The sequence below is a fragment of the Ursus arctos genome, unplaced genomic scaffold (assembly GCF_023065955.2).
Source record: "Ursus arctos isolate Adak ecotype North America unplaced genomic scaffold, UrsArc2.0 scaffold_23, whole genome shotgun sequence".
Classification (NCBI taxonomy): Eukaryota; Metazoa; Chordata; class Mammalia; order Carnivora; family Ursidae; genus Ursus; species Ursus arctos.
This window is the reverse complement of record NW_026622908.1, coordinates 32,414,038-32,702,395: the sequence shown is the minus strand read 5'-3', so window position 1 is coordinate 32,702,395 and position 288,358 is coordinate 32,414,038. Positions and strand designations below refer to the sequence as shown.

Here is a 288,358-nt window from a genome sequence, read left to right as displayed (position 1 = left end):
AGAAACCAGGACTCAGCCCTCCATATGGAAGCAAAATATACAGGAGGCTACGTCTGGTTTTCCAAAGGTTACACAAACCCTATACACACTTTAAAAATCATGGAGCAATGTAGCAACCCAAAAATATACTTATGGGATGGCAGCACATAAATATAAATCATACTGCCTTATGAGAACTAAGTCTTTTTTAAAAATCACCCACAGATGTAGGCTGCGGGGGGGGAAATCACAGAAAATATAAAATTTTTATTTGTCAAAGTTGCTCAATTGACTGAAATCTTTTTTTCACTTGCTATTGCCTTAGTCACTCCAGTTCTAAAGAAAAACTGGAAACCAAGCGAGTTTGAGCATTTTCTGTGATTTTTCACATTGCTGTAAGTGCCGCTATGTCCATCAGGGGGCGGTAGCGAACAACACAAGAGAGTAGAAGAGAAGGACGTGGTACTTACAGTCACCTGCGCACGCCATCTGTAACAGAAAAAGAAAACGGAAGTCAGCGCATTCATTCAGCCATGGAAAATGCAAATCAGGAATAAAACAGTTGAGAATTTAATAATGGGGAGGGGGTGTTAACCAGTACGTTAAAAAAAGGCCCACTGGCAGGCATTAGGGTGCGAGGACACTGAATAAGGGAAGTCAGTGAAACCTGAGGTCGGTTACAAACAATGGATTAACTCGGTTATATGGAGGCCGAGCCATCCAGTGTTCTTCCCCACAGATACAGCCAACACGGGAGCAGCTCCCCAGGTCAGCACTCCCTCCTGCCACCGCATCAGGAATGGAGGCAGAAGGACAGGCAAGCGGAGTCGAGAATCTCTAGGGCAGGAACGAAGAAAAGCAGACCGTGACACCCCCTCCCCAGAGCCATTTTCAGGTCGCAGGTACAGAACGTAAAGCCAGGTGCGTAAGAGAAGAAATCTACTGGGTACGGGATTTTTGTGGCGCAAAAATCCAGCTTCTTCCTTCTACCGGTAGATGGCAGTAATCTTTTTTTTTTTTTTTTTCCTTAATTATATGGCATGCACCTTTGCACGAGTGTTTGAAACAGGGCAACCTTAAAGATTATTTATTTAGTTGAGTGTCTCAGTCTGCCATCTTTAGATCCCTGGAAGGTCCTCACAGCTATTCATCACGATCCATAAATTATTTCCCCCATATTTTAAAAACCTAAAATAATTTGAGGTTGTACATTCTACTGTTTAGTAAACACACCTTTTTGGTTAAAGGGATTTTTCAAAGTATGGCCCTCATGAAAAGGAAAATAATCAAAAGAGATTCTAGTGAGAAAAAAATGTCCTCCAGCTTCCCATCACACTTAGAATAAAATCCAAACTCTTAACCACAGCCCCGTAATCTCATCATGCCCTTTGCAACATTCCTGAAGCTGGTTCTCTCTTACAGCCTTTACACACTGATTCCTCTCTCCAAGAACACTCCACCCCAGACCTTCCAGTGTCATGGCCTAAAATGCCACCTCTTCAGGGGAGTCCTTCTCCAACCAACCAGTGGAACTTAGCACCCCTGACTCTTTTCTCCTCTGTATTCACCTCAGTTGTCATCAGCCTCCTTCAACTAAAATGTATGCTCCGTGAGAACAGAAACCTTGTCTGTGCCTGTGCCTAGAATGGTGCACACAGCAGGCACTCTCTAAACGACCTGATGAAAGGAATGAGCCTCTTGTTTTGGAAAGGAAGCAATTCCTAAGGCCCAGAGGAGGGAGAAAACTTGCCCCAAGCTCCTACAGCAAGGCCGAGGCCCAGGCCGTTCAGGGCCAGAAGCCTGAGTACCCCACCCAACCCAACCCAAAGGAAATATCCTTTGCGCTTACCAAATGGAGAAGGTGAAGACAACATTCATTCTCATCTCGAGGGTTAGGCCGACGGAAAGAAAGGTCTGCTCCCCAGCCTGTCTCCCAAGGGCTTAGGCACCAGTTCTCAAAGGAATCTAAGCATTCCTCCTCGTTCTTCACTCACCACAATCTTGGGGCCCACGTCCTGCTAATTCTCCCTTCCTACCACCCCCCACTTTCCATTTCCACCACCCCCCCCCCCCACCCTCAAGCCTGCCCTCTTACAGCCCATCTTCCTGCATCCAGCCCCTGCCATCCATCCATGCCAGGCATCAATCCTCTAGTCCCTGATGGACCACAGGAGAGAGAAAGACAAGCACCAGGTTGCTAAGCAAGTCAGCACATGGCAGTAAGCCCCCCCCCTTTTTTTTTGCCCAGCAATTAGAAAACATAAACTACCCAACCTCATGACTCTAGACTGGCCCATCCTAGCCCCTTGCAATATTACTATGTACTCACATGCACCTCTGTGTGTTGTGTCCTGAACTGGAATCCATTCGGTCAACCATCCACCCAAATATCGCTTACAAACATGGACGATCTGGACCTGCCCTCAAACTGTTTTTAGGAAAGTAAGGAAGTAAGACGTGTCTATAATTAAGTAATTGAAGGTAGAGTAGAAAGCACTGACAACTCACTGAATCAGCGATTCTCATGCACCCACATGGGCCCAGCAGCGTAAGGCCCCAGCGTGGAGGCAGACAGCCTCTATGCCATGTGGGGCTCACAGCTGGGGGGGGGGGGAGCAGGCGAACCAAACCACAGGAGGACAGACGGAAGGTACCCCATTCACTGAGGGAAGTCAGAGGAGGGCATACACGGAGGCAAAGGGTGCCTGTGCGTTTCGAGCTGTGTCCTATACAGCCCTAGACTCAGTAAACACTGGCTGATGGTCATTACATGGGACAACGTGCCAAACAGCTCTGAGTTCTAGAGGTGAAAGGGCAAAAGTCACCATCAATAGGCACAGAGCTTGACTCTGTCAGGCACTGTTCCAAGTGCTTTCAGATATTAACTCACTTAATGCTCCAAACAACCCTAAATGTAGGAACAGGTCCCTTGTGGGCTGTTGAGCTGCAGGGTCTGGACTTGAACCCAGGCAGCCTGACTCCAGGGTCCCCGTCCTTAACCGCTAGCTACCTACCTCTGCCTCCCCACGTAGAGCAACTGGCGAGAAATATACTAGGACTTCAGGAAGGTTTAAAAACCAATTTCAAAAGCTATCTGTGTCACCTTTCTTCCCTCTACCTTCCAAAAACTCCACAAGCAAAGGAAGAGGGTTCTTGACAAATCTGGGTTACGGTTCCTCCTGGCAGCCCGCCCACAGGTGCCATGTGAACACAGCAGCCGTGTCTCTCCGTGGCTCAGCGTGAAATGATAGCCAGAGCAAACGCACACGGCATCACGCGGCTTCAGTCTCTCCTGGCCTCCCCCCTGCCTTCTTTTCCCTCATCTTGACCTCACTGGCCCTGACTTCCTAAATAAAGTTTCAACACTGTAATCCTTTCCTCAGGACCCGGGGGACCATAAAAAGCCCAGACTAAGACATGGGACAAAGGGAACAAAAAGAAGTCCACAGGGGGGTTCTGGGGGGAAAAAGCTTCCTCACTAATAAAAAGGAATTATATGAAAGATAATAACCATCCTGGCTTGCTGGACTTCATCAGATCTGTCCATGATGTCTGGAGCTGCTGCAGCCTGTCTGTGACAAGGAGGTGAGAAATCACCTACCTGCTGAGGATGGCTGATGAAGAGAAAAGGGCTGGAAATACCTGGATCCTTGTGCTACTAAATCAACCCATTCCTACATTTGTCCTACCACCAGACTTCTTGCCTGGGGAGATACAATACCCCTCATTATTTAAGTACTTTTATTTGGGTTGTCCAATATTTAAAACCCAAAGGACACTAGTTGACACAGTAACTACAAAGCAAGGCAGCTAATTTTCACATTAACCCTCGTTTTTACAGGTGAAGAACATGAAAGGCCACTGATCTGCGATCCAGGGTCACAGAGCTGATCAGAGAAAAGTAAAACCAGGATGCAAGCCCAGGTCTGCCGGACCCCCAAACTCTTCCACTGACCACAGGAAAAAAAGAACCTTGCAAACAATACCCCACAAAACACCTGGCATGGGGGAAATTTGTAAATACTTTTTTAAAGAATACGATCAACAGAAAACTCATCTTTCTAAAATGAGCTCAAAGCCTGTTTGTAGGAGGTGAAATGGGAGGCAACCCACTTCCACAGATTCATACACCAGCACCAAAGTTAACTGCAGAGAAAAGGAAGCTGGGGACAACTCCCCAGCAGTGACAGCTAACATGACGAGTGTAACCTCAGCTCCTTCCCCTTCTAAGAGGATCCAGAACAGCCCTAGTGGTGCTAATCCACAAGGCACCCACAGAAATCAGCCTGCATCCAAGTGCCCTTCCACCACTGCTCCCTAACCCGGCCACCCCAAATCCCGATAGGAAAAGAAGCAAGCAGTCCATTTTACTTAATCGTCGCCACAACCCTATAAAACGGGAATTATAATCCCCACTTTACAGATAGGGACCCTGGGGCTCAGAGTACACAGCCCAAGGTCACGCAGCGGAGTCTCCTGGCTAGGGTCACTTGCCCTAGGCACAGGAAGGAGAGATGAAAACAGATGCTTGAGGCTGGAGATAAAACCAGCAATTTCAACTCTCTAACTCCCTCCCTCTTGGCAGAAGTTAAACTAGAGTTAGTATGCGGAGCCAAGCCCAGTGGTAGCAGTACTCAGAATCCAAGGTGTGTCCCCTTCTCCTCTGAGGCTCCAGGCTGCTCCTTCCCGGCTTCAGCAGACCCATCTGTAAGAGGGTTGTAAGGGAGCCTGCCTCGTGGCTACAACTCAGGGGACACCAGAAGTCACAGACCCCGAACCCATGGCTCATAGGTTGATGTCATAGCAGCACTCTTCACAATAGCCAAGTAGGACAACCTAATTTCCATAAACAGATAAATGGGTAAACACCATGCTCTGACCCATACAATGGAATACTACTCAGCCATAAAAAAGGAACGAAATTCTGGTACCTGGTACCACGTGGATGAACCACAAAAACATCATGCTACATGAAAGCAGCCAGACACAGAAGCCCATATGGTGTATGATTTCATTTATATGAAATATCCAGAAAAGGGAAATCCAGAGAAATAGAAAGCAGACAGGCAGTCGCCAGGGGCTGGGGGAGCGGGAAAGAAGTGACTGCTAATGGCTACTGTGTTTCCTTTTGGGTAACGGAACCGTCAGGAACTCCATAAAGCTAGTGGTCGCACAACACTGTGAATGTACTAAACGCCACTGACCTTGCTCCTCAAAATCGTTAATTATGAATTTCACCTCAATTTTTTTTTTTAAGATAGGAGGTAGGTAACTTTGTGTAGTCAAGCTCAGCCACTAGAAGGAAGAAGGGAAAGGAAGTTTCCTGAAGGAAGAGGCAGGCAGGTGGAGAAGAAGAAGGTAATAAATAGGGAGATTTGAAAAAGCAGACTTGGGCAATCGGAAAAGAGAGAAAGCACTGTGAACACGGACAGAAAACTAAGCTGAGACCGAAGCGCTCTGGGGACCTCCACTCCCAGACACATTCTGAGGATAAAAAGGAAGGAACTCAAGTTCCCCGAACGCCTACTGTGTGCCAGGCACTGAGGTGGGCTTTCTACATCCCTTGCCTGAACTGAGTCACGGAATCACAGCTAAGAGCTTGGGATCTGGAATCAGATTGCCTGGGGGAAATCACTCAGCTCCACCGTCTGCTGGCTCTGTGGCTTCGGGCAGGGACCTTAACCTCTCTGTCCCTCGGTGTCAACATCTGTAAACGGGATGATAATCATACCCGCCTTCTTGGAGTGAGGATGAAATCTCTGTAAAGAGATTAATTAGCATCTTTAAATCTTCAGAGCAATTCTGCAAAGTACTTTTATCCCCATTTTACAGATGACAACACCAAGGCAAGACCAACAGGCAATCTGAAATTCATACCTGTAAAGCATTTAAATAAGTGAGCAACAACTCAGTTACAGAGGTGGGCACTGAGGCCCAGAGACAGTAAGTGGCTTACCCAAGGACACACAGCACCAAAACCAGAACCCAGGTCTTGACTTCTACCTCGACCTCAACCACTTTCACCATGCTTCCCCAACCCCTTGTCTCCTGGGATGCAGACCCATAAGGTGTACTCACAGCTCACCCCCACTTCTCGCTCCTCCTCTGCAAAGTCACCCATACAGATGACCCAAGGCTTCCACAGGCCCCCGTGAATAGGCAAATGAAACAAACACTGAGAGGAGATTTTGAGCTCACTGATTTAGAAGGAAGACATACTGACATGCAAGAAGGAATATGACACTATCTTTGATTCTGCCACAGACTTCTGGTGACCTACACTCCCCAGGCACAGTAGAACCCTACCAGTCAACCCAGTGGTGGCATTAACTGAACACCCTACACTGAGAGTAGAGCCTTGTCCCTCTTCTTTTCTGAGGAGCAGACCCAGGCTGGTGAGCCTTCCACAGCCTTATTCACGCTCCCCTCCTGGAGAGATGTGTTCCTGTTTCCCTCTGCTTATGCTGATGAGCCAAAACTCCTCCTTCTCTTTGAGAACTACCACCAGTCCTGAAACTGTGGCTCCAGGCACAAGGATCCTCTTCCAGGCCCCCAAGAAAACCAAACTATGAACACTACCCTCGATGCCATCCCAACTCAGCCAAAGCTGCAGCCATCACAGCAGTGGTCCACTCTGAACACTGGATTCTTCTATTCAACACCTACATTCACAGAGGTCACTAGCTGCATTTACCTAAAACTTCTAAATTCTCCCCAGCTCCTCTACACATAAACATCACTCCCACATTCACACCAAAACACACTCATAAATATTCTCTTCCCCTCTCTCCAAGTCCCTCTGTAACTGCCCCCCTTAAACCTGTCTCCCACTCTATCAACTTCAGAATAACTCCCTTCACCCTCCATGGGAACACTCAGGGGTTATGTCCTAAAATGCTTCCTTGCCCAAATCACCTTGACTTCCCCACTTCCATACTGTGGCCATCATAAACCAAATCCTCCTAACCCCAAGCCCTAAATCACAGAAAAAGCCTCCTCCTAGGGCTGAGCAAAACTCAGGCCACATTAATTTTTTTGCAGTGCTCAGTATGCACTCACAAAAAAATGTTAAAGTGCCCGAACAGGGTAAGATGTGCTGCAGTGTGCTTTTGTTCCCCTCTTGTCAGAGTATCACTGGGACTCCATCCCTGACCCTTCATGTGGAGTACAAAAGGCCAAAACCTAAATGCAGGCCCTTCACGAAGAACACCAAAGGTGAGAGCCAGACTCTGTGCCTTCATCCACGCACCTGGTCGCCCCTCCTCTCGCCTCTCCCTTCAATGCACAGTGAAAAATACACAGAACTGCTAGATTCCTCCTTCTAAAACATGCTAATATTCTCCCGGACCCTGGCAGGGACAGATGGCACACTGAGCCAGGGGAACTGAGGACAGTTTAAAAGGGACTGTTTACAAGCGTGGGGGTGGAGGGAAGGGGAGCCAGTAAGGGAGGCAAGAGTCCCGAGGCAGCAGCAGTGGGACAGGTAAGGAGATGGGCTGAGGGGCTGCGTCTCCACATCTCCATCTGGAGCTTCCTGGAGGTCAAGGGTCTCCACGGGTGTAGACCTGGAGGTCACCCTCCTCCCAGCGGCAGGGCAGGGTGGAGATGAGTGGGCCGAGGTCTGCCAGGGCACACAGAGGACCCTCGGCACAGAGCTCGTGTCCCGTCACCACTGAGAGGCTGTGAATTTGGTAGGCACGGCCCAGCATGGTGACCAAGAGGTTTAGGGTCAACTGCCCCGGACAGTCGGGAGCTCTGGGGCTTGAGGGTCTCTCCAAGTCATCCATTTCATCAACTTTAAACAGCAGAAGGATATATGCACACAAATCCCACGTCTGAGATTTCCCTGAGCCTCAAACAAAACAAGGTTTCTATATTCCCAGCCTAATAGTTATCTTCCTGCTTCACGGAACCTCTGAAGCTACGACCCTTCAGCTCTCTTGATGACCTTCGGCTTCCAGACTCAGAGCCCCTTCCAGTCCCTGCCACTCAGCCCCTTTCCCGCAGCCCCGCGCTGCACCAGGCTCTGGGCCAGGTGCCGAGGATACCCAGGGCACTTAAGGAGCTCACAGGCACAAGAAGCAGGAAAGAACAGGACGGTGCAAGGCAGAGAGGTAGCCAGGAGCCACCCCGCTCCAGGGGCAGGGGTGCACGAGGACATGGTAAACGTGGGGGACAGGGAGCGAGGGGCTCAAGGGGTTCGAGGGTGATGTGTAAGAGAACAGTGGTGGAATCACCACCTCAAGAGGGGCCCCGTGGAGGGACTTTATGCTGGCCGACTCTAGTTATTACAATACTGACTGAGCTCTTAACTACTGGCCAGTTTCGGTGCTATACGGGTTCCGTTCAACATCTCATTTAAGCCTTACAACAATCCCAGGAGGCAGGAACTGTGTGTGTTCCCAACTACGCCCTGGAAAGGTGAGGTTCCTGACCCAGCATCTTACAGCCAGGAAGCCTAAGATTCCAGCACCGGCCTCCCTGACGCAGAAGCTCCGCACCCTCCCCACTCCCGGGAGCACTCAGCTGCCTTGCTGGCCAAGTCTCTGCTGGGACCACGGAACCTACGCGCTTCCAGGCCCGCCGGCCACCAACCCCTGCCTGCTGCGGGCCTTGAGGCCAGGCTTTGTCGACCCACTTAAATGGACTCAACGAAGAAGGCTTCTGCACTGCTCTCGGAAACAGCAGAGTTCGCGGGTAAACTCGCAGAGCCGCCTGGATTTTAGCGAGTGACAAATCTTCGGGTTTTCCATGATCCATGTTTGGTTTTTTAGGGATGGATAATAAGTGACTGAAGAACACAATGGGTAACAATAGATGCTTTATCCTTCTACAACCAAGCCCACACACCATATGACAATAGTTATTTTTACCCACTGACGTAATTAACCAAAATGTGAACTGCTTCAAGCAATTTTTTAAATCAAATAGCGTTTTATGGGATTTGGTACATTCTTCCAAACTCTCAGTTATCTCCCATGTGAAAATTACCCAACAGCTCTCTATAAAACCGGTCCCTGAAAGGTAAATCATTGATCATGAAAATGGTAGACGGGATGGGCTCTCCCTCTGAACCCAGAAGCCAGGCAATAAACATCTTTATGGGAAACTCCCCAGAAGACAAGTGTGGCGTTGTGAGGTAGCCTGAATACCTGGCATCCACTTCTACCCTAGGGTCCAAAAGGCAAGGGACAGGCAGGCCACCAGGCAGTATGGCAAAGTGCTACCACAGCACAAGCCATCAGACCAAGCCAGAGTCACCCTGCCTCTATGTGACTCTCTGAACTTGATGCTGTCATCAGGAGGGATTGTGGAGGGACGCCTGGGTGGCTCAGTCGGTGAAGCATCTGCCTTTGGCTCAGGTCATGGTCTCAGGGTCCTGGGATTGAGTCCTGCATCGGGCTCCCTGCTCAGCCAGGGAGCCTACTTCTCCCTCTGCCTCTGCCCTTCCCCCTGCTCGTGCTCTCTCTCTCTCTCTCTCTCTGACAAATAAGTAAATAAAATTTTTTTAAAAAGGGGGGATTGTGGAGAAGGGTCGGCATCAACCAGAATTCCGCGTCCCAAAAAAGCCAGGGGAGGTTTTGATGGAAGGGATGAGCACCAGCCAGCCTGCGAAGACCAGCGGGCTCACCTCTCCCCTCTTGGGACAGATGGAGGCATGATGAACTCTTCCAAATGCACACAGAAAAAAAGTAACCAGAGGGGCTATTTTGGTGAGGCTATGTGAACTTTGAGACGCAGAGCTGAGGAAATCCCAGGCCAGAAGTTTCCATGGGTATTTTTAGCAGCAGGATTATTTTTTCAAAAAGAATCTTCTGAACAACTACATGCCCAGAGCTCCACATTTCATACACATCTATATATATATGTACATGTGTGTATATGTATGCATGGATACAAGCAGCTTTTGTTTTATGTTTATTTTAAGGTTCAAGTTACCTCATTCTTATTTTGTTGCAAAACCACATTAGGACATTTAATGCGTGTTCTCCAATGTATTAAAATTTGGTGTAACATGTATCTGGGCAAGTATGTTCATTACAATTTATCATTTCAAGCACAGCCAAATTGGAAAGTGGAGAGGGCGTTTTTAATGAAACACTATGGAACCCCCTGACGCACCTCAAGGAACACAGTTTGAAAACTAGTGATCTGGGACGCCTGGGTGGCTCAGTTGGTTACACGTCTGCCTTCAGCTCGGGTCATGATCCCAAGGTTCTGGGATCAAGCCCCGCATCAGACTCTCTCCTCAGGGGGGAGCCTGCTTCTCCCTCTCCTTCTGCAGGTCCCCCTACTTGCGCTCTCTCTCGCTCTCGCTCTGTCAATAAATAAATCTTAAAAGAGAGAGAGAGAGAGTGAGAGTTGGCAAGCTCCAGACCCCTGTCTAAACCCTCTCTCCACATTGTATGATAAATCTGAAGGTGCTAAATTGGGAGTTCCATTGTCCAAATCCAGCCCCCTGACATGTTTTATTCAATCCACAATGGTTTTTTTCTAATCCACCTCCATTAGAACACTTCCTATTTTCCCCATTGTGTTTTCCAACTTTATGGATATATAATTGACAAATAAAAATTAAATGTGTGTTTGTGTGTAGTATAAAACGTGAAAATTAGGAGTCTTAGCTTAGATTTTTTTTTTAATCCTAATTTTTTAGCTCCTAAAAAAAAAAAAATCTGGCTTTCTTATCTGGTCACATTCAAGCAATTAATTGGATCTGAGTGTCAGCTCCTCCTTTGATAGGGTAAGTCCTAGGAGTTCACCACCACTCCCAACTATTGTCACCTCAATGCTAAGGACAATGTCAGTTGCCAAGCAACATGGTATCCACACTGTTCATTTTTTCTATCAAACGTGAGCATATGAAGATCAAGAGGCACTGTGATTTTTCATTATCTGTCACATTCCATTTACTTACATTCCCAACTACCCCTGAAAACATTTGAGTTTCTATTGATCAAAGTGCATCTTGCAAAATTCATGGGTTGCAATTATTAAAGAACTGTTTACTTTGTAAGTTTCTCTCTTAGGATAAGATCTCTGGCCAATCCCAGATGTGAATTATGTGCATGATGTGACTATAAAATGCACCAGTTTGCCTGCTCTAAATTCTTTGCTCACTCTTGCTCCACCTACCCCCAATGCCACCACCACCCCTAAAAAGAAGCAAAAACAGGCTGATCCTTCAGTTGAATTTAATCTCCTACTTTTAAATCTGAGTAATAAAACCACTCCAAAAATCTTACCAACCACCTTAGAGTATGGACAAAAATAGCTAATAGCCACCACGTACCAAGTGCTTGCTATGCCCAGGCCAGTTCTTCATGGACTCCTCCCCTTCCTCACCCCACCCAGCTGGGTGTATCTATAATCTATGCCTTCCTGACTCCTCAGTCTCCCACATCCCGTCCCCTTCCTCCTAGGAGAGGACCAAAGATCAGGACCAAAGATCACAAGCTCTGCCTTCCGCTGACCACAAAAAGCTAAGGGGTCTCTCACTATCTATTCACTCTGGCCAAAAAGCCAAGGGTGGATCCTATCTCAGAGGCCAAAGGGCCAGTGGTGATTTCCACAGACCCAGATGCCTTTCACGCCCTCTTAGAACCATCCTGAAGTAACCCTGTGTTCTTCCAAGGCTTTGCAAACAGAGGTTCCCACGAGCCAAACCACCACCCCTCTGATTACCACTGCATTGTGGCATTGAGGACAGAGAACAGGGTGGGGTCAAAAATCAACAGGACTTGGGGTCAGGTTTGGATGTGAATCCTGGCACCACCACGTCTCAGCAAGGAGTCTGAAGGCCACACTCCTTCAGTTCTTTTCACCCGTAAGCTACCATCTCCCCTGTAGGTTTGATGTGGGGATTGAGGGGCCCATAGTAGGTCCTGTATACACAGCAGCAAACGTCACTCCTTTAGAGGTGGGCGAGCACAGGAATTAAGAGAACATGCCCTGGAGTCCAGGCCTCCCCATCCCCCGTCAGCCGCACTAATAACCATACCCACCTGAAGCAAGGTAAAATATTGACAAGTACCGAACCCGAGCGATGGGTCTATGGGAGTTCATTTGTGTATGTTTGATCATTTTTATAACTAAAAAATCAAATGGTATAAACAGTATTTACTGTTTACAGCATTGCCGTGACAAGTCTGAAGCGACATAATCACCTACAGGGAGTGCACAAAGTGAGCGACCGGTACAATTACGATCACTCACAGGGACTGGGAGCAGAGGATATGAGAGGGGAGGCACAGGGAGGGGTAAGCTGTCTTGCAAAGAAAAAGCAGAACCAGAAGATATTTTCTGCTAACACAGATGCAAGAACAGCAGAGAAGGGCAAGCTGGCATCTTGGATTCTGCTGTGTGAGGAGAGGAACTTGAGCTAAAATTCTCAGTCTGGCTGCCTTCCTGGCTCCCGCTTCCCACCCCTGACTGAGCGGTGTGGAGGTCATGGAGAAAGACTCTCTGCAAACCCACAGTCAACCCCACTCCCCACACTGGGGGGGGGGGGGGGGGAGTGTGCCCAGTTTAGCAGAGAGCAAGGACTCAGGCCCCACTTCTCTCCATGTGCCAGAACAGTCTCAGGGTGGCCTCAAAACTCACAGGTGGTATTAACAGATCAGTCCTTAGAAAGATTTTTTGGCCTACAATATTCCCTTCGAATCAAAAAGTACATCATGAAAACATCCAGACAACACAGGAAACTTCAACTGTTTTGTTCTCCTATCAGCTTTTAACAATAAGCTACATAGAACCACCTCCACAACCACCCCCCCAAAAAAAGTCACAAGGCAAAGCCATACCATCGTCCTCTCTGAGAAACTGATCTTTGATAAAATGGCGCCTTGGCAATCACCTGGGGCAGGTACTATCAAGCCAGCAATGCCACAAAGTAAATACTTTAATCTGACATCCAAGCATTGAAAAGAAAACTCTGAGTCATAAAGTCCTGGATTATGGGAGAGCTGGCCCAGCAGAGCCTGTCCATGAATTATGAAGACAGAGATGGGAAGTGACAGGTAATTTTCAACATCTCATAAAGCCTAATGAATGCCCTAAATTAGAGGTCAGCAAAATATTTCTGTAAAAGGCCAGACAGTATATATTTTAGGCTTCGCGGGTCATATAACTGTTGTAGCCATCAGCCACAGGCAATGCATTACCTAACGACCGTGGCTGTGTTCCAATAAAACTTTATTTGTCAGCATGAAATTTGTATTTCATATAATTTTTCACCTGTCATAAAATATTATTCTTGTCTTGAATTTTTTTTCAACCATTTAAAAATGTAAAAACCACTCTTCGCTCACAGGCCACCCAGAAATACGTGGTAGCTGGATCTGGCCCACGGGACCGTAGTTCGCCGACCACTGCCCTAAATCACATATTTACCCTGGACGGAGCCGCAGGCTTATAGCAGGTCGGAACATGAGCCTGTGGTCTGGGTCTGGGTCTGTGTCCTGGTTCCAACAATTACTACCTTGAGCGCTAAGCTAAAGTTTAATCTTCTCATCTGGAAATAGGGATTACAGCAGTCCCCTCGTCAAACGCGTAAGAGAATTCAGTGAAATAATGCCTGGCACAACGCACATGTTCAAGAGGGGATAACTCGATCATAATTGCCATTGTTTCTTTGCTTTTGGCTAGACTTCAATCAGCTCAGTGTTAAGAGCACAGGATCTCCCGACGCTAGTCTGAATTTCCCATTGGAAGTCTTTGGCTGATAGGACATGGGAAGGAACAAAATTTCTCTGAATGAATACCGGGTATTCAAAAGAGAAAATAACTTGCAATACGGGCCCATTGGTGACAGAGAACGGTGCCTGGAGGTCAAAACACATTGGCCACAGGGACGCCTGGCTGCCTCAGTCAGTGGAGCATGCAACTCTTGATCTCAGGGTTGTGAGTTCGAGCCCCACATTGGGTGTAATTACTTAAAATTTTTAAAAATCTTAAATATTAAAAAAAAAAACCCACATTGGCCACAGAGCTGCTTCTCAGAGTAGCTCCTCTGGTACCCTGTACGTTTGCGTTCCCTCTCTCGAAGCATCAGGCAATTTATTTTTCCATACCTTTACCTTATCTCCCTACCTAGATGATAAACTCTCTCCTAAGGTAAGGGAAGTCCCACACTGCACACCCACCCATGCCAAGCACAGTGCCTTCCCACAATGCCTTCCCTGATACATGTTCGTTCAGCACTGGCCAACTAGTGGGTTTTAACTGGCTCTCCGGGGCCTGACACCGAGCTGGCCTGGCCATGAGTGGGTAAAGCCGAGCAGACAGGTGTGAACTTCAGGGCCTCAAAAGCAAACAACTGAGATATATGAGGTCAGTCATAAGGTAAGATAAATCTTCGAGAAGACCTGTACCAATCTGCCTCTATTTCAAGTTGAGGAAACAGAGGCCCAGTGAGGTGAAGTGCATTGTCAAACTCATCCATTCACCCCATGTTCACTGACTTGAATTCTCTCTGCCAGGCTCCATGCTCATTCTAGGGCACAGAGATAGAAGTTCCCCAGTCTCATGGTGCTTGAAGATGAGCAAGGGAGACAAAGCAATAAACAATGGATTTTTTTTCTTTGTTCTTTAGGTGGAAGCACTTAATTTGGTGAGGATATCAAGTTCTTACATTCTACCTCTCACTGCCTTCCTCTGAGCTTTTCAACATACACACCTTTTTTTTAAAACAACAGATGTAATCAATGCCTCCCAAAAAGTAAAATGTGAGTCACAAAGGCAGAAGTCTCATTTCACGTACATTTTTCCCCATACCGACAGACCTCACATTCTCTGAATGATCTGAGCTCCCGTCCCCTACTTTGACTCATGCGTCTCCTACCACCTTCTTAGAAAGCAAGAGCTGTCTCGCTCCCCCCTTTCCCCAGTTGATTCCTGCTCATCCTACCGGGACAGCTTCGCCTAACTCCACTTTCAAGCACAGCAGGCGCTTTCCTCTGTGGGTGCGCTCAGCCCCCGCCTCACCTCCTGTGGCTCATGACTGTATGTGTCTCCCGGACTGGCTGGGAGCTCTGTGGGGGGAGGGGACTCTATAACTCATGCCTAGCACAGTGCCTGAGCTGGCTGGGTGCTGGACAGCTGCATGGTAAGCAGTGTGAGATGCAGAAAGGATGAGCGAGGGGACAAGGTCTAGGCTTGAGAACTGGATCTCCTCTGGACAGCAGTGAAGAATGGAAGAGAACACTCAAGCCAAGAAACAAATAAAATGGCAAGAGAGCATGCGGAAGTGGTTCTCACACTTCGGTAGGTATCAGAACTGTCAGGGGAACTTGGTAAAAATACAAAAGCCCAGCCCTGTTCTACTTCAACCAGCTTGGGCCTCTGTGTTTCTTATCAGCTCTCTACGGGACTCAAATCCCCTCCAAAGTGTTGAGAACCACTGGATGAAGGTATTTTAAAGGGACAGTAAGAAAAGATGAGAGTCCCCTCTGGTCCGAGCAGCCACAACCTAGAAGCTCCCAGGAAAGCGCTCAACAACTCCAGAGGAATGAGCTGGGAGTTGGTTTGGTTAGAGGAAAACTCAACCCAGAATAAACTGAAGACATTCTTTAACGGTCTCTAAACGAGGGAGGGGCTTGGTCTTCTAGAATCCGGGTTGAGTTTTCCCAGTGGGTTCTAGTTGATCTACAACCACACTAGACTTGGAGAAGGTGGGCCAAAGGGAGAGGGTTTCCCTCAGAAGTACAGCAAATTTCTGGCAGTTTCTTCCAGTTCTCCCTCCAACAAATCCTAGAAAGAAATTCCATCAGCCCATGTGGGAACTCGAGCTAAGAGTGATCCTCCTCCCTGGCCAACAGCTTGCAATGTTTTCATCCCAGGGTCAGGAAGACCAACACTGTCACTCAACATTGAGGAAGTCCTTCTCCTGCCCGTTGACCGGCACCTTCTGTTCACACAACACATTATTTGCCACATCCAAGGATCCCTGGCCTTTCCTTGTGTGCTTTTGGGAAACAAAATTCAACACTTAGAAGACATGATGGATGTGAACATCTTCTGTATACTGCAGTGACCCGGGCCGGACTCTAGCGAGACCTACCGTGAATGAGCCAGCACACTGCAGAAGAGGAACCATGAATGTGGAAGTCAGACTGGGGTTCAACTCTCCACCCCACCACCTAGTAGGTGTATAACACCAGGTGAGTATATTGGTGTATAACACCAATTCACATTTTCTGCGGGAAAACAATGCTGCCTGACCTCCCATGACTGTGGCGAGCGAGCACTTCCCTCGTGTCCTGTACAAAACTGATGCTTAATAAATGTTAGCAGCCTATATCCCAAAGGTACACTCATCTTCAGAAGTAGCAATATTTGGCTTTGGACAAAAGACACACAACACACACACACACACACACACACACACACACTGGTATTTTACCCAGTTGAAGATGATTATTAACTATTAATGATAATTACCACATTGTACGAATAAATTGCATTATATAAAGAGTGACTCGCTTCCTAAGTTTGTATTAACAAAGAAAAAAGCTAAAATTCTTGAAGTCTCATAAGTCCAGTCCATCTTTCTTTGCCATCTAATAAAACACTTTTTATTTCCTTTCATGGGCTTAAACTTCACTAAAAGGCAAATTGTCTGAGGGCATGCCTCTGAGACAACAGGACTCTGTGTGTGCTCAAATAATCCCCTGTTCCAGTTGACTGTTTTCTATTTTTCTGAATAGACACTATACAGAATCAGGAATCAGAAACGGTCCTGTGATCTCCCTAATTGCTTCCACAGACAAGTCCAAAATGGGTAAATTTTTTCAAAGACACAACTGATTCAAGCCCCAAATGTTCCTCAAGGAGCTCTCAGGCTTCTCTCCCACAATGGTGTGGAGTCCCCTCAGCCAGCCCTCACCCCAGGGCTGGGCAAGAACCCAAATGGCAGAAAGGGCTCCCCCTCCAGACAGGACCCATCTCCACCCAATAAAGGCCGGCACTCAGAAGAGGAAGCAGGAAGTCGAAGACAACATGTTCTTGGGCATCTGTCCTCTTGTTACCCTGAAGCTGACCCCAAGTCTGATCCAGATCCGAGCATTTGGGAGCCACGGTGCCACCAGGAACTTCTGCATCCCAACAACATCCTTAACGGCCACGTATGGACTGCAAATCCACACAGCCACGACAGCAGATGCCACAGAGCGGCCGGCTCAATCTCGGATTTAACAGATCTCAAGACAGGTCAGGGTCTTAGTCTTCCCAGAATTTTACGGGGATTCTCCAAATTCCTTTTATCAGATCTGCAAGGAAATAGGCAGGTCCTGTGAATCAAAAGGTAGAGCAAACAAGCCCAAGTAGAGGCTGAGGTCGTATTGGTGAAGAGCAAAGGGTCCAAATTCCCAACAGGTTTGACGTCAGACAGACAGCGCTTGATTTCAGCCGTCCACCTCTGTCAAAGGTACTTCCCCATTCAGTAAACGTAAAATGCCAGGGATACCTTATTAGGGTCCTCAGTAAGCTTGATAAAATGACTCTCTTGCCATTTTCTTTTAAATCAAGATAAGAAGAAGCTCCAGGAAGGTCACTTTGGCAAGATCTTTTGGTGGCACTCTATTTGGGCTCTCAGAGGGAATATTCTACTCTTAAATGTTTTAACAAATTAAATACCAGGAAAACGATTTTTACTTGTTCTTCGCTGTTCAAAGTAAAATTTCCCTGCTTGTACTGTGGCTTCTGACATCCTGCCAAGTTTCAGACACTGAAATATGAATGGGATTAAAAAGGATTAAGACAGAGTAAATGTTATTAACAGTTCTTCTATTGCATGCATCTATCTTACTCAGGAACCAACGACCCACCAGGGAAAAAGAAGGACTGAGCGGGAACTCGGCTCATTCAACACCTGCTCACTCTGGACGGCAAGGTCAGCAGTTACTGCTGGGCTCTCTCCAGCCGCAGTCGCGTGCCTGTCAAAGGTCTGTACCGTTCATCTTGACGCATAATCAAAGAACACTTCATCAAGGCTCATCAGAGCTGCGGGAGCTGTTAGCAATGAGCAGCTTCCCTTTGTATTATTTTAGGAGAGCAAAATCCTCTTGACAAATCAAATCTTATGTGAACCCCAAATAAAGCCTGATACAATAGATAACATTATTCGTAAGCCTTAATTTTAAAAGTTCAAAGTTACAGCATTTACTTATTATGGGGCATCATCTATTTTTTTTTTAAACAGTGACTTGGGCAAACAAAAAAATCTGAAATCATGTGTTATATCCCACCCATTTCTGGGTTTCATTCGGTTGCACAAACTCAATAACATTCTGATTCACACAGATGTGCAGCTGTAAATGGTCAAAGTTTAACAACTCATCTCCATTAAACAGAGAGCAGAGGTTTTATTCCTAAGGGCATCATGTTTTAAAAAAGTTAAGTTGACGGTACAAAGGAGCACAGGAGTAGCCTCCAGTGTTAAAGGTTTATTTTTTTTTTTTTTGCAGCTTTATGGAAATATAATTGAGGGTTTAAGGTATACACGTGATGATTCAACACACGTATGAATCACGTACGAGATGGTCACCACGATAAGGCTAGCTAACACCCATCATTTCACACAGTTACTTTTGTGGGGAGGAGAACATTTGAGATCTACTCTCCTAGCAATCTGAACCAAACACTTCACAGAACTCCTGAAACATTTCACATAATGTTTCCTCGGGAGACTTTTAATCTAATCGTCTATATACGCTAATTTTATACAAATTCTACTAAAGGATTAAAACAAGGAGGGGAGGGATACTCCTTTATTCTTTTTTTTTTAAGATTTTATTTCTTTATCTGAGAGAAAAAGAGAGAGAGAGCACAAGGGGGAGCAGAGGAAGAGGGAGAAGCAGGCTCCCTGCTGAGCAAGGAGCCCACCCGATGCAGGGCTCAATCCCAGGACTTTGAGATCATGACCTGAGCCAAGGGCAGACATTTAACCGACTGAGCCACCCTGGCGCTCCTGGACACTCCCTTATTCTATGAAGCCAATATAATCTTGATACTGAGATAAGGACAAATAAGCAAGAAAAGTTACAGGCCAACACTATACGTGACCAAAGATGCAAAAATCCCAAATTAAATATTAGTGAAGACGAATCCAGCAATGCGTAAAAACAACAGTATCACGACCAAGTTGATTTACCCTAGGGAATGCAGGAATGGCGTAGAGATAGAAAATATACGCCATTTATTACAGTATCAGATTAAAGGGAAAAAAACACAAGGTCATCTCAATGCAGAAAAGGATCTGGTAATATTCAACACGCATGCATGAAAAACTCTTGGCAAATTCAGACTAGAAAAGAACTTCCTTAACCCGATAATGGCAATCTGCCCAACAGAACAGGCAGTGTTCTGAGCCCAGGTGAAACTGGGGAGGATTCCCTTTAAAATCAAAACTAAGACATTATTTATCAACTAAACCTTAATAAAACTGGGGGGAGGGGCGCCTGGGTGGCACAGCGGTTAGGCGTCTGCCTTCGGCTCAGGGCGTGATCCCGGCGTTCTGGGATCGAGCCCCACATCGGGCTCCTCTGCTATGAGCCTGCTTCTTCCTCTCCCACTCCCCCTGCTTGTGTTCACTCTCTCGCTGGCTGTCTCTATCTCTGTCGAATAAATAAATAAAATCTTTAAAAAAAAAAAAAACTGGGGGGAGAGGGGGACCGAGACCAAGACAAGAATGCTCAACCACCACTTCTATTTATATAGCAGACAAGAAAAGGAAACACATAGATAGGAATTTAAAAGAAGGAAATAAAATTCTACTTACAGAAAATAATAAAATGGGCTGTACAGAAAAAAATTTCAATTCACAGACACATTGTCAGAAATAATCAGAGAATTTCATTTAGCACAGTTACTAAATCAAATGTGTTTCCACATACCAGCCATAAACAGAAGAGGTGATTTTTTTTTAAGTTATCATTTATGATAACAAAAACCTAAGGAACCTAGGACTGCATCGATTAAGCTCTGTATGGAGCTAATTATCAAACTTTACTTAAAAGACTTAGAAGAGAGATACCATGTCCCTAGACTAGAAGACTCAATATTGAAAGATGTCTGTTCGAGACACCTTGGTGGCTCAGTCAGTTAAGCATCTGCCTTTGGCTCAGGTCATGATCCCAGGGTTCTGGGATCAAGTCCTACATTGGGCTCCTTGCTCTGCAGGAAGCCTGCTTCTCCCTCTGCTTGTGCTCTCTCTCTCTCTCACAAATAAATAAAATCTTGAAAAAAAAAAAAAAGAAAGAAAGATGTCAATTCAATGCAATCCTAACCAAAATCCAAATGAGGTGAGTCTTTTCAGAAAGTTGATCCTAAAACTTAAATGGCAAAAAGCAAGGAAGTGCTCGGACCTCCTCCTGAAGAATTAGGTAGAGTCATTTCCTCTACCACCAATTAAGACTTATTATAATGCTAATCATAATTAACACAGCGTGGTACTAGTGCAGGAACAGACAAAGTGACCAATGAAAGAGAATCAAGAACCCAGAGAGAAACCTCCCCACCTACGGAACCTCGCTCTAAGCTCACGTGGCCCTGAGAATCATCAGCAACAGAGGGAAGAGTTCATCAAATGGTCTTAGAAAATGTGGTATCCACAGGGAAACTGTGAAACTAGATCTCTACCATCAAACCATAAACCAAAATCATTTCTAAACAAATAAAAGACATAAATGTGAAAGGCAGTACCCTGAAACTTTTAGAGTAAAATAGCAGAGAGTATCCTTATAACTTCAGGGTAAGAAAACAGTTCACACACAAAACCCAAAAGCATAATCATAAAAAAAGAGTGACTGATATATCTGACCCCCTTCAAAACTAAAGACCTCAGTTCCTCAAAAGATACCTTAAAGGAAAGAGAAATCAAGCCACAGACTGAGAGGAGGTGCGATGCATCTAGCCAACAGAGAACTAACCTTAGGATATAAAGAGCTTGAATAAATCAATAAGAAAAAGCAAATAATCCAACAGAAAAAAATGACAGAAGGACCCACACAATATTTCACAAAAGAAATACAAGTGACCATTAAAGATAAAAGGAACTGCTCAGATGAAAGCCACAGAAATACGGATTTGCAAAACTTAAGATCTCTGATCGCATCCAGCGATGGAGAATCCACGTAGATGCATCAACAGGAACTCTTATGCGTGCTGATTGAACGGGAACTTGGGCACAATCGCTCCGGAAAACGACTTGGCAATCTTGTGAAGCTAAACTTCATCACGCAATCCCGCTCGTGGGAATGAGCCAGATAGAAACTCTCACTGGGTGTGAACCAGGAGACACGAGCAGGAATGGTCACAGTATCCCGTGCAATGACCAAAAAGAGAGTGGGAAAAGCCAAATATCAATCATTCAGAGGAACGGATCAACACGTCGCAGAGTAACACCCCAGTTAACGGTTCACGCCGGTACAACTGAATTCACTGCAGCAACACACACGATGGGTGAATATGAGGAAGACAGGCCTGAGAACAGCAAGTCACAGAAAACCACGTGAAACACTCCGTAAGAAGCAAAACGAAACAACAGACTGCGCAGGTTTTTTTTTAAGATTTTATTTATTTATTTGACAGAGAGACAGCCAGCGAGAGAGGGAACACAAGCAGGGGGAGTGGGAGAGGAAGAAGCAGGCTCCCAGCGGAAGAGCCTGATGTGGGGCTCGATCCCAGAATGCCGGGATCACGCCCTGAGCCAAAGGCAGACACTCAACCACTGTGCCACCCAGGCACCCCCAGACTGCGTAGTTTTGATGCACAGATAGGTTAAGAGTTTTTATGCTAATAAGTGATCAATATAATTCAAGATAGTGGGGATCTTCTGGGGGGTAGGCAAGTGAAGGGCTTAAAAGGAACACAGGTGAACGAAATAACTGGGTGGTGGGTTCACAGGTGTATGCTTTCTTCCTGCAGATGTAGCACAACTGTATTCTTACTATCAAATACATGATAAAAATGTTTAAGCCACTGACACAATTCACTATCATCATCATCAATGAGCATGACAACAGCTAACACTTATCAGGTGCTCTGAGACGCCGGGAGCTTCAGCTATGTAAAGAACTCAAGAAGCCAGGTGATCTGCCCAAGCTCGCACCCCATGTGGGGGCAAGAGCCAGAAGACAAACCCAGACCTCTTGTGCTTCCACAGACACTTTTTTTTTTTAATATTTATTTATTTATCTAAGAGAGAGAGAGCACGCAGGCAGAGGGGCAGAAGGAGAGGGAGACAAGCAGACTCCCCGGTGAGCAGGGAGCCCAATACGGGGCTCAATTCCAGGACCCTGAGATCATGACCTCAGCAGAATCAACAGCTGGATGCTTAACTGACTGAGCCACCCAGGAGCCCTTCCACAGACACTTTAGAACCACTTGCTTTATTCAATTAGCAGCTAATCATTAGCTTCCAGAAAAATAGTTCTCAGTTGTCAAGACAGCAACGGAAAGGTAGGTTACCATCGGTGGTGAGAAACAGTGCCCTTAATTTGTAACTAATAAGCTTGCTGCTAGTTGACTTCTCATCTAAGCAGAGCAAATCCAAAGTTCTCACCAAAGAGTCATCACTTGCACTGTTCAACGGGCCTCCTTAAGGAGGGAGGGAAAGGGGTGATTTACAGCCCGGGAGGGTCTAAATGCAGGGTGGGGGCAAGGAGGTACTGAGAGCCATTAATCCAGAGAGAGAGAAAGGGGAGGGAGAGGGGCAGTAGAGAGGGTAGGAGGGAGAGAGAACAAGAAAGGAAGGGAGAGGATTAGGAAGTCAGGAGCTGGGTGGAGGCCACTGGCTTGATCAGTTGGTTGGTTAGACAGGGTGGCCGCCTGATGAGGTCACAGCAGGGCAGTGGGGGAGGCTGCTGGTCACAGATCACAGCGGAGGCCACCTCCCCCTCCAGAACCCATCCAGGAGAAAAGTGAGCCTCTTTTCCATAGGTCTACAGACCTGCATCCTGGTCCTGGATCCAAATACCCGTTCCATCCCTGGGGTCACCTCACCTTGTTTGGGTCTCTAGTCGTTTGTCCATACTCTGAGATTTGTCACTCCTGCTTTCTAACTTCACAGAGTTGTTCCAAGATCCAACAAGATGGCACATACAGCTCTGCAGACCGCACTCGTCAAATATTATGCTAACAACATTTTCCTGTCTGCAAAAACACACACTGAAGACAGCTTTTCAGAAGTAAGTGGCCACCCTCCTCCTCTTGGCAGCGACCCCTCTGCCCCACAGCAGTGGCCAGAAGCACCTGCATTTCTGAACAGCACCCGGGGGAGTCCAGAAATAACAGTGTATGCTGCCAAAGCCTACAGCCTACAAGCCTCATAGGGGAGACTCAACCCTACCCCACGAACCAGCAATGTTCCAGGCCCCGCTCGGATCTTCAGCAGGCTCTGCCCACCGGGGGCCCCAGAAAACAAGCTTCGATCTTTCTTGTGGTGGTTGGGGGAGGGCGCACCATCCTCTGGTTCACCTAAACCCCCAAGCAAAGAGCGGGAGCTCTCAGAGCTGGCTTCCTTAGACTTGGCTGTCTCACTTAGACTTGCCTTGATAGCAATCCTAAGAAAGCAGGTATCTTTGAGAAATTTTTCCAATCACCTAAGGAACAAAAGGTCAAATCTGGAGCGGAAAGGGAAAAGAGAGTCACATAAACACCTACATGTTTTTCACTTAGGGGAGACCAGTGAAGACCTGCCTTTAAGAAGAGAGGAGTGGTGAGAACAGCTGGTCTGTAACATGCCCCTCAGTCACCACACACGAATAAATAAATAAGACCCATCCTGCCCTAAGGACTGTACACAGTTCTATTTTGGAGCCTAACCTTTTAAACACACATACACTTACCTCCTTAAGAGGAAGTAGTAAAAAATGCAAATTTTAATAACAATAATGATATAAGAACAGCAGCCCTTTTACTGAGCTCTTAATATGCCAGAAAAATTTTCCAACACTTAAGTAATCCTAATAATACTCCCATGAGATAAAGGATACTCTTACCTCCATTTTACAATTGGGAAGTTGATGTCCAAACATAGGACGCGAATTGCCCAAGACCAGACAACAACAACCCCAGGTATTTCTGTACAGTCCCACCTGTCTGGTCCACTCCAAGTCTGTACCCTCCCTCCTTTTACCAAAGAGGACTTTGCTTCGTTGCAGACTGAAGAAACCCTCCAAGGCAAACAGGTAAATGCCCTTGTGGATCACTTAAGGTCAATCTTTGGACTGTGGTCTGATAAACAGCCTCTGGTCTGGGAAGCACTTCACCCCCGACACTCACCCTCTAGAGCAGGGTGGACTGGGCATGTTTCCGATAAGGCTGGAAGTCATGAGAAGAATACACCAGCAGGATGAAGACTTGGCCCGAGTGATGCAAAATTACAAAGCACTGGCCATATGCCCACAACGAGGCAGAGCCGAGGCAGGCAGGGGTGCAGCTGCAGGGTGCGGGCAGCTGATGAAACCAGATGGGAAGTCTGGCGTGGGTCTGGGTGTCAGGGTGCACCCACTCCGTGGTCTGTGAGGACCACGCTGGCACACGAGGCCGCCCTGGCGCACAGACCTGTCTCTGAAGAAGGCGGCTGTGTTTGGTTCTGGTTGGGGACAGGACACCAAAGCCTCTTCCTTATGAGTGACTTGAGGGGACAAGGCAGAAATGCAAGCCAGGCCAGTATCTGATCAGGTGCTGGGAGCTTCAAGAAAGGAAGCCAGTGTTGGCCTAGGGGCTAGGACAGACAGACCACCTTCCTTTCTCCCTGAAACTTGGGTAACAAGCGGAGGTAGGAGAGAAAAATGTGTGTGAGGAAGAAGGGGAAGATCCAGGTCATCTGGGCATTTGTTCATTAGCTGAAGACAAACCAGGTGGCAAGTGCCACCCATCGCATGGGATACAAAGACAGTGTCTGTTGGGACGGCCCTCTGGAGCTGCTCCCACCTGACACGGGGCCATTCAACAGGCTGTAAATTAACTGGGCCACTCAAGAAGCCGTAAATTAATGAGTTTCCTTGACCCACTAAGACTAGGGAGTGGGAGGAGGGGACTGAACACCTGCTTTGTTTAAAAATGTGTTTTCCCACATTTCTCCTTAATAATGACAGCCAATATTTATTGTGAGCTGGCTATAAAGCAGCACTGCTCCAAGGATCCCATAGATAGATAGATATAGATATAGATATAGATATAGATACAGATATAGATATAGATATAGATACAGATATAGATATAGATATAGATACAGATATAGATAGATACAGATATAGATAGATTAGAGATACAGATACAGACAGAAATAGACACAGATAGAGATATAGACATATAGACAGATACAGATATAGATGATATAGATATATCTGGGGATATACTAGAATTAGCCCCATTTTACAGATGGGGAAACAAAGGCACTATGCTTCAGTGGCTAGTACAGTACTACAGGACCCCAGAACTAGGATGTGACAGGGCCAGGCCTGGAGTCCCCTCTGCTCTATACCTTCCATAAGAATTCCTTTCATTCCCCGAACACCACCAGGTGCCAACACCATGGTAAGCATTTCGCATTTATTTCCTCATTAAACCATCACAACAGCCCTTTGAATCAAATGCATCATCTCCATTTAGTAATCACACATGTACAGTATGACATCAACTAAATCTTCTTAATGCATTTAAAACAATATTGAAAAAAACACCAAATCATTAACAGTGGTCTCCTCAGGTAACTTGACTATAGGCCAAAAAAAAAAATTTTTGTTTTAATATGTTCCTGTACTTGCCATAATTTCCACAGGGGGCATGGCTTCCTTTTACAAATAAAAAATGTCTCCTAGGACATTTGGGTATGAATAACAGCCACAATTAAAATGTTCAAAGTGGTTCTCAAACACAGCAGACAGATCCTGGCTGCCCAACGCACTGACCAGGTCTGACAAACGGTCCATCTCTGACATGAAGAGATACAGCATGTTACCGGAATAAATAAGAGACAACAAACCTACACACAGTTCCTAAAGCAAAGCATGTCAGCTGACTTGGCTGAAGTCCATACAACATAAATTTTCTTAATATGACACGCCAGGATGGCAACTGCATTTGCTGAGATCGCCCCAAGCCAAGCACAACCAGCCTTAGTATAGAAGCCGCATGTGACTCCTGCCCTTGTGCACAGACAGGCCCATCGTGGGCATCTAGTTCATCCATCCTGCAGGACACAACAGACTTACGAAGAAGACACTCCGATAACGTGCGGAGAGAGAAGACTTCAAGACTAGGAACAGGGGGAATCCCAGCGGTGAGGACCGCCATCTATGGAGTGCCTGCTGGGGACCAAGAACAAAGGTGGGTATTTTTCATACATCACTCTGCCCAAGTCTCTAGGATAAGCCAATGGCAGCCAGCCAGCGACATTTGGGGCCACTTGCCAAGTTGCCATGCTTCCTTCATCTGTGAACATATGGAGTCACTAAACTGTCACTAGGAGAGCATGGTACGGCTCGGCTCAGGCCAGGGCCATTCCATTCCCACAGATAATTTATGTCAGTTATTATAAGGCTTCAAGAGGAAGTATGGGATGTTCTTCGGTCTTTAAATCTGACATGTCATGAGAATTTCTGCATGCTGGCTACTCTGCGGTATCTCTGTTAAAGGGCTGCCTGTCCATGCCCCCAGATGAGAAAGAAAATGCTTGCCAATCATCTTGGGACTCCAAGAGGGAGGCAGGTCCCCCCAAGAAAGGGAAGTGCCCGAGCAGTGTGCATAGCACTGGACCCTAGCAAACTCTTTCATCCCATCGTCCTAGGACCTGTGCCTGGGACTGGAAGCAGAGAGGCTCAAAATGGATCTTTGAAATCATTCAACAGTTGAAGAGAAAGATCACCAAGAGAGGACTGAGAAGCCAAGTGACAGCTGGTGTTACCTAGAATCACAAGTAGGAAATGCAGGGACCTCGCTAAAAATACAACCCTTCTCACTGATGTCACTCACTGACCTATCATAAGAAACTATTTACTTATGAGGAAGGGGGAGGCAAAGAGAGGAGGGTTTCCTTTACGCTTGAGCCAAAATCTCTCCCATACCAAACCACCTCATTAAATCTTCATGTTAACTCCTTGGGTAGGTACCCCAATTTCATAGATAAGAGATCAGCTCATAAGGGTCAGAGGCAGAACTGGAATACAGGTGTACTTGACTCAAAACCGGAACTCATCGCCATCCTCTTTGGGTTTTAGCCCTGACTTGCCTCAGATTTGCTGTGTGACACCAGGCAAGTCACGTGCTTCCTCTGAGTCTCTAGTCCTCACCTGTAAAATGAGGCGAACATGTCTTGACTGATTGCTCGGGCCCCTCTAGCTCTGACATTTTTACGGTTTTATCTACAAGGTTTGGACTTCCCAGGTCAGTGCAGTTTCAAACATTACACACACAAAATATTAAAGGCCAGCCCAAGAGTTGCAACTTTTTATTTTACCAAATAAAGGGTCCTTATCACCTACTGTCATTCTTGTTTCACAAAAGGAAATACTTTCCCCATAAAAATATAGAAAGGACATATTCTAATGAAAGGATGATCCTTTGAAGTGAGTTAGTGTCATGAGAATCTCAGGGGGTTAGCCTTATTTTTCTTTTTTTTTTTTTTTTTTTTAACGTGGACGACTAGAAACTTGACAAGCTCTCCATTGGTCTGCAGACCAGCATTGGGAAACTCATGTCATATGCACATCTAACCACATTCATCATAGGACAAAAAATCCATCACGTTGCCTGGCATACTGGAAGAACACACTGTCTTTTCATCGCAGAATTAACTGGTACAACGTGACGTACATATCAATTTTCAAAATTGCTAAAGAGAAATAGCACTGATCACAAAAATAATGTATTACTTTAATTTTATTACTGTTGTTACTAGGGAGACAACAAGGTGCCCACTGCTTTGTGTGCATGGGTTCATTTATTCTCCATATCCAACTTTTGCCCATTTTCTATCCAAGCGCACAGTTCTCCAGGGGCACGATGACATGGAAATATTTTCAGATTGGAAAAAAAAAAAAAACAGATTTTGCTGTAGTTCATGGCTCAACGTGGGGACACACAAGAGTCTTTTTTTAAAAAGCCCTGTTGCACTGAGAAGAGCAGCAGGAAGTGATATGGGAGCAATTAAAATAAACACCCACACACAGTATCTTCCTGCAGAGTCACTGGCTGGTCGGGAAGGACAGGTGGCCCCAGGCCACTGACCTCAGTTGCTCAATAAATCCCAGGAAAGGCCCCACAGGAGGTCGGTGCCGTCATCACAGACTACAAAGTAAGGAGAAGCAGCTCCAGGCTAGAGGCTGGAGACAGCCTGGGACCCAGAATCAAGGTAACAGAACTTCCAGCAATGCATCCCGCCTCGGGTCTCAGAGAACCTCAGACGGCCACCTGGAAGATGCACCCGTCCCCACCGCCACCTCCCATGCTGACCTTGTCCAGGTTCAAGCCTCACTGCTCCCCTGGAACCCGTCCCTGTGTCACTTCTCAACCATCTTTTTCAGAACGGTGAGCAGAGCTAACACGTGGAGAAGGTTTCATTTCAAGAATTAAACATAAATACATCAGAGGGGGAAGAGACCCCACACATTATCTGACCTCCTCAGCCCCGGTCCCCAGGCCCAATTTTTAAGAAATGGGAAGAGCAAGGCACAGAGAGACAGCAACGCGCCCAAAGCCACGCGGCTGGAAGGCAAACGTGTCATTCAGACAGGTGCCTCCTGACAGGGGGGATGCTCCGTTAAGCACCAATCGCCCGCCTGGAAAGGAGCCCTGGCGTGAGCCACGGGATGGGGGTCCACACAGTCCCTGCCACAGCCTGCGGGGCTCCGCCCACAGCACTGCCTCCTGGTCTCAAGACGCTTTGTGGTCTTAAAAATTACTGAGGACCCAAAAGAGCTTTCATTCATAATGCATCCATTATTTGTTAACAAAATGGTGCTTCGTGGGAAGTATGTGCCAATATGGAAAAGAATTAGTGAGAAGAATGGCATCATTTTAGATTTTTGCCAATCTCTTTCCTGCCTGGCTGAATAAGAGGCAAATGCTCATATGTGCTTCTGCATTCATTCTCTTTGGGGGTTTGGGGGGCCTGAGGTACAGGAAGATAGTCTGGCACACACAAGTGTGCAGTTGGAAAAGGGGGCATTTTCACAGACTTCTTGTTAATTACGTGTTTTGGTCTTTGATACTACACCAAAACTTGACCCATGGTAGGTCGTTTCTTGAAAAGTGGGCTGCATCGTAGAATCTGAAACTATGCCAGTGATTTTTCACGTCCTGTTACCTGAAAAGCCATGGGCCTTTCCATCCGTTGCCCTTTGAGTGGCTCTTTCTAGCCTGCACGGCTTTGTGCCATCATGCATTGCTTACTTAGACAATACTGGTTCGCTGGGATTTGCACTCATGAGAGAATGAACATGAAAAGACAAAGAATGATCCCATATTGTTATGACAATAGTTTTGACCATGCAAACCCCCGGAAAGGGTCTCAGGAACCCCCCGAAACCCTAGGACCATGCTTTGAGAAACACTGGCCGAGACTAAAGTCAAAGAAGTTCATATCCACTGCAAACAAGGACGCACTCACTCATTCCACAAATACTTACTGGGCACCCACTATGTGCCAGCAACCACCCCAGGTGCTGGGAATTCCACAACGGACAAAACAAAGTCCCGCCCTCGTGCGGCTCACACCCTCTTGGGGGACGCCGACCATACACGGATAAACAGTAAATGTACACCATCGCATCAGGTGGTGGTAAATGCTAGACGAAGCCCTGTGCCAGACGTTTGCACATGAGCATGTGGTTTCCCCGGGAAGCCTAATTCAGCCAGCCTGGGATTCACTAATTTAAGGGTTGCACAATAAAATATGGGGTTTTTTTTTTTAATACCAAAATACTTGTGGACACGGGCAAGGGCGGGGGGAAGGGGGTGACCCGCCCTAGAAGAGTTGAGAGCTCACCACTGAGGCTGGATGCCTTTCTGATTGCTCCATGAGAGGGTAAACCTCAGAAGTCAACTCACTTAGAGGCCCCCGCCCTCCCTGCTTGCTGGCACCGATCCGTTCGGCCACCCATCGCATGTACGGCACCTTCTGATACGCTGTCCTGCGTGAGCCTCCCATGAACCCCTGAGAGGTGGACTGGGGAGCTTTCATCTCCCTTACAGATGGGGAAACTGAGCCTGGGAGAGGTTTATAAGCAACACGCCAAGGGACACCACCTCAGAACTTGAACCCCAGTCCCCCGACTCCTCCACGTGGATCAGTCCACCATAAAGATTGTTACCATTCCCTTCACCTCTGATAGCCCTTCATGTAAGGAAGAGAAAATAGGTAAAATGTTGAAACCAAAGGTATCAGTTTAGCTTCTTCCTTCAAAAACGTCCTGCTCGTTATATCCCCCTTCTGAAACAGCAAATCTGTGAAGAGGACAAAAGAGAGATGGGGCCTGATGCTTCGCAAGCACCAAATGTTTGCAGCTATGAGCTCTACAAATGTTTATGTAGGCTTACTGCTGTGCCAGGCCCAGATCTAAGCAGTGGGGACCCAGAGTGAAGAATAAAGCCCACGTCCCTGCCTCCTGGAGCTGATATTCTAGAGGCCCGCCGTCAGCACTGAACTGAGAGATTGGCACTATTTGCCTCACGTACCCTAAAAGAGTTAACACCAAAATCCAAGCTTCCTGAGCCTTCATCAATAGCATCAGACCAACAACAGAGCCTGTGTTCAATCCTGGCCTCGAAACCCCCTTTCAGGAGAAGAAATAAGCTTTATTACTCTGCCCCTTCACCCCCACCTCATTCTACAGATGGAAAAGCCAGCCCAAGGCCCCAGAGCCACTCCCTCTGAATCTTACAATGAGTCAGAGGTGTGACAGGGGCAAAGCCAACTCTCTTGTCTTCCTGAGAAGCCCTGGCCCAAGCCCGACCCAGTTCTCTCTTTTCTAACATCCCAGGAGGCCTCCTTGAACAACAGCCATGCATTTACGGCCGCCAAGCAACACACAACCCAGCCGGGGAAGTGACTATTTCAAGAGGAAAGGGGCATATATAGCAATGGCCCTCGGCGGCCACCCAAAGTACAACCAGCCCTCCGATGTCAGCCAACCCCAAACCCCCCTCAAGCTTCCTCTCCCCCCAGTTTGCCTTGCCAACACAGTTCCCACCAAGGTTTAAAAAAGAAGGAGAAGTTCCCTTCTGCCTGACTGGCCGGCACATTCCACTGACTCAGACTGTTCTGGACACCACGGAGAAGACACTGTTCATTTTCCCTGGGCCGAGAACTGGCCCACATCCGGACCTGTCACCAGCAGGAGGGGGCACTTGGCGTCCCAGCACAAGCAGATGAATGGAGTGCTATTTTTAATGTTTGGTTCCTGTATTTATTCCAGAAAGCCTGGCACCTATGTCAGGTTGCTCCCAGGGTGGCTTGTAGAACACTCGCGTCAGAAACACCTAGGTGCTTCAGGCAACTCCAGATTCTAGGGTCCTATCCCACACCGGGAGCAATCACCGGGGTAGGACTAAAGGAGTGTGAACCTTTAACAAGTGCCTCAAGTGATTCTTTTGCAAAATAAAGTTGGAGAACCCCTGGCAATCAAGTTTTCATTCATTCATTCATTCTTTCACTCAACATCTGCCCAGTGCTATGCTCATGAAGTGGGATACAAAGACAAATCGTCTTCCTGAGAGTCCGAGGAAGACAGTACACTGTGAATGCTAAAAGAGCATGGGACCACATGGGAGCCCAAACCTGGGAGAATTCAACCTGCCTGAGGGGTCAGGGGCAGCTTCACAGATGAGGGGATCTTGGAACTGAGACCAAAGAGGGTGGGGAGGGGGATGTTAAGGAACAATCATTCCCTGTCCCGGCTGGCTTTGGCACTCCCTTTGGCTTGGCCAAAACAAAGATGGCGCTCCTCCTGTCCTCGCCTAACCCGGTATCTTCCTGACATCTCGCAAGTGCTCAGTACACATTTAGTGAATGAACAGAAACAGACAGTGGGGGGCGCCTGGGTGGCTCAGCGGTTAAGCGTCTGCCTTCGGCTCAGGGCGTGATCCCGGTGTTCTGGGATCGAGCCCCACATCAGGCTCCTCCGCTGCGAGCCTGCTTCTTCCTCTCCCACTCCGCCTGCTTGTGTTCCCTCTCTCGCTGGCTGTCTCTCTCTCTGTCAAATGAATAAATAAAATCTTAAAAAAAAAAAAAAAAAAAAAAGAAACAGACAGTGGATTGGATGCTGTGGGAATAGGAGCTAGGAAGCCGCTCAGAACGGCTGTCTGTGCACCTACTGCTTAAGAACCCAGGCCCTGGAGTGAGGCTGCGAAGGGTCTGATTGCCATTTCCCATTTTTGGGTCGTAGGCAGATCAGATTTTCCAAGCCTCACCTTCCCCATCTATAAAATAGGGACAATGGCTACTTCCCAAGGTTGTCAAGAAGGCTAACCCTGCCTAAAAAGCCTCTGGCATGGAGCCTGGCACATGGCATGCATTCAAAAAAGTTAGGAGTTGTTTAGCAATAATCCTAAAATGCTCAAGATGAAACCCCAGTTCCATCACCAACCAGCTCCATCCATCTGGGGTCTCGGGTTTCTCATCTGCAAAACAAGACACTTAGATCAGAACCTCCCTGAAGTATCCTCCAGCAACAAACATTTTTCTGAAAGTGGTCAGAGACTGTCAGTCCCCAGGATCTGTCCTGGGCTGACAGGCATGTTCTCTCTGGCTCATGGCCCCTGAGATCCCAGCCGGCATTTGTAAAGCTGGGTGAAAGTCATGCCGTTTCCCAGACCGAGGCCATGCCTCAGGCTATTTTGTTTTCCGTTGGACCTCCCTTTCCATCCCATTCTCCTTCTTTGTATTTGTTCATGTTCAAAGAGCTCTGTGAGTGATGCTTGCCCCCAAGCAGGCACGGGATAGCAGGGAAGTTGGCCTCCCAGCCTTCTCACTGGGGCGAGTCATCGGCTTCCTCTCTCACCCACAAAGGCAGGGAAAAGAAGCGTCAACACCAGCCACAAAGAACTCCAACTGCCCAGGTCATACACAAACACACCCTTGGGAAGCTGCAGGGGGTAGAAGGCGGCCTCCCTCACAGCCCCTCCACGACTCCTGCCCTCTCTGCAGAACACAGTCGCCCCCAAAAGCTCCCAGTCAGTCAGCTGTGGGCCTCTTGGCCTCACTCCCGTCTTGTCCCACCCCTCAGCAGACAGCAAGCTGTCCTTGGTCAGGACATGAGGAGCCCACATTGGACTTGGAGCCACCCACCTGGTCCAGCTTTACTCTACGACTAGCCCAGGCTCAGGGGCGCCTGGGTGGCTCAGTTAGTTAAGCGTCTGACTCGTGATTTCAGCTCAGGTCATGATCTCATGAGTCACGGGATCGAGCCCAGCATCAGGCTCCATGGTTAGCGGGGAGTCTGCTTGAGATTCTCTCCCACTCCCTCTGCCCCTACCCCCATGCGCTCTCCCCCTCCCTCTCTTAAATAAATACATCTTTGAGGGGGAAAAAGAAAAAAGACTAGCCCAGGCACCCCATCATGAAAGCAAAACCCTTTTGCCCTTCCACACTGCCCTGCCTAAGGATGCCCACACCTAGGACACCACCTCCAAGACACGGAGTGACACAGAAGGAAAGAGCACTGACTTGGAAAAACTCTCCTACATTGCTTCTTCCTCTAAACTGTTCCTGGACCCTGCCTGTGCCTTCCTCCCCATTCACATTCTCACTCACCCTGCTTGGTCCACACTGGGGTCAGCAAACGTACTCTGTAAAGGGCCGAATAGTAAACACTCTCGCCTTTGCAGGCCGCACGGTCTCTGCTGCAGTTCCTTGAGGCTGACAGGACCGTGTGAGAGCAGCCACAGACGATATGTAAGTGAGTAAGTGTGGCTGTGTTCCAACAAAACCTTATTCATGGACACTGACATTTGCGCCTCATACAATCTCCACATGTCATAGCATAGTTTCTTAGCTCTCTGGCTGGACAGAAACAGGTGGCAGAACATAGTTTGGTGACCCCAGATCTACACCCTCGTCACCTTGTTCCCAGACTTCAGCAACGTTCTCCTACTGGGCCTTCCTGGCCCCTCTTATTCACCCTTAATTCCATCCTGCTTGCTACTACCCTGGCAGATCTTCCTAAAAATTCTGCTTTAATCCTCTCATTCCCCTTGTCAAAGTGGCCAAACATCTTGGCTGCCATTTGAGGCCTGTCTCAGTTGGGCTACAAGATATGTTTCCACCCTTGTGTCCTCATAGCCTGAACTGTCTAAGCCCATCCTCTTCCGTTTTGCAAATAAACTGTATCCATCTTTACGGATTTGAGTCTGATCTCTCCCCTGAGAACCTAACCTCCACCGAGTCTCAATTCCTACACCACTTGTTTATGCCGTTCACTGAGCCCTCAAAGGGCTTGCAGTCTGCATGGAGAGAAGTGCAAACAGATAATTACTGAAGAATAAAATAAGCGTTCTAATTGATGTTCACGAGGTCATACTGAAAAACAAAGCAACCAGCTGAGGGAAAATTGGGGGAAGGCTCCATAAAGGATTAACCCCAAAACCAGGAGAGGAAGGATTCATCAAGGCAATAAGACATGCAAGGGTTTGGGAGCAAGCTGGAAAGACTTGCACAAAGGCATGGGCTGGAGCAGGATGGGGTGTGGCTGGACAGGTGGCAAAAGTCAGATCATGAAGAGCGTGGCTCAGGAGCGGGCTCAGGAAGGCCGTTGGGTTGACTCCAGAGCATGCTCGGTTAGGCTGTCAGGGAGATCTGGCAAGGTGCTGAAACACACAGTAGGACCTTCAGTAAATATATCTGAGGACTACCATAGAAACTAGGAGGATTCCATGTCTCATTCCTGGAAGAGTCAGTCACTCCAAGCCTCAAAAAGTCAACAAACAAGAGCATCAAAGTGTCCATGGTGGGACAGCACTGGTCTGTAATCTCCCTCCTCTCCTTCAGCCCACACATACAGCTCAAAGAAGAGCCGAGTGTGAGGTCTCACGAGGCCCACCCCACGTTTTCTGCTCTGAAACCTGCAACCCCACGAGCCATCTTGGAAAATGTTGCACATAAGTTAAGACGGTACTTCCATCCTAAGCCCTTGTAACTAGGACAAAACAGAAAAAGCAATTTAAGAAAAAAGACTTACTCATTTCCACCAATTAGAAAATCACTTTCATTTTTTTTAAGATATCTTAACTTTTTTTGGAATCACACTGGCTTATGTTTGATTTTTTTTTTAAGAAGCAGATGTTTCTGGAACCCTCCCCCCTTCCCTCTTTAAAAGGATTATAAAAATAGAAGTCCCAAAAAACTCTTAAATGCAATCGACACAAGGTCTTCCATTGATGCCAGCTCCTATAGGCTTCAGTGGCAAGCAATTCTCGGCCAAGGGGGCTTTGAAGTCAACTCTTTGAAGTGAGCTTGGTGCTTTCTCAGTACTAAAGGAAGTAAAAATGGAAGCAAAAAGATGAAGAGAAGACAGAAATACAAGGATGAAAAGGGGAAGTAGGCCCTTTGAACACAAGAGCTCTCCAAAACCATCCCCTAACCAGAATAACTCCAGACCAACTTGAATCTATGGAGATCAGCAAAAAATCCATTTTTGTAAATGCAATGTGCTAGGCACTTTTGGAGAAACAAAGACAAGACATGATCTTCTTCCATAAGGCTATCATTTACTCATACAAGATACGACAAAAACAATACTGTAACACAAGAGTAAATGTAAATACCATTAGGGAAAGAAGAGGTAAGACACCAATGCTTGGAGAGAGAATCTAAGGCCAGGCCCCGTGTGAAGTGCTCCAGCTACCCTGTCTCATGGAAGTTGAGTGTTTTAAGGCTCTAAGAACATCAACTGACCCAAGATCATTCCTCAGGGAAACGCATAGATGGGAATTGGAATCCAGGTCAAGCCACCAGGTTCTTCCCACAGAGTTGTCCCAGGAAGAGAAAAAAACATGCTTGCTTGGAATTGAGGAAAGACCATGAGAGGTTTCATGAATAAACCAGATGACCAGGACTTTAGTAGACATCGCTGAGAAGAAAGAACATTCCATGCAGAAGGCCCCAAAACCTGGAACTCACAGAGGAAACAGTAAGTGGAATTTGGCCTAGGTGTTGGAGAGTGAGGCTGGAAAAGGAGCCATGGTATAGGATTTGGGTGCCAAGGTAAAAATGTACAGAAAGCAGCAGCCCCCAAGGGCTTCAGAGTAGGTAAGGGACATCATCAAACATCAAAATGCTCAAGTTTTCCAGAAAAGGCATAAGAGGCTAAAATAGAGCTGCTAGTCATAAGCAAAGGCAAAAGAATCATGGAGAGTCGGTAAGTTTCCAGTATTCTTTTTGGTCTCCTCCTTAAGCTAACACCTCATCCGATATACTCTCACTAGGTCCCCTATCGGCAAAGAAAATCTGGTCTCATAGCAATCGCTGTTCCCCTCACTGCACTTTTACTTTTTGCTTAAAGTGCAAAAGCCTGCATAAAATATATAGAATGTGAGATTCTTCTGTGTTGAGAACAGTGACTGCTAGGTCTAATCTGATGAAATTCTATATTCTCACCAATTATTTCAGCAAATGCTTTAGTATTTTCAAAAATACCTAAACACTATACCATGCTGCACGTTAGAGAACATCAAATGAGAGGGTCAAAAAATTTTTGAAGCACTGATCTAAGGACTAAGGTTCAAAGTCTCCAGGATGACAGGTCACATTCACACGGAACTTGGTTTCAGCCAAATTGCATTCGTACAATGATTGATTCTTTTCACGTTACCTTTACTAACACCCTTGTGAGTTAAAAGGAGAAAGGGTCTAATTATTCCATTTGATAAATGAGGAGACTATGGCTCAGAAAAGTTACATACTTTGCCCAAATTCAGAGACTCTAACACCAGCTAAAGGATGCCAATTTATACAATGCATTGTTGCCTAGAATCTAAATACTGTATATTAATTTGGACCCATGCTGCGTAATTACAAATCCAGGCATGACATACGTGATTCTTATTGAATAAAAGCCTCTAAATATACTGCACAAATTAGACCACTGTTCCAACATGCTAATACTAAAGACAGCTGAAATCATTACTGTTGCAAAAATAAACTGAGAACATAGAACACATGAAGATACTTACAGTTCTCAAATTTAAAGTGCTTCAAACACCTTTTTCCTGACTTTAAAATTTGGAAAATGTTTTACTCAATGCTTTAAAAAGAATTTAATATACTGTTAAGTATAATTTTGCTGTGTGAAATATACATAAAATGCTGCAAGCTGTCTTAACTATAATATCCTAAAGACTTCTAAAGTGAATGGGTCAACTAAAAATGCGAGGAAATCCTGTGGGACTCTTTCAGCTACATAGGTTTATTTTCTATCACACGTACATAATTGTTTTTAAATATTAATTTTAACCATCACCCAAAAAAAAAGAATTAAAAAGGAGAAGAGAGAAACTGAACTTGAAAGTGAGAAAACATAAAACATCCCTTTTTTTTTTTATTTGAAAGGAAAAACTGATAAAGGGAATCGGGAAGGGGTCCTTTCGCTATGAGGCCAAAAGGCCTAAATCTGTAAATTTTCAAGTCACAGTTGACTAGTTCGTACTGAAGAAGCCATAACCAGAGAATATGACCCATGAGCAGCAAAGAAGTGACTTGAGGGTAGCAGCAAGAGTCTTTGCATAGGAAACACTGTGTTAAGTCTACTTTACATGCATGTTATCTCTCCATCTTACAGATGAGAACACCGAGGTGAGCAGTTCATGAGAAAAACATCGAGAGGTGGGGGCAATGGAGGGGAAGTGGTACGGCCCTAGAGCATCTGCTACAGAAGGTCACCACTACCAAAGCAGCGTTGCCAGAGTTCCCAGGAGGAAATCTGAGCTCGTGTGGGATGTCCACCCTAGAAGAAATATTGTCAGTAAGGAATGACTGAGGCAGGGCAGAGCAAGGCACATGGGGAATGGGTGAGATGGATGGGGGCGTTTCACCTGGAGAAGAAAAGACCAAAGGCAATGAGCAAGATGCATGCAGGTTCCCTGTGTGTGACGGCAGGGGGACCAAACGGAACTCATGGGCGAGAGGTGCAGGCAAGGAGACACTCCCCGCCGCTTATTAGAACCCTCTGATCAGTAGGGCCACATTAACAAAAGTCTGGCGTCTGTGAACAGATGCGTCATTGAAATTACTTCATTTGGGTACCACCACCATCATGTTTGTCATAGTCACAAACCACCCACATTTTTATCCATTTAATATTTTTCTTACATATTTTACTGAAATGAGTTTAGCTTCACCCTATATGATATGATCCAAGAAACCAGGAGGTCCGTGGCTCTATGGGTTTTTTCCTCATCTATATTAAAACAGATGACTGTCAAAATAAATATTCATCCAGACTGCGTCTATAATCATCTCGCACGCCAGCAGTCCTACGACACCACGTTTAGAGCAGAAAAAGTCAAGCAAAACAGAAGACCACTGGCTGCTGAATTAGACCACTCTAGGTTAAAACCGCCAACTCTCTCTGTGTATTTCCTCACCCGCAAATGGGTATGATGTAGTGTTCTATTAGGGTGGATTTAGGATTGTTTTAAAAAGACACCTGAGCGGGGTGCCTGGGTGGCTCAGTCGTTTAGCATCTGCCTTAGCCTCAGGTCATGGTCTCAGGGTCCTGGGATGGAGGCCGGCATTGGGATCCCTGCTCAGTAGGGAGCCTGCTTCTCCCTCTGCCTCTGCCTGCCACTCCCCCTGCTTGTGCTCATTCGCTCTCTCTCTCTCTCTCTCTCTGACAAATAAATAAAATCTTTAAAAATTAACAAAAAGACATCCCAGTGCTAAGCACATTACCACCTCCACTGGTATTTTCCACATTGTTTTGTAGAAAGAGCTTAATTGAGCTCTAGTCCTTATCACTATGACCAAGTACATCTGTTCAGAACCTTGTAGAAGGTTCCCTGCACTGGAAGGAAGGTGGAGGGCATATTCTCTAACTCTTCTTTTAAAGTGTCTGTGGTCCTAGTGAACGAATAATCATGCAATCCCAGGGAAACCAAGTCCCCCCGCCCCTCAGAAAACAGGTAATAATACACCTCTATGGCAATCAGCACAATCATGTGACATTCAGACCAGCTATCATAGGCCACCAGCTCATCAAATTTCCCTCTGCCATTGAAAATGTCAGAGCCACTTTTAATTGAAAAATATAAAAATAGTCTGCTCCTCCAAACAATAATAATGAATGAGATTTGCGGCTATTGATAAATTGCCAGGGGGTAAATAAGAAGTATACATTGAGAAATTTTCCACAGAGAATAATCCAGAAAAACAAAAACTCTTAGCAATGACATATTCCCATTTAAAATCAGATCACCAGCAGTAGCAAAAACAAAAAGTCCATGTGGAGGTCTCACCATATAAGCATATTACTTGAGTGAGTTAAACTCTACCTGCTAAAGAAAAAGAGAAATAATTTAAATAGTACCTCTATTTCACCCTTGAGGGAGTGAGCGTGAGCAGGAAGACCTGAGTCTGCTGGGCAGTGAGTCCCAAGCCCCGTGCACCATTTCTCACCACCCTCACAGTGACAGAACATTCCAGGACATAGACTTTCCAGTCCATGGAGCCCCTATTTGATAATATTTGATCTGATACTCAGCCATCGGATGGCACCTTTTTCAACCATGCTGGAGCTGAGGGAGGCTTGCTGAGAAATGGAGGTATTCCCCAACGTGATAGGTAAATACCACTGTGGGCACTGTATTTGCAGATGACTCAGGAATAATTTCCATTCATGATTTCAGTTAAACAGCACTTCTTCCAATCCAGGCTCCAACTGAGACGCAGTTCCACCTGGCATCATTAATGGTGATCTTGGTCCCCAGTCAAAGTCTTACACAGTTGAGTTGCATTTTCCCACCATCATCAGGCCATACGGCATTCCATAAAAACAAATTAACTGTCAACACATTATTTATCACAGCCTAGTTTGGAATTATTCTCACCTGCTGGCACCTCCTTTGTACCTACCATGGTGTAAGATTGGGTTCAAAGATGGCGTCCTCTCTGAACCTGTCCTGGAATTCCCCCGAGGGCTGATTTGGAATGTGAAGGAGCATAAAAAGAAGAGCCACAGCTACCAGGATATGCCAGGCTGTGTGCAAAGGCCACTTCTATGCCCTTTCTCACCTAATCTCCCTGGGAGGCCTTCCCTGGGTAGAACTTTCACGGTCGTCATTTGACACCTGAGCAAGGTGCAGAGCAGGGAAGAGAAGGAGCCAGCCAGTGCCCCTTGCTAAGGCAAGTGGCAGGATCAGCTTCAAGGCATTGCTCCTCCTGGCTCCGGGCTCTCCTGCCCTTGCCCTCCCCGCCAACTCAACACCAGTGACACCGTTCTCACCACCGTTAAAGTGCAAGCCCCCTGCGGACAAGGTCTGTGCCACCCGCTCTCAGCGCCTGAATGCTTCTCCACCTGGACCAGCTGACTGATCAATATGAATTCGGTGTCCCTGCTGCCTGGAACAGGCCACTTCATTCAGTCAAGAATCATCAGTCTAGTGCAGCCCCTCCAAAGGAGAGAGAAATTATGGAAATCCGTATGTATCACACCGTCCTGTCTTCTTAAAGGGGTACAGCTGACCCCTGAACAGCACGGGTTTGGACTGCACAGGTCTACTTACACGCGGGTTCGCTGGTTTTGGGGGGGTTTTTTCAATAAATACAGTACGGTACTGTAATTGTAGCTTCTCTCCCCTGTGATTTTCTTAGCAAAGGTTCCTTCTCTCTAGCTTACTTTATTGTAAGAATACTGTATGTAATATACAGATAACACACAAAATATGTCTTCATCGACTGTGTTATCAGTAAGGCTATTAGTAGTTCAGTGCATAGGCATGTTTGCAACTAAAAGAGGGGGGAGGATCAGTGCCCCCTAACCCCTGCCTTGTTTGGGAGTTAACTACTCTGAGTTTAATATTACCCTCATCTTCCCTGAATCTTTCGAGGATGCCCAGTCATGTTCTTAGCAGCCTGTACATAACGGGCTGCATTAGCACTTTCCAGGCCTGCTGAGATAGGGGCCTTCTGCATTCTCATTAGAAACCAAGCACCTAAGGCTCCCCGGGGCTAACAGAGGCGTTTGAACACATGCTGCTTCTTTCTCCAGCTGCTCTTGTCTCTACCCTGGCTGTCCGTTCTTACTGCTTCTCTGTTGTGGGATAGGAAGCCCGCAGAGCCACACTTTACTGGACCAGTCTTTAAAATATGAATAAGAAGACTCTCCCCTGAGAACAAAACGTTAATGCATGCTGGGGGGACCGCTATTTCCTCGGCTTGTTCAGATTTCTTTTTCCTGTGGCTTGGATAATTACTGTTTCCTGACCAGTCGAATCCAGAAAAAGAGAAAGGCTCCCTAGAAGGCTTCCTGCGCTTTCAAATTTCCACATGAATTCACAGTCAGAGGGCCTGTCCACACAGTCTGAAGTTTTCTGCCCTAGACAATAGGATGTGGAGAGTGAAAGCAAATGGTCTGGGCACGTCGGACCAGGGGACCTCCAAGCGGGGATTTTCTGAGTACAGCGAGAGCCTTGCATTTGAGGAAGTCATCGGCACCATTGGCAAACGCATTGCCTTCCTTTCCTTCCCCTCATTGTTTGCAGAATGGTGTCTCCTCCAGCCTGGTGAGGAGGGTTCCAGGCCCTCAGGCACCGTCATTGCCCTGGGGGAGGGGAAGGGGCTGGTTTTATCACAGGAAAGGACCCTCCCCGACTCTTTTCCAGGACGCCTCCTAATCCCTTTTCTTTCTGGAAGAAAGAAGGGAGAGGGGAAATGACAATCTACTTCCTTATTTTCTATATCCCCACCGCAAGTTTCGGGTTCTCTAAACCGACACTAAAGATTTGCATTATTCAGCCTTTGCCCGAAGCCCATTCCCTTTTAAATGATGACCCTGGAAGGTACCCCCCAACTGTGTCAAAGTCCATCCAGCAACAACAACACAGCAGGACAGGACGACCCTTAGGAAACCAGCCCCTGACTAGTTCCCCACGAGGCTGGTCCCAGTCAGACACGAGATCCAGGTTCAAGGCGGGGCCCTTCCTCTGCATCCCTGTGAGCCCCCAGAGTAGACTTCACCCCTGCACTTCCGACCCACCACCTACAGGACGACGGTGGGGGCCCATTGGTGTAATTATCTATGTTCTCATACTCAGTGTGTCAAATCACAAGGATTTGACATGGATGGTCTGCAAGGACATCCCGTGTCAACAGCGGGTCTGTCTCCAAGCACCTGCGGTGGAGGCCGCGGGCAGGGCGGGAGGAGTGCGGTGCGGTTCTCACTCTCTGCTTGTGCACGTCCGCATGACTGGAGCTTTTCCTGCAGTATTACTTTTGAATTTTTTTTAAGAGAAGGGTTTTTTTGTTTTTGAGAAATAAGAGCAATAAACCGTAATCCCGCTCTGCTAATACGAAGGTCAGTATGGTAAAGCGGTTCAACGCCAGGATTCTGGAGCTCACCTGCCCAGCTCTCCATCTGGCAAAGGTGTGGCCTCAGGTGTGTCACGGAACCATCTCTGCCTCCGCTCTCCCCTGCTTGTAACAGGGGTGATAACAGCACAAGGGGTGGGGTGAGGCTAAGGGAGCACTCCTAGGGTTCTGAGGACAGAGCCCGGGCCCTAGGTAAGCACCGCAGGAGCGTCTGCCATTGCTACTGCTTCTACGGAAAATGAGGCACAAACGCGCTCCGTCATCTGTAATGCACTCTACACACAGGTCACCGCACCCCAGACAGACGCTCGCTTTAGAAAGTTGTATTAACTCTAGCAGAAGATACACAGTTTACAAACAGGAAAAAGACTTGCAGATGTAGCAGAACTGGAAATGCAAATCTGCGGCATGGAGAAAAGCAGATGGGTACCACAGGGAGGGAGCACGAAGACAAGAAGCCCGCAGAGGAGGCCATGGGGTCCCGGGGGCGACATCTCCTCCCTGAGCGACACACACGGAGAGGGCTAGGAGGCCTGCAAAGGCCTGAAGAATCTAGGGTGCTAGGAGAAGCAGGTCCAAACCCTGCTGTGTCCGGGGAGAACCCCTGCCCCAGCTCCTCCCTTACCCTGGCTCACTGGCGGGGTGTATTCTCCACCCCTTGCTCGGTAGAAAACCATTCTGAGGATCTCAGAGGAGCAGAAAGGAGCTCGAGCAGTCTTGCCTGACAGGCAATGCCCGGGTATCAGCCTGGGCCCTCCGTGGTGGGCTGACCCTGCGAGCAGCCAAACACTGCACTGGGCCACAGCCCGGTCTCCGCCTCGCATTCAGCCCCTTCAGTCTCTGCCCCCAAAGTCCCAACCCTCCCCACTTTCTGAAGGAACCGAGACCTTCCAGAAAGAGACCTCCAGTTCCCCAGGGGACGGGCTGCAGGAACCCTAGGGGTGGCCAAGGGCCTCCTCTCCCTCCCCCCAAAAGAATTACTCAAGAAGGAGAAAGAGAACTCACCTCACATCCTTAAAAACAAAACAGGTGTGGGAGGGGCAGGGAGAAGGCCCCCGTGTATTCTGAGAGACGCTGCCCCACATACCCACCAAAAACAAGGGAACGCAAGCTGAGGCGGCACTTGGAAGGCCTAGGAAAATGGTTTCTAAGTCCCCTCCAAAACTGCAAGTGAGCTTCAGGCTCCCACTTCAGAGCTGGCCTTTCAAGGAGCAGAAAAGCAACTCTCAGGCAGCAGAGAAATCACTGAGAATCACAACCAAAGCCAAAACATGAGCTCTTTTTTAAAAAACACACATAAGCTGAGAACTTTCTACAACAAATGCCAGATTTCAGCTTGAGAGAAAAACAGAAGCCTTTGGGTAAAATAAACAGAAGGGGGAAAAAGTTCCCCTAGTATAAACCAAGGGGAACCTCCTTCCTGCAGATCAAGTTCTGACCTTTACGTGAACTCCACATAACTAGCTCATGATTTCGCAAAGCAAGAGGAATGGCAAGCATTTTGAATGATGCTAAAAAATCTTGGTTCTCCTCTGGCTTTTTGTTAGGCAGCCAAGTGTATCAGTCAGAGCAAAAGTAGCTTAAAAATGTGCACTTCCCTCTGTCAGGAAAGACTGGTAAGGGGATCGTGAACAGCACCCTGGGCTGGATACCGCCCTTCCTGTGAAAACCAGAATTTGCAATGAGAACAGAGCAAGAAAGGCCAATTTCCTTTCATTATTCCACCAACAAACATTTATTGAGCACCTACTGTGTGCCGGCCACAACTTTAGAGCGGTGGACAAAACAGACAAAAACCTCTCTCCCTTGGGGCTAACGTCTCCAAAGCTGGGTTCTTTTTTTTTTTTTTTTTTAGATTTTATTTTTATTTATTTGGCAGAGAGAGACAGCTAGTGAGAGAGGCAACACAAGCAAGGGGAGTGGGAGAGGAAGAAGCAGGCTCCCAGCAGAGGAGCCTGACGTGGGGCTCGATCCCAGAACGCTGGGATCACGCCCTGAGCCGAAGGCAGACGCTAAACGACTGCGCCACCCAGGCGCCCCCCAGAGCTGGGTTCTTAAGTAAAGGCATCAGTTCTCTGGTTTCCACAACGGAAATGACACCTCAGACATTCTCTCACACCCTCATTCATGCCTGTACATCTGTTCTTACCTGGCCTTGTTTCTGCCCAGTGAGGAGCCCGGAACCAATGCCAATCTAGTGTCCCTGCACCCAGCCAGGGACGCACGCGGACAACCTGCCCAGGCACAAATCTCAGCCCCAGGCTGGTCAGGAACAGCCCTACCGAGGGATGAGCCTGTTGGCAAAGTCGGCAGGGAGCAGGGACCTCGTAGGAACCTGTATCTGAGAAAGTGCTTCAGAAACAAAGCTATCCAAGGACAAAGCCATCTTACTACTCAATACTCATCCCTTTCTCCATGTTCCTCCGGGAGCGGTCCATCCCTCGCCAGCTATTCCTGTCTCCAGAGTCACTGAGGTTGGCAGAGAGCAGGAGATGGGTGGAGGAACGCACTGCCAATGGTGCCGAGCGGGATGACAGACCGTAAGAACAGCGCGTGAGCATACGCCAGGTACTTTTCTAAACAACCCAGAAGTTGGTGCCCGTTCATATCCCCATTTGACTGGGTGAGAAGAGCAAAACAGAGAAAGAGAACATGGCCAAAGTCATACAGCACGAGTGTTTCCATCAATTTTGTAAAGCAAAATTGGTGACAAGTAAGGGATTTTTCTCGAGTAACAAGTATCCAGAAGCAGGCAGCCCAGGACACTCACAGCTGCTCGAGGTGCCTTCCTGCTCACATTCTTCAGGACAGGACTTGCACTTTCGGGAGAGGTGGCATAACAGAGAGGCGAAGGATACAAATTCGGGTGCCAGGGTCCTGGCTCTGTCGCTCGTTCTCTGGGGCCCTGGGAGGGTCTGCTCTCCCTCCTCTGCCTTGGTTTCCTCCTCCACCCAATGGAGATGGTTATCCTACCTATCTTAAACACGGTAATCAAGGGCTGCAGAGAAGTCCTGGGCACACAGACGCAGGGGCGCAGGAGTTCCTACTGGGATTATTAGCAGCAGTCCTGCTGCCCGTCCAAGCACAGCATCCACACTCGGGTCAGAAGCACAGAGCCTAGGAGCAAACAGAGTCAATCCCCACCTGGTGCGTCACCCGGCAATGACGACGCACAACCATTTGCCATGATGGAGTCATGTGGCCACCCCTACAACGAGGGACACCGGGAGAAGCAGGCTTCAGCCAGGAAGGAGACAAGAGACCGGGAACTGAGAAGGAAACCAGCAGTGTCCACACAAGGGTGGAGCCAGGACGGTGGACCCCAGGCACATCACAGCACACACACACACACACACACACCCCAGAGGAAGACACCTTGGGGGCAGGTGCGGCAGTGAGCAGCCTCTGCCCCTTCTGAGGCTCCCTGAGTAGCCGCTAGGTACACAGGACATAAGAGCCCCTGTGCCCTAGATTATTCTGCCAAAGTGGAGATGAGGAAAAGAGGCAGGACAGAAGCTCTCTTCCCTGTTAAGGAACTGGGGGCTCCCAGGTGCTCAAGGAACACAGAGCCCAACAAATCTCTATGATAATACTTTTTCTAACAAATTGATTGAGGTGGCAGTTCTCATCGAAACATGAAAAGGCTTCAGGGCTCCTTCCAGACTTACTGAAATTAATAGGAGCCGCTGAACGAATCTGGCATTACCTCCCTGGCTTCCGACTTCTCCCTCCATCCTGCATCCTTCCAAGTTTGTGGGTGGGTAAAGCAAATGTTTGTTCTTGGAACATACTGGTTTATTTTGTTGTTTGTGTGGCAACATGAGCTTGGATCCTTTTTAAAGCAAAAAAAAAAAAAAAAAAAAAGCAGCTTCTATAAGTTAAGAAAACGCTGCTCACAGGAGCTCGATCTCTGTCTGCAGCACGCCATACACACTTCCATGGAAAAGAGGGTGTTGATGAACCAGCAAGCTTCCTGGCTAGAAACAGGACTTCTCAAAACTGTTTTTCAAAAGATAAAATTGCATTCAAGTGTTTGTCTCGTTAACCCACATCTCGAATTCTCAGTAAGCCTGGGGCCCAGTCATTTTGAATTCTACTAATATCAAAAATCTACTTCTCAGACCTACAGAGAAAAATAAACACACACCTCTTTACTTTTGAAAGCCTGATGTGTTCTAGTTAAGCCAAAAAGCAAGCTTATTTGGGGGCAGTCATCCATTTACCAGACATCTTCACTTGACGAAACTTCCCTTCCACAGAGGCGGCTTCCCAGAACCCCTTGGCCACAGAGCACCCCCATGCACCAGGCGCAAAGCTCCTTTATAGCCTCAACCAAAAACCGGCTCGATGGCTCTCCCTGTGATTTGGGTTTGTGCGAGTGGGGGCAGAAGGAAGGTGCAGAGGTTAAGAGCAGGCTCTCGGAGCGGACACCTGGGGCTAAAGCCAGATGTTTCACCTTGGGTCAGTCACTTATCCTTTCTTTGCCTGTTTCCTCACCTGGAAATGAAGATGATGACAGGAGCTGCCTTGCCGGGCAGTTAGGGGAAGCTCTTGGCGCCGTGCCCGGCATACAGCTATGGAAGTGGTAGGCCATCATCTCGCCCCGGAGACCTTGGCCCCATGACCGCAGGGCAGCATGTGTGCTGTGCCCCTGCTCGATCCCCAGTGCACACAGCACAATCTCCAATATGTGTTACAAAGCCATACTCTGAACCTTCTTTGCTCCCGAGGAGCTGCCCCCCCAGAGGCTGAGGATACAGCAGTCAACAAAACAAGTCAGGCTCCTGAGGGAGCCAACATTCTCATTCAGGGAAGGGCGACAGAGTGTATTGGAGGCGGCGTGGGCTAGAGGCAAAAAGCGGGGGGGGGGGGGGGGGGGGGGGACCAGGGAAGATCAGGAGTGCTGGGGTGCTGCTGCAAATGGCGATGTCAGGGCAGGCCGCTCTGGAAGGAGGAGGAAGCGAGGAAGTACACCGGGCCGCACTAGGGGTGAGTGTTCGGACCAAAGAACAGCAGTGCAAAGCCCGGAGGCAGAAGTGCGTGGCTGTGCAGAGGGAGCAGAGCTGAGGGTGCAGAGAGAAGAGGTAAAGCGGTCAGGGGGCTGTGGGGTCAGACGGACAGGCCTTGAGGAGGCCCTTGCCTTTTCCTCTGGGTGAAACAAGGAATCCCTGCAGGGTTTGGAGCAGAGGAAGGACATGGTCTTTCAGCTTTTAAAGCACTTCACTTTTTAAAAAGGATCCTTCTGGCTGCCTCATTGAGAACAGACTGAGAAAAGACAACGGTAGAAGTTAAAGGAGCAGTGAGGAGACCCCCTCCTACCCCGTGGTAAACCAGGCAAGAGCACTGGTGTTTTGGCCCAGCGCGGTAGTCGAGAGGTGTAAGAAGATTCTGGATCTGCTTTGAGGGTTGAGCCCACAGACTGGCAGACGGACGGATACAGGGTTTGAGGGAAAGGTTTTGGGTGTGAGCAGGTGGAAGGATGAAGCAGCCATGAGCTGTGCTGGGGGAAACTGGGCACCACGATGAGGTAGCAGTGGTTTTTCGGTTGTTGGGTTTTGGGGGGAATGTGGGGGGGGCGGGGAATAGTTCTTTAAATAGTAATTGTGGCTGGTATGCTTCTTCCCTATTTCTGGTCTCCAAAAAGGATTTTTTTCCTTCAAAATTCCTTGCCTCCATCAGCCTCTCCGCCCAGTTCTTCCCCTCATGCAGAAGTGATTTATCTTGCTCTGGTGGACCACTCCTCCACCCTAAAGCTTCACGGGGGCTGCCGCTGCCACCACCACCTACCCATCCCATGTCAGGAGGCCTCTGGGTGCTCAAGCCACCCAAGACCAGGTGGGTACATCTGTCTAATGACAGCCTCTATCAGGAAGCCCATGCTGTCCCACACCTAAGCCACATCCTCCAACCAAGCCTTTACCAGTAATGAAGGTGATATTTTGATCTTTTCCTTTGTAACATATGCCTCTCTCTTAAGTGGTTCAGAAATCTAAAAAACAGACATGGTGTTTAAACGCCAACACTAAGCACCTCGGGGCATTTAAAATAACAACTACCTTTTGTCCAAAGACGTACAGTTCATTGAAACCTCATAATAATTCCCTCGCATCATCAATTAATCAGAAACTGAGTCCTAAGCAACTATGATCAGGCACCATGCTGGGCAATGAAGGGTGGAGTGAGGGAGGGATGTCTAAGTCACTAGCACCATTTCACAGTTGAGAAGGCAGCTCTGAGAGTGAAGTGTTTTGCAAGAGCCACACCATCAGGAGGTGAGAATCAAGCACACCACTCAGTCCATACTTCTCAAGTCTATGCTCTTTTCATATGTGTGTGCTGGGTGACTTTGGTTAAGTTACTTAACCTCTCTGTGCCTGAGTTTTATCATCTATAAAATAGAGATTACGACAGCACCTACCTTGCTGGGTTCTTGTGAGGATGAAAAGAGTTCATTGACAGAAAGTACTCGGAAGAATAACGGACATATAGTAAGCCTTCAATAATTGTCATTATCACCATTACTATTATGATTACCAAGCTGCCTCTCTAGTAATTAGGATAATAACTACCACCACTAAATACTTACTCTGCACCAAGAACTGTACACAACGTGCTTTATGTGTACTGACTCTGAACCCTTAAAACAATCCATGGGTTTTGTCCCCATTATACACTCAGGAATCTGGGCCTCAGAGAGCAAGGCTGAGTGTACCAACTAGAGCCCACACAGCTGCTAAGTATCAAAATCAGAAACTGAGCTCAGGCCTGATTGAGCAAGTTACTTGTCAGAAACATATTTACTACATGAAATAAAGCAACAAGTGTGCTTCTAAGTTCTACACTAATGTTTAAAATACATGCAGAATCAAAGGTACCTTCCTGATACACAAGCTCCTTTTAAGGAGCCTTAGCCCAAAAGTACAAAATGAAAAAAAGCTCCACAGTCTTGTTAATTTTATCCACAGTGTGTGATACTAATCACCCCAGACCACATCCTATACCCACCACAACCTAAAAACCCACTTCCTCCCAGAACACATCCCGGGGAGCAAAAGTCAACATCCAGCTCCAGTTTCTCCAAGAACACCTTGTATGTTGACCTATGCATGCCAGCAAGTAACCGAGCTGCAAAAACATTCTCCCAACGCCTGGAAAGGGATCAGAGTGCCTTGGATTGAAATGCACTGCGTCTTCAACGTTGAGAAGCTGAGATCCAAGCTAGCTAGCAGCATCCAGCTGGATTCTGAGATCAGCGTCGCAGACCAGAGACAAGCTGGCCCCAGTGGGCCTCTTCTGGACCTGACTTCAGGGACCTATCTTTGTCACCTGACCCTAAGACCTACCAATGGAATGGAACCCTCATACCCCCAAGGCCTGTGTGTACAATGGCAGAAGGAGCATCTGTCAGCATGCCTTGGAAGCTAATCTGCCTTGAAGTAGGGAGCCTAGGGGCCCTATTGAGGATTGGGGGCAGGGGCGACTGTTCTTCACATGTTGATCACAAGACCAGACCTCGAGCCTCCCAAGGTCAGAATTCATCAGCAACACTCTAGAGAGAATATAACTGTCACACTGGAGTACTGGGTAACTGGGGGGGGGGGGGGGGGGGGGCAGGGGTGGCCACAGAGGCCAAGAAAGAAAAGCAAGAAGTTGAGTATATGTTAACCCCAGAGATCTGATGAGAGAATCTGGGGCCTCTAGGACTCCAATAACCACTGTTGTTTCAAAAGTTTCATGCCTACAGGCAATCGGCCAGGCAAAAATGCAGTCCACTGCCACCAAAGAATCCATAATCCACAAACAGCAAGTCTTGATCACTCTGGAGAGGTATCTGTTGAGTTCCCCTCATGTGCCAGGCACCATGCTAGGGCCTTTCTAAACGAGAATATTTCCCATAAAAATATCATTTCCTGCTTTTCTTGGGGAAAAGAAAATCAGAAGCTCTGCAACACTGGGCCAAATTCTCACATGACAACAAGAGCTAGGGTTGAAGGAGTGGCTGCATTCTGAGGCGTTTGACCTCTCCAACTCATACTCAGCGCCCCCAGCCCACCTCCCTCATTTATGTGGCTGCCAGGCCCCTGTAGACAGTGACCCAGGCATTGCCTAAAGTGAGCATTGCATAAAGTGAGGTGATGAGATGGTACAGCGGCTCTGCCGTCACTAGTTTCTACAGTTCTGCCAAGTCTTTATGACATTGTAAGATTTGGGTACCACTTCCCTGTTACCTGGAGAACTCATGAAGGATGTGTCACTGACGACAGTGACGTGGAGCCAGCCCTCTTGGGCAAGCATGCCTGATGTTCTCCCAGGCTCTTCCCCATGCCCCACAACCACCTGCCCCACTCCTTAAGATCTGGCCTCCCACTGATTAAGTTGCTCCTCCTCCCTGAGAAATATTAATGAAGGGAGGCAGACACATGAGATCTCCAGCCTCACCTGGCCTCAGAGGCTCTTCCACCAGCCAGAGGGTACTTGTCTTTGTCAAGCAGCAGGGTGCAGGGGCCAAGGGCTTCTCCATCACAGCTCTGGCACTGATGCAAGGGCTGGAATGACAAGTACCTACATTCCAGGCTGAAGCCAGGAATGGCAAGTGCCTGCCCCAAGGGAACCGTATTCCCACATTTTGAGAACCTCAAAATTGTCCATCTCTGCTCCCAACACACACTCACAGTTGAATCATGACTCCATTACATCACAGACCAAGAATAAACACAAAGCTTAGCATCAGTGTACATGTGCTATCTCGCGTCTTTCCATATTCAGTCCCACCCTGATGGATCCAGGGGCAAACCTACAGGCAATTCTAGACACTAGAGAGGGAGCCCAGGACAAGACAAGAAACATAGACACTTGACATTCCTACTTGGCTAAGTACCTGTCCCCCCAACAATGCTTTCATGAAGGCACTGAGATCTGTCGAGTGCTCACCATGCCTCAGCTCATATGTTACGCATTTTACTCTCATTACCACATTTTATTATGACTATCACCTGCCTATTTAACGGATGACAAAACAGACACTTAGCAAAGCTAAAGGAACTCACTCAAACTCATAGAGGGAACTAGAATTCAAACCCGGGAAGTCTGACTCCTGAACCCATGCTGAAAATGCCAGAAAGCATCATTTCTTGATTTTCAGATGAGGAAGCGGAGCCTCACAAAGTTTCAGTGATGTGTGCTTCATTGTCTCCCCTAACAGCGTCTCTCAGCCTCCGCACTGCTGGCATCTGGGGCTGGATCGTTCACTGTTGGGGTGGGGGGGGTGCTGTCCCCTGCACTGTGGGGCTCTTACCAGCATTCCCAGCCTCTACCTATTAGGTGCCAGTAGCACCCTTAGGATGCTCTGGCCCCCAGTCATGACACCAAAAATGTCTCGATAGTGCCAAATGTCCCGTGGATGGCAAAATCAGCCCCAGCTGTGAACCACACAGAATACCAAGGGTGGGGCCAGGACTGTGGGGCAGAGGAGGCACAAACTGGTGGTGGAGCCCTGGGCTTAAGCCTGGCCTCAAATCCCAGCCCAACTCTTGGCACGTGCCTCAGTCTCCTCCTGTATGAGAGAGGAATCTACTGCATCTGCTTCCCCAGGGCTGATGTGAAGCGTAAATGAAACTAGTTATGCAAAGCAGTTAGGTCAGTGGCTGGCTCAGTCAGCGCTCAACCACTGTTAGTTATTATTTGCATAATGTCCAGTTGAGACCCACCTCGCAGTGACCCGGAATCCCTCTCTGAAAACCAGGAGCAGGTTTTTCTGCATTTACAGATAAACACCATCATCACAAGCACCATTTTCCTTATGCCATGAGAGGGGGGGAAATATGATCAAGTGAATTCCTCTAAATCAATGAAAGAGAAGAAAGAAAAGAAAAGAAAAGAAAAGAAAAGAAAAGAAAAGAAAAGAAAAGAAAAGAAAGGAAGGAAGGAAGAAAGAAAGAAAGGGAGAGAGAGAGAAAGAAAAGAAGGAAGGAAGGAAGGAAAGGAGAGAAAGAAAAGAAGGAAGGAAGGAAGGAAAGGAGAGAAAGAAAGGGGGAGGAAGAAAAGAAAGGAAGGAAGGTAAGAAAGAGAGAGAGATGGGGTGGGAGGGGAAGGGAGGGAAGGGAGGGGAGGGGAAGGGAGAAAAAAGAAAGAAAGAAGGAAAGAAAAAGGAAAGAAGGAAGGGAGGGAGGGAACTGCAAACAACTTAGCCTACATGTCAAGTAGGGGAATCTTCTAGCTCAAGCCTGGGTCCCAGGGGCCCATCACACACCCCTGATGCTGTGACTCTGAAGACACATGCACACAAGTGAATACACAATCATACACATGTGCATACACACATACACACACACACAAATGTCACAAGCAGAGCAACACCGCAGTGACAACACTTTTTAATATTGAAATACCAGAAATAACTAAATGCCCAGCAATAGAAGAATGAAATAAAATGTTAGAACAGATGCTGGAATATGACACAGTTAACAATGCTTTAAAAGAACAATTATCACACGGAAACGTGCTCACAGAAAGACAGCAAGTGAGGCAGACGGGATATAAAACACTACATGTGCAGTATGACCAGTTTGTAACATAAGTATCCTGGGGGATAAAGCCGGAAGGGAATACAGTAAAATGTTAACGAGGTGGATCTCTGGATAGCAGATTAAAGGAGTTCTAGTTCTTCTTTATACTTTCCTTCCTTCCTCCAGTGCTGCATCAACAGTGACCATCGGAGGCAGGAAAGCCCTGTGGGTAAGTGCAGGCTGGAATCCCATGTGACCCTGTGCCTGGTATTTAACTGCTCCTAGTTAATAACACTGCTAATAATAGCAGGGACTCTGAATGGTAGCTATTATTATTACTTTTATTATTGGAGGAGGGAGTTAAGCCCTGGAAATAAAAATCACAGATATGATGGGATAAAAAAAATGCCATCTGTTAACTAGCTGTCACCCCTGAAGGAGTTATATGCTAGTAATGCAAGAAGTTAGAAATGCTCACTGAGTGCTTTCGCACAAGTCTTCTGTTAGAGTTACCAAGACTGACAAGTGAACCATTTCCTGAAAACTAGCCACTCTCACGAGAGGTACCAAATATGTGCCCCAAAGGCTACCTATAGAAAGGGGCACACTCCACCTCGGCTTGGATAGAAGTTGCTGGAAATGCACATGTAAAGGGATATTGCAAGTTGAACCCTATTTATGACATACCAGGAGGGAGCTCTGTTTCACAGAATCCAAGAAACGTATTTATAACCTCTATCATCAGAAGGTCAAAAAAAAAAAAAAAAGTTCCCTAACTTTGCTGTTCTTGAGGTTTTTACAGATTGGGTTATCTCAGCACAAGCCATCTCAGCAAATGATGTGCTCTAATGTTTAATTAACTCTCCGAATAAATGTGCAGAGGCTTTGGCTACAGCCTGGTACCCTGTTGGCACTGAAGCACCTTGAGGGAGGAACGTGTGAATGAACAGAAACTGTACATTGAGGAATAGAAATCGAATCTGACAAAACATGACAGGCTTACCAGCCATGTGTGTGAAGACAAACTCATTCAGGCTTGTGCACACACACCACAGAACATGCACTTCTCAAACCATCTGACTGACGGGGGAATGGCTCTAAAACCTGAAAAGCCCGTTCACCGGGGGCCTTACAGAAGGCACAGGAATGTTCCGCCCATTGTATACACGCTCCATGCGTCAGAAGTGGCTCAAAAGAGGCCCTTCTCGTTTTCACCTGGTTCTTCTCGACAAAAAGTGCTTTTCACCACAAAATTCGATAAATGTAAGACGCTGATTTTTTCCCCACAAGTTTCCAGTGCATAAAGACAAGATGTTTTAAAGGGGCTCCATAATGAGGCTTCCAAGAGGCATGCAGTGGTGATATAAATCTCACTGTGTACGGTTATCCCCATATAAAGCCCATTGTCCGTCTGTCCTCCCACACAGAGGGCTGGAGCTAAAGCACCACTGTGGGGTTTTCTAAGGCCTGATGTCAAAGGTTCTACCTTTCTCTGTCCCCACACACTGTCTGGGCTTACAGCTTGAAACGGTGGCCAGAACTCAGTGGTTCTCATATGGGTGCAGTTTTGTCCCCTTGCGGCATATCTGGCAATGTCTAGACAGTTTTGCTGCTCACCACGGGCCGGGTGAGGCAGGGTATGGGGAGGGGAGGGGTGTGGCTGGCATCTAGTGGGTACAAGCCAGAGGTGCCGCTCCACATCCTACGAGGCACAGGTCAGCTCCACAGCCAAGACCTCACTGGCCCCAGGCCCTCCCGCGACGAGGGGAAGCTGAGGAAGCCTCAAAATAAAACCCCTGCCTCAGGACTGGAAGTGAAGGTTTATTCCAAAGCAGAACTGAGCTCCTTTGGGGAGGGCTCTGCCCTGCCAGCAGCCGTGTGACCTGAGACGGTGATGGGCGATGGACTCTCTTTCAAGCCTGTTTTCTTCAGTTGTGAAAGGGGGACGACAGAAATACCTGCCTCCAGGCGCGCCTGGGTGGCACAGCAGTTAAGCATCTGCCTTCGGCTCAGGGCGTGATCCCGGCGTTATAGGATCGAGCCCCACATCAGGCTCCTCCGCTATGAGCCTGCTTCTTCCTCTCCCACTCCCCCTGCTTGTGTTCCCTTTCTCTCTGGCTGTCTCTATCTCTGTCAAATAAATAAATAAAATCTGAAAGAAAAGAAAAGAAAAGAAAAGAAAAGAAAAGAAAAGAAAAGAAAAGACCTGCCTCCCCAGATTTTGGTGAAAACACAGTGAGGTTGCATGCATAAAAGTTTCAGAGCGCCCCAGTGCCCTGCACATTGCAAACACAAAATACACGAGAGACTAATCAGCAAAACTGAAACAACTTCTGGACCGTGACAGCCGTTGCTGCCGTGAACCGGAGAGCTGCCAGCCTGAGGGAGCATCGGGCAAACAGACGAGGCTTCTAGAAGCAGAGCAGAGCCACTCGGGAGGCTGAGGTCTGGGACAGCTCAGGGTCTTCAAGAAGAGACACCAAAAACCCAGCAGAGTTTCTTGGGGTATCTGTGCCCCCCCCCAAGATGTTCTGGGTGAGGGCAATGACTTCCCAAGCAAAGGCAGTGGGAGGAGGAGCCCAAAGGCCAGACCACTCCCAGGTCGGCATTTGGTGGCAGAGAAAAAATACTATCAAAGAAGATGTTCAGCCACGGTTCTTCTAGACCCCAAAGGAAAGAGCGGGAGACTAAACCACAGCGCCCTTCACTTTGCCCTTTAAATAATGTGACAACAATAACTAAGAATGCAGAGTTCAGGGCCTCCAACAGGTCCCCCCAAATGCCCACCCACTGTAAGGCCTCCCCCAAAAAGGCCATTAATGACTGCAACCAAATAACTAGGGAGGCTCAGAGCCCCCACACAAGCCCCATGAGAGGTAAGGACTGTGCGTGCTGGGAACTTCTGTTTTTAAAGGGAACTATGAAGGCATCTGCCCCGAGGCCACATCACCCTCCCCGATCCCATGTCACACTCATGCTCATGCGTCGAGGGAGGTCACTGGCTGCCCAACTTGGAATTTCCAGACTTCTGCTTTCTGAAAGTTTGAGCAGGGTTTAAATATTAATAGAGATTAATGTTGGCAACAAATTGTGACAGCTTTCTCTTATGAGCTTTTCCCCCGAAACCCTAAGTGGAACATGACCGCGACGGGCCAACCCCAGGTCCCAGACAGACATGCCCCTTAGCCTTCAGGCCACAGACATACCATGCTCCTTGGTCTGGATTACAAGATGAGACACAGAGCTTCCCTTTTACTTATTAGCAACTCTGAATTTTTCTAATGTTTTTGAGAGTTCATCAAAATGCCAACAGAAGGACTGATTATTCTTCTGCAAACTGCTGATTTTTCTTATTTTTATAAACACATTACCGTTGTATACCTAAAAATAATACAATGCTCTATATCAGTTATATGTCAATGTTTAAAAATTGCAGTAAGAAGAAGAACACAAAAACCACATTATTCACAGATAGGTACAGAAGGCCTAGAGTCTATTTCAGCTCATCTACTGTGCAACCTTAGACAAATCACCAGCCTCTCTGAGCCCACAGTTAACCATATGTAAACTGTGCTAGTAATCCCTATCAAGGTGAGGAGGGAAGACACACAAGGACAAGGGTGGTAACATGGTACAATATAAAGCATTTGCATAAAATGGGCTAAAATCCTAACTCTCCTCCAGCCCCTAATCCCTGCTCCCACAATCCAGCTCCTACTCACACCACCACCAGAGATTCTCAGCGCTTTGAGAACAGGGACCTTGTCAATCTTACCCACCAAGGCTAAACTGAAGGTGGGGCCCAGCACGCTACAGAGGCCCTTAACTACCTATTGAAAGAATAAAGTAACCCTGAGCAAAGGGCTCTAAGTCTCTGAGCCCTTATCTGTGACGGAGATTATCCTCTTGCAGGATCTCGAAGGTTAAATGAGTTCCCATATGGGAAGACGCCCCAGTGCAGGACTTTCTCGTAGATGCCTGCTAAGTACCAATCTACCCCTTCTTCGGCGCAAATGAGACCACAAACAAAACGAAGCTTTGAAACAAAACTAGGCTTTGAAACGGTCACAAACGCTATGCGCACAGTCAGGTGGCATTTTTATTTTCTCCTTCGTTCACAAGAACAGATGTAGAGCGGCGCACTAAATGCCAGGTGGCCAGCCCCTCACCCCTGGGGAGAGGCAGGGCAGGGTGTGGCCTGCAGAACTCAGACCACAAGGCCAAGCAACCCGGCCCACAAACCCCCCCACACACACCAGGCACGGACCCAAAGAGGGTCTGAGAAGCCGGCTCCACACTCAAATACTGCACTGGTTCCCCTCCCCTCGTCTCTGCCTGGGCAGCCATGAGGGACTCGAAACACAAGGTGGGTAGAGACAGGAGAGGCAGAGGGAAGGGGAGAAAACCAAACTCAAAAGAAAAACCCTTGGGAGATCCTAACCTGAGAGCTGCAAGAGTCCTGAGCAGACAGCCCCAAGTTTTAACTTGGACAGAGACACGCCCACCATCATTCTGCACTAAAGAGAAGGTCTCCTGCTCAGCTTCCCTCAGCAGAAACCAGAGGGACTTAAATCTGAAAGGAGGTGCAAGGTCACCCACTGGGATTTGGCAGTGAGCCCTGCAGAGAAAGCACTGGGGTGAATGAGTAGGTTCGGGCCCAGCTCTGCCACTGCTCACTGGAGGCCCTAGGCAGGCCCCCAAGCCTCTCTGGGACCCACTCTCCCCAGCTGGCAAAATAAAGAGGTTACAAGAATGCTCTTCTAGATCAAAAGTGATCTATCTGCACAAGAAGCAAGCCACACGATCCAGACCTCATGTTAATGCACTGAACCTAGAAGCTACCTATTTCTCCCACAGAGCAATCCCAAATGCTCTTGTGGGGCAAGGGAAGAGCTGGATTTGTGTCTCAGAGACTATCCCACTCCCAGGGTAAGAAGGGATACCCAGGGAAGAAGAAGAGGGAGTTGCAAAGAGAAAGGGGAAATTCTGGAAGGTGTTGAGCAAATGAGCGAGATGATCCCCCACACCTAAGGAATTCTTTCATGTTCTTAACAAATACTTATTGAGAACCTACTATGGCCAGGCCCTGTCAGGGGCTAGAGACATAGCTGTTAACGAGACAAACCCCAGACGTGAGGGCATCAACTCAGTCTTTGGTCACTGCTAAGTCCAGCTGGCCCTTCCCTCCCCTGTAGCTTTGGTGGCTAATGGCCTACCATGGGTGTGGACAGGGTAGTGGAAGGAGTAGCAGACTTGGGAAAGGAGCTGAATTCCAACTACTTCATGATCTTAAACAAGACTTCATTTTCTCATGTATGAAATACGATAGACCTATTTACTTCACTGGTGTCTTCTGAGAACCAAAATCTAGTTCATGCCTATGAAAGGATTACGCTGATTGGTTGTTCCTTTGTCCAGCATCACTAGCAAGCCAACCAATTTTGGAGATCCCTTATAGAGGGGTGCCAATAATCACACACAACCATCCTGGCCCCCAGCCTGGCCCCTGGGTGAGCTAACTCCCTCAGGACCTCACCAGCCATCAGGCCTGACCTCAGAACAACTGTGAATCCTTCCAACCATGCTGGGGCCCTCACTAGAGATCACACCTCCCACCCCCCAGGTGGGACCCCTAAGGAAGTCAAGCCTACATTCAGCTGGGCAAGGAATCAGTTCAACCCCACTCAAGCAAGAAGCACATATGCCTCAAAATAACCACAAGTGAGAAGTCCAAGTGTGGACCTCCCCACCCCGGAGAAGGCTGTGCAGACCAGGACCAACACCTCCCACAGCCCAGCAGATTCCCCCAATCTTCCCATAGGGCCAGACTTCCCACCACCAGCACCCTGTCCCCCCCTCCCCAGGAGGAAATGAGCCCAGCGCCAGGAGCCCTCTGAGCAAACTGATCTCCTGGGTCTGGAACTTCCCACGGCAGCAAAGCAACACTAAAGGATGAAGCTTCCCTTCCAGAGTGAGGACAGGGGCTGCCCAATGGCCCTTCTGAATATGTCACCTGCCCAACAGCATGGATTTGAAAGCCACTGACTAGCTCTGAGATACCAGGGACTCGCCCTCTCTCAGCCTTCACTTCCTCAATCCGTAGGATGTTATGAGGCTTAAGCATGGTGCTGGTCCAGGGCAGCACTCGAGTGACAGCAGCCAGCAGCCAACCGACTGAGCCCCTTCAGCAATCCCACCCCCACGGATCCCAAGAGCCATTTCACTGGGCCCTGCCAATTTTGAAATATCCCTCTTGATGGGCGGGGGGGGGGGGGGGGTGGAATTCAAGAAAAAAAAAAAGAATTGTTCAACCATTTCCTTCCCTGTTCTGCTTTGAACTTCCACAGTGTCATACAGGTGACACTTGTTCCAGTCAAGTGAACACTGAGCTTCTTCTAAAGATAAGAAACTGCTGCTTTCCTGCACTTGACTCTGCTCAGCTCCCACAGTCCTCTAGCCGAGCAGTGCTGGTCTCCCCAGGGCTCTGTTAAGGTCTCTCTGGGCTAGTGGGTGTGGCTCTGCTCAGACTCAGTGTGATCCCGTTTCTAAGTATCAGGCTCGAAGAGAAGGTTCCACCCAAAACGGAGCTGATAAAGACTGAGAAAACGTTGTCTGCACGCGTACCAGGTTCCAGATCTCACAGGTCAATGCCCACTCTTTAGGGCGTTATTTTTTTCATAAAGTGGTCTACCAACTGCATTTTTACAGCTTTAAAAGACTTCTCATATTAACAGATTCTCAAATCATAAGAAAACCTTTTATCAGACCTCAAGCCTAATTCAAGGGTTGGAAAACATGATTATCTATGATGTCTCTTTGGGGTCTCTTTGGGTACCACGTTTCAGAAAACCCTATTCTCTGTGCAAAAGCCTCCTCCAATCCATAAATCAATCTCTGTGTGTCTCTCTCTGTCTCTCTGTCACACACACACACACACACACACACGCACAATAAACAAAAGAGAGAGCCCAGGGCTATAGATTTATTCTTGCAAATGTCCCCAATGTGCTGAGCGCTGTCCTCTGGTTCTGAATACCCCCAGTCCTAATCCACAGAGCTGTTCTGATTGCAGAGAAAGGAGGAAAGAATTTCCAATCATTGGCAGAACATTAATTTCTAGTAAATATGCTAAAATTAGTCCTGTAACTCAAAGTATGCTTTTTTCAAACTCAGGGACAGAAGGGAAAGAGAGAAAAAGAGAGAAGAGGCAGGCTTTCCTTGCCACACAGGAGCACCAGAAAATCTTTACCTGGATTGCCCCAAAACAAAAAAGCCTATTGGTTCAAACGTTAGGAAAATACACCACGTGCTGGCCCCAGCGGAGCAACAATTCAGGACACAGAGTGTTCTATTCATGAGGAAAACATAAGAGAGATGTTTTCTTTGACTATTCAGGGCCTCAGTGATGTTCTACTGGGCAAATAAAATTCATATGACCACGAAGACAGTGAAGACACCCCCTAACAACTCCCCAGCTCCGCAATGCCCCATGCCACAGCCAGTGTCCCTCACAAAAGGTGAACTCGCTCTAATAGGGATATTAGGTTCTAAATTATTCAAGGACATAGCATAGTATCTTTATGGGATCAATAAACACGACCAACTTGGCCTTCACATAAATGTAAACAATTAGAGAAAGAAAACCCTCTCTCTCTCTGCACTCAAGAGTTTGGCAACTGGCAACTTCTCAGAGCCTAAGCACCTAAAATTCTGCTTCAAATACCATCACAACAGTTCCCTGAGTCTCAGTGGGGATGCCTTTCAGCTTTAAATCGAGTAAATTACCTTGAAATTCTCAGAAGCTATTGCCTGCTCTGGAGCAAAGGCATCTGAAATCTGAACTAAGAAACAAACAGAACGTCAGTTTCTTCCTTCTCGTGATGACATTAATGATAACACCAGGTACGTGTGAGCACAACAAGGATAGCACTTAACTATAGAAAGCACACGGAACGCACTCGATAAATGGTAGTGGGTATTATCGTTACTATGCAAACCTGTTGTTATTACGCACAAGGAACGAGAAAAGCTCAGATTTTCCACCGCCCTGCATTTTCACAGGAAATGAGCACATGTGACTAATCCTTCATTCAATAGTTACTGAGCTCCTACTGTATGCCAGGCACTGAGTTGGGAGGTACAGAGACAAAGAAGGCAAGATGTGAGTGGTCTGGTTGAGGGAGAAGCAGAGAAACGAAACAGAGTGCAGTGCGCCAAGAGACACAACAGAAGGGCGGACCCAGGATGGATTTGATTAAGCGCAGATTTCCAGAAGCGGCCAACAGGAATTAGCCAGGTGGAGGAGAAAGGTGACACACACAGAGGGTGCCGTCAGCCTGGAAGGCTTACAGAAGAGAAAGCCACACACATGCAGGAACAACATGGAGGTCACTATGGCTGCAGCAAAGACAGGTGAAGAACATAAAAGAAGAAGCTGGAGACGAGAGCAGCCAATGGGCTGCTCGCTCACCCTGAGGGCTCCAAGGGCCAAAGCAGGAGTTTTAGCCATGGAATGACATGCGTTTTGGAAACATCTCTCCCGTCAGTGGTAGCAGTATGGGAAATAAATTTCTAGAGGCGGCAAAAAAAGCAAAGATGAACGAAACATATGGAATCACTGTCAAAGCTGTGTACATAAGGAGACTATCCAAATTTTGGCTCTGGGGAAGGAATTTCTTTTATTCCCTGTAAATGTTTACATCTCACCAGGCGTGCACACGCACGCACCCAGCATCTCAGGGGGCCCGTGATGGAGTTCCCGGTGCTGTGTTGTGCAGCAAAGCCTGTGCTATCTGCGAAGCACAGGAAGAAGCAGCACCTACCTGCAGTGTGTCTCCAAACCAAACAAATCTGAGACCTGGAAAGTCTCAGGGACAGGAAACATCGCTTATGCCGAGAAAGGGCAAGAGGCAGACTGAGGGAGACACTTAGCTTTGAATGTCAAACTCGACGCTGAAAGCCCGTCAGCCTCCCGTCAGCCAGTTTCTCAATAAGGCTTCGAAAATCAGGGGGTGAGGGCAAACAGCAGAATGCAGAAAGCTCATAAAACTGGGCAAATTAGCCACATTGAAATCCACAAATACCGTGGCCAGGACAGAAAAAGAAATGGTGTCAGATGATGTTACTCAGAAAAAGAGCAGGGAAGTGGGAGGGAGGGCTGCGGGATCAACTCAATAAATCGATCAATGCCACACACAGGAGCGTGGACACACACGCCCCGCCACGCAGGCAACACACTAATGTGACCTAATGACTCCAGAGTCAGACCTGAGCGTAATTCCCAGCACTGCCTTTACCACATGACCTTGCTTGCACCAGTCCTTTAACCTCTTTGGGCCCCAGTTTTTGACATTGCCTGAACAGCAAAACCTAACTCACCGGGTAGATAAGGATTAAAGGGAAAATGTGCAGAGAGCAGTTAGCACATAGAAAGCACTCAAAAAAGTGAAGGCCATCACCAGCAGCGTCCCAGATGAAACCTTCAGGCAACTCATCAGAAAATATCAGAAGCAAAGCTGCACTCCCCAGAGATGCTGACTGGAGCAAGACGCAGAGTCTGTGTCTCACGCAGTGACCCGCCTGAGGTCAGTGTAAAAATTGCCGTGGGAACATGGCCACTGTGGATGCTGTTGCCAGGCCCTCCCTCCACTGAAGTATTTACTGACACCACGAACACCCATTCCGCCAGCATTTGCAGGCGCTATGTACAAGCCAGTGTGACAGCCCAAATACTGCAGCAATGCCACGAAGACTGGTCTTGTCTTCAAGGAGAGGAATCAATCGAAAAGACATGTATACAAATATCTGCAATGCCACACGGGAGACCACGCCGTGTGGCAGGCACAGAGAGCAGTTGTAAGAATACAGGAGGCCAAGGGCCAATTAATGGAGAACGCCTAATGACAAAGCACACAGAGAAGATGTGTGGACGGAGACCTGCAAAAGGGGTCAAATGCAGCCACGTGGAGATCAGGGGAAGAGGACTCCAGCAGAGACGATGATCTATGAGGACTCAGGCCAGAAAGAACGGGAAATGGAAAGAGGACAGCAGGTGCAGGGCCGTCATGAGGGGCTTAAAAGCTAGGAGCCTGGACTTTGCTCCTTAGCTCAGCATCGTTCCACATGCTGGTTCTTCCACAGGACATCCAACTGTGCTGTGGGGCAAACCGCCTTCCATAGAATCAAACAAGCTTCCTGACCACAGCATGGAGCTAAGCCCTCAAGAGCTCGAAGGGCTTCGGGAATCTGCTTAGAATGGAGCTTTTCCCAGCCTGTTGAACCAAAGGGCCCTTTTCCCCTCCTCACAGCCTGTCCTGGTTGGGAGAGAACACGCAGTGCAGAAAAGAGGGTTGTGTTGATCAGGGCACTGCTCAGGAAAGTCTCTTTAATATATCGCAAATATAGAAAAAATGTTACTATCCTGACTGAGACCAGTAACTGATGTTTCCAAATAGGAATGATGAGGCACTCTGCAAGAGGCCTGAATTAGGAGGATTCAATTACATTCGCTCTGGTCACCAAACTCATTCAGTGCAATTTGAAATGCAATTTTTTAACAGCATGCTATGTTCTCACCCGTGATACTTGCATGTGCTGTGCTCACACCAGGTAAAGGAGAGGACTCTGCGACGCGAGTCGGCTTACCCGGTGCTGTGCCAGGGAACAGTTCACCACTGACAAATCAAGGAAAGAAGATGGAGGAGAAAAAGAAGGCGCTATGTCACCCAGGACTACCAGGCGAGAAGCAGTTTGCTCACGGAGGGCAGTGCATGCCTGGTTTCTCATGGAGGACTCTGGAGTTCTGACGGGTGAAAGACAAGAGAGCTAATCACAGAAAGAGCAGCCCTGGATTTTAGGGCAGACAGATCTGGGTTTAAATCCTGTCTCTACTTCTGAGTTCATGTTCTCAGTAAACTCGTTTCTAGGAATCTGTCCTAGGCTAATTGCCAACATAATGTGACTTACAATTTAAAAGGGAAAAAAAAAAAAAAAAAAGAACAAGAATCAATCTAGATGTCCAAAAATGGTGAAGTGGTTAAATAAGGAATGATAAGCAGATGTGACAAACTATAAGGCCACCGCTAAAAATCACTTTTTGGAGATTTTTCGATAATAATTATAGTCACAGCCCATGTAACGCTAAACAGGGTCAGGTGTGGCTTTCGACCGTATACGAGTGACGTGAAATTTACAGACGGAAGAATGAGTGAAAGGAATGCAGGAAGTTTACAATCGGGGATGTCTCAGAAGGATCGAAGCTCTGTGCTTAAAACAAGGCAGTGCAGGGAATGGCATGAAACTGGAGCGGGCCTGCCTCCACCCTCAGACACATTCCCTCGGAGGCTGCGTCGGGAATGCCAAGAAGGGGCAGAGCAGAGATAGACTCTTCTATCGTTTTCAGCCGAGATGTAGGTCAGTGTGTCATTTCTTCAAAGAGGTGAGTCAGGATCACAGCAGCCGATAATTCAAAGGCAGAAGAGACAAGAAGAACTAAATTAAAGAGGCCCCTCCAGAGAGTCCGGCACTCCCCGAAGACTTAAATCTTCATGCTATTTTTTACCCAGCTATTGACTAAGAAGAATACACTATTAAGTAGACCATTTCTCCCCTCTCCAACTGTCCTATAAATTGGTCCTGTGTTTCCCAACGCCAAAAGGGGTAGTTACTCATGCAGAGCAAAATGCCAGTGAGTATAAATTTAGAACATGGGTTAAAAGGTACTCTGATCAAACCCCCAGCGACAAACCCTGAAAAGACAGAGGGGGAGAAAGCAAGAGCCCTGCTCTCCCTACAACTTCATTCTATGCTCTAATTCAGAGCAGTATAATTAACCCCGAGTTTCGCTGCTAACACTGAGCTTTTTCAGCCTGATGAGAATATCATTTAGTATCTTGCAATCGCCAATAATAGCAATATGACACAATGGTACCTATTGAAGCTCTAATCAGGGCACACAGTCATTTACATAGAACATTTTCTGTGACTCTCTGTAACACAACGCCACAAAGACTCGATTGAGACACAAGTCTCCCTTTCCCATAAACTAAAAAAAAAAAAAGAAAGAAAGAAAAAGAAAAAAGAAAAAAAGGAAAGAAAGAAACCACAATTTCCTTTACAGGACAGCACAGATGGTCCCCACCCTTCCCGAGGGTTCGCCAGGCCCAGGCACTTCACTCCAAACTGCTCATCCTGATGCTGACCAGAGACTAGACGCTTGCTCACGACCGTGTGCGTACATTGGCCTCATCTCCTCTCACAGGAAGAGCGGATCCGGGTGCTCGGGGAAAACCCTGGGCTTCATAAAATGGAGTGAGGGATGTGGAGGGGCCCGGCTGGAGTCACAGCTTTCCAATCCAAGCTCTGACGGCTGGCCTCCCTGGAGGGGCTCACGTGGCCTTGGATTCAGGCCTGGAGAAACATGGGCCACTGTCGCGTCCTGTGGCTCATCCAGTGCCATGGGCCACGACGTGAGTGTGAGAGAAAGTAACCAGGTACCATGAGTCACTGGGGAAGGGGAGTGTTACGGCCTTTGCAGGACGGCTGCTGTGCTGAGAAAACTGAATTCGGAAGCCAGACGGACCAGAGTTGGCATCCTGGCTCCAGTCCTTAGACTGTGAGCAGCTACCCAAATGCTCGGAGACTTCACTTCCTCCTCTGGAAAACAGGCTTTGAAAACAGCGCTGGGACAGAGATTTATACTCTGCATCTGAAATGCATGACACGGTACACAGCATAGAAAGAGCAACAATTGTTGGCACGACCCCGCATCATTATTCCTCAGGAAAGGTTTGTGGGAAAACCAATAGGACTTGGGGTATGATGGGTAAAAGCCTAGACCCTGAGGCCAGGCTCCCCTGGTTCAAATCCTGGCACTATCACTTGCTGTTTGGGTGACCTTGTTTAACCTCTATACCTATTTTCTCATCTGTAAAATGGGAAAAATAACAGTACCTACCTCCTAGGGCTGCTGTGAGGACTGAATGAGTGAATTTGTGCATGTGCCAGGCACTATTCTAACAATTCGTTACATAAAAACAAGATGAGGGGCGCCTAGGTGGTGTAGTCAGTTAAGTGTCTGACTCTTGGTTTCAGCTCAGGTAATGATCTCAGAGTTGTGAGATCGAGCCCCACATCAGGCTCCACGCTCAGCACAGAGTCGGCTTCAGATTCTCTCCCTCTGCCCCTCCCACTTGTGCTCTCTCACAGAGGTTGTTACTATTAATGTAACAATAGCAACAGTTACTAGTTTCTATCTTATGCTTTTCATATCTACTTTGTTATTTAAGCCCTTAATTGAAACCCAAGATAAAATATCCTATGATGTGAAATTGGGGTCTAAATTCTAAGGAAGGCCTGAGAATCTTCCTTTCTTAGAATTTTCCTCTAAGAAATTGGGGGGGGGGGGAAGGCCTTGGTTAATTGGAAGCACGGAATGAATGACCATTTGTTCTTTTTCTAGCTCAAGTCTTTGCCTGTACAGCCAAGTTCTTCCCAACTGAGTGTGCACATCCCTCTCACGTGCCATCTTGAGGGGAAGGCCAACGAGTAAGTCCAAGCTAGCCAATGCCTAGCACCAGACATGATGGGCTGAAGGAGAGGAAAAGTAAGACTGGGGCCAAGTTTACAGGTTGCTTTCTGACCAAGCAAGAAGGGCTCCCCTCAGCCACTGTCCACAGTGTTGGCACCTTGGAGCTCAGACTGAGAAATCGTCCCTAGTCCCCAGTCCCTGCTTCGTGCATGTCCCAGTTGGCCCTGGAGACAAGCCTTTTAGTAAGCAAAGCATTTGTTGAATACTCAGCAGGCTAGTATAAGTCAAATGTTGTGCATCTGCTGACCAACTGCAACTGGGCCACCATCAGTGGTACCGCCCACCATACGGTTGTCAAGGGCAGATCTCACGTACAGACTCACCAGTGACAATCTTCTTCTTGACCGCCATTTGGCATTCTGAGAGATTTCCACACAAGGTTTGGACCAGCTCAGTGACTGGTCCTTGGTCACTCTGCCCAGATGAAAATCCAAGGCCAATGAGGCAGGCAGGCAATTATATGCCTTGAATGTCTGTCAAGACTGGACATGTGCACCATCTGGCCAATGTCATGGATCCAACATGATGGTGACCTTGCCCAGTCCCTGACCACCACATGTAAAAATAGCACTTGCCCCATCACACTGTATCCCCTTATCCCGTTTCACTTCCCTTCACAGCCCTGAGGTCTCCCTATCTTCTCATCACATGTAAGCTCCATGAGAGGGGGGACTTGGTCTGTTTGGGTTACAGCGACATCTCCTGCACATAAATAGTGTTTGGCACAGAGTAGATATTGAATGATCAGTTAATTGGTTAATTAATCAGAGGCCAAGGTAGTCAAAAAGACAGTCAAACACAAAATCACATCAGGGGCCTAACTTAAAAGGAAGTTTTCAAAAGCACTTTTGAAGCCAAGCCAAGGAGTCTTCTGGAGCAGCTTAGCACCCAGACCGAGGCTGGGCTTCTCGGTTTCTTTTTTCTCCCTTCTCCCCTCTAGATTTTTTTCAGAATGTTTTGAAACTGATGGCATATGAAAGTCCAGAGCTGAGGGATGAGAATTTCACCAAAAAAAAAAAAAAAAAGGAACCAGGCCTGGGGGAACATAGAGCAGGAAGACGCTGGGGACTGAGTCACTCTCTGTCACCTGGCCTGATAGGGCCAGCCAGACCCAGCAGCAGCAGCCGTCACTCCCTGAGCCTTGACCCGACACCAGGCACCTGAGCTGAACGCTCAGTCTCACAGCAACCCGATGATACAGTCACCGGGCTGCTGTCTCTAACATGGGGCAAGGTTCTAAAGTCAATGGGGAGGGGTCAGGATCAGGCACAAGTGTAATAACCCTTGAAATGAGCCAACATAGCAAAGGACACACCATTGTTCCCTTGGACTCCAGCATGGGAACAGGTGAAGCAGCCGGCTAGGGGCTTGTCTTCAAGAGCACTGTGCAAAGGTTATGTATCTGTAATCCTGGAACCTGGAACCACACTCACCAGAGCAAGAGAAGCACCATGTGAGAGGCACCAGGACACCACAAGAGAGATCAGATGCGTGTTTCCAGTCCCACTTTCTGTCCAGACCAAGTCTGTACACAGAGCTAGCAGGAGCAGAGCCAGAACCTGACCCCACTCCACCAGCGTGTTGAGCCAGACTCGGGCCAGTCCTCACAGGCCTATTCAGCCAAGAACGGCACCCAGCGATGTAATCCCAGCCCCATGGAAAGAGACCCCCATCTGGTATGTCTTCCTTCCACACCCCAGGTGCTGCCCACGTGCCTGCTGGAAGCACGTCAGCCACACAGAGTAGTTATCGTCTGCATCACGTTTTAGAGTCCACTAGAGACTTCCCCGGGCTCCAGGTCAGCAGCCCCGGGGTGGTGTTACTCCCCATCTCACTGCTATGCAAAGCTCAGAGACGTAAGAGAAGACAGAGTCCCAGAGAAGGACCGCAGTTGACCCAGGCCTCCTGACACCAGGACCAGAGTTCATTCTACATCTCAATACAATTTACCTCTGCTCCTGCGATTGTTTACATTCAGCGCCCTCACTTTTCCAGGCTCCCTGCATCCTCATTCTACCATTTATAAAAAGAAAGAGCAGCTAGGAGTCTGCACACCGAGACTCCAACGGGCAATGGTCACTGTCCAGAGCGATCAGATGGTTCTTTCAGTTCGAGGCAAGCAGCGGAGTAGGAAGGAAGGCAGTCTGCAAATGTCTACAATCTGTTAAAGTCCTTGAAAACACTGCGTGCTGCCCACATCCACAGCATCCAGCCTCCCCTTCCTCCTTAGTCAAAGACCCCCAGTTTCAATTTTATATAATGCAACTGGGACTAAAAGGCTATATTTCTCAGCCTCTCTTGCAGCTAGCGTTATGCATGAGAGCAAGTTACAAGCAGTGAGACCTAAGCAGACACGTTCCATGGAACTTCCAGGGAAGAGCTTAGAGAGAGCTCCTCAGAGAACAGCCAGCACCTTCTGCCAGCACCTGGCTCAGACATGAAAACTGGAGTTCCAGGAGCCATCCTGCGCCGTGGACCAGAGGGGAGACCCCTGTGGCAAGAGCCTGGGTCCCAGGGGACACCCTGGGGCTCTCACAGCTCTGGACTGCTACCTCCAACTTAATTTTATGTGAAAGAGAAATAATCCCTGACGTCGCTTAAGCCTCCGTGAAATTACTGTCCCTCTGAGAGGTTTTCCATTGTTGTTGTATACAGCAAAAGCTAATCCTGACTAAGGTAAACCCAAAGCGAAAATAAAACACCAACAAAACTCTGCCCCCATCTTTACTCCCCACCAGCTCCATAAAAAGCAAAACATCTGTTCAGATGAAAATCCAACATTCTTACAAATTAATCTGTTTTACATTTGAATGTCCAGAATTTCTTATACTATCATTCCTATCGCTGGCTCCAAAGAACATTCAATCAAGATTCTATTTCCTTTCCAATTAAGAGAGAAATTTCCCCCAGTCTCACTGTGAGGCCCTCATAAGAGGTCTTCACGGGTCCGGAGGATGAGAGGGTGTAGAAAGCACTGTTATGCTCCCCCATGGAGGGAAGAAGGGCAGAAAAGGATTTGAAGTTGAAAACGGTAGGTACACCTTTAATATTTTTACTGTTTTCTCCTAGGCAGCTAAACGTGTATGTTCATTAAACACAAACTGTGCAGTAATTACAAAGGGAGTTGCCAAAGAAATCCTGAATACACAAAAGAGAAAAAAAATAGTTCTATAAGCACCTCTCACACGTGCATAAGATTTGGGGGATTTTGTATATCCTCACTTAATCCACACTAAAGAGATAATAATAACATGAGCTAGGTTTTCCTATTATCCCATAACATATAAGAAACTTGCGTTTGGGGCAGTTAGAGGATTTGTCTGAAGCCATAGAACTGGTCAGACGTTCTTCTTGTAAAAATAACTAGGAGGGGAAGAAAGAGCAAAGAGTAACTTCCCCTCTTCATATCTTCCTACATAATCTGAATTCTATACAACTACATACATGCAACATTCTTTTTTCCTTTTCATTTTCTTTTCCTTTTACAAAAATAAGAAGAGTTATTTTTCATGGCTCTGTAAAGGGAAAAGTAATTGGAGCAATAGGCACGAGGCCACGTCTAATCAAGGCACACAGTTGTGAGGAATACCTGTCCCAAGAAGACAAGCCCACGCCTGCAAGGCGCGGTTAGGGATGCTGAATGAGGCAGGCCGTGTCCTCTGCCCTCCCTGCAGCACCCCCAGTTCTCAGCAGAGGGCCCCCACACAGCGAGTCTCCCCCCCCCCCCCCGCCGCCAACGATGTGCCCAAAGCCACCATCCAACACGGAGACGAGCCCGTGTCGTGCAGCACTGAAGGAACCTGGTATGAAATCATACACCCACAATCTAAAACGTTCTTTCTCGGGGCGCCTGGGTGGCACAGCGGTTAAGCGTCTGCCTTCGGCTCAGGGCGTGATCCCGGCGTTATGGGATCGAGCCCCACATCAGGCTCCTCCGCTATGAGCCTGCTTCTTCCTCTCCCCTGCTTGTGTTCCCTCTCTCGCTGGCTGTCTCTATCTCTGTCGAATAAATAAAATAAAATCTTTAAAAAAAAATAAAAAATAAAAATAAAACGTTCTTTCTCGGGGCACCTGGCTGGCTCAGTGGGTACAGCGCGTGCCTCTTGATCTCAGAGTTGTGAGCGTGAGCCCCATGTTGGGTGTAGAGATTACTTAAAAAATAGATAAAATCTTTTTTAGAAATACATAAGTAAAATGTTCTTTGTTGCTTTAGGTTCACTTCAAACTACCTTTCCGCGGCAGGGGTCCTCACTGGAGCTTTCGCTTCTTCCCCCTCTGCCAGCTGAGGGCTACGGAACTGAACGAGTCCGGCTGCCCCACACAATGTTTTGAAACACACCGAAGCCAGCCTGAACAGTTACGACATTTGCCATTCAAAGCCCTGATTTCTTGTGCCGCGAAGCAGCGGTGTGGTGGCGACATCAGGGCCACGTGCTTGGGCCGGCCCCCGGGAAGGTGGCGGCATGGGAACAGGGGCGCCCGGCACCCCCGCTGTGGAGGGCACTGCGCATCCTCACACCCACTTCTCCACCGTAAGAGACACGTTTCCGGGCGCATGCCTCTACCGAGAGCACAACATGGAAAGACAAACCGAGAGGCTCTTGTGTTTCAGGAAAGCTGAGAGAGTGTGGAACTCAGCAGTAGCAGAGACCTCTGCTCTCTGCCCAATGCGCAAGTGCCACAGTGAATACTCTCAGCGTGGAGTGCTTCCTCTTCATCGGGGGAGACCCTCTCGTTCCCACTCCCCACCTGGACCCTGGACGCGTGTGAGCTTGGGCTCCGAGCACGCTCTGAAGAAGAGCGTTTGTGGAGAAAAAGTAACACACTTGACAACGCGACAGCGTCCCCTTGAGGGAAGAGAGACGTGGAATGACACAGCGGGGAACGGATGACTGGGATCTGCGGGGTTCTGTCCCTGCCTTCAGCTTCCTGCAGGTGTCAAGGACAGACCTAAAATCCCAGGATTCTAGTCAGGCCCACGCGGACCTCACCGCCACGTGAGGAAGAGTCAGAAGTATGGCCCGGGGACTGCCTTAGGCTGCCGGGGACTTATGCAGCCCTACCTGCCCCCATCGCCCCCCGTGCTCCAGCCAGCTGCCCCTTTTCCAGGCTGAGGGGAGGGGTAAACTGAGGTCACACACGGCAGCGGGGGCACCGTCACAGCACATCCAATGAAAGCCCTCGATACAGACTGGAAAATTCGGGCTAATGCTATAGGGAGCAGTGAGCAGCCCCTGAAGGCATGGGGAGGAAAGGAGACAAGGAACAGAAGGCTTTCTGGGTGGGCAAAGAACTTGGCCTTTGTCACCAACGCCTCCTCGATGCCAACTTTCGGCATCTGCCCCGCCCACTCTGCGTGTCATGTCCATTTCTGCGGCAATCCCGGTATCCGACCATCTGGATGGTGACTAACACCCACCTAATCTGACCCTGTGGCATGTGCGTGTCCCCCCGTGGCCTCTGGCATTCACCCGCCTCGCCTCCCACTCAGAGGCCAGCAGGCATGATTTTTACTTGAATTGGTTGCCAACACTTAAAAATTAGGAGACATCGCATTCAAAAACCGGGATTTTTCTAGGACATTTCACATGGCCACAAAGAAGCTGACTGGCAGTGGCCCCCTTTGGGCAGAGCCTGCCACCTCCAGTTTCCCATCCTGTCACCTCTTTTTAATCACCAAGACTGACAATAAACATCCCCTGTCCCCTTATCTTTCACCAGGCCACCTAGCATACCCCCAAAGGCCTCCGAGTCTGTGACACCCCACCACATTCAGACTTCATTCATGGGCCTGCGAGACACCTGACCCTTGCGGTCCCGGGTACTTATCCCTCACCAAAACCCTGCAGCCCACCCACGAGACCCAGCAACCTCACTTCTCCCACACCCTCCCAGGCCCTGGCAGATGGCACTGCTGAAAAAAACCAGAAGATCCCCTCGAGAGAAATGGACGACGAGCTTAGAAGACATTCAATATACCTTTTCTTTCCCCCTCTATTACTGACTCAACTCTTCCCGATGACCCCCTCCCTCTCCACCGTGGGTCAGGCCTTCTAAGCAGGGCTCGAGAAATCTGGCTGAAGAACATGGGATCCCTGCCTTTGCCCCGTCTGGTGGACCTGGAAAAACCCCAAGGAGCCCTGGCTTAGATGCCACCCCGAATGAATGGAATAATGCCACAGCTCATGCGTGAAACCTAGCAATCCACATACGTTTGCTCTACAACCAAATGCTCGGCACTCACTGGCTAGTCAACAGGGAAGAGCAGAGTGGTTCCGAACAGGGTGGATGCACAGTCCCCAACACGTACTCCCACCAGCATCAGCTGTTTGTCACACATGCACTGCCTTGATCTTAGAGACACAGTGAGAGAGAGAAAAAAGGCTGGTCATGGTAGAAAAGCAGAAAAGAAATTTAAGTATGGTTCCTGTCCTCAGTGGGTAAACAGTCTAGTTGGGGATCAAAACACTGCACCCCACAGATGAATGAAGTCACTCATACAGCTGTGGGAGGAATGTGAATATGGGGGGGGGGAGTCTGGGGGGGGTCGGGGGGGAGGTCTGCTAGATGAGGTGGGCTACAGCTGGGGCTGAAAGACTTTGAACCAGGGGCGCCTGGGTGGCACAGCGGTTGAGCGTCTGCCTTCGGCTCAGGGCGTGATCCTGGCGTTATGGGATCGAGCCCCACATCAGGCTCCTCTGCTATGAGCCTGCTTCTTCCTCTCCCACTCCTCCTGCTTGTGTTCCCTCTCTCGCTGGCTGTCTCTATCTCTGTTGAATAAATAAATAAAATCTTTAAAAAAAAAAAGAAAGAAAGACTTTGAACCAAAGAGGTGGCCTAGGAGGACACAAATGACCAAAATCCTGTTTTTGACCAATCGTCAAGGCCGTCCCTCTGCGGGGGGGAAAAATTGTGGATCTAATAAAACTACAATTGACAAAATGCTAAGAAACATTAACTGAAGTTCCAAATGCCAGGGCAAACTGGTTCAAAAAGACACAGATTTTGCCTATGAATGGGTTTTCCACTTGGCAAGACAGTTCCTCATCCCTAAGTGATAATACAAAGGAATGAATGGCCCTTCATATCAGGGAAATTCCTAGTGATTATTAGAATGGAAAGGAAAGGAAGAGCGAGGAGGAAGCCAGAGTCTTAGCCACTGGCAGGCACCCTCTGGTTTAAATTCTGGCAAAGGCGACAGCTGTTTTGTTCAAGTTGGGGTGACCTCCAGCAAGAAATACAAAGCTAAAACAAAGCTGAATTTCTACACTTCTAATAGTCATTTTTCTCGGTTTTCTTACCCTTCCTGCCTCCTCGAAACCCGGTCACCTTATAACACACAGCCATCTGCACGTCCCCAATGAGTGAATCAGTCCATACACCTGGACAAAATTGGTAACGGCATTTCCCCACAGCTCTGCCCCATGCCGCAGTTACTCCTGTCTTGTCCCATGTGACCTCAGGCCTTCAAATCACCCTCCCCGGGCCCATCACACCTGCCAGCCCCAGCCCCACTGACTTCCCCTCGGCTCACCCACCCGCCCCCCACATCTTCCCCAGGAAGAGTCCTTAGGTTTGGCCACCTCTACACCTCTTTATCTCCCTCTGTCCCTCTCCCTCTCCCTCTCTCTCCCTCTCACACACACGCACACTAAAGAACTCTTTTTCCCCCTAAACCAAAATCCATAAATGATTCTAAACTGTTCTGGCTGAAACAAAGATGGAAGTCTGCGAGCTTCTGTCACCATGTCTTGGGGCTGCCCCAACCTCTACCCCTTACCACAGAGTCCAAAAACAGCACTATTCAAGTCAAATGTCTTCATATCACAGATGTGAAATCGGAACCCCACAGAAAGAAAGGGCCCGGCCCTAGGGCACACAGTCTGTTAGAATCAGGCCGGAAACCAGGTCTCTGGACTCAGCAGACCTGTGCTCCTACCCCCGCCCCACGTTGCATCTTCATCCTCTTACATAACCCACGCTCACACACAACTTACCCTGTGCCCAGCGTTTCTTTAAGCCCTCCACGCAGATTACACGTTTAATCCCCACAACAATTTAATGACGTGGGTTCTTTTATTCTCCCCATTTTACAGAGTAGGAAACTGAGGCAAAGAGATGAAGAAGCTTGGCCAAAGTCACAGAGTTGGTAAATGGCAGAGCAGGGGGCTGAACCCAGGCGGCCTGGCTCCGTACCCATGGTTCTTATGTCATTTTCCAGAAGGAATCACTTACTATCTTTAAGGCAGAAAAGGGAATGCTGTGTTATACAGCACTTGACAAATGAAAGACCCCTAGAGTTCTTAAAAAGCAAAGACACATAAAAATGAAACATTTTTATTTACTTATTTACTTGTTTATTTATTTTAGAGAGGAAGTGGGGAGGGGCAGAGGGAGAGAGATAAGCAGACTCCACACTCAGTGCAGAGCACGACACGGGGCTCGATCTCAACCCTGAGATCACGACCTAAGCTGAAATCAAGATTGGATGCTTAATCGACTGAGCCACCCAGGCTCCCCAAAAAATGAAAAAATTTTGAAAGACAACACTGGAGTTTGCACTGAAAGCCCAAGTGTGCCAAGACCCACACTAAGTGTCCACCCGCTTTTCCTCTCAGCTTGAGGGGCTGGGAGCAGTGCAATCACATGGCAGTCTACACAGTGGCCCACATTTTTTTACCTATTCTTAATGCATCTGTCCTTTGCACATGCCCGTTTTGCCTTCATTCCCACCCCTGATGCCTTAACCCCTGGTGTTTCTACAACCATGACTAGAAATGTCTTTTCTTTAATTTAAAAAAAAAAAATTATCAGTGGCCAGGCTGCCTTTTGGGGATCTTTCTCAATCTGGGGAATCTTTCTTCACCCAACTCTGGCACATGCCCCTCAAAATAAAGTCAGATAATCCAGGGGTGGGCTGTCCAAATCTCTTGTTTCTATAATGTGTCATTCACTTGCCCGTGGCCTGTCTGTAGTTCATTGGCAAATCCACATCAGAGAGGGTCAGGAGCAAGAGAAGGGGTGTCCAGCACTGAGACCCAACTTAGTCAACGGTTCTTCCAGAAGCGCCAAGCTAATGGTGGGCAACAGCGGAACCAACACATGGCTCAGTTTTTAGAGGGTTTTGAAACCTCTGCCCGCTAACCTCAGGCACCTGAGCTCTGATGGAGGCATTCACTGGGCGTTCCCTCTGCACCCAGAGAGAATCAGCTCAGTTATGGACCTCCAAATGTGAGCTTGATGGGCAAAAGCCATGCACGGGGTCCTCACGACCCAGACAACTCCAAATGGCTTAAGAGGGAAAGGGGCCAAACCAAACAAGGGGCTGGGGGAGACAAGAGACATTCCCACAGCAGCAAGGACCAAAGAGCAGCCCCACTTTCTGTGCAACACCCTTCACCACCAGCACCAAAAACTGGGGTGTCTCATGCCCCGAGCCAAGCTAACTGACTCAAATCCGGCCACGTCCACATTTGCATAATGGGTTCTGACATGCGGCTACCATTTAACGGTCACCAAATAAGACACAGGGTGGAGACCTCCCCGCAAAGCAGTATTTATTGTCTTTGGATCACCACTGGCTAAAAACTCCTGAAATATCACCAAACTCGGCTCTGTAAAACAAACGAAAAAGAACGCCATTATAAATCACAATCTAACCAGGATCTCAGGACCTGCCCATACTTTGTATTTTCTGATTTTCATGTAAATATTAGAACAGGACAGAAACAGGCTGATCTCAGAAACCAGGCCATTTTGATACCCACTTGACAAAACTCAACTATTTATTTCACTTTATTCTACTTCTTATCTCAAATACACAGTTCCTTTTCCTTTAACAAAAAAAAAAAAAAATCCCTCTTTTAAACAATATGTGATGCAAAGTAAATGGAACAGGGCACCAAAACAAATTCTTTTCTGCAAAATTTATGGTTCCTCTTCTGGTACCAGTCGCACACATGACCAGCACCCGCTGGTCTCACCGCTGTGCGCACAACACAGACCGCTGTGTGCAGGGCGGCGGGGCGCGCTTAACGCTGACGTTAAAGCGAATCAACTCTTCTCAAATGATTTGTAAGGTTAAATAATGAGGAAGGAAAAGCTGACAGCATTCCACACCACAGGGGGAGAAAAAACCCTAATCCTAGGTCTCGGGGTAATGCGTTAGAAAAGCTAACACTCTCCTGGCACCCTGGCAAAGTGTCCAGCACACCATTGTCACCCCCCACCTTTTTTTAAAAGACTTCATTTATTTATTTGACAGAGAGAGAGCATAAGCAGGGGGAATGGCAGGCAGATGAAGAGGGAGAAGTGGGCTCCCCGTGGAGCAGGAAGCCTGATGTGATGTGGGGCTCAATCCCAGGACCCCAGGATCATGACCTGAGCCGAAGGCAGATGCTTCACTGACTGAGCCACCCAGGCACCCCATTCTGTCACCCCTTAACTGGGATCGGCATATTTTAATTTTACACTCAGGCAAATGTATTGGCTGAATAGTTCACTCCGAGTAGGGCCCCTTCCTGAAGCCTCCTCCATCCCCACAACACAATTAACTCCTCTCAGGCTCACAGAAAGGAGGTGGGTTTTTGGGATTGGGGGGGCGGGGAAGGGGTGGTGGGGAAGGGCAGTGTCTCTAGACCAGTGAAGCAAGACGTCTCAAGTCAGGACAGGCTTGTGCCTGCACATCTGTCCCGTGGGGTCAGGTGCAAGAGGGTGAACCAGGGAGGATGCTTCCTTTCCACGGAGAGTCCTCTGTTGCTCCCACAGAGGCCAAATACCCGCCTCGCCCCTGCCATCGCCCCTTTCCTAAACAGAGGTTGTCCTAAAGGCAGGAAAAGAACATAGAGACTGGGGGCGCCTGGGTGGCTCAGCTGGTTAAGCAACTGCCTTCGGCCCAGGTCATGATCCCGGAGTCCCGGGATCGAGTCCCGCATGGGGCTCCCTGCTCAGCGGAGTGTCTGCTTCTCCCTCTGCCCTCACCCCTTCATGCTCTCTCTCACTCATTCTCTCTCTCAAATAAATAAATAAAATCTTTTTTAAAAAAAAGGAAAAAAAAGAACACAGAGATTGGGAGGTGGCAATTTAAATTCCCAGCAGCCTGGAAGGACAGAACTTACCCCAGCATTCCCGCACTGGGGCCTGCGAGGGGGCCTCCCCACCCCCACACACACACACACACCAAAGAAGCTTGGAGAGAGGGGTAAGTCGACTCCAGAGAGACAGGGGGAAAGGAAGTCCTCAGTTCTATCCTCTCAGGTATCTATCCCTCCCTCTGGCAGCTGCCATTTGCATGAATGAAGACTGCAGTCAGTCAGTTCGTACCTGGCAGAGAACAAAGCAGGAAGTAAAAGGGTTGTCACTTACTCAAATCTCAAAGCTCTTCACGTCTCACTAAAGGGAGCGCCCTGTCCCCACCTTCAGAGTGAGGGATTTGCTTGCTACGCGCCCGCCCCCCCCCCTCCCCGCACTTGCCAAGGATCCTGCTCTCATTTAACCTGTTTCTCCTCTGCCTGTTTCTGGTTTCCAAGGGAACCGTATTTATATTTTTAACTAGCTGCTTTTTACATAATTTTTAAAGTATTGTTGTTACTTGTACATGGTGGTAAGACAAAAAGATTCGAACAATGAAAGGAGAAGTAAATCTCCCTCCCAACTCAGAGCCCTGCGATCCCACTTCTCCGTCCCAGGGACGTCACTTTAAAGATCTCTCCCGCGTCTCCCCAAGGCAGAACCTGGCTTCATGCCACTTACAGTCCCGCTCCCCAGTCCCCAGCCCCAGCAACACCTCTGGGTGTGCAACTTGGTGCCTGGCACTATGCTAGGACTTTGCAAGATGGATTCTCACCAAATGGGTTGAACAAACACAAGAAGTTAGTTAGTGTGGACAGGTTCCAGAAATGTGAAGGGTTACAAAACCCCTTGCGTATACAAAGAGGAAAGAAAAGAAAACACTGGAAGGATATAGGTTAAAATACTACATGATAGAGCTACTTAGTAGGATGATAGATGGCTTTTATTTCCAACGCTGTGCTTGTCTCTATTTTCCAAGTTCCACATAAAGTATTTTTTTAAATCAGAAATTAATCACATTCGTGCACCCGAACACATGCATCTCCCCACCCCAGCCTGGCAGATCCATCCTTCTTTGTGCATTTTGTTTTTGTTCCATGTTGTACAGGAACTAACTAACATTTCTAAAGTGCTTTACAGTTTACAAAGTACTTTTAAAACCACAAAAGTTCCCAGGAGTCAAGGATAATCCTAGGACGTTCTGCTTCCTGGCACCTCTTCTCAGAGCCCTCTGAGAAATGATGACACCCTGACCCATCCTCACCTTCGTCCCTCATCCATTCCCCCAGTCAGGCACTCTGCAGCCGGGAGCTATGGCAGGGCTCTGCAAGGTGCTTTCCAGGTCCAGCAGAGCACATGCACAGACGTGGGGCACACAGGTAGGCGTGCAGGTAGCAAGGTCAGTGGCTTGCTTGGAGTGGCCAGCACACCGCTGCTGCTCCCCAGCGGGGAGGTGACCCAATGCTGCATACTGGCAGGGCCAGCGATGAAGCCCTCTTGCAAAGAATGGGATTCTAAAAACCAGAGGTGGCCGTTCCAACTAGTTTACATCCACTCTCCCTGTTTGCAGAATGTCATGCACGTATCACAGACATTTGTAAAGCAGTGTACAAGCATCTGTGCGCCCCTATTTCATTTAACCTCCTGGGGCATAGTATCACACCCCATCTTACAAGTGAGAAATCTGGACCCAGAGATGAATCCTGCCACCAGGGCTGTTATCCCACTAAGTCCCCAATTCTACGGCCCCTCCAGGGACCACCCACGCCAAGTCCCTGCCCCAGAGGACCCAGAGTGCCCTTCCACACTGATGTGCATGGAATGCCATTACCCAGAAAGGTCCCAGGCTTCTGCCCTTTCCTATATGATAGGGGCGATAGGTTCAGCTGCAGGGTCGGCTGCCTGGGTTCAAATCCAGGCTCTACCAATTAATAGCTCTGTGACCTTGAGCAAACTACTTAATCTTTTCCATCCCTAGAAGGGGGATATAATAGTCCCTACTCGTCTGCTGGTTTTGGGTACTCATGAAGGTGATGTCTGTAGAGTTGACCCCGGTGACTGGTACAGAAGTCAACGTAGCTGCAGTGTTCGCCATCATCACCGTCGTTGTCATTGGCACAACGCAGACAGGACACAGCACACAGGCATGATGCTTAACACCACACAAATGCTCCCATGGCCATCTTCTCCCTCATTTTCTCAGGCCGGCAGGGCAGGAATTAGGGTGCCCATTTTAAAGATGACACTACTGAGGCCCAGAGGAGTCACCTACCCATAGGCACACAGTTGCGGCCAGGACTCAAGCCTCCTGTGGCCCAAATCCCAAATCCCAAATCCCGAGCTCTTCCCAGGCTGCCTCCACCCCACGGGAGGTGCAGTGAGCTCACACTGGGGCTGTCTGGTCTCATGCTGGGGTGCAGTTTTAGGCACCTCCCGGTGTAGGAAGTCATCCAACCTCCCCAGACCTCAGTGTCCTCATCCGTCCCCCCTGCTCGTCCTCCCCTTCTCTCCCCAGAGTTGCCTTGAGCAGAGTGAATGGCGAGTAGCTGCAGAGAGCATACAGTGCTCATCCTGTGTGTCCCAGCTTGGAACCCTCGGCACCACACGCAGGAAGAAGCCGAGCTGCCCGCACCGAGAAGGAATCCGCAGCCCGCAGCTTTGCTCAAACCACATGTGTGACGTTCAGGTCAGTTCAAGTCACTCAAGCCCTCCAATCCAGCCAGCCCAGCTTCCTTTGGAACCCACGGAACGGTGGCTGCAAAAGCAAACAGACCTGTCGGCTGGTAGATCCCAGTCTAGAAAGGCACGTAGTGTGGGGGGAAGGGTGGAGCCGGACTCCCCACAGACGCACTGGGGGATCTGACACAAGCCATTATTTTTAAAATTGAGTTATACCCAGTATTTATGGTGGCTTAGAATAATGCAAACACCACGAAAGAATAAAACAAACAGTCAAGGGAATCAGGCCAAGAGAAAATAAGTGTAGGGAAAATAATCAAGCCCGCGGTAAGACCAGCACATAGGAACGCATACTACTTTGTCCCTTCCTGAGGAACTGTCCAGATGGGCTACACTGCAGGCTCTCAGGTGCTTAGTAACCAAAACCAAAGGGAAACATGATCAGCCACGAGATTCTCAGTGCCCAGCACATGCAAACAAACCAGTTGTTCCAGAGCCACTCATCGTTCTCTGCCAGATTCAGAGCCTCAGAGAAGTTTCTTCACTGGACCTTCGTAAAGGGACACAAGGGAACAGCAACACAGCCTGTCACGTCCCCACCACAGACCTGAACATGTCTTCCAGCTCCCCAAACAGTTCAAAGGCACAATCCAAAAAAGGGCGATTCATTCAAAGTGGGCAAGTCACTTGACCCCTCAGAGCCGATTACCTGATCTGATTAGGCTGTTGTGAGCGTTCGACAGGAAAATGTGTGAGCCCCACAAAGATCAGTTCATTGCTTCTGCAAGAATGTAAGTTCCTCCAGGGCAGTGCTCTTGGTCTGAACTGGTCATGAGGTATCCCAAGCACCTAGAATGGTCACTGGCACACAGGAAGTTCTCAAGAAATATTGGTTGAACAAATGAATGAATTTCCTACGGCAGGTTCTCGAAAACACGAGTCTCATGAGTTACTTCCAAAGAGAGAGGGAAACAGGAGGTAAGATAAAAATCTGGAATAAATAAGGGTTTTTTTTACCTAGTCCCCTCCCTGTTCAAGGGTCAAAAGCATACTACAATTTCTCAGAAGTCCTGCAAGAAAGACATCTGTTTGATTTGGGTTAGCCCAAAGTTCTCTCAGTTTGCTTCACCACAAATCCCTTTTTTCTCTCCCACAGAATATAGACCCATACGTGTTCTCACAACCCTAGTGGACTCTAACTGATCCTAAGACGGAAAAGGGGCCATTCCAGAGATAAGAGAAATCCCATAACAGCTGAGGAACAAAGACTATCCCCACTCTCCACGGCAACCCCCTCCACCCACCCCCTATTAACTTTGGAACACATTGCTTTTTTTTTTTTTTTTTTTAATCAAATGGACCCCTCAGACCTAAACAGCCCCCTTTGTCTGGACACATGGACACTCTGGCTGTCCCTGAACATTCCAGAAGCCACTTGCTCAGCTCGACTTCAGCAAGACTATGTCCCAGCCTCCTGGCTCAGGGCCACCTGAATGCAGAGAAACACCCAAAAGTCAAAGCAAAGATCCCAGAGATTGGACCAGGAAGGGTCCTCACCACCCCGCAGGCAGGACGGCACTTCCTCTGAAGAGAGTTGGGTAGAAGGGATCTGGGTATGTGTTCAAGTTAGGCCCCTGGGTGGCCACCTGCAAGGTACCTGTCACATGCTTCTGTTTAGCTCCGAGGGGCCACCTGGCAACAGGGAGGTCCCCTCGCTGACACTCCTCAGGTTGGTGGCACCACCCCACCTCCCAGAGAGCCAGAAGGGCAGGAGGTCAGGCCATCTGAATGCCTAGCATCCCCTCCCCCACGCGAACCAGGGCTCCCCTGGGCACACCACAGGGCTGGCCAGGCAGGAAATGATTAACAAGTGTTTACTGAGCACTTCCAGGCAGCAGAGGGCTGCTCCTGGCCCCAGCTCCCCTCACCCCACAGGTCTTGGTACACATCACTCATTTGTGAAGCAGCTGTCAAGCCGACAAGTGCCAAGTACCGGCTCAGGCCTCTAAGGAGAACCCTGGCCTTGACCTCAGACCCCTGCATGCTAGGGACTCTGGGCCTGCTGTGCACACCTAATGTGGGGCCCCAGAGCACCAGATTCTTGGTCCTCCTAGTTTGAGGTGCCTGTTCCATGCGTCTGAAAGAAATGAAAGTGGCCTGGAAATGAACACAAGCCCAAATAGAGTTAAAAAATCACCTGTCATTCACCTTCTGCCCCACGGCGCCTGACATCTTGAATGCCACCCTAAAATGCATTCTCAGCAGCCGCTGTCTGCAGGCCCCGAGTTAGGTGCCGGGGGGGTAGGAAGACGGACGAGACCCGAGAGCCCTGTCCTCCTGAGGCCCCCTCTGGACGTGTCTCTGCCTTCCCCGCTGCCTCACCCTGTCTGCCCCTGTTGCTCCTGCTGCAGGAAAACCCTCCCCAGGGGCTGGATGTGCTGTTACAACGGGCAGAGCAGTTGCCCCTCCCTTCCCCCACCAGATGGCCCGGAGGTCTTGCCTGCAGGGACATGACCCTCCATTCCTACTCCCCCGGCACTCAGCACAGGACTCGGCACAGAGCAGTCGGTAGGAGGAACCTGGTGACTGAACAGGGGCGGCAGTTGACACCTTGGTTGGCTAGGCCTCCTGACAACACCTCCTAGATGCCAGCCTTGAAAACTGGGTTGGGGCTGTGGTTTAATTCAATTAGCACCACTTAGAGACAGGGTGCGGATCAAAACACGCAGAACCGCAAGGTGGTTACTAGCCAAGCGTCCCCAAAAGAAGAAAGGAGAAGACTGGGGCACTCACCCCCGGAATACCCACTCCGTGCCCCCAACCTGCTTTAGACCTAGACTCCTGGGACCCCCAAGGAGCCACCTAAATGCACAGGACGGGAACCTGCTACGGCTCTCCATCCCTTCAACAGAGCTGACCTGTCTTCCCTACTGCACTTTTCAGCGCTCCCCCTTCCACAGGTAATTCAAAAACAAAACAAAACTGGAAATCAGTTCATTACTACTTTTCCATGTGGACGAACGAATACTGTGGGCTTTACAGCCTCTCCGGTCCAAGTTCAAATCGGGGCTTTGCCGCTCCCTCCCGGTGTGATCTTGGCAAGTCACCAGACCTCTGTCTCAGTTTCCACATCTGTAACGTGAGAAACCGCGTCCGGGCCTCGCCTCCAGACAGTCGCGAGGCCGCGTGAAAGAAAGTGAGCCAGAGCCCCACACGGGGTCTGGCACCAGTCGGAGCTCAACCCCCTCCCCCTGGCTCGTGGTTCTTCAGAGCTGGGGCCAAAGAAGCACAAGCACGGTGGGCAGAGCCCCACTCTGGAGCCCGACTGCCCGGGTTCTAATCCTGACTCCACCACTTCCAGCTGCGTGGCCTCAGACAAGGTGTCTAACCTCTGCGCCTCAGTTTCCTCATCTTCAAAAGGAAGGAGCAGTACCCCCACCTGAGAGGGCTCTCAAGTGCTCAGAACGGGGCCTGGCGCATGGGAAGCACCCAACACCCAGGCCAGCGGCTGGAGCTAACCCCGTGTCTGACAGTTATACTGTTCTTCACGGTTACGAAAGACTTTCCGTGCGTTATCTCCCTGGACCCTCCCACCCCCTCCTGGAGACAGGCGGGGTGGGTGTCCGTGGTGAGCGCTGGGAGAACTACACCCAGCCAACAATAGAGATGGGTGTTATCTGGCCCCAACAGTGTTTTGTTTGGTTAATTTGAGTCAATATTTTTTTAAAGCAGGAAATTTAACATTAAAAACTGTTTCCAGCTTTTCTTGAAAAAAAGAATCAGAATAACCAACAACTCTGGGTTCCCGAGGGTGAGAGCTTGGGTCTAACACTAGCTGTATGGCCTTGGGGCAAGTTCCCTAACCCGTCTGCATGTCAGATACCTCAACTCCTTTAAAAAAAAAAAAAAAAAAAAAAAAGATTTTATTTTTAAGTAGTCTCTACACCCAGCGTGGGCCTCGAACTCACAACCCGGAGATCAGGAGTCTTGTCTCTACCGACTGAGCCAGCCGGGTGCCCCCACATACCTCAACTCTTAAATGAGGTTTAAAAACACTGGCGATAGCTCAGCAGGCTGTAGTGAGGACGAAGTGCGGTGGTATCTGCAAAGCACAGAAAAGGGGCCTAAACGGACAGCGGTGCACGGCAGGGAGCATGTGCACACCGAACTCCACGCTCAGAGACGGTTAAAATGCTAAATCTCGTGTTTGCGTGTATTACTACAACTGAACAAAAAACAAACACAGTGCCTAACGCACTTAAAATGAACGTGCGAATTCAAAACGGCAAGGGGAGGAGGCACCCCCTTCAAACAGGACATGTTCCCTTGGTCCGCCAGGGTCCCCACCGCTCCCTCCTGCCTCGGTGACGCCAGTCCCACAAGTGTGGCCCGTCACGTTCGCGCCGCGCCCCTGCTCTAAGAACTAAGCGAGAACCCTGCGTGTGAAAACACTTGGACCACTCTGGTGAGCACCACTTTTCTTCCTCAAGTCACGTCGCTTAAGACCGCCAGTCTAGAAAGTGGTAAAGCCACCAACAACCCAGCCTGCCTTCCGCCTCCAAGTCCAGCTCTTGTCTCACGTCAACAGCGTGCCGGCAGCCTTATGTACCTATGTGATCACTGCACAGACTTGGTCTTGAGGGGTCTCTCTTAGACAGAGGCCCCCGCAGCCCCAAACTACAAAAGAGCAGCACTGGCCCAGCCTCACAGATTCGATGTCTTATACTGTGGTGACGCCCATGTGACAACGAATGCTGAAAGTCAGGTGGCTCTATAAGGGTCTCCGCTGTTCCCAGCGGGTCTGGCCCCTGAACCGGCAGTAGTGACCACCAGCACCCTCTGCCCCCCCCACCCCACATCCTGGAACAAGGCTCCCACCCTGCTCGCCAAGCCCCACACTGTACTGAAAGGCCCAAGTCAAGGCCCATCTCTTTGATTCATTCAACAAATAATTACTGAGCACCCACTGGGTACCGGGCCCTGGGACATGGTGCCCTGGGGGAACCTCGTCTATTTAGGGGGGAAAAAAACCACAACAGTTAATTCATCCTGAGTAAGGGGCCTGCTGGCAAGAAAGGGCATGGCGCACTGGAGGAATCGCAAGTGTGGTGTGGCGAGCCCATATGGGGTGTGCGTCCAGAATCCAGAGGCACAAAGAGCTTCGCTGTGCTTGAAGCATCAGATAACATGGTCTGGTGTGTTCGCTCGGCCACTATGCAACGAGTCCACTGGGGAGGACCAAGACGGGAGGCACAAAGCCCTGTCCTTGGTATCCCTTTTATTTTTTTTTTTAAAGATTTTATGTATTTATTTGACAGACAGAGAGAGCACACAGCAGGGGCAGAGGGAGAGAGAGAAGCAGGCTCCCCGCTCAGCAGGGAGCACGACGTGGGGCTCGATCCTGGGACCCTGGGATCATGACCTGAGATGAAGACAGACGCTCAACCGACTGAGCCACCCAGGCATCCCCTTGGTATCTCTTCTAACTCTCACGACGACAGGGGAAGGTGCTATTTCACAGATGGGAAGGCTGACTTGGCGAAGCCCAGTGACTTGGCCAAGAGCACACAGCAATGACGCAGCAGAGCCCAACCTTGGCCCAAGGCTGCCTACTTTGCTTTTTAAACACCACACTGTGAGAGTAGACTTACATATCCATACAAAACCCATTTTTGAGTCTGAAGTCTGGTTCATAGTTTTACTCAATCCGGTTTATATTTTCTGTTATTGCGTGGCCCACATCTTCCCATGTCTTACATGATTAAGACTTTCTCCTATCACTAAGCATGGTCAAGGCTCAATGGCGGTATGGTAGTCCACGGTTTCAGCAATCTCCCATGGCTTCACAGTTAGGGTGTTTCCAACCAATGGCTTCTTGTTTTTCTCATAACGACCAGCCCACACCAGGTTCGTCTCTCTGCGTTCTCAAGGGGGGAAACTCTGCACCCCAGATACCACCCGTCGTGTGACTTATCTTGGACAAGGATGAGTAAGACAGTGACTCTCAATGTTGTATCAGCACGTTTTATTTTAGAAGGAACCCCACACTTGTTCTTCTCCAACCCACCTCCCAAACTCGGCCTCCCAGTGTTGCCAACCGTAAGTTCATCTGGTTACTGGGTTGGTTTCTCTATTTGATGTAAACACAATAACTGGGAGGGGCAGGCGGGGACCATCTGCAGCCAACAGCTCTGGGTGAGCCTAGCATGCTCACCCTCCCCTCAGATGGCCAAAACCAGTAGAGATGCCAGCATCCAGCAGACACACATCAGGATTCAACCCCAGAAAACCAATGCCACCTCCATTAAAACAGGTCAAAGATGAATGGATAAAGATGTGGTTCATATAGACAATGGAATATGACTCAGCCATCAGAAAGGATGAACATCTACCATTTACATCGACATGGATGAATTGGAGGGGATTATGCTGAGCAATATAAGTCAATCAGAAAAGACAATTATCATATGGTTTCACTCATACGTGGAATATAAGTGCAGAGGATCATAGGGGAAGGGAGGGAAAACTGAATGGGAAGTCATCAGAGAGGGAGACAAACCATGAGCGACTCGTAATTATAAGAAACAAACTGAGGGTTGCTGGAGGGGAAGTGGGTGGGGGGATGGGGTAAGTGGGTGATGGGCATCAAGGAGGACACGTGATGTGATGAGCACCGGGTGTTACATGCAACTGATGAATTAACTGAACACTACACGTGATACTAATAATGTACTATATGATGGCTGATTGAATTTAAATTAAAAAAAAGTGAAAAAAAATTTATAATCAGTGGAAAAAAAGACCCAAATGGTCAAAGATAGATAGATTCCCCCGAATCCCCTGTGTGCTCACTATTGAAACTTTAAGGTCCAGAAGATTGGGGGTGGGGGGAGCCAGGAAGCTGGACTCGCTCTGCGACTAGCTGTGTGGTCTTGGGCAAGTGTCTTCCCTTCTCTGGGCCTCCAGTTCAACATCTGCAAAGTGAAAGCCTTAGATTAAATGATCCTTAAGGTCCCTTCTGCTCTGAATGAGGCCCTAGGACCTGCCCAATTTTAGAAATGAACAGTGACTGGACTTCACGATGCCAACTGCTACGTCTAACCCCCAAGCAATGGCTGCTAGCTGGAGACAAGACAGCAGCCACACACAGAGGAAGGATCTCACAACTACGTCCCCTCATGTCCTATCAGTCAGGATAAAGAAAAACACAACAGATTGCTCTCTGGTGGGGGAAGGGGCAGGATTCTGACTTAGCCAAAGGGAAAAAAAAAATCACCTGACTTGCATCCCATAAGCCTAGCTTCTCATAGTTAGACTAACGTGCTTGTCACACTTAAAAAAAAAAAAAAAAAAAAAAACCTTAAATGACTGATTCATAACAACCCAGCAAAATACCGAAGTCAGAACAAGAGCAAGTCATTGCAACGCAAATCCAGAGGGGAGGTTTCTGTCTTTATTTTCTAACTGACAATGACAAGCTTTTCACAAAACTCAGGCAAGCTGCAAGTCACTGATAAAGGGGACAGCCACTTGAGCAGAGACAGGCCCAGATAGGAGAGGCCACCCGAGTGACCTCTAGGACCCAGGAAAGCCTCCCTGGTGTTAAGGTGATGCCCAGCCAGAGGGAGGGAGGGATGTGCTGGGGGAGGCTGCTGCCGCTGTGGGTGGGCTGACACCAGACTCTTCCTGGCAACAAAGGCTCAAATTCAAATACTAGGAAAAATCAATGGTCTCTGGATTATTAGCCTCAGCTCATTAGCCTCTGGGTAGGTGCTTTCACAGGGTTCCGAATCCCCAAACGGACACGGATATCCTCCCAGACCGGCTGGCTACCTCCTCCTGATCCTGCCTGCACCTGCTACACGCCCCTTCCTGCCTCCCAGATCATCAGCTCTGCGTTTCTAGCAGGTTCTGGTCCTCCACTTCCTCTCTCTCCTCCTCCCTCTCCTCCTCCCAATTTATATCAGCCTTGAGGGAGGCAGGGTGCTGGGAAACGAGCCCAAGGTCCCAGGTGAAGGTGATGCTCAAAAGAGACAAGACCAGCCCAAGGTCACAAAGACTGTGCCAAGAATCCAACCCACTCTGATAACTCCAAGCTGGTGTTCTTTCTACTGCCATATCTACATACCAGGGCCCACCAATGCTACCTCTGAAACATCTCCCCTCACCCCACACCGCACTCACACTGGTGTGCACACACACACACACACACACTGCTGTCCAGCTTACGGCCAGTTCCATGGCACCTGCCAGCCACCCCTCCCGGTGAGGCCACTGCAGTCACCTGGTCTCCCGGGAGCATGTGGCAAGCTGGCCTGCTGAGACCTGGACAGAGCTAGGACCTCCCATTTCCTGGTTGTGCAGCTTACTTAATTTCATTGAACCTGAGTATCCTCGTCTGTAAAAAAAAAAAAAAAAAAAAAAAAAAAAAAAAAAAAACAGGGGATAATAACAGACCCTGCCTCATCGGGTTATTTGAAAGAAATGAAGCACGGAAGGCTTGCCCTGGACTGGCCTAGAAAGAGCAAATGCCTCCCCACAGCCCACTCTGCTCACAGGCTCCAAAGACCGCTCCCCCCCTCAAAATCCTCCCAGGTTTGAAAACATATGTCCACACAAAAGCTGTTCACCGATGTTCACAGAAGCAGTATTTATAAGAGCCAAAAAGTGGAGTTAATGCAAATGTCCGTCCACTCATGAAAGGAGAAGTAAAACATGACCCATCCCTCTGATGGAATATTATTTGGCCATAAAAAGGAATAAAGTGTTGATATACGTTCTAATAAGGATGGACCTTGAAAACATTATGCTGCGTGAAATAAGCCAGAGAGAGGAGGACAAATATTGTATGATTCCACTTACATGAAAAATGTAGAAGAGGCAAATTCCTAGAGAAGCAAATTGGTGGTTGCCAGGAGTGGTGGTGGGGGGGAGCCCAGAGTGACTGCTAATGGGTGTGGGGTTTCTTTTTGGGATGATGAAAATCTTCTGGAACTAGACAGTGGTGATGGTTACATGCCTCTGAATATATGAAAAACTGAACTGTCCATTTTAAGAGAGTGAATTTTATGGTACGTGAGTTATATCTCAATAAAACTGTTATTTTTTAAATTGCCATTTAAAAAAAATAACAATGATACAATGACGAGTATTTATTTTTTTTTAAAGATTTTATTTATTTATTCGACAGAGATAGAGACAGCCAGCGAGAGAGGGAACACAGCAGGGGGAGTGGGAGAGGAAGGAGCAGGCTCATAGCAGAAGAGCCTGATGTGGGACTCGATCCCAGAACGCCGGGATCACGCCCTGAGCCGAAGGCAGACGCTTAACCGCTGTGCCACCCAGGCGCCCCAATGACGAATATTTAAAATCTGAAAAGAAAACCCTGCCCCGGTGTCTCATTCTCTACAAGACAGAGTCTAACTCACGCAGTCATCCGAGACCTCCAGGTCCAGCCCCAACTCTGTGCCCAACTTGGCACAAACCTGAATCTGTCACTCAAGACGCACACCCCCTCATGGCACCCAGGCTGACACTGCAGGCCTGAGCTCCCAACGTTCACCCCACACGGCCACTGAGGGCACTCGCGGGGCCTTGCTCCCGTCTCAACTCCTGGCGTTGACGCTGAGGCGGGCAATGTGTGCGACTTGCAACAGTCTCCAGCCAGCCCACCTTCTCTCTCCCACAAAGCCAGAACCTCCTGAAGGCGAGGCTCTGGACCGCCTGTTTCCCTCCTCCTCTAGTCCCCAGCCCCACCTCCCGGGCCTCTGTTGTGTCAATACCAACTGCAACATCCTCATGACTGCCTGTGTGTGAAATCCTTGATAACACGATGATCTAATCCTGACCTCAGCTCTCCTGATAGGCCCTCTCGCACTGATTTACAGGTGGGGAAATGGGCGGCAGGTAGCGCGGAGAGCTGATCAAGGTCATGGTCAAGGGGCAAAGCTGGGATTGGAAGTTAAGTCTTCCCACACGTTTGAGATGTAATTGGGCAGCTAGATACCTAGTAGGTGTTCCCGTAATGTTTCATTCTGCAAATGTCAACCCATTTAAAGCTACAGACTGGAGAGCAGGCACCCCTAAAACTAGCTCTAAAAATGAAATAAATAGGGATTTCCTGGGTGGCTCAGTCGGTTCAGCCTCTGACTCTTGACCCCAGCCCAGGTCTTGATCTCAGGGGTTTGAGTTCAAGCCACACATGGGGACCCACTCTGGGCAGAGAGCCCACTTTAAAAAAAAAAAAAATGAAATAAATACACCCGATGGCTTTTGCAGTAAAGTAAGTAAGAGTACACAATTCAGCCCAGCTGGTGGCTGGCTGCACTTAGAATTTTTCTAGGTACCAACAGACAAGTGCAGACAGCAGTACAAAGCACAGTGACTTGACATTTTCCCTCTGCATTAAAAAAAAAAAAAATTAATGAATTTTTTTTTTTTAAAGATCACACAAAACAGGCTCTACGTGAGTCACACACAGTCAAAAAGCAGTGTGAGGCAGCCACCACACAGCCCGGCTGGCATGTCTGCAAATGCAAATATTAAATTTAAAATCTGTTTTTTAAAAACTGATAACACCCAGTGCCAGTGTGGGCATAATGAAACAGGCAGGCTCAGACATTCTACTGGCGATGTAAGCAACGCACTCCTTTTGGAAAGCCATTTGGCAAGGGGTGTCAAAGATTATAAAGATGCCTGGAAATTAATCTAGAGAAATAATTTCCGTTCCACCGAAAAAGCTCTATGCGTGAAAGTATTCATCCCTGCATGATTTGTAATAGTGAAAAACTGGTTTCTGCTTGAATATCTAAATAGGAAAAAGGGTAAGGGGATTACGGCACATCCACTCCAAGCAGCATCCTGCGGCTACTCAAAATTATGTTCATATCACCCATGTATCACCAAGGAAAAAAATGTTTTCTTCGTTTAACTGTTTGGCATTAAAGGATCTGAAACTGTCCCTGCTCTGTGATCACAATTAATTTAGATAACAAGTCACCTGGCATAAATCATAGCTGTAACTACTTTAAAATTACACTTCTGTGATGAGGGGGAAATATATGGCTTTTTCCTCCCCTTCTCTAGCTCCTAAAGTGCTTTTAATCCTGTTATGCCACTCTTACATAATTAAGGAAAAATAAAAACAAACGCATTTTGAAACTGCTTGATCTCACATCACTACTGAGACCTGCCTGTCCCCAAATAAAGCAGCCACTGGGAATGCAGTGTTGGCCATTCACTCTTCTGTTTACCCAAACAGGGCAAATCCTGCCAGAAAAATGCCTCAGCAAGGTGACACCCAACGTAGGCCTGTCCCGGTCACAGATCTGCCTCTCCAATTAAAAGGATCACAGCCAAGCAAAGGGCCCCGGGAACCAGGCACAGAAAATGAAGGGTTGATGAGTTGAGGCAAAAGGACCGAGAATTATTGTTTTAATTGTTTCACTGATCATGGTCGCGATCCTCGACACAAAAGAGGCACCCAATAGGGATTTGAGGCAGAAACGTTTCTTGCCCACCCGCACTCTGTGAGCGCCCCGGGCCCAACGCTCCGTGCACACCCCTCGGGGCCTGCAAACGGTGCACCCTGAGGTCCTGTCCACAGAAACTGTGTCTGGAAGTGAGCACCTCCAGCACACAGGAAATGGGTACTTTTGTCACCAACTTGAGAACAAAATGATAAGAAAAGTTAAATGTCACTGTGGGAGTAAAGGCCGAAGGGGGAGGGGGAGCCACTGTTTACAGGGTATCTCGGCACCAGCACCTGTCCTGGGGCCATCTGAGCACGATTTCATAAATTCCAAACACCCTGGTTCTAGAACCAACTTGCCAAAGCTTGAACCTGGCTCCTTCATTGATTGGCTGTGTGACCTCAGGCTGGGTGCTTAACCTCTCTGTACCTCATCTTTCTCTCCTGTAAAATGAAGGCAAGAAAGGAACTGCCTCATCGGGTGTGAGGATTCACTCGGTGGAAACACAGAAAGCACTTAGCACAATGCCTGGCCCATAGAAAGCATTCAGTGTCAGCCAATCGTTAGTACTGTGATTCCCTTTTCCAGACCAGAAGACCTGGGCCTCAGAGAGGTTCAGTAACTTTCCAAGATCACACAGCTCTTAAGAGGCAGTGCTGGGATTCAAACCCAAGCCCAAGGGACTTCAAAACCTGTACTCTTTTGGGAGGCACCTGGCTGGCTCAGCCGGTAGAGCATATACCTGTTGCCCTTGGGGTCCTAAGTTCAAGCCCCACATTGCGCATAGAGATTACTTTTTTAAAAAATCTGTACATATGTACTCTTCTCCGTAGAGTAAGCTAAACCCCATACCTGAGGATTACTACGATTTCCTCAAACACACACACAAACATCTAGGGCTGTCATGGCAAAAGATGAAAAGATTATAACTGGAACTAATCCAGCACTAGAAGGCAGTAAACCTGGATTCGTGGTCAATTGTAACTTGGGGAAAATACTAGCTTTGTATCAGGGTTGTTCTTCCAATTCATCCCTTCAACAAACATCCTTTTGCAACAGGCTCTGCTCCAGGCGTGAGGGACGGAGCCGAGCGCCACACAGACGGGGACCTTACGTCCTAAAGCTCAGATGCCAGGGGGTGGGCCAACAGAACCGGGAACTAATAAGAGGACATGAGGCAGGATAACGGGACAGAGGGGTCTGGGCAAGGGCCTGAGGAGCAGCCAGGAGGACGTGGGCTAAAATGGGGTGGGTGGATGAGACGAGGTCGGAGGGGAGGGAGGGGTCTGCTCGCATCCAGATCTGAGGGTCAGGGTGTTACAGGCCACCGCCTGGGCTGACGCTAAGTGCCACACAAAGCCACAGAGGGTCTCAAGCAGTGGAGTGACGGGACTTTGTGGCACAGGAAGCATCTCGACGTGAAAGTAAAAAGAGCCTCGAGTAGGGCTGGCACTTCATAAAGGGTCGTTCTCCCTGGGTTTCCCTGTCCTTGTGCCACTAACCCTCTGTAACCCTGGACAGCCGAGCCCTCCTGGGCCTGTTTCCAAAAAAAGAAAAGAAAAGAAAAAGTGTCAGTAGTTCTCAGCCCAGGTGCACGTTAACATCATGTGAGGAGTCTGAAGAAAACACCAATGAACAATGCTGGGGGTGCTGCACCCACCCACCCAGAGGCTCAGATCCCATGGCTCGGCAGTGCAGGCCTCCAAGCAGTATTTCCTAAGAGCTCCCCAGGTGGGGCCACGGTGGAGAAGGGCCCCCTTACAGGGGCTTCTAAGGCCTTCTTGCCCCTCAGCGGTGTAAGCACACCTGGGAAAAGTGCCCAAAGACACAACGGGCTGCCTTTGGGATAGCAAGCTCCTCCTCACTGAGGAACTTCCTCGGAGATGAAACTCAAGAATCAGACACCCGTCAAGGATCTTTTCCAAGGGGCGCCTGGGTGGCTCAGTCAGTAAAGCCCCTGCCTTCCACTCAGGTCATGATCCCAGGGTCCTGGGATTGAGTCCCACATCGCGCTCCGTGCTCAGTGGGGAGCCTGCTTCTCCTCTGACCCTCCCCCCCTTCCTTGTGCATGTGCTCTCTCTCTCTCTCAAATACATAAATAAAATCTTTAAAAAAAAAAAAAAAGATGTTTTCCAAAAGAGATTTTTGTGGTTTTATGACTTGCTAGGTGACCCTCCAGTGATGAGTCTGAAGCCTGAGAGAGCAAATAAACAGCAAGTACACCACCCCTTCCCTTTCTTGTGGCCACAGCAGACATCGCCAATTGATCCCAGCACCCTCTCCTGCTGAGCGAGGCCATTCCCCAGTGGTGGGACACTCCCTTCTATGCAGGACCCCAAGCAGCCACCATCAATCGCTTGAAGATGGTGATCTTCTGGAACCCACTTGCCTTCCCTGGCCTGATGTCCCAGAGTCCTTTCTCACTCTGGCGTTTCTTTGAGGCAACGATCCTTTTTATCTTCTTACCAGGAATGATTAACCACCAAGTTGCATGGCAATGAGCTTCGCTGGTTTGAGGCCAGACTGTGAGATCACACGTTCCATCCCTGAGGGCAGGTTTTGCTTTGTTTCCTGACTCTCAGACTCTCTGTCCTCCCCAGGTGACGTCCTGCGCCAAGCAGCTGCACCCCCAAACATTTACCGGACGGGGCCTAAGACAGACCGTACAATGAGATCAGGGCAAGCCAGTGCTATTCCTAGAAAAACTCATCCAAGCAGGTGTCCTGGGCTATCCCTGAGCGCTGCCCCAAATGGGACACTCTCTGTGTGCCGTGCTGGGGGCCTCCCCATACATTTCCTCGTGGAATCTCAATCACAAGCCCCTGAGGCATTTATCATCCCCATTTGGCACATGAGAAAATCCAGGCCTTTGCAAGCATCGTGCTGCTGTTGACCACAAAGCAGGAGAAGATCCTGGAACAGCCACATCCCTGGCTCTGGGCAAGTGCCCCCACCTCTCTGTGCCTCCTCTCTACAATGGACACAATCACTGATCACCATAACGGTGAAATGAGGGCCCCGCACACAGTGTAGATGGTACAGTGGACATCACGGAACAACTGGCTGGAATCCGGGTAAAAGAAAATGGAGCCCCAGACAACAGTATGTCCGGACCAGGTCTGACCCACGCGGAGCTGGGAGCGCTTGTGTGGTTTCACAGAGTGCTGTTTTCCTGAAAAGCTGTATGCACATCGAGTTTTCAGAAAGCCAAACATCCTCACCACCGGCCGGCATCACTGCGGAGTTTAAGTGGGTTTCCGGGGTTTCTCCTCCTGCCTCATTCCTGCTGGTCTCTTGGTCTCCGGCTCTGACAGCACTATCTCTAGGTTTATGCCCTGGGGCCTCTAAACACTCTAAAAGCTGAAAACTGCTCCAGGGAGCTGCTGGGAGGGGGAACTTGGCAGTGAATCTCTTCGTAATGGGATCTCCCTTTGACTGGGTCTGTGTCTTGTGTGGAACTTGGCACATTAGAGCCTTTCCCTCAACTTCAGTGATCACTGACATTATTCCCATCCTCTCCACAGTGGGAAAGGAAGCCAGTGTTAATGTGGTATGTGTGCTGCTGGGGATGTGAAGTTGAGGGAAAGGCTCTAATGTGTTCCCTGGAGCAGGAGGAGGAAACTGAGGCCGAGAACACAGGAAGAAATGGTGCATAGGAATCAACACCCAAGTGCCAAGACTCCTCGCACAGTATCCCTAAAAATACTCCCTGAACAAGCAGGGAGTCAGATGTGAGTCCTCTTTTGAGACCTAGCAACCTGGCCATTTGTCACATCTGTAAAAGCTCTGGTTAGTTCAGACCTACTGTCTCACTGGGAAGAGAAAGTCAGTTACCAACAGGATCACATGGAAATGGAAGGACAGCCAGTCCCTGCTGCTGAGACTGCTAGGTACAGGCAACCTAACCCCTTACTTCAACACAGGCATTGCCCAAAGCAGTGGTTCTCAACCAGGGCATGTTCCCCTCACGGGACATTTGGCACTATCATTACAAGCGTGTGTATGTTGGGGGGGGGGGGCTTCTGGCATCTAGCAGAGGCAGGGATGCCGTTAACCATGCTACAGTGCGCAGGACGGTCCCCAAAACAATGAATTAATGGGGCCCAAGCGTCAATAGTGCTGAGGTTGAAAACCCTGGGCTAAAGGAAAAGAAGGCCCCACTCACCCCAACCCCAGTTAGACAGTTGCAAAGCTGAAATGCCAGGTTCCAGGGGAGAGCAAAGGCTACACACACATCTTCCAAAACAAATCAAAAGACGGGTGGCAAACTCAGTGGTCAGAAAGAGGCTGAGGGTCTGAGTCTTACCCCCTGCCCCAGTACATCTATCCTCTTTTTTGTTTGTTTAATAATAATTAATTCTTTGGGATACATACTTTATGTACTTCTTATAATAACCCGAGAGCTGAGCCCTGTTATCACCACTATTTTACAGCCGAGAAAACGGAGGCACAGAGGGGTCCTAACATGGTCAGAGTGAAACAAGGAATTCCCACCCAGGCATCTGGCTCTAAAGCCTGAGTTGTTAACCACCACGTTATACCGTCTCTCAGTCCCCGGAACAAGCCCAGAGTGAGGCTATCAGCAAAGGGGACCTCAGGCTGCCTGCGGAAACTCCCAGTAGCCAGATACCAGGAAGCCAAATTGGAGGCTATCATTGATTGTAGAGAAGCTCAGGTCTGAGCTATGAAAACAATTTCAGTATCAAGTCAAAACTCTAATGAAAATGCAGGATCAGAGAACAAGGAAAGAGGCAGTTTTGGGGAGAGTGGTTTGCAGGATGAGATGAGCTTGAGAAATAGGCTGAGGCATGAAGTCGAACGATGAGCATCTGATAATGAGGCCAAGCTATATGTAGCAGGTGTCCAGCAATGGAAGAGACATGAGCTAGGCTGGCGAGTGCTAGAGCTGAAAGATGTGGTTAGTGCTCAGTAAATGATTCCTGGAGGAAGAATTTAATGAGCTGGGATGGCCTCACCAGCAGGGAGAAAGGGCCAGCAGGACCATTATTCTCCTCCAGGAAAGGCTGGCCTTGGTTGGTTGTATATGGATCTGTCTCCTTCTCTCTCTCTCATGATCTCCTGCTCTAGCTTAACTAACATTATTCTCTTCTAGAGATAGTTACGATCAGAGTATAGGACAGCATCTTCAGAGGGGCCAAGATGTCTTAAGGAAGAGCTCTCATGCCTACGTCCCCTATAATCTCTCTTCACGCAGTGGGATTTAGTGCCCACTTGAGATAATAGTCCCAGGCATCAAGGCTCACAAAAGTTGAACACCTTCAGAGAAGGTCTCCTCAAACCTTGGGAACATGGCAACTGCCACCCCAAAGTCAGGAGATGTTGTGTTAATAAAGAGGGGTGAATTGGGAGTGAAAAGTTAAGGAGTTACTAAGTGCCACAAACTGGATTGGGTGCCTGATCACCTTCCCTCGTTTAACCCTAACAACTCATGGCCCAGCAATCATCATCACTCTCCAGATGACCAACAGGTTCCAAGAAGCTTAAGCACCTGGGCAGATGGCAGGGTCACGTGGTGTAGGAGAAGGGTGTGGATTTGGACCCATGCTCCTCCTCCTACAGGACACTCTGAAGTCATGCCATCTATGCCCAAGTTCAAGCTCTATGACATCCAAATTCATTCACAACAGGAAAACCAAGACTCCAACGAGATGCCATTATGTCATTTGATTGGGCCCAGGCCACGAAGTTTCAGGAAGTCTTTATCACATCGGGTTCCAGAATCTAAAGTCCATAGCAGATACTCTTATCGTTTGTAGCTTTGGGAAGTAATTTACTTCTGCCACGTCATGACTCTGGGCCACACCCATTCCACAGAAGACGGCCCTCCTACGTTTGAGAGCTGCCATCAAGTCTAGCTGTCGTTCAGGAGACTCAGACATGCCCTGGCCCATGCACACAATCCTGTCTGGCTCTCTCTTCTGCCCCCAAAGAAGCCCACAACCAGATGATTGAGGTATGTGGCCACAGACCTGATCATAACTCTGGGCCTCAGTTTCCATCCCTGTACCTATATCATAGGATTGCACGAGTTAATACGTAAAAAGTGCTGATAATTCATAATCAATATTCAACCTGTGGTACGCGCTCTTGTTACTTCTATGATCTTGATTTATCTGAAGACAATCATCAGAGATGTGTTCAGAGATTAAATCACAGAGTCATCAGAATAGTGTTGATCACGGCAAAAAAATGTCAAAAACAAACCAGAAGATTAATCACAGGAGAAACGAGATAAGGGACCTCCATATAGCACAGTAGGATGCAACAGCTAAAAGTTACCCAAGAGGGGTGCCAGTGGCTTAGTTGTTAACAGTCTGCCTTCAGCTCAGGGCGTGATCCCAGCGTTCTGGGATCGAGCCCCCTATCAGGCTCCATGCTCCACTGGGAGCCTGCTTCTTCCTCTCCCACTTCCCCTGCTTGTGTTCCCTCTCTCGCTGGCTGTCTCTCTCTCTCTCTCTCTCTCTCTGTCAAATAAATAAATAAAATATTTTTAAAAAATAAAAATAAAATAAAAGTTACCCAAGAGAAGAACATCTACTTGCAAGGGAAAATGTTTGCAACGTGTTGTCACTGCTTCACAAACTGCCACAAACTGCCCCCAAGAATAGACAGGAGAGTGCACTCACATCCCCAGAAATTGGAGATTTCTTTCTTTATGGTCTCCTGTATTTGCTGAAAACATTCTAGATGCTATTTGGTATCTAATCTATAATATGTCTGTTTGTTTCCAAAGAACATTTCAAAATACTTGCCATTAAGTAACAGTGACACTCCAGGAAAAAGCCTCACGTTTAATCTGTAGCTTTCTGGGGTACCCCTAGGGATGCGTTTGCCCCCCCCCCATTGTAATACACACACAAAAATATAAGTTATAAAACATGTGTAGCAGATAATCTTATTTTAGGATAGATGGATGTATGGATGGATGGATGGGAAGGAAGGGAGGGAGGAAGAATATAAAAACATAGGGGCGCTTGGGTGGCACAGTCGTTAAGCGTCTGCCTTTGGCTCAGGGCGTGATCCCAGCATTCTGGGATCGAGCCCCACATCAGGCTTCTCTGCTAGGAGCCTGCTTCTTCCTCTCCCACTCCCCCTGCTTGTGTTCCCTCTCTCGCTGGCTGTCTCTGTCAAATAAATAAATAACCTTAAAAAAAAAGAATATAAAAACATAAAGACAGGGGCGCCTGGGTGGCACAGTCGTTAAGCGTCTGCCTTTGGCTCAGGGAGTGATCCCAGCATTCTGGGATCGAGCCCCACATCAGGCTTCTCTGCTAGGAGCCTGCTTCTTCCTCTCCCACTCCCCCTGCTTGTGTTCCCTCTCTTGCTGGCTGTCTCTGTCAAATAAATAAATAAATAAATAACCTTAAAAAAAAAGAATATAAAAACATAAAGACAAAAATCACTGTTCAAAATAGCTTAGGGGAGTGGAGATTACAGGTAATTTCGCTTTCTTCTTTTATTTATCTACATTTCCAATTTTTTAATATTAAAAAAAAAACCAACAACAACAACCTGAACTGACTCACATGGGAATTATATCAACCACCTGTGATCAGGATTGCCCAGCCAGCTGGGGTCTAGGGGCCCCAGAGCATCAGCATGAGTCCTGTGCAGATCAGCTTGAGTGGAGCGCAGGCAGCACAACCTGGAGGTAAAAATTCTGGGCTGTGAGGCCGGGCAGGGCCGGGTGTGAGTCCCCCACTACTCACCAGATGGCTGATGATCCCTCAGAACCTCAGACCCCCTGAGACCTGCTCCGAAGTTCTCAGAACACACGACACGGGAGGCAGAAGTGTTCGCTCTCTACCTAACCCGTTAGCCAAAGAACACAGAGCAGAGCCAATAGCTCGTTCTACAGAGGCGTCCTTCAGAGGAGGTCCCTCTCAAGTTTCCAGAAGGGTAGCTACTTAAGAGTAGGCCTCCTCAGCTCTCAGTGGACCCCTCCCTTCCCAGGGACTTCCCTGAAGGTGGGTCCCTCCTGCACCAGCCACTGCGAGACAGTGTTCGGCTACATAGGGGGGCATTTGCAATGCATAACTGGGGACTTTATACTGGTTTTCCACTGTCTCTGGACACAAAAGCCACCTCTACCCCTCCCCCACATCTTCTGCCACACAACTGCCTATAATAGCAGCTTCCAGTTTTTTGGACAATGCCTAAAGCCACCATGAGAAATTCGTTTTCTGTGCACTTCAGGCCACATACGCACAGAGTATATGTAACAGAAACAAATTTCATGACACAATACTTACTTTTTCTACATGCAGTAAACCCTGAAAATTTCCAGTCCATCATTTTGTAATGCTGCTCATAACTTCCTAAATTGGTTTTATGACCCATGGGTTTAAACAGACTGCTTTCCAGCAGATCAATCTAGGTTTTGGTTTTCCAAACTTCGCACACGTTCTGGATCATATTAGGTGGAACCATGTTCGAGGGCTGATATTCAAAGGACCAAAAACCGAAGTTCATATGGTTCAACCTAAAAGTATGTATGAGCCACACCAGGGAACTCACCTGTCCAATGTGCCTCTTGTACGCGGATTAGAAATTTGATTAATTTTTACAACTAGGCTACACTATGTGTAAAAGACAGATGACATCTGAATTGGACAAGTCACTTAGAGACAGACCAAGCCACACCTTAAGTGGGAATGACACGGACGCGTGGGTGGCTCAGTTAAGCGTCTGCCTTCAGCTCAGGTCATGATCCCAGGGTCATGGGGATCGAGCCCCATATTGGGCTCTCTGCTCAGCAGGGAACCTGCTTCTCCCTCTCCCTCTGCCCCCACCCCATTCGTGCTTTCTGTGTCAAATAAATAAATTTAAAAAATCTTTTTTTTAAGATTTTATTTATTTGTCAGAGAGAGAGTACAAGCAGGGGGAGCTGCAGGCAGAGGGAGAAGCAGGCTCCCCGCTGAGCAAGGAGCCTGATGTGGGACTTGATTACAGGACCTTGGGATCATGACCCAAGCCAAAGGCAGACTATAAAATCTTTATAAATCAATCAATCAATCAATCAATCATGGGAATGACAATGACAAACTCACAGGAATATTGTGAGCTCACAGATCCCAAAGGGCTTTATAACCTATAAGGTAAACATAATTTTTAAAATCTTTTCAAGTACTAATTTATGCCAGTACCCCAGCAAAATAAGATGATAAAAAAACAGCCAAAATCTTTTGAAGGTCTATTCCATGCTAAGAACTTGTTACGTGGATCCATTTAGTCCGTATTTTCGTTGCCCCCATTTTCCAGATGAGAACAAGCACAGCTCCAAGCCTCAGAACTGCTGGAGGTCTCAGGTCTGTCCGCCTCCCGAGCCAGTACGCTAAGCTCTGGGCAGCAAGCTCCCTCCATACCCACAGCCAGCTCCCTGCAGCTCCCTGCAGCTCTCTGTCTCCAGCCTCAGCAACAGGACCGCCAGCAAGGTCCACTCTCAGTGGGGAGGGAAGAAACCCCATGACACAAGGACGTGAAAAGAAGGCGACCCTTTGGCCAGGAGCAGGAACTGCAGGATCGCCTTGTTGCCATAGAAACCAGCAGTGCAGTCAGCACGGACTCCCCTGTCTCCCATCTCCTGCAATTAGAGCCAAGGATTATGTCTTTACTTTCCGTTGGTGGCATTAAATAACTCCTCTTGGCCCTACAAAAAACGGACCCGAGACAGGAGGCAGCCACCGTCAGAGCCGGCCAGGTCACAAAAGAAAGAGCAGTGCTCAAGTCGATGCAAAGAGGACTCTTTTTTTTTAAGGAACATGGTCAATATTCCTGTGCTCCTTTGGGGCTAGGACCACACTGGCCACTCTTCAGTCATAGCTCATGGTCATTTAACCTATATTAATTTAATTAAATTCGCTGTCAAACGAGAAATGTAATTTGGGGGTTTTTTTTACATTTATTTATTTATTTGAGAGAGAAAGAGCAGGGAAGGGGCAGAGGGAAAGGGAGAGAGAATCTCAGACTCCCGCTGACTGTAGAGCCTGACGCAGGGCTCGAACTCACAACCCTGAGATCATGACCTGAGCTGAAACCAAGAATCAGACACCTAACCAACTGAGCCAGCCAGGCACCCCGAGATATGTCATTTAAATTATGCTGTCAGGGAAGCATACACTGCTCTACCTTATATATTTGAATACATAAATATATGCATATGTGTGTATGTATACACTCCACTGTGGACTGAGTCTCTTAAATCCAATTTAAAAGATTCTGTAGCACAATTTTGACAAGTCATGATTATGGCCTTGTGCCCTATCTTTAAAATCTAACTCTTGAGTAAATGGAATATTCTGTTAAATATTGTTCTTGTATTTCTGTATCCATTTACAAGGACCTTTAACATAACGCGATCTCAATTTATCCAACTACCCTGTGTGACTAGTACTACTATAATTATTAGCATTTTAGAAATGTGAACACCAAGGAACAGAAAGTTTGGGCACCTGCCCAAGATCACAGCTGGTTAGACGGCAGAGCCAGGGTTCCAACCAAGCTGTCTGGTTCCAAGCTCTATACTCTCCTCACCATCCGGGGATCTTATTTATCTCTGAGCGCCTGAAGAACAAGGGCCACATCTAAAATAGTTGGAAAATACACATATTTCCAACACAAATGAGAGCCAAGGGACTAACTTCTTTAATTTCCAAAGAGCTTGTACAAATCAATAACATAATGGCAATCTTTTTTTTTTTAACGAACAGAGAATTAACAAAAAAGTAAAGAAAGGAAGGAATGCAGATGGTCCAAAACATAGGAAAAAATATTCAACTAATTCAAAGGTATAAATAAAAGTAACAGGATACAACTTTTCACCTCTCAGACTGGTACACATTTAAAAATTTAACAATCCTAGGGGCACCTGGCTGGCTCAGTCAGTAGAGCATGCAACTCTTGATCTCGGGGTTGTGAGTTCGAGCCCCCCATTGGGTGTAGAGATTACTTAAAAAAAAAAAAAACTTTAAAAATTTTTAAAAATAACAATTTAACAATCCTCAGTTCTCAAACTTATGGGTGGGTGCAGGCACAAACTGGGACAATGTTTCTGGAGGACAACTTAACAATAGCTATCAAATTTTAAATGCATGTACCCTCTAATGCAGCAATCCTAAAATTAGAAATTTATCCTACGGATATCCTTGTGAAAGTGACAAGAAATATGCACCAAAGACATTCTCTGAAGCATGATTTGTAAAAGGCTGGGGGGTGGGCACTAAAAGCAATTAAAGTGTCCACTGATAGGGACATGGTCAAATAAATCATGGTAAATTCACACATGAGAATCCCAGGCATAATTTAAAAGAATGCATTAAAGCTGTAAGTAGGGGTATTAAATAATGTCTAAAATAATAAAGTAAATTAAACGGCTAAGTAGACTATAATGTATAAAGTTTTCGTCAATGTAACTTTTTTTAGAAGATGAATACAAATACTTGTATGCATTACAAAGAAACATTTTTCCTCCTGGAAGGAAACCAAGGATACCCACAGTGATTACCTTTGAAGAACACTGATATTTTTCTAACATTATACAGTTTTAGATTGGAGGGTTTTTAACCTGAGAATCACAGGCTGTTTTAAAAAGTCTGTGAAACCCTTGAAATTGGATACAAAGTTGTAAATATGTGCATTCCTTTTGGGGAGAGGATGCTTCCCTTTTACATACTCTGTAAGGGTCTTATACCCCCCCCAAGAAAGATTACGAACCACTGTGTTATAGACTCCACATTGGTGCTAAGTTTTAATATTCACTCACTTATTTACCCAGAAGCCATGAAATAACACTGGGCTGGGGCCCAGCACAGGCACCCAGAAAACCACCACCCATTCCTGCCCTGGAGAAGGAGATAGTTTGGAGCATAATGACGACATTGTCTGCTCGAGACTCAGAAATGGCAACAGGGTACAGCTTTCCTCTAACAGGAAGAAGGAAAAGTGGAACTGAAAATTATTTGCATGGTTAAAATTAGAACTTCTGTGGGAGCTGACACTACTTTGCTTTCAAAATGCCCCCTAATCCACCGTCCCAGTCCCACCAGCCCTCCACCCGGGCATTTACATGCCATGAAAATTCTGAAACAATGGGATGACCACAGCTATCACTAATAAGGAAGTAATAACAAATTTCCTACAGCTCCCGTCCTCTGAGGGGTCACCAGAAAAGCCACTGGAAAGCCATACGAGGTGGTGACAAAACTACTAAGGACTTCACTAGTCTGAGACAGCTGCCGCTTCCAAGGGATCTCGACTTAGAGACCCTCTGCCCCCAGCTCATCCCTGTCAGGGGTGCCGGGGGGGGGGGGAGCGGACAACAGGTACATCACACACACAGCCGGGATCACAACTGTGACCCGTTGGCTGGGGGGGATCAGCCTGACGTCTCACCCCGAAGGCCTGTAAGTCACAAAGGCAGGCTGCCTGCTGTGTGCCCAGTATTACCCACACTGAAGCCATTTTTCACCTTTACAGGTCTGCCATACCATATCATCCTTTCGTAACTATTTACCCAATATTTTTCTTTGATCAGCTTTTTATTAGACATAAACAAATTTATATACCACGATACTATATTTAGCGTCACTCTATAAAATCACGGACATGATATACAACTATTTTTATTTACTAATACCCCCAAAAATAAATAATTCTTAACATTAAAAAAAAATGTTTTGTGACGGAGCTAAGTTCATCTTGCACGTCCACAGGTGTCGCTCAGTGAGAAATGCTTGATAAGTATTTGCGATACAAACTAATGATGTGAAGCCCCACTTCTCCCCAAATAACAGCCGCGGCCACAACCTTAGAATCGTGCCTTGGATTTTATATGGCCGTTCCTCGTCTATCGTATTTGATCCTCTTCAACCACCCAGGGAAGCAGGAAGCATCAGTCCCATTTTCCAGATAAGGAAATGAGGAGTCACAGAGGTTAAAGGACTTGCCCAAGTTTACGCAGCTACTAAGTGGCAGGGCGAGGACCCGAACCCAGGCCTTTCCACTCCAGACCCTGTTTCCACCGAGACTCAGGCTCCCAAAGCAACACGAGCAGGAAAGAGCTACCTGGGTTGTCCATGTCACAAATGGAGCAGATCCTTTCGAGGACAGGATGCAGAGAAGCCAAAACGACTCCCTGCCCCATCGGGGTTCAGAACCCACAAGCCTGTTCTTCACCACAAGTCTGTCACCTCACCTCTTACTTGCACACTGAAGACCTTCTCTAAAATATATGACTTTGTACAGCACAGGACAGTAAATGGGGGCGGTGAAGGCATCAGACCTGGCTCTACCACATCCGAGTTACGAGCCGTTGGGGAGTTCGGCACCTCAGTTTTCTCTCAGATAAAATGGGAACATGAACAGCACCTACCTTTTCGTATTTCTGGAATGGTCAAATGAGATAATGCATTCCAACCCTGAGCCCAGTACCTGCCATGTATTATGTTACCTATTAATTATAATATTACCAGCAGTGTTAGGTTAAAAGGAAATACACAGAAAATTGCCTCTTAGCCCGCACTCAAAATAATCCCCTTGGCCAAGCAGCGAATGGACTAAGAAGTAATTGCAGACGATGTGCTGGCTAAACCCAGGCCTGCAGTCATTCAGCAACTCTACCTCGGCCTCAACCCCAAGCAAAAATTACTTTTAGGAGCTAAATAACCTCTTTGCTGACTGAAATTGCTCAGTCAGGAGCCAGGGCTCTCCCCACTCAGGAAAGCTTGGGGATCCACGGTTGTCTTCATCGTGGGCTCAACTTGAAATCAACTCAAAGTCACCGTCTAACCATAACCCGGTCTGCTCTGTTTTCTTAAACTGTCTGCAAACAAAACATAATCGTTTGGTTTTTCCGTTGTTGTTCTGAAGCAAAACAAAAATATTTAAAGTCGCCCATACGAGATTTTAACAAGCAACTGAAAGAGGAGTCAAAATATTTTTTGTAGTCTGGATGAAGCAGGTAGGTAAGCAGGCTTAAGGATTAGCTATTATAGATCACAGACGCAAACAGTTATTATTCACCAGGAAACAAGAAAGCAGAGAAAAAGCAAATCCAAAACACTGTAAGACCAACAAAACAGCTACCAGTCACCAGCTTTTTTTTTTTTTTTTTTTTTCTTTTCCCCCATTTTAAAGCAGCCCACTATCAAGCTGTTTCTCAAAGAATCTGTCAGGACTATATTTCCCAAGAAAAGGAGGCAAGGGGGGCGGAGGGACAGGATTGCTTGGTCACATTGCCTTAAACATACACATAAACCAAAATTAGTGTACAAAAATGCTACGAGAATGGGTGGAGTCAGACATTGCAACTAGCACAGTCCTCATGCTGGAATCATCTCTGACCGTCCTTCCTGTCTTGAAGAAGGGGAATGAGATGCCAGGGTCAAAAATGGATCTTCCGGCCCTACTAAGCACTGAATCTTCCAGCCATCTCCGCTCTTCAGCTTCCACACCCATCCTCATTAATTCCCTCGCAGAGCTGTGTCTTTACCATGACTTGTCCATTATTTAAACCTGCTACAGTTGATTCCATTTAAAACACACACACACACACACACACACACACTATCCAAGCTTCAGAAAACCAGTCAAATGTTAGGGAGGTAGCCTGATACCTTCACCCACATTTCCTAAATGCACAAACTTCAGAAATCTCAAATACAACTTCCAATCTCAAATATGTGTCCTTTTGAAAAATTCAATTTATACCCACAGTATTGGGAGGACACAGTGAGGTAGGGCTGTGCCTACAGTTAAAAGTAACAGCAAAGTGAAACCATAGCGAGAAAGAAAGAAAGAAAGAAAGAAAGAAAGAAAGAAAGAAAGGGCATCATGAAAATACTAGGCAGAGGCAGGCAACACAGGTTCCAGTCCCAACTCCTCTACTGTCTTACCAGGTGACCTCGGCCTGGTCACCATCTTCTCTAGGCCTCAATATTCTCACCTAAAAAATGAACGGTTTGGGCTCTCTCTGGTCTGGCTCGAAAATTCCCTGAAACTTCCACTCTCAAAATGAACTGTCAACTGCGGATTTTGAAAATGCTGTTTCAGAGAGCCTTTTAGATTTCCTATTTTATAATGTATCCCAAAACGAGACATAAGAAGAGTCCCCTTGAGTTTCCACAGAACGCATTAGAGAGGAAGGAAATATCTAAATAGGGGACAAGCAGAGAGCAGCAATTTGCTACTGAAATACAAGGAAGGATTAGGCAAGCAATCAATTTACCCCAGACATTTTTTCACTGATTCAAAGCATAGCTAGCAACCACCATGGACAAAGTAAAAACATAATATAATAAAAAAATATATATGTGTGTCAAATTAAACTAAAAATAAATGAAGAGCAAGTATTTTAGTATAAACTTTGGTCCAAGAGATCTTCCATTATGAGGCGATTTTAGTTTTAATTTCAGAGACTGTTCTCCACGAGTTTCCTTACAGGGACAGGCAGAAGGCAGTCCATACACACTGTGCCTTAATGTAACCCCATCTGGACACCTTTTAATGTTTACGAAGCTCTTTCGGACACTGGCCAGTGGAAGGTCCTCAAACAATTCTTGGGGGCAGGTACTGTTAGCCCACCCTACAACTGCTGTTAAAGAAGGTGTGGGGAACTGAAGAGCAGTCCAGCCCTGAAGACTGGCCCTAGAGCTAGTCCAGGATTCTCTGCAGGAGAAGGTCACACTGCCTTCCCAAGTCTACTGAAGAAACCTGGGAGGGGACGCCTGCACCCAGAGCAACTCTCTGGGTGCTGAGAGTTACCATGGGTCCCAGCTCCCTTATCCTGACTGCTAGGCTTCTTGGCGGCCCCAAGGCTGATGTTTCTGCTCTCAGACAATCCTGTATCTGTGCTTGAAAAGTTTTCCCTGAAACCAGGTTCCATCCTCAGCCAATAAGGCATTTCTCAGGCTCCCGACATCATCAGCTCCTTAGAGCTGTTGTTTGTATAAAACAAGCATGATTTTCATTAACAAAACGCACAACAGGGGTATCACCAGGCCACACTGGACCGCGGGTGCAGGACCCTAGCAGGCTTCTAGAAGGCTGGGAGGACGAACCCGCTTGCTCAGCTCCCGAGACCAGGGCTGGGTGATTCTGCTCTTTCACTTCTCCCTCTCAAGTTCCCTATCTGTGACATGGGAACGTCTCCCAGCTGCCCTGCCTCAGCCCCAGTGGGAATACTATGAAGGGGAAACGGCGCTTTCAGAAAGGTCGGTGGCCAAAATGCCAGGCACAGCAGTATCTGAAAAGCGAAGCTAGAAAACAGGGCGGTGGGGGAAGAGCCTGCGCCCACAAAGCACGAAATAAACGCCCAGGGAAGCAAGCAGTTTCTCCGGGAAGGGGACCGTCGCCTTGACGAACGCCTTGCGAGTGGCCACCTTTGCCGGGGCTGGGGACTTCCCCCAGAAGCGGTGCCCTCGGCCCGGAGGCCCCGCGCCCGCCCCTGCGCCGGCTGCCCCCCCGCCTCGGCCGCCGCCGCTGCCCTTCGGCCCGGCCCCCTGGGCCCCTGCAGGCCGGGTCGGAGGTCGGCCGCGCTCGGCCAGGCCGGCCCCGCTCCGCGACGCGAGCCCTTCGCAAACACGCCCCCTCCGGCCGCCGCGGGCGGGCTAGCCGGGCCCGCGCCGGCCAGATGTGACCAGCTCGGGGAAGGGCCGGGCCAGAGATGGCCTGGAGCCCGCGCGGAGGCTTCCACCAGGAGGCCACGGGCACCCCGGGACCCCGGACCCCGCCGCGCTTCCTCCGGGACTGGGCAGCCGGGGCAGGGGCTCGGTCGCCGGCGCCCGAGGCCGGCTGGGTTCCGGCGAGCCCCCTCCAAGAGGGGGGCTCGGAGCACTCGGGCCCCTCGCCACCACCCACGGACCCCGCAGGCAGGGCACACCCGGGCAGGTGCAGGGGATGCCAGGCCCGCCCCCACCCTCCGCGCCCGCCCCCCCCCCGCCCCCGCGCCCGGGCCCACCCGGCCGCTCACCTGGCCCAGGCGCAACAGCAGCAGCAGCGGCAGCAGCGCCCAGCGCAGCCCCGGCGAGCGCGGAGGCGGCCGCGCCTCCCGCGCCGCCCGCTTCATGCCCCGCGCGCCCTGGAACGTGCCCGGGACGCGCGAGTCGGGTCCCGCCGTGCGCCCGAGTCCGGGCGCCCTCGTCGCCGCCTCCAGCCGCCGCCTCCTCCTCCTCCTCCTCCAGCCCGTCCGCCTAGTCCCCGCTCCGCCCGCCCCGGGCTTCCCCGGGGACATGGCAGCGGCGGCGGCGGCGGCGGCCACACGGCGGAGCCTGGCGCGGCTGCCGCGGGAGGGACGCGTCCCTGGGCGCGCAGGGGCTTCGTGGGGCGGAGCAAGCGGCGCCCACCCCCCGCGTGCGGCGTTCTGATCCCGGCTTCTGCGGCTCCCGCTGCCTCCTCCGCGCGTCATGCGGCTCGGGCTGCAGGGAGCCGCGGCGAGCGCTCAGCCCCCTCCCTTCCCCCTCCCCCTCTGAATATTCATCGCTTCCTCCCGCCTGGCCGGCCAGGCGGCTGCAGAGCACCGCGGCCCCTCGCCGCCCTCCCGCTGCAGCCCACGCCCCCGCCCAGCCGGCCCGGCGGCGGGGAGGGGGCGGTGGCGCGCCCCGCGCGCGCCCTGGCGTCTCCCCTCCCGCGGGCAGAGGAAGCGCCCCTGCCGTGCCCGCCCTCCCCGCCCAGCCCTCCCACATTCCTGGGACCCGGGACTCGGGACCCAGGACCGGCTCCGCGGCTGTCGCGCCGCTCGAGCCGGTACCCCTCGGTACAGGCGTCCCAGCCTCGGCTCCGCTGCATGGCCCAGATGATGACCGAGATCCCTACCGAGGGCACAGCCAGGCCTGCGTTTAGACAACGACCCCGCGAAGGCCTGCTTGACCCGGCCGGTGGGTAGGCTTGGGGGTGAATGAACCCCTAAATTGTAGGAGGCGCGCTGTGTGCTGTGTTCTCCCCGCCCCATCCTCCCTGGCGGGGAGGCGGAGAGCCGGCATCGGAGGGGGTCCGGTGATTAGGACCCTAGCTCTGGCGTATGGTAAACTTGGCTCTGCTCGAAGTACTAGCTGTGTGACCTCGGAAGAGGCATTTCACCTCTCTGGGCCTCCCAACTCATCTGTGGAGTGAAGATAATACTAGTACCCGTCTAGGAGTCTTGACTGACAATTACATGAGATAATGGGCAGTAAAGTCCTAAACACTGGGCATGACACATAATGGGCCTCAGGAAGCATTCGCTCTTCTGGCAGCTTTCGTAACATCATGGAAGAAGACCAGGAGCTACAGGGGGTTCAAGATAACTGTAGATGTTACTACTATGCCTGTGCACAAAGGAGAACACTGAGGATCTGGGAGGCTAAGCCAGGTTCCCTAGGAGAAGTAATGAGAGAAAGGGCCAAGCCAAGGAGTGCCCGGGAGGGAGAGATGAATTCCAACCAGGAGGAGAAGTGACACCTGAGCTGGGCTTTGAAGGATGGGTTGAATTTCACCAGGCAGATAGAGGGGGGCAGGGTCTCAGGAAGTGGGAGCAACTTGGCAAAAAACAGGAGGCAGATGCTTTAGGCTTGTTCTTTTGAGAGGCAGGGAATGGGGAGGTTGGAGGGCAGGGAGAGGGTGGTATTCAGGGGAGATTTTGAAAAATGAGCTTAGCAGGGCTCAAACCGCCAGGTGTCCAACACTGCCTCTGGTTCCCCCTCTTGTACCTCTTGTACCTCAGGTTCCCCCTCTGCAAGATGGGAACACACCTTCACTCAAAAGGTCTAAGCAGCTCCTACCAGACCATACCCACAGACAAGCACGGATGGTGTGGGGACTTCACCTGCTGGCTTAAACACCTTGCCATCTTTTTTTAGACATGATGTAATTATCATAATTCACAAGGAATTCCATTCCTCCTTGCCTCTTTCCCTTCTTGGGGCAGAGACAGGTGATTTGAAAGGCATCAGGGTCCGTGAGGCCCAGAGGGAAAGAAAGCCTGACTTAGCACAGGAGCTGCCAGGTCTGCGGGCTGCCAGAGATGCAGACCCAACAGACCACAAAGACCCATCCAGGCCTCCCCAGCATCATGGCTTGGATCTGCAAACCGCGCCATGAACTCCAGCGTGCACTTTGATTTTTCTCTTGGGTAAAATGTATGCCCGAGTTTAAGTGTTGGTGGGGACTGGATTTCCCTACTACATGGTGATGAAAGGGAATAAACAGTCTTTTCAGCAAAGGGAGTTAGAAGCTGGGTAATAAACTACCTGTTCAGTCATAAACAGATCACACGGGATGAATGACCTAGATGAGAAATGAAATCAATCCTGCGGAGGTGTGGTGTGAACTCCCTGAGCCCAGGGATTGGGCCTTTGTCACCCTAGTTGCCCTACGACACTTCACTCTGTGCCTTGCCCATAGCAGGAACTCAGTATTTGTGCAGCTGCGTGGTTGTATAAATGTATCCAGGGTTACCAATGATGTGAAAGTTCATTTTTCCACATGGATAAATTAAGGAAGGATCATTCACTTTGCAAAAGGATTTGAGACTAAATTCCAGTGTATCGGTCCCGCCTTCAGATGTCACTTCCCCTAGAACTTCCCAGAGGCCCCAACCCTGACTTGGGCGCACTTCCCCTTCCGTGCCCTCCCAGCTCCCTGTGCTAACCTTATGTAACTACAGTGTTGTAAGTGCCTGTTTACATGACCATCTTCCTCAGTGGGCTCTACGTAAGCCCCTTGAAGACGGGGCCTGCATCTTGTTTATCTTTGTCTCCCCAGCATATAACAGTCACTCAAATAACACTCATTAGTTGAACTGAATGCATTCCTTTGAACAGCAAACTAAGGTATTAGATATATGCCTGTTCTCTCCCTCCCTCCCTCACACACACACCCCAAATTACGTTGGCAAACAGCTTTTCAGGCATAAATCTGTGCAAAGTTCAAGGCACGTTCTCTTTGAGAATTTATAATGAGAGATGACCTTTTAATCATGTCCACCTTCAAGCAAAAGCTAAAGCTTTACAGAATATGGGGCCAGGTGCATCGAGAACAAAAGAGCCAAACCAAGAGACTGGAGTAGAGGGTTCCGGGATGTGTTCCAAAAACGGCCTGATAGGAATCGCCTGGTGACTTGTTACACTCTAGATTCGCGTGCCTCTCCAGAGACGGCAGGGGATGAGGCCTGGGAATCTGTTTTCCACCAGGTCCTTGGGCAATTCTTGCTGTCAAGCAGGGTTGGAAAACACTATTTATCCTATGGCCGGCCTGCATCGTGTCCCTAATAAAAACAAAGACCACTGATCAGGTACCGCCTAGGTTCCAGGCACTACTCTATGTACTTTACATCCATTATTTCTGCTCCTTACAACAACCCTGAAGAACAGGTATCATTATCAATGTTTTACAAACCAGGAAATGGAGTCTCAGAGAGGGTTAGTTACTTACACAAGGTCATACAGCTTCAAAGCGGCAAAACCAGGATCTGAAACCAAATCTTTCTTGCCACTATGCCACAACGCCCCTCCCCTTGGCACTTACAGATAAGCTAATATAAAGTGCTCTGTGTGTGTTGGTTGTTACTATTAACTTTTGTTATTACTCTCCTGGGCCTCGGTTTCCCCAATTTTAAATGGGAAGGGACAGAGGCTACGAGACTTCCTTTTTCATCCACAAAGAATGAGGAAGAGGCAGAGCAACGATGTTTAATGATACATCCACCATCCCACCGGGAAGCAAGCCTGCTGGGCACCAGCCTGGAACCAGGTCACTGGCCCCTCAGGGAGTCCATTCAGCCTGGCAACCCTCAGTTTATTTTAAAAGCCACCAGGAGCAAACCATTCTCCAAAGCCCTCCTAAGCAGAATGGAATGTTTCTTGGGAGTCTGATTAGCTAATGTTGCAGGCATGGCTGCCCTGAGACCTTCCTGTCTCACAGACTTGAACTGAATCAGAATGGAAAGGAAGACTTTTAGAAAGTTCTTCAAAAAAAAAAAAAAAAAAGTAGCACTTCATCTTTATAATAGTAACAGGATGTTTCCTGTGGACTAATAACTGGGCTGTGGTTAGAACTCCATGTTTGTCCACCAGACCTCAGTTCCTCCCTAAACAGTGCGTTAATCACCTGCGCATGCACCAAGCCAGGAAGTGCCTTGGCAATGCCTTTCTTGTTTCTGACTTCAAGCACTTACAACATTAAGCATTTTCCTAATTCTTTTCTCCTGTGTGTGTGTGTGTGTGTGTGTGTGTGTGTGTGTGTGTTGAGATAGGAAACAAAGTTTGACTTACAAAGAAACAGTTGCCTGTGACAGATTCTCAGGGCCGGAAAGAAAGCCTATTGCAGCACCTCAGGGTCTGGGAGCACAGAAACAGAGCCATTTCTCTAAAGTCCCCCATCCTTACTCCAAATTTAGGTACCCCTAGGGATCAGCCCACTGGCTTTTGCTCTCCTGTCTTGTTAGGTCCTGAGTCAAGGTCCCACTGAGCCCAGCACCTTTATGTTCTGACAGGACAGACCCAGGATCCAGAGTCTTAGGTACCTGGAAACACAGGGAGTGTGTGTGCCAAGGAGACCTGGAGCCTAGAGGACAAGGAGCTTTTGTCCAGGACTTGAGAATGACTTCTGCATGAATACCAGAAGTGGCAGGCAGGGGGCAGGAGGCAGTCAAGCCTGAAGCAGAAACATCTCCTCAAACAAAGAAAGGGTTGAGAGGTGTAAAGGCAAGAAGAGAAGAGTGAGCTGGAGGCCCAGAGTCCCGGGGCTTCTTGGCAGCTGGGTCCTTCCAAGCTTGTTAAAAATAAATTAATTTTTTTTCAGCATTGAAAAGAATGTCCTTTTTTTCCCCCCCAGGTTGAAAAAAATTATTAATCACATCGTGCTGGATGTGCAGAATACCCGGGTCCCTGCAGTTAGGATAAGAAATCAACATGGGGGGGGGGGTGCCTGGGTGGCTCAGTCAGATAAACAGCTGGCCCTTGATTTCAGCTCAGGTCATCTCAGGGTCCTGGGATCAAGCTCCGCACTGGGCTCCACGCTTAGCACGGAGGCTGCTTGAGGATTCTCTCTCTCTCCCTCTGCCTCTCCCCCGACTTGCGCACTCTCTCTCTCTCTCATATAAATAAATAAATCTTGTTTTGAAAAAAGAACTCAACTTGGAACAGTTGTGCAGCAGAATCTTGCTAGTAGGGAAGAAAATACTCTGCAATCTAAGCAAATAAAAATCATGTATGACAATATAGGTATATTATGTATATAAATGATAAATACATGTGTACATATATATCATATGAGAGAAATATATGCGTGAGCTTTGTTCACAGGAATAAAGTGTAGTGGGTGTGAGTGTGGAATCTGGAGTCAGCTGCCTGGATTCAAATCCCGATCCCGCCATTTACTAGCTGTGTGACTGTGGACAAATTAAGTTCTCTGTGCCTCAGTGTCCTTATCTATAAACGAGGATGTTCTTGAAGATAATATCTACCTCACAGGACTGCTGTAAATAGGGACATAGTTAAAGCATTGATAACACTGCCTGGAATCAAGTGTTTACCATTATTAAAATACCTTTTTGGCAGATCTGAGGCAGGGTGGTATAATGGGAAAAATCTGTGCTTTGGCTCAGATGGTCGTAGGTTCAAATCCTATCTACTTGCTATGCCTCTGGCCTCCGTTTCCTCACACAAAGAATGGGATGATAATTCACTGACCTTAAATCGTTGCTGTGAAGATGAAAGGAAATGACATGTGACGAGCGTCGGGCACATAGTCTGGGAGACCCAAGTGGGAGAGGCATTAGCAGTTGATGGAAAGAGAGGGAGAGTGGGAGTCAGGTCAGAGACTAAGACTTCATTAGCCAGGTGTCAGAGCACAGACAAGTCATTCCTCTTGGACTTAGTTCCTTCTTTTGTAAAATGGGAATGAGATTAGTGTTATCAGTCAGGATAGGCGAGGTTATGCTGCAGTAACAAACACCCCCCTAAATGTCAATGACTGAAAACAACAAGCACGTAGGTCTTGTTCTCACTACATGTCCTCACAGGTCGGCTGAGGGCTCGGCTCCATGCCATCCTCACCCAAGGGGTCCTCTGCTGGAGCAGACACCATTCTAAAACATTGCCCATTGCTGTGGCAAAGGGAAAAAGAGCTTTGGAGAGTCTTGAAGGGGCAACTAAATACTCTGTCCTAGAAGTGACTCTCATCTTTCACTCTCATTAGCCAGAACTAGGCATCTGGCCCCACCCAACCACAGTGGGGGCCAAGAAGTAGAAGCCTACCACGTGCCCAGAAAGCACAGTGAGAAATGTCTGATGAAGAGCACTCATGACCAGCACCATTACAGAGCCTCTGAAATCTTGCTATTAAAACTGTGGTCTACTGACCTGCAGAACAGATGTCCCCTGGGAGCTTGTTAGAAATGCAAAATTTCTGGCCCCACCCCAGGAATTTTCTGTTAATGGTTAATTTTATGTGTCAACTTGAATGGGCCACAGGATGCCCAGATATCTGGTTAAACATTATTTCCAGGTATGTCTGTGAGGATGTTTCCAGAAAAGTTTCACATTCACATTTGAATGGGGGGCTGAGTAAAGGTGATTGCCCTCCCCAATGTGAGCGGACCTCATGCAATCTGTTAAGGGCCTGAATAGAACAAAAAGGCGGAGGATGGTTGAATTCTCTCTCTACCTGACTGTTAGAACTGGAACATCAGTCTTCTCCTGACTTCGGAGCTCCCGGCTCTCCGGCCTTCAGACTCAAACTGAAATCTATACCATCAGCTCTCTGGCTCTCTGGCTCTCAGGCCTTTGAACTACACTACCAGCTTTCCTGGGTTTCCAGCTGGCAGGTGGCAGATCGTGGGGCCTCTCAGCCTCCATAATTGCATGAGCCAAAACTTTATCTTTATTCGATATATGTGTGTATATATTGTATATTGTACATATTGTATATATTATATTGTATATTGTATATATTATATTGTATATTATATATATTATTGTATTGTATGTATTATATATTGTATATAATATTGTATATATTATATATCACTAATATATATACTATATATTACTTGTATATTGTATGTATACAATTGTATATATTTGTATATTGTATATATTATATATTGTAAATATTGTATATTGCATATACATATATTGTATGTATTATATTGTATTATTATATGTTGTATATTGTATTGTATATATTATATTACTAATTTACACACTATATATTACTAATATATATACTATATATTACATATATATATACATACTATGTGTTACGAATATATATATTTCCTATTAGTTCTGTTTCTCTAAAGAATCCTGACTAATACACTTACTGAAACAGACTCTGCATTTTAACAAGATTCCCGGCAGATTCCTATATACACTAAAGTTTGAGAAGCACTGGCCTACTCTATTGGGTGGCAGGGCAGTATGCTCCTTAAAAGCCTGACTCTCAGCCTTTATCTGTGGATTTAGCTAGCATGCTTATTTCTGGGCCCCCCTCAGAGACTCAGAATCAGAGTTCTATTTCTAATTAGAATAAAAGTTCAGGACCCTGCACCAGGAAGCACATGGGTGATCCGAATGCAGTTAGCTTCCTCCAACCATGCTTTGAGAGAATACTCTTGAGTTTGGTCTGAGTTGGTGGGATTTTCTTTTTCTTATGAAGCAAAATAAATTTTCAAAGGCCTAGACTACCACCTATCAGCAGAATACCTTGAGTCTTCTTTCACTTACTTGGAAACTATAAGCCAAGATAGAGGGTAAAAACTGAAGTAATAGTATCCACTGCCATTATTGGCTGCTCACTACGTATCAGGCCCTGTGCAAGCTACTTGATACACTTTACCTCATTCAATCCTTACCGACGCCTTATACCAGGGGCACTCTCATGATCCCCATTTGCGGTTAAGGAAACGAAAGCAGGTACAGTTTAAGATAACCGGCTCAAAGACACACAGGAGAGAGAACTAGGAGACACAGGTCTGCCTGAAGCTGAAGCTTGAATTAAACCACTACATGACGGCTTCCCCGGCGGGCATTCCTGGCCCGGAGGGCCCTCCTCAATCCCCACCCTGAACATCTCCCCCTGACCCTTTAACCTTCAACCTCATGTTGAGAGCAGCATAATATAGATATCCCTAAATTCCCCTTAGGTACATAGTAAATGGACGATTTCAGGACAAGGACATATAGACAAATTCCTCATCTCCCCCCGATTCTCCTTCATCTGTCATTTGTCTCCATCTTTGACATTTTCATCAGACATTTTTTCAGAGGCTTGCATCCACTCTGTTGAAATATGCTGTTTATGCTATCAGGGTTTCATCCTGAGATTCAGAGAATTGTAAAATGTAACAAACACTAAGAACCTTGAGGGCCATCCAGTCTAACCCGTTCATTCTACAGATGAAGAAATGGAAGCTCAGAGAGGTTAAGTGACTTGCTAATAGTAACACAGCTGTTCTAGATATCAGCAGTGCAGGAGGCGCCTGGCTGACTCAGTCAGTAGAGAATGTGACTCTTGATCTCGGGGTTGTGAGTTCGAGCCCCACATAGGGTATAGAGATTACCTTCAAAAAATAGATATCAGCAGTGCTTTAGCAGAAAGCTTCTGTCTTGCAGTCTTTCTTGACACTGCTCCCACTCTGCAGGAGAGAAAATAAGACCTCCTTCAGTCTGGGCCTCCACCCTTTCCAAATGACCTCCATTAATTTCCGGGCTGTTAAGAAATGTCAATACACTTGATTTAGCCAAGACTTGAAGTTTGCAGTCACCAAAAACATAAAGAACCTGAAGGAAAATGCCTTGAGCCTTGGCTCTGGAAAAGTAAGCTGGGCTGGGCTGATCCTGGGCCAGGTTCCGACTTGGCTATTGTCCTAAGCAGAGAAATCCAGCAGAGAGGAGGAGTTTATAGACCAGCTGTGATCCCAGCATTGGTAAGGCCACAGCAGGTGTCCTCAAGGTCTTGGCTTTTCTGGCAAAGCTAGATTTTCCTGACTCTCGTCCCTTCTGACACAGTGACAACCTGGAGACTCATTATGCCTAGAGCAAGACATCTGCACAGCAGAAGCGTAAACCTAAACAGGGCAAAGCAGAGAAGGGATCCTGCCTGACTCCCTAACCCAGCCTGGCATTTGTTACCTGGGAGCATCCCTGGCTCCTAGCCTCCAGGCCTTCAGCACCAGCCCCAGGGCAGGTGTGTTCTCTGCATGCCTGGACCATGTGCAGGAATTAACCTTCTACTCCCAGAACTTGAAGGGAGTTTAGAGGTCATGCATTCCACCCGACTTCACTGATAAATAAATGATAAATAAGTGAAAGCCAAGAGAAGGACAATGACTTGTTTAAGCCATGGAGAAGTTTATAGGAAAAGTCAGAATAGGGACTAGGATGGGACATAGGGTACATATAGGTATTCACACATGTGCGCGCGCGCACACACACACACACACACACACACACACGTTTATACCGTTTTAAAGTTTACAAAGTTCTTTCACCTACAGGCAATGATGATACTCAAAATGTTTTACCCCGTCAGGCACAGGTTCTGATGAATCAGGATGGACACCGGACCTACACACATTTATTCATGCGGCCCTCTCAACAACGCTGAGATGTGGGCTCAGGAAGTCCGACGTTTAGCTCCATTCACCATGTTAGGTAAGATTTGTGTTTGCTTGTGTGCAGGTTACAGGGATAGCTGAAGCCAAAAGGGGGGCTTTCTTATGAGAACACTGGGGTGTCTCATAGACTCCAAGTCAGGAAGACAGCCGGGGCACCAGGGACTGGAAACCCAGCAAGATCCAGGCCAGTCGTCTCTCCACATCTGCCTCTTGCTCCCCGCGCTGCGGGCCATCCATCCTGCATCCATTCTCTGCATCTCTGTGCACTTATTTCTGGTTCTTCCCTCCTCTGTTTCAGGTTATTACAACGAGCCCTACACCATTTCAAATCCCAATTTCCAGAAGAAATCTGATTGGCCCAGTTTGGATCCCATGCCCATCCCTGGTCCAAACAATGTGGCTAAAGGGTCATATCATATAAAAATGACCACCAAAGCCCACACCCCCACCAGACGGCAGATGCACAGACAGGGGTGGCAGTGAGCTGGGCAGACACCCCAAAGGCTGATTAGTATGGTCACATGAACATGCAGAACCAGGGCTCAGAACCTGGGCCTGGACTCTCAGAACAGAATGCCCTTTCCATAGGACCACAGATCCCCCTTTTCCAAGGCCATATCCAAACACATGGCTGCTCACTCTGCACTAATCCTTGAGAGCCAAGGGTCATCCCTGCTGCCCTGGAAGGATTTAGGCCAAGGGCTAAGATTCAATTCCAGCTATGGCTAGGTCTCCTGCACACAGATCAAGGAAGAGCCCCCTGATTTGTTCCCGAGGGTAGTAATAAAATCTAAGAAGCAAAGGAAGAATAAAAGCTGCCTTCAGCCACGGAGCCCCAGACTTCTGCCTGCTTCTTTTCACTCTGGTTGTCTGAGCCCTCCATTTGGGGGCCAAAGAGTGGTGGCTGACTGTGGGGAGCACTGCATGGGGTCATGGCAAGTAGAGGGAAGATCTGCAAGGAACCTCAAAATTAAAAGCATGCTCAGGGGCAGGCAGAAAGCTAGAGTCATTTAACCTGAGAAGGGCAGCACCAAAGGCCAGAGCTGATCCTGAGATGGATGTGGCCAAGGAAAGAACCCAAAGGAGGAAGAGAGCAGGGAACAGATGCCAGACACACTGCTAGACAGCTCCCTGCAGAGGTGGCTCTTAAAGACAATGGTGGGATGGGGCACAGGACACTCACACATCGCAGGTGGGAATGGAAGCCAATCTAGTCTCTCGGGGGGCAGTGTGGCAACGTGTAGTAAGTCTTTAGTAATAACAGTAACATCAATAATAAAGCCATCTTTACCCCAGAAAATCCACTGTTGCTGTCTCTCCACTGAATAGGAAAGAGCCTGGCACACAGAAGAGAAGGAAGGAAGGGAGGGAGGGAGGGAGGGAGGGAGGGAGGAAGGGAGGAAGGAAGGGAGGGAGGGAGGGAGGGAGGGAGGGAGGGAGGGAGGAAGGAAGGAAGGAAGGGAGGGAAGGGAGGGAGGGAGGAAGGGGAACCTGCTGAAATGAACAGCAGGGTGAGTGCCAGTGCTCACAGAGAAAAAGATGCAAGGATGCTCAATGCAGCAGCAAATTACCAAGAACCAAAATGCGCACCAATAGGGAACTAGTTAAATAAATTATAGTATAGCCTTGTAAGAGAACACTTTATGATATTAAAGATGGCATAGATACGTCCCTACTGCTTTGGAAGAATATTCTCCATATGTTATTGGAGGAAGGAAGCCGGAAAAAAGCAATCTCATTTTATAGACAGAAAAACATATTAATATATGCACAGAGCTAAGTTAATAATGTACCCAAATGATAACAATGGGAGACGAGATTTCAGATCATTCTGATTCTTTTTCTTTTAGTGTATTTCCACTTTCTAATTGTTCTACAATGCCCATGTGTTACTTGTATAATTAAAAATAATATGGAGAAAAGAAACTAATACATGAAAATATTTGTCATCTAACAGGAGTGAAGTAAGGCCAAGAAGGGGAATGCAAGTGGTCAATCAACAAATGGTTTCAGGGGGCGCCTGGGTGGCTCAGTCGTTAAGCGTCTGCCTTCGGCTCAGGGCGTGATCCCGGCGTTCTGGGATCGAGCCCCACATCAGGCTCCTCCGCTATGAGCCTGCTTCTTCCTCTCCCACTCCCCCTGCTTGTGTTCCCTCTCTCGCTGGCCATCTCTCTCTCTGTCAAATAAACAAATAAAATCTTTTTTAAAAAAATGGTTTCAGAGCACCAGTTATGGGCCACGCCACATGCTCCAGCAACTACCAAGACGTGCAGGGGCAGGTCCCTGGCCTCCAGGAGTCCATAGTGTGATGGCAGCAGATCATGAGAGAGGGTGGGAGATGCTGCATGCCGGTGCTCAGACTGATGGGCATGGGGGCCCCCAGCAGCCTTCTGCTTCCTGCCTGTGGGACAGACCCCAGGGATCGACCAGGAATAGACCAAGATGAGGTAGGGGAGGGCGGTGGATGGGGGAACTTGCAGAGCCAGAGATGAAGCCAGAATCAGGGAGAACCAAAGCAAAGGCTGGCAATGATGGAGAAAGGCCAATTCTCGTCAGTGAGAGTTGAGCTTGGCAGAAAAAAAAATTAAAAACCCAACTGTGTACTAGAGACTGTGCTAGACGCCAGGAATACAGGTGCTAGGAATAATCAAAACTAGCAAGATTCCCGTTTTCATAGAGCTACAGTTGAGGAGGAAAGGGAATAAAGAAAATTGACTGATCAATCAATAGTAAATATAACAAGACAAATACGAGTATAGTGAAAGACTGTGACTACACTTACCATGGTGAGCATTGAGTAATGCATAGAATTGTCAAATCACTATGTTGTACGCCAGAGACAGAACACTGTCAACTATACTTCAATAAGAAAAGAAAAAAGACAAATACTAGTGATAAGCACATTCATTCTTAAGCCTCATCCAAATATCCCCACTGTCTTACTTCAAACAGTAAATGTCATGGAGAAAAAATAATAAAATGAACATTCTCATACCTATTACCAACATTTAACAGTTCTTAACATTTTGCCAAGTTTGCTTCATCTATTTTTCCATTGCTCTTTTTGTTGTTGATGTTTCAAAGTACACATTTCATGATATCTCATCCCTAAATACTTCAGTACGTATCTCTAAAACATAAGACATGGGACGCCTGGGTGGCACAGCGGTTAAAGCGTCTGCCTTCGGCTCAGGGCGTGATCCCGGCGTTATGGGATGGAGCCCCACATCAGGCTCCTCCGCTATGAGCCTGCTTCTTCCTCTCCCACTCCCCCTGCTTGTGTTCTCTCTCTCGCTGGCTGTCTCTATCTCTGTCGAATAAATAAATAAAATCTTTTAAAAAATAAATAAATAAAAAATAAAACATAAGACATTTTTCTACATAGCCTCAATAGCATTATCATACACAAGAAGATGAAAGCTCATTCCTCATTATAACCAAGTATTCTAGCCACACTCAAATATATACAATTGTTCCCAAATATTTTTTTTTAAGATTTTATTTTTAAGTAATCTCTACACCCAACGTGGGGTTCAAACCCACAACTCTGAGATAAAGAGTCACACGCTCCACCAACTAAGCCAATCAGGCGCCACCTCCAAGTATTTTTTAATGCTGGTTTTCCAAACTAGGATTCAATCAGATTCTACACATTGTGTTTGAATGTTTTTACTTTGAAGTCTCTTTTTAATGTCTACATCTACATCTCTTCTACAACTTTTTTTTTAAGATTTTATTTATTTATGTGACAGAGAGACAGCCAGCGAGAGAGGGAACACAGCAGGGGAGAGGGAGAGGAAGAAGCAGGCTCCCAGCCGAGGAGCCCGATGTGGGACTCGATCCCGGAACACCGGGATCACGCCCTGAGCCGAAGGCAGACGCTTAATGACTGCGCTACCCAGGCGCCCCCTCTACAACTTTTATCTATAGATGTATCTTCTTTCATTGTCAAAATGACTGCTCCCAAATGTCATGTACCCAGAAGAGTACGTCGTAGCCAGACCCATCCAAAAGAAACCCAGGCTGTTGGCAGGTAGCAAACACTGCAGCCTGATCCCCTCTGATCCACTGGTAAGAGGTAACGGACTATGGGTGAAATCCCCAGACTTGGAAATAGCAAAGATACCTTCTAAGTGAATCGGCCCCATGTGAAAAGGACTATAGTGTCCCTCTCTCTCTCTCTCTCCCTTTGCCTTTCTTGTATAATTCAAAGAGACAAGCAGATGTAATGGGAAGAGCTTCAGTAGATGAGGCTCCACTCCAGCTCCATGACTGCAGAGCAACGTGGTCTTGGGCACATCATTTCACATCTTTGAGCCTCGTTTCTTGACCTATAAAATGCATAGTGTTTATAGTGTTAACTGATGCAGTTTTAGGATTTCTCTTCTACAGCAGCTAGCATTGCTTTAACCAACACAACGTCATTACTAAGTCATACTTACAGGTTTGGTCTAAACCATGGTGGGCTTTTGGAAAACCAAATAAGGAATCATGCAACTGGGTGGGGGGGGGGGGGCATTTAAGTTTTAATATTGTATTTCATCATCAGATTTATAACACTTTTTTCCATATTTTTACACTCCTGAAAGAAGGTCGTGTGTTGAAATTGGTGGTATCTCAAATTGCTGACTGCCAGGGGATGGTTGTGATGTAGCTGTCATTGATTGCGCGTGCACAAACCTGCATGGTTCTCCATCTCTTCTCCCTTTTTCTTGAGTTTTGTGCATTGTTAGCGGTACAGGTGCTGAGTTTAACCACCAGTTACAATGTCTTCAAAAAGATTCCATGCTGATTTAGCACTGAAATGAAAAGTTATTGTGAACTAAAAAGGCAAGGAAACAGAGCAACTCGATATGTGATAAATCTCTGTCTAGGGGCATCTGGCTGGCTCAGTTGGTGGAGCAGGTGACTCGTGATCTCAGGGTTGTGGGTTCGAGCCCCATACTGAATGGAGAGATTACTTAAAAAAATAAAATCTTTTAAAAATATCTATGTCTAGGGGCGCCTGGGTGGCTCAGTTAGTTAAGTATCCAACTCTTGATTTCGGCTCAGGTCATGATCTCAGGGTCATGGGATCAAGGTCTGTGTCAGGCTCTGCATTCAGCAGGGAGTCGGCTTGAGATTCTTCCTCTCTCTCTCCCTCTGCCCCGCCCCACATACTCTCTTTCTCTCTGTCTCTCTCTGTCTTAAAAAAAAAAAATAAATCTTTGAAAAAAATCTAGGTCTAAATAAGATTTTTAAAAAGCTCTTTCAATATGCATTAAATGAAAATTCTAAGTGATAGGAAAGTTTTATGTCACGGATTTCTATCTCTTAGAAATACAGTAGCAGTGGTGTGAGTCCTAAGTGCTACATAAGAAGGGAGAGGGTGCTAGGAGGGTGAATATAGGGAGGAACATAATTCAGGTCCCCCTGAGGGAGTGATGACCCCTGGAAGACAGCAGTGGCGGTATCCACAGAGGACTTCCCATGAACGAGATACAATTCTAAGGTTTTTGTGTAATTCATTCAATCTTCATAAAAACCCTCTCCATTTTACAGATGAGGAAATCAAGATAGGGATGGAGAATGTAAACGATTTGTTCACAACTCAGGTCACACAGCTAATGAGTGATAGACCAGAAAGTTGAACCACAGCATCTGGCTGCAGAGCCTATGCATTTTACCGCTTGAATATCCTCTCCAGTGATTAAAATGAGTGAGTCATCTCCATGTTGCCAATAGGGGCAGCAGCAAGTGAACCACTTACAAGCATAGGCTCTAGAACCAGACCTGATGACTTCAAAGCCACGCTCTGCAATGGACCAGCAAGGTATTTGATCCTTCTCTGCCTTGGTCTCCCCTCCTCACTTGTTGTGAGGATAAATAGGCTAATAAGCTTCTAGAGCTTGGATCAGGACCAGAAAATAGTTAAGTCCTCAAAAAAATTATAGTATTATTATATTCACACAATGCTCACAATAACTCTAAGGAAATTGAGGCTCAGAGAGGTTTAGCAATTTGTCTAAACCACACATTTCAAAAAAGGAAAAACAGCAGAATGGGTGAAGGGGAGTGGGAGATGCGGGCTTCCAGTTGTGGGTGAATAAGTTACGGGAATGAAAGGTACAGCATAGAGAACACGGTCAGTGGTGGTGTCATAGCGTTCCATGGTGACAGACGGCATCTACACTTGTGGTGCGCAGAGCATGACAATATAGAGATTGGGAATCACTCTGTTGTACCCCTGAAACTCATGGAATATTCCATGTCAACTATACTCAAATACAAAATTAAATATATAAATAAAATAAAATAAAATAAAAGCCTTGATCTCAGGAAGGAAGCAAAAAAGAAAGGGAGGGAGGGAGGGAGGGAGGGAAGGAGGGGGGAGGGAAGGAAGGAATCGGGATTCAAACCTAAGTCTGTTCACTCGGAAGCCTTTGCTTTACGTAGTACCCCCACAGAGCTATTAAAGATGAGTCAGTGGTTTAGGTATTCATTCTTGAAGGTTTCCAGGAACAGAGATTCTAAATCCCAAAGTGACACCTCATTTTAATGTCCCAAATCCCACCCAAGAGAGAGGCTTTCTCATTGCCAATCTGGACTTGATCTGTTTTATTTTAAAGGTCACTTTCTCTTTGAGAAGCCCGAGGAAAGATGGACACTCACCAGGCAGCTTCTTTCTTTTATATTTTTCATATATGTACTTCCCATTTCCTCACCTATATAGAGAAGGCTGGGATCATTTTAGAGTCTAGCACGAAGGAGGTGCTCAACAAAAACGTGTTGTGTGGAGAACAGCTCGGTGGTTGCCAGATGTGGGAGGTGTGGGGGTGGGTGACATGGGTGAGGGGCTCCAAAGGCACAAACATCCAATTATAAATAAATAAATCATTGGATGCAATGCACAGCATGGCGAGTACAGTAAGTAATACTGTGATGCATATTTGGAAGTCGTTAAGCCGATAGATCTTAAAAATTTTCATCACAAGACAAAAAAATTTAAAAAAAGAAAAAGAAAAAAGATTTATAACTATGTGTGATAATGGATGTTGATTAGATTAACTGTGGTGATCATTTCACAATATATACAAATATCGAATCATTATGCCGTACACCTAAAACTAATATAATGCTATATGTCAATTCTATCTCAAGCTGAAGAAGAAAAGCATAAACCATGTGTTGTATGAATGAACAAACCAGAGAATGGGTGCATGGCCTGTAAGGTTCCCCCCCCCGCATCAGACAGACCCCGTGCACCCCACCCCTGCCCACCCAGCTCGCTGCTTTCTCTTTGACTCGCATTTCTTAATCTCATTGTTTCTCAAACAGTGGTGTCGCCAGGACATTCTGAGGACATTGTGGAGTTGAAGCAGCCTTGGTATGTGGTGACACCCTGGCTTTCCTCCTTTATTCTGTTGGGCCAGTTTTTGACCAAGAAGGAAGCAGATTCTCTCCCTCTGCCCCTCCCCCCTTCTAAAATAAATAAACAAATCTCTTTTTTAAAAAGGGTAGAGATGGGGGAAGAGTGAGGGTGGGGAGTAGGGAGGGGGTTGGGTTTAGGGCATGGGGTGCTGAGGTTGAGGGCGGGTGGGTAGATGACATGTGACTGGAACCCTCATGCACATCATAATAGTTGGTCAAGGTCATAGGTGTTACAGGCAGAGGAAGGTTGGGAGCACTGCTAGATGTTCGCCCTTAAGATAGGAGACCTGGGCCTTTGGTTACAAGTAATGGAAGCCCATCTCAACCAAGCATAAGGAAAAAACAAAAGCATGTATATTGCTCACATAACTTGAAATTCCAGGCACGGTGCCAGTTTCTGATGAAGCTAAATGTTCAAATGAGGCCTCAACTTTTTTCTCTTTATCTCCCTGAACTGTTGCTTTTCTCTCTGTGTTTGATTGTATTCTCTCCTCACAAGGCAGGCTTCCTCCATGCAATGGCTGCTGGCCACCCTCAGTGGACACCCTTCAAGCTGCCCCAAGCTCTAGCCATCATGACTGTGGGGCAGGGGAAAGGGGTTGTCGGGCGGAGGAAAGTGGAACTGTTTCCTTTTGTCAAAAAATCAAAAGCTTTCTCGGAAGCCACAGAGCTGACTTCCCCTCAGGTCATATTGACAAAAACTGGGTCACATGGATGCCCCTAGCTGCAAGGGAGTCTGGGAAGGTCGGACACAGGGCCCTTGTTGGCTTAGATGTACCATGATCCGTTGCCTGGGACTGGCCATGTGGTGACATCTCCCCGGAATGAAATTAGGGTTTCTTAACCCATAGAAGAGGGAGACTGGATTGGGTAGGTAAGTAATGGTGCCTACCACAAGAAGGTATCATGAGGCAAACTCAGTAGATCACAGAATGAGAATAGGGAGAAGTTTTGCAGAAAAAAGGAGAAATTCCGGGTGGACAGAAACAACAAATGTGCACACTACAACTGGGGAACTAAGAGGTGAAAGCCAGAAAAAGAGCTGAATCAGAAGAGGTTGTGGGGGCAAAAGGAGAGGACCCGCCAGCTGTGGGCAGCACCCGTCAGGACATCTCTTGGAACATATAGCTTTTTCTCTAAGGATATTCTGCAGCACAAGCTCAGCTAATACAGAGGATTCTTGGTGAGCAAGGAGAGAATGAGATGTCTCCTCACCACCAGAGTCTGAGTTCTTCCTACTGTTTCTGCTCGATCCCCATGATTCATGTGCCAAGGCGACCCTCAACCAAAGCAACAAAGCTACAGCCTTGGGTCACCAAAGGGAGACATGCTGAAAAATCTTCAGTGGTTCCCAACCACCACGAACTCAAGTCCAACTTCATGGGCCGGTCCCGGCGCCATCTCTCATCGGACAGCCTCGTCTCTCACTGTGCTCCTCCCCCATCCTCTGCTCTCCACCAGCCCATTGGAGCTCCCCAAAGCCAGCCTGCACCTTCCTGACTCCGGGATTTTGTGCGCAATGTCCTTTCTGCCCTTCCCTAGCTGTGACATCTCTGAGCCTCCATTTTCATATCTGAAAAATGGTCAAAGCATCTCCCTTATCAGGTGTTGGGAGAGTTTTGAAAATTAGGTAAAACATGTTAACTGCTGAGAAAACTGGCACATAGTAAGGGCTCAAGACATGTTAGCTATTATTATTCATGAATCCCTATTTTAAAATCTTAACAAACTCCATGTACCTATGGTAGTGCTTACCCGTTCCCTCCCGGCTGTATCTGTGAATGAGTATGTCAAGAGGGTGAACGTCATGAGGCCAGGGTGGTGTGTGTGGCTGCCCTGGGCACCTTGTTCTTTGCCAAACACACAGCTAGTTGCTCTTGGACAGTTCAACCCAAGGTGAAAGACCGTCAGCCTGACAAGGGACAGAACGTGTCTATCCGGGACATGTTGGAGAATTTAGGGCTAGGTTGGGCAGAAAGTCAGCCTCCCGGGCTGCTCCCCCTTGCTGGCTGTGGGGCAATGCCAGGAAATGGAGCCCACCCACAATTTCACAACGAAGTTCTTGGGAAAGTCAGACGAATCAGTCCACTGATGGTGTGTGGTTAAGACCTGTTGCCAGGCATCTGCCCCCCAAGGGCAGGAACCTGCCAGCGTGAGGAGGTGAGGCCTGAGTGCCACTCGCCTCCCTCCACAGCCCATCAGCAATGACTCAGCAGGAAGCCAGCCAAGGCCTGAGTCACTCCCTCCCCTGCTACCACACCCAGGGTTTTCCTCCAGGGCTAGGAAGGCGGCTTCAAGCTAGAGTTGTAAATCTTCAGTACCTGGGTCTACCCAGGCTAATGAAATCACTTCTTTAACCTAGCTTAGTAAGAGCACAAGCTCTGGAGTTAGACTGCCTGGGTTAGAAACCTGGCTCTGCCTTTTATTTAACCCAGGGCAAGTTTCTTAGATTCTCTGGCCAAAGTTCGCCCATCTGTAAATGGAAACATAATAGTACCTCCCTCAGTGGAGTGAAAGAGCTTAGAGCGGTGTATGACGTATTAATATCCCTTCTAACACACGAGGCCAGCCCCACCTCAGGGCCTTTGCACTTGCTGTCTTCTCGGCCTAGAACATTTTTGCCCCAGATGGCCAGCTCCCTCACTTAATTCAGTCTTGACTAAATATTCATTGTCTCAGTGAGGCCTATGATGACCACCCTATCTGAACCCTCCTCCTCCTCCAACACTTTTACTCTTTCCCACTTTTTCTCCTTAGTACTTATCATCATCTCATAGACTATGCATTTTATTCATGTATCTTCTCTACTGTCTATCTCCCTCCACCCACACTGAAATTCAAGTTCCATTTTTGTCTGTCTTCTTCCCTGCTGTATTCCCCAGACCTACAAAAGTGCTGACACACCGCAGCTCTCAATAACTATATGTGGAATGAATGAATGGAAATGAATGTCAGCTTATTCGCAATTATTTGTACCAATCATTATCATCAATAAAGGTCACCAAACAAGATCACCATTATTCCATTACAGTGAGAATCAGAGAAAAGTTCAAAGTTTAAAACCTTACCTCATTCTGCAAATCTGCTTTTGGTTCATTAATACTTGAATAAACAGACTCTCAAAGCTCTGAGACCTCTACTGTTAGGGCAGGAAACTCTGTTAGCCATTGGGGCCGGGCAGGTGGCTGATAAGGTACATATGTGATTCAGGTGGGGCTGCTCGGGAGTCGTGAGAACCAAGGAAGCTGGGAACGCAATCCCCACCTATTGACATTAAAATCAAAATTAAAATTAAAGAGATCATCTCTGCTAGCCAAACACATCTCGAAACTGCATTTCCCTGATTCCAGATTCTAACTGTAAGTTTATCTTAGCATCCATTTGATCTTCCTGGTTTTAAAATATCCAAATATTAATATGACTCAGAGCCTCTCATTCTCCCACCACCCTGACATCAAAACTCCAGCTTCACAGGTCCTACAGTCAGCTCCAATTTTAGCTACCCTGTTCGGGGCTGCTTTGCTGCCCTTTTCACCACCCCCCCCCCCCGCACCCACCCAGAGTTCAGCTCAGGACAACTCACCAGTGTATTCCCGAAGCCTAGCAGAGGCCATGACACACAGGGATGAGTGAATGAATGAATGACTTGCTCAGAGGAGGCAGTCTTAAGGGCCCCCGGAAACTTCCTTGCCTCCATTATTCAATCTTCAACAGCCCCCAGGGAGGCATCTACTGTCCAGCTAGAGTCTCTCCCCAGGACTGTTTCTCCCCTGCTCCTCAAGGGCGAAGGTCCGTTAAGAAGACACCAATTCACCTCATTAAAGAGAACTACATCAGTGTTCTGTGTAGCCCACTGCGTCTGTGTAGAGATTGGGGTGACCTCACCCTCCTCCCCAAGGACAATAGGCAGGGACTTGCTTGTGTTTCTATGAAGGCCCATCCTCGTGAATTTTCCAAACAAAGAGATATGGCTCCAAAAGTGTGGAACCTTTACTCCTAGAAACGGAAACTGCCAGCATCCCTCCCTCTCCCCTCCGCCACCCCCTCCATAGCATTTTCTCATTTAAATAGAAAGAAGAAATTAAGTCCCCCCCTACGCTCTCTCTCTCACAAACACACACACACACACACACACCCACCCATGTATAGACGGGAAAGTGGAGCCTAGACAGACTTGAGTTCTAATCTTTACAGGCTGTGTGACCCTGAAGTTGCCTGAGCCTCTGCCTCCTCATCCTTGAAATGGAAAGAAAAATCAAGTGACCTGACCCGGTACTGGAAAGATTCAATGAGAGCCAAGCCTTCTCCTGATTTAGCCCCTCCTCCTCCCCCTCCCCCTCTGACCAGGTACTAGGTGGGACACACACACACACACACACACACACACACACCAGCCCCACCCCCACCTCCCAGATGTAGCCCGGTCCTGCACAGAGGCCCATTAAATTAGCTCTTGCCATTATCATGGCTCTTTCGGTTCAACCCCTGAATGCCAAGCCCCATACAGCAGCCCTCAATGCCCACCACCGGCCTGCCTCTCCAAGCAAAAGCACTCTGAAAAGCAAATCGCATGTAAGGACAGATGCGAGGGTGAGCGGCATAAACGAGAGCCAAACCTCAGCAGCGACTTCAGCGTCACACGCAGGCTCATGGCTGTTCCCCGCCATTGGCCCCACACCCTCATCGCCGCTCCCCCAGGCCATGCACCTGTAATATTCATGTCCTTGTTTGTGTGTGTGAGAGAGAGAGTGTGCGCACACAGGGGAGGGAGAGGCAGAGGCAGAGGGAGAATCTTAAGTAGGCTCTATGCCTGGCGCGGGGCTCCATCTCCTGACCCCAGATCATGACCTGAGCTGAAATCAAGAGTCCCACGCTTAACCAACTGAGCCACCAGGCATCCCCTGTCATAATCATTTTCACAGAAGCCTTAAAAGGTTGCTGCTCATTGACAAACACGGGAGTGGATATTTTCAGGGAATTTCTGCGGAACCATCACGGTGTGAAGACATCACAGAAAGCCCCTGCCAGTCCTGTGGCCTTGAAGACATCATCCAACCTTGTTTTTCCTGAGCCTGAGCCCCCGCAGCACCTGATGCTGACCCCAGTGGTAGCACGGAACTCTCAGTGTCTGGTTGCTTCTTGGTGCCTCACTAACCTGCCAGGGCCTGAAGGGTGGGGATTGGGTGCTTGGCACGAATAGGGCTGAATAAATACTGCTTGGCTGCAAATCTGAATACAAGCCATCCAGAGAGGTTTTCCCTTGCACCCCCATCCCTCCCTATCTAGGGGGAGGAGGGGCAGGGGACAAGGATGTAGGGGACAGGGGACTTCGAGACTTTCTCAATTTCCTCCAGAACTAAGTAAGCATCAAGGCCCCTGTAGGCCTGACAGCTCTTCCTCTTTCTCTTCGTCATTGACACAACAGCCCTTGACTCGAAGCCTTACGTGGCTGGGGAGGTGGGGGGACGGGGTGTCTGGAAAGATCAGAAGCCCGAGACAGCCTTAGAGTATAGGTTTGCTGCTAACCTGCTGCGTAACCTCAGGCAAGCGACCTGGGCATCTCCCTAAACCTCTGGTTTCTAAGCTGTGACGACAGGAAGCCAACGCTCACGGCACAACTACCCAGAGTTTAGACATACATTCACGTTGCTAACTCATTCGACCTATAAAATGAAGGCGTTGGACGATGTCATTTCTGAATTCCTAATGGGGAAGATTTCAGTAGCTGTGTTCCAAACCACTCCAACCTGGAGTGCCGGGAAGGGACAGTGACGTCACAAGCGAGCACAGGATATGGAGCCGGGCTGATGTGGCTTTCAGTCTATGGGTCTGTCACTTCCCGATTGTGCTGATGTTGAGCAACTCACATGGGCATTCAGAGCCTCAGTCCCCTCATCTACCAAATGGGAACAATAGTATCCCACTCGTAGGGCTGCCTAGAGGATAAAAGGAAATGGGGTACCTGGGAGCCTAGCATTGCACTCAGCACACAGTAGGGCTCAACCACGGTAGTTCCTGCCCCCTTCCCAAACTACTCAAAGAAGATGTGACAATCAGCCTTTATGCAAATTATTGCTGCTATTCCCTGAGGTCATTTGCTTGGGTCTGGACTGTGAGAAGGAAGCGGAAAGTTGCATCTGATGGTCTGAAGAGTGCTGATGACAAAGGTTTCACTTCTGCAGCCTTCGCTCCAAGGCAGTGGCGGATGGTCATGGATGCAGACCCCAGCAAAATCAGCCTTTCCCTCCAGACTCCGCTGCCCAAAAACAAATACATTTCTTTAAAAAAATATTTTTTTTAATTTTTAAAAAATTTTAAAAGGTCTCCCTTCACTGTGCTAAGTGTAGTCCAGAATCTGGGTCACCTTCTCTGTGATGCCCTCTCTGACACCCCACCCCAGCCCCATTTACAATCCCAGCCCTTCTCCCACCTCTAACAACTCCCCATTGCCCTTGCCTGCTTTACTTTTCTCCATAGCACTTACCACCACAGAACACACACGTGCACGCACATACACACACACGTGCACGCACACACTCAGCTGCACACACGGCACCTCAGTGTAAGTGCTGTGAGGGTTCAGAATGGCAGGGGCCGTGTTGGCTGCAAAGTCTCTGGTGCTGAGACCAAGACCTGCATTAGGTACTAAATAAAAGTTTGTTAAAAGAATGAATCGGGGCCTGAGCTAAAGCCAAGCTGGCAGTTCTGGCCAGATAATACTAAAATATCACCTGAGCCCCTCCTTTCAGTTTGCAAAGGCCTCTCACAGTATATGTTTGCTCTTGTGCAGAAGACTTTGTCTCTGCATTTTCTGGGTGAAGAAAGCTAACTCAGAGAGATGGAATGTTTCCGGAAGACAGAGGAAGCGCTGCTGGCCCCCTGGCCTTGGGCAAGTCACTTCCCGGCTCTAATCTCATTTTTTCTTTACATGTAGACTGGGTCCCATCTGGGGCTAAGACTTTTAAACTCTAAAATCCCCTGACCTGGTTGTTAACCCTTTAAAGACCGAGGCAAATGGTGTTATCCACAAACCCTAACTGCAAAATTAGGACGAGCTGCCACCTCGGCCTGTCTGAACCCATGTCCAGTTCTCTTTCAGACCCCAATCCACTGGGGGACAGTGGAGAAGAGGGGGAGAGCCACATGGAGACCTGGAAGAAAAGCGTTCTGGAGGGGCGCCTGGGTGGCTCAGTGGGTTAAGCATCTGCCTTCAGCTCAGGTCATGATCCCAGGGTCCTGGGATTGAGTCCCTCATCGGGCTCTCTGGTCAGTGGGGAGCCTGCTTGTCCCTCTCCCTCTACCTGCCACTCTGCCTATTTGTGCTCTCTCTCTCGGTCAAATAAATAAATAAAACCTTAAAAAAAAAAAAGGCATTCTGGACAAAAGGAACAGCAAGTGCAAAGGCCCTAATGTGGCAACAAGCTTCATGTGTTCTTGGGGTGAGACGGCCCATGTGGCCAAAGCAACATGAGCAAGGAAGAGGTTGGTAGGAAATGAAGTCAGGCAGGTGAGCAGGGGCCAGCTCAAACAGAGCCTGGTGAGGAGTTTGGATTCTGTGCTAAGCGTATGGGAAGCCATCCGAAGATGTTCAAAGGAGAGTGACATGGCCTGATAGATGTTTTAAAAGATGACTCTGGCTGTCGTCTGGCGAATGAACTGTGGCTAGTACAAGAAAAGAAGCAGGGGACCAGCTGGGAGGCTTTTGAAGAGTTAAGGTGAGGACAGCTGTGCCTTGAGGCAGGGGGTTGGCAGTGCAGATGGAGAGAAATGGGGAGATCACAGATGTTTCTGGAAGTAGAACTAATAAGACTAGGGTGCCTGGGTGGCTCAGTCAGTTAAGTGTCTGCCTTTGGCTCAGGTCATGATTCTGGAGTCCCAGGATCTAGCCCTGCATCGGGCTCCCTGCTCTGTAGGAAGCCTACTTCTCTCTCTCTCTCCCTCTGCCCCTCCCCCTGCTTGTACACTCTCTCTCTCTAATAAATAAATTAAAAAAAAAAAAAAAAAAAGAACTAACAAGACTAGCTGAAGGATTCGTTACAGGCTGACATAGGGTAGCAAGGAGAGGAGTTAAGATTTTAGCCCCACTCAGAGGATCATAGGGAAAGAGAGGAAAAAAGGAAACAAGATGAAACCAGAGAGGGAGACAAACCACAGAGACTCTTAATCTTAGGAAACAAACTGAGGGTTGCTGGAGAGGAGGAGGAGTGGGGGTATGGGGTAGCTGGATGATGGACATTGGGGAGGGTATGTGTTGTGGTGAGCGCTGTGTGTTGTCTAAGACTAATGAATCACAGACCTATACCCCTGGAAAAAATAATACTATATATGTTAATAATAATTTTTAAAAGATTATAGCCTCACTGCCTTCCCCCCCAAGACCTTATGCTTTTTCTCCCTATTTTCTCTCTACTCTCTCCTCTCTGCCTTCTCTTCACCATCTCCAAACCTACCCATTGCCACAGGTAATGCATGCCCCGCCATTTCTGCTTTCCTTGGTCCCAGGCATCTTCCTTCACTCAGTCTCTGGATCCTTGTGTGCATGCATCCATCAGCAGGTGCCAAGATAAATTCCTGCTTCGGCAGCTGTGTTCTGTACCCCTATTAGGTGATCCGTTCTTCAAGGGTAGGTATCCCAGCAAAGCTGTAGGACAGAATGGCATGTTAGCTATGAGCACAGCCAGAATCTCATTCGTTAGTGACGTTAACTAAGTTACTGATGTCTCTGAGCCTCAACCTCAGGTTGAAAAAAAAAAGCGGGGGGGGGGCCTGTGATTAAAGAGTTAACACATTTAGGGGCGCCTGGGTGGCACAGCGGTTAAGCGTCTGCCTTCGGCTCAGGGCGTGATCCCAGCGTTATGGGATCGAGCCCCACATCAGGCTCCTCCGCTATGAGCCTGCTTCTTCCTCTCCCACTCCCCCTGCTTGTGTTCCCTCTCTCGCTGGCTGTCTCTATCTGTGTTAAATAAATAAATAAATAAAAATCTTTAAAAAAAAAAAAAAAAAAAAAAAGAGTTAACACATTTAAGTGCTTAGTACACACAGTGCCTGGCATATAGTAAGCCTCCGAAGAATGATAGCTGTGGTTATTATCTGCAAGACAGTTGTGCTGCTTGTGACCATGACTTTGGGCAAGTGGTTTTCCCTCTTTAAGTCTCAGTTTGCTCATCTGTAAAATGGGATGTAGACAGAATTCAGCTCTAAGATTCTCAGTGCCTCTGTTCCATTTGTTAAGGCTTTAGAATCTACCTTGGGTAATGTTACCCAAAACCCTATGATGTGATTCGTTCTTCATAAGGCTGCACCGCCCTCTATTGGAGGTACTCTGCCAGCATTTGTCGGATCCTTAAATCAGCAGACACTTAGAAGCCCAGAGAGAGCCCCCTCGCCTATATTCTGGTAACAGTCTCTTCTTAAGTAACATCTCTCTCCATGTAGCTATGGATTATATTTACAAAAACAAAACAAAACAAAAAGTGGGTTTTCTGCACTTTAAAATTCTGTCCCTATTTTATTCCTTTTTTAGGTCCTTATAAGAATTTGAGCGTTTTTTTAATTAACTATTTATTTTGACATAATTTCAGACTCATGAAAAATTTGCAAGAAAATTATGCTATATCCTTCACCCAGATTCCTCAAATGTTAACACTTAACCTAATTTGCTTTATCATTTCCTCTCTGAGTCTCTGTTTCTCTTTCTCTGTGTCTCTGTCTCTGTTTCTCTTTCTCTGTGTCTCTGTCTCTGTCTCTCTCTGTGTATATATACACACATACACATACACATATATACATACATATATATCTAGTGCATATTTTTTCCTGAATCCTTGAGTCTAAATTAGACACAAAGCCCTTTTATCCCTCAATCCGTTATTAATGATGATATATTATTTTCAAATCTTCAGACTTTATTCAAATTTTCAAATTATTTCCATAATCTCTAGAGCAGAAGAAAATCCACATTCCATTTTACATTCAGTTGTCATGTCTCCTTAGTTTCCTTTACTCTGGAATAGTTTCAAAAATTTTCTTTGTCTTTTAAGACATCGACATTTTTAAAGAATTCAGGCCAGACATTTTGCAGAACGTTCCTTTATTTGGATTTGCTGGATGTTTCCTAATGATTAGATCCCAGCTATGCATTTTTGGCAGCAATACCACACAAAATTTAGGCTTTTTTCAGTCTAAAAAAAAGCAGTGTGTATTTAGGAAAGATATGCAATAATGATATAGAAAATTGTACAATTATTTATGTGTTTATATAAGCAAACACTTGGGGAGCTTTCCAAAATACTGGGGGGCGCCTGGGTGGCTTAGTCGGTTGAGCGTCCGACTCTTGATTTTGACTCAGGTCATGATCTCAGGGTCCTGGAATCAAGCCCCTTGTCGGCTCTGTGCTCAGTGGGGAGTCTGCTTAAGGTTCTCTCTCCCCCCCCCGCCCTTTCTCTAACACATGGGCTCCCTCCCCCACCCTCTGTAAAATGAAACAGGGGCACCTGGGTGGTGCAGTCGATTGAGTGACTGACTCTTGGTTTCGGCTCAGGTCCTGATCTCAAGGTGGTGAGATCAAGTTCTACAGAGGTCTCCATGCTCAGTGGGGAGTCTGCTTGGGATTCTCTCTCCCCCTCCCTGCCCCTCCTGCTTGTGGTCTCTCTCTCTCTCTCAAAAATAAATAAATATTTTTTAAAAATAAGATAAATCTCCTTAGGGGCACCTGGGTGGCGCAGTCGTTAAGCATCTGCCTTCGGCTCAGGGCGTGATCCCGGCTTTCCAGGATCAGGTCCCACATCAGGCTCCTCCACTGGGAGCCTGCTTCTTCCTCTCCTACTCCCCTGCTGTGTTCCCTCTCTCGCTGGCTGTCTCTCTGTCAAATAAATAAATAAAATATTAAAAAAAATAAGATAAATCTCCTTAAAAGATTAAAAATAAAATAAAAATACTGATGCCCAGCCCCATCCCTAGAAATGTTCCTAAAATTAGGATGTTTTTTGAGTGTTAGTATTTTTTTTTAATTCTCCTGGTGCTTCTACCGTGCAGTCCGAGTTGAGAGCCATTGATTTCTACTCTGCTAACTCCAAAAGGAACATTAACAAGTTACAGAGATCCATAAAAGTACGGTAAGATAAACTGGGAGAAGGGGAAGGACCCTCAAAAGGAGAAGGACAAGGATGAAGTCTCATAAGCTTGCTTTGAGTGGGCCATAAATTTGCTCTAACAAACAACATGAAGATAGTGGAATGATGGGAAAGGCAGAAATCCAATTTTAAATGATATACACAAGATAAACTTACATAGCATCTAGAAAAAAAATAGAAGTGTCAGAGGTTGCATTTGAATGGTAGCATTATGGGTGATCTTCCCTGTTTCCATATTTCTCTTTATTTTCAAATTCTCCCTTAAAGACTCTGAGGTCCTTTTTATAATGTTTAAAATGTTTTCAAAATATCAGTATAATTAAAATAATTTTCTTTCGTGCAGCATTTCTTTGGCAAAGCTCACATTATAATAGCAAGGCAATGATGACCACTTGCTTGCATGTGTCACGTATCATGCTCTAAGCTTTACACAGAGTCTCTCTTAATGCTTATAGCTAATCTTTGAGGCAGGTACTATTATTAACCCCATTTCTTTTTTTTTTTAAGATTTTATCTATTTCTTTGAAAGAGAGAGAGAGCACAAGCCAGGGAGAGGGGCAGAGAGAGAGAGAGAGAGAGAAGCAGATTCCCCACTGAGCAAAGAGCCTGACATGGGGCTTGATTCCAGGACCCTGAGATCATGACTTGAGCCTAAGGCAGACACTTAACCAACTGAGCCACGCAGGTGCCCCTATTAGCCCCACTTCACAAGACAAAGAAGCTGACTCAGAAAGGTTAAGTCACTTGCCCAAGCCCAGACAACTTCCAAGGATCAGAACAATCATTTTACTCGAAAGCTTAACATTTCACTCTAAGAACAGCAATATCTAATCGCTAGGTGAAATAAGTACTCTTACGCAAACCCTGCTAAATTCAGCTATTTCACAGCTTGTTTGTTAAAGGCTATTTTCCATATCAGATGAACGTTAAATTTGAAAAACACCTTGTTATGCTTTGCTTAGTCGCTTTGAAAATAGAATGAAAATTCTTGCCATACTTGGGTTAGTAGCTTTCCACCAACATTTAGCCATGTGCTTTTCTAAGGGGAAAAAAAAAAAAAGCAAATGTACAAAATAAATTACAGTAGCCAGGCAATATTCAGTAATTTCATTTATAATACGGATTTTACACATGATGCAAACATTTCTAGAACAGAGTCATTCTTCAAAAGGAACTCAAAGAATGTCTTTAATGTTTTCCCCATGCATTGAGACCAAACATTTTTACTGAGATATCTCTAAAAAGCTCAGGAATAGGAAAACAAAATGTAAAAGTCTGGTTTGGTTTAGTGTAGTTGAGTTTTAATGCTTTTGTTTCTAAGAAAAAGAATTGGAAAAATATGTGGGCTTTTCCACTGGGAGTTCTAGAACCAGCACAGGGCCGGGGGGAGGGGGGGTCAGAAGATCTGGGTCCTGGTTAAGTCACTTCTCCTCTCTGGGTTTTTAATGTCTTTGTTTATAAAATGAAGAGTTTGGACCAGACCATCTGCTAAGGTAACCCCCAGCTCAAAAATTCATGATTTTCCAACTGGATTGTCCTGCATTGTTCTTAATTACCAGACTCTAATGAATGACCCAAATGGCAGCCCTCCCTTAGGTCCGGGCAGTCCCGAGAGAGTGCCAGGGCCTTGTTGGAAACACGAGAGAAATGAGTCAAGGCAGCTTTCTCCCTGTCCACCCTCCATCCACTGAGGCTGCTCTCAGCTCCAGTAAGATAGAGGCCCCTGCAAGAAAAGAGAAAAACAGAAAGGAAATGGAATATCTGCATTGAGAGAAGAGGAAGAAAACAGTGGAGGAGGAGAAGGGAAGGAAAGATCCCTTTTTGTTAAGGATTTTCATATATTTAACCATCCCAACCATCAAAGTCTATGTAATATATGCTTGTATTCCAAATCGGATACAGTAAATTTAGATCTGTAAAGATTCCTTTAAAAAGTACTGCGTTTATTTAAAATTCTCCCAAATGTTTTTCATTAAAGGAAAAGCTTTTTCATCCCATCACTCATAGTTTCTAGAGCTGTGCCGTCCAATATGGTAGCTACTAGCCACCTGTGGCTATTTAGATGTAAATTTAAATTAATGAAAATTACATTGTGTTTAAAAATCAGCCCCTGGATCACACTAACCACGTATCAAGTGCTCAAAGCCACATGGGGCTAGTGGCTACTGTCCTGGGCAGTGCAGACATAGAATATCTCAATTACTGAAGAAAACTCTATTGAGCAGCACTGGTCTAGAGTGTTTGATTAAGGGAAAATGGAGTTGGGAACATGTGACAGAAAATTAGACAATGGGAGGACGAGAGTGATACGGTCAACTGTTAGCAATTATGATAATTATAATAGTTCCAACTATTGAGTTAAGCAATTTATATGCATCCTGTCACTCCTTAAAACACCCTCATGAGGGGCGCCTGGGTGGCTGTCGTTAAGTGTTTGCCTTCAGCTCAGGTCATGATCCTAGGGTCATCCCTCCCAGGGGCTCCCTGCTCAGTGGGGAGCCTGCTTCTCCCTTTCCCACTCCCCCTGCTTGTGTTCCCTCTCTCACTGTCTCTGTCAAATAAATAAATAAAATCTTTTTAAAAAAAATTTTTTTAAAAGCACCCTCATGAGGTGGATACACATATTATCCCTATTTTACAAATGGTAAAACTGAGGTTTAAAGAGATAAAATTGCCCAAGGGCAAGAGCAAGCAGTTAAAGCCAGTCTATCCAGCACCACAGTCCATGGCTTATTGCCTTCTCACCTCAAGCTGAAGGGGCAAGACAGACCTCCAGCTGGTTGCAGTAGGTGTTGTGATAGTCATCCTGTCCGCACTGTCCTAGGCACTGGGGACACCATCGCCCAAGCACCCCACCCTTGGGGCAGGTGAGAGACAACCGAGTAGTAAAAATTAATCGCTTCAACCAGTGACTAAGGCAAAGAAGTTAACAGAACAGGCTAACACGGTGGACATCGATGGGGAAGCGGCTCCTTGAGGCACTGGGCAGGGGAGGGATGACATCTGCACTGAGACCCGAATGAGGAGAAGGAACCAGCCAGAGGGAGAGTGGAGGCATTGACAGCGCAAATGCCGAGTCGAGGCAGGGCTGTAGCTTGGTGAGCTAGAAGTGACCAGCACGGCCCCAGCTGGTGAGAAGCAGAGGAAAGCACGGGGCGCATTAAGTGGAGGGCCAGCTGTCCCTGCCTCAGGAATAGTCACCTCAGCTTCTGGGTGAGAAAAGAAAACCCAGGGGCACCTGGGTGGCTCAGTTGGTTAAGCATCTGCCTTCAACTTAGGTCATGATCCCGGAGGCCTGGGACTGCGCCCCGAGTAGGGTTCCCTGCTCACTGGGGAGTTTGCTTCTCCCTCTCCCAATGACCCTCCTTCTGGCTTGTGCTCTCTCTCCCTCAAATAAATAAATAAGATCTTTTAGGAGCAAAAGAAAAGAAAACCCAGAGGGCCCGCAGGCAACTCTCCTCATTCATCTGTACTCTGGCCGCCCCGGTGGGCCATCTTTTCATCTGGCCCTAATTGATGCCCACTCTTCTAACTGGCCTCCTGCTTCCACTGTGGCCCCTGGAGTCTGTCTCTACTCAGCAGCCACAATGACCCTGTTACTCTCCAAGAGCAAAGAGTAAAAGACAAAGGCATTGAGATGGCTTGCGAGGCCCTAAGTGTTCTGCTCCCTGCCATTCTCCTGACCGGCTCTCCTCTGGCCTTCTCCTGTGCACTCCACACCAGCTACACTGGCCCCTTGCTGTCCCCAAACACATCAGACCCACTCCAGCCTCTGGGCTGCTCAGCTGGAATGCCCTTCCCCCAGTTCACTGCATAGTTCACTCTCTGACCTCCTTAAGGTTTGGCTCTGATACCTTCTCCACGAAACCTTCTCTGACCACCATATTCCAAATCAAAACCCTCTTATTTGCTTTACTTTTTTCCCTATCACTTATCCCCTGCTAACATGACATGTTTTCTCCTGCAGTTCTTGAATGCATTTAGACTATATATTTCTATTTCCCATCTTATCCTTTCCATGACAGCAGGAGGAGTCTTTGCCTTGTTCCCTGCTGCATCCTTGGATAAATGCAGAATGAACACTGAGCTCCACCCTCTTAGGGGTCCTCTTCCAGATTTGAGGGCCTATCCCCTGGCACAGTAAATGTGACAGAACCCCCTTCTCCCTATGACCCCCTGATTTTTGTTATTAGTCACAGATGACTGATCCAATAAGATGATTTTTTTTTTTTAATATTTAAACCTGTGACACCTTCCAGTTAAAAATTTAACCAGGCCCCTGCAGGCCTTTCCCCAGCCTAAGACACAGACCCTATGAAGACCAGCACCAGCCAACAGAAATATAATGCAAACCACATATGCAATTTTAAATTTTCTGGTAGCCACATTGAAAAAGTAAAAAAGAAACAGATGAAATTAATGTTACTACTATATTTTAACTCAGTATATCCAAACATCATCATTCCAACATGTAATCAATACAAAAATTATTAGTAAGATATTTTATGTTTCCGGGACACCTGGGTGGCTCAGTCGGTTGGGCATCTGCCTTCAGCTCAGGTCATGATCTCCGTGTCCTGGGATTAAGCCCCACATCAGGCCTCTCTGCTCAGTGGGGAGCCTCTTTCTCCCTCTCCCTCCACCTCTCTGCCCTGCTTGTGATCTCTCTCTTGCTCGATCTCAAATTAATAAATAAAATCTTTTTTTAAAAAAAGATATTTTATGTTGTCTTTTAATACAAAGACTTCCAAGTTCAAGATGTATTTTATACCTAAAGCACATCTCCACTTGAACCAGCCACACTTCAAGTGCTCTAGCCATATGTGGTTAGTGGCCACAGCACAGCTCTGTGGGTTCTGGAAGAGAGGCTATGGGTACGTAGTGGCCAAGCAGGAGCTTTGGACCTCTGTCCGAAAGGGCTGCTAAAAATCTCACATGGGCAGAAGCTCCAGAAGCAAGTAAGCCTCGTTCTCTCTCATTCCCTCAGGCCCTGCCACAGGTCACTTAGGCTCATGGTTCTCCCTTGGGTGCTGTGGGTTCCTGATCCTTCTGGGTCTCTTCCACATCAAGGCATCCCCCCCCCCTCCCAGGGACACACCAGACTCTGCACTGGGGAGAATCTGGGGTCAGCCCCCTCCACCCAGGGGAGGAATGCAGGAACCAGACCCTCTCTCCCAGCAGCCCAGGGAAGAAATGCATGCAGAGGGCTCCGTCTCCCAGACAGGAGCCGTATGCCCAGCCCTAAAAACGGAAGGAGAAGGGGAAAACTGGCCCTTCCGCTGGAATTTCTGTTCATGCTTCTTTCCAGGAAAAAAAAAAAAAAATTCTGAAGCAATTTTGGCTTCCCTCTCTCCCAAGTCAGGACAGTTGACCGGTTCCCAGGGTGAAGTTACTTGGATTCAGCCCCCCTGCTCATAAAGCTCTTTCCCCGAAGACTCTGCCATATGGTCTTGTTTTGCATGCGAGGCTTGCCGCAGCCTCAGTCTGGGCCGCCCCGTCTCTCAGACTCCCACCCACTTACTGTATTTTTATCAACCTCCCCTAACCCCACACGCTCGCTTCTGCCTTTTCCTCCACCCCATCAGGCTCTGCTGTGGTTTTTGATGATTTCCCCTTTGTTTAATCATTCTGGTGAAATAGGACCCAAAATAGAAAACAAGAGAGTGCTGACTTGGATGGGAAATAGACCCGCTAGAACAAGTTCAAGTAACAACAATGTGCTAATCGCCATCTCCTGAGCATCGCCAGCTCGCCCATTTATGGCCAGAGTGTCATCTTACAAACCAGGGCAGCACTTTTACTCTGCCGGGACAACACGTGTGTGTGTGTGTGTGTGTGTGTGTGTGTGTGTGTGTGTGTTGAAGGCCTACTACGGACAAGGCTCTATCGTGCCAGGCTCTAGGGGAGAGACAGAAGTGGGCATGGGTGTCAAGGCTTCTGCCCCCAAGGACATTGTAGAGAATAAAGACAATGGCTGCCCTGCCCTGAAGGCTTTAAATCAGGCTGTCAGGGGGGTGGGAAGGCTTCACGGGGGAGGGGCACTCAAGCTGGAACTGGAAGGACTGCCTGCATTGCTGCTGGAAAGGACAAGGACGGAGGAAAGCGAGCATAGAGGCAGGAAATGGGAGGGAAGCACTCACTCAACACAGCAGCCAGCTTCTGCCAGGTCAGGGGGGCCAGTGCCAGACTGATGGCTCAACCTGTTTAATATCATCCTTACATGAAGGAAGGATGAGCAGCTTCCATGCCCAGGTCACCCATCAGCATTTCCTTCGCTTCAGTGTTCTGAGCTCTGAGAGCATCCACATCAGAAGGCTGAAGGAAGGGAGACTAAAGAACAGAAGGACAATCTGGGTCCTCACAGCTGAGCCGCCACCACTCTGGGACCCTCCACAAGACTCAGCATCACCAGGCTGCGGGCCACCTGGACTCGATGACAAGCTTAGCCCAGGTGGCTTGAGTTACAAAGACTGAGGCCTTCCCAGATCCAGCCCCAGGCTGCTGCTCCCTGCTCTGTCCTCTTCAAACAGTATGAGGGGCCACCCTCCTGTGGAGTGGATACTTAAAGATTATTTTCTCTTTTGCAAAAACAGAATATAGAGAGAGGACAAAAGAAAACGTCCCCAACCCCTCCACCCCGCAAAGTATTGCCTGCTCTGAGGCAACCAACCAATTGACGGGGGAAAGTCTGAAAGAGCTTTTACAAATCACACAAATTCAAAATGAGAGGCTTATTTTTATCGCGTCTGGAACCATCCCTCCAAGTACAGCTCAGTGATCCAAGGGAGGCCATTCCTGGTCCCCATTTAAGTGGTGGCCTCCGCACACGCTCCATCACATCACCTGAGTTTGAAATGTTTTTAAGATTTATTTATTTATTTGAGAGAGAGAGAGAGAGAGATGGGGGAGGGGCAGAGGGAGGGAGAGAATCTTCAGCAGACTCCCTGCTGAGTGCAGAGCCCGACGTAGGGCTCGATCTCATGACCCCAAGATCATGACCTGAGCAGAAATCAATAGTCGGCCGACGCTTAACTGAATGAGCTGCCCAGGCACCCCTGAATTTTTTTTTTAATAGCATTGATCACGATCTGAAATTCTCTTGTTCATTCATTTGGCTTCTTGTTGATCACAGGGGTCCTCCCTCAGCCCCCAACCAAACCGCGTCCCCAGAAGAGCAGGGTCTGTCATGGCACAGGAGTATCCCCAGTGTTTTGCAACAGTGTTATCATGAAGTGGTTACTCCGCAAGTACTGGCAGAAATTCAGAGGGCTGAATGGTAGTATCCATTAGATCTAGAAATGCACATGCCCTCCTCTCGGAAAATGAAACTGGTAGTGAATCTGACTTCCATTTTCCTTCAAGGAACTAAGAGAAGCTCTGAACCTCACTTGTCAAAACAGTTTATTACACCACTGTTTGTAATAACAAAAGCCTGGAAGAACCTAAATGTCCATGTGGTTAAATAAATTACGATACAGTTACACAAGGACGATACTATGCATACTTATGAAAGAACAAGGAAGCTCTTTGTGAACTGATAGAGAAAGATTTCCTGGATATAAGCTTCAGTGAAAAGAGCAAAGTACAGGACAGTGTTAAAGTATGCAATCACTGGTCAGAGGAAAAAAATGGGGTGGGAGGGTGTGTTCATATGTGCTCACTTATGCAAACAGTATTTCTACCAGGGTGCAAAAAAAATGTCTACCTGCAGGGGTGGGGAACTCGATTACTTGGGAGGGTAACAATTTTTCATAAACCTTTTTGTAAATTTGGAGTTTTGAACCATTAGAATGTATTACCTATTCAAAAATAAAATCAATTAAATCCACAACCATATTCATTTATTTAAAATATCTATTGATTGAATAATTACTTAGTTTCCCTTGGTGGCTTTCAGGAAGCAGAAGCCAGTGTCCCCTCCCATTCTCACTCAAGGTCACACTCCTAAACCTGCCTTTGCTCTTCCCCCCCTGTAAAATAAGGCCACATTCCTGAAGGTGGGGCCCCTGAAGGAGGTTGTGTCACTTGCTTGCTGTAGGTGTGTGAAGGACAGGTAAACAGTAGCATGTGGTGGCAACAGGAATTCCCTCCGTGCCAGTGTGTTCCTGTAAACAATAAAAGAATGTCATCATGCTTACCTTCTAGGGAGTTTTCCAAAAACAACTTTCCTGCTTCCTTAAGCAACTAGATAAAAAAATAAATAAACTTGGCTCTGCTCTGACTCAACTGGCTCAGCTGGAAACCATGGAGTCTGGGGAAATTTTTTTTTTTTAAGATTTTATTTATTTATTTGAGAGAAAGAGAGTACGGGGGAGGGGGATGCAGAGGCAGAGGGACCAGCAGACACCCCACTGAGCAGGGAGCCCAATGTGGGGCTCAATCTCAGGACCCAAAGATCACAACCTGAGCCAAAGCCAGACCCTTTTAACCAACTGAGCCACACAGGTACCCCAGTCTGGGGAAATTTCTGGGTAAAGAAGCAGCAGTAGGCTCTTGAGTGAGTGTTATATACTGGCAGTATCGTTCTTGAACTGATGGAAAAAGGGCCTCTTGGAAGCTACAGTGTCCACAAACAGCAGGGCCAGCCCAGGAAATCCAAGCTAATCTCCTAACCTGGCTCTGAAGGCAGCATGCAGGGTCAGCTTCATAGGTAAGCCCCCCTCACTTAGAAGGGTCTTTGCACCTGTTTTAATGCTCTACTGTCACAATCTTGACATTCTTTTTTTTTTTTTTAAAGATTTTATTTATTTATTCGACAGAGATAGAGACAGCCAGCGAGAGAGGGAACACAAGCAGGGGGAGTGGGAGAGGAAGAAGCAGGCTCCCAGCAGAGGAGCCTGATGCGGGGCTCGATCCCACAACACCGGGATCATGCCCTGAGCCGAAGGCAGACGCCCAACCGCTGTGCCACCCAGGCGCCCCATAATCTTGACATTCTTAATAAATCTTTAACAAGTGGCCCATATTTGCATTTTGTACTAGGCCCTACAAATGACATAGTCAGGCCTGCGGGGAATTATCACAAAAATCCTTGTCATCTCTTATTGTTTGTTGTGAAAAATACAGTGTTCTCATTCACCAGTGTACCTGCTTTTATCAGATCCCTTTCTGAAAATCATTTTAGGAGAGCTTCAGAGTCCAGGTACCTGTGGCCATGTGGGAAGGCAAGGGCATGCAAGCTCAAGGTCAAGGGACAGGGCAGGCCACTCTCTACCAACTTTGGAAGAGCCAGTCACTGCCAGCATTTGTCTTCATTCCTGGCTCACACGAGGTGCCTAGAATTACTGGTTTACAGTGTAGCACCTTTGAGGAAAATCCAAAGAAGTCACAGGGACAGGCCTCTAATTTTTTTTGCATTTGTTCTTTAATTCCAAAAATATTCATTGAGCACATACGTGCTGGGCATGCAACAGGAAGGCACCTTGGCTGCCGTCATGAGCTTACAGCATGGCAGAGCTAGGCAATAAGCAACTAAATGAACACAATGAGAAATATGAATTGTGATAAGTGCTGTGGAGGAAACAGATGCAGAGAGAGAGGGAAACTGGTGGGTGGTGGGGACTACTTGGATAGAGTCATCAGGGCCAGCTTCCAGTTGCTCAGTTTACCAACCTGATATGGCACTTGTGTGCAAAATAACAAGGTTTAGTATAAATGCCCGACAAGTGTCAGACACGTGCCTTGTGGAAGGGCTCATGCTCACTGAATGAGAAGTATTAATCTTTTCTCAGGAGCACTGAGCCCCTGAAACACACTGGCCTGGAAGGCAGGAGCCCGCAGTCAGTGGGCCCTCCATCTACCTGAGACTTGAGGGTTTACAAAGCACATTCATACCTGTCTTCTCATTCTTAACAACTTTTGAGACCAAGCGGCGAGTATCAACTCCACCTTCTATAAGGAGGTTTAGAGGGGCTCATCGAATTTGCCTAGGTCACACAGGTAATAAGGAGTCAGGAAGGCTAGCTGATGCCAAGTCTCTCTGAGGCTCGTCCTAGTAAGCCATGTCATAACACGTCGGGGACCTCCCATGTTTAAAAGAAGCTGCCTTCCTTTCTGAGATATCACGGGAAAGGCACAGGGAGGGCCCCCGCTGCCTGTGACCCCGCCCAGAACCACAGCCTAGTAGAGTTCCAAGGGCCCACAAAGATCCTAGCCAGTCTCCTCATTTTATAGCTGAAGAAAACACAGACTCACAGAGGGAAGGCAGTTCATGGCAGAACAGGACTAAAACCCAAATCTCCAGCCCAGATCTCTTTCCATTTCACTCAAGACATTCTGGATTTGGCTCACTTCCATCTACAGAAAGGTTAGCCCTTGAGCTAGGAAAACTTTGCGAGAAAGAAGAGTTAACCAGAACTAAAATGTAAAGGCTTGCCTGGCAACTAGAAGGGTGGCTATGTGTGCTTTTGCCACCTGGCACCCATTTTACCCTTTCTTTTTTAAAGATTTTATTTATCTATTTATTTATTTGAGAGAAAGGGCGATAATGAGAGAGAGCACAAGTAGGCAGGAAGGGCAGAGGGAGAAGCAGACTCCCCGCTGAACAGGGAGCCCCACGCAGGATTTGATTCCAGGACCCTGCGACCATGACCAGAGCAGAAGGCAGACGTTTAACCACTGAGCCACCCAGGCACCCCCATTTTACCCGTTTTTCTGGTGTTCCTCGTCCTCAGGCTTCCCCTTGGAGGACAGCTCACATCCCCTAGTCAGGCTCTGCACGTGGGTGGAATTATTTCCAGGAGCTCCAGTCACTTCCTGATTTGGGGGTGGGCACGTGACTCAGGGTTGGCCAATCAGAGCATCACATTTTTCTGGCCATGGTGATTGGCTCAGGAATAGACATGTGACCTAAGCTCAGCCATTCATGTTTTCTCCCGCCAGAACCCTCAATCTTGACAGCAGGGCTGGAGCAGGAGATGTAGCTGGAGCTTATCCATTCCTGCTGCAGCAGCCTGTGCTTTTCAGCCTAAGTCTTTAGCTTTCTCAACCATTCATCCTAACTGAAGACCCCTCTGCAACCCTTTTGAAATGGTAGTTAGGAAATCAAGCGATGATATGGTTTCTCTTATCTCCTGACAACTCTTTTACTGACAGGTCGCAGCTCTGGTCTTGAATAGTTACGTGGAAAATGAGACCCAATGCACGAAAATTCAGTGGACACAAAGTCTTTTCATGATTCCTTTAAGTCAGTGATTCTCTGTGTGAGGTCCCTAGATCAGCAGCAGCAACAGCAACAGCCTCTGGGAACTTGTTAGGAATGCAAATTCTCAGGTCCCACCCCAGACTCGAGGCATTAGAAACTCTGGGGGAGAGGCAGCAGTCTGGATTTTTCAGAAGCTCTCCAGGTGATTCTGATACCCACTAGACCCTGAGAACTTCTGCTTTAAACCGCTAAGTTCAGTCCTATATGAATTTACTTAAAACATTCAAATATGAACTATATGTCAATTTTTTTAAGTAAGGCCTACACCCAATGTGGGGCTCACTCACCACCCAGAGATCAAGGGTTGCATGCTCTATGGACTGAGCCAGCCATTTAAATGTTTAAAAAAATTGAAACATGAAAGGGAAAAGATACCTAAAATTTGTGTCTCACTTCAAACCAAATTTTGTAAGATTATTTTATGTTAATCTAGTGACCTGAAGACAGGGCTTGGCATCAAACAGACTTAAGTTCTAACCCTCCCTCGGCTACTTGTTGGCTATGTGAATTTAGGCAAATTATGACATTTTAAGCTTCAGTTTTCTCATCTAAAATACCTGCAATAAAAACCCCTCTGTCACAGGTCATGTGGACATTAAATGAGACAATGAATGTAAAATTGCTAGCACATAAGATCTCAGTACATTTCAGCTCATTATTATTATGTATATGGAATTAAGGCTACTGATTACTTACTTACACACACAGACTCCCTTTCACCATTCCAGGCTGGCTGAGAACACGTTTACCATTTGTTTGAAATTCATGTCTAACCTGAGAGCACACTAAATGGAATCAGAAAGCCCACGTCCTAGGCTTGGCACTGCCAATAACTCACTACATGACATTCAGGGAGCCAATTCCCACCTCTCAACCACAGGTTCCTCAGATTTTAAATAACCAGGTTGAGACTAGCTGGGCTCTAAGGTCCTTCTGGGCTCCGACACTCTAAAATTCTATGCCTTAAGGCTTGAACGGGTTTTTTTTAATTTGCTGTAGGAGGCACAGGCCTCAGTGTCAAAATGCATCTGGGAGCATCTATTTTTTAGGAGAAATGAAAGGAGGACCGAGCTCTAAAGGTGGGTATGAGAGGGAGGCAAATCTTCCCACAGAGCAAATGTCCCTATAGATTTACCCACCTGTCTCAGGGACCACCCCACCCCCCAGACTGCACCACCACAGAACAGGTCTCCTCATTCAGCCAGGAAAAGCACTCTCCCTTTCTCTGTCTACTGCCAATTGCTTCATCACCTGGCTTGGGTTGAGTACACAGAAACTCTGGCCAGGGGCCCTCCCAAAACAGAAAGCACAGTGGCCACGAGCCCTTGAACTGCCAATAAGAACAAGAAGTTCAGTCGCTGCTGGGTTTTAAGCCAGGTTCCAGGTCATCTCATAATAGCCCTACTCTGCTTAAGCCAACACAGTGTGGCATCAAATCATTCTTTTCATCTTCCTCTTTTTATTGATCTACATTTTCTGTGGTGTTTCCCCCTACACCGTATGTTTACCATTTCTGTTTCATTCTCAAAGCGATAGCCTTTGGAGACCCTCACCAAGCACAGTGAGACTTGTTTGGCGGTAAGAGTACAGTGCTCCCGGAGGCTGGAAGCCCCCGGTCATGGGTATCCTGGCAAGTCACTTAGCACCCTAGGCTCTGCTTGTCACTGTCATAAAGTAAGTGCAGGTTGGACCAGCACCTCACCTAGAATACTTCCCAAGACTGCAAATCACCACTCAAGGGTTGGTGGCTGGCAAAACTGCTACACAGAGTCCTGAATCTGGTCCTGCCCCCTCCACAACCACAGGCCACTGTGCGGTCTTGGCCAGCTATTTATGGACGTGAGTAAGTTGGGAAGACAATGTGAATGGACTGGTGCAAATGTACCAACAATACAGCCCTGCTATCCTGCTAAGGGATTGGGGCGTGGGGGGTCAGCAAGTGGGGAGGTCTTGAAAGACTCACATACTTCCCCAGACTCCCAAACTCATAAAGGACAGACTGGGAAGACAGGAGGCAGCTGGATTCATCCATCTCGTCCAATATTTCAGATGAGGAAACGGAGGCCCAAAGTGAGGAAATGAGTCCTTAAGGTCACACAGAGAGTAGGTGACCCCAGGTCAATGCTCAGCCAACAACAGCCCCTGACTCTGCTTTTATGTCATGAAAGCTAATGGGCCCAGGGGATGGACCCTTCAGCCCTACTAACTGGGATGCTCATCAAAGCTGCAAATCACCCCCTGGCACCGCTACCCCCGCAGTAGCGACAGGAGGTGGCTCTGACCCTGGCTGCATTGTTCCCAGGCTATCTCAGCAAACGGCCTGCCTGGGCTTGCCATGTTATCTCTTTTTTTTTTTTTTTAAAGATTTTATTTATTTATTTGACAGAGATAGAGACAGCCAGCGAGAGAGGGAACACAAGCAGGGGGAGTGGGAGAGGAAGAAGCAGGCTCATAGCGGAGGAGCCTGACGTGGGGCTCGATCCCGTAACGCCAGGCTCACGCCCTGAGCCGTAGGCAGACGCTTAACCGCTGTGCCACCCAGGCGCCCCTGCCATGTTATCTCTTGATCTTAATCAGCTACACTCCATTTTCTTTTTTCTTTTTTTTTTTTAAGATTTTATTTATTTATTCGACAGAGATAGACAGCCAGCGAGAGAGGGAACACAAGCAGGGGGAGTGGGAGAGGAAGAAGCAGGCTCACAGCGGAAGAGCCTGATGTGGGGCTTGATCCCAGATCGCCGGGATCACGCCCTGAGCCGAAGGCAGACGCCTAACCGCTGTGCCACCCAGGCGCCCCTACACTCCATTTTCTAAGGTGTTTTACCCACAAAAGCCTCCTTGGCCTCCCAATAGGAAATCCAGGCCAAGGTCCCAGAGTTAGTACCAAGGCCAGGCTGGGACTGGTTTGATAAGAGAAAGTACAAAGGATGCGCTAGGTCTGCAGCCTGCAGTGCCTTCAGAAATCCACACCTGTGCGCACGGAGGCAGCGCGGGGCAGTGGGAAGAGCTGGCAGACAGGCCAGGGTTCAAGTTCCAGCTACTTCCCAGCTGCGTGACTTTGGATCAGATATTCAGCCTTCTGAGCCTGACTGTTCTCATGTATAAGATAGGGGCGTTACCACTTTTCTCACAGGGTTGTTGGACTGTGTATGTAGCATCGCTAGCTTTGGGGACCTGGAAGATGAGACTCTGGGTGTGTTTGTTCCCTTGATGCTACATGTTGGAGTGGTGCTAGTGAAGAATTAGAGGTTCAGCCTGACCTGGAGGTGCCCAGGGTGTGACTGGCAGAGCCCATGCCTTGGGTTCGAGGATAGCCCTGATGCTCATCAGCCGTGGCCAATTCCTCCTCTCCTCTAAAATTCAATTTTCTAATCTCTAAGTGGAAAGCTTTTCCTGTACCCGAGATGATGGTGATGAAATTGCTTCGTAAACAATAAAATACGCCAGTGTTATCTCTTCTCGTTAGCACACACTGGTTGTAGCCAAATCCTCCTGAGACCTTGGACAAGTCATTAAACTTCTCTGGGTGTATCAGTCAAGGTCCCAGCAGGAAACAGATGGCACGTCCAAACTGGGTGATTTGACTCGAGTGTAATAACACAGCTACTTATAAAGACATGTGCACAAAATGGATAGTGTGGTATTTCATGGCTAGTTACTGCAAGGAGCCCTTAGTACACCTAGGGCTTGAAGGAGCAAGGGAGAAGCAGTCGCTTGGACCATCCACAGGAGCCAAGGCCTTCAGAGGACGGACGCAGCCTGTGCAGGTGCTCTGGCAGGGAGGACAGGAGAAAATAATACTCTGATGTTGCTCTCTTCTGCCTTCCCATCGGCTGTGGGTGCTTCCCTCTGGCCCGATCAAACTGGAAACCAGACAGTAAGGAAACCCACTGATGCAGTCCACACAGGCCTGCCTCCCAAGACACGGCGCAGGGCAGGAAAGGGTAGAAAGCAGGTCTTGGAGGGGCATTTGGCAGAAATCTAGCACACTGGGCTGGAGTGCCTTCCACAGTTCAAGGGCGGTATTAAATGAGATGAGGTCTCCTTTGGAGCTCCCTCTCTGACAGAGTCTCAGCACTTTCCCCAAGCTTCAGACCAGAGCCCAGAAGATTTAGACCCAGAGGGAAATCCAACCCTCTCCTGGGGAGATCTTTAGCCTTTCCAATTAATCAAGCACAAGGACATCCTTTTTTGGCAGTCCCGAAGTTAAATGACCGCCTTTGAGTCCCATACTCAAAGCAGGGGGCAAGCCAGCCAGAGAAGGAATAATTATTTGGATTACTGTGTTTTAGTATTTCTTTTTCTCTTTTAACCAGAGCGAGCCAGGTGCATATTTCAAATGCTAAACAGATGCCCTTCTGCTTTCATTCACTGGAAGAAATAGAATGCAGTATAGAAGTCTCTTTAGGCCTTATCTTTAGAAATAATAAATTGCACCCAAGTGAACACCCTGGAGCAATCTATTTTTTTCCAGTACCTTCTAGCTGACAGTCAATGTGGCTCCCAGGCGAGATATCAAAGAGCTGAGTAATCTTGAGGAGACAATAGTTCCCAAACCCCCTTTTCTCACTCCATCCCATTCCAGATGGGTGACATAAATCAAGTGCCTATAAAATAAAAGATAAGAGAGAGCTTCCCAGGTGATCTGGGATGATAGTTAAAACCATGGGCTCTAGAATCAGTAAAGCCCGGGATTCAAGTTCTCGCTCCATCACTTACCAGCTGTCTTCATGACCTCGGACAAGTGACCTAAGTTTCAATTTCCTCATCTGTCAAATGAGCTTAATAATTATGCTTTATCTGACACTTAGGGTCATCTCAAGAATTAAACAAAATAGTACAAACACTTAGCCCATAGTAACCATTCAATAAACGGTAGTGGAGAGAAACTGGGGAGCTGCTGACAGATCTATGACACTAGATCTATAACAGAGGCTCTCCCCTAGCCACAGCACTTCCCCTATGCTCCGTCTATGGACCTCATCACTTCCCTGTGCATCTTCGCCATCCCTATCACACCCCCGCTCTAAACATATCGCTCACAATGCTTGTCACACCCACTGCCCTTTGCTGTGGTTTGTTCTCCGCAATATTATAAGTAAGGAGTAGCTTATAGCTCTTAAAGCAAATCATCTTCGTAAAATACTGTGTATTAGTTATTTCAGCATTATAAAATCCAGGGCAGGGAAAGGCTATCCCAGCTCGGTAATGCAGATGGCACTAAAATCTTCACCATAAAAGTCACTGGGTGGCTCAGTTGGTTAAGCACCCAACTCTTGGTTTCTGCTCAGGTCATGATCTCAAGGTCCTGGGATCGAGCCCTGGCTCAGGCTCCACACTCAGTGGGGAGTCAGCTTGAGATTCTCTCCCTCTCTGGGGTGCATGGGTGGCTCAGTCGATTAAGCATCTGCCTTCCGCCCAGGTCATGATCTCAGGGTCCTCAGATCGAGCCCCCCATTGGGCTCCCTGCTCAGCATGGAGCCTGCTTCTCTCTCTCTCCCTCTCCCTCTGTGTGTATGCCCCACCCCTCTAGCTCTCACTCTCTCCCAAATAAATAAATAAATAATCTCCCTCTCCCTTGGCCCCTCCCCCACCTCTAAAACAAATAAATCTTTTAAAAAAGTTACACGAAGCCTAGCAACAGCCTGTAACAACACAAATACTACCTTTTTAAGGGCTGCCTGCAAACACAAAGCGTACTCAGGAAAAAAAAAAAAAAAAGAAAGAAAAGGGAGAAAGGAAAGGAGGAAGGTTTGAAACATACTTACCTTTTATTTATTTTTTAAATACTTTTACTTCTTTTACTTTGTATTTAGTTATCTTTGATTTATGAGACACTGGCAAGGGATTTTCCTATGAGATCATGAAATCAGGACCACAACCCCAGAAAGAAGCTCTATTCTTCCCCTTTTTACAGTTGAGGAAACTAGAGCTCAGAGAGGGTGAGTGATTTACTCAGAGTCACACAGCCAGTTAGAGAAACAGTTCAAATCTCAACAAACAGATATGTATTTTTATGCCACCCCCTTCAAAAGTATTTTGCTAGCACTGTGTATAAATAGCTCCTGAAGTTTGCTAATGGTACAGACTGTGAGTCAACACCACAGACTTTCTCAATGTCAGAAAATGTCATCATGATCCATTTGCATTGCGGCATGGCGCCTAAAGAAAATTTTTTATCTAATCCGTTGTCTAATCTTTTCCATCCACCTTTTATGGTGATAAACAGTGGCCTAGAGGAGCCAGCCAAGAACGTGAGGTGTGGCGCTCTTCCAGCCTTGACTAGCATGTCAGCACCCTCCCTCATTCATGCGGCCTTTACTAAATGACAAAATCTTTGTCTAAAATCTTGACTGTGTGGTCTTATGTGTCCACACCCTCCTGTTTCCAGCCGCACTGCAGTTGCTCTAGTTCAGGTCTTCAGATTATTACAATAAGCTCCCCATCATCTCCCCATGTGCAACCTCTCTCCGTTCCAATCTATTTTGCACCCATTACTGATTAATTTATCCATGACACCACTCATATCACAGCACTTAAATGCTTTCAGTAGCTTCCTATTGCCTATAGAAAGGCTATAGAAACCCTCTTATCCCCCATTCAAGACTTTCAATGATCTTTTTCTAATCTGTATTTCCAATATTAACATCCTTGCTCCAGTGCTCCCAGCAAATTGTATTTTTCACTAATGCCCTCAACTCCCCATATATTCACAAAATGATGCATCCAGAGACCAGTCTTCCCCCCGCCCAGCTCTACTTCCTCAAAGAGGATTCCGTTCTCAAAAGTGTCACCCCTTGTGCCTGAAGATAACTGGCAATGACTTTGAAGGCCACATGCTTCCATGTTCAAATTCAGCAGAGAAGAGGAATGTCTGCTTCCTGGTAGATCTCACTGTCCCTGACTGGCTTGACTTTTGTCATACACCATCCTTGAATCAATGCTTGTGGCCAGGGGATGGGATGGGTTCGTTGGAGGAACTCCCTGAATTTCCCGGTCATGAGGTTTGGGTGAGACTGACCCTTACCTTCAATTCAGGTATGAGCCCTAACTGACCTAGGGTAATAGACACTCCAGAGGCCTTTTCTTTCATGAAGCATTTCCTTTACTCCCCTAGCTAGAAAGCAAGTTCTTTCTCATTTGAACTTATGAACCTCTTTAACAGCATTTCTTTTGTTGCCATTACCACTATCTACCTTGCATTAAAGCTCTCCGTATTATCTCTGCATCCATCACACCCACAATCTCCTATGAGAATGGCTCTGTCCACAGTCCTTGGCTAAGCAGCCATCTCTGAGTCACTTTATGTGATCATAAATCACATCTACCCTGTCTCCCTGCCGACCATGCTGATCAGACCTGAGGTGGGCAGGCAACCATCAACAGGCCAGTAGCTTCTAGAGTGTCTAAAACAAACAGTTCTACCCAGAGACTTCAGTGATTAGCTTCGAAGACCGTGAATGAGCTGCCACAATGAGTGGACAGGAGCCACGAGGCAAGGCAATGACACAGAGGGTGGAGAATAAATGTTATCATCCTCGGGGACAAGGAAGCTAAGACTCAGAGAAGCCAAGTAATCTGCCTAATAGGTGGCCTAATCCTAAAGCCAACTCTCCCAACTAGTCCCCATACACTCAAATGGCTCCTCAAAGCAACCGCATTACATTCAATGCAGACCAATTCCTAATATACAAACTAATGGAGGGAAATGTTACTGGGGAATGAACAGAAGGATCATTGATCATTGGTGGTGGCTCCTTTCCCTGGGATGGTCTGGTCACCCACGCCTCTCTTCCTGCCCACTAGTCTTTTGGTCACTCCTTTCGAGGTTGCCTAAGAACATTTCCCCCACATCACACCCTGATCTGAAATGGTTTTCATCTACTGTCAGCCAAGAGAGGTCTCATTGACCCTGATTATGACAAGCAGAAGGCAAAACCCTGGAAGAAGGCTGCTGTACTGGATTCCTGTGGGGGAGGCCACCCAGCCCACAACAACCACCATCTCTTAGAAGTTTCCTCCACTCCCACCCAAGAATGGGTGCCAGCAGCTCTGTGCTAGGTACCTTCATCTCTACGGACTCATCTTACTTTCACGAAAACCTTGAGATGCACAACTGAGAGTAAGTCCACCATGCAAGGCCACTGTTCTCTAACATGCTGTCATCATGATTTTAACTCAGGTCTGGCTGGCTCCAAAGCCCTTGTTCTTTCCACTGTTCAATGCTGCCTCCAAAATGGAAAGACAAATGAAACTATTGCATTTGACTCAGGACACAACATAACTAAGATCTTGACTTCATTTTCTTTTTATTTAAAAGGCATCGGTAGAACTCACAATAGACTGTTATCTTTAGCCTTTCTTTGGGCAATGACACATCTGTAAAACACCAAACAAACCCCTGACTTGCTTAACAAGCTGGTATCGTGAGTCTGGGGAATCTGTGCACATGGCCACGTCCAACCATGGGATCTGTGTTGAAACAAGTGACTGTCCCAGGGGTACTCGGTCAGATGGCTTAGGATTCTCTTGCGATGAGGATATTACTGATGAGAAATGTTTAAAGGCCTGAGGAAAAACCCTCCCTCAGTTATGGAACACTTCCAATATATCTGAGTAGAGTTGGAAATGTGTATGTAACATCCTGATGGGAGTCTTTTCTGCAAGTCCAAAGCAGTTTAGGCAAGTTGCTCCAGAAACACTCCCCAAATGCAGCTAAATTCCAAAAAGTAAGTGGCTCATGTTCTATTTTCGAATCACTGTTTCACCGTGGGCTTCTACTGCTCCAGTCTATTCAAATAACACCACACTGATTTGAAAGAAGGAAATATTTTCTCTATTTCATTTATAAAGTCAGTAAATTTATTCTGAGCGCCAATACGTGGCAGGTGCTAACGATTCGACGGTGAATAAGCACCATCTCTCCCATTAAGGAGCTTCAGTTTTTAATTCATACGATGTCTCTGCAATTCCATTATAGGTACTAATGAGAGCTTCTTTCTGCTGATGAATTACAGTTCATTTGAGTGTCATAATCATCCTGGAGTAGGCAGAGCAGGCTTTACAATCTCCATATTATAAACAAGGAGCCTGAGATGAAAAAAGTTATGTGTTTTCTCCAAAGTCCCACAACTTGTAAGTAGGAGATCTGAGAGTCAAGCCCACTTAATCAGAGAGTCCCATTCATGGAGTCAACAGTGCTCCGATCATATTTGAAACTTGATATTTCTTGCAGATGCACAGATTCCTGTTTGTGGTACGCCAGAGTAAGGGCTAGCACACTAGGGCCTATGGGTCATATATGCTACCACCTGTGTTATAAATAAAATTTTATTGGAACACAGTCACACTCATTCACTATGCAAATAACTATGCAAATTAACTAAGATTGCTTTCATGCTACAACAGCAGAGAGAGAGGTTGCAATGGAGACTGTGAGGTCCGAAAAGGCCTAAAATACTATTTCTGGCCATTTATAGATGTTTGCTGACTGTTGGTCCATAATATAAATTTAACTTGTCTTCCCCTTGATTGCTGTCTTTGGCCAGAGTCATGGATCGGTCTGAGACAAAGGGGTTCAATCTGAGGCTTTTAAAGATCACAGTTCCATAAATTCTACCTTTCACAGGGCTTTTCTCCTTCTGACCTCAGATATTGCCTTCCTTCTCAGTTCCAGGGGAAGACCAAGCAAATGTGCACATTTGAATGGTCAAGGCTTCCAGTCGCCCAGCTCACGCTTCTCCACCCAACGCACTCTTTGTGATGCCTTCACAGCAATTTGATTCCATCAGTGAAAGTCTCGACCCCAGATACCCTCAGCTCTCACTAACTCAACAAGCAGGCCATACATTCTGTCTTTGATGCTAGGCAAACCTAGTATGGTTTTGATTAGATAATTCTAATCAATAAAGTTGTGCCAAAAGTGGGTGCTGGTCTTCCTAACAACATCCCCAAATTTGGCCATAGTTAGGTATGTTTTACTTCCTACTATCTCACCCCACATTATTTGTACATCTCAGGATCCATGGAGGCCAATGAGGAAGAACTCCTGCAACTTTCCCCTCTTCTGCACTCCTTCCTGCAAGAGGGGAAAAAGATCAGCCCAGAGCAGAGTTTATTTTAAAATCTTAGACATGGGGGGTGGGAGGTGCCTGGCTGTCTCAGTCGGTGGAATGTGTGATTCTTGATCTCGGGGTTGTGAGTTTGAGTCCACATTGGGTGTACAGATTACTTAAAAATGAAATCTAAAAATAAAATAAAATCTAAAACAACAAAAAAAATGTGGACATGGGGCAACCCCAGAACTGTCTACTGCATCAGTGGAACCTAATGCAGGCTCCCTCACACAGAGCTATAACCCAGTACTGCACATACTCAAGTGTCATTAGGGAACGAGCAGCCAGCAGAATCGTCCGCCTATCACCTATTCAGCTTGGCCCAGTGCTGCCTACAACGCTGCGGTTAACATGTATGTGTATGTTTTCATATATGTACACACATATAATATATACACCTATTCACACACATATAATGAATTGAATTAAAACTAATTTCTGAAATTTTGCTTCCAGTTTCAGGTGATAGGGATGAAAGTTACTGCATCTTTACATGATCTGGTAAGACTCAGAGTCTAAAGGGGTTGGGTATTTTTTCATTTAATAAACCTTTATTAAGATGTCTAGACGCCCAGTTCCTTTGAGCAGTGAATAACGTGCTCAGCTACATATGGCAACCTTAGATGCAGGAAACTTGAAGATGCCCTTGAGGAGCCCATCTGGTTGGGGAAAGAATAGGGAAACACACATGATATCGTAACAGTGACATAATAAAGTGATGTTCAAATACTGTGAGAGGAAGAAGCGATCAAGGATAAGGAGGCACAAAAACATGGGGCCGGTTTAGGGAACACTGAATCTGCCTGGGCAGAAGGGGGAAGGAACTTTATTCTTCTGCTTCTGCACCAGTGGTTGTCAAGCCTAGAAGGTAATCTAAATCCCTTCAGGAGCACTGAAGTATCCGGCCATTAAAAAATGAGGGTAGCACAGTCGTTAAGCGTCTGCCTTCGGCTCAGGGCGTGATCCCGGCGTTCCGGGATCGAGTCCCACATCGGGCTCCTCTGCTGGGAGTGTGCTTCTTCCTCTCCCACTCCCCTGCTGTGTTCCCTCTCTCGCTGTCTCTCTGTCACATAAATAAATAAAATCTTTTTTAAAAAAAATTAGGAAACCAGGGCCCCAGGTGGCACAGTTGGTTGGGCGCCTGACTCTTGGTTTCAGCTCAGATTGTGATCTCCGGGTCGTGAGATCAAGCCTCACGTGGGGCTCCGGGCTCAACACAGAGTCTGCATGAGATTCTCTTTCCCTCTGCCCCTCCCCCCCACCCCTCCCATGCACGAGCTCTCTCTCTCTCCCTCAAATAAATAAATGAATCTTTAGGGGCACCAGGGGGCTCAGTCGGTTAAGCATCTGCCTTCAGCTCAGGTCGTGATGCCAGGGTCCTGGGATGGAGCCCCACATTGGCTCTCTGCTCAGCCGGGAGCCTACTTCTCCTTCTCCCTCTGCTACTCCCCCTGCTTGTGCTTGCTTTCTCTCTCTCTCTCTCTCTCAAATAAATAAAATCTTTAAAAATAAATAAATCTTTTTTTTAAATGAGGAAATCATGCCACTTGCAACAACATGAGCATTATGCTAAGTGAAATAACTCAGACAAAGGAAAACAAATACTGAATGATCTCACTTATATGTGGAACCTAAAGAAAAGACAAAACCAAACTCATAGAAAAAGAAATCAGATTTGAGGTTACAGGGGGTGGAGGGGAGACAGGATAAAGGTGGTCAAAAGACATAAACTTCTAGTTACAACTTAAATAAGTGTTGGTGGTGTAACGTACAACAGAATGACTATAGTTCACACTGTTGTATCCTATATAGGAAAGTTCAGGGAGCAAATCCCAAGAGTTCTCATCACAAGGAGAATATATATATGTATACATTTGTATCTATATGAGATAAGAGTTGTAACTAAACTTATTGTGGGAATCATTTCACAATATATCTAAGTCAGATCATTATGCTGTAAACTTATACACTGCTGTATGTCAGTTATAGCTCAATGAAACTGGAAGAAATAAAAGCAGTGATTTAAAACTAAAAATGAGGGCTGCCTGGGTGACTCAGTCAGTTAAGCATCCGACTCGATTTCAGCTGAGGTCGTGATCTCTGGGTCGTGAGATCGAGCCCCCTCTCCGGCTTGTGCTCAGTGCACAGTCAGCTTGAGATTCTCTTTCTCCCTCTCCCTCTTCCCCTCCCCCTCTCACATGCTCTCTCTCTCTCTCTCTCTCTCTCTCTCAAATAAATAAATAAAATCTTAAGAAAAAAAAACAAAAACTAAAGATGAGGGGTACCTGGCTGGCTCCATTGGTGGAGCATGCAATTTTGATCTCAGGATTGGGAGTTGGAGCCCCACACTGGGCGTAGAGATTACATTTTTTAAAAAACTAAAAATGAGAAAAGAGAAAGGAAATGACCCCCATGCTTACCCATCTGGGTGGAGCTTAAGCATCCGCTGTGTACTAAGTTCCCCCAGGTGATGTCAATGCTTTGCTGGTTAGGAACCACAGGTGTGAACCGAGCCCCCACCCAGCACCCAGTTTCTCGTGGTGAAATCGTAGTGTTCAGAACTTTCTCCCTACAGTAAAAGGGAAGTGAAAGTTCTGTAGTCACTAGAACTGACTGCCCAGGTGAAATTTCCATTCTGCTTTAGAAAGAGAAAAGCACCTGAGGCCTGAGGTGACCCGTCCATCCAATGGGCTAGCTACATGGGACGTGTAAGAACTTTCCATCCACTGATGCAGCAGCTACAAGGATGCAGGGAGAGGGAAGGGGCAGTCTGGCCAAGAAAGCAGCCTATGGGCAGGAATCCTGATGAGGAACCTGTTCTGGTGCCTGTGAACCTGACCATGAGGCCACACCCACCAAAGAACTCTTCCTTCCTGACTTCCTTGGTTATGACCTGTGTGTTTGGGAAATTCAGTGCTGGCTACCCGGTTGAGAGATAAAGCATGTTCCTAGGACACCAGCAAGGCAGGCAAACACACACACACACACACACACACACACACGCACGCACGCACGCACGCAAAATAAGAAGGGAAAATTTGCTTTTTTAAAAAAGCTCTGATGCCGTCATAGGAAAAAATATTTTCCCTTAGGTCTGTATATTATATATTGTTCCTAGTTCAAATTACTTGAGGGGATAGAGGCGTACCACAATTTTTTTTGCCTTTTTTTAAATTAATAAACTTTACTTTTTAGAGCAGTTTTAGGTTCACAGCACAACTGAATGGAAAGTACAGAGTTCTGCCCCTGTCCTCACACAAGCATAACTTCCCCCACTATCAAGATCCCCCACCAGCGTGGTACATTGGTTACAATCCATGAACATACATTGATACATCATCACCCAAAGTCCATACTTTCCTTTAGACTCACTCTTGGTGTTGCACACTGAGTATGGACAGATCTATAATGACACGTATCCACCATTGTGGTATTGTGCAGAAGAGCTGCACTACCTTAAAAATCCTCGGTGTTCTGCCTATTCACGCCACTCCCCGCTAACCCCTAGCAACCTTTAATCTTTTTACTGTCTCCAAAGTTTTGCCTTTTCCAGAATGTCATATAGTTGGAATCATACAGTATGTAGCCTTTTATAGATTGGCTTCCTTTACCTAGTAACATGCATTTAAGTTTCCTCCATGTCTTTTCATGGCTTAATGGCTCATTTCTTTTTAGAAGTAATAATATTCCATTGTCTAAATGTACCATAATTTATTGATCCATTCAGCCACTGAAGGGGATCTTAGTTGCTTCCAAGTTCCGACAGCTATGAAAAAGCTGTTATAAACATCCATGTGCAGGTTCTTACGTACACATAAGTTTTCAATTCATTTGGGTAAATACTATGGAGCATGATTGCTGGATCATACAGTAAAAGTCTGTTTAGCTTTGTAAGAAAATGCAAACTGTCTTTCAAAGTGGCTGCACCAATTTGGCATTTGCACTGGCAACGAACGAGTGTTCCTGTTGCTCCACACCCTCACCAGCATTTGGTGCTGTTAGTGTTGGGGATTTTGGTCCTTCTAATAGGTGTGTGGTAGGACCTCATTGTTATTTTAATTTGCAGTTCCCTAATGACATATGTTACTGAATATCTTTTCATATGCTTACTTGCCATCTGCATATCTTCTTTGATGAGATTGCTCTTTAGAATATAGACTTTAGATCTTTCTTCTTTTCTAACGTATGCATTCAATGCTATAAATTTCCCTCTAAACACTTTCACTGCATCCCGCAAAATTTGGTAAATTGTGGTCTCACTTCTATTTAGTTCAAAATAGTTCTTAATTTCTCTTGAGATTTCTTTGTCATTTAGAAATGTGTTGTAATCTGAACATAGACATAGTACAATTTATATTCTGTTGAATTTGTTAATTCAATGTGTGTTTTTTGGCCCAGAATGTGGTCTATTTTGATGAGTGTGCCATGCGAGCTTGAGAAGAAATGTAATCTATTGTTGGATGAAGTAGTCTACAGATACCAGTTTTATCCAATTGATTGATGGTATTGTTGAGTTCACCTCTATCCCTGGATCCTCAGATCATGACCTGAGCTGAAATCAAGATTTAATTAATCTTGATTAATTAGCCAGTTGCTTAACTGACTAAGCCACCCAGGCGCCCCCTCTCAACACTTTAAATACTTCACTCTTCTTGCTTGCTTGCTTGCTGAGAAAATGTAGTTTTTATCTTCATTCCTCTTTAAATACGAGTTTTGTTTTGTTTTCCTTCTGGCTTCTTTCAAGATTTTTTTCTTTATCTTTGATTTTCCAATGTTTGAATATGATATACCTAGGTATAGTTTTTTGTTTTTTGTTTTTTGGTTTTTTTGGTCATTTATCCTGCTTGGTGTTCTCTGAGCTTCCTTGGGGTTGGGGCCTGACATGAATTTAGGGAAATTCTCAATCATCATTGCTTTAAATATTGCTTCTGTTCCTTTTTCTCTGTTCCTTCTAATATTCTCATTACATGTATGTTAAACTTTTTGTAATTGTCCCACAGTTCTTGGATATTCTATTCTGGGTTTTGGTTTTGGGTTTGTTTTGGGTTTTTGTTTTGTTTTGTTTTGTTTTTTTCAGTCTTTTGTTCTCTCTGCTTTTCAGTGTTGGAAGTTTCTATTGTCATATCCTCAGGCTCAGAGATTCTTTCCTCTTTCCTCTTTCCGTGTGCTGTCTACTAATGAGCCCATCAGAGACATTCTTCATTTCTGTTACAGTGTTTTCTTTATCGCTAGCATTTCATTTCATTCTTTCTTAAAATTTTTTTTTCTGGGGGCGCCTGGGTGGCACAGCAGTTGGGCGTCTGCCTTCGGCTCAGGGCGTGATCCCGACGTTGTGGGATCGAGCCCCGCGTCGGGCTCCTCTGCTGGGAGCCTGCTTCTTCCTCTCCCACTCCCCCTGCTTGTGTTCCCTCTCTCACTGGCTGTCTCTATCTCTGTCAAATAAATAAATAAAATCTTTTAAAAAAAAAATTTTTTTTTCTGTTTACATTTCTGTTCTTGAATGTTGTATACTTTTTCCATTAAAGCCCTTGGCATATCAATCATAGCTTTTAAAAATTCCTGGTCTGATAATTCCAACATTCCTACCATATCTACTTCTGGTTCTGATACTTGTTCGGTCTCCTCAAGCTATGTTTTCTGCCTGTTGAGTATGCTCGTAATTTTTGTCGTTGTCGAAAGGCTGGCATGATGCACTGTGTAAAAGGAATTGCAATACATAGGCCCTTAGTAACATGGTGGTGGTAAGGGGTAGGTGGCAGGGATAGATTCTACAATCCTACAATTAGGTCTCAGTGTTCGGTGAGCCTGTGCCCCTGGACTGTGAACTTTGTCCACACTGCTCAGCTCCTGCCCCCATCTTAGGTGGGGCAGGATGGCTGGAAGGGCTGGAGTTATGTATTTCCCTTCCCCCAGGCAGGTTAGGCTCTGATAAAACCCCAGGAGGTTAAGCTCTGGTAAAATAGTTTATCCCGAGGACAGGCACTATTAAGAACAACAGAATGCTCTGACATATTTCAAAATGGCTCCTTTTTTCCCTCCACCTGCCAAAAGTATGAGTACTTTTCTCCGATATTTACTCTGGGGATCTGCTGGAGCTCCTGAACGTAAAAGTCACAAAAATAGCGCCTGCTCCGCCCCACGAATGGGTCCCCTGGAGTTTTGAACTCTCAGAGTTGACCACACTGAGCCTCCAGCAATTTGTCCTTTACAGTTCAGGATTTTCTACCATGGAACTGCTTCCCAAGGCAATCTCGGCCCCTGAAAGTTGCGATTCTCCGTATCCACCTGTCTGTCCTCCCAATTCTGGGAATAGCAGTTTGCTCTGTGACCTCACTTCTTTGACAGATCTAAGAAAACCTGTTGATTTCTCAGTTTGTTCAGCTTTGTCCTTGTGGTTAAGGACAGAGCGGCAATTTCTAAGCTCCTTGCATGCTGGAATTAGAAACTGGAAGTCCCGCACCATGATTTTTTCAAGACTGAGGTTCTCTAAAAGGTTTTACTCTGCTCTCGGTGAACTGAATTTCAGTTAACATGTGTCAAGCACCAATCCATGAGCCAGATGTGTGGCAAATACTTTCACACTCATAGCTCATTAAATCCTCACAACAGCCCTGAGAGGTGGGTATTAAAATTATCCCCATTTTACAGATGAGGAAGTGGATACTGGAAAAATTTTAATCAGTTGACAAGATTACACAAGTGGAAAGCAGAGATAATACTAAAACCCAGGTCTTCTTCTAACTCCAAGGCCAGGGACTTAACTTTGAAAAATGAAAAGTCTTAAATGATTTCCTGCTCCTCTTCCTCCTCTCTCTGGAACCTTCCCGTCTGTTTGGGTTGGCATGGAGGTGTGGGCATTGGGAAAGCTGAGGTCCACCCACTGAATCAATGCCATAGCAGAGGCCTGACCAACTACATGGCAAATGTAATTCAGGTTTACTCTAACCTCCCAAAATGTACTGCAGAATTAGTAGACAATTGTCACTGTCCAATTTCAGCAAGCAGTTCTCCCATTTCATTTTTGACTGTATAGACCAGAGGTTCTCAACCAGGGTCCACAGATTCCTCAAGGGTCCTCAGGGGCTTCAAGAGGTTTCTGAATCTCTTTGAAATCACGTTCCATTTTGTAGGTGTGAGAAAACGTGAATTCTTCAAGGAGAGGGTTTTTCCTCTTTCATTAAATTCTCAAAGCTTTCTCCAACACAAACGAGATTAAAAGATAATCAATACAGGCTTTGTCCAAGATGAGTTTGTTTTTCAATTTCCTAACTCCAGCCCAGGGAAAGGACCAGATACAAGTAAGGAATGCAGCAATTCGTATCAGGAAATAATAATCACACTAATACTTCGGTAATTACTTTTTTCCTCTGTGCTGATAGGGACACAGATCTGGCTTTGGTGAAACCAGAAAAAAGAAACCCCAACAATTTGTGCTGAGACCAAGAGGATGCATCTGTTTCCGGAATCAACCAGATCAAATGAGCCCTGCATCAAACGCCGCCTGTGCGGAGACTTTATTTTCTTCCAAAGAAAGATGAAGCACTGACACAAAGGGGGTGGGGGAAACATGCCCAAGCCAAAGGAAAATACAAGCTCTACTCTGGGCTAATGCCAATGGATTTCTTGATATGGTGCCTTCTCCAAACTAAATTTCACTCCTAACAAGTATCATTTCTAAAGTGCCTGTAAAGTAACTCCACTCTCTGGGATCTTTATACAATGGGAGGCTTTGGCTCCGACTGACTTGTTTCAGTCAGTGCTACATTGCATATTTGTCACCCACTCCGGCATCTTCCCCACTCTTCCTCATACCTGTCACGATCAGATCATGCTTAATTTTTTTTTAAAGATTTTATTTATTTATTTTAGAGAGGGACAGAACGTGTGGGAGGGGCACAGGGAGAGGGACAGACAGAATCTCAAGCAGACTCCATGCTGAGCGGGGAGCCCGATGCAGGGCTGGATCCCAGGTCCCTGAGATCATGACCTGAGCTGAAACCAAGATCAGATGCTTAACTCACTGTGCCACCCAGGTGACCCTAGCCATGCTTAATTCTTTGCCAATGTTCTCAGTTGCCTCTGCACCTTTGCATTTTCTCTTCCCTCCCATTTGTTGTTCCCTCTACTTGAAATGCACTTCAGGGGCACCTGGGTGGCTCAGCCATTAAGCGTCTACTTTCAGCTCGGGTCATGATCCCAGGGTCCTGAGATCAAGCCCCGCATGGGGCTCCCTGCTCAGCGGGAAGCCTGCTTCTCCCTCTCACACTCCCCTTGCCTGTGTTCCCTCTCTCGCTGTCTCTCTCTGACAAATAAATAAATAAATTCTTAAAAAAAAAAAATGAAATGCACTTCAACCCCCCTGGCTATCTCCTCCTCAGCCCAAGGGACATCTCTTCTAGACAGTTTTCTTCAACCCTTTAGGAAGAATTGTCTGCCCTCGATACCTCCATAGCTCCTGTGCTTACACTTTCCCTACCACCCAGTGCACCATTCCCTCCGAAGCTCCTGGAGGGCAGGAGTGGGGTCTTTCGCCTGGGACCTCAAGGTGCACCTCACACATAATAAGCTTTTACTGAATACGTGTGAAATGAATGAGCAGTCAATTTCTCACCAGTGCCTAAATAAGGAGCAGTAAGTAATAGACCCTTGCGTAAATATTCTGCTATTGAAAGTAATAGAAAAAATATTCTTTTTTTTACCCTCTCTTGGAACCTGGGGGTTTTAGAAATACTGACCTCTCAATATCAAAAAGTTCAATTTAACACACCTGCCCATATCAAAGATGCTGTAAGAAAAAAAAGAAATGATTACATAATCTGACTTATTATAAGAAAACATTATGTAAGACACTTAGAAAAAAGAAAAGTTTTGGATTTTAGCCTCAAAAATATCTGTTTTCTTTTTTCTGAGGACGTTACCGTGATATTTGGGGTAAATGGCCACCATTGAACATTTCTTTAAATCTTCTGCATGGGACATATAAATTCCTTTAAGTATCTGGTTTTCCAAGAAGCTGAATCAGAGATGTTTATTTAGTCATAATGATGTTCAGCTCTATGTTCGAAAAATATGGTTGCAAAACAGAGAGAACTATATAAAGCGTTTAACTCCCTTCCTCTAAGAAAGATAATGTGTGGAGAGAAAGAAGGAAAATGAGCCAGAGATCAGTGACTTCAGTAATTACATCTGATTGGGAAGACCTGAGCCTGGTCTCTGATTGCTTCATGCGCTTAAGGCAAATGAAATTAATTGAATCCCCACAAAAAGAAAGACTCTAATCCCAGAAATGGGATTTGAAATAAATCCATATTCTTGAAAGAAGAGAAGAGCTGCTCTCTTTCCTGCAGGCAGGTAGCTGCATAAAATGACCAGCCCATGCTAGGATTCTGATTCTTTTTTCATGCTGACATGGTATAAGATCGTAAGTTTTTAGAGTTTAAAGGGACTTGGAAGATCAATTACTCCAGTTATCACCCATACCCATCCTGATTGGACTCATAGCGCTCTGTCATATCTCGGAGAGCACACAGGTGGAGTCCAACCTGGAATAGACTTCTCTCAGAAGAAATGTGGTCCTCTGAATATTTGCCCCAAGGATCGTCTGGTCGAAATGCCTTCATTTCTCTCACAAGGAGGACGCTGTCTAAATATAGGCTCCCCACAGATACGCCCATTGCCTTATGATGAACAAAGTGGGTTCTCATCACAGCATCTAATTCAATAAAGAATGACCCAATGGTTCTCCGGGGTCACCCAGCTTGTTAATGGTGGAAACTGGACCAGAATTCCTGGTGTAATTCTCTTTCCCCTTCACCACGATACTTCCTGAAAACTATCCCAAAATGCTGCTTGTACAGTCCTCAGCAGGAGGGTTTGGCCATATCAATGAAAGAATATGGAGGCAAGTTTCAAATTCTGCTCTTTTACAATGAATTCACAAATCCCTTCATGAGGTGGGCACACTGCACACAGCCCTGGAACAAGGAAATGTGAAAGAGGTATCTCAAGGCTGAGGAGAAACCGGTAACACCAAAGCTGGTGGTGTTTTGCCTTATTCTAAAGCACTTCACAGAATTAGAGGGGAGGATGTACTGCGAGAAACATTTCTCAAACTTCAATGCGCCTAGAGGCACCTCAGGATGGTGGTGAATGCAGACTCTGATCCACAAAGTCTGGGGTGGGGCCTGAGATCGTGCATTTCTAACATTCTTTCAGGGTTTCCCAATGCTGCTGGTCCAGGGGCACACCGTGAGGAGCTAGTTGTAAGGAAGAACATCCGTCTGGGCGGCAGAAGGCTTGCATCCAAATCTCAGCTGTGCATTTATAAGCCATGAAAACTTGGGCAAGTCTCACTCTAAGTCTGTGTCCTCATCTGAAAAGTGGGGGTTCTAACCACATCGCTAGAGGTATCAAGAGCCTTGAGGCTGTCCTCTGTCATCCCTTTACTGGGGCTCTATCCTAAGCATGTGCGCACACAGATGTGCAGGAATATTTCAGCCATCAAAGGTGTTTATCACAATATTTTTCGTAATAGTGAAAAACAAGAAGAAACCTAAATAGCCACAATTAGGGAAACGTTTTGGTAAGCTAGGATATATCCATTGAATTGAATATTAAGTAGCCATTTAAAATCATATTTAGAGAAAAGACACAAGAATATGGGGAAATGTTCATGCACTAACACACTCAAGTTTTCAAGCCAAAATATAAACCTATATGTACAGAATAATCTCTACACTAAATATATGAAATCCCCACCCTTGTTGACTCACAGCGACACTGAGAATAAAATGAGAGGAATTGATAACTCAGTGTATAACTAGGAGGCATTATTGTGACTCTTTTCTAATGGCACTGAGAAAATCCAGGTCAGGTCTCATTGTGTGCTTTGGCAGCCTGCCCTAATTCTGCAACATAACATTTCCTAGAAGGGCCAGCTCCCATCTGAACATTCCCTCTCTGCAGGAAGAATTCATTCTGACTATGCTCTAAAATATGACTGTAAGGAGAAAAGAAGGTGTATTTCCTGTGTATGTTGTTACCTTTGTGAAAGAGGAATGAGGGGACAATTTTTTTAAGAGTTTTCTGGTACAAACTATTTAAAAGATAAGGTTCGAGGGGTAGAAGCTGATCGAACTTGGGTTTGCATCTCAGATTTGTCATTTATTGGTTGTGAGACCTTGGACCCCTCAAACACCCATTTCTCTGAGCTTCAATTTTCAAATCTACAAAACAGCTCTCACAGTATTCATCTCCTATAAAGTAGTGTGAGGAGTAAGTGAAGTAATTCACGGAAAGTGCCTAGGATAGCGTCTGGTACACAGTAGATTCTCAAGAAGGCATGGCTAATTGTGGAAGACAGGCCCTGAGGCGGCCCCTAGGCTCACACCTTGTGTGGGTACAGGTGGGATATTTGACTTGCTCGTAACCACTAGAATGTGAGTGCAAATGTGCAAATGAGATTAGAGGTACAATTATATACATAAGGCTCCGTCCTGCTAGCACACACCAGAGAGATTCACCTGTCCACTGCTGGCTTGCAAGAGGTAAGCTGCCGTGTTGCAAGAGGGAATTTAGAGAGGGCCACGCAGTGAGGAATTGTGGGAACTGTGGGCCACCTCTGGTAGCTAAGAGTGGCCCCTGGCTTAGAGCCAGCAAGAAAACGCAGACCTCAGTCATACAACCAAAAGGAAATGAGTTCTGAATGATCTTGGAAATTAATTCTTCACCGCTGGAGCCTCTGCAGATTCCAATGCAGCCCAGCTGCCACTCTGATTACTGCCTGATGAGATCCTGAGCAGAGGACCCAGCTAAGCCATGCCAGACTCCAGACCGTGAGATAATACACATGCTGTCTTAAGCCTCTAGATTTGTGGTAGTTAGTTACACAGCAATACAAAACCAACACACTCATATAAAGTAGATAACTCACACTTATCTTTTGCCCACTGCAATGAACCAGCTCACTTCCTTCTCACCAATGTTTACTGAGCAGTCCCTATTCTGTTGGAGCCGAATCTTGGAAGAGGGGATAGAACCTACCCTTGGTGACCTGAAAGTCATTAGAGGAGACAGAGAAAAAAAAATCAACAATAAAGGGCAGTAAGTGCTATGATCAAGAGAGTTGAGCTTCACAGTGGAACAGTTCAGCGAGATCACGAGGGATCTGGCTCAATTTGGAATCAGCCAGGCAGAGAGGAGGAGGAAAGAAAGGTATTCCAGACTGATGGACTGGCACAGCCAAAAGCATGGGCGTGAGAAGTTGCCCACCGTACCTCAGGAAAACCAAGGGGTCGACAAGGAATTTTCACCAGATCAAAGTACGCCCAGCTAATAAATGAGGAAGGAATTATAGGTTTAGAATATCACTGTTTTGTAACCTTAAGCCCCTGATGAAATGACAGATCAAGGCAATGATCGTTAATGTCTGCTCAAAGAGAAACACCAGACATCAAGTCCTTTTATATTGTGGTAAAAACAGCTTAACATTAAATTCACCTTTTTAACCATTTTAAAGTGTACAATTCAGGGGCATTTAGTGCATTCACAATATTGTGCAACCATCACCACTATCTAGATCTAGAACATTTTCATCTCCCCAAAAGGAAACCCCACACTCATTAAGCAGTTGCTCCCCATTTCTCCCCTCCTCCAGCCCATGGCAACCACTAACCTGCTTCCTGTCCCTATGAATTTGCCTATTCTGCATATTTCACATAAATGGGAAAATCACGCAATACATGGCTCTTATGTCTGGCTTATTTAACTTAGCACATTTTCAAGCTTCAACCATGCTGTAGCATGCGTCAGTACTTTATTCCTTTTTACGGCTGAATAATAGTTCATAGTATGGATGTGCCATGTTTTGGTTATTCATCTACCATTTGATGAACATTGGGGGTGTTTCCACCTTTTGGGTTTTGTGAATAACTCTACAATGAACATTTGTGTGCAACTGTTTGTTTGAATACCTGTTTTCCCCTCTTTTGAGTCCACACCTGGGAGGAGAATTGCAGGGTCATATGATAATTCTACACTGAACCTATTGAAAAACTGCCAAACTGCTTTTCACTACTGCTGAGCCATTCTGCATTCCCACCAGCCATAGATGAGTGCTGAAGCTCCCCCACATCCTTGTCAACACTTAGGTTCTGGTTTTTGTTTGTCTGGCCATCGCAGTGGTGTGAAGTGATATTACCAAGTGCCTTTGGTGGAAGTACACCTGCGAAGTATTCTTGACAAGGTTGAACTGACTTAGATGGAGCCCCTAGAGCTGTGCTGTACAAAAAAAAAAAAAAAAAGTAACTACTGGCCACAAGCAGCTATTCACACTTGAAGTGCAGACTAGCAACATTTCAAATGCTAATAGCTACTTCTCGTGGCCAGCAGTTACTGTTTTTTGCACAGCACAGATGTACAGGAAGTATACAGCACATGCTGGATTTCTGAGGCTTAGCATGAAAAAGAATGTAAAATATTTCTTTAATGACCTTTTATATATACTACATGCTGAACTGTTCATATTTTGGTTATATTGGGTTAAATAAGATATATTATTAAAACAAATTTCAGGGGCACCTGGGAGGCTCAGTTGGTTGGGCGTCCGACTCTTGATCTCAGCTCAGGTCTTGATCTCAGGGTCCTGAGCTCAGGCCCCATGTTGCGCTCCATGCTGGACGTGGAGAGTACTTAAAAAAAAAAAAATGAATTTCATCTTCTCATTTCCACTTTATTCTTTTAAAGATTTTATTTATTTGAGAGAGAGCATGCACACAAGCTGGGGGGAGGGGCAAAGAGAGAGGGAGAAGCAGACTCCATGCTGAGCTCCATCCCAGGACCCTGGGATCATGACCTGAGCCAAAGGCAGATGCTTAACCAACTGAGCCACCCAGGCGCCCCGCATTTCACTTTATTAATGTAGCTACTAGAAAATGTTAAATTGCCCTTGCGATTTACATTCTATTTTTACTGGACAACACTGCTCTAAATCTAAGTATCAGTTTACAGGAAATACAGAGAACAAACATGCTAAACAACATCATAAGGCTGCCATCATTAAAATCTACTATGTGGGAACTACAAAAGACTCCGTTTCTTCAATAAATAAATTGAAAGGTTAGAAAAAGAGGGTGGGGAGCCTATGGGTTAAAAGAAATGTAAGAGACATACCAGCAACCTTGTTTGGATACCAGTTAGAGAAACCAGCACTAACAATCTAAAGAAATTTGAACGCCTACTGGTTATTTGATGATAATCAGGAAATATTGTTTTTTAGAGTCATAATGGTATTTTGATTATCTTTTTTAAGGCTCCTTAATTCATCCATATACTTATTGAAATATTTACAGATGAAATAATATGATGTTGGAAATTTGCTTCTAACTAATCCATTAGGAAGAGTAATGGGGGCATGGACAGAACAGTATTGGTCATTCATTGATAATCACTGAAGAGGGGTGATAGTATATGGAGGGGTCGTTATACTATTCTCTCTACTTTTATGTATGTGCGACATTTTCTATAGCTGATTTTTTTTCAGCATGGAGTGTTCAGGGAACTGCAAGAAACTTAAATGTCCAAAGAATACAATGTTGACATATAGCAGGGAGAGGGAAGAAAGGAACCTACATGAGATTAAAAAGTTAGGATGAGGGGCGCCTGGGTGGCACAGCGGTTGAGCGTCTGCCTTCGGCTCAGGGCGTGATCCCGGCGTTATGGGATCGAGCCCCACGTCGGGCTCCTCTGCTATGAGTCTGCTTCTTCCTCTCCCACTCCCCCTGCTTGTGTTCCCTCTCTCGCTGGCTGTCTCTATCTCTGTCAAATAAATAAATAAAATCTTTAAAAAAAAAAGTTTGGATGAGACCAGACTACAGGACTAATATGCCACACTAAAGCACACTAATAAAATTAGATTTTACCTCCAAGAGTCTGGCATGTTACAAACTGTACTGTGCATAGGAATCACCTGGGAAGCATAATGAAACTACACATAGTAACCATGAGTTATTTTCACCATATGGGGTATCAGCCCTCTCCCATGCCATGTGGATGCTCCAGTCCGATGGGCGTGCAATTCACAAGTAGCCACAGGAACCAGTATTCCTGTCAATAGTGATTTGTCAAGGGGTGGACTGTGACATCAGCAGAGCCAATGAGTGTCTTTCTCTGAGATTGATGTACGAACAGAAGAAAGAACTTCCCTTTTGGATGGCACTGAGAAGCTGGAATTCTATAAGCCTGGAAATGCCATTTTCACAGGCACATAGAAGACAGTTTGTAGTAGGAGAGAATGAACTTCAAATGTATTTTTAAAAAGCAGAGTCCCTAGAGAGAATGAGAACATTTGATATTGACCAGTGCTGTCCAACAGAGATATAATGTGAACCACGAGGGCAAGCTGCACATGCAATTTTAAATTCCTAGAGTCTATGCTAAGAAAAATAAGAGGAGGGATGCCTGGGTGGCTCAGTCGGTTAAGCGTCTGCCTTCGGCTCAGGTCATGATCCTGGGGTCCTGGGATCGAGTCCCAAGTCCAGCTTCCTATTCAGCAGGGAGCCTGCTTCTACCTCTGCCTGCCGCTCCCCCTGCTTGTACTCTCTCTCTATCTCTCTCTCTCTCTGACAAATAGATAAAATCTTTAAAAAAAAAAAAAAAAGAAAGAAAGAAAGAAATGTTAAGAGGAAACAGATGAAATGAATGTTCATGCTATATTTTCTTTAATCCAATATTTTGGATTGTTTGGTTTTGTTTCTGTTTTGTTTTTCTCAGCATAGGAAATATAGTCAATAATACTGTAACGATGTTGCGTGGTGACAGATGGCAACCATGCCCATGGTGGCGAGCATTGAGCAATGCATACGATCGCGCTGTACAAGTTTTCTCTGTTATTCTGTCTTTGAAAGTCAGTACATACCTCACACTTGCATCACATTTCAGTTCGCGCTATTTGTGCTAAAAGTATTCAACAGCCACAGGTAGCTCACAGCTGCTTTATTGAGAGCTCATCCCTGAAGCCGTTCCCGCTGAAGCCAGCTCTTGCTCTAACTGTGTTTTCTTAGATTCTGTATTGGTCTATTTGGTACCTGAGCTAACAGCTAAAGTGGTTTACATCTCCCTTGAGATCCAGAGTCCATACTCTGAAATCACCTCCTTCAGCTAACTCACATACCAAGCCATTATGTTCTGTGCCCTAAATCAACCCCAGAGTCAGGTATGAGACAACTAAGAACAGTTGCTATGCCCCAAAGGCCATCTGATTTATTCAAAGTAGCCGATCCTAAATTGCCTTGCCTTTGCTGCAGAAATCCCAATCAAGGCAGGGGTCTATGCCTCCCCCCCCCCCATCCCACCACCTCCTGCTCCCTTCTGCCTCCCAGCAAACGTGGTGCTTCCCTAAATGGCCCTATGTGGCATGGCATAGCCCCTCCTCTCATACTGACCTCTCCGTGTCATCATTCAATCACCTCCATAAATTAAAATCCTGCAGGGACAGTGAAGATCGTTTTACCCCCTGAACTTCCCAGGCAGAAGACATAATGGGTTCCTTTTTTTGACCTCAGCTAGTTTGAGATGGGTTACTGTCACTTACAACCTCAAGAATTCAGGCTACATATCTAGATCCCCAGGTTCTATTCCAAACTCTAGATAGTACATCTGAATACAATGATTCTTTTATAGCCAACCATGTGTAGACCTCAGGCTGGAGTTTGGGAACCCTCACTGTGGGCCAAAAGGCCATGGCAAGTTCTAAAGCAGATGGAATGAAATGATCAGATTTGCCTTTTAGGACAATCACTTCTGGCAGTTGGCTTGGAAGATGGCCCAGGAGGGCAAGAGATGAGAGCAAGGCCATTTGCAGGCCTGATGGGGCCACATAGATTGGTGGTGCAGATTCCCCAAGCTCAAGTGCCATTCCCAGGCCACTGGGTGTAAAAGGAAAAGGAAGGGATGTGGGCATTTGCTGACGCCGAGAGCTGGGTCTGCTCCCTTTGTGCTGCTTGCCGAGGAGGGCGTATTTTTGGGAAGGGGTGTGTTCTTAGAGTAGGGAGGAAGTCGCCACCCCATTGGAAAGAATCTGCCACCCTGCCTTCCAGCTGAAATATCAGATAGAGACTGTTCTTCTCCATGGGCAGCCGGAATGGAATGGCCAACATTTTTGGGGGTTTTGTGTGTGTGTGTGTGTGTGTTTTTTTTTTGTTTTTTTTTTTTTTTGAGCTCGAGATTATATGAAAGAACATGATGTCTTAGGACTCACAACCGGGGAAAAAAGATAAGGGAAAAGTGGCAAGTTAGAAAGTCCATTGTGTATGTTATCTCTATTATTTTAGATTAAGAAAAAGTAAATATGGCACAAAGGGTTTACCGTTTATGCCAGCCTGGTCCAAAACTTTTGCTTTTATCCTTTTTCCTTGGTTTTGCATTCTGGCAGAGGTTTTCCCTGGGAATTTTCTGGGGCTCAGCATCACACTGCCTTGCTAAGAAAGAGATCAGGAGGCCCACTGAGCCAAGCAAGGGAGCGGTGCAAAAAAAGAAAAAAACAAAAACAAAAACTCCCCAAACTCTGGAGACATTTGGAAACCTTTGGCATGCAGGTGCTTTTAAAAACACATTCTTGGGGCACCTCAGTGGCTCAGTCCATTAAGCGTCTGCCTTTGGCTCAGGTCATGATCCTGGGGTCCTTGGATGGAGACCTGCGTTGGGCAGGGAGCTTGCTTCTCCCTCTCCCACTCCCCCGCTTATGCGCTCTCTCTCTTTTCCTCTGTCAAATAAATAAATAAAATCTTTAAACACACACACACATTCTTTTCCAGTGGGTATATAAAAAGCAGGGCTGGCATTTGCAACACTGGGATTCCAAATGGAAAGATAAGGGAAGTGTTGGGCATATCCAGGGAGGGCAGCAAGCTGGCTCCGGAGAACCCTCACTACTCTGGTGACTACAGTCCAGGCCACAACTGTCCTCAGCCTAGCCATTCAGAACCTAGATCTTGTCAGCATCCCAGGGCAGCCTTAGCTCTTGGAGGCAGACACACAGTAGCTAAGCTTGTAAAACTAATGGCTGAAACTATAATGCCAATTTATTAAACAGTACACTTTGAACAGTAAACTCACTGAGCTGGGGCTCAGACACTTAATATACCCAAACTCCAGTACATAGTCATAATAGCAAAAGCAATAATAAAAGCTAACTTTTCCAAGCTCCTCCTATGTGCTAGTCACTGCGCTAATGCTTCATGTGAATTTTTTCACTTAATCTGAAATAGGTACTTCTATTATCCTCAGATTACAGATGAAAAAATTGAGGCACAAGGATGTTATACTTAATTAGCCCAAGGTCATATGTCTACTCCCCATCTGGCCCTTGAACTAGAAGTGAACAGGACAAAAAGCTGACAGAAAACTTGAATGAGAGACTCTGTGAGCACAAGCATGATTACTCTGGAGTATAGGTAGAGCACATCACACCCCCACCCCCCAGCCCTGGATGAGCCCTCCTCACCCAGAGGACAGGTGGCTCTAGAAGCCTGAGGAACAGGCATTGGCACACACTTGGCAGTCCTTACGTTGAGACCCTTCAACTTTGGCCACAGGAACGCTCCATCAACTATCCTCGTGGACAGAGTATCTGGATAAATGGAAGCCAGAGCTGAAGAGGAAGAAGAGGCAGACTGATAGGCTGGTTTAAGAGCGTATGAGACGTCGGTTAAGCGTCTGCCTTTGGCTCAGGTCATGATCCCAGGGTCCTGGGATTAAGTCCTGCATCAGGGAGCCCGCTTCTCCCTCTGCCTCTCTCTAGGTCTCTCATGAATAAATAAATAAAAATTAAAATTAAAAAAAGAGCATGTAAGACGTACTTCTCTGAGGGCTCTCAGAAATTATTTGGGAACACTGTAGTGGCTGGAGCTCACAATGAGAAGAAATTGCCATGGAGACGCACATGCCCATGTCAGCAGGACCAAGGCATTCTCTCCCTGAAAACAGACCCACAGGGGACACCAAACTGTAACCCATTTGAGTGTCACTTCCTCAGGACACTTCCTCTGACGCCCTCCTCCCCTTCTCTCCTCCCCAGGTGCCATCTGGCCATAATAGACACAGCATCCTCCACTTCTGACTCTAGCTCTTATTGAACTGGACTTGAATACATTTCCTGACTATCTTTCTCCTCCGCTGGACTGTCAGCCCCCTGAAGACGGGAACCCTATCTGTTGGCACTTCCACTCCAACTGTGGCATCTCATATGATGACAGAGCATAGCAAACATTCAAAAATAGCATTTCCCTGCTCCCGAGCACAGACAAGCTTCTCGAGTCATCTTACCACCTATTTGCGTTCCGGCCTGCTCCAATCTGGTGACCTTCTGTCATTCTGCCGGGGTCACCACCACCTCCACGTGCCAAACCCAATAGACACTCTGAGTCTTGATTTACCTGATCTTGGAGCAGCTCTTGATACAGTTGACCACTGTCTCTGGTTTAAAATGCCTTCCTTTAGGGGCGCCTGGGTGGCTCAGTCCATTGAGCATCTGCCTTCAGCTCAGGTCATGATCCCAGGGTCCTGGGATCAAGTCCTGCATCAGGGCTCCCTGCTGATCAGGGAGCCTGCTTCTCCCTCACCCTCTGCCTCTGCTCCTCCTGCCTGTGCTCGCTCGCTCTCTCTTTGTCAAATAAATAAATAAAATCTTTAATAAATAAATAAATAAATAAAATGCTTTCCTCTGGGGTGCCTGGCTGGCTCAGAGCATGCCACTCTTGATCTCGGGGTTGTAAGATTAAGCCCCACATTGGGTGTAGAGATCACTTAAGATTAAAAAAATCTTCTAAGAAAGAAAGAAAGAAAGAAAGAAAGAAAGAAAGGGAAAGAAAATGCTTTCTCCTAAACACAATGGGAGGGATACCACTTCAGACCCATTAGGACGGCTATTAATTTTTTTAAAAATTTTTAACAGAAAATAAGGTTGGTAAGGATGTGGACATATCAGAACCCTTGTACACTGGTGCAGCTGCCCTGGAAAATAGTGTGACAGCTCCTCAAGAAATTAATCAGAGAATTACCATAGAATCCAGTAATTCCACTTCTGGGTATATACCTCCCAAAAAATTCAAAGCAGGGTCTCAAAGAGATATTTGTACACCCATAGTCAAAGCAGCATTATTCACAATAACCAAAAGGGGGGAGCAACCCAAATTATCCATCAGTAGATGAATGGATAAACAAATGTGATATATACATACAATGGGGTATTTTTAAAAATTTAAAAATTTTAAAAATATAAAAATATTTTTTAAAAAGCTTTAGAAAAAGAAGGAAATTCTGATAAATGCTAGGTGAACCTTGTATGTATCACACCAAGTGAAATAAGCCAGTCACAAAAGGACAAATACTGTATGAGTTCATGCAAATGAAATACCCAGAGTAGCAAAAGTCATAGAGACGAAAATAGAGTAGTGGTTGCCAGGGAAGGTGGGGAAGAGAGGATAGAGTATTGGACCTCAGTTTGGGAAAATGAAAAAAGTTCTGGAGATAGACAGTGGTGATGATTGCAAAACAATGTGAGTGTACTTAATGCCACTTGAACTGTATACGTTAAAATGGTTAAAATAGTAAATTTTATGTTTTATGTGTGTGTGTGTATATATAGATACACACACACATACATATTTTTAATAAGCTTTACACCCAACGTGGGCTTAAACTCTACCCCGAGATCAAGAGGGGTCCACCAATGAAGTGAGCCAGGTACCCCAGTTATATATTTTTACCACAATAAAAAATGCTTTCTCTCTCAACTTCTATTATACTTCATGCTCCTGGCTTCTCCTTTCCTACTTCTCTGGCCACTTCTCAGTCTCCTAGTCAATTCCTCCTCTGCCTGGATAAGAAACGCTGTAGCCTTTCCTCCCCTCCTTCAACAAATATTTGAGTGTCTACTCTGTGCTAGGAATAAGCAGTGAATAAAAGACACAAAGTTTCTCCTTATGGAGCATATATTCTTACTAGATAGGAGATAATCTATCAACAAATAAGTAAGCAACTATGTAGTATGTTAGATGGTCATAAGAGATACAGAAAAAATAATAAAACAGGTTAAGGGAGATTGGAAGAGCCAAGGATGGAGGTTGCATTTTTTATAGGATGGTCTGATAAGGTTACATTTGAGCAGTGAAATGGAGCAAGGAATGTTGTTCCACAGAACAGCTTTCTAAGCAGATCGCAAGTGCAAAGGCCCTGAGGCAGAACAGAGTTTAACGTACTTGAAGGATAGCAGAGGCCAGGATGAGAGAAACAGAATGAGAAAAAAGACAGCATGTACTCCAGGAGGCAATGCGGCAGGGGATGTCATAAACAGCCTTGGAGACCACTTTAGTCTGAGTGAGATGAGAAATAAACAGTGTTTGGGGCAAAGGAGTGACATGAGCTGTCTAATGCTCTGACAGGACCACTCTGGCTGCTGTGTTAAGAACAGACTGGAGGAGGGAAGAGTGAAAGCAGGAGCTACTGCACCAATCCAGGCGAGAGGAGAAGATGGCTTGGAACAGAGAGGCCATGGCAGACATAATAAAAAGTGGAAAACTGAGGATGCTCCTGGAGGGAGGATTTGTTGACAGATTGGATATGGAATGTGAGAAAAAGAGGAGTGATCAGGTAATTCAAATCTGGGGGCTTGAGCAACCAGATGGAAATGTCATTTACAGAGTTCGAGAAGACCGAGAGGGTCAATGTCCAGGATGGGCTTTGACTATTTGGGCTGAGAAACCTATCAGACATCCAAGTGGAGACGTCGAATAGGCAGCTAGACGTGGACCTGGAGTTCGGCACAGACATAGAACTTCAAGGTCCAATTCTGGGCCCTCCTTCCTCTTCCTCTTCCCCTTCTATGTGACCTCACCCATTTCTTCAGCTTTCAACACCCCCTGTAGGCTTCGTGGGCTCTCTGCTGGTATTTAAATGTCAGACAGTACCATGTGACATTGTCTACCTTCCCTGAAAGTCTCTATGGGTGAGGTCACTGGCGTTCTCACTGCCCCAACTGTGCACTTTAGTGAACTCGGCAATCGCTAACAGACGTGTGCTATCATGCAGCTGTACAAGGAAACAAAAACCACATTTTTTGAGGGTTCCTGACTGTCCAGGACTTTTTTCAAAAGTTCTCTGTAGGATTTTCAGAACAAAATTAGGTGTGAACCGTATGCACTTCGGAAAGGAATGAGCTGGCCACTGTAGGGCTAAGATTGGTATTGTTCACAGAATGAAATTCCTGTTCACTGATGTTGTTTTGGGTTGGGCTGACCTTATGAACTGGATTTCTTTTCAGATGGGTGTATTTTTCCTTATTGCAAATTTCCTTCAATTCATCAGCAGAAATTCTAGCCACTTTGCTGGGAGCTTGTGACCCTGGGTTGGACGGCTTATGTACTTGCCTTTTGACAAATGCTTATTTATTTATTTTTTTGGAGTTTCTGCTTGGCACTTCCCTCTTTCCCTCTGGTGACCTTTTCTGTCACTACTCTTTGGTTTCATCCCCAGTGAATCACTTCCTTTGGGTCACTTGAGTCTTTCTCCTGTAGGAGAATCTAACCATTTTTAACGACGAAGTTGAAAAAGACCTTCCTAGGTTCCTGCTTTACCATTCATTCAGCGATTCCTGGGTTTCATGACTTGGGTGCAATCCACACATCCGTTGCTATATTTGTCCATACCATAGGAAGTGCCATGGTGCTCCAAAGGGCACTGCATTTTCTAACACAATCCACACAGCACCGCGGGTAATTTGTGGCAGGCCCGGGTCCTCTCAGTGTAGCCAAGTGTGGCCTGAGAGAACTCATTTTCTCTGAATTTTCTTACCCACCAATGTTTACTTTACTTATTTATCTATAACCTATCTTCTTGCAAGAAGAACATAAGGCTACTTGCAAAAATGCAAGCACTCTACCAAAATAAAACAAATTTGAGATGAGCAATATATAGCCAAGGGAAATAGAATGCAAGTCATGATGTCTTTGCTAAAGATGAGACAAAAGTTGGCTCAGAGTCTCCTGATAAGCAACACAAGAAACATCATGAGTTACAAAATGCACAGAACCCCTAAAGGATAAATATACCAGTTGCATAGGCCCAACACACCGGCACTATCTCCCATGGGTCCTCCCAAACGACTTTAGAAACTAGTGTCCTAATAATGTCTTTCTCAGAGCACAGTGAAGGATTTCACAGACCCTCCTTATAATACCAAAGCACCAGTTACCAGAAGTGTTTCTACCTGAGGCTACAAAAACATGACGTCCTCCAACACTACCAGAGGGTGAAGGACGGATGGAATGACCTCCAGAGAAATGCTGGGAGGGCCTCAGGGAAGAGAAATGAGAAAAGCGTCTGGTGACAGCCCTTCAACCTTTGGGGCACTGTAAAAATGCCAACACCCCTCAGGAGCTAAGGATTTGATCAACTCTGTTATTGGGCCCGTGATGACCAAAGAACCTGCTGGTTTTAGTAAATTCAGTGATCTGAATGCCATGGCCGCCCCCCAACCCTTCTGTCTGCCTCCCCCCCCCCCCCACAGAAGAATAGGATAGGAGGAGGCAGTCTTAAGAGAAGCTAAGGAACAGTCCCAGGAAGGGATGTGAAAGAGAGCCTCACTTAAATAGGGCCTGGTAACCTTCCGTGGGTTCCTTTGGCCCCACACTGACTCTCTTTATTGTTTTTTAGCTTTTAATGAAATTCAGGTGAGTCGGTTGGCCATGCTGACATCACCTAGCAAGGAAAGTTGTGTTAGACATTAGGTTTGGTTTATGCACTGCGCAAGTTCACATGGTATCTTTTCCACAAAAACCTGATTTAGCTTCTTCCTATCTGGGCCTGTCAGTCTAAATCTCATGATGTAACTCAGAAGATGGACAAACTCTTTCCAACTAGAGAAAAAAATGAATTTAGATCACTAAAACTCAGCTCTTGTGGCCATTACTTAATTGCTGCTAATGTGAAGTTATGAAGTGTTCTCATTCTTAAGCCTAAAGAAATTGGCATGTAATTGGCACTTTAATTTTCATAACTGTCTTGTGAAGTGTACAAGGGAGAGCCAAAGGATCCAAGAACACAAGGCCTATATGTTTCTCTGCATTAAGAAAGAATGGAGAAGAGGAGAGAGGAAGGACGGGAATGAAAACTCAGAAATACAGACAAATATTAATCATCAAAAATTGAAAGTCCCTCAAAAGGAAGGATAATAATAGCTTTCTCTGAATCACCATTCAATCTGCACAGAATATCATCACCAGCAGGAATCCTGCACTTACGCGGGGGGGGGGGGGGGGGGGAGGCATTTTTTTCTAACTTCTTTTGCAGACTAATGACTACCTTAATCTCCAGTATGGTAATTCAATATCATCTAGAGTTGAGACAAATGCTTCTGTATAGGCCAAGATATGCTAATAAATTTAATTTAAAAAACAACAACAACAAATAAAAAGAGTTTCAAAAGTATGTGTTACCAAACTTAGAAATTGAAAAAAAGTTAAGACTTTCAAAAATACATGTTACTAAAAATAACACTGACCTTTGATATTTGTCTGAAGAATCCTCTGGAGAGAAAAGGATTTCATCCACTGGAGATAAATGGGGCCAACTCATCCACGATCTTTGGTTTAATTAGCTAAACTCTTCCAGATGGAGAACACTCGAAGCAAAGGAATATTTCTGAGCCCCCTGGAATTGTTAATAAGCATAACAATATGTTACATGTAAAAGAAAATATGTGTCTTTTATCTTTGTCTTTAAAGGGCAAATGAGGAAGTACTTGGTAGCATTATGATTTTGTTTGATTACTGAAAAAGAAATGCCCGAATTTTATTCAATATTGAACAAACAGACTTTGAGTATTTGCTTTACTCCTCTGCTAAGCACAGGGTTGAGAGGGGGTGGATAAGACAAGACCCCAGCCCTTACGAAATCCACAATTCAACCAAAGGATACATTCCGGTGCCCGGTGCATAGTAAGGGCTGGATAACTATTTGTCGAATAGATAAGTGAATGATGTAGACACTTGTATAAGGAATTGCATGAATAAAGATCTGAACAAGTTACTGTGGTCAGAGGGGAGCATGGGGGCCCTCAAGCTGTCAGAAAAGGCTTCACAAAGCAAGTTGTCTGCAAGGAGCACAAAGGACTTTCAGACACAGAAAACAACATGCTTAACAGCATGAAGAGAAGAAAGCGCAACGTGTGTTTAGACAACAGCTAGTAATTTGGTGTGGCTGGAGCATAATGTGTATATACGATGTGCCTGGAAGGTAGTGAGACCACAAAAACGGGTTGGGGCTCATTTAAAGAGGACCCTTAAAGCCAAAGGTTAGACTTGCTCCTTTAGTATGTTACTGGCATTTTAGAAAGATAGCATGAGACACAGTATAGAGTATGTATGAAAGAGGACAAGGAAGTAAAAGATGCCACAGGCTAAGTGCCTCGTTTGTGACTGGCACTAGGATGGATTACACATATTTATATTAAATCTCATTTAATCCTTGGAATACTGAGTGAGGACAGAATACCGTCCTCATTATCTGAGAGGGAAACTCAGAGAGGTGAAGCAACTTTGCGCAGATCACAAAGCTCACAGAAGATGGAAGTAGAATTTGAAATCAAGGTTCTAAAAATCTCTAAAAATACTATTGACCCACACAAATCAGTATTAGGAAAAATATACGGTGGAAGTTTGGAGAAAGTTAGTGAGTATTAAGAAAGACACACATGCGAGACGCAGAGAAAGAAAAGCATGACTATACAAAAGGATATTTACAGTAAGGGAGATACAACACAGGAAGTGGGAAGATAATCATAGAAAAACCACAACATGTGTTTTTAAAATGCAAAGCCCCAGGGAGGAGAAAGCGAACGATACAATAATGCCATTCACTCTGGCATCCTGTGCATTTGGTTTTGCTCTTTACTCTTTTTTTTTTTTTAACTTTAAACAATTTGTTATGAGAGTAACAAAGATACAGCTCATGATCTTGCAACTCTAATGCCCTAAATCAGAAACAGATGGTGCCTAGTGTACCCTGTTTCCTAGAAACTGCAGAATTTTGAGGACAACACCCTCTATGCACCGCATCACTGATTTCAGTTCCTTCGCAGATACTAATAGATGGCTAAATAATGTGGTTGCTGGGTATTGTATTGAAACATCTGTTTTTCTTGCTTGAGAACCTTCTTGAAGGTCAAAATTTCTTTCCATTTGAATTGTGTTTTGTTTTCCTCTGATTTCAAAAGTAATTCATTCTTATCATTACTGAACAAGGGAGAAAATTAAAATCCCCTGTAATCCTTCTATCCCAAAATAACCACTGACCGCTTTAACATTTTGACAACTTTCTAGTTCTTTTTCTACACACATACACAGGCATACACACACACACACACACGAACCCATAAACTTTATAGAAAATAGGATGTATACAAATTGTCTTTTGATCTGTTTTGTTCGCTGAATATAACATTGATGTTTTTTCCATATCCCCAAATATCTATGATGACCACTAGTATTCCATCGTATTTTTTTAAAGATTTATCTATTTATTTTAGAGAGGAAGAGAGCACAAGCATGAGGGACAGAGAGAGAAGGAGAGAAAAACTCAAGCAGACTCCACTCTGAGCTCAGAGCCCGACATCGGGCTCGATCTCAGAACCCTGAGATTCAACCTGAGCCAAAACCAAGAGTCAGACGCTCAACCAACTGTGCCACCCAGGCGCCCCCTCCATCAAATTATATAAATTAATTTATTTAACCAACCTCCTTTTCATCCAACAAATTCTATTCATTGAATACCCGCTGTGTGTCAGAACTGGGCTTGGCGCTGGGCGCATAATTGTGAATGTAACACATTCCCCGAAATTCCTGCCCTTGTGGAGTGTACAGTCCCATTACTGACATGCAGCTTGTTTGAGAACTTTTGCTATTAGAAAATAGCACAGCGGAATCCACCTGTGCTATCTACTTCTGCTGCGTGATTAAGCTAAACATCATTGGCGAAAGCTCACGTAGACAGCTTGCCCCCCGCTATGATGTGACAGGACTGGTACCTTACAACCGTGGTTTTCCTGCCAAGATCAAATAACCCCAGTTTAATCATGATTTTTTATAAAATCAAGGGACAGTCTCCAAAATACCTGACCAGTATTCCTCAGAACTGTCAAGGTCATCAAAAATAAGGAAACTCTGGGGCACCTGGCTGGCTCAGTTAGTAAGAGCCTGTGACTCTTAATCTCAGAGTTGTAAATTTGAGCCCCATGTTGGGAGTAGAAATTACCTAAAAATGAAATCTTACAAAAAAAAAAAAAAAAAAAAAAAGGAAAGTCTGGCAAACTCTCACAGTCTTGAGGAACATAGGGGATGACAACTAAATGTAATTGGTGTTCCGGATAGAATCCTGGGACCGAAAAAGAACAGTAGGTTAAAAGTAAGGGAATATGAATCAGTACGGATTTTAGTTAGTAAGATGTATTAATACTGGTTCATTTGTTGTGATGAATGTAATATACTAGTATCAGCTGTTAAACAGTGAAGAAAATGACGAGGAAGGATGGATGTAGTACAGAGGAGATCCAGACCATCTTTGCAACTTCTCTGTAAATCTAAAACTACCCTAAAATTAAAAGTTCATTAAACACAAACACTGTGACAGTCATCCTTGCAAATTGAAGCACATCTCTGATTGCTTCTTCGGATAAAGCCCCAAGAGTGAAATTGCTGACCAAAGTATATACAAATCCTTATTTACTAGAGATTATTTTTAAAGTGTTGTGTATAGGGACGCCTGGGTGGATCAGTCGGTTAAGTGTCTGCCTTTGGCTCAGGTCATGATCCCAGGGTCTTGGGATCGAGTCCCGCATCAGGCTTCTTGCTCAGTGGGGAACCTGCTTCTCCCTCTGCCTCTGCTACTCCCCTTGCTTGTGGTCTCTCTCTCTCTCTCTCTGACAAATAAAGAAAAAAATATTTTTAAAAAAAGATATTATAAAAAATGCATAATGTTTAAAAAAATAATAAAGTGTCTTATATAGATGTTTTGTTGGCTTTTTACAGAGGGGTTTGCCTTATGCCTTTATCTCTGCGTTTTCCTAGTTGCTGAGTCCTGAAGCTGGAAAGAAACCTAAGAGACCCTGAATCCCAACTACGTGTGTTACAGATGAGGAAACTATAAGTCCAGAGAAGTCAAGTGACTTGCCCAGGGTCAGGTGCCTAGCGAACATTTGGAAGAAGGACCCATGTCCCTGTGGACTATTATCAGGGCTGGCCTGTCCCTGAGTGGGTACAAAGGAAATCAAAGTTTCTGACGCATGGTGGCATTAGGGATCAACAGCCAAACCTGTCCCTTTCTATTTTCTGTAGGTAAATACAAGGGTTTGCTTCCTTTGTCTTAGGTACAGCTGCTAGGAGCGAAAAAGATTTTTAAAGTTTCAGAATGGGTTTTTAAGAAAGGATTTTTAGGTTTAAAGTATGGATTTAGACACAACGACTAGAATTGCTTGACTAAATCCCTGGGCAAATTATTCTTCCTTTCTGAGCTTTTGCTTCCCAATCAGAAAAATCAGAATTCCAATGCCTACTACTTCTTAGTCTTTGGAGAGGGACCTGGTAGAAATTAAGGCGCTAGTGCAGATATATCTGCAGAAGCCTGAGAGAGAAATGTCATTTAAGGAAAAGTCATTTGAAGGAGAACAAAGGGCACCATTTCTGTTAAGTGGTCTGTCATATCCCAAGAAAGTTCATTTCCTTGCCTGTATGGTCTCTAGACAAGGAAAATCCCAGACTTGGCATTGGTAAGGAAGAAGAGGGCGATAGGAAGGAAGGGAGAGAATTGTTAGACTTCTTGGCTGGAAATCAGAAACAAATAGTTCCCGAGCCTGGCATTGTCAGGGGCCAGCGTCAGGACCAGCCCAAGAAGGCAGACGAGGAACATTACCGGTCCTGACTTGGCTCCACACACCGTTACTCAACAGAAAGTGGTGCGTAAGCAGGATCCTGGAGGATGCAAGAGGAATATAAACAATCACTGGGTGGGGACCTGCGGTTGCCTATAGAAGCTTTGCCAGCCCCGAGATTGCAGGCGTCCATTTTCACTTATTGAATTCCCAGACATTCTTGCAGGATTCGGGCAATGACAACGGCGAGCTAAAACAAACTGAAGTCTAGGATTTAGAAAAGCACTGGCCTCTGACCTCAAACTGGAGCCTCTAATCAAAGCCCTCTCCCTGGCTCAGGTCACTGAGCATCCTTGCTCTGCAACACGGAAATGACTTATTTTATTTGCCTATAAACATCTGTCAGCACCTGCACTGAATTGAAACTTGGCAGGCAAAATGAGGAAGGGGTAATACTTCTAAAAATTCTTCCTATTTTTATGATTTGAACCTTTTTAGTCTTTGAAGCACTAGAACGGGAGAAAGACATCAGCTAACTTTCGGGATCAGATGAAAGGAGAAGAGAATTAAACAGATGGCAAAAATCTCCCATTTTTATTTATTGCCGTCATTATTTTGCAGACGTGCAAAGACGTGGGCAGCTTGATTGGCAGCACTTGTGACTGTGAGGCAGCAGAAGTGACAGCCCTGGGGTGTCGGGAAAGGACAGGAGGGGGCGCCTCGGTAGCTCAGTCAGTTAAGCATCTGCCTTTGGCTCAGGTCATGATCTCAGGGTCCTGGGACTGAGCCCCGAATTGGGTTCCCTGCTCATCAGGGAGTCTGTTTCTCCCTCTCCGTCTGCCTCTACCCCCAGCTTGTGCTCTCTCGCACACTCTCTTTCTCAAATAAATAAATAAAATCTTAAAAAAGAGAGAGAGAAAGAGAAAGGAAGAAAGGAAGGAAGGACGGACGGACAGACAGGATAAGATGGGAGTGTCTGGGTGTGACCTCACAAGAGTCCAGAACTAAATGAGAATCTCTACTTTAAAATGTGGATTTCTAACTTAATTGTATTGGGTGCTTTTACATGAAGAGGTAGTTCTGGGCTCTGTGCATGCAAATAAAAACTCTTGACCGGATCAGCTTCGATCTTGGTCTGCAAGGTCAATATTAATCATATTTTACTGACGTGACTTAACTGCCCCCTGTTGGGGCTACCTATGAATCTGGTTCCTTGTTGGTGCCTTCCATTCCACCACTAGAGTCCCTTTCTTTTGAATTAGGTGGTAAGCAGATTTTATATCACATGCCGATACCAGTAGACTGATAGCAGTTGTCTCAATCACTGTGTTGGAATGATATTAAAGTAGGAAAGGGCTCCCACAACTGATTAGCAATATGAGCAAGCAAGGGAAGAGAGGCACCATCTGTGGGTTAAGGCCAAGTGTGCTGCAGTGTCCATTCTTCTGGAAAGGGATATTTTTTTAGCTTTTATATAGCACCTCAGTGTGGATCCATGTCAGACCACTTCCAACTATACCAGAGCTGGTTTTGGTAGATATAGCATTTGTATTTTTAGAAGCAAAACTCAGGATGTATGGTTCATACAAGGATTTTCTTTTTCTGATTTTGTGAATTACATCATGTGCAAGCTCTCACAAAGATGTAAAAGTAACATTTAATTAAGGGGCGCCTCGGTGGCTCAGTCGGTTGAGTATCTAGGCTCTTGGTTTCGGCTCAAGTCATGATCTCGGGGTTGAGAGACTGAGCCCTGCATGGGGCTCCACTCTCAATGGGGAGTCTGCTTGAGATTCTCTCTCTCCATCTCCCTCTGCCCCTCCAAAATAAATGAATCTTTAAAAAAAAAAATACCATTTCATTAAGCATGTGAATGCTTAATGAATGAATCACAACCTATTGAAATTTGTGGGAAATATTACATGAAAGATAATGAAAACAATTCAGGGCGTATGGTTCCCAAGGATAAGTTCAAAGCATAGGAGGGTTGGGTCTGGCTGGAAACCCTGGGCTTACAGGGGCCATCAGAGGGCCCTGGTCTTTGAAGTCATGGTGGTTTCATAAGCAGGTAGAAAGAATAATGAAAAAGGAAGTGAAAAGTTACTGACATACTTCACTTATTCCACAATTTTGCTTTTTAAACTTCTCTTGCAGGACTCTGAGGTGGGCATTTCCTGGGGAGAGTTTCAGAATTCTAGACAGTATGTTGGGGCTATTACTAACTACTACAAAGTCATCCTGGCTTCCCCCACGAATTTATTGACCTTACAGTTATGTCTTCTCCCTTTCAGCAAGGATCTCTATCCCGAGGTCAAATCAACCTTCCAAAAAAATTACTTGCAAAGTTTGATTTGAGTTGAAATAAAATTCTTATATCTACAAGGGAATTGAGCGAGTACTTTAAGCACTGAGTTGTAAGGAGAAATGTTTAAGTAAACTTACTCTCTTTGGCGAGAAAGAAAAAGCTCTCTCCACCATGACCCCAGCCTTTTCAACCACTCCTCACCACGGTTCTCTCCATGCCTTCAAGACATTTGCCCAGAATGCTCTTTCTCCTCCTCATACATGTCTTTTATAATAATGATCACACTTCACTGTTACCTGTAGTTCTCCTTTATCTCTCTATTAAACCTCAAAAGCAGAGAATGGGAAATGTGTCTTCTGTCCACAGATACTTCATGAACACCTCGTCAGTGCTGGGCACTGTGCCAGGCACTAGAGATACAACAGAAAACAAGGTGGACAGATCCCTGACTGCACAGAGCTCAAATCCGGAGGGGTCTTTCTAACCCAGGGCCTAGCTCTTGGCAATCAAGACTGAAAAAACAGGGGTACCTGGCTGGCTCAGTGGGTAGAGCATGTGACTTTTGATCTCGGGGTTGAGTTCAAGCCCCACATTGGATGTAGAGCTTACTTTAAAAAAAAAAAAAAAAAAAAAAAGAATGAAAGAGTAAATGAATCTCCTGCAGGAGTTCAGAAATTAGTCGCTTTGGTTAATACCACAGCATGTAGGCAAAAGGCAGATATAGAAAATCTTAAGTCATTTGCATTGTGGTTGAATCCCGAGTCATTTCTACCATCGCTAATAGCAATTATTGAAAGTAATAGCCCAAACAGCGGGAAACTACACTCCCAGAATCCAAAAGAAAGTAGATTATGTAACAAAAAGTGCTCAATGTGGAATAATACTAATTTTGATCAAAGAAATTCCTACCTCGGGACACCCGGGTGGCTCAGCCGTTAAGCGTCTGCCTTCAGCTCAGGTCATGATCCCAGGGTCCTGGGATCGAGCCCTGTATCGGGCTCCCTGCTCGGCGGGAAGCCTGCTTCTCCCTCTCACACTCCCCTTGCTTGTGTTCCCTCTCTCGTTGTCTCTCTCTGTCAAATAAAGAAATAAAATCTTTAAAAAAAAATTACTACCTCAAAACTGAGATCCATATAAACGCAAGTTAGTATAGTAGTCATACAAACTTCTGATGCTTCCTGAACTGACTGTATCTAGAACATGGCAATGAAGGTCAAAGGCGGCTTCTGTAGGCAGGAAACGCTGTGCGCTAATAGATATTTTTAACATATGGGGAAACTGACAAGAAAGCAGTGTTTCTGAAAACTTTTTCCCATAAAACAATGGTCCAATGAGTTGCTCCTTGAAAAGAAAATAAAGCATCTGGAAAACATATCATGCATTAGCCCCTCGCAGAGCTTCACAAAGCACACGATCATATTAATGTCTCTGAAAAGTTCTGCAGAAGATAAATACGTTTAACTTTATTTATCATCATTTCCCATACTTACTTAAACCACCAAATTCTCCTTTCAAGGAATAGCTAGCTGTTAAGTTAGGTTAAGAAAATCTGCCTTAAAGTTCTATCTGCAACACTGTTCACTTATGCTTATTCATTAGAGGTGAACTAGCAAACCAAGACATTCTCAGAGTATAGTGTCAAGTCATAAAAGGATTTTTCTTACAAAAGTATCTGTAAGTAAAACTTGCTGCCCAAATCATTTTAGTAACATTCTGCATTTTGCTTCTAAAATAAGTCACCACCTAACCACTAGATGGCAATAGGATGCCATTTATATTACAACCACACCGTGCCAGCATATTAATCTTTCAAAGAGGATTTACGTTTTCTAAGGATGTCTATATCTATTCATTCACTTAGTAATTCCTTCAAAAATTTTTAGGTACTTTTAAGTTTCAAGAACTCTGATGGATGTTGAAGATAAGAAAAGGAATGAGACAGCTCACTGTAAAAATTGTAATGACTGGATTCCTAGAAAACTGTAAGACACCCCATCAACTTAACAACCTTTTTGCATGGATGGATGGATGGATGGAAGGAAGGAAGGACGGACTACGTAAAATATGCACATTGATTGCATGACATTTAATTTTTATACATGCAAAAAGATTTAACTATCAACAAAGAAGTGAGAAAATAGTGCGTATGGAAAGCATGGTGATAGATAAGCATCTAAGAAATTATCACACTCTGAACTAAGTGTCCCAAAGGCCACAGGTTGTGCAACTCAAGTCAATTTCGACTCAGGAAGGACATGCCTGTCCTCAGTCGTGGGAAGCTTCTGGAGCGGACTCGGTTCTGAGCCTGGAAATTAGGGAGAGATGAAGGTGAAGATCCAGGCTGTCTCTGGCTTTCAGGCCACAGATCCGGAGCTGAGTGCCAGAACAGACCTTGAAGATGAGTAAGTACAACACCCTCTTCTTAGAAACGGAGGCAGGGAGAGGGATGGCTTGCTGAGTGACAAGAAGTCGTTGAGGCAGAGCTGGAACTTGAACCCAAATTTTCTAAAGCCCAACTGATGTTCTTTCCAATATTTCACCACCAATTTTGGAATTTAGAGTAGGTCCCCCTTAACCTTCTTCCCTTTCCAAATTCTTTTTCTTGCTGGTTCCTAGCTGGCTGCCCGTCCTTGGACAAGATGTCACGGGCATGTATCTCATGTTGGATTCCCCAGGAAACAGGCTCGGAGGCAGAGATTTGCGTGCAGGAGGTTAACTGGAGAGTGCTCTCAGGAACAGTGCCTTGAAGGGACTAAGAGAGCCAGGATTGGGCAGAAAGAGAAGTTGATCCACACAGCACACAGCACTCAGGAGCCGAAATGGTCCTTCAGAGAGGTCCTAGATCAAGGCGAGGGGGCAGGATCTTTAGAATTTCCACATTGACCACTCACTAGATGCAGGGGGTTATAATCAAAGACAAGACAGCTCCCTTTGTCTAAGAGCAAAAATCAATGGACTAAAATCAAGGTGTTGGCAGGGTTCCATTCCTTTCTGGAGGCTCTAGGGGAAAAATCTGTTCCTGTGCCTTTCCCAGCTTCTAGAGGCTGCCCACATCCCTTGCTCCTGACCTCCTTGCTCCATCCTAAATGCCAGCAATATCACACATGTCTGACCTTCCTTCTGTCTTCGCATCTCTTTCTGACCTCAGAGGGAAATGCTTTCTTTTAAGGACTACATGATTAGATGGGGTCCCACTGCGTGATGCAGGCTCAGTTCTCCACCTCTAGGTCCTTAACCTTACTCACACATACCAAGACCCTTTTGCCACATAAGGTAACATATTACAGGTACCAGGGATTAGGATGTAGACATTGGGGGGTGGGGGGACCATAATTCTGCCTACCACAATCTGTATTAAACATTTTTGCCAGAATACTTTATATGTTCATAGCTGCATTATTCATAATAGCCAAAAAGTAAAACAACTCAAATGTCCAGCAACTGATGAATGGATAAATGAAATGTAGTATATTCACACAATGGAATATTGTTTGGCCATAAAAAGGAATGAAGTACTGATTCATACTGTAACATAGATGACCCTTGAAAACAGGATGCTAAGTTAAAACCAAATGACCACATATGTATGATTCCATTTATATGAGATGTCTGCAATAGGCAACTCTGTAGAAACATAAAATTGAGGGGCACCTGGGTGGCTCAGTCAGTTAAGCATCCAACTCTTGATTTCAGCTCAGGTCCTGATCTCAGGGTCATGAATTCAAAACCCCTGTTGCCGCTTGAAAAACAAACAAAAAGGGGGGGGGGGACACCTGGGTGGCTTTGTCCATTGAACATCTGACCCTTGATTTAGGCTCAGGTCATGATCTCATGGTAGTGAGACTGAGCCCCGTGTTGGGCTCTGTGCTCAGCATGGAGTCTACTTGAGATTCTCTCCCTCTGCACCCCCCTCAAATAAATAAATAAATAAATAAATAAATAAATAAATAAATAAAATAAGTTTTAAAAACCCATAAAATTGATTAGTAGTTTCCAGAGGCTGAGGAGAGGGGAAATAACAGTGATGTTAATGGGTATTAGATTTCTTTTGGGGATGACATAAATGCTTCAAAATTAGATTGTGGTGATGGTTACAGAGCTATATAAATATACCAAAAAAATTGAACTGTAGATTCTGTACGGGTGAATTTTATGGTATGTTAATAATACCTTAAGTTGTTTAAAAATCTTTTACAGACTATGCCATATCCTTCACTTTGTATCACCCAGGAGACACTTTATATCTGCTTGTCCTTATTAGTAAGTAATGATAAGATTGAACTCTGGGTTAAGAGTAACAACTGATAAGAACTATATTTTTAACTGGTACTTCAGAAAAGTTATCTACCTTACAGGAATAATACTACCATTCAAGAATGTTATAAAAATGAAATTAGAATTTATTTAGTAAATCATAAATATGGTGGGTAGAAAAATGCCCCTTCCCCTCCACCCAAGAAAGATGTCCACATACTTGGAACCTGTGACTACGTTACCTCACATGGCAAAAGTAATTTTGTAGATGTGATTAAGAATCTGGAGAGGGGGGAGTTTATTCTAGATTATCCAGGTGGGCCCAACCTAATCACAGCAGATAACTTTTCCCTGAGGTCAGAGAGAGACGTGACATTGCTGGCTTTGAAGATGAAAGAAGGGACCACAAGTCAAGGAATGTGCTGGCCTCATGAATATGGAAAAGATAAGGAAAGGGACTCTCCTTTATAGTCTCCAGAAAGAATACAGCACTACTGATCCCTGGATCTTTGCCCAATAAAACCCGTGTTGGACTTCTAACCAAGTAACCGTTTAGGCCACTACATTTGTAGTAATTTAGTACAGCAGCAATGGAAAACTCATAGAGTGAGGCACACACAACTCTACTAGGGTGACATACACAAGTGAAATAGTCCAAATACGGTAAAACCCACATTTCCCCAGTCCGTGGGTAAAAGCACAGTTACATTAAAAACATGAATACATTCCACTGACTTCTCCCCCACCTACTCATGCCAGCAGATTGTCAGTCCCTGCTAAACAGTCCCTAAAGCATTTCTGGGAGTACCCAGGGAGTGTCTGTGTTCATGAAATAATCTGCTTATGAAATAATTTATTTTCAAGTAGTTTCCAAGTAATGTAGGTAAATCCACCAAGTTACTCTTAAGAATTGCTTTGCTAGCCAGGCTCCAGCCTCCTCAGGGGACCAGCCCTACTATACAGGACATCAGTCCTTGCCAGGTACTCACCCCACTCCTTTGGTCACCAGACTTCTGGAAGGCACCACCCCCCCCCCCCAATATGCTGGAGACTTTAAACTGGAAAACCTGCTTTGGGGTCATTTGCACAGGAGGAATACTGGCACTCTCCTTTTTTGTACCCTCTACAAGAGTAGTCTCAATGCAGTACACTACATTTTATAGATTCTGTAATGTACTTAGTCTTTTCGTCCTCCTAGTCCCCAACTCTGCTTTCCATAGGCATCAGACACAAGTCCAATAGAAACCAGGGAGGTAGGCAAATCACAATGTACTCAGAATGATCCACCACAACTAAGTCCCAAATCAAATTACTACAGGTTCCTCCGTCCTAAGGCAAATGTTTTTCCCCAAGTCCCTTTTCAGTCCCTTAGCAAGGAGGTTTCAGGCATACCCATCACACAGATTTGACAGATGTGCCCAGATACGACTGAATCCCACTAGGACTGTATGAAGAAGATAGTCTACAATTGGGACAGCATAAGTAGCGTTAAGTGTTTCTCCCTCAAGGAGATGCAAGAATTTAAAGAAGGTAGATCATGTTGAATTGGGAAAAGACCTTGGAAGTCAGGGTAACAGGGAGCCCCTGAAAGTTTGTTTTTTTTTTTTTTTAAGATTTTATTTATTTATTTGACAGAGAGAGAGACAGCCAACGAGAGAGGGAACACAAGCAGGGGGAGTGGGAGAGGAAGAAGCAGGCTCATAGCGGAAGAGCCTGATGTGGGGCTCGATCCCATAACGCCGGGATCACGCCCTGAGCCGAAGGCAGACGCTTAACCTTTGTGCCCCCCAGGTGCCCCTCCTGAAAGTTTTTTAAAAGTGCTGGAGACTGAATGTTTGTGTCCTCCCCACCCCCCAAAATTCATATGTTGAAACCTAATCCCTACTGTGATGGTATTTAAAGGTAGGCCTTTTGGAGGTCCAGTGTGTGGGATTTTTCTACACCATCAAGCAATTAACTCCTGTGGACAATGACCAGGTATCCCACAAACTTAACTCAATTCTGTCACTACCTACCTGGAAATAACGTCAGATCCCATAAGCTAAGGGTTCAGTCCCACAACACTGCTCCCATTTCAGATGCCAATTACAAGTCCAGGTTGTCATGTGTGCTTTTGACCACTGACTATAAATTGGAGGTTCCCACAACCCCTTCCTTGGGTTTGATTCTCTGCTAGAGCAGCTCACAGAACTCAGGAAACCAGTTTACTTTTACTAGATTACTGGTTTATCACAAAGGGTATAAAAGGATGTGAATGAACAACCAGATAAAGAGATATATAGGGCGAGGTCCTGAATGTAGGAGATTTGTCCCCATGGAATTTAGGGCACGGTACTGGATTCATTCTGGTTCACCAACATGGAAGCTCTCCAAACCCATCCTTCTGGGTTTTTATGGAGGCTTCATTACATAGGCATAGTTGATTCAAATCACCACTGGTGACTGAACTCAATCTCCAACCCCTCAAGCCTCCCCCAGAGGTTGGGGGTGGAGGTGGAGCTGAAAGTTCAATTTTCAAATCATGTGGTTGCTTCTCCTGGCAACCAGCCCCCACCATTAAGCTATGCTAGGGACTTTCCAAAAGTCACTTCATTAACATTAAAAAAAGACACATTTTTCCTCTCATCACTTAGGGAATTCCAGGATTTTATGAGCTCTGTACCCAGTATGATTCCTCGATTTCTAAGTCAAGTCACTGGGTAGTGATAGACACATAGATAGAGAATCACATGATAGTGTAGAGTGAGGTAAAATGAGTTATGTCTTGGATATGTTGAGTTTGAGGTGTCTGGGGGAATCCCAGTGATGTTAGTAGGCAGATGAATGTAAAGATGGAGTGCTCGAGGGGCACCTGGCTGGCTCAGTCAGTACAGCGTGTGACTCTTGATCCTGGGATTGTGAGTTCAAGCCCCATCTTGGGCCTAGAGCTTACTTAAAAAATAAAAACTCTAAAAAAAAAAAAAAAAGTATAGGCAGTTGGATAGCTAAGGTGGGAGTTCAAGGGAGAAAGGTTTAGCCTGGAGATATACATCTGGAAATTATCAGAATACCTCAATCTAGTATTTAAAGCCAGAAGACTGTACGAAATCCTCAGGGGAATGTGGGTAGACAAGACTAAGAACTGCGCCCTGGGGCATTCCAACATTAAGAGGTTTAGGGGAAAGAGAATCAGCTAGCAAAGGAGTCTGAAAAGGAACAGTTTGTGAAATGGGACGAAAGCAAGAGAGTGTGGTGTCCTGGAAGCCATGTGAAGAAAGTGGGCAAGAAAGCAATTAATTAGTCAAATGCTGCAGGTGGTCCAAGTAAGTTTAGGAATGAGAGTTCACAGGCTCCTGGCTGGCTCAGTCCATAGAGCATGCAACTCTTGATCTCAGGCTCATGAGCTGGAGCCCCATATTAAGAGTGTAGAGATTACATTAAAAAAAAAAAAAAAAAGGAATGAGAGTTCAATGTTAGATAAAAATTGATGTCATTGGAGATCTTGAAAAAAGCTGTTTCAGTAGAGCAACAGGCACAAAAGCCTGATAAAAATGGATTTAAGAGAGACTGAAAGAAAAGAAATTAAACAGAAAGTTCTTGAATTCTGCTGTAGCAATGAAGAGGAGCTCTGAAGTGGTAGACAGTAGCCAAAGAGAGCGCAGATCAAATGAGGAGTTTTGTGTGTGTGGCGGGAAGGAGGAATAACAGCATGTTTATGTGCTTGGGGAAACAACTCAGTAAATGGGGGGGGGGGGGGCAGAATAGAAGATGTAGGAGAGAGAACTGCTGGAATGGTGTCCTTGAGCAGGGGAAAATGTAAAAAGGCTGTCCTTCCATAAGTTCAGGGACAGCTCAATTTATACTAAGGCAGAGTATACAGGAACAGATGAAGGCAGGTCGGGAGAGGTAGTAGTGGGGAAAAATTCTCTTTTGATTTCATCAATTTTCTAAGTGAAAAAGCAAGCTGAGAGTGAGGAGGAGGAGGGAGGTGTTGCAGGTTAGAGAAGTTGTGAAATACTCATCTGGGACAGTAAGTGGACAAGGGAAACACAATGTGTTCACTGGGTAGCTGTATGGACCCACTGGAGGTTTAGAATCATGACGTAGGTAGAGGAAGACATGTCTAATGACTGTATATTTTTCTCCAGCCCTGTTCAGCTGCAGACTTGGATTCAATCGAAGTTCTAGTTTTTAACAGAGCATAATGAAGAGAGAGAGAGCTGGTCAAGGAGTAATTTAAATGGAATTTAAGCAGAGCAAGAAGGAAATCTCAAGGAAATGGGGGACAGTGAAAAGGTGGTAGAACAATGGATCCTAGGTGGGATGGAGGAATTGCATTGCTAGAACTGAAGTCCTGGGAGCAAGCTGGAAAAATAGGGGGGAGTGGTCAGTATAGGATCAATGAAACAGAGAATGATAGAGAAGGGTTGCATTCACTAGTGATAACGATAACAGAATTGCTTAACAAACGTTGACTATCGAGGAAAAAAACCCTTTCCCCTGAATATCAGCATTTTCCCCAATACTGAGCATCCTCTGTGCCCTAGTTACGGGTAAAGCCACAATACCTTCCAAACATCAGGATCAGGAATAGAACGAAAGGCAAATTCCTTTCACGTATGCAAGTGAGCAGCATTTAGATAACCGCAGCAAGCTGCACCAACGTTTCATTGAACGCATTACGTTTCAGAACACAAGAATACACGAATACAGTCTCTTGAAAAGATTCCAACACAAAAGATCTCCGCTGCCCAATACTCTCCCTCTCCCCATCCCATATGTCGCTGAAGGCAGAAAAAGAGCCCCGGCGATTTACAGGATGCCACCCCGACGCAGAGAAGGGTGACCGCGAACTTGGAACCCGGCAGAGGGCGCTCAGCTGCCAGGACTCCCCGGACCTCGCCCCTCCCGGGAAGCTCAGCCCCGCCGCCCGCGCCCGGGTTTTCAAAAAGGAAACAAACCCGGCCCCGCCCCCTTCCCTGAGGACGCCGGGAAAAGGGTACCGCCCCCTGGGGGGTGTCCCAGCCGGCCAAGCGAAGGTTCCCGCAAGCAGAGTCGGCTCCCCCCTGTGCCTTTCTCTTCTGGCTTCCTCCCTGTCCACTCTCGTTCTCCAGCCAACTGACTAAAAACCTCGCAACGAACGGTCTGTTGTACCCCCCACTTCTCCGCGGGCTTCCTCACCTGTCCGCAACTGCGCCCGCCCCGCCCCCGGAAGTGACGATAGCCGCCCGGCCTAGCTCGCGTCCCGTCGGGCCTTGCGGCGGCGGCGGGAAGATGGCGGCGGCGGGAGCCCTGGAACGGAGCTTCGTGGAGCTCACTGGTGCTGAGCGCGAGAGGCCGAGACACTTTCGGGAATTCACAGTCTGTGGCATTGGTACGGAAGCAGCCAAGGAGGACGCGATCCGATCCTTCCCTTCGGGCTCCTCCCATGGATCCTTAAATCTCTGACCCCGGGTTCATACTCCTCTAAGTCCACATGTGTATCGCCTCGGGATCAGAGCTTCCGTAGTGTCCTACTTCGTCCTCATTTCTTCCCTTTCTTATTGTATGGATTGTCAGTCGTCATCCTCTACTTTCTCAGCGCCCTCAGTCTCTGTCATCCCGAGAGAACCAGGTGTGCAGGCTGACCACTGTCCTTTTGCAGGGACTGCAAATGCCTTGGCTGGAGCCGTGAAATACAGTGAGAGCGCGGGAGGCTTCTACTATATGGAAAGTGGCAAGTTGTTCTCCGTCACCAGAAACAGGTTCATTCATTGGTAAGTTCTGTGTTCGCCGAACCCCCCTGGAAGGTCGGATTGTTGGGCCTTTGAATTTTCGCGGCTATTGCCAGAGTGTCATTTTCAGAGGCGGTAATAGTCAAGAAAAGAGAAAGACTGTTTTCTCTTGATTTCTAAATCAGGAGAAAATTGAGGAGACAGAAGTTCCAGGAGAGGTGCCCTTCCAGGCAGCGTTAAAAGCAGAGGAAATGAAGCTTATGGGATAAAGCCCCAAAGACCAGTTTTAAACTTGAACTCATTGTGTTTTTATAGTGTTTTACAGCTTCCTTCATTCTATAAGTACATTTGAGCTTCCTCATGTCAGGCTCTGTGCTAAGTTTACTAGAGATGAAGTGAACAAAAGCAACCACCATTTCCGTGATGGAAGATGTTGTAGCTGTTTGAGAATAGATGTGGAGCCACCTTTCATGGGGCAATTTTATGAAGGAAAAAGACACTAAAGTAAGGGACCACAACATAGGTGTATAAACATAAATTTTTCGTACCTGCCTCAGAGGAAAAGTATAGGGGCTGTGAGAGGTTAATGAGAGGACCAAACATTACTGGTGGGACAGAGAAGGCCTTCACAGATATCACCTTTAACCTGAGATCTGTAGGATGAAAAGTTGCCCAGGCAGGTGTTTGGGGAGAGAGCAGTCAGCACGTAGGATCACCATATGCAAAATCTATGAAGTAGAAAAACCTGGGCAGATTGGAGGAACTGACTGGAGTCCGTGTGGCTTAAGTGCAGTGGGTGAAATGGAAAGTGATGTGAAAGATGCTGAGACTGGGGGGGATGGAGGGGGGGTAAGCAGGGCTCAGAGCCTTCCTAAGGATTTTGGATTTTTTCCCAAGTACGTTAAGTAATCAGTGAAGGGTCTTAAAGAGATACTAACTCTCTACTAACATAATCAAAATTGCATAAAGAAAAAATTAGTTTACTTCATGGAAAATGAATTTGGATTAGGTAGGTATAACACAAAAAAACGATCTTGCTCTTATGATAGACCAAGTAAGAGATGCTGGTGGCTCAATTGTGGGAGTAGCTAGGAAAGGAGAAATAGATGGATTTAAGATGTATTTAGAAGGTAGCTTTACTAGGACTTTGTGATAGATTGAATGTGGGGTAAAAGATGGGAAGGGAAATGGAGGGAACAAAGACAGTTCCCTGGTTTCTGGTATGACTAACAAGATACTGGGTGTTGGGGTTGCCTTTAACTAATATGCAGAAGATGGGTTTTGGAGAGATGTGAATAATTCTTTCAGATGTATTAAATTTGAAATACCCATGTAGCAGTCCTTCAGAAATATCATGTAGGCATTGAAATTTATAGGTCCAAGACTCAGAAGGGAGACCTATGTTAGACATACAAATGTCATTTAAGAAACACTTGTTAGTGCCTATTATGTTCTAGTCAATGTTTAGGGACTGAGAATACAGCAGGGAACAAAACAAAGTCCCTGCCCTAGTGGAGGCAGCAGATAGGCAATAAACAACAATAATCCCCCAAAACAAGTAAGTACAGTTTGTCCGGTGATAAGTGGGATAGAGAACAGAGAAAAAAGGTTAGAGGGAAGGGGGATACCTGCAGGAGTTGATCTTTTATTTGGGAAACACCTAGTGATAAGTTGACATTTGAGCAGAGGAAGTAGATATCTGGGAGATAAGATTTTCAGGTAGAACCTTCCAAGAAAAAAGGAACCAAAATGCAAAGAACCATGAGACAGGAGCTTGTTATGTTCAATGAATGGCAAGGGGCCAGGAGTCTGCAGCTGAGTGATCAAAGCATAGATTAATAAGGTAGCCAAGGCTCAAATTGGGGTTTTGTTGGTAATTTTAAGGCTTTGACTTTTACTCTGAGTTAGATGGCAAGAAGCCATTGAAGGATTTTAAGTGACAGAATGACATGATCTAAGTTGTGTTTTTAGAGGATTGCTATGGCTGCTCTGTTGAGAACAGTATAGCAAGGAAAGGTTGGGAGCGGGGAGACCAATTAGGAGGTTGGTGCCACAGTTCAGACAAGAGATGATGACAGCTTAGACCAGGGTGGTATTGGTAGAGGCAGTGAGAAATATTCTGATTGTGGATATGTTTTAAAGATGAGTTTGTTAGGGGGTGCCTGGGTGGCTCAGTCAGTTAAGCATCTGGCTTCAGCTCAGGTCATGATCCCGGGGTCCCAGGATCGAGCCCTGTGTCGGGTTCTAGGATAGAGCCCCAAGTCGGGCTCCCTGCTCAGCGGAGAGCCTGCTTCTCCTTCTGCCCCTCACCCGGCTTGTGCATGCGGTCTCTCATTCTCTCTCTCTTTCTTTAAAAAAAATAAATCTTTAAAAAAAAAAAAAGATTAGTTTGTTAGAATTACTATTGGATCAGTTGTAGAGTATACAGAAAGAGAAAAGTCAAGGGTGACCTCCAGATTTTTGGCTTGAGCAACTGGAAGTTACAGAGATGCCATTAATTGAGTTGGAAAGGAGTACAGGTGAAGCAGGTGTTTTTCCAGTTTGCTAGTCTAGGCATTCTGTTTTGGACAGGTTTCATTTGAAATCCCTGTTAGATATCCAAGTGGAAGTGTTGAAGCAGTAGCCAGTTCAGTGGAAAGTTTGGGCTGAAGATACAGATTTGGGAATTCGTGGCATTAGATGGCATTTAAAGCAATTACACTGAATAAGATCACCTAGAGATTCACCTGCACTGTTGGCATTTGGGGCCAGAAAAGTCTTTGTTGTGGGGGGCTGCCCTGCACACTGTAGGGAATTGAGCATCATCCCTAGTCTCTACCCACTTCAGACCAATAGCACCCTCCCTCCCAGTTGTGACAAGCAAAAATATCTCCAGATAACTGTTAAATGTCCTTAGGGAGTGGGGTAGAATGGCCCCTTGTTGAAAACTTGTGTAGATGAGAGAAAAGAGGTCTGAGGACAAAACACTGGGGCACTCCAATATTTAGGAAGATAAGGACACTGTGAGGGAATAGCTAGGGACGTAAAGAGTTGAAGGAAAAGAGAGTGGTGTTTCAGAAGCTAAGGGAAATATTTCAAGAAGAATGAAAAACAGTTAAATACTGCATATAAGTCAGAGAAGTGAAAATAGACCTTTGAATGGTGGAGATCATTGGTGACTTTGTCAGAAACTGTTCTTATCGTGGTACAAACCCCCGAAGTGGCTGAACTCTGGAGAAAAGAGGGCAGGGATTGTGAGAACAGAACAGCTCTCTTAAGGAGCATTACTGTGAGAGAAGCAAAGGAATCAGATGTAGCAGGAGGACAATGCAAGGGTGTGGAAGAAGTAGACCAGTGTATTTATATGCAGTCAAGGGCAATCACTAGAGGAGGGGAATTGAAAAAAGTGAGATATTTGAAGTATAGATATGGCAGGGGAAGTGTGGGAGAGAGCAACTGAGCAGGAAGTAAGCTTCAAGTAATGAAAGAAAGGTAGCTGCAGGTAACTGCAGTGGGCAAGGGGCACAGGTGGTATCTGGTTGCTCACACTTGAGAGCTAAGTGGTTTGGGCAGGGAGGGAGGAACAGTGACCCAGAGTGGCAGTGGGGAGGCCCCACTAAAGGGAGTGCGGTAGAGAAAGCTTACCACCATTAGAGAGGGCTCCAGGGTTGTCCTCGGGCAAGATCCAGGACCCCAGCTTTCACCATAAGGCAGGAAGGTGAAGCAGTTGTTCAGAGATGAGGTTAAGGATCCAGAAACTTGTACCGATGACATTACCATGAGTTAACAGAAGGGAGCCCTAGGAAATCATCAGAATTCACGTTATGTGTACAGCTTTGGGAGTGGATAAGATGTGCTTTGCGAGAATGTGCACAGTGAGCAGATAAGATGATCCAGGATCACGGTTTGAGAAATAAAAAGTAGCTGTCAGGTCAAAGAGGAGAGGGAGTGCCTAGAGATGGGGGAATAAAACCGGGAGAGGGTGGTATCATAGAAGTCTTTTCAGGACAGCATGGTCAGGTGTGTGGAATGCTACAAAGAGGTCAAGTAAGAGCAGGACTGAGGAATCCATTGGAATTGGTGTGGTGACCTTGGTAAGAAGAGGGCAGGTTGAAGAGTATGAGGGAGGTGAGGAAATAGACAAGATGTGGCCACGGAAAGGAAAGGAGAGATTGGGATAGCCAGATCGAGGCAGGAACAGGGTGATGGAACAGGAGAGGCCAGGGAAGAGCGTATCTGAATGTTGAGAGAAGGCTTTGGAGGAAGGAGAGATGAACACAGGAGGGAAAGACCTGAGAAAGTTAGAGATTGCCCTTGAATTGCTGGAGGGAGACTTGCTCTTTGGGGGCAGATGCAGGCAGTATGGTAAACAAAGTGATGAGAAGTTAGGGCTGTCCCAGCATGGTGTTTTCTGTGATCCAAGGCTCCCATGTGGCAGAGATGCGCCTGAAGAAGTCTGCTCTGCATCCTACCTAGCAGGAACAAGTCATAGAAGGAGAAATAGTCACATTTATTTACGTCGCTACAGTATGATGCTGGGGTACTAATAATGGAGGACACATTCCACTAGAAGTAATGGGGGAGTGTGGATTGTCCTTATAGTGGGGCTTAATTGCATTGAGTATCATTGTTCTAAATAAATGGGTTATCAACTTTAGAAATGCCTCCATTGAAGAGAGACTGTAGTAAGATTTGAATTTTACATTGTACTGTTTTGTAAATGAACATACTGTGATGGTTTGGATTGTAAAATTGATCTGAATTTGTTTACCCAAAACTTTCAAATTGAGAAAGTTCACTTGGAAACTATTCCCATGTATTTCAGAGCAACAGCCAATTAGAAAGAAAAGCATAAACTTTGTAAACAAATGTCTCTTTTTTAACAGGAAGACCTCTGGAGATACACTGGAGCTGGTGGAAGAGTCACTGGATGTAAATCTGTTGAATAACACAGTTCGCCTCAAATTCCAAAATTGCAGCCTCTTGCCTGGAGGGGTTCACATCTCTGAGACTCAGAATCATGTGATAATCTTGGTATTAACCAATCAGACAGTGCACAGATTACTTTTACCACACCCTTCCCGGATGTATAGAAGTGTAAGTTGGTTAAGGGTAATATCCTTTATTTCTCAGATTACTCTCGCTGTCAGAAATTTAATGCTGGAGCAGTGTCCTTTGGAAATTGAAGGCAAATTGGATTTGTTAGCTCTCACCAAGCATACTTTGATAGTTACTATTTAAAATGATCAGACACATTTTTAAGTTGAAGATATAATTTTTATTTAAAAAACTAGCTTTCTTTTTAGGCTCAATCATTTCTTACTTTAAAGACTTTTGTAGGGGCACCTGGGTGGCTCAGTCAGTTAAGCATCTGACTTTGGCTCAGGTCATGATATTGGGGTCCTGGGATCCAGCTCTGCGTCAGGCTCCTCTCTCATCAGGGAGTCAGCTTCTCCCTCCCCCTGCTCTTGCGTGAGCTCACAAGCACTCTCTCTCTCTCTCAAATAAATAAATAAAATCTTAAAAAAAAAAAAAAAAGGTTTTGTAGCAATTGAGAGGAACTGAGCAAAATTCAGCTTATTTTGTTATAACAGGTTTTCCTTTTTCATTACTCCACAGGAGTTGGTAATTGAAAGTCAGATGCAGTCCATATTTACTGACATTGGAAAAGTTGATTTCAGGGATCCTTGCAACTCTCAATTAATTCCAGCCGTACCTGGACTCTCCCCTAATTCTACCACCTCAGCAGCCTGGCTGAGCAACGATGGGGACGCTCTGTTTGCTCTACCATCTGCTTCCGGGGGAATCTTTGTTCTTAAACTACCTCCTTACGACATACCTGGTAAGAATGGGAACTGAACTTGGATTTAACTTTAAGCAAGGAATGTTGGCATTAAAACCTTAGAAGTCCATACCCATCATCCATGGCAGGAATTGCTTCTCTGCTCCCCCCCCGACATGATCATTCAGTGTTGCTTGCCTAAGGAGTCTGCAATGCTTTCACTGTTTTTTTTCTGAGAAGGTAAGATTTTATGCAGTGGATGAGGAATTGTAAATTTTTTGGAGTGTGGGAAGACAAATGACTATAAGATAGCCTATTCTAAGGCCTGTAGTAGAGAGGGGTTGACTACTTATCTCCCTTCAGGTTGAGGTTCTGTAATTAAAATAAATTAATTGACACAAATTCAGCTGCTGATAACCTCCTCCAAGTCACCACTGTCTCTTGCCTGGATTATTGCTTTGGCTTCCTAAATACCCCTCAGACCTCTCCTTACTTCTATAGAGACTTCTGGGACAGACTGATACATTTAAAACCTTAGTGGAATCATGTCACCCCAGGTTTGTTCTTCATCCCATTCTGAATAAACCCAGAGTCCTTACGTTATCTTACAGTGACCCCCTGCTGCCGCTCTAACCTCAGCTTCTTTCCCCCCTTTGCCTTCTGTGCACCAGTCTCATGCCCTTGCAGTTCCCAGAACATCCTGGGCACACTCCTATGTCAGCGCTTTTGCCTGAGAGAGTCTTTCTCTAGCTACTAACTTGGCTCATTCCCTCAACTCTGGGTCTTTACTCGGTGATCCCTCGGTGTGAGGCCTTCCCTGACCACGCTTTTCAAACTTGCACGCACTTACAGAAGCACCCCCCGCCCCCAGCATTCATTGTATCCTTTCTGTTTTCACCTATTACCGTTCTGCTTAGTTTAGCTTACTATCTCAACTTCTGCCCTGCTCCCTGTGGAATGTATGTTCTATGAGGACAGGTTTGTTTGTGTTTTTTTTATGTTTTATTTATTGCTAAATCTTCAGCAGCTAGAACTGTTCCAGGCACATGAAAGGAAACCTGTGATTCTTTTGGAAAGAATGATTGTTCTGAGCAGCGATAGGGTTACTGTTTGTAGATGGCAGAAGTTTTCCCTAGGAATATGTTAGTGCTATTTTTATTGATCCAATAATGATTCCAAGTATTTTATGTGGGGTGTATGTGGATAGGCTACATGCTAAAACTTCTTCGTATAGAAATGTAGAAGCCTGTTATGAAGACCTTATCCATGGTGCGTTCTTCTTGTTGTTGGGTTTCTTTGAGTCTGATCAAGAGGTGCCTTGGATATCATTGGTCTGTTCTCAATCTGATAGGAATGGTGTCAGTTGTGGAATTGAAACAGAGTTCAGTAATGCAACGACTGCTTATAGGCTGGATGCCAACAGCCATCAGGTAAGTGGTGTCTGGTGGGTAAATCAGAGGGCCCAAGAATTTAATTTTTCCAGTCGTCAGCACCTATTAGTAATTCCAGTCTTACGCCAAGGCAGATAAGCATTACACTGAAAAGGAGAAGAGACTGTAAAACATTACATTCTATCTGAGAAGAGCCACAGCTTGGACACCTTCATAGCAGAAAGTGATTTTCTGTATATATTCTCACAATATTCCATTCAGGGCCCTGCCCTGACTTACCAAATCCAGTCTTACGTAATATTAGAAGTAGAAAGTTTTGATGATTAGAACTCTACTGCTATCTTATGTAGAGCCTTTTAAAATGTATCGTAGTGATTGGTTGTAAATCAAATAGAAAATACAGTTATCTTATTCCAGTATGTAAACTCTTGGCTCCTTCTGTTGATTAAGAGTGTACATTTATAACTTTGTTTTATCTTGTTAATTACAAATTCTAATCTGATGTTTATAACACTAAAACCCTAAAATTGGGCCTTATGTTTTTAGAGGTGATCAGGGGCTTTCTGATCGTCCCTTCGCTCTTGCTGTTCATTGTGTCGAGCACGATGCCTTCATCTTTGCTCTGTGCCAGGATCATAAACTACGAATGTGGTCTTATAAGGTAAATGCTACATTTATAGTTACTGTAAGTTAAAATAGGATTGTGAATTATAAGAAAATTGAAATCAATCTTGCTGTTTCTCTCAAAGATTATTAAGATCACTTAGCTTGGAAGTTATAGGCCATTTCTAGACACAGTTCCATTTAGCTTTATTTTTCACACATTTCTTTTTACATATATTTTTTAAGCTATGAATCCTACAGAATTAAAATAGTGCAGAGAATACTCTTCACTTAAGAGGAACAAATGTTTTTAAAAAAAAGAACAAATGTGTTTTTTAAATGCAAGTTGGTAAAATAGTTTTGGGTTTTGGTTTTTTTAAGGGTAAAGTGAAAGTTTATTTAAAGTGAAGGTGAGAACAGAAAGAAAAGAAAAAAGCTCTCTAGAGTGAGAGGGGTCCTGAATGGGTTGCCCAATAAAATAGTTTTTAAGATTGATAAAACAGTTGATGGTTTTGTTTATCAGACTGAAGAGGTGTTTTCATTTGAGCCTTCAAACAAACAAACAAACCCGTAGTGTCCCTCAGCAGGTACAAGAGACAGAGTGGTAGAAGTAATAGATGTGCATCCTTTCAAAAGAGAAGGAGTTTGTTTTTCCAGCTGGGATCTTCTTTGACACTCCTTGTTGACTCATCTTGGGCAGGACCAGATGTGCCTGATGGCAGCCGACATGCTGGAGTATGTTCCCACGTTTAAGGACCTTCGGCTCGCTGCTGGGACTGGACATAAATTACGACTTGCTTATTCCCCTTCCATGGGACTCTACATAGGGGTATACATGCATGCACCCAAACAAGGACAGGTATGAAACAAGTAAGACCCCTGTCACGCTATGCAGTGTGTGCCGATGTGGGGAGGGAGCTATAGATAAATTGAGTCTGTTTCAGCTCTTCACACCAGCGTAGGTGTTTCAAGTGTTTCCATGGAGATGGTGGGTTTTGTGCTAATAGGTGAATTTAAAGAACTGGAAGTCAGGATGAAAGGAAATAGAGAGTTTAAAGGAATCTGAAAGGAAAAGTTAACCAAAGCTAAACAAGAAAGAGCCAATTTTGACGTCTGGGTGTAAAAACAGAGTTATGAAAGGGATGTAGGTGTTACTAAGTGGTTGAAGGGAAGTTAATTTTTAGAAATAATTTTGTTCATCTTCCAAACACTAGTTGTTGTATGTAGATAAGGTATTTAGGGTGTAATACAATGGTGTAATCATAGAGTAAACAACCATTTGTTGGATACCCTGTGTTTGGCATGATGTCAGGCCCCTTATGTAATTAATAGCAAATGCTTGGACTGTGCTTACTCTGGGCTCACATACGTTACACATATTATCCATTTAATCCTGATAACATTCCAGTGAGGAAGGGTTTTTCCTCACTATGCTGGAGGTGCCCATCTGGGTGCCCCCTTCACTTCTCTTGGGCTCTGATGCCCAACCACAGGCTGCCCCTACATCTGGATGCCTTCTTTATCTGGGCTGATACTCTGCCACCCCCATTCAGTGGACACCTTCCTCCCCTACTTGGGCTCTAATTACCAATACAGACTGCTACTCTGTTTGGATACCCTCATCATCCTGCTTGAGTTCGCACCCTACTACCTATGTGTGGAAGCCTCCACACCCTGTTCATGCACCTACATTTTAAGTCAAATGTCGATACTCTTTTTACCACCTTGGGTTTTTGGTTTTTGGGTTTTTTGTTGTATTTTTTTTAAGATTTATTTATTCATTTGAGAGAAGGGGAGGGAGAAGGAGAGAAAGAATCCAAAGCAGACTCCCCACTGAGTGCAGAGCCCAGTGGAGGGCTCAATCTCACAACCCTGAGATCATGATCTGAGCTGAAATCAAGAGTCAGACACTCAATAGACTGAGCCACCCAGGTGCCCCTTTACTGCCTGGGCTCTTAATTCATCCCATGACCCTGTCCTCAGCCTCGATTTCCTAGAGTAGCCAACAGAACTCAGGGAAACACTAACTTACATTTGCCAGTTTACCATATGATTAAGGATTATGTAGGATGAGTCCAGAAGGGTCCTGAGTGCAGGGGCCTCTGTCCCTGCTGTGTTGGGGTATGCCATCCTCCTGGCACATGGATGTGTTCACGAATCTGGAAGCTCTCCCTATACCATACTTCAGGAATTTTTATGGAGGCATCATGATGTAGACATGATCCATTATTAACTTGATCTCTAGCCTCTCTCTCCTCCAGAGAATGGGATTGGGACTGAATGTTCCAAACTTCTAATCATGGCTTGGTCTTTCTGGTGACCAGCCCTCATCCTGAAGCTATCCAGGAGTCACCTCGTTAGAACAAAAGGTATTTCCAGAGCACCTGGCTGGCTCAGTCGGTAGAACATGTGACTCTTGATCTCTGGGTGAGTTCAAGCACCACGTTGGGTGTGGAGCCTACTTTAAAAAAAAAAAAAAAGCATTTATCACCCAGAAAATTCCAAGGGATTTAGGAGCTCTGTATAAGATGCTCCTATCATTTCCATCACTCAGGAAGATACAAGCGTTTTAGCTCAGTATCAGGAGCCGGGGCAGAGACCAGTATATATATTTCTTATTTGACGGATTCTGTAGAGATTATGTTGGTTCTGTAGGTGATATTGGACAGTATTGCCATCTTAGCAGTATTAAGTCTTTGGGTCCATAAATATGGGATGTTTTTCTGTTTACTTGGATCTTTAATTTCTTTTTACAATGTTTTATAGTTTTCAGAGTATAAGTTTTGCAGTTCTTTTGATCAGTTTATTCCTAGGTATTTTATTCCTCTTAATACTGGTGTAAATGAAATTATTGAAATGAAATTATTTTCTCAGTTTTATTTTCGGATTACACAATGCAAGTTCATAGAAATACAATAGATTTTTATGTATTGATCTTGTATCTTGCAACCTTGCTGAATTTTTCTATTTTTTTTTTCGTATTAGTGTTACAGTGGAGTCCTTAGAATGTCTTATATACAAGATAACCTCATCTGCAAATAGTTTTATTACTTCCTTCCCAGTTGAATCAATTGAATGCCTTTTTTTTTCTTAGTTGCCCTGGATAGATGCTCCAGTACAATATTGAATAGAAGTGGGGAGAGCTTAACATCTATGTCTTTTGCCAATCTAAAGGAGAAAGCTTTCAGTGTTTCACCATCGAGTATGTTAGCTGTGAATTTTTCATAAATGCCCTTTATTGTGTTGAGGAAGTTCCTTTCTACTCCTAGTTTACCGAGTGTTTTTATCATGAAAGGGCGTTCTGTTTGGTGCCATTGCCTTGATTCATGTTAAAATACCAGTAATTTTACCCTCTATTTAGGCGTTTGCATCATCAATGCGAAAATAACACATTGGAAAAGGCAAAAAATGTACTATTATGAAAAGACTTTCAGCCTCACAGACACGGGGGGCTGGCAGGCTCAGTCAGTAGAGCATGTGCAATTCTTGATCCTGGGGTGGTGAGTTTGAGCCCCACATTGGACGTAGAGATTACTTAGAAAAAAAAATTAAAAAGAAAAGAGTTTCAGCCTCACTGATCCCTGAAACAGTCTGTGGCCTACATTTTGAGAAGCACTTCTCTAAAAGAATCAAAATTGAATGTAGGAGTGGTGTTAAATTGAGCAGAGCTTTTTTTTTTTTTTTTTTTTTTTTAAGATTTTATTTATTTCTTAGCATGAGCGACGGAGAGGGCAAGAGGGAGAGGGACAAACAGATTCCCCACTGAGTGCAGAACCCTATGCCGATGGGGCGCCTGGGTGGCACAGCGGTTGAACGTCTGCCTTCGGCTCAGGGCGTGATCCCGGCGTTATGGGATCGAGCCCCACATCAGGCTCTTCCGCTATGAGCCTGCTTCTTCCTCTCCCACTCCCCCTGCTTGTGTTCCCTCTCTCTCTGGCTGTCTCTATCTCTGTCAAATAAATAAATAAAATCTTTAAAAAAAAAAAAAAAAAAAGAACCCTATGCCGGGCTGGATCCCAGGACCCTGAGATCATGACCTGAGCCACAGGCGCCCCTGAGCAGAGCTATTATTTCCTTCGTTGAGCACTATGGTTCTCTTAATGAAACTTAAAATCAAATCAGCTTTTTTGGCAGTTAGGCATATTCAGATCATAATGAACTTGTAGTGCTTTTTTCCCCCTTCACAAAAACTGCTCTTCAGCCTGTTTTTTTCCCCTAATCTGCATAGTTGAAGTTTATTTTTCTTTTATCTGTGAGATCTTACTTCCATTCCTATTAATTTCATTTGTTTCTTATTTTCCTTTTGGTTCTTTGGATTCTAATTCTTTAGTAAGTACTAAGGATGTACTGTATTGTATAGTGACTAACATAACATAATTAAAAAAAAAAAAACTAATTCTTTAGTAAGTAAGTGTATTCGGTCATTCTCAGCATCTTGTTCTCATTGATATCATAAGCTTGCTGCCTGAATTCCATATAAGACACTAAGACAGCTCTCTTTTTTTTTTTTTTTAATATTTTATTTATTTATTCGACAGAGATAGAGACAGCCAGCGAAAGAGGGAACACAAGCAGGGGGAGTGGAAGAGGAAGAAGCAGGCTCATAGCGGAGGAGCCTGATGTGGGGCTCGATCCCATAACGCCGGGATCACGCCCTGAGCCGAAGGCAGACGCTTAACCACTGTGCCACCCAGGCGCCCTAAGACAGCTCTCTTAACAGAAGTCCTGCAGACCCACGGTGTGTGGTCTGTGGACTGGTCCTGGGCCATGAATTCTTCATTACCGGTTTGCAATAAGATAACTACAGAGAGTGAGAGGAAAACTTTTAGCGACATTTATAGTGGTTTGACATTGCTACAGACACTCATATTCAAGGTTTCTGTGTTCTGTAAAAGTATCAATCTGCCACAGGTTGGAAATTGAAAAAAAAAGCAAAAAACAAAAAAACAAAACTGGTCCTTTACTACGGGTAGGTAGTTTGAGAAGTACTACACTAGCACAGCATTTTTCCAGCTCATTTTTTGGCTATAATCTATAATAAGAAATATCTTGCTTTACTACCTAATATACACGTATGTGGTGATGGACATGTAACAAAAAAATTTTCATGAAACCTACTTACCGTTACTATGAGTGGATGAACTAATGAAGTCTGATACATTGGTTTTTTTTTTTAACTCTGGTTCAGACCTGCTAAACTGATTTATATCCCACTAAGGGGTTGAGATCTGCAACTTGTAAAATATGGCTCTAGGCTAGGATGAATATGAATACTACATATATTTTTCATATTTCATACACTGCTTTTTTTTTTCCCCAGAAGGGACTCTCACTGTATATTTTTCTTTTAGTACTTCCTTGTGGAAAGTTGCTTGTGTTATAAAGACAGAATCATTGTCACTCATCAGTTCATAGTGAATTTTCTTTATCCAAAAAAATTACTTAAAATATCCATTAAATATCATTTTTGAGTTTGAAAATGTTTGTTTTGGCCGTAGAGTTAAATATTACACTTGAATTACAGAGTTTTGTTTTTAGTAAAGGTTAACAAGTGTTGATTTGTATTGCACATATGTTTTAAATTATCTCTGGTACAGGGCTCCTGGGTGGCTCAGTCGGTTGAGCAGCCAACTCTTGGTTTTGGCTCAGGTCGTGATCTCATGGGTCGTGAGATCAAGCCCTGCATCAGGCTCTGCACTCAGTGGAAAGTCTGCTTGAAGACTCTCTCCCTGTGCCCCTCCCTGCACTCTGGCACGCTCCCTATTTCAAATTAATTATCTCTGGTACTTTAGTAAAAATATAAACTTAGGGGCGCCTGGGTGGCACAGCGGTTAAGCGTCTGCCTTCGGCTCAGGGCGTGATCCCGGCGTTATGGGATCGAGCCCCACATCAGGCTCCTCTGCTATGAGCCTGCTTCTTCCTCTCCCACTCCCCCTGCTTGTGTTCCCTCTCTCGCTGGCTGTCTCTATCTCTGTCGAATAAATAAATTTAAAAAATCTTTAAAATATATATATATAAACTTAAAAACAGGTTTCTGACCATAATGAGATATCACCTCACACCCATGGGATGGCTGCTATCCAGAAAAACCCTAGAAAATAACAGGGTTGACAAGGATATAGAGAAATTGAAACCCTTTTACATTGCTAGTGGAAATGTAAAATGTTGCAGCCACTCTGGAAAACAGTGTGGCAGTTCCTCAAAAAATTGATCATAGCATTACCATGTGATCCAGCAAATTACACTTCTGGGTATATACCCTTAAAGAATTCAAAGCAAGGTCTCAAAGACATATTTAAACACCCATATTCATAGCATTATTTACAATAACCAAAAGGTAGAAACAGTCCAAGTGTTCCTTGACAGATGAATGAATAAACAAAAATGGTATGTACATAAAATGGAATATTATACAACCTTAAAAGGGCAGGAAATTCTGACACATGCTACAACATGGATAGACCTTGAGGATGTTAAGCTTAGTGAAGTAAGCCAATCACAAAAAAAGAAAATACTGTTAAGATTCCACTTATATTAAAAAAAAAAATTCCACTTATATAAAAAGTGCCTAGAGTAGTCAAGTTCACAGAGACCAAAAGTAGAATGGTGGGTGCCAGGGACTGGAGGGAAAGTGGAGTGTGGAGTTGTTTAATGAGTATAGTTTCAGTTTTACAAGATGAGAAAAGATCTGGAGATAGGTTGCATAGTAATGTGAATGTATTTAACACTACTGGACTGTATCTTAAAAAATGGTTAAGATGATAAATGTTATGTGTATTTTACCACATTTTTTAAAAAATTGGTTTCTGGATGCTCATAACTCTTAGAAAAGTAGCATGTTGATTATTTCAAGTAATAAATTATCAACTTATGTTTCAACAGTTCTGCATTTTCCAGCTGGTGAGCACTGAGAATAACCGCTATAGTCTAGATCACATTTCCTCCCTATTCACTTCTCAGGTAAGTTGGATCATCCTTTGCATATCACACAAGTACAGGAAAGAAGTATTGACTGACTCAACTATGTTGTAAAGGGATGGAAATCTTAAAGTGGAATATTTAATGACATATGCAAACAAAATTTCATGTGGGTTTTACCAAGTTCTTGTAGTAGTATCTTTTGTTTTTATGCTTTTACCCCTCCTGTTGATACAAATGTAAGTCACTATAAGCTATTACCCTTTCTTATTTTAACCTCTTTTTCCCACATTTCCCCCTAGGAGACACTGATTGACTTCGCCATAACCTCTACAGATATCTGGGCCATGTGGCATGATGCTGAAAACCAAACTGTTGTGAAATACATCAACTATGAACAGTATGGATCACTTACTTCTGTCATCCTGCCTCACCCCAAGGAGTTTCATACTTAGAAAACAGCTTTTTATGTAGAACCAAAGTCACATGTTTGCATGGAAAGGATTCAGCCCTGGGTTTGCTTGTTGTCAACTGTTTTCCGGAATTCCTCCTTTTGCATTTTGTGTTTTTCTTATCTTTTGGTTTTAGAACAAAATGAAGGATTCTTAGGGTTGGAATGAGATAAAGAAAATACCATATTTCTTGGGAGAAATGGCACATACCCAAAATACTTCTAATTTGGGAGTTTTCATTGCTTCTGAGCAGACTATTTCTGACAGCCACAACTTCCAAAAGATACTGTAGCCCCTTTGGGTTCTCAGTTTCCTCATCATAAGAAGGGACATTGATTGCACAAGTATAGTGCTTTTCAAACTTTTTTAAAACAGGAAATCCTTTTTTTTTTTTTTTGAAAGATAATGAACTCCAGTATATAAAACTAATATTTTATGAGTATAAAATTGTAACACAATTTAACGTGTTGATAATCTCTAATATTAGGTATATTTGGTCTCTAATTCTTTTAATGTACGTGATAATAGTATAAAGTGTTTTTTAGTAGTTACAAAATACATTAAAAAAATAATTTTGACTCAAACACTGTGTAACCCCTGAAATAACCTGTGTAGGATTCCCTGGAATACAGCTTAATGTCCTTGGAACTAAACCAGTTGAACCTTAGGGATCTCTCATAATCCTATATTCTAGAACAGAATTACAGGAGTAGTTGCCCCAGATGGTTGAGCCACACCTCAGAAAATATGAGAGTACTTCTTATAGATAGCATTCCAGCAAAGTGGGAAAAAGCAGGACTCTGGTATCAGATGAGAGTTTGAGTCCAGTTGTGAAACTGAGTAGCTGTGAGATGCCCGAAGCCTCACTTTCCCCATCTGCAAAATGGGGGTACCACATCCTTTAGAGTTACCATAAGGCTTACTTGAGTAATACTCTTAACTGCACCTAGCCTAATGTCTGATATGTAGTAAATGCAGATTAATAGCTATTATTTATAGATTTGTGGTTAGAGTTTTAATTTCAGGAAGATGCCTGTTAAACTGTTAAGAGCAACTTCTCTAAAGCCAGAATGCTGAAAATAAGTTTTATTTATTTATTTTTAAACTTTTAATAGATCAACAGCGTAAGCTTTTAGTTATCATTTTTATGTAGACTGATGGTCTTTGTTTGTTTCCCTGTAGTAATGCTGCAGGTCAGTGGAATTCGGTTTTTATGCACTCTCTGCCAGAGGAAGAGATCATTCTCAGAGATGATCAAGACCCCAGAGTAAGCAATATTAAAGTCTTATGTAAGGGGATGATTTACTCCAATCATTAGTTTGAGAAGAATCAGTTGTATTAGTCCGAATTCTTTCAGCTGCAGGTCAAAGAAATCCACCTCAAACTGACTTAAGCTTAAAGGAAAATGTATTGATTTGGGCAGCTGAGAAGGTGAGAGTTCCCTGGCTTCAGCCATGGCTGGAACAGTGCTTTCAGGGCTTGATCTCTCCTTTGTCTCTATTCTGCTTTCCTCATTGTTGGGTTTATTCTCAGGCAGGCTGCCTGAGCCTGTGCATTCTATAGAACTTAACAACCCGAGGAAAAGACAGAACCTCTGTCCCTGGTCCTGAACTAGACTCTCATTTACCTGGCTTGAGCCATGTGCTGATTTCTGCCATAGTCACTCTGAGCAGAAGGAATAGAATAGTCTAGCTTGGCATGAGAAACCTGACCAACCTGCACCTTGCTCTTGTGGAGGTGGTGAAGTCAGTTGAGTATGGGGAGTACGGGTAGAGGAGGAATGGTTCCCCAGAGAAAGGTAGGGACTTGTTAGTAAAAGAAAGGAAATGGATCCTGGGCAGGCATAAACACTATGTGTCCGCTATACCAACCATGTTGGTACATGCATATAAACTAGAAATCAGATAAATTCTCGTAGCTGTTTATGCTACGAAGAAAATAACTTTAAAAGGTAATACAGTAGCGAGCAAACTAGGCCAGTCTCCCTGTTTTCAGAGATACCCTCAGGATGAGTAGAAGCAAAACCTTTCAGATGATGCCTTCATGTTAAAATGAGGTTGAAGATTTGGGGCCCTAAGTTATTCCCCAGAACCTCAGTAGGAGGAAGGAAACTTGAATGAAGGTTAGTCAGGTTTGCTACTTCCTGGCAAATCTGATTTAAAAGTTTAGGCAAAATAATTAGGCAACATAAGACTTCTCATTTTTTTTCTCTCTAATTCATTTCCCTGTTAGTGACAGCGTATTGCAGGTTTTTGTTTATTTTTACATGTAATGCCGATTCTTGGTTCCTTTTCTTTTATATGTGAGCCACTTTGTGGATGGTGTAGACGCCAGTTTAGTTTAATTGTTCTCTTCCCAGTGTGTATCACCAATAAACTGTGTTCGCCTTTTCCACTTAAGGTTGGCATTTGACAAGCTGCGTTTTCCAGTGGAACGCTATGAAGTACTCCATGAGGAACACACTGATTTCTTTACAGTACGCCTAGTTGACTCAGACACTGCAGTCTTCTCAGTGTGAAAAGTTAGAACTGCTCTAGTACTTGGTGTAGCTCAAATATAGAAAGGCCATATTCATATAATAGAAACTCAAGTGTTGGTGCTAATGTGATGAATTCTTCCTTCAAATTTTTCCAAATTTTATCTATTTAGAATGACATTAATTTTTGTTTTACTCTTCAACAGGAGATGTATTTGCAGAATCTGTTTACACCTGGACGATTCATAAATGCAGCTTTATGTAAAGCTTTACAGGTCAGCAAGAAAAGATTTAGTATTTAAGACTATCTCTTACTTTGTAACTATCATTGTATAATTAATAATTATTATTAATTTTTGTTTTATATATACTAAACACCAAACATATTTTTGCAGTTGTAGATACATGTGCTTATTAGTGTGATTTTTTTTTTTTTAATGTTTTTTCCATTAAGTAAGACTCCCAATAGGGAGGTAGAGCTGTGGGTACTTCCCCAATGACTAATGAACCATGCCAGTAGTAAAAAGAGAAATTCGTGCCTACACTGTTGTGAAAAGATACCATACTATACTGCATGTAATCTCAGTACTTGAAAGAAACTTAAAATGTTTTCTTGGTTAGTTTTGATGGTACTCTATTTTACCCTTCTGTTAATACAACAAAGGTCTGACTTAGTTCAGATTAAAAAAAAAAAAAAAACCTCAAATCTAATCTTCAAAGTCACATGGCTTAAGGGATATTTAATGCTTTACAAAAGGATTCTTTAAAGTCACTTCGGCTTCCTTAAATTGCCATTAACTTAATGGATTAAAAATAGAATAATCACTCGTAGAATTGAAAGGTCCCTCAGAATCTCCTCACCTGACCTTCCACACAAAGAAACACCTTCTGAGGCTTTTCTAACAGCTATTCAGCTTCTAGTTGTCTCTGCCTCCAGTGATCAGTTTCTCACTGGCTCTTGTGTGAGTTATTGTTCCCAAGCTATGTCATTTAAAAGCTCTTTCTGGGGCGCCTGGGTGGCTCAGTTGGTTAAGCATCTGCTTTCGGCTCTGGTCACAATCCCAGGGTCCTGGGATGGAGCCCACCTGGGGTTCCCTGCTGAGCAGGAAGCCTGCTTCTCTCTGTCCTCCCTACTCATGCGCGCGCGCTCTCTCTCTCTCTCTCTCTCTCTCTCTCTCTCGCTATCTCTGTAAAAAAAAAAAGTAAAAATAAAATAAAAAATAAAAGCACTTCCCAGTATTGGATCAATTTTAGTCCATGTCCTTTTGGCAGGTTCTCTCTTTTGGGACTTCATAGAGCATGTCTCTCTTTTAGAAAGCAACTGGTCGAATATTTTAGGAGTCTTTCCCTATTGTCTTTCTCCAGATTATATACACCCAGTTCCTTAACTTTCTTTCAGGTGATACCATTTCTAGACCCTTGACTTTTCTTTTACATACATTCTTAAAAATCTGGCTATTGCATGTTTTCTGTTTTCTCTCTGCTAAAGCTTCGGGGTGACATGGTCACTGTCTCCTAAGGTGTTTTTTCTTTTCATCCTATCAGCCTTCTTCCTTGTTAACAATTAAACGTGTATGCCTTATGATAGCTCTTGCACACTGAAATATTAAATAATCACTAAGGCATTTATTAAGTGCTCTCCTTTAGGAGAGTCATTCCTAGTAGAGTGACCAGCCGCAAGACTACTGTGGGTTGCTTTCGTGCCAGTTTGGGTGTGTGTATTTTGCATCATTTTGTATCTTCCTTCTGGCTGAGCAATAGCCTTTCAGGGTTTGTTTTTTTGTGTATTTTTTGTAATCCAACTGTACCCTGTTATAATTCTGACAGATTCATGGATTTCTGTAGTTTGTTCTGGTCTGTAGAAATTATTTCAAAGAAAAAAAGAAAGAAATGATTTCAAACTTGCTATGATTTCATATACCAGAATTATTCACAGTGTTAGACGTAGATGGGTACTTCAGCCATGTTCAGTTTCTATTGTATAGCTGTGTATTGGCTCGGTGCCTTCTAAATTGATGTGTCTTTCATTCAGTTTTGGGTAGCATATAATACTCTAAAATGTCTCTTTTAATTTTAGATTTTCTGTAGAGGAACTGAGAGGAATTTAGATCTTTCCTGGAGTGAACTGAAGAAAGAAGTCACTTTAGCTGTTGAAAGTGAGGTAAGGTTTGGGTGGAGAAAGAGTGATAATTTCTTTATACAGGCTAGATTGGTGCTGAGGAGTTGTTCAAATTGTTCACTGGACCTTGTTAGTAGGAAGTATGAATGTTTAAACCTTTTAATTTGAAAATTAGAGATATATATAGTCTATGACATATAATGCATAAGGGATATTCATTTAGTAAGATGATATTAGACAGTTACGTTTTGAGGAAGAAAGATCCCAAATGGTATTAAGAGTTTCTCTCTCTCTCTTTTTTTCCCCCCTTTTTGTTCTTTGCCAGCTCCAAGGAAGTGTAACAGAATATGAATTTTCCCAGGAGGAGTTTCGAAATTTACAACAGGAATTCTGGTGCAAGTTCTATGCCTGTTGTCTTCAGTACCAAGAAGCCCTCTCTCATCCTCTTGCCCTGCATTTGAATCCACACACAAACATGGTGTGCCTACTGAAAAAAGTAAGGAAGCTAAAGCATATAGAACTCCTTTAGAAGGTTCCGTGGATCTTTCAGACTATCAGTCTATCAAATGTTGTAGTTAGCTTTTAGAACTTCGTATTTTTTTTCTTTTAGAATTATGGTTCATTTGTATTTAGATAGTCTTCTGCATTATTTATAATTTTCTTGCATTTTGCTTTATTTACCTTATTATATACTAAAGGGATTTCAAACTTCAAAGAGTTACGAGAGTAGCGCAAAGAACTTTTGTATACCCTTCACCCAGATTCGTTTGTTAACTTCCATTTGCTTTCCTGTCTTTTATGCATATATATTTTTCTTCTTAATCCAGTTGAGAGTTAGTCATAGACATTATACCCTTTATTCTTAAAAATTTACTATGTATCCTAAGAGCAGTGTATTCTTACATAACCACAGCACAATTTAAAAATCAGGTAATTTGTTATTGATATGATATTGTACTGTTACATTCTGATTTTACCGGTTGTGCCCATAATTTTTCATCTGATTTAGGATCCAATCTAAGATCTTGGATATATTTGGTTGTCATGTTTATTTAGCTTAATCTTGAGCTTTTGTCAGCCTTTCTTTGTCTTTCATGACATTGACTTTTTTTTTAAGACTACCTGTTGTTTTATAGAGTGTCTCTTGGCTTGGGTATGTCTGGTGTTTCCTTGTGATAAGATTCAGGTCTCAATTTTTTTATACCTGTAAGCATTCATTGAAAAAAGTGTAATTGGAAGATTTGTATTTCCAGGGGTACCTGTCTTTCCTTGTGCCTTCCTCCTTAGTGGATCATTTGTATCTCCTGCCTGATGAGAACCTTTTGGCAGAGGATGAGGCAGCTATATCTGATGGTAATAGTAATTACTGTGTCCATATTTAAGCCCCTTCCTACATGAACCCTATGCTTTGTTTCAAGCGGATGCAAAAATACTTTGATTGCCACTATGACCTTGCCTGGTCAATTTACCACAATATAGATATTGTAAGGAATACCGAGGGGCGCCTGGGTGGCACAGCAGTTAAGCGCCTGCCTTCGGCTCAGGGCGTGATCCCGGCGTTATGGGATCGAGCCCCACATCAGGCTCCTCCGCTAGGAGCCTGCTTCTTCCTCTCCCACTCCCCCTGCTTGTGTTCCCTCTCTCGCTGGCTGTCTCTATCTCTGTCAAATAAATACATAAAATCTTTTTAAAAAAAAAAAAAAAAAGGAATACCGAAGAGGCCTAAGCATCTCCAAGACCTCAGATAGATCCTTGGCATTTAATTATTTATATTTTATTTTAGTGTAATATTAATCAGTAGCTCTTCATTGGCTTGAGTCATGAATGTTAACTTTGTCTTAATCATAGATGTGGATGTTGCTCGGGATGTCATGTGTCTTATAAAATGCCTTCGGCTGATTGGAGAGTCAGTAACTATGGATATGTCAGCAGTGATGGAAATGAGCTGTTACAACCTACAGTCTCCAGAAAAGGCTGCAGAACAGATTCTGGAAGATTTGATCACTATTGATGTGTAAGGAGAATTTAGGGTAAAGTGCATTTCCTAATAGAAATTTAGCAAATTTTAGTGCCAGCATCAAGTTTTTAATGTACATTCAAGTCCATGCAAAGTAGTGGTTTGAAGATAAAATGAGTTGCTGTAATTCTCAATAGGTGTCTCCACTTTTAAACAGAAAATCTAACACATGAATTCAGATCTGGAAGCAGACTCATAAATTACGGTCTATTAAGTACTAACTGAGCTATAAATTCTAAAACATAAAAGTATTTTCTCACATGCATTTTATCTATCATTTCTGAAGGAATGAGGAAAAATTTGTTCTACGAAGTACAAGTATCTTATATGCCGGAGTGATTATCTCCCCTCCTTTATTGTGTAGCTCGTCTTCCTGTTTCATGGAGCATTTAGCTTATGGGATTTATAGAGTCTGTGTTACATATTCTCAGTAGTGATAGTTTTCTGATTGTCCTTCTAGAGAAAATGTGATGGAGGATATTTGCAGTAAGCTGCAAGAGATCAAGAACCCAATCCAGGCCATCGGGCTACTTGTGCGGGAAATGGATTATGAGACAGAAGTGGAAATGGAAAAGGGGTTCAATCCAGGTGAATGACAACAAACGTGTCTCTTCGATCTAGAGAAAACGGTTTAACTCCTTTTAACTTTCTTTCCGTTTTTTTCCCTCTTAATTATAGCTCAGCCTTTGAATATTCGACTGAATCTTTCCCAGCTGTATGGTAGCAACACAGCAGCATGTATTGTGTGTAGAGGTGTGTGTAAAATTGCCAGTACTCGCTTCCTCATCTGCCGGGACCTTTTGATACTACAGCACCTGTTAATGAGGCTGGGAGATGCCGTAAGTACTGCTTGAGAGAAACTCGTAAAATCTACTCGCAGAGCAGAATGTCGGCTCTATGAGTGCAGACTTTTGTCTTTGTTCACTGCTCTGTCACCTGCATTTGACCTGTAGTGAGTGTCTAAAATTGCAGAATAAGAATGTACATGTCAGGGACGCCTGAGTGGCTCAGTTGGTTAAGCATCTGCCTTCGGTTCAGATCATGATGCCAAGATACTGGGATCTGGCCCCATGTCAGGCTCCCTAGTTGGCAGGGAGCCTGCTTCTCCTCTCCATCTGCCTGCCTCTCCCCCTACTTCTGTGGGTGCTCTCTGTCTGTCAAATAAATAAATAAAATCTAATTAATCAATTAATAAAAATCTTTAAAAAAAAAAAAGAACATACATGACATGGGGCACCTGCTGGCTGAGTCAGAAGAGCATGCGACTCTTGAGTTCAGGTCCCATGTTGGATATAGAGATTATTTAAAAATAAATAGGGGCACCTGGGTGGCTCAGTTGGTTAAGTGTCAGACTCGAGCTCAGCTCAGGTCTTAACCTCAGGGTTGTGAGTTCAAGCCCTGTGTTGGGCTTCACACTGGGCGTGGAGCCTAGTTTTTTAAAAATAAATAACTAAGCTTAAAAAAAAAAGAACATAACATGAAGTGGATTATTTTACAATTATTCTTTGTATTTATAGCAGTGGGGAAACTTCCAAGCATGGCTCTCTGAAAATTTAGTATTGTTAGTAACTGCTTTGCACGTGATAGCAAGGTACCATTTACTGTGGAGGAGAAAGGAAGAAGAAGAAAAAGAACTCTATTTCTGCAGTACAAAAGCCTAAGCACATTTCTTTTAAGTTGTATTTATTTATTTGAGAGAAATAGCGTGCACACAGGTTGGGGGCGGGAGGGACAGAGAGAATCTCAAGCAGGCTCCATGCCCAGTGTGGAGCCCAACTCGGGGCTCCATCTCATGACCCTGGGATCACAACCTGAGCTGAAACCCAAGAGTCAGACACTCAACCAACTGTGCCACCTGGGGATCCTCCCAACTCCATTCTGTGCTTCTTTTTCCATCCTAGTCTTCTTAGTCCACCAGACTCTTGTCCAGTAATCCTTGTCTTCCCCGCTACTAAATGTTCCATGTTTGGAGATTGCCTTTCTGCCCTGAGGCTGAAGCCCCACTTGTCTGTAGGTCATCTCATCCGAGCCTGACAAGGGAGCAGTCTGGTTCACTAACTCATGTTAATGTATAAAAAACTACAAGGCCTTTGGGGTTCCCAGAGCTATTCATATTTTTTAAATCAGAATTTATTAACTCAAATACGTTGATAATGGTAGAATTTCAGGTAAAAATAAGGGGGACATTTAGGAAGATGATTTGTTTAGGACCACCCGGGAGACACAGGAGCCTTTCCTGAGAGGCTGGTACTTAGGGCAGCCCTTACTGAGTTCTTTTCAGTCTTTGCAGAGTCTTCCATTTCTTCAGGGGTTTTTGTGGGGCTTTTTGTTTGTTAATTATAACCATTTTTTTAAGTAATAGATGTTCATTATAGAACCTTTATATGTAAGCCTCTGTAAACAAAGTTAAAATTCATCTGTAATCAACCCAGTGACAACTGGGATAACATTTTGATGTACACCCTTTTTTCCCTGCAAACGTTTTGTTTGTTTTATTTCTAGAATTAAGGTACACTATGTGGTATTTTTGTAATCTGTTTTTATTCTGCCTTACACACCTCATCAGTATTTTCACATGTCATAAAGTATTCTACAAAATTATTTTTAATAGTTAACCTAGCACAGTTTTGTTCAACCAGTCCCATTTGTGGTCACCCACGTTGTTGCCAGTTTTTTCCTCATACCTATAAATATCTGTACACCTCACTGTATCTCTGAGATAAATTCTCAGAACTAGAATTGATTGGTCACAGGCTATGCACATTTTTAAGGCTTTTGGTGGTATTGCCAAATTTTCCTCTAATGTTCATAACTATTTTTATCCAGACTAGTAACATAAGGAAGGGCTTAGATTTCCCCGTTCCTGTTCTTGAATTCTGAGCCCACAGATTCAATGAAAGTTACTTTCGTTGTTTTCTCTTTCACCATCAGTATTTTTGTACTGTTGAATCTTTGGGTAGGTATTTTTGCTACCCTAAAATTTAATAGGTGTGTCGCCTTTATGTACATATGTTGCTTTTTTGTATGCCCATTGTAACTGTGTTTGTTATTTATTTTACCTCCACCCAAGCCTTAAGAGTTATCATCACTAATCGCTGTGTATGGTCTCACCCACCCACCCATCATTATAGGTGATCTTGGGAGCTGGTCAGCTCATTCAAGACCAGCAAGACCTACTACACCGAACAACTCCTCTACTCTTATCTTATTACCTCATTAAGTGGGGAAGTCAGTGCTTGGCAACTGACGTTCCAGTTGACGCACTGTGAGTTTTATTCTAATTTATTTTTAAAATAAATTGTGAGTTTACTTTTTCATTGTCTTTAAAAACTTGTGAACGTAATGCAGTTCCGTGATTTGCCGATAAGATTCAGAGAGCGTTTAGGTGCTTCAAGTTCCAAAGGCTAAAGGCAATGTATAAAAAGAATCAAAATACTAGATATGTTATTGTATATGTGGTTTTTTGAAAAGAAAAAAAGCTTATTCTGAAGTGGGGAAAATATATATAATTTCTAAAATTTGTCTTTTCTTAGAAGCTGTTGAGAGAGGTAGTTTTTCACTAACCGCCCATTTTTTATGCTTTTTCTAAAATTGTGTAGTTGACACACAATGTTACATGAGTTTCAGATGTACCATTATTACATATGTGTGTGTGTTTAACGTGAAGATAAATCCTGCTGAAGGCCCAAGAGTTAGATGAGGTCACAGGGCAAGTTAGACCACACACAAAGACTAGGTATGAAAGGTAGGCTGAGCTGCTTTGTAACCAAAAGAAAAAGGAGAGTCCGTTACTTACAAGAATTACATTTTCAGTAAGATAAACTGTCCTGTTTGGTAAGGCTTTCAATAGAGCTTTTATGAGCAACTTACTAATTAAATTGAAAGTGTTGTTGGGAGGAGAACTTGTAGTAATGTTTGTGTAGAAGAACTGCTGTCTTTTTCTCTGTTCTTACAGGGAGTCCAATCTCCAACACTTGTCAGTGCTGGAACTGACTGACTCTGGTGCTGTAATGGCAAATAAGTTTGGTAAGGATTAGACTATATGCATTTGATTTTAAATTTGGCTTTTATTGCATATTCATTAAAGTGGTCCTTTGCCACCTCTGCCACGGAGTGATTGGGTAGGATCTGCTTTCACTTTGGGAGGTCTGTAAGTGAGCTGTGGCCGGAAGGCTGCAACAGGGAGTCTACTGAACCCCGGGAAGCCCAAATCATGCATAAACTGAGGGTGTTGCATATATAAACGTATATATATATGTATGTATGTATGTATGTATTGCTGCTTTTCTATTGTATATTGATGCTCTGGTGATTAATTCAATAAAATTAATTTTAAAATTTATTAAGTTCATGGTAGCTTTTTTAACTTGTCTTAATAAATATTTAAAAGGCATTGTCTCTCATACTTGAGAGCCATTCTGGAGAATGTGTTTGGTATTATTTTGGTATACAACTTGGAATCTTGAGACCGTATTTAGTATAAATGCTCCCTAAGGAAGATGCTTAGGTGTAGTGAGATCAGTGAGAAGAAAAAGAAGTGAATGCACTGTTGATTTAAGTGACTTTTTATTGTGTTTGTATAGTACTTCACACTTTACAAACTGCTTTTATTTATATCGCCTTTGATTACACCCATGATGCATTTTATATTTTGAAATAATGTTATTTATTACTGGCATAAAATGAATTAGTAGACTATCTTAATTGAAAATTGGCACTAATATCACAAGTTGATGATTGTCATAACTTTTTTTTTAAGTATCTAGCCCTCAGACAATTGTGGAATTATTCTTCCAAGAAGTTGCAAGAAAACATATCATATCTCATCTCTTCTCTCAACCAAAGGCACCTCTGAGCCAAACTGGGTTGAATTGGCCCGAGATGATTACTGCAACTACAAATTATTTATTGCAGCTTTTGTATCCTTTTATTTAAAGGCTGTTAGGGGCTCCTGGGTGGCTCAGTCAGTTAGCTAAGTGGACAACTCTTGACTTCAGCTCAGGTCATGATTCTGGGTCCCGGGATCAAGCCCTGGGTCTGGCTCTACATTCATCAGGGAGTCTGCTTGAGGATTCTCTCATCTCTCTCTCTCTGCTCCTCCTCCAACTAACTTGTACATGCGCACTCTCTCCCAGTCTCTCTCAAATAAATAAATAAATCTTTTTTTAAAAATCCAATTAAAAGGTGTTTTCTGTCTAAATAGCCTAAGGCTCTCATTCTCCCTGTATAATGAAGATATTTAATGAGATTGAGTGCTTATTCCCCCAACAAGAAATGATAATATTTACTTTTAGATATCCCAATTTTTATTTTATTTTCCTCAGGACTTAGCCAGATTTTATTGGTACACAAATATTTAATACCTAGATCTCTTTTAAAACATAAGTTCATCAAGTTTTTATTGAGTGGCTCTGTATGTCGGAAACTGTGGTAGATGATGGGTGTCCACTGGCACCAGCAGTGCATGAAGTATTCCAGAATCGGAAGTGATCGCCCAGGGGTGGTTTAGCCCACAGTTAATTGAGTTCTGAGCGAGGTGACTAGGCTTCTAGTATATATCCTTTAAACCGTATTTGTCTAATATAAGAACACGTGCTCTGCCACCTTCTCCTTTACCTTCTTTTTTAAAAATTAAGTCGTTGCATGGAATTTGATGCCCAATATGTAGATATATTTAAGTTTGCCAAAAACGTAAAAAAATAAAAAATCTCCTTATCCAGTGACTAGATGGCCTAGCAATCCCGGTTGTCTCTTTCTGGAATGTTTGATGGGAAATTGTCAGTATGTACAATTGCAGGTGAGTACTGTTGAATATTTCAGGTTTAATCATTTCTTGTATAGAATGGGATTTCTGGAATTTTTTTCTTTGTAAATGTTACCTGCATCTTAATTGGCTGCTGATAAGAACCACAATAATTTAAACTTGATTGCACCAAAACATACCCCAGAGACATTTTCTTTACTTCTCTCTTGACATGTCATTCCCAAAGTTTTTTTCCTAGAGTATCTTGTTTTGTTTTTTTAATCCTGTTAGGTTCTCTTTATACCAAAACAAATATACCATTGTCTTCATATAAATCCTTTATAGGAATCTAGTCATTAAACCAGTAAATACCAAAAGTTGGAAAATCGCTAAGTTGGAAAAATGTATGTATGTTGGTGTTATTGGAGTCCTGTTTGCTTTCTTGAAAGTGTCTAACCTAATGCAAGAATAGATGAGCAGGATTAGATTTTAATTTCCAGATGATTTCAGGAAATACACCTTTTATGTTAACTGACTACTATCTTCTTTCCCTCTTTGAAGAATTTGAGAATGGTTATCTCCTTATATTTATTTTCTAATCAGAAAGCACCTTTTATGCCTTTAAGGATTATATTCAACTGCTGCGTCCCTGGTGTCAAGTCAATGTTGGTTCCTGTCGATTTATGCTGGGACGGTGTTACCTGGTTACAGGAGAGGGACAGAAGGTAAATTGCAGTCGAATGAAGAACCAGCTTCAGTGTAAAGAGGACACTTAGTCTCCTGACTAGGTTAGGGGGAATGGGAGGCATGGAATCCTCTAGATAAGGACAAAGATGATTAGTGCCAGCAAGAGCCGTGTGGGGATTCTTCAGTTTTCATGTGCTTTGCAAATTAGTTAGAATATGGGAAAACATTAAAATCCTTTTGCCCCTGTGTAGGTTTTTTTTGGGATGAATTTTGTAAATCAAATTTATTACTCAATTACACTGTTTTTATTACGTATTTTTTTTAATTTTATGCTGCTTTCTCCCCCCATAATGGAAGTTTACCTTTCTAATTTGTTCCCTGACATCCTATTTAGGTAAATTTTCAAACATGCAGGAAAGTTTAAGGACTTAAAATAAACAATCATATGCTTACCACTCAAATTCTACAAATGCTAACATGTTACTATGCTATTGTATATTTATCCATCAATTTTCTTATTGAAGTTTACTTTTTAATAGCATCTAAGTTAAAAAGTGAGATAAGTTAAAGAAAAATATTAAATAATGTGTCAGATAGAATTTAGAATGGCAAAAATTGTAAATCTAGTCAACAGTCTTAGTTTTTCTTTTTTGGCTTTCCTTCAGCACCTGAACTCCCACCCCCCCAACCCCGACTTTTAAGCACCTAGAATTTGAACAGTCCATTATAAGTTATTTTGTATTCTTTTATTTCTCCAGGCTCTGGATTGCTTCCGCCATGCAGCATCTGAAGTGGGCAAAGAGGAATTCTTGGATCGTTTGATTCACTCAGAGGATGGGGAGATTGTGTCCACCCCCAAGATGCAGTATTACGATAAGGTACATTATGGTGTGGTTTGGTACTTCTTACACCACCCTGTGTAAAAATGTATCTGAAATCATTGCTTTGGTATTTGGGGAGAAAAATAATATAAAAATGTAATCGTTCCCTGAAATTCCAAGAGAAGAGAAATGAATTTGCCTGGGGAAATTAAAGAAACATATTTTAATGAAATTGGTAAATGTTTTTAACTTAAGTGAAATTCCCATCATACCAGTTTTATTTATTTATTTGAGAGAGCGTGAGCGGGGTAGGGAGAGCAAGAAAATCTTAAGCAGGCTCTGTGCTCAGCCTGGAGCCCACCAAGGGGCTCAACCTTACAACCCTGAGATCATGACCTGAACTGAAATCAAGACTTGGTCATTTAACTGACTGAGCCACCCAGGTGCCCCAGTTTGTTTGTTTGTTTGTTTTTAAGTAATCTCCACACCCATTGTGGGGCTCAGACTCACAACCCCAAGATCAAGAGTTGAACACTCCACTGACTGAGCCAGTCAGGCACCCTGAATTCTAAGGATTTTTAATCTGAGCCTGGCTAGATTTAAGGAATTGGTAAATCCCCTGAGATTGTATGCAAAATGTTGCTTGTATTTTTTCTGTGGAGAAGCTCCATAGCTTTCATCAGAAGAAACTTACTGGTTCAAAAAACATGAAAAACCACTGCTCCAGTGGACTCCAAAGTGGGCCCTGGGAAGAAAATACCAGAACTCTCACAAAAGAAATAAATTAAGATGTACTAATGTTTAATATAAGGATCAACCCTGGTGCTCTTATTTGGTCCTTTACCAGGTGGTCACTTGTCATTTAGTCTCAAGGTAGGCGTTGGAAGGAAGAGGGAAGGTGTCACAGCTGGGGCGGGGGTTCAGAGGAGCACCTGCACTACTCCACTTTTTTTTTTTTTTTAAAGATTTTATTTATTTATTTGACAGAGAGAGACAGCCAGCAAGAGAGGGAACACAAGCAGGGGGAGTGGGAGAGAAAGAAGCAGGCTCTTAGCGGAGGAGCCTGATGTGGGGCTCTATCCCAGAACGCTGGGATCACGCCCTGAGCCAAAGGCAGACGCTTAACGACTGCGCCGCCCAGGCGCCCTTGCACTACTCCATTTGATTTCAGTAGATTATGTTTGCCTGGTTAAATTGATTTATACATGATAGTGATTCATTTTAATAAAAATCACCTTCACAATTTCTAAAAATTCCTACAAAGAAGTCAGATTAAGAAAGTACAAGCAAATGAGGACAAATTAGAGCTGACACTTCTCCCTTTGATACAGGCTCTTCATCAGCCATATTGCAAGGTAGAAACAGTGATAGTCTATAATCAGATCTGACAAGAATCAGCTGATAACAGTTGAACTTCTCAGGAATGCTATTTTACAATCTAAGTAAGCGTACCTTGAATTAAGATGTCAACTCAAGATAATATGAAACTGTGAAAATTATCAGAGCATTAAGCATCCTAATCACTGGTAGTGGAGTATAAATTGGTTACTCTTTGAAAAGCTGTTGGTATCTGCTAGCTGCAGTCATTGACATACCCTATGACCCAGTTATTCCAATTCTAAATATATCCAGAAACATGTACATAGTTACCAAAAAAGAGACATGCAATTATGATCCAAGCAGCATATTCTTAAAATTCATACACTAGAAACCCAAATGTCCGTTGACAGAATGGATCAATAAATTATGGTATATTCTTTGAATGGAATACCGCAGCAATGAAAGGAATTGCGTATAATAATAGGTCAGTCTTATAAACATGTTAAGCAAAGTAAGGCAGACACACAAAAAAATACATACCATAAGATTTTGTTCCCATGAAATTAAAAACAGAACCAGTAAAAGTCAGAAGTGCCTGGAAGGAGTCATCTGGGAGCTTTGGAATACCACTATATTATAATTCTTATTTTTGGTGCTTGTTACATGGATATTTTTACTTTGTGAACATTCAGTCAGCTGTGTACCTAGGATTTATGTACATTTCTAAATATATGTTACATTTCAAGAAAAAGTATAAAATAAAAACTAATCATCCAAAATATGTTTTATACTGTTAATAAAAGAATAATTACTAATAAAAATAATCAAAACTATTTTTATCTTTATTTCTTCTATAAATTTATGTGTTGAGTGTGTTAAACCTATATATTAGAGAGCTGTGTGTATGTAAGTAAATACTTGTGCACATGTGTGCACAGACATTGTTAATAGGGTGGACAAAGTTTGAAGAGCACTGTTCTATCTTATCTTAGAAATGGATTATGTCAAACATTCTCTTTAGGGTTTTATAAGGCTACGGTGGCAATTTATTTTCTGGGCTTTAAATACATCTGCGACCTAAACAGTTACTAGGAAAATTTAGTAGTGAAATTGCATGTGTTCCTTCAACAAATAGTTACTAAGAACCCACTGTGTACTAACATTGAACATAGAGCCGTGAACAAAAAGACCAATAGGAAATTTTACAGTAAGCCTGTTACTTGACAGTAGAATCTAAAGGAAAGTCTTTTTTTTTTTTTATTCCATTTATTTATTTTAAGTAATCTCTACACCCAACGTGGGGCTCGAACTCACGACCCCGAGATCAAGAGTCGCATGCTCTTCCGACTGAGCCAGCCAGGCGCCCCTAAAGGAAAGTCAAATATTAACCAAATAATCCTGTCTTGTAGTCAACATCTTTGATTTCATCTTCAACTTAACTCGTTATCTTTCTGATTGATTTAATTCCTGTTTCAATTTGCCGTGCACTACCATATTAATTTTAATGGAAACTCCCTCTTTTTCTCCTCAGGTTTTGCGTCTACTAGATGTTGTTGGTTTGCCTGAGCTGGTGATTCAGTTGGCTTCGTCAGTATTAACTGAAGCAGGTGGTGACTGGAAAAGTCAGGTGAGAACTAGCTATAGTCTAGGTATTTCCCTTTAGACTTGTCATGGATGTGCGATTTAATTGCTGTTGTTCTCCCCCCACCGTATTTGACATTTAGGCTACCTTAAGGACATGCATTTTCAAACATCATTTGGATTTGGGTCACAATAGCCAAGCATATGAAGCCTTAACCCAAATTCCTGATTCCAGCAGGTAGTCAATCCCAGTCTTTTTTAGAGAAGGCAATTTACCAACCCTGTTTAATGCACTGAGAGTTTGCCCTCATGTCGCTTTTCTCTCTCCTAGGCAGTTAGATTGTCTGCGGCAGCTGGTGGTAGTTCTTTGTGAACGCTCGCAGCTACAGGATCTTGTAGAGTTTCCCTATGTGAATCTGCATAACGAGGTAATTTTGTCCACTGATGACTGGACACAACTGCGGTGGTCGTCATGCTCGCTACTAACCTTCGTATCTGATTGCTTCCCCTTCGTTAGGTTGTGGCAATAATTGAATCACGTGCGCGAGCTGTGGACCTTATGACTCACAATTACTATGAGCTCCTCTATGCCTTTCACGTCTTTCGCCACAATTACCGAAAGGGTGAGCAGTTGAAGCCAACAGTCTTTGTTAGGGGCAAACTTAACAGTTTGATTATGTTTTATGAAAATACTGTTTGACTTATGTAATTTTTACCTTATTTTCACCATTGAATGAGTGTTCTCTACAAGCATTTTGGGAAATTATGTTTAATTACAAGATTAGCTTCACCCTTTTTGAAGATTACTCGCTAGCCTTAAAGACAAGCACTTATCCCACTCTAGAACATTCTTGAATCATTTCCAGTGAGATGTCATTCTATCTATGTCTTCTGTCTGATTTTAAAAGAAACTTTTTTACTAGAGGCGTCTTGAATTCTTGTGGCTGGTTTTGAGTTCTGCCAGCTTGCTCTTGGCCTTTTCTTATTTTTGCTGATTCTTTTGAGAGTAAGTGGTAGACATCACGTTTCAATGTATAAATACTTACGATGTATCAGCTAAGGACATTTTCTTAGATAACCTCAATACAATTATCAGATTAAGGAAATACAACTAATTTCATGAATTAAATGTAAATATAATGCTATCGTGATTTTTTTAATAGCACGTTCCTCCCATATCATCCCTACCCCCTGATCTAGAATCACACATTTGTCATGTCTCTTTAGTCTCCTTTAATCTGGAGCACTTCTTTTAGCCTTATTTTGCCTTGATGTTGTTGATATTTTTGAAGAGTACAGGCCAGTCGTTTTTGTAGAATGTATCTTAGTTTGGATTTGTATGATGACTAATGAAGTCTTTATCAGAACAGCTAAAACGGTGGTTGGTAAGCATAGCATACCATATAGAGAAGTTGAATCGCTGTGTTGTACATCTGGAATTAATGTGGCATTGTGTGTCAGCTATACTCGAAAAGATTAAAAAGAAAAAAAAGTAAAATCTTTGAGACAGAAAAAAAAAGAACAGTTAAAACGCAAAGGGATTACATGTCTATTTTAAGATCACATTTTACAAGATAACCATTGTGGTTCTCCTCTGGAAATGGTAATATTTTTTTTTACCATTTTCACTCAGAGAACTTTTCATAAGGTTTCTTTTTTTTTTTTTTAAGATTTTATTTATATGAGAGAGAGAGCATAAGCAGGGCGAGGGGCAGGAAGAGGGAGAAGCAGACTCCCCACGAAGCAGGGAGCCCAATGGGGGCTTGATCCCAGGACCCTGGGATCATGACCCAAGCCGAATGCAGATGTTCAACCAACTGAGCCACTCAGGCATCCCTTTGTAAGGTTTCTTGCTGATTTTCATTGGAAAGAATAGATAGAAGTAATTCATAAGCATGCTCTAATTTTCCGAATGGTGAAACATGTTTGCATATTCCTTATATTCTTGACCCATACAGACAGGGACATGTAGAGGATTAAAGATCTCTCACTGTTTGCTTTTACAATAACAACATCCCTTACATCAACCTGGTTAAGACCTCTTTAGCTGGGAACACCTGGGTGGTTCAGTTGGTTAAAGTGCCTGCCTACAGCTCAGGTCGCAATCTCTGGGTCCTGGGATCGAGCCTCACATCGGGCTCCCCGCTCAGTGGAGAGTCTGCTTCTCCCTCTCTCTCTCTCTCCCTCTGCCCCTGCTTGTGCTCTCTCGCTTTCTCTCTCTCAAATAAATAAATAACCTTAAAAAAAAAAAAAACCACTTTAGCTGAATTAATGTTCAGATCTTTCTGGAGCAAGACTTGTTCTTCTAAAAAAAACAGTCTTAATATGGCAGGCACTCAGAAACATTTGTTGGCGGGGGAAAGTCAGTCAATTTCATTTTAAATAAAATTATATAAATTTTAAAACTGTTGGAATGAAAAATAGTTTCATTTGAAAGCTAAAAGAAATGTTAGTGCTTTTTGGTTTCTGGAGTCTCACACTGCCTCAGAACAAGGTGTTTTTCAATTTCTCATTCAGCCTATGTGACTAAAGTATTATAAAAGTAATCCATTCTTGAGCAGAGCGTCCAGACATTTCTTGGTCTCACTGGGTGAAATTAGGTAAAAATGGGGCTGAAACTAGCACTCTAAACTAGTCTTCTGTACTATCTGGAAATGTAGTATCTGAAAGTTAGAAGTAGGGACACCCGACTGGCTCAGTCAATAGAGCTTGCGACTCTTGATCTCAGGATCATGAGTTCAAGCCCCATGTTGGATGTAGAGATCACTTTTAAAATGAATGAATGTCAGAAGTAACATTTACAGATTTTTTCTTTTTTTTTCTTAATTGTAGTAAAATACACATAACATAAACTTTACTAACTCAACCAATTTTTAGTATTCAGTGGTGTTATGTATATTCACATTACTGTGTAGCCAATGTCCAGAACTTTTCATCTTGCAAAATGGAAACACTATACTCATTAAACAGCTTCATTTCTGCCTCCTGCAGCCCCTGGCAACCATCTATTCTACTTTCTGTCTCTATGAATTTGGCTACTGGAATCATATAGTATTTGTCTTTTTGTGACTAGCTTATTTCACTTAGCCTAATATCTTCAAGATTCATCCATGTTATAGCATGTGTCAGAACTTCCTTCCTCTATTATATGTATATGTCACATTTTGTTTATCCATCAGTGGACACTTGGATTGCCTCCATCTTGGCTATTATGAGTAATGGCTGCTGTGAACAAGGGTACACAAATATCTCCTCAAGACTCTGCTTTCAGTTTTCAGGCTATATGCCCAGAAGTGAAATTGCTGGATCACAACGTAATCCCATTTTCAATTTTTTGAGGAACTGCCGTGCTGTTTTCCATAGCAGCTACACCAAGTTACATTCCCACCAGCGCTGTACAGCGGTTCCGGATTTTCCACGTCCTCACCAACACATGATTTTTTGCGGGTTTAAGTTAAACTCAGTTTTGTTTTAAGTTTTAATATTTGATAAGTATAACAAATTCTCTAAAACACGTTTTTCTAAAAAAAAATTTTTTTTTACATAATCTCTACACCCCACATGGGGCTCAAACTTACAACCCCAAGATTAAAAGTCATGCTGTTCTGACTGAGCCAGCCAGTTGCCCCTCTAAAACACATTTTTGAAGTTCTGATGTTTAATTTATTATTGCCTCCTAGCTGGTACGGTGATGTTTGAGTATGGAATGCGTCTTGGCAGAGAGGTTCGAACTCTGCGGGGACTTGAGAAACAAGGCAACTGTTATTTGGCTGCTGTTAACTGTTTACGACTCATTCGTCCAGAATATGCATGGATTGTACACCCAGCATCTGGTGCAGTGGTATGGAAGCTTTCCACCTTGGAGTTTGGGGATCATTTAACTTAACTTGGTTTGGTCCTTTTGAAACTATCATCTCACTTTACTTAGTTTTGTTTAAAATTTCTACTGGGATATTTGTGAACTTCATCTATTTTTGCAGCAATTCCATTGTTACATATTACCACCCCTTTAGTTCTCAAGTTTAGAACTATTGTAGGAAGAAGTACTGCGGTATGGTTTTGAGTTAGACCTAACTTCAAGCAAACTACTTAGTATTTTGCTGCCCAGTTATCCTCTTGTATGATGATAATGTCCACCTTATTGGATTGTTTGGGTATTAAATGAGGCAATTCATGCAGATTGCTTAGAACAGTGACAGTGCCTGACCTGCAAAAAGTGCTCAGTGAATGGTTGCTGCTTTTATTTCATTTATTTTTGTTAATTCAATCTACAGTTACTGTTTTAAAGGATGTGCACTTTTTAAAAAATGCTGATGAGGTCATATATGTGCAGTTACTCATGTTGTATATCATTCCTGCATGTACTAGGCTGTTTTCCCAGGGTCTGGGGTGGAGAATGTAACTCTGGAACCACGGACGTCAAGTGGTTTATATGGAGGTTAAGTGCACATCCTTAGACCCAGTAACATGTTAGAGCTAAGTGGGCCAACTTGGCAAACAACTCCATTCTTTGTCTGATAGTTACAGTACCTTTGTAAGAAGAGCCATGCTAGTTGAAATAAACATAATTTATGTGGAAAGAACTTAAGCATGAAAGCTCTGGATCACAGTTAGTGATATCAAAATAAGGCACCGTTGACCCCTAAGCAACACGAGTTTGAACTGCGCAGGTCCACTTATACACGGTTGTTTTCAATAAATGCAATAATGTAGGGGTGCCTGGGTGGCTCAGTCATTTAGGTACTGGACTCTTGATTTTAGCTCAGGTCATGGTCTCAGGTTGTTGGGATTGACCCCCTCGTTGGGCTCAGCACGGAGTCGGTTTGAGATTCTCTGTCTCCCTTTCCCACTGGCCCTCCCCCCACTCGGCACGTTCTCTCTCTAAATAAATAAATAAATTTTTAAGGGATCTTTTAAAAAATGTAAATCTAGTACTCTTCCTTATGATTTTTTGAATAACATGTTCTTTTCTAGCTCCCTTTATTGTGAGAATACAGCATATAATACAGATAACATAAAAGTATACGTTAATGAAAGTTTATGTTCTTGGTAAGGCTTCTAGTCAACAGCAGGCTATTAAGTTTTTGGAGGAGTCAGAAGTTATATGCAGATTTTCAACTGTGCAGGGCATTGGCGCTCCTAACCCTCAATTTGTTCAAGGGTCAACTGTACTAACTTTTCAACTTTTCATTAACTTTTAATCACTTGTTTTGTCTTCTCAGTATGATCGTCCTGGAGCATCCCCTAAGAGGAATCACGATGGAGAATGCACAGCTGCTCCAAGTGAGTTGGGGGTCTCCTGTGGATTCTTTGCTTAGACAGTAATTATGTTGTTGTGTTATAGTATGATCTGTATTAAATGTGTGTTTTTATATAGTAGTTGTAATATGTATAGCAATGTAAAAATATTGTGAAGTTTCTTTTAGCTTATCTTCAATATTTTAATCAGCTAAAAGTTGTCTGGTTTCTCTTTGAAAACTTTGTATGGATGTATGAGAAATGAAAATGCTTTAAAAAGAGTGTTTGTTGCTTGCAGTATTTAAATCAGCTTAGTATCAAACTTGTTTTATCAGGGTCCTTGGATATTACCATGGAGACATGATATTCCTCCTTAAAGAGCCCAGGCTCTAGAGTTGGACGCCTGGTTTTAATTCTGCCTCTCTCACCGTGGGCATGTTCCTTTCTTTCTGATCTAGTAACAGAATCTCAGAGTTATAAGAGTTAAACGAAATTCTGTGTAAAATACATTGTAAGCGTCTCCTCAGCTGCAGCTGTCGTTATTCCAGTGGTTTGATTTGACTGAGCTACATGCTGGAAGCAGGGCTGTTGCTTTATCAAGTTTGCTTTTATGGAGGGCCCCCCCCCCCGTTTTATCTCCAGTGCCCTTGGAATTGACGCTGAATTACTTAATGTTTAGTGGAAATTGACAGGCTGAGTTAATAGGCACTAATGATAGGCACTTCCTTTGTACTTTGAGAATCAAAAATATTTTTCTTTGGCTTCTAGCCAATCGGCAGATTGAAATTCTGGAACTGGGCGACCTGGAGAAAGAGTGTTCCTTGGCCCGCATTCGCCTCACTCTGGCTCAGCACGACCCAGCGGCAGTTGCGGTTGCAGGTAGGAACGCGGCCATCCGGGGGCACCAACAGCAGGCTTCGGGGCCAGCCAGGCAACGCGGTGTGCTAGACCAATGTGCCAGACAGGCCAAGCACCGCTCACTGTTACTCAGACTCCTCACCAGAGGCGGCTTTGGGTCACTGGCAGACACCATGGTTGCCACTAACTTTCCCGTTTCCACAGGAAGTTCTTCAGCAGAAGAGATGGTGTCTCTCTTGGTTCAGGCTGGCCTTTTTGACACTGCCATATCACTCTGTCAGACTTTTAAGCTCCCCTTAACGCCAGTCTTCGAGGGACTTGCTTTCAAGTATGTATGAAATTGTCTTTCCGTAGTCTTCATTTTCTAATGCAGAAATATCGTACTGCTGCCTGGTGTGAACCAGTGGTCATAGCCAGTTGTGCTTTAAAGAGGTGTTTTTTCTAGTCCACCACAGGGACTTTTTTTAAATTTCTTTTAGTTAATTATGATTTTTTTTTAAATCTTGATTTATAGCTTCTCTTGTGAAATCAAAAACTTTGGCATCCCTAGGCCCACATTTCCACAGGACAGTAGGATATGTGGCCTAAATAGTCGTGTCTGTTTTAGAAAAGGCATGTGTTCTCTTCAGTCCTTTAGGACAGCCATTTTTAATAATGCCTTGTACCTAAATATTAAAACTTTCAGAATGTTTCCCTTGTATGTAAATGATTTAACACTTACCGATGGTCTTGTGGCTCATTCCGTTGTGTGGCTGTGAGGAAAGGAAAGAGCCAACACCCAGTAGTGAATTCAGCGGCAGCCTAGAGCTAAAGTTATCATCTCATCTCTGGTTTTAGTAACAAAATAATGTGGTTCTTTTCAGCAAATCAGTTTACCGTGTGTGGAACCGTTTTCATTGCAGATGCATCAAGTTGCAGTTAGGAGGCGAGGCGGCGCAAGCAGAAGCCTGGTCCTGGCTCGCAGCCAATCAGCTCTCATCCGTCATCACCACTAAGGAGTCTAGGTACAGCCCTGGTGCTCATCCGCCCCAAAAGGACTTACCCTCCAAACACTTCCCTCACGCACCCAGTTAGTGTCTACTGAATGCACTTCAGCTTCTTTAGAATCCTTCTCTAACCCTGACCTGACCCTCAGGAAACTTCCCTCCCTTGAATCGCATTTACAGTTTCTATTGTACAGCTCAGCGCTTTAGAATTGGAACATTTTACAATTTGGAAGTGCTCTGACGTTAGTTTTCAGTCCCTAAATTAGCACACCAGTATCACTACTAAAATATAGATATACCACCCTCATCTTCCAAATCAGAACTTCTACGTGATTATAACGCTTGATTGGGTTTGGAAACAGTGATCTGAGCCGATTTCCTTGTTTCAGAGATCTGGAACAAAGAAGTTAGTCGAATTGTGTAGTCAAGTAAAGATGTAGTTAGTGGAAGAAAATAGAATCCATGTCATTTGGTTTTTAGTACTACTCCTAAACCACGTTGACCCTGATAATATTAGTTGCCATTTAGTTATATTATCAGTTTAGTTGTAAGTTTCTAAAGAATTTTTTCCTTGTAAATACATGCTTTGAATGGTGCTATAAATATCTGTTAAGAATCTAGAGCTCATTAGTCCTTTCTGCTTTTTTCAAGTGCTACAGATGAAGCATGGCGACTGTTATCAACTTACCTGGAAAGGTACCAAGTCCAGAATAACTTATATCACCACTGTGTAATCAACAAGCTCTTGTCTCACGGAGTGCCTCTGCCTAATTGGCTTATAAACAGTTACAAGGTAAGTGGTATCTTAACTTGTATAGAGTAAGAAGCTGATCTTTACCATTATGAATAAACTTCATGAGATGATTAAAAAGAAAAGGTGATAATTTGTGGAAATATATTGACATATGCTTTGGGCAGCTTCTCAAGTTTAGTTAAAAACACTAAGAACAGCTTAACTTTAATTCCATATGAAGTACTGTGTGTTTAGAATTTAAGTTCTGCAGGATACCTGTTTGCTCACTGAACAGTGAGTATATATTTAGAACAATGCTATATGCGTGACACAGTATTTACTGTTTGTTACTCAAAAAATTCACAGGAGTAGAGTCCTTTTCAAAACTACAACATGGTTTAAGTTTTTGTCAAAATTGGGTTTTTGGACTGCCTGCATCAGAATTATTTGGGTAGTGGGCTTCTTCAAATATGGATTCCTGAGCCCCATTCCACACTTACACAATCAAATTAACCTGGATCTAGGATCTATATTTTAACAAGCTTCTAATTTGATACAATGCATGCTTAAGTTTGAAAACTATATCTGAAATACATTGGGTGGAATAGGGAAAGAGAGAATGTAAAGCTTAAAATCAGGAAAGTTGATCTGTTTGGGGGGGGGTGTTATTTTTTGTTTGTTTGTTTAAGTTAGAAAGTAGAAAAGACAGTTAAGATGGTAAAAGTTAGGACTGTGATCAAATCAGAATATAGAAAGCATAATTACCTAATTAGTAGAGCCCTTCCAAACTGAGATTGTAGTCACTTTTGTTTCACCCTGAGTTAAATTTAACTGAGGTATTTAAAGTTGGGAATTCTTTTAACTTCTTTTGCATTTGTCATTCCTATATTTCTGAGAATTAATGTGAATATATTGCTCTTTAGTATTCAGCATTTCTGAGAAGGTGTGTTGACTTTTATTACTACTGTGGAAACTTAAGTAGAAAAGTATTAAATAAAATGTGTCTGGGATGCCTGGGTGGCTCAGTTGGTTAATTGTCTGCCTTCAGCTCAGGTCATGATCCCGGGGTCCTGGGATCGAGTCCCACTTCGGGCTCCTTGCTCAGCGGAGAGTCTGTTTCTCCCTCTGCCTGCCACTTGCCCTGATTGTGCTCTTTCTCTCTCTCTCTGACAAATAAATAAAATCTTTAAAAATATATAAATAAATAAATCATGTCTTAGATCACAAAACAGGGCAGGAAGGCCACTTAACAAGGTAAAGTCTCACAAGGTTCCCAGAAGTGACTGGGCTCTTAGGAATCCAGCCCTTATCCCAAAATAAGGAAACCCAAATGCTCATTTACTTATATTGAGAAGTATAAATGCCAGGGAATTAGACACTCAGCATCCTTTGGTCATTGCCCAGGTAAGATGGAAATAGGTTCTTAATCTCTGACTTTTTACAGAAGGTTGATGCTGCTGAGTTGCTCCGTTTGTACTTAAACTATGACCTTTTAGAAGAAGCTGTGGATTTGGTTTCAGAATATGTAGATGCTGTATTGGGGAAAGGACATCAGTACTTTGGAATTGAGGTAGGCATGTATGCATGTTTCTTTTTAATTCTGTATTATCACCCTAATAAAGTCAGGATGTGAAAGTAGATTCAACTGTATGACAGTGGATTTAACCTTTACTCTTTGTAGTTATACGACTCGTTTTCTCCACAGTCAGGAACTGGCACTGTAGGAGTCTCCAGTTTCCTGTTTATAAAATGGAAATACATTTCATTTTTCTCCATCAAAGGAATGTAGCTTTAGTTAGTATTTGGAGGAGTGAAGTAATTAAAAACAAAATGTTCTTTTCTGTGTGCCAAAGACTGTGCTGAGTCTCTGGAAGTGTTTTCTCATTTAATCCTTACAGCCACCTCTGAGAGATCATTTTAACCCTTTTTTTTAAACCCATGAAGAAGCAGAGGCTCAAAGGTTAAGTAAGTTGCCAGAGTTCACCCAGATGGTAAAAAGAAGAGCCAGGTCTAAAATCTAGGTCTAGTTAACTACAAAGCCAAGCTCTTAAGCTCTCGGGAAAGTACTGAGAACTTTGAAAGGTGAGCTTTCTCTTTCAAAGCCATCATTTGTCCTTAGGGCAAATGTGTTTCCTGTTGAGTTTCCAGCTGGATTTATGTGTCCTTTATGAATGGCAAGAGAAACACTGTCCAAGGTCTTATTTATTGTCTCACTTCATATTCAGAAGTCAGTTATCTTAGATTAACAATTGGGGCGCCTGGGTGGCACAGCGGTTAAGCGTCTGCCTTCGGCTCAGGGCGTGATCCCGGCGTTATGGGATCGAGCCCCACATCAGGCTCCTCCGCTGTGAGCCTGCTTCTTCCTCTCCCACTCCCCCTGCTTGTGTTCCCTCTCTCGCTGGCTGTCTCTATCTCTGTCAAATAAATAAATAAAATCTTTAAAAAAAAAAAAAAAACAATTAACTTTAGCGTCCCATTAAGGCCCTTCATCACAGCAACCAGAAAACCTTTCAAAAATGTAAGTTGTGTCATATCATCCTCCTTCATAATGCTTATATTTTACTAAGAATAGGGGCGCCTGGGTGGCACAGCGGTTAAGCGTCTGCCTTTGGCTCAGGGCGTGATCCCGGCGTTATGGGATCGAGCCCCACATCAGGCTCCTCCACTATGAGCCTGCTTCTTCTCCCACTCCCCCTGCTTGTGTTCCCTCTCTCGCTGGCTGTTTGTATCTCTGTCAAATAAATAAAGAACATCTTCAAAAAAAAAAAAAAAAAGAATAAATCTTTATTCCTAGTGCAGTCGTCTCAGCCCTGCACGGTCTGGCTGCTGCATGAAATTTAAACAAAGCAATATTTCAATAGATTTGTTGCAAAACAGGCCTATATGTAAAGGGGTCAAAATTGGTCTCAACTACAAAGTAGATGCGGTCTTGTTTCCTAGTAAACTACAAAATTAAGACGGATGTGAAATGTTACATCCAAAAACCCTTATCTGAAGTTTTCTATTTGAGTTAAAAATTCAGAATGTTTCTCTATATGAAGATGTTTTAGGTCCTCCAGACAGGATTAAGATGTTTCATCCTACAGTTACAATTTTAAGCAATTAATTTCAGACAGTCTATAATTTTAGAGAACCAAGATTTCTCAGGGAGTTAGCAAACAGTCACTCAATAAAGGGAGTTGTTTTCACCCATTAAACTTTTTTTTCCAGATAATTTGAATTAAATTTCAGACTGCAAATAGTCTCATTCATTGACACCTTAGAGGTTTTTTTAGCACATTTTTCCTTAATAGGCCTTAGGGCTCCTTCGAGATAAGAGGTGCCATGAATTTAAAAATACATATGAAAAAATAAATAAATGAATAAATAAAAATACATTTGAATCAACTGAGAAAAAGGGCAAGTTTCCCAGTTGAAAAGAGAAGCGAGGGGGTGAGAGTGGTACAATTGTGTGTGTGTGTGTGTGTGTACATGCAATTTCTTACTATAAAAGAAAATAAGTGAAGAATTTTATATTATTGAAACTTGTGAAACTGCCCAGAAGAAATGGTCCACTTTTGAGATTTTCTTCAAATAGTAGATCTTTTCCCTTTCAGTTTCCACTGTCTGCAACGGCTCCGATGGTGTGGCTCCCATACTCTTCTATTGATCAGCTTCTCCAGGCTCTGGGCGAGAACAGTGCCAACAGTCACAACCTTGCTGTAAGTCAGTCCTCTCATGAGACACGCGGGTCTTACAAACCCTTGTGCTAGCGCTTACTCATCAAGCTTGCTCTTCGGTTCTCAAGGATTGAGGGGAGAGCAGAAGCCACTTGTGGCCCTTAACATGCTGGCCCAATCCCTTTACAAAATGGTTAGTTAAGCCAGATGTAGCCTCTCTGGTTCTGAGAAGAGAGCTAGTAACGCTTTTATTAAAATACTGGTGTGGGGTGGGGGGATGGGGTCACTGGGGGATGGGCATTAAGGAGGGCATGTGGTGTGATGAGCACTGGGTGTTACAGGCAACAGATGGGTTGACCTCTGGAACTCATGTTGTATACTATAGGTTGGCTAATTGAATTTAAATTTAAAAAATACTGTTGTGATTTGTGTGTTTAGAAGATTCGTTAGGATAACAGGTTTGGGGAACTGCATTTAACAGAGAAGTCCGATTTTATCAGTAGTCACAGAGCAAACTCCTGTACTGAATGTGGAGTACATGAAGCAGAGTGGTGAACGTCTTTATTAGGGGGAGTCCGGTTGGTGAAGTCAAAGTGCTTAAAAACGTCAGTCTGTTTGTAGTCCTTGACCTGTTCTGTAATGATTCCCTTCTTTTCTCCTACAGCTATCCCAGAAAATACTTGACAAATTGGAGGACTACCAACAAAAAGTTGATAAGGCAACACGGGATTTGTTATATCGTCGCAACTTGTGATCCGGACGGTTGCCTGGCCTTTGTAACCGCTTGGTGCCTCTGAGGGCTTAGGACTTTACCCTGCAGGAACCCTGTATTCCAGGACAATTTTTCTACCTGTAAATGCTGTATACAACATCGAGTCTGCATTCTGCGCAAGAGAGGAGGGCTTATGAGTCACAGAACCTGTGCTTGCTGGCGGTGCTAACACACAATTTCTGGTTTTCAACCTTGGTCTCAAGCAGCTGCTTTTGTATATGATTCACAAGCTTTTTTAGAGTTTCTATTTTTTTAAACTACCGAAAACATTCTTTATCTGCAAATTAAAACCCACCCTCACTTTCCAAAATAGCCGATGGTGGTTGGTTGGGGCTAACCACCAGAAGCAGTCACTGCAAATCCTTCCATTCTTCCCTGTCACTTTTTGTATTTCAATGGAATTATTTTGGTCCAGAACTGACATGTATTTTCTGTATTGCAAACAGAGGCTAATGATTTTGCATACTCTTTTCATTATTTATTGTGGAGTTTTTGTATGATCTTCAATAAAGTATTAAATAATTTGCCTAGATTAAACCTAAAATGATGACCAGTTGTCAAAGAAGATACCTTATTTTGAATCCGGTTCTGAGGCTAAAGTTGAGTAAACTCTTAGCTAAGAAAAAAATTAGAAATTTTATCTATAAGAATAACCAATTTTGAAAGTAAATTCTGTTAACTTCTATGATTTATAATAATCAAGCCGGACTTGATCATACTACTTGTGTAATAATGTATTGGACCAAAATATAAACTTTCCTGGTCAGATTCAGAAGTATTCATGGCCACAAATTTTGGGTAAGGTGGAAAACAAAATCTTGGATTTTATTCTGTATATTAAAATTTATCTTTTAAGGAAACGATCTGTGTATTACTTGCTTGTATGCCCTTTGACCTCTCGAGTTTTCCATAGCCTTTAATTTTTATACTATCGATACCATCAATACCATATTTACATTATATATTTTAAGTAACAGTGTGAGCTTCACCGTGGTACCACTTACTGGTAGATATTGAGATATATGGTTCCTCTTTCATTTTAGCTCTCCATGATTAATATGAAGTGTTTGATATCATGAGGGACTGGGAAAGCCCTTGCCCTGCCAGAACTCTATAAACCTGTAGTTTCCAAGTATAGCAAGAAATACACATATATAACCAAATATACACATATAAAACCAAGAGAAAGATCTCACAGAATATGTATCCTTACTCAGTATGTACCCTGATGTTTTCATGAGTGACTAGTGGATCATAACCCATAGTCTGAAAAATGTCAAATCCTCTTCTAGCCATTTTGGAGAACAAGAAGTAACTTGAGACTGGCCCTGTTCCAGAAACTTACCCACTTGTGCTGCTCATCAGAGCAGTGGTTTCCATGGTGGCAGTTCACAGGACCCTGACCAGTTTTTCCTGTTGTCAGTATTTTGGTACAAGACCTGACCCATGCTGGAGCCACCCCAGCTCTGCTGTCCATTATCTTCCACCTTCTTCACTTTGGTTCCCAACCAGAGCAGAAGGTGGAAATTGTTTTGCTAAACTTCTCTGTCCACTTCAGGTCTGCATTTTTGTTTTCCTGGACCATGTGATATTTTAATAGTCCATAATAGCATTGTTATTCCTTGTTTTTTCCACCCCAAAATGTTCTGATTTCAAAGTGTTATTAAAAGAGCTCCCTCCTGTTTTCTACTAGAACACAATATAGCAAAGTTCTAAAGTATCCTTTAATCTTCACAGTTCTTTCCATTTTTGTCTGTACCTAGAAACTGATAGTCCTGTTATTACTGTTTTTTCACAAATTGAGACCTTAGTATAATAAGTAACTCCTTAACCCCAAACCACAAGAACATACCTTTCCACATCTGCATGGAACTCCACCATCAAAAGACCAATTTATTGTCCAAATGACCCATGCCAGTCTGTATAAACCAAAAGTAGGTATTCCAGTAAATGAGGTTTCATGGTTTAAATGAACTTATTTCTACAAAACACAGAAGATCAAATAATGTAGTATAATAATATACTGGGGCCCCTGGCTGGCTCAGTCAGTAAAGCATGTGACTCTTCACCTTGGGGTCGTGAGTTTGAGTGTTGGATGAAAAGATTATATATATTATATATATAATATCTATAAATAGATTGATCGATCAATCTGGTCCTTGTCCCTGATTCCTTGCAGAGAGCTTCAAAAACCCTTGGAAGTTCGTGGGTGATAGAAGTCTCTGTTAGGCTAATCAGGTGAGTAGTGGAGGGCCCTTAGGTAGCTTCATAATAGGACTAGTTCCCAAGAGAACCAATCCTGTGATGGTGATTACAGGGTTGGAACTTTGGGCCAGGCCAACCTTCTGGGAGGACAGGGACTGGAGATTAAATTCAATTACAGTCACACTGGGCAATGATTTAATCAACCGTACCTATATAATGAAGTCCCAGTAAAAACTACACCAAGGCTGAACACAGCCTCCCGGTTGGAGAACACCTTGTTGTGCTGGGAGGGTGACATGCCCTAACTCCACAGAGAGACAGGCAGGCAGGCAGCATTGGAGCTCTACTCCCTCCCAGACTTCACCCTATGTTTATCGTTTATAATAAAAGTGTTATAAGTATAGTGCTTTCCTGAGTTCTGTGAATGGTTTTAGAGAATTATCAAATATGAGGTGGTGGGAACCCCCAATTTTATAGCCAGTCGAAAGTATGAGTGTCCTGGGGAACCTCACTCAGAGCTGGCCTCTGCAGTAAGGGCAGTCCTGTGGGGGAGCTGAGCCCCTAAACCTGTAGAATCTGACGCTAACTTGGGGAGGGGAGGATGGGAAGGAATCATCAGAATTGAACCGATCAAAAAGCACCTGCTGGGGGGGGGGAGACTGAATAAGTGATATAATTTAGATATCGCACACAAAGCCTCAATCTACCCTACTGAAGCTGGGAATCCTGGAGACACAGTGCATCTCTGTAGGTGGCCTCTTGAAGTTCCAAAACCTAGAGCCTTAAAATGGATTCAGGAATGGATCCCCTGGGGTGGCTCAGTCGGTGAGCAGCTGACTGGATTTCGGCTTGGGTCATGATCTCAGAGTCATGGGATCGTGCGCTGGGTCTGGCTCCCTGCTCAGTGCAGAGTCTGCTCAAGATTCTCTCTTCCTCTCCCTCTGCCCCTCCCCCTACTCACACACCTGCTCTCTCTCTAAATAAACAAAGAAAATCCTTAAAAAATAATAAAACAGATTCAGGAAGGTCAGCTTTTGAAGCTAACTTCAAATACCAAGTAAAGACATTGCCCCATTGTACACCAAATATAATTATAATTAAATATATTCGAAACATGTTTATTTAAATGATTGTTCCTCCCAGGTTTCACTTGTCAAATGTCAGCCTTGAAGTTTGGTTTTACTAAAACAACATTATCACCACAACCAAAAAATCTCAGTCAACCCAGAGGTGCTAAAGTCCCTGGCCAACAAGGATACGGCCTGGTTTTTCTTCAAAAGAAGTGACTGACCACTTTGAGTCTAGATATATGCAAACTTTCCTGTAAAGAGCCAGATAATAGTTCAGGCTCTGTAGTCTACATATGGTCTCTCTCACATATTCTTTGAAATTTTTTGTAGAATCCTTTAAAAGGCCTGATTTAGCTATAACTTGTCTACCCCTGGTCCAGACCCTTAACACCTTCTCTGAGGCCAATCATAGCAAAATATGCCTCCTTCAAAAGCCACTGGTTCTTCGCCCTGGCTAGACATTAGAATAACCTAAAAAGGAGTGCCTGGGTGACTCAGTTGGTTAAGCGTCTGCCTTTGGCTCAGGTCATGATTCCAGGTTCCTGGGATCGAGTCCCACATCAGGCCCCCAGCTCAGCGGAGAGTCTACTTCTCCCTCTCCCTCTGCTGCTTCCCCTACTTGTGCTCACTCTCTCTCTCTCTCTCTCTCTCTGTCAAATAAATAAATAAAATCTTTAGGGGAAAAAAAAAGAATAACCTAAAGAGCTTTTATTTTTTATTTTTTTAAATATTGTATTTATTTACGAGAGAGAGAGAGAGAGAGAGAGAGAGAAGGAGCGGGGGGGGAGGGAGAAGCAGAATTCCCGATGAGCAGGGAGCCCCATGTGGGGCTCGATGTGGGGCTCCAACCCAGGACTCAAGGATCATGACACTTAGCCAAAGGCAGACGCTTAACCGACTGAGCCACCTAGCCACCCCAGAATAAACTAAAGAGCTTTTAAAAAAATAATCGATAGGGGTGCCTGGCTAGCTGGCTTAGTCAGAGGAGAATGAGACTCTTGATCTCAGGATCCTGAGTTCCAGCCCCATGATGGGTGTAGGGATTATTAAAAAAAAAAAAAAAAATAGGGACACCTGACCAGTTCAGTAGGAAGAGCTTGCAACTCTTGATCTCAGGGTGGTGAGTTTGGGCTCCACTTTGGGTGTAGAGATTACTCAAACAAAAAACTTAAAAATTAATTTAAAAAATGATATATAAACTTAAAAAAAAAGATTTTAGGGCTCCTGGGTGGCTCAGTTAAGCGTCTGTCTTCAGCTCAGGTCATGATCCTGGAGTCCCTGGATTGAGTCCCACATCCAGCCCCACATCAGGCTCCCTGCTCAGCAGGGAGTCTGCTTCTCCCTCTCCCTCTGCTCCTCCCCCTGCTCCTGCTCTCTCTCTCGCTTACTCTCCCTCTCAAATAAAAAAAAAATAAATCTAAAAAAAAGATTTTATTTAAGAGAAGAGAGAAGAGAGAGCACAATTAGGGGTGGGGAGCAGAGGGAGAGGAAGAAGCTGGATCCCAGGACTCCAAGATCTGGACCTAAGCTGAAGGCAGACGCTTAATTGCCTACGCCATTCAGGTGCCCCTAAATAAATCAACTTTTTAAATAAACAAATAAATAAACAAATAAATAAATAAATAAATAAAATTGATATTGGGATTCTTGGCTGTCTTGCAGCTCTTGATTTGGGGTCCATGATGGGCATAGAGCTAACTCTAAAAGAAAAAAATTGATATGGGCTCTGTACTCCCACCTCCAATCCTGATTTAGATTTTTATACTGCTTTAGCACTTGCTCTCCAGATGGTTCTATGAACAGTCAGGGTTGAGAACCCTGGTTATAAATATTACAGTTATTTTAGTCACCTCCAAAAATGTAAGTTTCCCCCAAGGGAAAAAAACCTTTCCCATTTCTGCGCACTCTGGCTTAGCTCATAATCTCAACTTGGTTCCAGCCAGTTTTATAATAGCATCTAGATTTCTGTATAAACAAAAGACTCATTAACAGTAATAATAACTGGGGCACCTGGGTGGCTCAGTCCTTGAGGGGCTGCCTTCGGCTCAGGTCATGATCTCAGGGTCCTGTGATAGAGATCCCACCTCGGGCTCCTTGCTCAGCAGGAAGCCTGCTTCTCCCTCTCCCACTCTCCCTGCTTGTGTTCCCTCTCTTGCTATCTCTCTCTGTCAAATGAATAAAAATCTTTTTTAAAATATAAATAAATACTCATGAAAAAAATAGTAATAATAGTTACTATATAATGATTCCTTATTTTGTTCGTGGTACAAGGCAAAGATCTTAAAACTATGATCTAATTTAAACTTCACAACAACCCTATGAATACTGTTACTGGCACATTTTACAGTTCTGAAACAAGTTTACGGTTGTTAAGAAACTTGGCCCAGCAATCACATCTGGAAGGCGCGGAAGCTGTTTTAAACCCAGACATTTGGCTTCAGAACTCCTATGTACAACTACTATGTTCCAATGCCTCTTCCCTCAAGAAATAAGTCAGAAAACTGCAAAGAGCTCCAAAACAGCAAATTCTCCCACTTTTAGCTGCTAATTTTTCAGAAATCTTGGGAGTCTAAACTCAGGACACTAATCCAGATATTTCTCCCATAGACAAGAAAAGAACTCTTGCTACTTATTTCAAGTCTGTATATAGTCATGCACTATATTCATTCAAAAATTGAGTGCTTATGTTCCAGAAAGTGCATTTCATAAGCAGGGAACAAAATGGACAAGTCACTGTTTTTATGGCTTTTGCATCCCCAAACTGGCTGGGATTCATTCTTAAGAGCATGCAACTTTTTTTTTGTTTTGTTTTGTTTATTTATTTATTTATTTATTTGACAGAGATAGAGACAGCCAGCGAGAGAGGGAACACAAGCAGGAGGAGTGGGAGAGGAAGAAGCAGGCTCATAGCAGAGGAGCCTGATGTGGGGCTCGATCCCATAACGCCAGGATCACGCCCTGAGCCAAAGGCAGACGCTTAACCGCTGTGCCACCCAGGCGCCCCAAGAGCATGCAACTTTTGATCTTGGGGTTGTGAATTTAAGCCCCACGTTGAGTGTAGACATTATTTTAAAAAGTAAACTTAAGGGACACCCGGGTGGCGCAGTTAAGCGTCTGATTCTTGGTATCGGCTCAGGTCCCGATCTCAGGGTCATGAGATTGAGTCCCAAGTCAGGATCTGAGCTCAATGCTGAGTCTCCTTGAGATTCTCCCTCCCTTTCTGCCCCTCCCGTGTCCTCTCTCTCTAAAATAAGTAAATATTTTATTTGACAGAGAGAAAGAGAGAGCCAGAGAGCACAAGTGGCGGGGGGGGGGGGGGGACGGGGAATGGCAGAGGGAGAAGAAGAAGCAGGCTCCCCAATGAGCAGGGAGCCGGATTCTAAAGGGCTCCATCCCAGGACAGTAGGATCATGACCTGAGCAGAAGGCAGATGCTTAACCAACTGAGCCACCCGGAATCCCCAAATAAATAAATCTTAAAACAAAACAAAGCAATTTGGGGGCACCTGGTGGCTTAGTCCATAGAGGATACGACTTGTGATCTCTGGGTGGTGGTAAGTTCTCTTGATCTCAGGGTTGTAAATTCAAGCCCCACTTGGGTGTAGAGATTACTTAAAAAATAAAATCTTAATGGGGCGCCTTTGTGTCTCAGTCGGTTAAGCATCTGCCTTCGGCTCCAGTCATGATCCCTGCTCATCAGCGAGCCTGCTTCTCCCTCTCCTCCCCACTGCTCTTTCTATCTCCGTCTCTCTCAAATAAATAAAATCTTTTTAAAAATCTTTAAAAAAAAACAATTTGAGGGATCATCTACACATTATGGATAATGTTATCTACCATATAAGGTTGTGGTGAGAATAAAATACACTTATATTTGGGTGGGTTTTTTTTTCTTCAAGATTTTATTTATTTTGAGAGAGAGAAGAAAGTGAGCACGAACAGGGGGAGGAGCAGATGGAGAGGGAGATGCTGACTCCCTGCTAAGCAGGGAACCTGATGTGGGGCTGGATCCCAGGACCCTCGGATCATGACCTCAAGCCAAAGGCAGACCCTTAACAACACTGAGCCACCCAGGCACACCTACAGTTGTACTTGTAAAGCGCTCAGACAGTGCCTCACACATAGTAAGTGCTCAATAAATGTTAGGTATTATTCTAGCAAGAACCGAGTGGCTGGGGATATAAAAATAAATACCACTCAATTTCTTAAGATCAACCGAGAAGGAAAGGGATATAACGGATATAACGGTAGGATGTCAAGCACTAGGGAGGGGCTCAGCGATGAAACACAAGGTTGAGAGATAATGCCTGCTCTGGGTCTTGAGGAATGGAGAGTTTTGCCATGTGATACTGTATTCCAGCTGGTGTTCAACTGGCTGCCTCCAGAGGAGGGAAGAAGGGGACAGGGAGGGGAGAATTCTAAAGGAAGATAACGCTAATAAAGCAGGTTGAGAATATCAATGGGCTAGATTGGGTAAGCTCCTGTATCACATCGAAACAATTTAGGATTTTTCCTCGTATGCAGTACGATGTCTAGTGATTTTTTTCAGCTGATAAGCAACCCAATAGGAGACATCAAATTTGTGCTCTAATAAAAAAACCTACAAAAGCATAAAAGACCCACTATTTTATTTAGTGTTCAACAGCATACCCAAAGTAAGCCACAATAATCAGGACAAAACTCTGGGAAAAGAAGCACAGTTTCCCAAAGGCCAAAAAAAAAAAAAAAAAAACCCAAAAACGAACGGCCAACCGAGAATAGGAGCAAGATGGAGGACGAGGGGATAAAGAAAAGACTCCGCAAAAGACGCATGGGTGGAGTCCGACGTAATGGAAAGTCATTCTAACATAGGCCCTTCCGCGCTATTGGCCTGACTCTCACCCTTTTTCCTTCTCCATTGGCTATTGCATCCTTCAATGGATCAAAGTAGCCAATCGCCTAGCACCGTGGGTAAAGCCCGCCCTTCCTCCCTGTGGGGAGTAGCCAGAATAGCGTGAAGGACCAAAGGCGCTTGCGCGGGCGCGCGCTCCGCCGGTTAAAATCAGATTCTCTCAGGAGGCGGTATCGCGGTGCATGAATATTGATTACGCAGCGCCGCGCGGAGCGCCCGCCCCTCTCGGCTGGCCGACGCTCGCGGCTCGCGCTCGGGCTCGCGATGGGGAAGAAGTCCCGGGCGGTACCCGGCCGCAGGCCCATCCTGCAGCTCTCGCCGCCGGGGCCTCGAAGCAACACGCCGGGCAGGGATCCGGAGCCGGAACCCGACACGGAACCGGACTCGACGGTGGCGGCGCCTAGCCAAACAGCTCCGGCGGCGCCACCGACGACAACAACCACGGTGACTACTGCCGCCGCGGCCCCGGACGACTCGCCTTCAGAAGGTAAAGGTGCGCGAGGCCCCGATACTTAGGTGGGGCGTCCGAAACTCGAGCTCGGGGCTTGCGGCCTACGGCAGGGCCGCGGGAGGAAGAGAAACGCGGGCGGGCGGGCTTCCTCCGCATCCGAGGCCTGCTGCGTGGGGCCCGAGGGGAGGACCACTGTGGGCCCCAGGGCGGCGGAAGGGGCCGGCGGCGGCGCTATGCGCGCCCGCCCGACTGACTGATGGAGAGGCGCCATCTCTGGTGCAGGGCTTGGCCTGGCCTCCCGAGTCTCCTCGACGTGCACCTTTGGCTTTGCATAACTTACGGGGTATTTGTGAAAGTACGAGCTTCTCGTCCGAGGCCTCGTGACCAGGAACCTGGCCTTTAACACACGTCATGTGCTTTTCCCTTCGTTTTTGTTGAAACCGAAAGGGACCCTTTAGAAGTGAGCAAACCCATTTTATTATGCCAGCCAAAGCGAACGTAACCCCAAATTGGCAGGTATCCCCAGGATTCCTGCAGAAGTGGAACTGGTGGGTTCCCAAGTACTTGTTTGTGCCCAGAATGGTACTTGGATTAAGAGTAACTGTTCAACGCTGCTACGGGGGCCACATGCCCGAGAAGCCGCGACCGTTTCAGGCGCTAAAAAATCTCGTTGGGTAGTTCATGCGGAAGGAAAAAAAATGCTATAGCTGTATTGTTGTAAAGGCCCAGTGGTAGCCCGGAAATTTATTGTGTATGTGTGTGTGTATTTTTAAATTTTTGCATTATTTCAGATGTGCTTTTACGTACCATAATCATATTCTTAATGTTAAAGTCACTAGTCACGTGGAAGAGGCTAGCTATGCTTGTTTATCATCTCCCGATTATTTGGGTCAGTGATGAATTTACACACCCTGCTTTCATATTGATGAAATTTAGACTTGGAAGGTCAAATCGAAGATTGTTTTGTCACCTGTAGTGTTTTCTCTGGTCCACCCGCACACTAGTTTTCTTTTGTTCCCTTTTTAAATCCAGATGAACAGGAAGTGGTGGTGGAGGTTCCCAAAGTTGTTCAGAATCCTCCCAAACCAGTCATGACCACCAGACCTACAGCCGTTAAAGCAACAGGTACAATTTTTTTTTTTTCACGTTTTCTACAACGTCTTTCATTAGGATCAGATTGGGTTTGTATATAAGGTATTTTGTTGAATGCTTCAGTGTTGCTAACTTATATTTCTCCCATAAAGTGGACATTTAAAATTTTTGTATCTAAGGGCTTGCAGGTATACACACTTTAACCAAAGTCAAATTTGTTGTTGCTTTTTCTCTGTTCCCAAGATACTTTGTACTACTTTTCTTCTAATGCTATTTTGTAGTTTTCTGGCTCCCCAACTAGCTTGGTGTTCTTTAGAGACATAAAGGATGTCTTTTCATTCTGTGCATTTCTTTTCCAGCACAGTGCTTTGATTGGTACCTAGCGAATATCTATGGAACTGAAAATTGCTCTTATTAAGTATTTTTTAAGCATGAAGGAATATTCGGATATATAGGAAGTGCCAAGAATGTTAGTTTTTTCTATTCTTTATATATCTTGAAAGTTCAAAATATGTTTTGTACTTAATATCTTGTAACTGATAATAATCTTATTCTTTTCAGTTTGGAGTTCTCTCTGTGCTGTATGAATACACCTGAAATAATAGATGCTCATTCCTTTCTCCTCCCACTTGCCACTTCAAAAAAAGTTGTTAAAATATGTTTTTATAATATAGTAGAGCAAGCATATTTAATATTTTTATGCAGAAGAACATTGTGGTAATATGCATGTGAAATTCTCTAAGGAAAAATTCAGATTAGCCTCTGAAATTAGATCAATAGACTACTATGATATTTTTATCCTATTGATTGTTAATAGTTTCGATAACCAAAAGGATTAAAACTGTTCAGATGTTACAGTTATTAGAAATATGACACAGTTACTGTTTGAAACTTACAAGTGAGATATACACCTAAGAAATAATTTTCTACCTAATGTAGCTATTTGATTTCCAGATTGTGCTTATTGATGTTTGAACAGTTAGCACCCCTCTCAAAAAAAGACTGGTAAGGACTATGACTCTGAAGAATGTCCTTGCTTCCCCTGATTTTAAGTAGCAACAACATCTCAGTGGTAGTCTGGGGTAGGTCCCCTGAGGCTTTTGTTTATTTTATTTTTTAAATTAATTTTACATAATAATTATGACTTTATATTCAGTGTTACTCTAAATTCATGCCTGTTCCTTATCAATGGTGAACTAAATTTTCATGTGATTAGAACTTACATGCATTTCATGACTTGCTTTTATCTTGCTTTTATTCTTTTAGCATTACTTTCTGTCTCTTTAGCATTATTTCATGTAATCCTGTAATGGTCTGATTAATCATAAATTAATACTGCATTAGGTACTGTGCTGTAATTTGCTTTACCAGTCCCCTATTTGAGTTGTTTACAGCTTTCATTTATTTAAATACAGCTGCCAGAAGCTTTGTGTGAAAAAAATTTTTGAATTATTTTGGGGGTTATATTCTCAAAGATGGGATTATCTAGCTGAAAGAAACTAGAGTTTTGTGGGTCTTGGTATATGGAACCAGATTATTCTTAAGAAGTAATTTATGTTGTCTCTACAATATTAAGTATGCCTATTTCCCCAAAATATTGGGTTTAATCATTTTCATTTATTTGCTGTTTAATAGTCATTATGTTATTAGCTTGTAAGAGGTTTGATGTGTAAGCTCTGAGGTAAAGAAAAAAGGAATAGGTGGGGCCTTGGCTAAACCTATTGAGTCTAGGGAACTACCAACCCCGGCTTGGGGAATTTTGTATCAAAATTCCATGCAGCTCACCTGGTTGGAATCTTTTACCAAAGGATGTAGAATTAAAGGCTCATGAACTCGATGATTATATATATAATTGTCTGTAAGAAGTGTTTTTGTGTAAAAATATAAATTTCCCATCTTCCCCCCCCCACCCCCCTAAAACATCAGTGCTGAACACTAAAGTGCATATTTTTTTCATACAGAAAGGCCTCTTTTTGTATTACTACCCTTACTAAGCTATAAGCTATTACCTTTTACTCAGAAAATCAGAAGAGTTGACTGACATGCCCCAAAACGATGAGAAATAAAATATTTGGTAACTGGAAAATGGAACATTGTCAGATGTCCACTTAAAAATCTTCCTAATCAGAGGTGCCTGGGTGGTGCAGTCATTAAGCATCTGCCTTTGGCTCAGGGCGTGATCCCGGTTTTCTGGGATCGAGCCCCACATCAGGCTCTTCCGCTGGGAGCCTGCTTCTTCCTTTCCCACTCCCCCTGCATGTGTTCCCTCTCTTGCTGGATGTATCTGTCAAATAAATAAAATCTTAAAAAAAAAAAATCTTCCTAATCAGAAAAAATTAAAATTAAAAATTAAAAACATAAAAAAATAAAAATCTTCCTAACCAGTTTTAAATATTTTAGAAATTGGTATTTAATACAAGAACTTAGCTATATACTAAAAATAATGAAGGCAAGATTTATATGACTAAAGCAATGAATGTGAATTCCTATGACAAATGAAGCAATTTATCTCATTAATTAATTTATGGAATTATGATAAAACTATTTTACTTTTTGATAAATCTGTTCATTTACCAAATATTTATTGAGAACATAGAATGTTGCCAGGTACGGGGAAATTTAGTCTTACTGATAGCTGAAAAATTTAGTTGTAGTTTAACATTTAATGTACTTATTATAATGAAATAATCTATAAGAAGAATATATATGTTTGCTTAACCATAACATTAGAGTGGCCACAGGTAGTACAAAAGGAAATGGCATACATAGCAGCCATCACAGAGGCCATACCTGATACCTCTTGAGTTTGAGGAAGACATTGATGATTAGTTGCCGCATTTGTGTTGTTTTGATTCTAGCACTTTGAATTCCATTATGATTTGTTGCTTCTTGTTTGAGGAAAAATCATTCAAGAAGATTTTTAGTTTTAAAAAATCTTTTTGTTTCATGTACCAAATCCTAATTGGCTTGCTTGTTTGAGATGGACACATAAAGCAACAAATTCTAAAATCAGATTTACCATGTGCTATTTTGACAGAGAGTATGTGGCTGATGATTGTGTATTTTGAGAAGGATATCAAGCAGCTGTGTGAATGAATTTATCAGCTCTAAGTGCATAATGTAATTTATACCTCTCTGTGATAGTTCAGTGATGATTTATTTTGAGGTTGTGCTCTAATCTGTAAGTAAAGTAAATGTAAACTCTGAAGAACCATGTCATATTTTTTTCTTGAGTACTTCCTGGGGCATACTGGCGTTGTTGTTATTAACATTGTTTACTGTTTTGTTTCTAGGAGGTCTGTGCCTGCTTGGTGCATATGCTGACAGTGATGATGATGAGAGTGATGTTTCAGAAAAACCAGCACAGTCTAAAGAGGCAAATGGAAACCAGTCAGCTGATATTGATAGTACATTGGCCAACTTCCTAGCGGTTAGTGGTGCTTTTGTTTGGGTTTTTAGTTATTGAAGCCACTTTGGGACCTGGATCTCAAGTAGTTAGCCTACTTTTTTGTCAGGCTTGGTGTTCTCCCCCCCTCCCTTCTTATCCCCTTCCATCCTGTTCGTTAGTCCCTCCCCATTGCTCTCTTCTCTTCTCTTTTTGTAAAGGTTGTAAGGAGGAGAAAATGGAGAATTAAAAGGTTTGGGGAACTTTTAAGTAATTGGAAGATTCGAGAAGCTGAGAACAGATTGTGTAGAATTTTTTTTTTTAAGATTTTTTTTAAGGTTTTTTTTTTTTTTTTTTTTTAAGATTTTATTTATTTATTTGACAGACACAGCCAGTGAGAGAGGGAACACAAGCAGGGGGAGTGGGAGAGGAAGAAGCAGGCTCCCAGCAGAGCAGGGAGCCTGATGCAGGGTTTGATCCCAGGACACTGGGATCACGCCTTGAGCCAAAGGCAGACGCTTAATGATTGAGCCACCCACGCGCCCCTAAGATTTTATTTCTTTGACAGAGAGAGAGAGCACAAGCAGGGGGATGGCAGGCAGAGGGAGAAGCAGGCTCCCCGCTGAGCAGGGAGCCCGATGTAGGGCTCGATGTGGGGCTCCATTCCAGGACCCTGGGATCATGACCTGAGTTGAAGGCAGATACCTAACTGACTGAGCCACCCAGGCACCCCTAGAATTTTTTTTTATGGTGTTTGTCATTTCTTCAGCTTTCTGGTTTTGAGGTTATTAATGCATTTGTTAATGTTTTCATTCTAAAGGAGATTGATGCTATAACAGCTCCTCAGCCTGCAGCTCCTGTAGGAGCTTCTGCTCCACCTCCAACTCCACCTCGACCAGAGCCAAAGGAATCAGCAACGTCTGCCCTTTCTTCTACTACTTCAAATGGAACGGACTCAACTCAGACTGCAGGGTGGCAGTATGATACTCAGTGTTCATTAGCAGGAGGTAAGTTTGATCCTTTGATTTTTTTAAAGAAATCTAAAGTGCAATCTTTAAAGGTGTTCTAGGCATTGACATTCCCAAAGATGAAAACCCCTATCCTTTAGCCCTAGACTTTAGGATTTTGGCCTATTAAGTACATTGTTTAGAATATGATAAGGAGGACTATTTTCTCTAAGAATTACTAGGATAATAATTGTATCTTTTGAAAAAAATTGGAAAAAATATTGCTCTTTTAAGCAGTTGCAGTTTATGCCAAGTGAATAATAAAAGCCATTATTTTAAAAATTCTTCTGGGGTTCAAGATACGTTTTTGGACTGTCAAACTGCTTTTTTAAGCCATGTGTGCAAAGAGGATTTGGGAAGGAGGAGTTGGACCCCAGGGAACATTTGACAATGTCTGAAGACATTTTTGGTTGTCACAGTGGGGGGTGGGAAATTGTTAGTGCATCGAGTGGGTAAAATCTGAGATGCTAAACACCACGTAGGACTGCCCCCACCACATCAAAGAACTCTCCAGCCCAGATGTTAGCAGTGCTAATGTTGAGGAACCCTGTGTTAGATTGTTATGGCTTTAGAGCTGACTTGGGATATGAGATCAGAATTGTGGAGAAATTTGTGCCTTTTTTTTTTTAAATTTTTTAATTTTAATTCCAGTATAGCTAACACACAGTGTTATATTAGTTTCCAAGTGTACAGTAGAGTGATTTAGGAATTCTGTCCATCACTCTGTCCCCATCATAATAAGTTCACTCCTTAATCCCCATTACCTATTTACCTATCCCCACTCCCACCTCCCCTCTGGTAACCATCAGTTTGTTCTCTGTAGTTAAGAGTCTGTTTCTTGGTTTGTTTGTCTCTCCTTTTCTTCCCTTTGCTCATTTGTTTTGTTTCTTAAATTCCACGTGAGTGAAATCTTATGGTATTTGTCTTTCTCTGAGTGACTTATTTTGCTTTGCATTATACTCTCTAGCTCTGTGTTGTTAGAAGTGGCAAGATTTCATTCTTTTTTATGGCTGAATAATATTCCATTGTGTATATATACCACCTTCTTTATCTATTGATGGACACTTGGGCTCTTTCCGTAATTTGGCTATTATAAATAATGCTGCTATAAACATACGGGTGCGTATTATCCTTTCAAGTTAGTGTTTTTGTAGGCTTTGGGTAAATACCCAGTTGTGTGTTCACTAAATAATAGGGTAGTTCTATTTTTAATTTTTTGAGGAACCTCCATACTGTTTTCCACAGTGGCTGCACCAGTTTGTATTCCTACCAGCAGTGTAAGAGGGTGCTTTTTTCTCCACGTCCTCACCAACACCTGTTTCTTGTGATTTTGATTTTAGCCATTCTGACATGTGTCGGGTAATATCTTGTAGTTTCAATTTGCATTTATTTATGTGTCGTCCGTCTGTATGTCATCTTTGGAGAAATGTCTGTTCATGTCTTCTGCCTATTTTTAGTTGGATTATTTGGTTTTTGTTTGTTGTGGGGTTTTTTTTGTTTGTTTTTTAAGGATTTTATTTATTTGACAGAGAGAGACACGGGAAGAGAGAGAATGCTAGCAGGGGGAGTGGGAGAGGGAGAACAGGCTTCCCACTGAGCAGGGAGCCTGATGCGGGGCTTGGTCCCAAGACCCTGGGGTCATGATCTGAGCCGAAGGCAGACACTTAACAACTGAGCCACCCTGGCACCCCAGGATTATTTGGGTTTTGGGTGTTGAATTGAAGTTTTTTACATATTTTGGGTACTAACCCTTTATCAAATATGTCATTTGCAAATATCTTCCCCCATTCAGTAGGTCGTCTTTAGTTTTGTTGATGAGAAATTTGTGTTTTAAAATTTGTTTTATTTTCTTCTAGTTGGAATTGAGATGGGAGATTGGCAAGAAGTCTGGGATGAGAACACAGGATGCTATTATTATTGGAACACACAAACAAATGAAGTGACTTGGGAGTTACCCCAGTATCTTGCCACCCAGGTACAGGGATTACAACATTATCAGCCCAGGTAAGAATAGACTTGAAATTACCCAAGAAGGCAGTTAGAGTCTTATCCTTTGTTGATAATATTTGCCTTCTGTTTCTCTTGTTAAGTATGTGTGTGTCTATATATATTTGTTTTGTTTTGTTTTTAGTTCTGTAACAGGTGCTGAAGCTAATTTTGCAGTTAATACAGACGTGTATACTAAGGAGAAAAACGTTGCTGTTTCCAGTAGTAAAAGTGGACCAGTCATAGCCAAGCGAGAAGTTAAAAAGGTCAGTTTTACAATTTATCTCATTTGCTTATTTCAAATCTAAAGAATTTGACTGTTACTCTGGCACAGGTATAGACGCCTTCTGTTACTGTTTTACAACCAGTTGTGAAATAGGATAAATGCTGATTTCTTAAAGCTTTATTTAATCTAATGTTTATGTTTAATATGTTGCATTTATACCAGCTATCCAGTTTAGTAGTTCTTTTGGAACTTTAGGGTGTATCACAGAGGCTCGTTCGGTCATTGTGAAGGATGTGGGAGCAGCCAAGCAGGCAGGGCTTCAGAGCTCCTTCTTTGCTTCAGAATAGCTCTATTTTGGGGCCCCCGCATAAGTTTTTTGTTTTGTTTTGTTTTTTTGTAATAAAGATAAGCTACCTTAAAAATTAAAAACTATTTTTAGTAAAATGAGCATTTCCATAGATTCATCAGTAAGACAAAGTAAGTTGTACCCTGTAGTACGTGTGTTGAATTTTAATTTATCTTGAATTTTATTTTTTTTATTTTTTTATTTTTTTAAAGATTTTATTTATTTATTTGACAGAGATAGAGACAGCCAGCGAGAGAGGGAACACAAGCAAGGGGAGTGGGAGAGGAAGAAGCAGGCTCACAGCAGAGGAGCCTGATGTGGGGCTCGATCCCATAACGCCGGGATCACGCCCTGAGCCGAAGGCAGACGCTTAACCGCTGTGCCACCCAGGCGCCCCTAATTTATCTTGAATTTTAAGTGATGGGTTTGAATGGGGAGTATAGTAAAAAGTACTTTTTAGGGGGCGCTTGACTGACCCAAGTCAGTAGGTAGAGCATGTAACCCTTGATCTCAAGCTCCATGTTGGGTGTGGAGCCTGCTTAAATAAACACACACACACACACACACACACACACACTTCCAGAATAATTTGGTATTTATAACTGTAGGAGGGAAGTAGATTAAATATTACCCCAATGAAGGAAATGGGCACTTTAAGTTTAATCACACATTTCATTTTAGAATTATTTCACTTTCCTCTAAATCACCTTTCTAGCATACCTGTGAAGTTACGTCATTATACAGAAGAGTGGAGATTTATCCAGTCATATGTTGAGTTGACAAAACTCAGATCTTATTTATTTTTTAAAATTCTGCTTCTGCTAACCTGCCTTTAGACTTGGAAAATAGGGGGGAAGATATGTATGAATCCCACCGAAAACTAGGTTCTAGTTCAAACACTGCTTTCCTAAAGTAACAGTGTTTGTATTATGTTCACGTAAGGAAAATGTACAAACATATGTACTAATCTGTTGGTAGTCAGTGGTTTTTAAGAATACCCAGTGATTGGGGGTGCTCAGTTGGTTAAGCATCTGCCTTTGGCTCAGGTCGTAATCCCAGAGTTCTGGGATCAAGTTCCGCATCAGGCTCCCTGCTCAGCAGGAAGTCTGCTTCTCCCTCTCCATCTATACCTTCCCCCCCGCTCATGCTCTGTCTCTCTCTCTCTCTCTCAAATAAATAAATAAAATCTTAAAAAAGAAGAAAAGAAAATCCAGTGATTGAAAAATATAGTCATTTTTAGCATGAACAAATTGAATATGTATTCAGGTGAGGTGTTTTATTTATTTTTTTAGATAAATGAGATTATTTTATTCTTTATAGGAAGTAAATGAAGGAATTCAGGCTCTCTCAAATAGTGAGGAGGAGAAGAAAGGGGTGGCAGCATCACTGCTTGCTCCCTTGTTGCCTGAGGGAATAAAAGAGGAAGAAGAAAGATGGAGAAGAAAAGTAATTTGTAAAGAAGCAGAGCCAGCTTCAGAAGTGAAAGAAGCAAGTACAACAGCAGAAGAAGCAGCAACAGTAGTAAAACCACAGGAAATTACATTGGACAACATGGAAGACCCTTCTCAGGAGGATCTTTGCAGTGTTGTTCAATCTGGAGAGAGTGAAGAAGAAGAGGAACAAGATACCCTTGAGCTGGAGCTTGTTTTGGAAAGAAAAAAAGTAAGGTTTTAGAGCTTTTGTTACATGTCTTTTCTCCCTTCAGTAGTAGTAGACCCTGGGATCGTTGTGCTCGGTTTACTGCCATTTTTGGGATTTTGTTTTTCTTAACCTTTTGTCTAGGTATGTTTAGGCTTCTGTAAGAAAAACTTGAACTGTGGAGTTGTAGTTCTTTTGGTTCCTGATGATACTTTTGGTAGTTGACAACTATCAAAGAAAACAACTATCAAACTAATAAAGACTGATACTGCTCTGATTTAAAGATAGATAGATACAGTGAATAATGTATCTTTTATTTAGCTTCTTAACAAATGAGCATTGTAAATTCTTGATAATAACTTGGTTTTTAACCCAACAGTTAAAGTACGGGTTGACTTCCAGCGATCACCCATGGGATTGTTCACATAGTTAAATGGGCCTTGTAAAATTAAGAGGAACCAATAATTTCATGTGCTTTCCTTTCAAAAAAGATGGCGCACAGGAAACTTCCCTGATTGAGAAATTGATTTTTACCTATTTTCTGCCCTGATTTTTCTTGGAACAGTTTCATCTACCGCTACTTTGAGTATGAAGCAAATCTTAATGGGTGTTATAACAGCAATATCTTCTTGAAGCTTTCCCCGTTTTGAAAAATTTGAAGCTATGGAGAGGGACAGGCAAAGTTAGACTTTATTGTGTTCATACATTGGAAAATTTGTCTCTTAGTGGATCTCTAGGACCTATCCCCTTCAAATAGGTATTTGTCAACTATAATTATGAATAAGATTTACTGGATACTAATAAAAAATATGAGCATAATGTTTGGCTCTGATGGAAAAATATGTTAAATACTTACTGTCCTCAAAGGATTTTAATTCTCATAATATGTGGTTATCATTTTTGGTATTCACAAATGTTTAAATGTTGATAAACAGCTAATGACACTCTAACTTTGTTATGTTCATCCTAGGCAGAGTTACGAGCCTTGGAGGAAGGAGATGGTAGTGTGTCAGGGTCTAGTCCATGTTCTGACATCAGCCAGCCAGCATCTCAGGATGGAATGCGTAGACTTATGTCTAAAAGGGGGAAATGGAAGATGTTTGTTCGAGCTACAAGTCCAGAATCTACCAGTCGGAGTTCTAGCAAAACTGGACGAGAGACTCCAGAAAATGGAGAAACTGGTAATTCGTGTTTTACTTTAAACTTTCAGAGTTGAGAGATAGAGAGTGGAAATCCTTTCCCTTTTTTGATTCCCACTTCAGCAAAAAGAAAGAGATAACACTTACCCTTTTATGGGAGTGCTAGAAAGGAAGCTTCCTGTCACTTCTCTCCTTTTCCTACTCCACCTCCAGTGGAGGAGTGAGAGTTAAGAGTTGCCATCCATTGGGTTGTAGATTCACTACTGACTGGGGACTGTCTCAAAAGCAGAAAAGCAAGATTGACTCCTCTTTTTTAAAAAATGCTACTACAGTAGTCTTGATCTGTGTTAAGCCTACGGGCTCTCCTTAGCTCACTGTTTACAGTTGGTAAGCAAGGCAGGCAAGGACCACGTCTGGCAAGCCCAGCGTCGTCTGTGCTCTCTCTGTGTACAGGTTGCCCAGCCTCTGCTTAGTTGTTTAGATGGATTGGTCCTTTCATGTGGACCCAGCTTATCTCTGTTCAGGGTAATGTAGAAGAGACCCTGCTGCATCTTTCTAATCTATTATCAGAACTGGTATCTTGGGGTGCTTGGGTGGCTCAGTCAGTTAAGTGTGTGTCTTCTGCTGGGATCAAGCCCAAAATGGGGCTCCCTGCTCAGCGGGAAGTCTGCTTCTCCCTCTCCCTCTACCTCTCCCCGGGTTGTACTTTCTCTCTCTCTCTCTCAAATAAATAAATTAAATCTTAAAGAAAAAGAGAACTAATATCTTAATCTCCATTTGGCCCTAATTCTGTAGTGGAAAATTAACAGTAAGATTTGAGCACCAAACCTTATTAGTTTGGCTTAGCCTAACAGAAGATACCTTTATAGCTTATGGTTAAAAAACAACAAATAAAAACCAGTAATAAGTAAATGCAAACATCCTTGTTTGATTTTTTTCTTTTCAGTCAACAATATAGAAGAATATGAAGTAGAAATCTAAAAGTCCCCCTTCATCTTTTTCCTATTCTCATTCTCTACCCCTGAAGTCTGTTTTCTCTGTCCTTTGACTATATTCTTCTAGACCTTTTCCTCTGTGTTCATTTTCTAGTTGTGTATGTATGTGTAATATATACATGTAATATGTAATTTTTGCCATAAATGAGATTAACCACATGGATTGTTAGGTGACATACTTTTTTCACTTAAAGCGTTTAAATTATTTTTTTTAACCTCTAAGTAGTATAGATGTTTTCATTTAACTCTTTTCTTTCTTTTTTTTTTTTTTTTTAAAGCATGCACATGCACGCATGCATACACACTTTTATTTTTTTTTAAAGATTTTATTTATTTATTCAACAGAGATAGAGACAGCCAGCGAGAGAGGGAACACAAGCAGGGGAGAGGAAGAAGCAGGCTCATAGCGGAGGAGCCTGATGTGGGGCTCGATCCCATAACGCCGGGATCCCGCCCTGAGCCGAAGGCAGACGCTTAACCGCTGTGCCACCCAGGCGCCCCCATTTAACTCTTTTCTATCAATGGACATTTAAGTTGTGTTCATGTTTAACTCTTCAAAATAATATTGCATTTGTATCATCCAGTAATACCTACAAGCCATTCAAATGTTCATCCAAGATAGAATGGATAAATTCTATTGTGTTCTTTTTTTTCCTTTTTTTTTTTTTTTAAGATTTTATTTGAAAGAGCACGAGCAGAGAGTAGGTGGGCAGAGGGAGAGGGAGAAGCAGGCTCCCCACTGAGCAGGGAGCGCAATGCAGGGCTTGATCCCAGGACCCTGGGGTCATGACCCAAGCCAAAGGCAGATGCCCAAACAACTGAGCCACCCAGATGCCCCAATTCTAATGTGTTCTTGCAATTGAATACTAAACAGCAGTGAAATATGAATGATCTACAATTAGTATGCATCAACATTATTCTAAGAAACAGTAGTATTAAATTTAAAAAGCTACAGGAGAATGCATATGTTAACATTCTGTTTATATAAGTTGGAAAATAGGCAAAAATACTGTGCTTAAAGACCCATCCATGATGAAACTAAAGGAAAGTACTTACACCATTGGAGTAGAGATCACTATGTCTGGTGTGGATATGATAGCAGAGGCACTGTGAACTGCAGAAGTGCCAGTGATAGCCCTTCATACTGCTGGGTTGTAGTTACTTGAGTGCTTACTTCATTCTTTATATTTATTATGACACTTAACAATAAAGACAATGCTATAATAAACATTCTGGTATATATGTCTTTATGTAGATTATAGTGTCATTATAGTATAGATTCCTAGAGATATATTGCTAGGTCAAGGGGTCTGTACATTTTAATTTGATAGATACTAATTGTCCTCTAAAATATTTTAGTCTTAGGGGTGTCTGGGTGGTTGTTTGTTGGGCATCTGACTTCGGATCAGGTTGTGATCTCAGGATCCTGGGATCGAGCCCTGCATCAGGCTCCATGCTCCGTGGGGAGTCTGCCTCTTCCTCTTCCTCTGCCCCTCTACCTGCTCATGCTCTCTCTTTCTCTCTCAAATAAATAAAAAAATCTTTAAAACATTATATTCTAGTCTTAGAGCTCTGGCGGTGCTATAAATTGTTAAATTCTTGTACCTACCACCAAATGTAAGATGTCTAATATACTAGTGAGTTATAAACCAATAAGAGAGAGGTTGGTTTCAATTTGAAAATGCAGGAGTATTAATGATAAAGAGCAAGGCCATTACATGATGAGGTTAAGTACTTAAGATAAACTTTGAGGCTAATAAAAGCTGTTGAAAGTGATTTAAAGGTCACATTACTTCTTTAGATCAAGGATTAACCAGAGTCAAGAAAAAACTTAAATTGGTTATTTTTCTTAAAAAATGACTGATAGGGGTGCCTGGGTGGCTGGGGCGCCTGAGTGGCTCAGTTGTTAAGCGTGTGCCTTAGGCTCAGGGCGTGATCCCGGTGTTAGGGGATCGAGCCCTGCATCAGGCTCCTCTGCTGGGAGCCTGCTTCTTCCTCTCCCACTCCCCCTGCTTGTGTTCCCTCTCTCGCTGGCTGGCTGTCTCTCTCTCTCTCTCTCAAATAAATAAATAAAATCTTAAAAAAAAAATTACTGATAGTCTCATGACAGAATGATTTGCATTGTATATGTGGGTTAGTTTGGTAAGCAGGTGGTAAGCAAACATACCAGGGTTCATATCTGTTACTCCATTTAAGTTGATGGTCAGCTGCTTCTCTTTTGATGATTCCCACTAACAGACATCACCAACCAGAAGAGTAGGTGCGTCCAATAAAGATTGTCCACAGGTCTTAACCAGTTCAGAAATAAGGTTATCAGGTAGTTTAAAATTTATGTTTCTCTGATTTTAAAAGCCTTTTTTCAAAACCCAATTCATAAAGAACCCTTATATATCCTTATACAAGGATATATATCTTAGGTTTGATATGTAGCCTTTAAAAGTAATTAAAGCAGTGGTATTCTGGAACAGGAGATTAGAAAAATTAAACAGATGAAGAGAAAGGGAAAGCAGAGACTACAGGGTAATGTAAAACAAATTAAGTGTTATTTATAGACCTTTAAAGAAACGTGATTATAAAGGATAAAGTTTTTTGGCTTTATAAAGACAGTAGGTAGATAAGTCATTAGGGTTTCTTTAATAAGGAAAACAGGCAAAGGAAAAAGAACTAATAACCTTTTTCAAATATCTTTGCTACAGGGGTAAGAAAATATATATGGGATACTATGTTAGTATTGGTCCTTTTATTTAATTTCACATGGTTTCTTTTGTAGTAGTTGGTGCTGACACTTCAGAAAAAATAGATGAGAATTCAGACAAAGAGATGGAGGTAGAAGAATCTCCAGAGAAGATAAAAGTACAGACAGCGCCTAAAGAAGAAGAACAGGATTTGAAAGTATGTATATTATTTAATACAGCTTGACAGATAAATATTTTTAAATTGGGCAGCCATTAAAGTACATTCTCTTTTAGCAAGTACAGTGACCTTTACTTATCTCTATATATAAATGATTTATGTAGTTAGGTGAAAAGGTCATATTTCAGGCTGAAACATGGAATTATAAGACTGACTTGTTGCAGAGAAATTATCTAAAATTCTAAATGCATTAATTGCTTTCTTAAAAGGTAAGCCTTCATTGGGAAGCAATAACACCTTATCAAATGTAGGCTTCTCTAGTTTGGAAGTACTGAAGAGCCCAAAAGTCACAAATTTAATTCCTGCATGAACTACTTGTCCTTACACAACGGTAAATTTGGTTCCAGTTTTATTTCAAGCCTGATATGACAATTGGACCACCTAAGTATGAGGCTCTTTAAGGATGATCTGTTGGAAAAACTATTTAGCACAGTCATTTGACCTGAAAGAGTTTATCCAGTCACTGACTAGTGTGCAACCATGTGAAAGGGACTGGGAGAATTAACTTTTTTTTCAGTGTGTAGATAGTAAAAGCAATTAGTAATGCATAAATGATAGTTTGGACACTATTGGGAATTGTATCATTTAACAGCTCTTTACACCTGTTGAATCCTGTGTTGTCTCAGAGTACATACGCATTTAATTTCTCTAGACTTGTTATTATTTATCACTTGTTATGTGAATTAATTTACTTAAATTAGAATCTTCTCTACATAACTGTTTAGATGCAGCTGTTTAAGAAGGGCTGTTTCTAGGCACACCCATTTTTTTAAGCATATTTACGAATAAATGAAAGATTTTACATAATATAGGAAATACTGCTGATTGAATTTTATTTATTCCTTTTTTTCTTTCTTGCATTACAGTTTCAGATTGGAGAACTGGCAAATACCCTGACAAGTAAATTTGAATTCCTAGGCATTAATAGACAGTCCATCTCCAACTTTCATGTGCTGCTCCTACAGACTGAGGTAATTTAGCCATTTTGGGTATAGTTGGTCTTAGAGTAAAATGCTGTATATGTGAGGCATTTGTTTTACCTGTTTTATTTTATTTTATTTTTTTAAAGATTTTATTTATCAGAGAGTGAGAGAGAGACTATAAGCAGGGGGGAGGGGCAGAGGGAGAAACAAGACTCCCTGATGAGCAGGGAGCCTGACATGGGACTGGATCCTAGGACCCTGGGATCATGACCTGAGCTGAAGGCAGACGCTTAACTGACTGAGCCATGCAGTCTCCCTTGTTTTAATCCTAAATTTTAATATTTAATGTTGGTGCACATTTGAACTACCAACCCAGGAAATAAAACTGTGTTTTAGCTAAAGCAAAATATAATTATGAAGATAAATACTGAGATTGAGATTTTGTGTGTGTGGATACCACCTTCAATAGGCATATATTTTATTTAAAAAATTTTTTTTGTGGGGTGCACCTGGTGATTCAGTCAGTTAAGCATCCGACTTGATTTCGGCTCAGGTTATAATCTCAGGGTGGTAAGATTGAGCCCCACATGGGGCTCAGTGTTAAGCATCAAGTCTGCTTCTCCTTCTCCCCTCCCCCACTTGTTCTCTCTCTCTCCCTCCTTTCCTCCCTCTCTCTCTCAAATAAATAAATAAAATCTTTAAAAATATTTTTTTTAGGGGCGCCTGGGTGGCTCAGTCGTTAGGCGTCTGCTTTTGGCTCAGGTCATGATCCCAGGACCCTGGGATTGAGTCCCGCATCGGCCTCCTTGCTCAGCGGGAAGCCTGCTTCTCCCTCTCCCACTCCCCCTGCTTGTGTTCCCTCTCTCGCTCTCTCAATCTCTGTCAAATAAATAAAATCTTTAAAAATATATATATATTTTTTTAATTTTATTTTTTATTATTATTTTTTAATGTAAGCTCTATGCCCAATGTGGGGCTTGAACTCAAGGCCCTGAGATGAAGAGTCGCATGCTCCACTGGCTGTGAATGGGCATGTATTTTAATATAGACCTGTTTTCTAACAGTTCTATTGACAGTGATCAGATGAGGCCATGTAACGTTGAAAGACTTATAAGTGCTACAGGATTATAAATCTATTTAAGAAGAAAAGTTCTGGGGGCACCTGGGTGGGTTAGTCGGTTGGGCATCTCCCTTTGGCTCTGGTTGTGATCTCTGGGTCCTGGGTCAAGTCCTGCATTGGACTCCCTATTCGGTGGGAAGTCTGCTTCTCCCTCTGCGCCTCCCCCTGCTCATGCTTGCTCTCTCTCTCTCTCCCCCACGTGAATGAATAAAATCTTAAAACAAAAAAAGGAAGAAGAAAAGTTCTGAGTCCTATTTGTAACCTGCCTAGTTTACAGCATGGCAGGTTACATTTTAGTAAGGAGCTCTTGTAGGAAGCTGACTTCCATAAGGACTGAAACCTTTGTTTTTGATGAAGAACATTACTGAACTGAATGAACTATCACCAAACGAAGGTACAGTTGCTAGGGAATTAATATAGTCCAAAGGGGAAAACAAAAACTGCGGCTCATTTTCACAGGTATTGGAGAGGTGGCAGTGTAAAACGTACTGGATACTGGAGTCCAGTCTGATTTTTCAGAACTCTGCAGAGCAAACAAGATTTTTTATGAAATTAAGACAGGATTTTATTTTATTTATTTATTTATTTAGGTCTACTCTCTTTTTGTGAGAATATAGCAATACAGTCATGGACTAGAAAATAAGTTCCTTTTACTTCTGCCTGCTGTAATAAGAAGTCTTTAACTTATTTCTCCGTTTGTTGATTCTAGACTCGGATTGCAGACTGGAGGGAAGGGGCTCTTAATGGAAACTACCTTAAACGAAAACTTCAGGATGCAGCAGAACAACTAAAACAGTATGAAATAAACGCCACTCCTAAAGGCTGGTCCTGCCACTGGGACAGGTACGCACTCTTCTCCCCTTTTCACCTTTCACCTTTGACATCTCAGACATGATTTGTGATCACCACCACCTGACGACATGACAGCCTGTCTGGAGACTGAGAGCAGCTGCAGTTAGCGGTGCTGGGCAGGCAGAGCACCGCGAGCACTTACAGAGTTTGGGCCGGCCACACGGAGAAACAAAAAACAATGTTTAAAGTGTTCGATGTAACGGATTTTTTCCCAAGATGGACAAAGCTGGTTTTTACTCTCCAGAGTGTTGTTGCACGGAGTAGGGCGGGCTTGGGGGTTAAGCGCATGCGAGAGCTCTGTGCGCTTTACAGGACCTCTGGAAGCAACTACTCCTGATTAACCTCGGTGAAGTTAAGGAAAGCTTCGTGCCTGAAGATGTGAATGAAGAACAAGATTACTATCTTCTGCCAGCAGGTCAGATGAAAACATTTCTTTTTATATTTGGCTTTTCTTGATTTTTTTTTTCGTTATTTGAAATCTTTGCTCTTTTATTTTTCAGCTCCCAGATCCTCTCCCTCTCTTTAGCTTTCACTGTGTTTGATATCAAGAGTATGAAATGTGAATTCCACGGTCCAAGAGGGGAAGAGTCACCTTTCGCAAACTTCGTTGTTCTCTTCTTTGGAAGGGACATTAGTGTTCTAGGAGATTGAGTCCCTTCGTTAATGAAACTTGAAACCCTGTTAAGCATTGGCAAAAAAAAAAAAAAAAAAGTGTGAGAGGTGTTTTCTAAGTCATCTGTTGGAATGAGAGGGCTCAGGGCTGTATTCACAGAGCTGCTGGCAGTGCAAATAGCTTTGAATTATCCTTGGTTCTTCATCCTCAATTGTCAAAGCTCTTTGTTGCCTTTGTGAATAGCAGTCCATTAAGAAGAGGTTCGTCCCTGTGAGAGCAGACTGCTGTCCTGGGACAGGACCAAATGGAAGTGTCTTTGTAGGAGAATGGGTCTTAAAACGTGTGTTTTCTTTCTTGTAATTTAGGGATCATAGACGATATTTCTATGTAAACGAACAGTCGGGCGAGTCTCAGTGGGAGTTTCCAGATGGTGAGGAGGAGGAGGAAGAAAGCCAAGCACAAGAAAGTAGAGACGAGACTCTTCCTAAACAGACCTTGAAAGACAAAACTGGCACTGATTCAAATTCTGCAGAATCTTCTGAGAATTCCACAGGTGGGACAATTTACCCTGTACTAATTGGAGAGAAATAATTTTGGAGAAAAAAAAGACTCGTGTTGATATCATAAAAGAAGAAAATAATTCAAATCATGATAAAAATTTCTAGTTAAAAAATAGTGGCTTGACATAAAATTGCAAGTTAATACTGAAGAAAACTAAGGCAGTGACTGCTTGGAAATCAACATACTATTAATATCAGACCTTGCTAAAACATGAAATGATGAGCCAGTATATTTGATTTTAAAAGAGTGTCCCAGAGGTGCTCCCATCTGCTTGTTAGATGGGATGCTTCCTGATTCATGCATCATTTAATAAAGCCAATTAGATCTTAACAACAACAACAAAAAGTTTGTCCTATAACCAGGCTGTCATGCTTTAGACAAAGCTGTGTATCCACTAACAAGAATGCAAATTAATGTTAAGGAACTAGCAGCTGAATTGTCAATATGTGGGGTGATAATAGGAGATTTTGTTCTGTCTTTCTACAGAAAACTTAGTCTGTTGAATTGCAGCCTCATTTTTCCATTCCACTCATCTTGTAAGACATATGGTTGCTACAAATTAAAATGTTCTGAAGAAATGTATGAAACCATGACCATTATTTCAGAGATGCAAAATAATTGGTGTGGTGCAAATTGGCAACAATATTCTAGTATAAAACAATCAGGATGGCTCTCAGTGCTTTTAAAGTTTTCATAGACGTCTTTAGTTTTGTTGTATACATTTTTAAAAAGGCTTTCATAGTTCCTCAGTTACTTTGAGAATCTGAGAGCTTCTCTAAAGAGAATGGCTTGTTTTCCACATTATGGAAGAAGATGTTTTTTTTTCCCCCTCTGAATCCACCATTCTTGGAATAACAAAAATAAGTGAATAGTGAAGCATAGTAAAGACTATGATTAGCAACCATTTTGATCTAAAAAACTGGTAGCTCTTTGTTAAAATGATAGGCGATAAAGCAAGAGTCTGTGGTTTGGCTTTTAAAAGAATAAACCTTTGAAGATAAAGACATGGAATTTGTTGGTAACATAGAGAGTGAAGAGCTGAATTTTTTTGACCTCTGCTTATCAAAAATGGTACTTCATATTCAGTTGGCTCCCTGATCCCAATCAAAAAGTTCTGATAATGTACCAAATGAAAGTGGTCATGTTACCAAGTGATTTTGTCCATTTCTTAAATACCCAGGGATAATTACCAGATCACTGAATAAAAAGCCACATTTGGCTGCAGTGATAATTTTGCACATAGCAAAAGGGTGTTTTTATTCTACTTCATATTTCAGAGATATATGTTCTCAAGTTACAGGGTATTTAACGTTTTCACAGAGAGATTTTCTTTTAATTTTTTTTGTCCTCATTCTTTTGGTGGTAATGATAGGTATGTCTCATAAGTTGATTTTATTGTTTGCTTTTTAGTAATGAACTGAAGAGGCTTGATGGTGGTTCTGGGAAGGAGATTCCACTCCTGGCCATTGTCTAATGTCCCTTGTATGTTACAGAGCTGAATATTATAGAATTACCAACTCTACAAGTGTTCTGTGAACACCTTAGAGTTATTTTTTCTGTTTGTTGATGACACAGTTGGGTACTGTCTGGTAAAGGAAAGACTTGGAGACATTCCTGTTTGATTAAGTAAAACTAATTATGCTGTAGGAAAAAGCCACTGATAAACCTGCTTATATTCTTAAGCCTCTTTAATGAGAGCCACTAAAACTTGATAAACTTGATTTAAATAAAACACAAATCTTGTACTAAGGTCTTTGGGATTCAAGAGCATTTCTGACCCCTGTTTTAAGCCTGTAAGGAAAGTTTATTTAATATATTCTGTTTGTCATCCCAGCAGTGGTTAAAACCATCTTTTAAAGAAGAAAAATCACTACATTGTACGGAGCAAGGAAGTTCCCAAGTTCTGTTCATTTTTAATCCTTGTTGTTTGAATTTAACATCATGTCTCTAAAGACAAGTGATATTTGAAGATATCTAATGTCTGTCTTATTAGGCTTTGTCACTTAGATTACATTTAGCTGCTTTTCATAAGTCTGTGGAACTATTTTTGGTATAATAAGTTCTTGCTTTAAATTGCTAAAATGGCCTCTTGGTTCAAAGTAATAAGCAGAAGTTCTCTCTTTGGAAGAACATAAGAAAACAGTAAAGGAAGCCTGCCTTCAAATAGGAATAAAGATGCATAGAACAAAATGGGTTCTTGAAGAGCTCAAAATTTGTGTCCCCACCCTATTCTAAGCCTGTGGTTTTCAAATTTATTAGCGTATGATAAAAGCTGTGTTTTACCTTTAATCTCTCCTTGGACTTCAGACTTAAATGTTGTCTTAAATGGCAAAATATACTAACTGGGTTGTATTTAGAAACAGAGAAGCATCATGTAATAGGACATCCATGGATACTCAAACGGAGATTTCTGAAGTTGTGTTTAAACTAAAGGAGAGAATTATCAGTTTTAAGGCACAGCTTTTGTGTTTTGGGATTCAAGTATTAACCAAAAATGCTCCTTGTTTGCTGCTACATTTATCAAGTCTAGTTTGTCTCATTTACATAAAGTTTAATTCTGATTAGCTTTGCTGGAGGTTGTAACTGATTAGCTTTGCTGGAGGTCGTAAACCACATTATTATTATTATTTTTTTAAGATTTTATTTATTTATTCGACAGAGATAGAGACAGCCAGCGAGAGAGGGAACACAAGCAGGGGAAGTGGGAGAGGAAGAAGCAGGCTCATAGCAGAGGAGCCTGATGTGGGGCTCGATCCCGGATCGCCGGGATCACGCCCAGAGCCTAAGGCAGACGCTTAACCGCTGTGCCACCCAGGCGCCCCATAAACCACATTATTAGCCTTGAGCCTGTATTTCCTTGAGTTGCTGTGCCTAGCGGCACATTACCATCATAAACATAACCTGTGTTGCATTATTCTTCTAGATGAGAATATGTAAAATTCAACTTACTCATTTACTTACCAAATGTTATTGAAAGTTTAGCAACAGGACGTTTGATAAGTCATTAATCTTCGGTATTTATTACCTTAGTTCTGTAATCTTGATGTTTTGTTATCCTGTAATATAGTAGACTGCCTGGTCATACGCAGACTTTATTCGTCTAAAAGTTAGTGTGTGAATTCATATTAGATGACCAAATATAAAATTTTAACAAGGCAGTTGAAGTCTTTAAGCTGAAAAACTGCATTCTTGTTTTCTAGTGATTATTTTCTCAGTGCTCTTTTCCTTTAAGTAAGCAATTTCTCAAAACAATTACAGTAACCTTGTGAATCATCTTCTTAAAGTCTTTTACATAATATATATCTGCTCCATAAAAACTAAAGCTATCTTAAAAGCCAAATGGTTAATGGTGGCTTTGGTTTTACCTTGTCGAGAACCAGTGTGGTGTCTTTTGTGGCAACCAAGGTAAAGGGTTGTATCCTTGTCCTAGAGCCTTTTGTAATAGCACCCTTATTTAATCCCCCACTTTTGACTGTGAAATTTAACAGGTGATTGCATTTGGGTCTCTACTCCATGAGAAGTGAGATTTATTCAGCTGTGATTTCTAAAGCTCTTAGACCCCTGGCATTACCAGGACTTCTTAGTAAAATAGCACTAGACCAGAAGTCAGACTTGGCCACTGAGAGCTGTATGATCTTGGGCAAGTCATTTTCCTCCTGGGTTTCATTACCTTTGAAGTGAGAGAGTTGAACTAGATGATTTCTCATGTCTTTTCTACTCCTAAATTCTATGATTTTTAGGGAGAAAATTCCCTTCAACATTCCTGGGATATATAACTAATAGTCCCATATATTGTGAAACTTTCCTATTGACGATAAAGAGGGATGGGGAAGGCTACAAGTAAGTATATCCTCCTATTTTCTCTAACCTTTAAAGCTTTTCCCGGGAAAGAAGAGATAGTAATTAACTGGCTTTTGCAGAATTTGCAGGAAAACTGATCCTGCAGCTTTTTAGATATAATTTCTTAACTCAGACTCCAGCATCAATTTCAGATCCTCTTCATCTTCAAACACCTCTTTTGTGTGTGCCTTCATTATCATTTACCTTGAAGATTTGTTGTTCTAAATTTACCTTTTCTCATTACAGAAATAAAAAAAAATTACCCTTCCTGATTTGTGTTGCTGTGATTTAGCAAATGTAATTCATAACCAAAGGTGCAAAGGAATGATAGAGTTGACGAGAGCACCTTGCAAATGGATTTTTAAAATGTAGTAACTCAAATTAATTAAAAAGGGTAGATTTCAAAACAGGTGTTTTGAATGAGTACTTCTCTGGGTCATCCCCATTCAGTCATTTACCTCACTAAGAAGTAAAATAACATGGAATCAGCATTGCAAATGCACATTATTTATTCCCCTCTTCTCTTTTGAAGTAAAAAAGACCCAGAGTGTTGCCTTCTAGTTGTGTATTTTGAAACTGTGAATGTTTGAAATAAAAAACTTCAGGTTCAGATGACCAAATTTCTCATTGGGTTGATGAGGTGTGCTTCATTAGTCATAAACCTGGACCCAAAGAACAAGACTAGTACGTAATTTAGCTGGGGCAAGTGCTAACTGTGAGGTTCATAAATTCATCTTTCCATGGTAGTCATTTTTGAACTGAACTGCTTAATGTTTCAGTGACCGCAATGTAGAGTAGATGCCTGCGGGTCTGATTTTGTCTTACTAGTCACTTGAACGTGGCTGTGAATGCAAGCCACAGAGTTTTTGTCTTGTCTTTTCCCTGACTCCTGTTTGTTTTCATAGGTTCTCTTTGTAAAGAGTCCTTTTCTGGCCAAGTTTCTTCTTCATCACTCATGCCACTTACTCCATTCTGGACCCTCCTTCAGTCAAATGTGCCTGTGCTTCAACCTCCATTACCTTTGGAAATGCCGCCACCCCCACCTCCGCCCCCAGAATCCCCTCCTCCCCCTCCTCCTCCCCCTCCTCCTGTAGAAGATGGTGAGATCCAGGAGGTAGAGATGGAGGATGAGGGAAGTGAGGAGCCTCCTGCCCCAGGAACAGAGGAGGATACTCCATTGAAACCTTCGACACAAACCACAGTTGTAACTAGCCAGGTGAGAAATACTGTTTGGCATTTTGAAGAGTTTCTGGGGACCGGGGCATGGTTTGACACCATGTTGTGTATTTTAGAAGAGGATGTTTAATCAGGGATTTCAGCCACTAACTAGATTCTCTGTGTTTCAGAGTTCAGTTGATTCTACCATCTCTAGTTCTCCGTCCAGTAAAGCGATAAAAAGAAAAGCTACAGAAATTAGTACTGCGGTAGTTCAGAGATCGGCTACCATTGGTAGTTCTCCGGTACTCTACAGCCAGTCAGCTATAGCTACAGGTAAACATTGTGATTAAAATGTTTTCATCAGTGTATTATATCTTTGTTTTCAGAATTAGATGTCATAAAAGGCTTTCAGATGTCATGTGAAGGCTTTTCATTTTTTTAAGTAGGCACCACTCCCAGTGTGGAGCCCAGTGTGGGGCTTCAACTCAGCAGCCTTGAGATCAAGAGTCTGACACTTGGGGCGCCTGGGTGGCACAGAGGTTAAGCGTCTGCCTTCAGCTGAGGGCGTGATCCCGGCGTTATGGGATCGAGCCCCACATCAGGCTCCTCCACACTATGAGCCTGCTTCTTCCTCTCCCACTCCCCTTGCTTGTGTTCCCTCTCTCGCTGGCTGTCTCTATCTCTGTCAAATAAATAAATAAATAATCTTAAAAAAAAAAAAAAAAGTCTGACACTTAACCACTGAGCCACCCAGGCAGCCCAAAAGCTTTTCATTATGAAAACTCTATATATGTTTCTTTCAGTTACTAAAAACTACTATGTATCTTTCTGTATTGTTTTCTGTGCACTTACGTGACTTCAGTAATTTTGATTGTTTAAGTACCTTAATGCTGGGGGCGCCCGGCTGGCTTAGTTGGTAGAGCATGCTACTCTTGAACTCAGGATCATGAGTTTGTTTGTTTGTTTGTTTGTTTGTTTATTTTTAAGATTTTATTTATTTGTCAGAGAGAGCACAAGCAGGGGGAGCAGCAGACAGAGGGAAAAGCAGGCTCCCAGCTGAGCAAGGAGCCTGATGTGGGACTCCATCCCAGGACCCTGGGATCATAACCTGAGCCAAAGGCAGATGCTTAACCAACTGAGCCACCCAGGCATCCAGGATCATGAGTTTAAACCCCACGTTGGGCGTGGAGCTTATTTTAAAGCAAAAGAAAAAAAAATTCCTTATTGATAAAGTATTCAGAAATATTTTGCTATCAGAAAATTTGGCCTATGTGTATATGTATATATTTAAAGATTTTATTTTTTTGAGAGAGAGAGCACAAGTGGGGGAGGGGCAGAGAAACAGACACCCTGCTGAGCAGGGAGCCTAATGTGAGACTCAATCCTAGGATCCTGGGATCATGACCTCAGCCAAAGGGAGATGCTTAACTGACTGAGCCACCCAGGTGCCCCTGTGGCTATATATTTTTTTAAAGATTTACATACTTAGCTTAGAGGGATGGGGGGGTGAGAGAAATTCTCGGGCAGACTCCCTGCTGAGCGTGTAGCCCCTCGCAGGGCTTGATCTCACCATCCAGAGATCATGATCTGAGTCAGATGTTTTTGTTTTTTGTTTTTGTTTGTTTGTTTTTAAGATTTTATTTATTTATTCGACAGAGATAGAGACAGCCAGCGAGAGAGGGAACACAAGCAGGGGGAGTGGGAGAGGAAGAAGCAGGCTCCTAGCGGAGAAGCCTGATGTGGGGCTCGATCCCATAAGGCCGGGATCACGCCCTGAGCCGAAGGCAGACGCTTAACCGCTGTGCCACCCAGGCGCCCCCATGATCTGAGTCAGACGTTTAACTGACTGAGCCACCCAGGTGCCCTGTGGCTGTATTTTTGAGCAAACGGTATACTGACATCATTTTGTAGGTGATCTAACCCCCAGTTCTCTTTTTATCTTTTCCTTGTTTTTGCTTTGTCACAATGTCCTTCTTATAGTTTCATTTTATGTTTTCTGTGTTAGGTCACCAGGCAGCAGGGATTGGACATCAGTCTGCAGGGATTGGACACCAGGCAATATCAGTTAGCCATCCAGCAACAGGAATGGGTCATCAAGCCAGAGGAATGAGCCTACAGTCAAATTACCTAGGACTTGCATCAGCTCCTGCAATTATGAGCTATGCCGAATGTTCTGTCCCAATGGCAGTGACCGCTCCCACACTGCAACCAGTTCAGGCCAGAGGCGCTGTGCCTACCACTGCCATTATTGAACCACCACCACCACCTCCTCCTCCTCCTCCTCCACCACCACCAGCTCCCAAAATGCCGCCACCCGAGAAGACCAAAAAAGGAAAGAAAGATAAGGTATAGTAAATCTGTCTAATTTTCTATTTAAAAAAATTTTAGGGCGCCTGGATGGCTCAGTCGGTTAAACATCTGCCTTCAGGTCATGATGCTCAATGGGCTGAGCCACCCAGGCGCCCCATGATTCATTTTTTTTTGTTTTTAAATCCATTCTGGCAGTATATGACTTTTAATTGGAGAGTTTCATTTATATCAGTAAATTACTAATTTATTATCAGTAATTACTAATATGGAAGGACTGAATGTTACCATTTTGTTACTTGTTTTCTCTATATTTTATAAAGCTTTTTTTGTCCTCATTTCTTCTCTTAATTTTGTGTTTAATTTTTTCAGTGACACATTTTGATTCCCTTGTCATTTTTTTTGCATACGTTCTGTTTATTTTTTTGTGGTTACCGTGGGTATTATATATAATGTGCTTAAAGTTATAATAACCTATCTTGAACTGATACACTCCAATGGAGACAAAAACTATACAGCTGCATCCCACTCCGTTATTGATGTTATAAATTACATCTTTATATATTATATACCCATTAACATAGATTTGTTAATTATTTTTATGCTTTTGTCTTTTAAATTCTGTAGAAGAATAAAAAATAGAGTTACAAACCAAAATCACAATCATGCTGGTTTTTATATTTGTCCATGTATTTTTACCAGAGAACTTTATATTTTTATATGACAAGTTACTTTCTAGCATCTTTCATTTCAACTTGAAGGACTCCACTCCTTTAAGCATTTCTTATAAGACAAGTCAAGCAGTAATGAACTCCCTCAGCTTTTGTTTACTTGGGAACATCTTGTTTTTTATCCTTATTATTGAAGGAAGGTGTTACCTGGTATAGAATCCTCAATCGACTTTTTTTTTTAACTTTAACTACTTAAATATATCATCCTACTGTCTTTTGGCCTACACCATTTCTGCCAGAAATCCTCTGATAATCTTTCTGAGGATTCCAGTCACTTTTACCCCCCTGCTTTGTAGATTCTCTTTGGCTTTTGACAAGTTATGTCACAGTGTAGTCTTTTGGGATTTATCCTTCATGGAGTTTGTTAGGCCTCTTGGCTGTGTCTATCCATGTCTTCTTTAAATTTAGGAAGTTTTTGGCTTTTTCTTTTCTTTTCTTTTCTTTTTTTTCTTTCTTTTTGAAATAGTCTCCCCATCCAGCATGGAGCCCAGTACAGGGCTTCAAACTCATGACCCTGAGATCAAGACCTGAGTTGATATCAAGAGTCAGATGCTTGAGCGACTGAGCCATCCAGCACCCTGTGGCTGTTCTTAAAATTAGCTCTGCCATTTTCTTTCCATCCTCCTGGTGCTCCCATAATGCATACATTGGTCCACTTATTGGTACTGTAAGTCACTTAGACTCTGTTCACTTTGCTTCATTCTTTTTCTTTTTTGCTCTGCAGACCCAATAATTTCAGATGACCTACCATGAATTTTATTGACCCTTTCTTCTGCATATCAGAGTCTGCTGTTGAGCTAATGAATTTTTCAGTTCACATTTTTCAACTTCAGAATCTCTGTCTGGTTTGGATTTTTTTATGTCTGTCTCTTTGTTGATAATCTCATCATATTCATGTATAATTTTCCTGATTTCCTTTAGTTCTTTGCCGGTGTTTTCCTTTAGCTCTTTGAGCACATTTAAGACAACTGTTTTAAAGTCTTTGGTATGTCTTAAGCATGTGTTTATGGTTGGTTTCTAGAGATTTTTTTTTTCCTTTGAATGGATGTGTTTCCCAGTTTCTCTGTGTGTTTTGTGATTTTTTTGTTGTTGTTGTTGAAAATCAGGCACTTGAGAAAACAACTCTCTCCCAGTCTTTGCGGGACCCAGGCTGTATTTGTGGAAAGACCTTCATTAATGGGCCCTGCATGAAGGCTCAAGATCTTTTCAGGCCTTTTCTGGGCATTTGTATTCCCTGGATTTGTGCTTTTCTTTTTTTCCCATTCCGCTGTATACACTTAATTTTAATTTTCCTGAGTCTCACACCTTTTTTCCTAGAAACCTTACATGCTGTATAGTATTCCTATCTCCATAATCTCCCGCTCCCAGGTATCCACATGACTACAGTTTCCCTATGGTTTTCACATGCCACGGTACCTGCCACTGCCTTTCATGGCTTTCAACCTGGGATCCAAAACATACTGCCATTCCTGCGTGAGCTCCAAGTTAGGCAGTATACAGAAACCAGTCGTTCAGGCAGCCACAGACAGGGTAGGACATTGCACACTTTTCCTTCCCTCCTGAAGGAGGGAACTGAGAATTGGCTGTTTCAGCCCAACCACATGGGAGAGGGTGGTGTAAGGGCAAGCAGACATGCCACAGAATTTCCTACTGTTTTGAGTGGGGCTGCTGCTGCTTCTTCTAATCCTTTTATTTTTTTTCCAAGATTTTACTCTTCCATAATCTCTACACCCAATGTGGGGCTCAAACTTACAACCCCGAGATCAGGAGTGGCATGCTGTACCTGCTGAGCCAGCCAGGCACCCCAAGTTGTGGCTTATTGATTGAATGTTCTCTTGGTTACTATAGATTTTCAGCTCATTTCCAGAGTTACCATAAAGCCATTTTAGTCAGTCTGTATTATTTTTACAATAATGTTTCTGTGAGGAAACGGCCTGGAGCTTCATATTCTGCCATCAGTCTGATGTCATGTCACACTCATGGGCACTTTTGAATGTCCTGATCACCCAAAGAAAATTTCTTATCAGCTTTTCTCTGTGTTCGCACTTTATCTCCTGCCTCAACTGTAATCTTTTGCCCTGGGGGTCAACAGGGCAAATTCATTTGCCTTACCATGGTTCAAGGAACCTTCTTGAATGGATTATGCATTCACACAAACTGGACAGTGGTTCCAGATTAAACCATTTGTCCAAGTTGGTACCGTGGTTTCAGAAATTATCTGGGGGGCACCTGGGTAGCGCAGTGGGGCACCTGGGTAGCGCAGTCGTTAAGTGTCTGCCTTGGGCTCAGGGCGTGATCCCGGCGTTACGGGATCGAGCCCCACATCAGGCTCCTCTGCTGGGAGCCTGCTTCTTCCTCTCCCACTCCCCCTGCTTGTGTTCCCTATCTGGCTGGCTGTCTCTCTGTCAAATAAATAAATAAAATCTTTAAAAAAAAAAAAATTATCTGGAAATGAAGTGAATATTATAGAAGTCAATAATATCAATTAAGACAATGTGTAAAGTAGATTAATGTCAAGCTCCATACTGAAGTACACACAGTTCTCCTGAGTCAAAATACTGTTTACCACCTCCATGTCTTTACTTTGTCCACCAGTCCCAATACTGTTTGTTCTTAACACAAGTAAGTGTTAGAACAACCAGTTCTCAGGGATCATTTCTCTTATGAAGCTTTCCTTAACACTCTTCCTCCAGCCCTCCAGAGATAATTGCTTCCTCCTGTTTTCATGCAGTTAAGTAATTTTTTAGCTGGTCATGCTTTTATGGTCTTATAAATAATAGTTTGGAAAATCCAGAATTCTAACTTGGTGTAATATATAATTTTTACATACTTGATATTAAAACAAATGATGGCCTATCTCCTTGTATGCAGGCCATTTTAAAAGAATATAAAATAGGGGCTCCGTGAGTGGCTCAGTCACATAAATGTCTGACTCTTTGTTTCGGCTCAGGTCATGATCCTCTGTCAATGAGAGATCGAGCCCCACATGGGGCTTCTCGCTTGTTGGAGTCTTCTTGGGATTCTCCTCTCCCTCTTCCCCTCCCCACTATGCATGTGTGCGCGTACTCTCAAATAAATAAATAAAATCTTAAAAAAAAAAAAAAATAGGGGCACCTGGGTGGCTCAGTTGGTTAAGGGTCCAACTCTTGATCTCAACTCCGGTCTTGATCTCAGGGTTATGAGTTCAAGCCCCACATGGAGCCCACTTTAAATATAATAATATAATAATAATAATAATATACTTAATGCCTCATGTTCAAGAATACTTGAAATGCATGTTTTCAGTCTTTTTGCTGAGGAGTTTTGTGTGCAGCTTACTAGAAAATAAACTAGAAAACAAGTCCTAACCATTCAATCTTTAGTCATCTGAGTGCAGTGTCTTCCCATGAAAACATGCTTAAGCAGCCAGTGCAACTCTATATCCATGGTTTTGAATGTGATTGGCAATAAATAACTTCTAAAACATGACTAAATTCCCCATGACTGGTCGGAATCAAATGTGATAAAAAATAATTTTTTTGTCACAAAACCCAATAGAAGTCAAAATGAAACCACAGTGACTCTACCCAGAGCTTCGTTTTTTCATCATGTTTCTAGTGTTCAGTGAAAGGTTATACCTCAATGAGCCCTCTGTGCACATGTGACCATTATTAGTTAATGTCACTTTTTACTCAGTTGGTTCACTGCTAAGCCAGAATGGGCTGTTTTGGAGCTTGCTGGAAGGGTGTGTATGCAGTGTGAGGCTGTACCACAGGTGGCGTGACAGACTGGAATGTGGGAAGGTGTGCGGAGCTAAAGGTGTAAGCACAACAGATGGGTACTAACCCGAACTCTGAATTACAGTCAAAATAGGGTATTGAGTTAGGGAGCTAAGTAACAGAAGAAAGACTAAAAATATGAAACTTATTTTCTCAGATTTTTGAAGACTTAAGAGATGTCTCTCAGGTGCAGGCAGGAAAAACAGGTTGGGCCCCCGTATGCCCAGTCCCACCTGAGCACAGCAGCAATTACTCACCTACCACTCACGCGCCTGCTTGTCGTGCTTAACGGCGTGTCACCTGGTCAGCTCTTCAAACACACAGCTCTGCTGCTCTTCAAAAGACAGGGGTAAAATATTTTTAACAGTGATTTGTCAGGCATTCTCCTTAGAAGCTTGGGATTCAGTGTGAATCCAACAAACCAGTCCTGTTTTTATGGAGATTCCCTTCTGGAGGGCTGGAGAAGAAGGGGAAATGGGGTTGGGCTAACAGATAGGCAAGTATGTGCACGTCTGGTGCTTTAAAATGCAGTGACAAAAAATAAGCAATGTTAGAGGACAGAAAGTGGTCTTTGGGAGGTGGGGCTGTTTCAGATGGGGTATGCTCAGGGAAGTCCTCTTTGCGAGAGTGCCATTGATCAGAGGCCTGAAGGTAGTGAGAGCAAACCATGTTGGACGTATATAATTCTACTTTTGCAAGTATCACCAGCATTTGTTTTGAAAGTACATATTTTTTATAGACAATTTAGAAAATGAAGTTGAGCCAAAAGAAAAATAAAATCTCCTCTTAGAATTAATCTTATTAATATTTTGATGTATCTCCTGCTTTTCTTATAGTTGTTGCCATTGACTGTGTTGCTCTTTCCAGAAAAGCTGGCCATTTATTTCTCAGCTCTATTTTTCACTTCATGTGAACAGGGCATCTATTTAAAATTTGCCAAAGGAAACACTGTAATTCTGAGCTAAGGGCAACAGTTTTGAATTCCATAGAATAATGAGGCTACAGGAAATTTTTCTGACCTGATTTAATAAAAATACACTTAAACTTTTTCGATTTTTTTTTAACAGTTTTTAGATTTTCAGCCAAGCATTAGGTTTATAGTTGGTAGAAATTTTTGGCAAGAACTTACAATGGTATTTATTTTCTGTGTTTCTGTCCTTTTGATTTTAAAGCCCCCTTATTCCTTGATCTAAAAAGAGATCGTGATCTTATGTGGCTCTCATTTCCATATTTTATGTATTATCTTCTTTCTGACCTTTAACCTTTGCTCTAGGCAAAGAAGAGTAAAACCAAAATGCCGTCTCTGGTAAAGAAGTGGCAGAGTATCCAGCGTGAGTTAGATGAAGAGGAGAACTCTAGTTCCAGTGAAGAGGACCGGGAATCAACTGCACAGAAGCGAATCGAAGAGTGGAAACAGCAGCAGCTGGTCAGGTAAAAGAGAGCCCACGGAGGAGTGGGTTGTGGTGGTGGTTTTAGAGCAGAAGTCATAGTCTTTGAATCACAGTCCTTAATTTTTGATATTTTTTACAAACTTATCTAAAAGTTTATAATTCACAGTAATGTTTATTTCCCTGTAAAAATTATGATTTACCCTTTTTCAAAATTAGAAATACCAGAGTTTTAACACTTATCCTACTAATTGTTCCTCTTAAGCAAAGGAGTGTCTTTAACTCTCGGCATACCAGGAAAAACAAATGTCCTTTTTACCATGTAGATCTAATAGACCCTTTTTATAACTTTAAAAAAAATTATTTTACAATAATTTACAGAAATTAAAAGGAGAGGGGCTGGCTCAGTCAGTGGAGAATGGGACTCTTGATTATGGGTTGTGAGTTCAAGCCCCACATTAATATACTTAATGCCTCAAGTTCAAGAATACTTAAAATGCATGTTGGGTTGCAGAGCTTACTTAAAAAAAGACTAAAAAAGAGAAGGGGAGAAGACTTCTTTAGAGATTTCGCTAAGAATTTAAACATAACTCAAATATTTTTCTTTATTTTCCTGGTTTTGAAGGTATGTAGAGTAAACTGAGCAACATTCTTTGAATGCAACTAATTGTTCAGTTGTCATGCGTAACCTGGAACATACTCATAGTAGTGCTACCATATTTCACATCCGTCTCGGATAGGTTCTAGCTTATCATTACTTCTGGTTCTTACACTTGCAACATTAATGAAAACATTTGGGTGAGAATCACCATCTTTTGTTTCATAATTCAAAACATTTTTATTTTTAGATACATAAACACCAATTGGAATGGTCATTGTAAGGAATTTTTTTGTTCCTAAAATGTCCGTTTCTCCAGTTATTACGTACCTGCTTTTAGCATTTGTCTACTTCGGAACCCTCTGAAATAAATTGTAGCATACAGCATCATAAAACCTGAAGATTCCTCTCACGTGTCATTTTAGGGAAAGGAGATAGTCCTGGTTCTCGTTACAAAATAATTGGGTGATGTTGTTCCTTTTTTTAAAGATTTTATTTATTTATTTATTTGACAAAGACAGAACAAGCAGGGGGAGTGGCAAGCAGAGAGAGAGGGAGAAGCAGCCTCCTGCTGAGCAAGGAGCCTGATGCAGGGCTCCATCCCAGGACCCTGGATTCATCACCTGGGCTGAAGGCATCTGCTTAACAAACGGAGCCACCCAGACACCCTGATGATGTCTCTTTTTAATGAGAATATTGTATTTTCTTTTTGTTCTTAGAAATATACTGTTCACTCATCAGTCTCAATTTGAGAAAATTCTTCTAGGATATGGTCCTCTTAATACCCATAGTCTGAAATTTTACTTACCCAATAAGTTTTACCATCAAAATTAGAATGTACAATGCCACTGTCTGTCTGCCTGCATTTATCTTCTGGCTTGTCTAATATTTGCGGGGTGGGGGCACCTGGCTGGTTCAGTCGCTAGAACATGCAACTCTTGATCTTGGGGTTGGGAGTTCACGCCCCACGTTGGGCATAGAGCTAACTTAAAAAATAGTAGTAATAATATTGGGGTGGGAGGGGACTATGAAGATGTTGCCTCCAGACTTTTTACTTCCTTGAAGGTTGTATGCTCTTTGGGACAACACAGTAAGAAAACTGAGGGGTGCTGTTAGTGACAATTTATTGCACTTTTGCCTCATCCTTGTATGTGATTCCATTATTCAGTTTTCTTATTATCTTTTTGTCTTTTTTTAGTATTGCTGGGAATTGAGTAATGATTAATTCCTATAATGATGAAATAGCAGACTATTTCAAGATGATGGGTAATCACAAAGATTCTGTAATTAGATTATTTCAGATTTATAAAAGGGTCCAGTGTATCCATTGTGGTTATCGTAAGATAGAGTCTGAGCTTCATCTATTTTGAAAATAATTGAATAAGCCATGAGGTATCAGTCCTCACAAATAGTTAGAACTGTTCAAAAGAGGGGCGCCTGGGTGGCTCAGTCGTTAAGCGTCTGCCTTCGGCTCAGGGCGTGATCCCGGCGTTCTGGGATGGAACCTGCTTCTTCCTCTCCCACTCCCCCCCGCTTGTGTTCCCTCTCTCGCTGGCTGTCTCTATCTCTGTCAAATAAATAAAATCTTTAAAAAAAAAAAAAAAAACTGTTCAAAAGAGAATTTCAAAAACAATAGATTCAGAGGTTCCTGACGCTAAGTTGAGAGTTAAAATATATCTTTCCTAAAAAATTGGAACTCTTCAGGGCCAAGATGAACTTTGACAAGAACTGTTGTATTCCTCAATGTGGCTTTAATGGTTACAGGAGATAGATAAAAATAAATATGCACTTACGTGTTCTTAAAACTGTAGAGTGTGTGTGTGTCTTTGGTTGATGCATCAGAATTAAAAAATTTGATGAGTATATTGGTACTTAGTTGAGAAGCTTTTGAAGCACATTCATGAACAAAGATCAGAGTTTCAGGGTCAGGTAATGGTTTTTGTGAACAGTTTCCTTTTTCTTCCCAGTGAAGTAATCTGTATGTTGTTTTCACAGTGGCATGGCAGAAAGGAATGCTAATTTTGAAGCCCTTCCTGAGGACTGGCGAGCAAGACTGAAGAGGAGGAAAATGGCTCCAAACACATAGTTTTGTGGGGGGAGGGGGATTGTTTTTTTATTACTGATTTTTTTCTTTTTTATGTTCAGTTCAGAGTCTTCACCAGTTTTACTGTTGTCAATAAACTATAAATGTTATGAGGGAGAGCATATGAATTTCCTGGGCAAGAGCATACATGTACAGAGTTTTCATACTTGTGAAATGTAATTTTTCTGTTTTGCTGAAGGGTGAGGTTGACCAAATGCTTTGATCTGGCTGCCTTTATTCTCACACTGGTAAACTCAGCGTATCGGGTACATTAACCTCATCGATCTGGAACATGTGATTCAGGAGTATGATTACCTCAGCAGAGGACTCACTGACGAAAAGTGAAGGATTTCCCGTCTCACAGAGGCTCATTTAGTTCCTAGTGTGGCTCTCTCTCATTAACTTCTACTCCAGAACAAGTGCAATTAAGAAGGCAGCTCTGTATTCTGTTTTGCTTAACTGGGATTGTCGGAATCTCTGACCTCTTAGCCTGCCACCCCTGAAGTGCTGAGGTGTATTGAGGTGTTTACCTTGTGCTGACAGATGGCCACACTCTTTAGAGAACTCTTTCTCACAAATTCTAGAACTGGTAGCTCCGTCATTTCACACACTAGTGGCGTATTCAAATTTCAATACAGGCAGCAGCAGGTGTTCATATCTTTAATTTTGAGAATTTCCCGCTCATGTATGTGGCAGTAAATGTAACAAGAGCCACTGTATGTATTAATGTGTCTCCGTTGTCTTACCTTGTTCCAAAATTCACCTCCCTTTTATGTGAATGTACTCTGCATAAGATTCCAGTATTTAAAAAGCAGTTTACTGTTCTGTACTTTCTCTTGTATCACAATCAGGTAAAAGTCACTTTAAACTGAAGAAACGGCAAATTGTGTTTTAAAGCTGTTTGTATTTCTCCAGTTTCTGGCCTTGTAAATTTGTATATAGGCTCTAATAAAGCTTTTTTTATACTTCTGATTGGTTATCCTTTTGCTCTGCTAAGGCTGTTATTTCATGATTGTGTAATCAAGACTTGTTTTAAGTCCAGTCTTGTTTTTTCTTATCAAATACATCATAAGGCATGTGTAGACGCTGAAGAACAGCTCTCAGGAAAAAGAGCAGCAGCAGGAGCTTGAGTCGGCGGGGGGGGGGGGGGGGGGGAGAGAGAGGCAGGCAGGTTTCTGGCACCGGAAGGTGCTATGACTTAAATTTTGGAGCTTGTACTCTATGATATTAGCTAAGGTTTGACCTAAAATTCTGCAAATGATGTAATGTGGTTTTGAAAATAGCTTTTTTCCCTAATTATAAAGGTAATCTCTACTTTGGTTACATTCATATAAAGCTAACCAAAGACAACAATAGTTTGAATTTTATTCAATCTGTATGCATGTAATTGAGAAGTTTTACCTACTCCATGTCATGGATTTTATTTACCATTATACAGGTGTTGGGGTGACATTTTGTATACAAACTTTTTCTTGTAATTTGCATAGAGCAAATTTGTAGA

At 44.4% G+C, this 288,358-nt stretch overlaps 3 protein-coding genes and 1 long non-coding RNA gene across 16 annotated transcripts in view; 2 read left to right on the top strand and 2 right to left on the bottom strand.

Moving 5' to 3' along the window:
- Nucleotides 1–109,265, bottom strand: part of PTPRJ (protein tyrosine phosphatase receptor type J) — a 161,413-nt gene extending 52,148 nt beyond the window's left edge. Inside the window, exons 1-2 of the mRNA XM_057317052.1 lie at nucleotides 108,803–109,265; nucleotides 450–468 (exon numbers count right to left, since the gene is read on the bottom strand). Of these exons, the coding sequence (XP_057173035.1) occupies nucleotides 450–468; nucleotides 108,803–109,237 (454 nt within the window). The 5' untranslated portion in view covers nucleotides 109,238–109,265. The remainder of the gene's footprint in view (nucleotides 1–449; nucleotides 469–108,802) is intronic.
- A 2,492-nt stretch (nucleotides 109,266–111,757) lies between these two features.
- Nucleotides 111,758–198,959, bottom strand: LOC113264946 (uncharacterized). Of its 5 annotated transcripts, XR_008961057.1 has the most exons (12): nucleotides 198,918–198,959; nucleotides 190,413–190,576; nucleotides 182,840–182,988; nucleotides 171,865–171,974; nucleotides 134,287–134,477; nucleotides 129,420–132,092; nucleotides 128,905–129,100; nucleotides 123,107–123,225; nucleotides 122,553–122,757; nucleotides 121,209–121,285; nucleotides 117,371–117,445; nucleotides 111,758–112,072 (listed from the first exon to the last, which is right to left on the bottom strand). It is a non-coding gene; the product is annotated as an uncharacterized LOC113264946 (long non-coding RNA). The 5 variants fall into 5 exon arrangements; XR_007188976.2 differs by lacking the exon at nucleotides 171,865–171,974; XR_008961058.1 differs by lacking the exon at nucleotides 129,420–132,092 and having other exon boundaries at nucleotides 198,918–198,958.
- Nucleotides 197,658–244,445, top strand: NUP160 (nucleoporin 160). 6 transcript variants are annotated; one of them, XM_044388910.3, is made up of 36 exons: nucleotides 197,658–199,110; nucleotides 199,381–199,492; nucleotides 204,316–204,526; nucleotides 205,049–205,271; nucleotides 206,563–206,641; nucleotides 207,149–207,263; nucleotides 207,906–208,064; nucleotides 214,088–214,165; nucleotides 214,426–214,523; nucleotides 215,758–215,842; nucleotides 217,258–217,326; nucleotides 219,129–219,212; nucleotides 219,496–219,666; nucleotides 220,424–220,523; nucleotides 221,019–221,184; nucleotides 221,648–221,775; nucleotides 221,866–222,026; nucleotides 224,319–224,452; nucleotides 225,143–225,213; nucleotides 225,947–226,106; nucleotides 226,915–226,984; nucleotides 227,557–227,655; nucleotides 228,376–228,495; nucleotides 231,290–231,385; nucleotides 231,483–231,577; nucleotides 231,671–231,767; nucleotides 231,857–231,962; nucleotides 235,020–235,180; nucleotides 236,562–236,622; nucleotides 237,346–237,456; nucleotides 237,640–237,763; nucleotides 238,338–238,439; nucleotides 239,073–239,214; nucleotides 240,599–240,724; nucleotides 242,751–242,855; nucleotides 243,478–244,445. In XM_044388910.3, exons 1-36 carry the CDS (start codon nucleotides 199,011–199,013, stop codon nucleotides 243,565–243,567), a joined length of 4,209 nt encoding a protein of 1,402 aa, XP_044244845.2. In that variant the 5' UTR covers nucleotides 197,658–199,010; the 3' UTR covers nucleotides 243,568–244,445. The 6 variants fall into 6 exon arrangements, with proteins under 6 accessions (XP_044244845.2, XP_048071714.1, XP_057173264.1 ...); XM_048215757.2 differs by having other exon boundaries at nucleotides 237,346–237,763; XM_057317280.1 differs by lacking the exons at nucleotides 197,658–199,110; nucleotides 199,381–199,492; nucleotides 204,316–204,526; ... (9 more) ...; nucleotides 219,496–219,666; nucleotides 220,424–220,523 and having other exon boundaries at nucleotides 221,099–221,200.
- Nucleotides 244,446–251,837: 7,392 nt separating this feature from the next.
- Nucleotides 251,838–287,829, top strand: FNBP4 (formin binding protein 4). 4 transcript variants are annotated; one of them, XM_026511903.4, is made up of 17 exons: nucleotides 251,838–252,234; nucleotides 253,231–253,323; nucleotides 256,584–256,720; nucleotides 257,496–257,682; nucleotides 259,539–259,686; nucleotides 259,814–259,934; nucleotides 261,561–261,902; nucleotides 262,849–263,059; nucleotides 266,783–266,904; nucleotides 267,792–267,896; nucleotides 269,678–269,811; nucleotides 270,799–270,986; nucleotides 275,740–276,050; nucleotides 276,181–276,325; nucleotides 277,998–278,338; nucleotides 284,062–284,219; nucleotides 286,770–287,829. In XM_026511903.4, the coding sequence occupies exons 1-17, from the start codon at nucleotides 252,012–252,014 to the stop codon at nucleotides 286,858–286,860; spliced, it is 3,057 nt and encodes a 1,018-aa protein (XP_026367688.1). In that variant the 5' UTR covers nucleotides 251,838–252,011; the 3' UTR covers nucleotides 286,861–287,829. The 4 variants fall into 4 exon arrangements, with proteins under 4 accessions (XP_026367688.1, XP_026367687.1, XP_048071735.1 ...); XM_026511902.4 differs by having other exon boundaries at nucleotides 251,914–252,240; nucleotides 266,786–266,904; XM_048215778.2 differs by having other exon boundaries at nucleotides 251,915–252,234; nucleotides 266,786–266,904.
- The last annotated feature ends 529 nt before the right edge of the window (nucleotides 287,830–288,358 follow it).

Coding starts and splice junctions, on each gene's coding strand:
- NUP160 (XM_048215757.2), top strand. CDS start 199,011: ATGGCGGCGGCGGGAGCCCTGGAACGGAGCTTCGTGGAGCTCACTGGT. Junction 235,181..236,561: donor ACCCAGCATCTGGTGCAGTG/GTATGGAAGCTT, acceptor TTGTCTTCTCAG/TATGATCGTCCTGGAGCATC. Junction 237,764..238,337: donor TTCGAGGGACTTGCTTTCAA/GTATGTATGAAA, acceptor TTTTCATTGCAG/ATGCATCAAGTTGCAGTTAG.
- FNBP4 (XM_026511900.4), top strand. CDS start 252,012: ATGGGGAAGAAGTCCCGGGCGGTACCCGGCCGCAGGCCCATCCTGCAG. Junction 252,241..253,230: donor CTCGCCTTCAGAAGGTAAAG/GTGCGCGAGGCC, acceptor TTTTAAATCCAG/ATGAACAGGAAGTGGTGGTG. Junction 259,687..259,813: donor TTACAACATTATCAGCCCAG/GTAAGAATAGAC, acceptor TTTTGTTTTTAG/TTCTGTAACAGGTGCTGAAG.